Source organism: Artibeus jamaicensis, unplaced genomic scaffold (assembly GCF_021234435.1).
Source record: "Artibeus jamaicensis isolate MK-2021 breed Jamaican fruit bat unplaced genomic scaffold, CSHL_Jam_final contig_466, whole genome shotgun sequence".
NCBI classification, from domain to species: Eukaryota; Metazoa; Chordata; class Mammalia; order Chiroptera; family Phyllostomidae; genus Artibeus; species Artibeus jamaicensis.
The window spans coordinates 19,333,784-19,622,141 of record NW_026521844.1 but is presented as its reverse complement, the minus strand read 5'-3'; the positions used below and the strand labels follow the sequence as shown (position 1 = coordinate 19,622,141).

General features: G+C 48.0%; 1 protein-coding gene and 1 pseudogene across 2 annotated transcripts; one reads left to right on the top strand and one right to left on the bottom strand.

The window, feature by feature from the left end:
• The first annotated feature begins 93,787 nt into the window (after nucleotides 1–93,787).
• Nucleotides 93,788–94,054, top strand: LOC119055234 (28S ribosomal protein S21, mitochondrial-like; annotated as a pseudogene).
• A 22,038-nt stretch (nucleotides 94,055–116,092) lies between these two features.
• On the bottom strand, nucleotides 116,093–287,190 carry XXYLT1 (xyloside xylosyltransferase 1). 2 transcript variants are annotated; one of them, XM_037153413.2, is made up of 5 exons: nucleotides 286,642–287,190; nucleotides 254,547–254,694; nucleotides 186,958–187,090; nucleotides 117,957–118,353; nucleotides 116,093–117,237 (listed from the first exon to the last, which is right to left on the bottom strand). In XM_037153413.2, the coding sequence occupies exons 1-4, from the start codon at nucleotides 287,143–287,145 to the stop codon at nucleotides 117,957–117,959; spliced, it is 1,182 nt and encodes a 393-aa protein (XP_037009308.2). In that variant the 5' UTR covers nucleotides 287,146–287,190; the 3' UTR covers nucleotides 116,093–117,237. The 2 variants fall into 2 exon arrangements, with proteins under 2 accessions (XP_037009308.2, XP_037009309.2); XM_037153414.2 differs by lacking the exon at nucleotides 286,642–287,190 and adding an exon at nucleotides 265,430–265,527 and having other exon boundaries at nucleotides 116,096–118,353.
• Nucleotides 287,191–288,358: the final 1,168 nt, after the last annotated feature.

Here is a 288,358-nt window from a genome sequence, read left to right as displayed (position 1 = left end):
AAGCTTCTAACAGTTTACCTCTGGGGAGTGGGACCAGGGTAACGAGGGGGCCTTTCTTTTTCATTTTACACCATTTTGCATTATTTTGATCCCTTTTCTGAGCATATGTTACATTTATAAGAATTAATAACAAGACATGCTGCTCTTCATTGGTAGGACTGTGCTTCTCAACAAAAGTTTTAAAGTTTGATGGAAATAAAAGTTCCTCTGCCATTCATAGGTTTTGGAGCCTTATTTATTGAACACCCTGGCTGTTGGAGATCTTTCCAGTTTCATGCTGGACTTGAGCCTGGGTTTCCTGGTTTCCCCACCTCCAGCTCTTAGCCTCAGCGGCCAAAGCCAACCCAGCCCCTTCCTGTGGTTTCCAGCTCAGCCAACCTGGTGGAGGGAAGTGGGAGGGGGAGGGGGCGGGGGAGGAGGGAAAAGGAGGAGGAGGGGAGGAGGAAGGATGGGGAGAATGCCCAAACCTGGAGCAGCCAGGCCTGGAGCCTAGCAGCATGGTCCCCCATCCTTGGTGCAAACAAGGTCAAGTCACAGTCCAGAGCTCCAAAACCTAGTGATGGAGGCCTGGAAAAAGTAAAAACACAACCCACACACACACACACAAGGAGATCAGGATCTAGGGGGAGTCAGGCTTAGAAAAAGGGAAGGGAGATCTGGATGACCTGTCTGGGAGAACAGGGGGACACCATCTGGAGGGGCAGGGAAGGAGCCCTACATCTCTGGCCTCAGCACCTCCAACAGCATCTCCTCCTGTCTCCTTCTAGGCTCCAGAGGAGTCAGAGAGGAGTCCACCAAGTCAGTGAACCGAGGAGGGCCCAGGAGCCTGCCCCTGTCGGGTGTGAACCCAGGCACAGGCTGGCTCCATCTTGCACCCAGCTTTAGTTAAGTTTCTGGAGGAACCCACACATGCTCCCATGCATTATCCCCTCAGAGTGGGGACTGCCAGGAAGAAGGAGAAGAGAGGGACAGACTGGTTCCATCTTGTTATGGGTACCCACTCAGCAATGTCACTTTAATTTCTCAAAAACATTCCCAGACAGACCCACACTGAGCCCTGCTCAGGGAGCCCTGCCCAGCTAATAGACCAGATGGGGAGCAGCTACTAGAGTCTGTCTGCCCAGCTTGCTGGGGGAGAATTCATTAGCCAGACGGCAGCTCTTCTGTCTCTGCAGACCTCAGTGTTGGGAGGGTCTGGGTACAATCTGTCGAGTATGCAGAATAATCCCTGTGGTGTGATCACAGACCAAAGAATCCCTCCACACTAGAGCCCATGGGACATTGTCTTTGCTACTTCCTCTGCAAACAGGCCACAGGAACATTTGGCTCTCTTCTCTGGCCACCTCAGGGCATTATCAGGGCTGGGCTTGGCCACTGCCGCTGGAAATGTTTGCCTGCCTGGTGAAGGCTCACTCATATTAACCATGAAGCAATGAATGAGAAGCCTTTTTGCCCCTCATTAGATGCTGTACAAGCAGAAAGCAGGCTCTAAAATGCTATCTGTTCTAAAACCTCAGGTGTCTAAATATTTACCAAGAATATGATTGGCAGGCCCTTATTTGGTGCAGCCAGTGTCCACCAAGTGCTGGGAACAGGCATGGTGCCCGTGCAGGCCCTCGGGCATGGGCGCCCACCTCCAGGGATAGCGGGTGCCCAACCCCACACCCCAACAATGGAAGTGCCTGCTCCCTGTGATCTTAGAGCTCCCAGCACCCTGTCCTTGACGTGCCTTTGGGATGGCCCCTCCAGCTCCTAGACTCTGGCTCCATGAGACTTCTCAGAGTTCTCCAAACACAAAAAGACCCTTTCTCATGATTTGGGTCTATATTGATTACTGCTCCTGGCCTGTCCTTTCCAGAAGTCATACCTCTAAGTCAAGGATGCTGAAAAGATTTCATCTGGGATACCTACCATGGTTGATCTGTGGGCATGGCTGGGAGACTTTGAGGACCACATCCAAGCTGTGAAGTGAGTTTATGGATTCACCATTGGTCTAATCAATTGTAAATGTCACCTCCTCCATGATGCCCACAAAACCCCCACCCTCCAAAGTAAATGTGATCTTCTCCTCCCTGCATTCTTTTGGAGCTCAAGTCATTTTTTTTTTCATTTTTCCACCTTGTATTACAATTATTTGAATAGCTTAATCCACTCTCCCCACTGGTCTCTGGGTTCCTTAGGGTTTACTCATTTCCGTATTCTCCTTAGAACATATTGTTCCTTGCTTGGAGTCAGTGATGTCAAGGTGGCTGAACTGAAGTTCTTTCCTGGGGACAGCTGGCTGAGAGCAGATTCATCTTGACTAGTCCTGGTGATGAGTGTATTTTGAAGGGGGCTGGGTGATTCCGCATGCCTGCAGTGTGGGAGGCGCTGCTTCAGAGCAGGTGTCAGGGCTCCTGGAGGCACAGGGCCTCTTGCTGCAGTGGGAATGGGGGTGGCAGGCTCGCCAGATAAAACATAGGCACCCAATAAAGTTCAATATAATTTTGCATAGGACATATGCCATGGGACATGCTTATGCTAAGAATTTGTCTATTCTTTATGTAAAAATCAAATTTAACTGGGTGTGCTCTATTTTTATTTGCTAAATTTGGCAATCCTAGATGGGCGTGCCAGGGAGAAGGCACTGGAGATTGTCTCCACAGACTTTCTAGGACCAATCCTGCCCACCGACCTGTGTTTTCATGCAGGAACAGCCTGGGATGAGCCCACGCAACCTGACCCCCTTTCCTGGCTGTCCACTCTCCCAAGCCCCTAGTGTTTCCAGATGAGGCTTCCTGATGTCCCATCAGCAGTTCTCTCACGCAGTTGGCTTCCTGTGAAGGCCAGCTTCAGGGAGACCCAGGTGGGGGGAGCTATGTGTGAAAACTTTAGGAAGCCCTGAAAAGGCATTTTAATGTATTCAGCTGTCAGCTTCACTAGGGAAGGACCTTGTCTGTCTTGTTCATCACTGGATCCCCAGTGCTTTGCATAGTCCTCGGCATTAAGTAGGTGCTTAATAAATATTTACTAAATAAATAAAGACCTTGGTGATCTTGGGCCTTCCTTACCCATGATTGGACTTACCTCATCCATAGTGATAAAAAAAAAAGCAGGAGAAAACTCCTGCTTTTGCACATTTCTATTACCCAGCCAAATGCACAAGTTCATTAGGCTGATCTGTATTTAAAAATCAATTAATGCATCCTCAGGGAATTTGGCTACTATAAGGGCAAGATAAGACTGCATCTTCTTAAGTTAATTTATTTCTGTTTAAAGAGTAATTAATATTTTGTGTTGATGTGACTTCAGAAAACAAGGACATGTACCAAGAAGGGGAGAAGTTCATGCAGTTTTGGGACCTCAGACAGCCTCAGTCATTATAGTGACATTGAGTTGCACCTGTGTTTTGTGGTGTCTGCCTTCTCACTTCCCACTTTACTCAGAATGAACACCTTTCTTTTCTCCTTTCCCTCCTCTGTCAAAAACTCTGATCCTGGATTCTGAGATTTGATCAGAGGTAGATGTTTATGGTTAAGAAGAGCCCAGAGGCCAGAGGAGCCTTCCACCAGTGGACAGCAGGAATAAGAAATTATAATCATGGCTTGGAGGTGGCACTGGGGCCACAGAGGTGACACCACAGGGGTGGGATCTGTGGGCCTCAATGACCATGGATAGTCAGGAAGAATTTCCAGCTTCCAGTCCTGGTGACTAGGGGGATGGGGAGTGTACCAGGCAAGACTTTGTTGCAAACAACAGAAACTGGTTCTGGATCTCTAAGAAGAAATGGAATTATTGGATGTATATTTATGAGAGCTCCCTGAATCAACATGAAGCCTGAAGAACCAAACTCAGAAATAGGGAAGAAACCCAGAGAGGCTGGGACTTGGGTCACATCACAAGGGCAACGTGGTCGGGTCATGGCCAAGGCCTCCCTACCGTTGGACAGTTGCTGCCCCTGCTCTCCTCCACTGTTGCTACAAATAATGACTAACCTTGTATCACTCTCAAGAACCAAAATTCCTTTTGCAGCATCAAAATGGCCATGCTTAAGTCAAGTGCACATGCCCCAGTCTCTGGGGGGCAAGTGTGGGAATGTCTGGTCTCCTTCAGACTCACACTGATTGGATTTTCTCCAAATAAAATAAGCAATCAAGGTGATTGGGGAAGTGGGTTGAGAGAGGAGCGGGGGGAAATAATCCTTCTGGTGGCATTAGAGTGAGGTGTGCAGGAGGAAGTCCAGGTTTGTACAGAGTAGGATAGCGAGCTCAATTTTGAGCATCCTGAGAATGAGTTGCCCATAGGTATCAAGGTGAAGCTGTGGAGAGAGGCTGGCAGTGGAGATGCTGGTTTGGGCACTGTCTTCAAAGAGGTGGCAGGCCCCAGTGGTATATATAGCATCCTTTCCTGGGTCACCGTGGAATCTCCAGCAATTTTTACATTCTGTATCTCTAATAACTGTTGTCTTCTAAGAAGCCTAGGACTGAACCAAGGGCCCTGAAAGTGGTGAAGGTTAAGCTGGGGCATCTTTTCCCAGAAGTTCCAATTCTTGGCTTGATCATGAAAAATGACTAGCAAATTAGAGAAGTTACCCTGGCTGGGGCCAGGACATAAGGGCAGCTTTCACTACAGCTGATGGGAAATAAGCTAGAAGAATTATTTTTCCTTTTAGGGCTTTGTAGTCTTAATTTCCAGATTTAATTCATACTTCTGAGACAGAAACATGTCAAGGGCAGCACTGGAACTCTGAAATGTTTAAAGCACCAGAGCCGGTGAATTGCAAGAAGACTTAGACAACTTCTAGTCAAATCCCTAATTTTAAACTCAAGGGCCTGAGGCTCAGAGGATCCCACAAAATGCAGCGTACTCTCAAGTTCTCTGACCGTGAAAAAGAGACGCAACCTTTCACCCACACCTCTGCCCCACTGCGCCCCATCCCACCAATCTGCCACCCACCCGAGAGGAAGGGAGGCCTCGTGTAGGATGCATCTGGGTGGATCACCACCTCTTCCCCTGGAGGCAGTGACGTCTGTCACTCCTAAAAGCTGGTTTAAACGCTTCTATTGTTAAATTTTTGGCGAGTAGATTCTGGATTATCCTCCCATGGGGGCTGGTTGTGAGTCACCTCAGCACATCCTCAGGAAGAGGCTGGCTGGACTCCCAAAATGGCCAGATTCTGCAGTGATCTTGGGCTGTGACCTGGAGGCTCTTGTGCCTGCTCCTCTCACAAGCCAGGGGCTTAACATCCAAAAGAAACCAGAAATCTCCTTTCAATGTTGGTGTCACAGGGCGCTCAGTTAGTAGAATGTGACAGTCTGAGTGAAGTCCTCACTCCGGCACTGAAGGATCACAAAAGGGAGCATGGGGGAGGGGGGGAGACCCAGCAGGTGCCTGCACTGAGAAGCTGCTCAATAAAATCCTACTTCCTTGTTTTCTTCTTATAGGAGGACTTTGGAGATGACCAACTGACTCCCCGCCTCACTCTGAATAGGCAGTAAGAAGACAGGAAACGATCCTGAGGGTGGGGATGTTCACAGAATCTGGAATCTCAGTCAAATCTTTCATTTTGATGATTAACCTACAGACTATGGGTACAAGAAGCACATTTACCCAAAATGGAAGGAGAAGACATGAACTACAGCAACCCCTCATTAAATAAGGAAGGTAAATGGCTTTGTGCCATGGAAACCGAGTCTAGAAGCAAATAAATAAAGGAAGGAATAAAATGGCGCAGAGTTGCATTCCTTGGAATGAGCAGGGAGTGGTCTCAGATTGGAACAGGCCTGGGATGAGAGCTGTGTCCTCTGGCAGACGAAGGACAAAGCAGAGCCAAACCAAAGTGACTGAAAACCCCTCTCAGGGCCGGGGTGAAGCCAAAGGGCAGGAGGAGATGGCCATGGCCATGTGCCAGGGAGAAGGAGAACAGTGAGGTTGACGGGAGGGCGCAGTGGTCGGCGTAGGGCAGCTGTCTGTATCTCCCTCCTTGACCCAACCAGCTAGTTGCCCACGAATGACTTCAACAGCGAGGAGAGCGCTTCCAGATGACACTCACACAAATTTTGAATAGAATAATTATTAAGATAATGATGACAATAATAATAACAGCCATTTTTTCAGTACTTATTATGTATCAAGCACCGTTCAAGGTCTTGATTCATTTTACTTTCTTTTAAATTTTTTTGTCTTTATTTTTTATTGTATTATTTGAATTACCATTTATTCCCCCTATACCCTCTTCCACCTCACCCACTCTGTTCTAGGTCATATTTTAAATGTGTATTTCATTTAATCTCATTAACCCTGAGAGGTAGATATCGTTATCCTCACTTTACAGATGATGAATCGGAAGCACAGAGAGGTTAATGTAGCAGCTGCACGATGGTGAACAGTAAAGCTGAGATGTGCAGCCACTGTCTTGACCCTGCAGTCTCTGTCCTCAGCTGTTATTTGGTAGAGCATGAGATTAACGGTAAAACATTTGCTCACTGAGTCCTTTTCCCCAACCTACACCATCATTTCTCAAGGTATTTTATGCTAAACCTGCTTGATATAAGAAACGATAACATTTATCTTTTAAAGAACAATTCATAGTTCAAATAACAACTTTTGGAGTGATCCACGGAAAAAATCCTCTTCAAAGGAGAACTTCAAATGGACTGATAAAAGCAATTAAAAATAATAGAGTCATCTATTCACTCACTTCTGAAGGTTTATTTCACTGCAATTCATTTTCTACTTTATCTTATATTTATTAGAGCCTAGTAACTGGTAAAAGAAATCCAGATTTTTGTCTGATGGAAAGGGAGACTCAGAAAAATGAAATAAACTGTTCAAAAAAGTAAACTTAGGCATCTGAATGCTATGTGATATGATTATTTATATCTGTACAGATATTAAACTCATTCTTTCTGAATCTATTTTTATGATCTAAACAAAGATTATAAATCAACAATTCTACCCAATTCTTGAAAAATAAATGTTTTCCTGCCTGTGGCCTGTGTATTGGCAGCTTATAGAGTTAGGATGTTCTCAGTTGCAAATAATAGAAGATTCCCAACTCAAATTGGCTTAAGGAATGAGGACAAGTATTATTTCTGATAACCAGAAGTTCACACGCAGGCAGAGCCCAGGCTTGGGTCACTGGGCAGCTTAATAAAGTCATCAAGGCCTCCGTGGTTTTTGCTCTTCTCTCTGCTGTCCTTGGTTTTGGTTGGATCCAAGACTGACTGCTAGGTGGCTGGGCCAGATGCGACATCCAGAATGAGGACGTCCAGAGAAACAGCAGAAGCTGTCTCTTTTTTTAGAAGCAGGAAAACTTCTCCCCGAAAATCTCCCAGCACACCCGCATCGATCCCTGCTGGACTTGGGTCTGGTGCCTGAAGCAGTTGCTGCAGAGCCAGCCCCTGCGATTGTTGCAAGAAGACACCAGGCATTTTCCAAGCTGAATTTCTAAAAGCAATGCCATCTGTTCATCCAGATAGCAAACCTTTACTAACCCATGGAAATCCAAATCTTATAAGAAAGGATAAAAACCCAAAATTTTATACAAGTGGGCCTGCATTTTCTCATGACTGATGATAAATTATCTCTATCACCATTGAGGGCCACCTTGCTTTCTGTAAAAATAATGGTTTCTGAAGATTGTGAAACATGGATTTGCTAACCAAGTGTTTTGTTAAATGCAACAATGTGGCTTGCTATTTATAAGAACTGCTTGATTATTGTGGACCGCTCTGCCTGGTTCTAGGGATTGTACCTTGACCCCTTGTGGCTACGGGCAAGGGACGACCTTTGGAATGAGAGCTGCAGGAGACAAAGCTTGTCTCTGGTAGGAAAGGCTGCCTCAGTTTCCTCTCCCTGCCCCCAAAGCTTGGTCAGAAGTCAATGACGGGTAAGACCCCTCACAGTGGGGGGGGGGGCAACCTAAGCCAGACTCGATCACTTGGGAGGCCTTCATAGAAGGACTGGGGGGGGGGGGGGGGCTGCAACAAAGAGCAATGGACTCTCGCCCCCCTCCCCCCCAACCCCTGGCTTTGACAAAGCTTGAGTCCCCATGTCCTTTGAGAGAAATGCTTCCTGGCTCTAATCCCCTTAAGCCTGAATGCCTGGTGGGGAGAGGTGTAGCTCCTTGCCTTGCTAGAGCATGTCCTGAGGAAAAAAATCTGGCATCACAAAGACTTCCTGATAAACCTGTAAAATCTTCTCTGCTAAGAGTGCTTTCATTCATATGTTAAGGGTTCGAGCAGAAAACCCTAAAACTCTGTTCCTGACAGACTCTGACTCATAGTAAGCCCTCAGATTTCTTTGAAATGTTATCTACTGTTTGATCCTTGCTGCCCTGTATTCCTGTGCATTACAACCCAGTAAAAGGCCCTGGAGGAGGGAGCTCAATGCCCTTTTCCCCTGAGAAACTGGCCACTACTCATGGCCTTTTTCCTCTGGGAAAATGGCCACTTCTCCTCCCCAAGCAGATCACATCGTGTCTCAGTCATATTTACTTTCATCTGTGGTGGCTGGGGGGACTTTCGAGGAAAGTCGCCCCCACACTTGATATAAAAAAATATTAACAAAAATGACCAGAATTTCAGGTTGATGGGTTGAATGTACATATTAATTTCCTCTCCATTTCTACACATCACTTAGAATAATAACAAGTTAAGCAAAGGCATAATCTCACAAGGACAAACAGTGGGAATGGAGTCCTCAGCAGCAAAGTTTCAGAGGCTGGAAAGCAGATGAGTCAGTGGCACCCGAGTGAGCAGACGAGGGGAAGCTGCGTTCTAAGACAGCCATACGGAAAGCTAAGAGATACTGTGAGTTTACAGTGAAGAACTCTCACAAGGCACCAGATAGCTTTGAAAGTGGGGGTGAAAAACAGCGGAAGTGTTAGGACTGGTTAAAATCTGTATAAGGAATGATTGGACTTCTTTCTGGTTCCCCTGTTCCACATCAGAGGGGTTTTGCTCTGCAGAAAACTGGAGGCTTGTTCTCAATAAATGACAAAAGAGAGGGTCTGCACTGGAGGAACAGAGGTGGAGGGCAGGGGTATCGTACAGGAAACATGGCGACTGTAGTTGATAACACCATACTGCTCCTGGAAACTTGCTAAGAGAGTAACACTTAAATGTTCTCACCAAAATGAATGAATGAATGAATGAATGAATGAATGAATAACTAAAAGTGAGGTAATGAATGTGCTGTTAATTAACTAGATGGGAGGACCCATTTCACAATGTATACCTATATCAGATCACCACAACTGTACACTTTAAATAATTTTACAATTTTATTTGTCAACTACACTTTAACAAGACTGAAAAATGCTTATTCAATAATTACACTGTCTCCTTTCTCTTCAAAAAAAAGTTTGTTGCTGGGGGCAGGAAGTTTTGATGTTTCCGAGGAATGGCCTCTCTTCTCTGATGAAGTCAAGGCAGCCATTGTTTGTTGACAGGAGTGGCCAGCAGAGGGTTTTAAGAAACTTGAAAGGGTGTGAAATTGCCTTTGAAAGGGATGAAGGAGTGATCTTGAGAACACCTAGCAGGTTTGTGGATGCTTCGAGCTCTTAGCCAAAGTCTGAGCACTCAATAAAGTAAAGGAAGGAAGCACCTGACAGGCTTCCAGGGCACCACGACCATGGATTTTCCATGTGGACTCGATGGTGCCCAGGCCCACACTCCCTCCCCAAACACCCAGGACGATACAGGAACACACTACTGTGAAATGCGCCCACTGCCCGTGGTGGGAACTGTCGTGTAATGGGAGGTCTGTGTGACCCATGAACGCCAGGAAAGAAGTCACTGCAGACAGGTGAGTGAGGGTGGGGAGAGGAAGCACACTTCAGCAAATACGACATTTTGCAGCGACGGGATCCAGTACCAGAAATGACTGCTCTTGCTACTTCGCATTTCTATGTTGCTACAACTCACCCCACATTTCCCCACTTCCCCATAAAACCATACCTATAAGCTTTGGGAAGAACCAAACTGTGGCCCCTTCTTCTTAGCGAACTGAGTCGTGTGCCCTGGTGTCCAGTCTCAGCTGTGTCTCTAGTTGAGTGAGTGGCCCTGGGCTTCTCGGGGTCCAGTTTGCCATGTGCAGGACGGGCTGGGGAGTGGTGTTTCAGGGCAGAGGCATCACTCTAGTCACCTTCGGTGCCGCAGTGGCTTTCTGTTGCAAGGAGCAGAGACCCACCCAGGTCACCTCTAGTGACGAGGGTTGTAGTGGGAATGAGGGAGCAAAGAGGGAGGCAAGAACCCTGGGTGAACCAGGCATAGCCATGCAGCCGGACTCTGTGGAGCCTGGCACGGAGTTCTGCACAGTGAAGGGACATGCAGGATCTAAGAAGCCCTTGGGGGACTGCTTGAAGCATCTCTAGTGTCCCACCCTTCCCTTAGCTTCTCTCTCTCTCCTCCTTAGATGCCTCTTGCTTCTGCCCCTTATGGACTATTCAGAGAAATTTTGTTTGGCTCAGCTAATCACCCATTTATCTGATTTGGACTCACCGTTTGGGCTAAGCAACTTCATAGAACCGCTACTCAGCCTATAGATATGCTGTCCCTGGGTCAGGTGCCCACCTCAATCCTCTCAGCTGTGACAGAACGTGACCACTCTGTGCTAAGGCTGCTCCCTCACAGGGTCTTTGAGATGGCAGGCACCTGTTCCCCAGGGGGGTCCTCATCTGTCTCTGCCACTGGAGGAGATTACCCCTCCTCAACCCCACCCTCCTGGTACCATTCCATTGTTGCCTGCCGGTGCTGGGCTCAGAGAGGGTTGGCTCACACTACCCCATAGAATTCTCTCCACAGTTCTCCAAGTTAGATACCGCTTCTTTAAGTAAAGGTCACCTTGTAATGAGCAGCAGAACCGGGATGAAAAACATAGGTCTACATAACCCTCAGACCAATTTCCTTTCCATTCTGTTATCTTTATTTTCCTTTGTAATCTTTACAATCCATTTCTTCTTTAGACTCTGCATTGCAAAGAGTATAGTCATTTATCCAAGAGAAGGGCAACTGGGGCAGGATTCCGATAGTACCAAACCACGCCCACTCCCTTCCCCAGACGCACAGGTTCTCGGGCCAGCCCCTCCTCCCTGGAGAGCCTGGCCCAGCATCTATGGCTGCCTCCACAGTGACCGCATGGCACGTGCGATCAGCTCCTCCTCAGGCCCACTGAAGTGACAATAAATGAAAACAGAGCAATTATTCTCTGAGTGTAAATGGTACCAGAAAAACTGCCTGTAAATAAAATTGGATGGCAGCCCCAGCAAGCTAATGTAAGTGATTATATAAATTTTATGGCAGTAATTATTTTTCATATAACTTAGTTACTTCCCACCTCCAATGAATCTACCCCATGATAATTCTATGAGATGAATTCATCGTACATAAACCAGGAGTCATTAGGAAATGTGCTGTGAATATGCACTGAGTTACGTGCTTTCACCAAAGACCTTGAACAACCTGTGGTTTGTGCAGCCTACTGGCGAGCATCCAGGCCTCCCAGACACTGGGATGACTCTTTGGCTGAGGCCTGAGGGTGGTGGCATGCGAGAGTGTCAACCTTTCAACACTTCTGGGTTTTGCCAAGAAACCGATAGTGTCAGAGGAGGACACCCTATTTAGGTGGTGGCAGGGAGGGCAAAGACAGAGAGTTAGACAAATCAAGGACCCTCCTGTCGCTTCCCCTGGCCTTACACCAGGTTTCCCCATTCGGGGACTGAAGGAGACACACAGCAGTAGTTCTCTCTCCTGTGAGAGCCTGGACTGAGGGCAGGATACTGAGTCCTAGCTCCCACGTTGCCAGTCCACATGCTGGTAGCCTTGATCATCTCAGCTCTTTTGTGGGCATCAGGTTCCTGATCCATAAAGAGAAGAATTATACCATTTTACTTTTGTAAAAAGTTTATTCGGCTCAATAAACCATACTCAAGAGCCTCTTCTGTGGCAGGAACTGTGGTTAGTGAAAAGGACACAATAACGTTTGAGACACTCCTTGCCTTCTTGATGCTTACAGGGCATACATCGAACAGGTTGTAATAACAGGTATGCTAAGTATGAGGACGGAGACATTGAGGATGCAGCAAGAATATTTAATGGGGGGTCTGATCCAGCTTGTTGGAGAGGAGGTGGTGTTAGGGAAGGCTTCCTGGAGGTAGTGGCAGTTAAGCTAAAGGATGCACCTAAAGGAAAAGGTGGGGAGAGGAAAGGTACTGGTGGCTAAGAATGGGGAAGAGGCTTCACCCAGAGCCTGGCATTGTGTGAGGGCAGGGATCCTGTCCTGATCTTCACACGCCCTGGAACCTGGAGGACCTTAGGTAAATGTTTCCTGGCTGCACAGCCACCTATTCCACAACCCTTGTGAAGCAGCTCTTGTGACCCAGACTCTGCAGATAGGAACCCAGTCCAGGCCCCGCAGCCTGCTTCTGGCAGAGCAATATCTGCTGACCTCCAGACCAGGGCTCTGCCAGATGCAGAGGTTAAATGAGGTCCCAGAAGCAACAGGAGTTTAAGACCTAAGAGCTACTGACCACATAAAAAAGGGTAATTATTTCTGCAGTTTTCCTTGTCCCCCGCTCCCCTCCAAATGGCAATCACTGGGCCTTTCACTCCTAGGACAGCTGCCCAGCCACTTCATTTTCTGCTTGGATGTAATTTCAGAGCATGGACTTTACACTCTTGTGCTTCCCTTCTCCATCTGTGCCCGAATTGGCAATTCAAAGGAGCAGTCTTCCCTCCTGCCTGGAAGCCGGAAAGGGGTCTGGAGGGAGCCCAGCTGCTCCTCCAGAGTCAGATCAGGACTGGAGGGCTCTCTGTACCCCAAACTCAGACCCTCCCGGTGCTGCCAGGGGAACACACTGATGCACACCCAGGAGGGCGGGAGCACACATTTCCACATTAACTGGTTACTTAGCATCAGTTAAACAGGTTGACAAGTCCCCAACCCAGACACATTGTATTGACTCCCTAAATTAAAAGACTGCTCTTTCGGTTCACGTTTCAGTTAGTGCTGTCAGCTGTGCCAAGGGATCTTGAGGTCATTCCTGCTTGGACTCGAATGCTCATTACTCCAGAGGAAGTTCCCTGATCTTTTGGCCTCATTCTGCATCCATCCCTTATCCCTATGGACCCTCTACCATCCCCTCCATTTCCTGTCGGGGGAACAGAACATAGTTTGAGACAGGATCCAGGGAGAGTCTGTTTCTTACCCACATAACACAGAAGCGAGATAGACTATAGCTGTGGTTCCCCTCATGCCATCCCATTTCTCTATCTCTGCACTAGTTGGTGAGTTACAGCGACCCTGCAGACTTGAGAAAGAGATTCTCACAGCTATAACCCCAAATGGCTCTTCCCATTTCATTGTCCCAACTACAGGATCGTTACAGGGTCGGATATAATAATAAAAAAGTATATTGAAACAAGGGCAGAATAATGGAAGGGGGTGGAGGATTAGATAATTATGATTAAAACCGTAGGCTAGTAGAACTAAGCATGATTGTGTGAGAAGTGAGGTAATAATAGAGTTCAGCTTATTTAATAAAAGGCATGCAAGATGGTCAGGGGAGATAAACATCACTTGACAAGTATTTACCAGAAGTGTTCAGAGTTTGACTGGTTGACTTTCAATGTGTTCAGGAGTCTGAGCACACAGATTGTCAGGCTGTCCTGTCAAAACTATGGAAAATACTCTGCTCCTCCTTTTACCATGTGGCAGCAGCTTGAGGATGGAGCATGGCTCTTACCTGGACATTTCAAGCCAAGATAAGAATTAGAGATAGTTTGGAGGACTTCCGCCAAGATGGGGGCTTAGGTGGAAGCACTGAGCCTCCTCGCACAACCAAGTTTAAAAACAACAAAGTTTTAGCAACAAAAACACAGTCAAACCACAGAAAATTGAACTATACAGAAGTCTGACAACAACAAACCCTTCAGCCAAACCGGTAAGAGGGGCAGAGCCAGCCGCAGAGCGGGGTCGGGCAGGAAAGATCCACCAGACCGACTCAGGTGCATGACCCAGGTGTGCCAGCAGCCGTGGGCGGATCCCAGGTGTGGAGAAGCGGGCGGACCCACTGAGGGCTGACCACAGTCACACATTCACGCACAGATAAACCAGTGAAGGAGTGAGCGGTGAGACAGACTGTGCAGGCCCCAGTGGCAGGAAGTGGCAGAGGGGACCGCCATTGTCCCTCTCTGACCCTGCCCCCATATACAGTGTCACAAACCAGTGACCTGGGTGGCCCCGCCCTGGTGAACAACTAAGGCTCCACTCCTCATACCTAATAGGCATGAACAGATCAAAACATGGCTCAGGAACAACTCAGAGCCCCAGAGCCAATAAATCTAAGTGATGAAGAAATAGCCAAACTTTCAGATGCACAGTTCAAAACACTGGTGATCAGGAAGGATCCTCACAGAACTGGTTGATTTTAGTCACAAATTAGAGAAACATATGAAGGCTAAACTAATTGAAATGAATGGAAATGCACAGGAAACCAATAGTAATGGAAAGGAAACTGGAACTCAAATCAAAGGAGTGGACCAGAAAGAGAAAAAAAATGACCAAACAGAAAAGGATGAAGAAACAAGAATTCAAAAAAATTAGGAGAAGCTTAGGAACCTTCAGGACATCTTTAAACGTTCCAACATCCGAATTATAGGGGTACCAGAAGGGGAAGAGGAACAGCCACAAGTGGAAAACTTATTTGAACAAATAATAAAGGAGAACTTCCCCAGTCTGGCAAAGGCAATAGAATTCCAGGAAATCCAGGAAGCTCAGAGAGTCCCAAAGAAGTTGGACCCAAGAAGGAACACACCAAAACACATCATAATTACATTAGCCAAGATTAAAATGAAGGAGAGAATTCTAGAAGCAGCAAGAGATAAGGGGACAGTCACCTACAAAGGAGTTCCCATCAGACTGTCAGCGAATTTCTCAAAAGAGACTTACAGGCAAGAAGGGGCTGGAAAGAAGTATTCCAAGTCATGAAATCCAAAGACCTACATCCAAGATTGCTCTATCCAGCAAAGCTTTCATTTAGAATGGGAGGACAGATAAAGTACTTCTCAGATAAGATCAAATTCAAGGAGTTCATCATCACCAAGCCCTTATTATATGAAATGTTAAAGGGACTTACCTAAGAAAAAGAAGATAAAAAAGATGAACAGTGAAAGGACAGCAAACTCACAGTTATTAACAACCACACCTAAAACAAAAGCAAACTAAGAGGACAGCTAGATCAGGAGCGAACCATAGAAATGGTTCACATGGAGGGTTAGCAACAGGGGAGTGGGAGAAGGTGAAGGGGGGAGAAGGTACAGAAAATAAGTAGCATAGATGGTAGGTAGAAAATAGATAGGGGGAGGGCAAGATTAGTATGGGAAATATAGAATCTAAAGAACTTGAGACACGTGGTCATAAACTAAAGGGAGGGAGTGGTGGGGGAGGGGTGTGCAGGGGGAGGGGAATGAAGGGGGGGAAATAGAACAACTGTAATGGCGTAATCAATAAAATATATTAAAAAAAAAGAATTAGAGGTAGTTTGAAGTCTCAGCTTTAAGGAAGTGCTATCAAAGCTATTCACACAGGAAGGAATGAGGTCACACCCAGGTACCTTCTCTGAGAACTTGGGTCAGGACAGGGTCCCGTGCCCACCAACCGCATGTCACTGGCAAAGAGAACATGCTGCAGAGCTCATCACGTGGAAGAAAGATGGACACATAGCAAAACTCTCTAACTCCAACATTTTCCCCAAACAAAGCTCAGACCACTGGGAAGAAATGTGGAAAGGGCAGAAGCAGATGAATGGCGGAGAGGGAGCAGCATGGCTGCTCTGTCTTGAAAAGGTGAGGGGTGTGCTGCAATTCCCCTTACTGTGCCATAGACATAACCCCCCTTCTCGGCCTCTCCAAGTGCCACCTCTCAGAGCAACACACAACAAATGTCTTCCTCCCTGGGTAAAGTACAGTTCATTTTATTTGTCCTAAAGTATCTACTTTAACAGACATTGCTCACTTGGCTCCTCTAGGATTTGGTCAACGTACTTGCATCCATGCCCTTCTTACACTTTTTATCTCTACATAATCTAGAGGGGTCTTCTTGTCAACACATCCCTAGGTTTTTAGTCTACCCTGCCTTCTTAGATCTTCTCTAGGCCACCAGATCTTCTTTAGGATAAAGGGAGTGAACTTGTTCAAAGAAAGTTCTCTCAGTTCGTGGCTCGCCTCATTATTTTTCTTATGTGTCTTTCAAAGAGCAAAAGTTTGCAATTTTGAAGAAGTCCAATGCTTCAAATTTCTTTTTTTCTCTTGTGAAATTTGCTTTCTTGGTTCTAAGAATTTTTTACCTACTCCCAATGTTGCAAATAATTTCTCCTACAAATCTTACATTGTTAAGGTTTATATTTGGGTCTAGGAACCATGTCTTGTTAGTTATTCCATGTGGAGTGATATAAGAGCCAATGTCCACTTTTTCCCATAGAGATATCCATTTGATCAAACACTACTTGTAAAAAGATTTTTCTTTCTCCCATTGAACTACATTGGCTCCTTTGTAGAATTTCAAGGAACCATGTATGTGTGATTCTGTTTCTGAATTCTCTATTTTTTCCCATTGATTTCCATGTCTCCCTTTTCACTGATATGACACATTACTATAAATTTATAGTTAGTTTTAAAACTGGATAGGGTAAAAAGCCCTCCAGTCTTATTCTTTGGAAAAAATTGCTTTTATTTTTTGGGGTTCTTTGTATTTCCAAATAAATTCTAGAGTCAGTTTGACAATGTGCGCTTTGAAAAAGTCCACTTGAATTTTGGATGAGATTGTGAGAAACCTGTAGGTCAGTTGGGGGAGAATCACCATCTTAATCATGAGCCTTCCCATTCTCAAACAAGTATATCACTCCATCTATCTAGATCTTCAGTTTTTCTCAAGTTTAAATTTTCAGTGTATAGGTCTTGGACATATTTTATTAGATAAATATATAAGTGATTTAAGTTTGGGCTGACACTATCAAAATCTCCTACACCCAGTTTCCCCTATTACTAACATCTTTCATTAGAATTGTCTATTTCTCCCTTTGATTCTGCCAAGTTTTTGCTTCGTATATGTACAAGCTCTGTTAATAGATGAATGCACATTTATGATGGTTGTATCTTCCTATAACATAGCCCTTTTATCATTATGAAGTGTTTATTTATGGTAAGGCTCTATATCTTAAAATTGATCTGATATTAATGTAGGTACTCCAACTTTTCATGCTTTCTATGTGTTATTTTTTTAGCCTTTTAGATTCAATCTATCTGCATCATATTTCTATCACATCTCTCCTAGACATCATAAAATTGGGTCTTTAAAAAAATCTATTCTGATCATCTCTGACTTTTAACGGGAGTATTTTGGTTCATTTTTTTTCAATGTCATGATCCATGTGTTTGGATTTGCTCTTAGTTTCCTGTCCATGTCAGCTAGTCTCCATTCTCCTGTTCTTCCTTTTGTGACTTCTTTTGGGTCAACTGAATAATCTCTAGGATATCATTTTAATTTCTTATTGGTTTTTTAACTATACACACTTTGCATTGATTTTAGGTGATTGTTGTATATACTTCGGTATGCATTCTTAGCTCTTCACAGTCTATGTGGAAGTAGTATTATACCACTTCAACTCAAAATATAAGAACCTTCTAGCTCCATACTAATTTTAACCCCATCTTTTGTGCTACTGTCTGACAAGTATTACATTTACACATTCTAAAATCCTACCATACAATGCTGTAACTTTTGCTTTAAACTTTAAGATGTATTTTAAAGAAATCGAGAGATAAAACATAGTTTAAAAACTACATAGTTACCATTTCTGTGATCTTCATTCCTATGGTTTGCTCCTGATCTAGCTGTCCTTTTAGTTTGTTTTTGTTTTAGGTGTGGTTCTCAATAACTGTGAGTTTGCTGTCCTTTCACTGTTCATCTCTTTTATCTCCTTTTTCTTAGATAAGTCCCTTTAACATTTCATATGATAAGGGCTTGGTGATGATGAACTCCTTGAATTTGATCTTATCTGAGAAGCACTTTATCTGTCCTTCCATTCTAAATGAAAGCTTTGCTGGATAGAGCAATCTTGGATGTAGGTCTTTGGATTTCATGACTTGGAATACTTCTTTCCAGCCCCTTCTTGCCTGTAAGGTCTCTTTTGAGGACAGCTAGATCAGGAGCGAACCATAGAAATGAAGATCACATGGAGGGTTAGCAACAGGGGAGTGGGAAGAGGAGAAGGGGGGAGAAGGTACAGGAAATAAGTAACATAGACAGTAGGTAGAAAATAGACAGGGGGAGGGCAAGAATAGTAGGGGAAATGTAGAATCTAAAGAATTTGAGACACATGGTCATAAACTAAGGGGGGACGGTGGGGGAGGGGTGTGCAGGGTGGAGAGGAATGAAGGGGGAAAATAGAACTGTAATTCCATAATCAATAAAATATATATTTTTAAAAACCCTACATATTTACCACTTCTGGTATTCTCTTTGTCTTCCTGAAGGTTGGATCTTCTACCTGGTACTATTTTCCTTTAGTCCTGAGAACTTTTAGTCTTGCTTGAAGTGAAGTTCTGCTACTGCTGAGTCATCCTAGTTTTCTTCTACCTGAAAGTGACTTCAATTTTTCTTTATTCTTGAATAATTTTTTTACTGTATACAATATTCTGGGTTGACAGTTTTTCCATTTAGCATTTGAGTTTTTATTTTTATTTCAGAAGTTTTTTATTTTCAGAAAAATTTCAAAGATAGTGCAGAGTTCCCACGTACCCTACCCTGGTTTCTTCTATCACTAACATCTTCCATTAATATTGTATAGTTGTTACAAATAGTGACTAAGTATTTTCTGGAGAAGATGGTGGATAATTGATATAATATCTTCCTTAAATGTTTGGTAGAATTCACCAGTAAAATCATACGGCCCTAGTGCTTCATTTTTAGGAAGGTTGTTAGATTTTGATTCAATATTCTTAATAGATCCAGGCCCATTCAGATTACCTACTTCTCCATGTTGAATTCCTCCATGGTATTACCTATTTCTCCATTGTATTTTGTGTCTTTCAAGGAATCAGTCTATTTCCTCTAAGTTATTAAATCTGTGGGCACAGAGCTGTTCATAGTATCCCTTTATTATCCTCTAACGTCCATGGGGTCAGTAGATGAGCATCATTTTATTCTGATATTGGTAATTTGTGACTTTTTTTTTCCTGGTTAGTCAGCCTAGGGATTTATCAAATGTTACTGACCTTTTTATTGGTTTTTGGGAGAGAGAGGGAGAGAGAAAGAGAGAGAAAAACATGGACATGAGAGAGAAAGATCGGCTGGTTGCCTCCCACAGGTGCCCTGACCAAGAGTCAAACCCACAGCCTCTGGGTGTACGAGATGACCCTCCAACCAACTGAGCCACACCCAGCCAGGACTTCATTTGACTTTTTTAAAAAATAGCTTTTGATTTCACTGACTTTCTATATTAATTTTGTTTTTAATTTCATTGATTTCTGCTCTAATTTTTATTATTTCCTTTTTTATGCTTGCTTGAGGCTTAAATTTCTCTTTTTGTTTCTAGCTTCCTAAAGTAGAAACTTAGATTATTGATTTAAACATTTGCTTCCTTTCTAATATATACATTGAATGCTGTAAACTTTTCTGTAAGGACTGCTTTCACAGCATCCTACAAATCTTGATAGATTGTATCATAATTTTCTTTCAGTTCAAAATTTCTCTGCAGACTTCTTTGACCTGTGTGCTCTTCAGAAGTATATGGTTTAGTCTCCAAATACTTAGATGTTTTTCATCTATCTTTGATATTGATTTATTCCACTGTGGTCTGAGAATGCACTGTGCATGGTTTCCATGCCCTTAAACTTGTTAAGGTGTGGTTTCTGGCTCAGGGGGTGGTCTCTCTTCATGAATGTCCCATGTGAACATGAAAAATATATATTCTGCTGTTTTTGAGTGGAGTATTTTAGAAATGCCAATAAGATCAAATTGATTGATATGCCATTCAGGTCAACTATATCCTTACTGATTTTCTGTCAGCTTGATTTATCAATTCTTGAGAGAGTTGTGTTAAAGCCTCCAACTATTTTAGTGAATTTTGTCCACTTCTCCTTGAATATCAGTTTTCCACTCACATACTTTGATGTTCAGTTTTCCACTCACATATTTTGATGTTCAGTTTTTCACTTATATTTTGATGTTCTGTTATTAGATGTATACAAATTTAGGATTGGTATGTGTTCTCAGAGAACTGATCCCTTATGTAATGCTCCTCTTTACCCCTGGAAATTTTCTATATCCTGAAGTATGCTTTGTCCAAAACTTTTAATTAGTGTTTACATGGTATATCTTTCTCCATCTTGTGGCTTTTAATTTGCATATTTAGACCACTCACATTTAAAATAATTATTGATATAGTTGGATTAATATCTACCATATTTATAACTCTTCTGTTCATTACATTTGTTCTTTGTTTCATTTTTTACTTCCTGTTTTCTTCCTTTCTTTGTTGTAAATAAACATTTTATGTCCTTTCAATGTATCTCCTTTCTTGGCATATCAAATATATTCCTTTATTAAAATTCTAGTGATTGCTCTTGAATTTGCAACACATATCTTTAACCTAATCTATATGTATCTTTAAATAATACCATAGCACCCCACATGGAATGTAGGTCCTTTATAACAGAGTATTCTCTTCTCTCCCATCTCATAGGACATTGCTGTCATTCATGCCACTGATCCATAAGCTATGTTCACCCAATAAATTGTCACTATTACCAATTCAACAAATAGTTATCTCTTATATCAGTTAAGAATAAGAAAAATTAAAGATTTTATTTTACCTTCATTTACTTCTTCAGTACTCTTTTTAAAAAAGATTTTATTTATTTATTTTTAGAGAGAGGGGAAGGGAGAGAGAAAGAGAAGGAGAGAAACATCCATGTGTGATTACCTCTTGTGCATACCTCCCACTGGGGACCTGGTCCACATCCCAGGCATGTGCCCTGACTGGGAATAGAACTGCCAACCCTTCAGTTCACAGGCAGGCACTCAATCCACTGAGCTACACTAGCCAGCGCTCTCTTCCTTTTTTAATGTAGTAAAAAATCATTTAAAAAAGCAGGTCCACCCTATGCTATCCCTTTCTTGTAAATGTCAATTCCCTTCCAGTTTCTGGCTGCTCTGAAGTGCCTTCAGCTAGGTTTGTTTGTTTGTTTGTTTGTTTGTTTGTTTTTAATGTTTTCTTCAGAGTTTATAATTATTACCTTTAGAAGGATTGGTCCAAAACAAGCTACTCCATTACTGTAAGAGAAACTCCTTATGTAGCGCTATTACATTCATTTTCATAAAAGTTATTCGTTCATAATTTCTTGATCATTTTTGTCAATCAAGATATGTAGACATCATAAGAAGAGTTTCACCATCATTTTCAAATGTAGATTTGAATTTTCTGTTCTTTTCCTGATTAAATTTTTTTGTATGTGTCCTCATTCAATTATTCATTCCCCAGTCTTGGTTCAGATCCTACTATATGCTAACCATGGGCTAAGCACTGGAAATTCGAAGGTGAATAAACTCTAGTCCCTGCTCCTAAGGAGCTCTAAGTCTAGTGGCAGCGACACAATCATGTCTCACATTTGTATCAGTGTACATCATTTAGGTAATGCAAAGTTTGTCACACATGGCATCACACTTGACCCCACAAAGAGCTTGTGAAATCCATACACCACGTAGTACACTCCCCGAGTAACAGACTTGCTGGCTTCCCCAGTGTGTGGAGAACATTTAATCACCATTAAATCACTGTTTCGCTGCTGCTACTGACCTGGAGCACACTGCACGGATTTGGCTCTGTGACAGCAGCTGAACCGCAGATTCACAGCTGGAGGTCATGTTTGACTGAATAATCTGTTTATGATGACCTAAGATGTTGAAAAAATATTTTCATATAGATGATCTTAGAGGTCTATCACTGCACTTTGCTTGCGGCTGCTTTCAAAGATGGGTTGTACAATAGATATCATTGCTGGTGGCCAAACGTTTCATTGTCACCACCCTGTACTGCTCCTCCCTGCAGGAAGATTATACTACCCCCCCACCCCCACCTACCAATGACAGGTATGATCGCATGATTTACAATGGCCAATAAAAAGCTCCAATGCCAGGAGGTGATTTGTCTTGTCTCTTTTCCTTCGTCCACAAGATCAGCAATGTCCCAGACAAAGACTTTATCATCAGCCTGGGTCATGGAATGAAGATAAGGTGAACCAGGGTCACACTAAGCCTTTTATGGATGTCCAATGTAAGAAATAAATTCTGTTTGTGTTAAGCCTCTGATATTTAGCAACTATTTGTTACCATAGCATAACCTAGACTGTCCTGACTGATATAATTAATTACTTCTTTCATGTGTTCCACAGGGCCACCCAAAGCAAATGGCATCATTTACCTTAAAAAATATAATTTCCATGAAAATTGATCTGGCTTCCTTAATTTGATGCATTAATGGACAAATATAAATATGATTTTATATCTGGACATAATAATCATGAAATTTAGGGAAGTGAAGTGAGTTGGCTAAAATCACACAATTTATAAATTAAAGAGTTGGGACTTGAACCTAAGTCTCCTAACTCCCAGTCCAGCCTTTTTTCTACGTCCTAATTTCCCTCGCTTTAAAATTCCTGTGTTGTATTTTAGATCCAATCGCCTCTATTTTCTAAGAGGGAGAGAACAAATACATGTCTGCCTGGTCAGTTTTTGCCCAGACAAAGAGACAGAAAAAGTCCACAGAGGCTCCCTCGAAGCTGGCAGATGAGGCAAGTTTAATCAGAGAATATCTTTAAACCAATGAAAGCAGTGAGGACCTTTCAATGCATTTGAGAGTCGGTGTAGACACACAGCTAGGGGGTATCAACAGCGAGCAGCTGTATAAACGTCCTGGTGCCTTTCCGCCAGAGCAGTGCTTTGGATGAGCCTGAAACCCCATAAGGAAACTAATGGGAATAGAAGAGGTAGAATGGACTGTTTCATCAGCCAGTAGCTAAAAGTGGGATTCTTTTAGTTATTATTTAAAATGTTCTCTCAGTATACTCTTTTTAATTGACACGTATAATAGTCACAGAGGAAAAATCTGCCTGACATCATCTTAGCTGAATGTTCCAACTTGAACATTGTTTTGAGACAAACAGACATCATGTGCCACTGCCTAATGAAATGAGACAGAAGTAAACTAAATCATCTGCACACTCTTCATGTCACAAATGTTTAACACAAAACAACCCATGTGGAAATAATCAGAAACATTCAAATTCTAGAAAATAACTTGCCTAGACTCTTCAGAAATGAAAGTATCAGGAAAGATTTTTTTTTTTAAGTCAAAGAGATGCCCTGCATAGGTGGCACAGTTGGTTGGAGCACCATCATGTACACCAAAATGTTACGAGTTCAGTCCCCGGTCAGGGCACATACTTAGGGTGTAGGTTGGATCCCTGGTTGGGGCTGGTATGGGAGCTAATTGATCAATGTTTCTCTTTCACATCAATGTTCTTCTCTCTCTCTCCATCTCTATCTCCCTCCCCTTCCCCACTTTCCTCTGTCTCTAAAATCAATAAACACATCCTTGGGTGAGGATTAAAGAAATCAAAGGGACTATTCTAAACTAAAAGATGAAAGGGGCAACAAAAGTCCTGTATAATCCCTGATTGCACGCTAGATATTTTTTGAATCCAGCTGTAATGGACACTGGGATCTATATGGACCATACCTGATTATTTGTATCAATGTTAAGTTTCCTCAAAGTGTTTTGGTTTTGCAGGAGAATGTTCTATTTGTAGGCATGTAGTATACATGATGAAGAATCTTGATGCCTACAACACACTCATATGGTTAAACAAAATTAAATATATATATATGCACATATATACAGATTTTAATGTATAAATGGATGTATGTGTACTAGGCTGAATTTTCTTAATTAAAGTACATATATAAAAAAAGTATATAGATCATAAGTACATGGCGTTGTACTGTTTTTCAAACTTTCCATATAATTGAAAATTTCAAAAGAAAATTTTGGGGGAAGTAAAGCCGTGGTCAGAGACTGAGTTACGCACAGTCTGAGTTAGTGGCACATGCCTGAGAGGGCAGACCCTGAAACCCGTATCATTGCTACCAAGTGTCTCCTCTATTTGGGGGGAGGTACATTTCTTAGCCATCAACTTTGAGCCTTACTGGGACTTCCTGCAAGCCTCCAACTCTCTAGTAAGTGATGCAGTGAAATATCACAGCTCTCCCTGTGTCTTGTGAGTCCTTTCTACCAAAGACACAGAATTCTACTTGGGAGTGGGGATGGTTTAAACCTAGACTTATTCACAAGCTTGAAGATTTTCCAAACTATGGGCGAGCAGGTCCCTCTTCCATCCTACTGCCCCACCTTGAAAAAGGCTGGTAAACTTGCAGAGGATAAGCAGTGTCCTAAGAGGAAGAGCAAAAGTAACCCTCGACTCCTTCCTGTTGAAGATCTACATTATTAGAAGCTCTCTGAAGGCTTGAGGCAACTTGGTCTGGCGCCAGCCATCAGAAATAAACCCCAACTCCACCCCCCTCCTCCCAAGCTCCCCAAAAGTCAGGTTCAATGTTGGGTTGGGGTCAGAAATACAAAAGAACCTTAGCCCTCCTCCAAGTGTGGAGCCCCCTTCCTGTCCCTCACTCCTGTGTTTGGTGTGTAAGATGGAGGGGGAGCTACAGGGTTTCCTCATGTTTGTTCTTCCCGCCCCTTGTCACCCCATCCCAGTGGGATGACAAGCCCTTCAAGTTGAGAGCACTTAGGAATTCCTAGACCACACAAGGTGGGAAGTCCTGAGAGGAAAGGGACTTCTTGTGAATTTGGCTGTGGGGTACCTAATGTGATAAGTTTGAACATTGCAAACAGATGTAATCATATTTGTCTTCCAGGCTGACAGCAAGTTTGTTCAGCAGGAGTCAAGGGCGCTTTCAAAGTCAAAGAAATGTTATCAACATATTCCTCATCTGCAAAACATACACCCAATCACACTGACTGAGGACAGATGTGCACATTCTCACTTCCCCTCTCCCTGCCTACCCTGCCCCCCACACACCCCTCCCGCAGGTGGAGAGGCAGCCGAAAGTGCTTATGGTGAGTTAGTGCAAGAGACAGGAAGGTGCCTTGGACTTTGGCCCAGTCACTTGGCCTCTTCCTGACCCTGCTCCCTACACCTGCCTTTACTTCCCCTCAGTGAAGTAATACCAGGGCACAATACTACACAAGTTTTTTTTTGTGTTCAAACAACCATTTTTTCCTGGCTTCAAATAATGCAGCACTCTCTTTTACAAAATGATCCAAGAGTGAGGATTATTCATTTTCCTGAATTGACTGGGTTTCACACTAAGTCTTTGAGCCAGGACACATGTTTTAAGTGGAATCACATGTCCTCAGAGTATGTTTGTGTAGCCTAGTTTCTTCTGGAAAAGCCAATGGATGCTACATAGGACCTACATGGGACTTTTAAAAAAAATTCCAAAGTAGTGAAGTATTGAGCTGGCCAAAAAAAAAATTTTTTTTTCTGTAAAATAGCACTCGTAGCACTTAGTTGTCTTTCACTTTATCCAAAACAATTTTATTCGATTGCATTGAGACAGTTGTCATATCAGCATGCATTTTTTAAAAGCTTATAAAAATTGGTGAATTTTTGTGTAGCCATTTTAATATGAAAGATGAAAGGAAATAAGCAACATTTGTGGCATATGGTGCTTTATTATTCCAAGAAGGTAAAAACGTAACTGAAATGCAAAAAAGATTTCTGCAGTGTATGGAGAAGGTGCTGTGACTGTGCAAATGTGTCAAAAGTGGTTTGCAAAATTTCATGGTGGAGATTTCTCACTGGACAATGCTCCACGTTTGGATAGACCAGTTGAACTTGATAGCAATCCAATTAAGACATTAATTGAGAATAATCAATGTTATACCATGTGGGAGATTGCTGACATACTCAAAATACCCAAATCAAGAAAGTTACTGGTGAAAATGAAAAATGTGTCCTTTATTTTACAGAAAAAACTAAACAGACTTTTTGTCTAACTAAATGTTTGGAGCTTGGTAGCCCAGGGATGTGACTTATACGCTCACTTTGTCATTTAATTGTTTATTTTACTCATCTTCATTGTGACATAGATACAAACACATTTCAACAAAGAAGAGGACCCAACAATATATCCTAGACAAGAAAAATGAGGAAATCTGACTCTTGGCAACAGTTTTCGTTGCCATGAACTCCCTGTGGCTACTGACCGGAAAGGGTTAGGTGTTTATCGTGGGGGAGTGTCAACCAAAAGTAGAATGTTATCGAACTCTTCATCCACTTGCGTTGGAGCCAAATGGCACCAGAGGCCCTAGTTTCTCCTGCCCTGCTGCTAACCTCATGGTTTCACTTTAAAACCAGGCACAATATCTAGAAATAAATTTTAACACCCTGCTTGACGTTTTGCTGGGACTTGGCTTGGCACCGTGATTGCAGGATTAACTCCAAAGGAAGGCCCCTTTCCTAACAGTACTGCCTGCATTTCACCAGCCTGTTTCACTGGACCGCACCTGTGGGGATGAGCACTGCAGCCAAAAGCTCTTTATGGCCACGAACAGTACCAAGAGTTTGCTGTGTCAAAATCAGGAGGGTGCCCTAATATGAACAAGATTCATTTGCAGATAGGCCATCAACAAATTCTACATTCTTTTGCTAGAGGGATGTGAAAAGTGGCTCTATTAAAATACTGTATTTCACATTCTCTAAATAATTGAGCTTCCTGACAGGCATTCTTCTCAGAGCCGGAGAGGAAGCTTGACTCAGCTCAGCCCTGTGGACACATGAGGTCTCCAAGCCTGTGCCAAAGGCAGGATGGACTTGCACAGGAGAGCAGGGGTGGTCCCCAGCCCTCCACAGCATGAGGCACGATACAGGGGGAGGGGGACGGCAGAAAGGAAAAGAGTGGGAAAAGTTGGATGAGAACTCATTGAAAGCCAAGGTCATTGCTCTGACTCAGTTATTCCTTCCTGGAAAGAGAGTGTTTTCGTGCTTAACCTTGTGGCCTCAGATTTCCAGGATGTTGCTGGCTCTCTGGATCATTCTGGGGCTTGCTTATTTACCAGGCTTCTAGACCCAGGGACAGAGGGATGTGAGAGGAAATTACTCAAGTGGGACACAAGAGAAGCCAAAGGCAAAGCAAAAGGCCTTTAAAATTCTGCTCACGTGTCCAGTGGAATTTATAATCAGTTAAACAGATGCCATATTTTTATTGCCCACTAAAATTTAAAAGTGTATTTCATGAAGTTTCAGTCTTTTTCCTAAAAAATAATATTATTCATAGAACGCTCAAAATGATTTAAAAAAGGGAGAAGATCACATTTAAAACTTCTAAGAAACTTAATTTAACTTTTTGCAAGCCCGTCTCTGAATGTGCCCAAATGTATGCAGGATCCTTCTAAAAACTATCAAGAGGGAGAGGACGAAGTCTCACAAGGACTCTCAGATCAGATCAGGCTGTGCTTTAACACACTGCTTTGTTATCCCTTGGCACATGGTCAGGGGTCTGTGCACAGACCATGAGGATTACAGTGGGCAAGTGACTTGGGGGCAGGGGGCTGGAGGACCTCCATGGTGTATTTGGTAAGACTGCAGATGCCCGGGGTGTCAGAACAACAGGAGCTGTCTGGTGTATGGCCTTTCTGAAGAGAAGACCCAATTAATCTCTGAAGACTTTTCCCTGAGAACAAAGGGGCAGATATGTACTGTGTGGCCCCAGAAGACCAAGGACTAAAAGGGAAACAGAGGTTAGTTCTTTCTACCAGGTGCCTCTGGAGGTGGTAAGACCCCTGACTGTGGCATATCTCTAGCATAAGCTCGATGGCTATTACTGGAAATCTCTGGAAGGGCCTCTTGTGTTGCATAGATGCCAGAATCAGATCAAAGAGTCTACAGTAAGTATTGACTCAGAGAAAGGTAGGGCAATAAAAGGATATTTCCCCAAGGAAGAAAGTTTTCTCTTATCAGCATTTCACGTTCCCAACACAGACTCATTCTAAAAAGGACAGAGCACATAAGCTCTGTAACTTCCTGAGGGTGTGCACTTAACTTACTCCTTCTTGTGCCCCTTCTTAGGGAGTGACACAGTGCCGAATGAATGAATGAACGAGTGAGTGAATATTTATCCGTTCTGTAAGGAAGGCGGTGGGGCACTGTATAAGGCAAGCATATGGGACAAGCAGAGAAGCAATGAGAGGAGGCTAGGTAAATATGTGGTGCAAGAATATGAAGGATTTTAAGTGCCAGAAAGAATTTGCACTCAGTGCGGCAAACCCGCACATGACCTAGCTTAAGCATAGAAAATAGTCAGTTTATACTCCCAATTCCCCCCAGCTTACACCTCAAATACCTTCCTGCTCACACCCTAAGTTTCCCCGACCTCACACTCCATATCCTATAGCTCAGAGTGGTTATGAAGTATTTCTGTGGAGTCTTTTCAAGACTAAACCCTTGCTGGAACCAACTGATCAACACCTTGTGCATTCAATTTCTTCACAGTTGTGGCAGAGACAACTAGCGTCACTGAAGATTGACTTTCTCCTTCTAGAGTGCAGAGTTGTTGCTACAAAGGAGTTTTTTCATATAGGGGCTGTGTTTCCCAGCCTCTCTTGCATCTAAGACAGGACTATATGACTAATTTTCACCAATAAGGTAACAGTAGAACCAATATATTTCACTTGTGTTGCTTTGGTTAAGAAGTAGGCATGTATTCTCCATGGTCTCTTTAATCATCTACCAGCTGAAAGAAGATATGCTGGCAGAGGGAAGAGTTCAAGATAGAAATAGCCTGAATTATGGAAGACTGTCCGTGAATGAAATGCCTGCACTGGACCGTGCCATTAATGGGCCATGTCTACTGTGTGAAGCCACTGAAATTTTGAGGCTGTTAATCACAGGAGCTAGATTACCCCAGCTCATATAGCGACCCAGAGGGGTCACTTGGAGCTGCAAGAACAAACACAAGATCAAGGAGCATCTGCAAATGCCCTGGCACAAAGGAGCTCAATAAATAAATCAAACCAAATAAATAAATCATAATTATCTGGGTCCTCAACCTTTTGGAAGAGCCTCTGATCAAGAGTCATCCATTCCCTTCTGAGGGACAAGGCCTCAAATTGGACCCTAACTTCAGGGAAGGCCAGATAAGGGAGAGTAAGGATATGGGCCCCTCAGAGAGGGGAAAGGGCACAGATGCAAGAAGAATTCGAGGTACAAAAGTCCCCCAATACAATTTTGCAAGGATCTTTGGTCCTTCCCTTTGTCACCAAGTCTAGCTGCCTCACTGACCACTTGGCTGCCAGCGGCAGAGCCCATTTCATCCCACAGACATTTAGTGGTACCCACTCCACACCAAGCCCAGAGAGGAATTAATTTGGGGCCAGGATGCATCAAGTATGTCATGGAGGGAGGAATGAGAAGGAGGGCATTAATACCAACACATCAAACACATGGTCAGTGACTCTTACAATCCAATAAAAACAGACCAAAAAATGGCAATGAACATGAAGTCCACAGAAGAATAAAAACAAGTTATAAATACATGAAAAGATGTTCAATCTCATCCTAAATAAAGGGATACAAGTTTAAACCACCCAACACCACTTTTCATTTTTATGATAGGCAAAGATGAAAAAGTCTGGTATTACCTAAGTGTTGACGAAGGTAGGGGAAGAAATAGACCCTAGGGTTATAGGCTCTTAGTGGGAGTTTGACTGATGCAGTCTATTCAGACAGCAATTTGAGGTATGTCACAATTATTAAAACAAATTGCCATTTGGCTCATCAATTTCACTCTGACATAGTTATCCAAAAATATACATTTAGAGAGTCCAAACGTTCATGGAAATAAGTATAAATATCCATGAATTTATAAACTGTGGGCATTGATTGCACACACCAATCAATCTGTTGAATCGCTGTTTCCAAATTGCCAAAATGGCATGAAAAGAAGACCCAGGCTTGTCCTAAGCCCCTGATCAGAGCCACTCTGCCCCTGGCCCAGCTGCACCAGCCCAGTGCGAAGTGACACAGAGCTTTGATGAAAGGCTCCCTCTGTGATGGCTGGAGAAGGCCAAAGGGAGATCCTGCTTCTCTCATTCTGGAGCTTCTTCCTTCCACAAGGGAGCCCCAGCAGAGGGCAAGAGGAAAGTCGACAGCAATGGGCAATCTGACTCAGGACAAGAAGGACAGCTTAGCCAAATGGCTCCCAGGCTAATAAGACGTCCTACTTCCAATCTGGAAAATTTTGAGAAACCAAATGGAAATGCAGAAGCTCCAGCCAGCTTCCCCCGCTGCCTTTTCTGGGAGGGAACAAGAGAGGACATGAGAGCTTTGAAGGGTGCCTTGGGATGCTCCAAAACTCATTAGTACTGAAACACTCCAGTGCCCAAGGCTGTCTCTCTGTAACAGAGCAATTCTCACAGCTAAATCTCAAGTTGCAACTGTAATTTAACAGAAATTTTAACCTTGGGGAAAATTAATTTTTACTAAATAATTACTAAAAAGTTCTTTCAGTTGTTTTAAATAAGATCATATTAATGTCTTTTCCAGCTTAACAGTAATTTCTCACTCCAATTAAACAAACAAACAAAAAAACTTTCTGCTAGTTCTGTAAACTAAAGATTAAGGCATCTCCAACGTCTCATGATCTCTCCTAGAAACCATGAGCCAGGAAATGAAACAGATTATTCTCTTGATGAGAATACCAGGCACCCTTTCGACCTTCAGACTGTAACTACACATACAGACAAATGAGGGAGGAACTGGCTAGATGTGTAGATAAGCAGCAAGTTACCTATCAAACCAGATTTCCATCACTTGGTGACATAGTTTCCCTTAATTTTCTTATTTGCATAGACCCAACCTCAGCAGTTTAGATAGACTCAGAGCCTACCACAAATCTTTAACTCTAGTAATAAGTTCCAATCGATTTCTTCCACTGAAGTTTCAATGCTTTTAACTTCCATGGAGCTGGGTATAGTACTTCAATGTGAGCAGAGTAGCTGAAAATATGGGCTTTGAATTCAGATTAGGCCTGGGTTCAAGTCAAGCCATTAATTAGCTGCTGTGACCTTGAACAAATTATGTTACCTCTCTGAATCTTGGTCACTTCATCTGTTAGATGAATAATACCCATCTTACAAGTGTCTAATAACAGCCTGAATTAAATGAGATCATGCAACTTGAAGCATTCACAAAGTTCCTAGAACATAATAGGGACTCAACCAACACTGTAATTACAAGAAGACCCTGCCACTGATGACTCACCCATAGAGGCATTGTTTTCCTCTCTATAAAATGAAGAAATATTTTAAAAACTCAAACAAAAGCGAGGCTGTCAGACCAGACCATCTCCAATTGTCCTGCATCACTGAAACCCGAGGGGTTAGCTAAGCAGTCTTCCTGGTTCTCCAGCCCTGATTTCCATGGGGAGAAGTTTCTGCTGGAACAATTAGGGCCTTGCTTGAAAACACTGAAGAGCTGCCCTCTGCACATGAGCAGGCCTGGAGATGTAGTGAGCTCCCCATTCATGGAGGCATCCAAGGAGAAGCTTGATGGCCACTTGCTGGCAATGGGACAGAAAAGATTCAAACATCAACAGGCATCAAACTACATGAAGCAGGGTGTCACTTCCATCCCATAGATCCCATAGTTCCAAAAAGAATCGTCACATACTCTAAACTCCCCAGAGATCAGTCTTCATTGTTACAAACAAGTGCTCATCTAGAAAAGCTGTGAGTGAGTCAGCCTGTGTCTTGTTTGTCTGTCCAGACTAAGGAAACATTCCTACCAACCAAAACCAAATCTGAGTCTTATGCACAGGAGGATGGTGACCAGGTCAGATGCTTTTCCAAACGACCCACTGCCTGTCACTGGTGCACCCAGCTGCTTCACCCAGGAATTCAAAATGGAATTCCAGGACTACTTCAGCCCCTGTCACTTCCCTGCAGGTGACTCCACCCATCCTGGGCCCCCCAGCACTTTGCAAAATGGCCTTCACGAATTCTTACTGCAGTTGCTTACTGACATAACTTTCTTTCTACTGGTGAGGAGGCAGACCAGCAGAGAGAGGTGGCTCGTTCAGCACTGCACATAGGTGTTGCTCAGCTGACATCAGTGGAGTTTTGAATACTGGGCAAAAACAGCAGAATAAATACTATCCTTGGAACTGACCATCCTGGGTTCAAATCCTACTCACCTGTGTCATGTTAGATGAATTTCTGAACTTCTCTCTGCTTCAGATTCCCTAATTATTAAATGAGATGAAAATAGAAAGCAACTCAGAATTTTGTTGTAAGGTTTAAAGTGAGTTAATGATGGGCAGAACTTAAAATAGTGTCTGGGTGTGGTAGGTGTTACCGTCATGGGCGCCCACATTACTCAGAGGCCCCGGGTATAAGCAGGAAAAGGGTAGCTTTATAAGTAGAATGGATGAAGAACCCTGCTCCGCAAAGAGAAGTGGCTCAAAGACCAGCTTCCTGCCTCACCCTCCCGTGAGCTACCCATCATCCTGACTGGCTGCTCCCTGACCCTCAGTGCTGCTCCTTGCTCCCCCATAGACTTCAATAGCATCATTCAATAGCATTGTTCAAGGTCTAGCATCTGCCCAGAATGGAGATATTTCAAGATAAATGAGAAAGCGAGAAGAGCTAAAGGTGGGAGCTTACAGTTGTTTGTCCCCTGGGGGAAGCAGCAGTAAAAAGGCTTCTTAAGCTGCCTCCCACTCCTGACAAATGCCCTTGGCTTCTGGCTGCTGCTTCTGCCAAGAGCTGGCCTTGCTATGGGTTACAATTTTCCCCTGAAAAACGACCTAAGCACAGCCCATTCAGAGGTTAATAATGACCTCTGGGGAGGGTGGACAGTCCAGAAAACATTGCGCATCATCCCAGACTCTGCTTGCCTACAGGCGATTTGGTCTCTGCCCACATTGGGAATGAGCGGGACTTCTAAACTGCAGGGGCCGCACCTCCGTAAGTGTCCCATGCAGACTGCCTGAATGCTGGTGAGCTCGCTAGACCAGCTGGGTCCCCAGGGCTCACCCCAACATTGACTGCTGGTCAGCATGGCCCAGACACTGTGCTGCCCAGGTGCAGGGGAGAGGTGAGAGGCAAGACAGGAAGGGCTTCCTTTTCTCAGTGGTCAACCCAGAGGGCCTGATTAGACAAGTGCATAAGTAGCCATGAAGCAGGCTAGGGAGTAACATGTGCCAGTTAGGAGCTGAGAAGGGGGACACATCACTCCTAACTACAGAGATCCCAGAAGGCCTTTCAGAGAAAGTGCACTTTGGGCTGGGAAGAACTGGAATGTGCCAGGATGTAGCAGAAAGGCTCTCTCCACTTTGCATAAACAAAGAGGGCAAGAATGTGCTAGAAAGAAAGGCATGGTCCAGCTTAGCTGGGGTGTAGCACCTCTTGGGAGTGTGTTCAATCAAGGGCAGAGCCCAAATGCTAGGCTACACCATAGGCTTCTTCACCAAGTAATAAGAAGAAGCTGGAAGGTCGGGGCTACCCTACATCGAAGGAATGCAGGCCATCTGCTGGATCCTGGCCTCACATTCTGCTCCTCAGCAGCACTTGTCACTAGGGGAATTTTATTTATCTGTGTGATTATTTTATTAACTCATGTCTTCCAGCTGGGCCAACAGTCAGATCCATGAAGTCAGGGATAAGGCCTGTTCCCTTCACCACCATAAGTTAAGTGCCTAGCAAAGTGCCTTGCAAAGTGAGAACCCACACAGATAATCTGCTGGGTAAACAAGCAGATAAATAATGGACTGAAAGGGGAGGTCTTGGGCAGAGTATTGCAGATGGAAAGCTGAGAGCATTTAAATGGCTGGGACCTCAGCTGGAATTGAGGGATAGGGAGGGTGTCCTGCAGGAGCTGGCAGGTAAGGAGAAGCTGTGACTCAGTGTGCCTTTGATGGATGGAGATGGGGATGAGGCATTCCCAGGGAGAGGATGACAGGAGCGAAGCCACAGCAGTAAGGAAGCACAGGCTGGTTTGGTGACCAGCAGGAGCTGGGTTTGTCGGGAGTGTGAGGAGGAAAAACATAGTAAGAAAGAAGGTGGGATGAATGACCTTGGGTGCCAGACCGAGAGCTTGGATTGTTAGGGTGGCTGTGGGATGTCACTGCTGGAAGCAGAGGCTGGCCCCAGGAGGACCAGCTAGGAGGTTATGGCAGCAGCCCAAGCAGGAACTCATGAGATGTGTGTGACCTGCATGGCTGGTGGTGAGAACCAGGAGAGGAAGGTCATGGGTGTTCCACTAAGGACACAGCTCTGGTTATCCATGTGATTATTGTATTAACATGTCTTTCTCAGCCACATGAGACAGGGAGCAGGGCCCAGTGGGCAAACCCAAGAGCCTGCTGCCAGCCGGCAATGTGGGCCCAGTAGAGCTTAGGCTAGACTAGATGGCACTGCTGAGTTCTGGGGCCAGTAAATCTGGGCCAGCTGGGCTGCGGTGAACTTCCTCCTTCCTTTTCTGGCCTGTGGGAGGAAAGATGAGGGTGACACATACAGGTGACCCGGAAGAGCAGGTGCGTCTAATGGGGGAGTGGGCTAGGTGCCCTTCATTTGCTGCCGCAGACAGCTCTCCACCCTTCTCCACCCTGCTCTGGCCTTGGGAGGTGAATCCTCCCATCATGTCAACCTGGCTAACTTGCTTTCTGGTTGCAGTTGGGTTCAGCTATGTGGTGTAATAAAAAACATACTTGGTCTTTGTCCCCAGTTTCTGGCACAGAGCATCTAATTTCCTGAGTGACAGGAATGTCTTTTGTTATTGATGATGAGTTTCTTTTTTTTTAAATTTATTTATTCATCTTTAGAGGGGAAGGGAAGGAGAGAGGGAGAGAAACATCAATGTATGGTTGCCCTTTGCGCATCCCCTGCTGGGAACTGGCCTGCAGGGAATCGGCCTGCAACCCAGGCATGTGCCCTGACTGGGAATCGAACTGTGATTGTCTGGTTCGCAGGCCCAAGCTCAATCCACTGAGCTACACCAGCCAGGGCCGATAATGAGTTTCTTTTGAACATATCTGAGTTCATGCTAATGAGTTGACTCAAGACGTGGCCCCTAAATATAGCTTTAGGATAAGGCTGTTGTCTGAAAACCGAATCAGGAGATCAGATGGTGGGAACTTTCAGTCTTAACCCTTGACCTCCAAAGAAGAAAGTGGAGCTAGAGATTGGGCTATAAAATTCCTGACCGAGGCAATTCAGGGAGCTTCCAGGTTGATGAACACCCCGGTGTGCGGGAGCAGGGTGCACCAGAGAGGGCCTGGAGACTCGGTGTCCCATCCTGCCCCTCCGCCTTTGCTTTGCCCTGCACGTCTCTTCCCTGAGCCTGTTCCTGCGCTTCCACTCTTAACCTGAAAGAAATATGCTCCAACACCCCCAGGGCATGCCTGAGACCACAGCGGTATCAAACCCTACGTAGGCCGTGGTTTTTTCCTATACATGCAGAGTACCTACGACAAAGTTTAACAGGTAAATTAGGCACAATAAGAGATGAACAATAATTGATAATAAACTAGAAAAATATAATATGCTACAATAGAAGTTATGTGACTATGGTCTCAGAGTATCTTATTGCGCTGTACTCACCCTCCCTCTTCGTGTGGCGGTGTGAGAGGGCACATGTCCACACGGTGAGATGCAGGGGGGGGGCGACTGTCGGTGCAGGGACCTAGCCTGTCCCCCCGCTTACTTAGCGGAGGGCCGGCTGAAGTCTCTTACTCCGTCCTCTTCAGTCCCTCTCTCCCCCCCTCACTCTCTACAGTCTCGTTCATCTATTTTCTCACATGTCTTTTGGGTTGATAGGCTTTCTCTCATCAGTCACCTATTATATTTATTTCAACTACATCTAAAACCTGTACTTTCCCCTTTTTTCTGTCTGGACATCCATCTCCATTCGTGGGTCTGTGGTGCTGAAAACCGAACAAATAACCAATCGCCTCATCTGAGAGCAGCAAACTTCTGCCGAGTCTCTTCTTGGCCTCTGAGATGACGCAACAGGGCCTGTATCCCATCCATTTGCACTGGCTTGTTTCAACGTTCCAGAGGTGTTTAATTTTTCATTATGAATTTGTCTCGACTACTCGGTTTTCATGTCAGTGCCCCGAGGAGGGGCCCACAGCCTCCGGAGCCCTTTCTTCTGCCAGACCCTGGCTGCGAGGCCCAGTAAGTGGGGGCAGAGAGATGGCTGTGTCCTCCCACCCTCCATGAGCTCCCAGCCTTCATCATCCTGGGGAATTTCATCAGCCTGGGTAACAGTACAGCCAGAGGTGGCTCAAGGGGCCTCACCCCTAAAACTGTCTATTGTCCACCCCAAATAAAAATATGCTAAGGAAACAGAACCCCCATTTAGCAAATATCAGCTTCAAACAAGTCACTAGACATTCACACCCCTCACCATCAATTTTCCATGCAAGTTTTTTGGACTTAGAAATTCTGCACTGGCCCCTGGTCTAGGAAGATCTTTCCTTCCATTCTCCATTTATAATGTTTACATATTCACCAAAAACAATGGTTAAGTGTCAGGCAGTTTGCCAGGAGCTAGTCGCACAGAGAAGATCACTTAGGCACTGTCCTTGAGGAAGTGATGGCCTAACAAGAGAATGACACGTATACAAATACATTTAAATAGACACTCACTTAAAAACATGTTTTAGTGAGCACATACTATGTGCCAGGGACTGTTACTGGTGCTGGGGCCATGGCAAAAACAACAAAATAGAATTATAATAGAAAAACCACAAATGGAAGTACTTATAGTAGAAACCCACTTGCAGTTTCGGTTCCCCAGGGACGCCGACTCAGAGATGGAGTTTAGCATGCGGAATGTGTATCCAGGAGTGCTCTGGGATTAGCACCTGTGGAGAGGAGAGACCAGATGGACAGAGAAAGGAGCCCAGCTGCAAAGCAGAGCCACCAATAGCATCAGCCGCACCCCACCCCCCCCCCAGGAATCTGGAGCAAAAGGACCCCATGTCAGAGCTATCCTGTTTGGGGACAAAATGACTGGGCCATTAGGCTCCCACCTTCATCCATCACTGGATGTGGGCCACCTCAGGAGGGATGTGACCTTGGGCAAGGCGGCTTTTTGCAGCTAAAGTGATTCCTGAAGGGGATGCCAGTAGAAGGCTGTGGTCAGTAGGAGCCCTCCAGCTGCAGGGGCAACTGGTGCTTCATTAAAGGAAGAACTGGGTCCTTGACAAGAGGCTCCGAATTCTGGTGAGCGTCTCCAGGTACAGGTTGCCCGCTACCTCTCAGAGAAGCATATGACATCCTTGGTGACTCTGGGAACAATATTTAATAATGAATTATATTCTACTTCCTTTTAACTCCCATCCTAGCTTGTTTCTACAGTTTCAGCATGTTACAGCTGCTTCTTCCCCAGGACACCCTTCCGGTCCCAGAGGACAGCTCTTATGTCTTTTCTCACCCACTTACAACCCTTCCCCCTCCCCTCTCCCCCCAACTAGGGACCTTTAACCTTCCTCTGATGCCTGGGTTTCTGCCCTTCACCACCCAGAAGCAACCCAGCATTTCGCTGTCCCTCCTACTAGGTGATGCTTAGAGCCTCACCTGCCTCCAGTGAGGCAGGCTGTGCTCGCCCCGCCCCTGGGCCACCTGGGCACTTGGCAGCTCCTCTCACAGCTGGCTTAGCCTGCATCTGGTCTCCGGGACCACAGGCCTTCCTTGGATGTGCTGATTCCCCCTCCTGGCCCTCTGAAGGGCCTTTGCAGGTCTTGAAGGGTGTCATCCTCCAGAAAGAGAGTGGAGGGAAGGGGGCCATCACAGCTTGCTATGCCCAAGGCAAGATTCAGTGTTGAACAGGGAACCAGAGGCAGTGGAGGGCCACCAGCCCCGAGATAGGGAGCCGGAGAGAGGAAGAGCTCTGGGGTGGTGAGCGGCGCGTCAAATGGGCGTTGGTACTGCTGGGGGCCTTACCTTGGCGAGCTTCCATAGCCTCCTCCAAGAGGCCCTCACTGCTCACTCCTGCCCAGGTAGGAGTTCGTCCCTGCCTCCAGAGGCTCCTATGTATGGCAAACTGCCACCACCAAGGCTCGCCCACCAGAACTGGGTTTCAGACCAGATCCATAGCTGTTTGCTGAGAGTTGTGGGGCCCAGGCCTAGCCACTGGGCCTGTCACTGAACCTGGGCCACAGCCGGGCTCAGATCTATCATTTTGTGAAAGAGCGGGTAAGGGAAGGTGGCAATGCCCACAGCCAGCGGAGAGCAGAGCAGTCTCCCTCCTCACACATCAGCTCAACTCAGATGGGTCCATAGTGGGATGGCCGGGCCATCCCTGTGCCTAGACCTGGCCTACACAGACAGAGAGCCAGCTCCATGCATTTGCCCTTCACCTCTGTTCGCTGTCAACCCAAATGTGTCCTTTTAGCTCTTGTGTAGGCAGATACATTGTGTGTGAGGAGAACAGCGTGGGGCAAGTGAGCAAGAGGATCCAGCAGTTAATTCAAGCTTTTAGCACTTGAAACCCACAGCCGCTGCTGCTCACCCCTGCACCTCACGGCTACTTTCGAGGCACTGGTTGTCTGAATGACACTAAAAGTGTCAATTAGCTAAGTGCATCCTTCAGTAATAATTTTTCCTAACTTCTTTACTGAAGCGTTTTGAAAACCGTGTGTGTGTGTGTGTGTGTGTGTGTGTGTGTGTGTGTGTCCCCAGTTCACACCCAGCCCAGGGGTGCTGGTTAATGGTGCTGGGGCTGCATGCTCGGGGTTTCACCGGCACTTCCTGCTTCACCTCTCAGGTGTTACAGATCCACCTTGCAGGTGAGAATACCGAGGCTCAGGGCTGCTCAGGATCAAAGCGAAGGTCACACGGTCACTGAGTGCAGAGTCAGGAGTTAAACCTGGGCTTGCCTGACTCTAGAGCCCCTGCCGTTCTCCACTGCTCTGCACTTGGACTCAGAGGGCTGAAAGTTTGCAACAAGCCTGCAGTAGTGGGAAGCTATAAACTTCCCACTGCTTCCTTTTCTGAAAATGTTATAAAAACTAATTTTATTTTTAATCTCTAGAAGTATCATAAATGTGTTCCAGAAACACTTTTCTTAAAGAAACAAAAAATTCTAACTTATGATCCTGTGCTTTAGTCTACTCATAAACTCTTTTAATATTTTAGCTGAAAGAGAGAACTAATACAGGGGAATCTGTAATGAAAATCCTAGAAAATAGCAGATGCAATAACTCAACAGACTAGCTGGGAATAGTGGCCCCAGGAGTTTCTGCCAAACCCAGGCCAGTGGCCCCACGGCAGTTTCGTAGCTCTCACGTGAGCCCCTCTATTTCCCAGGCCTTGTACTGGGTGCTTGACATGCCAATTCATTGAACCCTCACAGGAACCACTTCTGACGTGAAACTGAGGTTAGTTGAACTGCCTGAGTTAAAACATGGCAGAACTGGATTTGGGCCCAGGCCTGTCTGATTCCAGGGCCTAGGCAAGCGCTTCCTTCTAGACACAATTCACTCCCAGGGTTCACAGTCCCTCCGTAACTCCACTGAGGTCATGATGCCCCCTCGGAGAGGATGAGACAAGAGATGAAGCATTAGGAGATGACCGTACTACCCGTGGGAGAGAAATAATCATGAGTGACACAGGACCAGCCTCCAGCTCAATGCTGAGCTCTGTTCAAAGGCATGAGCAAAACCAAGTGGGTACCAGGGACGAGGGAATCACCAGGAAAAAAGGGCAGGAAAGAAGGGGTAGCTGTTAGGTCAGGGGTTTGAGAAGGTTTGAGTCCCAGTGCCTCCATTGGTACCTGAAACACCTCAGTCAAATTATTTGACACTCAGCCTCAGTTCCTCTATTTGTAAAATGGGACAATAATTCAAAGCTCCCCATAGTGTTGTGAGAGAGTTAAATGAGATGAAAAAAGTGAAGCCCTTAGCAATGTAGTTTCTATACATTATGTCAGTTGTTACGAATTTTTAGGGAGACAAAAAGAGGAAAGAAAAGGGAGAGAACACAGTAGTGTTAAGATAGGGAGGAAAAGAAACGACCCCTCTATGCTTGTCTCTTAGTAGCCTCTGGGATTCCCTTGCCCTGTGTTCTGCAAGGCCGTGTGCTCTGCAAGAAAAGGGCACATTCAGGCATCTGCTCATTCTTAGTCTTTATTGCATGAACTGTGTGGCAAACTCTTGGTGGGGTTGGGGGGGCACCCAGTGATAAACTCTGTGTCCTCAAGAAACAGCCCCCCATCTGGTAGGGTCAGGAGACGCGCACATATAACACGACCACCTACGGAAGGCCGTGGGGTGTGACCTGGGGGTGTAGGGGAGAGGCAAGCCTCAGATTCAGGAAGCCAGCTCCCTGTCCACACTGCCCTTGATGAGAAAGAACCACGGGGTGGTGGTCTCGAGCATACACACCCAAAGTGTCCTTAACTCAATCATGCGCGGTGGATATCTGTTTAACCTGCAGCAAATTTATAGCATTTCAAGAAAAATCATAAAGAAGGACGACCATAAAGCCTCCTAGCTTCCTTCAGTCTTGGCATCTACCCTCTCCCTCAAGACAGTCAGGGTCACCCGAAGCCTGCAGAAACACCTCTGGCTCCCAAGGAGTGACAACAAGTAAGGGTCACTTTCTACTACCGGTTAACTGGGTAAGAGAAAGACACCCATGCTCCCTGGGTCCCCTGAAACCTCTTGTGGTGATGTGCCCGGGGCTTGCTTTTGCCGGGCATGACCGAACCCAAGGTTCCTGAGAAGGGCTGGGCCATGGTCCCTCAGAGCCTGACTCCAGAGGCCTTGCCTTTAAGAGGACGCCAGTGCTTTCCCGCAGGACATGAAGGGCTCTGTTGGAACATAACGACTCACAGTTCAAGGTTTCAGAAGGAAAACTAAACACCACATCAACTCCTTGTGGTGTGATGTTTGTCATGGGGCCTGGGATGAGGGGCATGGGGCCTTGGCTCTGTGGAAGGTCGTGTCCTTGCAGGGACGGTAGTATGATTGTGTGGAAGTGTCTTTATAAATGTCTCATGGTCATGGCCTGGGAGAGCACAGCGCCTGCCTGACTGTCTGGTCTGGAGAATTCATCAGGGCTGTGCTGTGACGCCTGTGGCTGAGAATGTGCTTTCCCAGCCCACGTGCCCTCCACAGTGTCTGCTGGGCGGGAGGCAGGAACCAAGGTGGAGATCTGCCTATTGCAGGGCTCCGGGAAGGTTGCTCCAGGCTGGTCTGTGGGGCCCCCGTTGCCCACGAGTGTCAAAGGTGTCACATCACAGTGATTTCCCAAGCTTCCCAACACTCCTTTAATGGGCTGCTCTAACTTCCAGCCAAAATGGAAATGTAGATAGACACACTGTGCCTCCTCACACAACCAAAATAAGGACAACAAAAATTTAGAAACAAAGTAACAACCAGAACTGACAGAAAATTGAACTATATGGAAGTTGGACAACCAAGAAGCAAAAATAGACACATTCATCCAGACAGGTGGGGTCGGACTGCTGGGCAGAGAGGGGTTGCAGTACAAAAAGTGGTGGCACCAGGCGTGCAAGGTACCCCGGGTGCCCAAGATGGCAGCTGGCATACCCCGGGCATGGGATGGCAAAGGGCATACCCAGCGAGGCAGTGATTGTGCAACGTTCAAGGTGGCTGACCAGGCAGTTCCACATTTGTGCACAGATAAACCAGGTGAAATTGGAGAGCAAGACAGACTGCACAACCCAGGGTCCCAGCGCTGGGAAATAAAGCCTCAAAACACCGATTGAAAACACCTGTGGAGGTTGAGGTGCCAGGAGAGGCTTCCAGCCTCACAGGAGAGTCGCTGGAGAGACCCACAGGGTCCTAAGATGTACACAAGCCCACCCACACGAGAATCAGCACCAGAGGGGACCAGTTTGCTTGGGGGAAGCAGCAAAGGGGATCCGAGAGAGAGGGAAGCAAGCACCATTGTTCCCTCTCAGACCCTGCTGCCACATAAAGCATCACAACCCTGCAGACTGGGTTGCCCCACCCTCATGAACACCTAAGGCTCCACCCCTCATAAGTAACAGGCTCGACCAGGCCCCCCCAAAAAAACATAGCTCAAACAGAAGAATAGATCGAAGCTCCACAGCAAATACAACTAAGCGACGAAGAGATAGCCAACTTATCAAATGCACAGTTCAAAGCACTGATGATCAGGATGCTCACAGAATTGGTTGACTTTAGTCACAAATTAGATGAAAAAATGAAGGCTACACTAAGTGAAATGAAGCAAAATGCACAGGGAACCAATAGGGATGGAAAGAAAACTGGGACTCAAAGCCATGGAGTGGACCAGAAGGAAGAAACAAACGACCAAACAGAAAAGAATGAAGAAACAAAGAATTCAAATAAATCAGGAAAGGCTTAGGAACCTCCAGGACATCTTTAAACATTCTAACATCCAAATTATAGGAATACCAGAAGGGGAAGAGAAAGAGCAACAAGTAGAAAATTTATATGAACAAATGATAAAGGAAAACTTCCCCAATCTGGCTAAGTCCGGGAAGCTCAGAGAGTCTCAAAGAAGTTGGACCCAAGGAAGAACACACCAAGGCACATCATCATTACATTACCCAAGATTAAAATGAAGGAGAGAATCCTAGAAGCAGCAAGAGATAAGGGGACAGTAACCTATACAAAGGAGTCCCCATCAGACTGTCAGTTGATTTCTCAAAAGACACTTTGCAGGCAAGAAGGGGCTGGAAAGAAGTATTCCAAGTCATGAAATCCAAAGACCTACATCCAAGATTGCTCTATCCAGCAAAGCTTTCATTTAGAATGGAAGGGCAGATTAAGTGCTTCTCAGATAAGGTCAAATTAAAGGAGTTCATCATCACCAAGCCCTTATTATATGAAATGTTAAAGGGACTTATCTAAGGAAAAGAAGATAAAAAACATGTATAGTAAAATGACAGCAAAGTCACAATTATTAACAACCACACCTAAAACAAAAACAAAACCAAACTAAGCAAACAACTAGAACAGGAACAGAACCACAGAAATGGAGATCACATGGAGGGTTAGCAACAGGGGAGTGGGAGGAGGAGAGCAGGGAAAAGGTACAGAGAATAAGTAGCATAGATGGTAGGTAGAAAATAGATGGGGGGAGGGCAAGAATAGTGTGGGAAATGTAGAAGCTAAAGAACTTATGACACATGGACATTAACTAAAGGGGGGAATGTAGGTAGGAGAGGGTGTGCAGGGTGGAGGGGAATGAAGGGGGGAAATGGGACAACTGTAATGGCATAATCAATAAAATATATATTTTTTAAAATGGGCTGCTCCAGATCATTTCGTCACCCTTTGCAGATGGACCCCTGACCCCTGACTCACAGTGTGATCCAGAACTTCCTCAGGCCCCAGTTGGCAAAATAGGAAAAAGCCCACTCCAGACCTGGTCCTGTGGACCCCATGGTAGAAATGGAAGAAAAGGCTCTGGACTCAGGCTCCCACTTTCAGTCCAGGCCTCTGAAGTTGGTGCCCAGGCACAGTCTCTGCTTCCAGAGGCTCGGGAATCTCAGGATGGAGGGACCTCATAGGTGATATGATATATTCCGTCTCGTACCTCATCTAATGCCCTTCATAATGACATCTATCATTTATTCAATATTTACTAAATGCCAGACACTGTGTTGGCTGATTTTTCCAAGGGGTATTTCACATAAGCCTTTGTAACCACATGATTAACTAGCAGTTAACCATCCTGCTTTCATATGAGAGACATAGACACTCAAATAGTTTGAAGTATTTGCCTTGCTCAGTATCACACTGACAGTAAAAAAGCATAAGGAGGGTTAATCTCCAGCAGAGGTGTCCAACCTGAGGCCCGTAGGCCACATGCAGGATGGCTGTGAATGAAGCCCAACAAAAATTATAAATTTACTTAAAACATTATGACATTTTTTGTGTGTGTGATTACATGTTGCAGTGTATTTGATGTGTGGCCCAAGACAACTCTTCTTCTTCCAGTGTGGCCCAGAGACACCAAAAGGTTGGGCAGCCCTGCCCTATAGCCATAGCATCCCAAATTTCATGTTCTTTCTGTCTGTTGCACTGCCTCCCTCTGCATGCCCCTAAATACTGGTCTGGAACACCTCCAGTGATGGGGAACTCGCTGCATCCTGAGGACGCCCATCCTGTCTCTGTGCTCCCTGCAGTGAGCTGAAGTCTTTCTAGAGGTCCCACTACTTGGTCCTAATTCAAAGCGTTGGTGCCTCAAAACACAAATCTGTGCTCTCTAGCCTCATGACAGCCTCCCAATGTTTGTGAAGGCTCCCAGTCCCCACAGGCTCCTCTTCTCCAGGCTGCCTGCCTCCAGGACTCCTCGAATTACCCAGAGGACACAACTCCATCCTCCTCCCCATTACTCTCATCTTCTGCCTCTGGCCATCACTGTCTTGTGCCTTCCAGAAAGGTCCAGGAACTGGTCACAAGGCAGGAGACCCAGGGATCCCCCAGGCAACTTGTTTCATATTTCAGAGTGCTATTTTTATTGGTATCATTAAACTTGGGGTTTTTAACTATAAATACAATCTATGAATATGGTTTAAAATATTCAAAGAGTAAAAGTCTTGCCCATCTTCTTTCAAACCTAGTGCATTCCCCAGAGGAAGCCTCTGTTAAAGTTTCTGTTTTTGCTTCTGATGGTAAGTTCTATCATAATTTTTTAAAACACACTATACTTTGATTCTTTGGCTTATCTTTAGACCACATGTTGGCTGCCCTTTATGGAGGACTAGGAATTCAGCACACACACCACCCCTCACCTCTTCACACCGTTTTTACCTCCCAATTGGTTTAGTTTTATGAGTCTTTTTAGCTTTTATACTGGCTACCCATTACTATCAGTGATCTACCTAAAAATAAGTCTTAGTTTATGTACTTTATACAGCATTCAGGAACTCCTCACTATGAAAGCTGAGGAAATCAGTGAACTTTTCCTTTTGCTCTCTCTCTCTCTCTCTCAGTTTTATTACAATTATTATTTGTGTTTTTACAATTTCAAGGTTTGTAATGGCTGCTCTCTCTTCTGTAGCGGTAAGCAAATGTTCCACATTTTTTCCCCATAATGTCTTACAACTGAAAACTAATAAACAGCACTGTACCCATGTGAACATTATTCGTAGAGATCCAGATAATATGATTGGATCTGCAAGAAGAAAATGTACTTCGCTGTCATGATACTTTTGACATTCTAAGGAGGCTTTGCTGTGAAGCAAAGAGTGGAGTCGAATCTCGTGATTTCCTTTCAGCTTTCTCACTTCTTCAGAGGCAATTTCAGCTGTTCTTCACTTGTCTCACATCATCCTCTTTTTAAACTCCCTTTTAGCTTGCTAGACTACATCCTCAAAATCTGTTTTCATTTAAGGTATATGACTGGTAACTGGTGGTAGGCTGAAAAATGGCCTCCCAAAAGATATCCCTGACTTAGTCCCAGGGACCTGTGAATATTACTGTATGTCGATAAATTGGGGTCTTTGCAGATGCAATTAAGGTAAGGATTTTGAGATGAGGAGATCATCCTGGATTATCCAACTGTGTCCTAAATGCAATCACAGGTGTCCTTATAAGAGAGAGGCAGGTAGAGAGATCTCATACAGACATAGAGCAGAAAGAGATATAAAGACAGAACAAAGAACTTTGAAGATATTATGTCATGGGCTTCTACTATTCAATATAGCTAATGAGAAGAAATCTCAGACCTGTTGAATCTTGTCACTTTTCAAGGTACCTATTTTTCCTTGTTCTGTAAGCTTTAGATTTTTGCCTTTATTCTTGGAGTTCTGTCATTCCATCAGAATATGTCTGGATATTGGTTTGTAATTCATAAATTCTCTTGACACTGAGGACTGCTTCAACCTGAAGGCTTCAGCTTTCTTCAGGAAATGCCTCTTCTATTTTTTTATATCCATTTTCTGTTAAAACTATTGGAAAAAATTTGGACCTTCTGATTTATTTTCCATGTCTCTTGACTTTTCTCTGATATTTTATGTTTTTTGTTCTATGTTCTGGGGACTTCCTCTCCCAATTACCAGTTTGAATCTCAGTCTTGTCCATTGCATTACTCAGCTTAGCCCAGTGAATTCTGAATTTTATCAAGGATGCTTTGAAAATCTAGATCTTTGTTCTTGTTCTCAGATGACTTTTCATATTTGAGAAACAGGTCTGCTCCTGTTTTGTGGATGCACCAGCATCTAGATCTCTCTGAGAACACTTACATATCAAAGCATTTTGACATTTTGCATATATCAAAATTGTAATTTTTAAAAATATTTTTACTGGTTTCTTGAATCATGCCTGATTCTTCCAGGGCTACTTTGCCCTTAGTATCCCTCAAATGTCATAGGGAATTAGGCAGAAGGATGTGAGTTCAGGAAAAGCTGATGTGCATGCAAAGTTATAAATCACTGAAATAGACCGTCTCCAAGTTTTTGCTTTTGTAATTGTGGTCCATGAACCAGCCGTACCAGCATCACCTGGAAACTTGTTAGGAACACAGAATCTCAGGGCCCACCCCAGATGTTCTGAATAGGAATCTGCATTTAAACAAGATTTCAGTGATTAATAAGCACTTTAGAGTTTGAGGAGCACTGCTTGAGATCATGAAGCTCCATGGTATATTCATAAAAATTTGTAACCTCCAGAGTCTAACAGATCTGAATTTGAAGCTCAACTCTGTCATTTAACTAACTCATGAGCACACTATAATTGTAGAAACATGGGTATAGAGCATTTAGCACAGGGCCTCGCCAGTGACGGAGGCTCAATAAATGTTATTCCCTTCCTGATCTACTTCTTTTCAAAAATTATTTCCCAGGTCTGAGATTCTTCAGCAGGAATGTTTCTCCTCTTTCTCTGCTTCTCTCCTCTCTGTAAAGCAGCTGATTAATCACACTCTTTGATCTTTCCCCACCCTGGTACTATCAGAGCTGTACCATTAAGTCACTCTCTCTAGCACTGTCTTAAATGATAGCTTCTGGTCTCACTTGTACAATTTAATAGCAAAATGCTTTTGATATGCAAGCCACTTTGAAGTTAACCTAATCTATATTCCAGAGTTAAAAGATGTTCTGCATCATGGCTCTTTCTCACATGAGCCCAAAATGTCTTTGAAAAGCCAGCTGTGCTCTGTGGTCTGCTGGTTCCATTTTCCCTAGTTTCATTTGATGTTTACTGGAGAAGCATGGGAAATCGATTCTGTCTCGAAAGATGATGACACCATTCTGAGGCTGTGATTCAGGTTGAGGACACCTTGGATTCACCACTAACTCGCTCTCATGGAGCTCACAGTGAACTTCCTCCAGAACTTTCTAATTTTTCCTTACTACCTCCTCATTACCCTCCTGCCCCCTGCAAAAAAAAAAAAACCACCCCAAGTGGTAGGAATGTCTGTATCTGTTTTACAAATGAGGAAACAAATGCAGAGAAACTGGAGCACTTTAAAAAACACACACACAGGATCTTGACGCCAAAGTCTTCTTACCAGATTCTGTGTCCCAAAAAAACTAGAAAAAAATCCAGCCTCCAGAAGCTACCCACCAAGTCTGGAGATAATTAAGCAGCCATTCACCGCTTCTTCACTGATTCAGGCACTTTGAATCATCTGCAGTTGGTTAAAACAAACCACCAAGTGGTCCCTCCTAGGAAAAGCTATTTCTCCCTCTCCCCTCCCCTCCCTCCCCTCCCTCCCCTCCCCTCCCCTCCCTCCCCTCCCCTCCCCTCCCCTCCCCCCTCCCCTCCCCTCCTCACCTGTACTCTTCATTCCTGTCCTCTCCTCCCCATAGTAATTTGGGGCATTCCCTTTCCCAGTCCATGGACACTGAGAGCTTGGCCCACACACAGGGGCCAGATCACTTGTAGTAATTGCCCAGGGATACTGAAAAGATGCATGCACATGTGTGCTCATTCCAGATCTTCTCTTTGTCTCTGTCATTCTCTACCTCGGTCTGTTGTTTGTCTACCCATCTGTCACACACACTCAGATAAATACCCTAGAACTTATCTCAACAGTTCTTGGGTGGGACCAGAGAGCTTCCCTGCCAGCAGAAGAGAAACTCAGAAAAGCCATTGCACAGCTGTGTTGGAGCCATATCTGTAAGACCTTTTATGATCACATGAATCTCCCGGGCTGTTTCAGCAAATATCACATTCTGATTCAGTAAGTCTAGTGTGGGGTCTGAGATTCTGCATTTTGAATAAGCTCTCTAGTGATTCTGAAGTTGCTGGTCAACAGAATGCACTTTGAATGAGAAGAGATTAGAATCCTATGGGGGTCTTTGGGACATCTGGAGGAGCCAGCATTCACCATAGAGGGATGGCCTGCAGGGGTGCCGCCTGCTGAGATAGACACCTTGAAAGCCCATGTTCTCTCATGATTCTGCCACCATATCTAACTGATTCCTTCAGAAGACGGTTATTGAAGAAATTCTACTCATTTAATTTTTTTAGCATATCAGTAAACCAAAGGAAAATCTACAGGCACATCTCAGTAAGTATTGTTAAGACATTTGATAAAATTCTTATCAATTCTTGAAAAAAAAGAATATTCCCTTTATATAAATAAGGAATATCTTTCTTAACCCAACTTCAAGCATGATACATAATGGGAAGACAGAAGCAATTTTATTAAATTCAAGGACAGGCAAGAATGTCTACTATCACTCAATGGCAAGAATGTTAGTATTAACTAACACTCTTTTAAAATTGGGAGCAAATAAATGAAGTAAAAAGAGAAATCCCCAGAAAAAGAAATAAATTAAATGAAAGCAGCCAATATTCCAGATATAGAGTTGAAAACAATGGTTATAAAGATGCTCAAGGACCTTATGGAAAGAATGATCTCAGTGAGAATTTAAAGAGATAGTAAGCATTATACTCTGGTTTCTCTTCAGATCACATAAGTCTTTTGCCTTTTACCAAAAAGGACATAGAAACCATAAAAAAGAATCTTTCAGAAATGAATAATACAATATCTGAAGTGAAGAATAAAATTGAAGGAATCAACAGCAGGTTAGATGAAACAAAGGATAGAATCAATAATTTAGAGGACAAGATAACAGAAAAAAACCAAGCAGAGCAACAAAATAAAACAGAATTTTAAAAAATTAGTATGGTAAATTGGTAAGGGACCTCTGAGACAATACCAAGCATAACAACATCTGCATGATAGAGTTACCAGGAGAAGAGAGAGAGCAAGGTATTGAAAACCAGTTTGGAGAAATAATTGCTAAAAATTTTTCTGACCTGGTGAAGGAAAATGACACAGAAATCCAGGCAGTCCAGAGAATTCCAATCAAGATCAATTTGCAGAGGTCCACACCAAGGCATATCATAATTAGAATGGCAAATGTTAAAGATCAAGAGAGAATCTTAAAAGCAACAAGAGAAAGACAGTTATCTACAAGAGAGCTCCCAGGAGACTGTCATCTGATTTCTCAAAAGAAACACTTCAGGCCAGAAGTGAAATATTCAAAGTGATGGAAAGTAAGGACCTACAACCAAGATTACCCTACTCATCAAGGTGAATTTAAAATTGAAGACGAAAATAAAGATCTTCCCAGACAAATAAAAGCTAAAGGAGTATATTACCACCAAATCAGTATTACAAGAAATACAAAAGGGCCTTCTTTAATAAAAAGAAAGAAAATAAGACAGAGGAGCATAAGTATAAAGAATAAAGTTCAATAAATAAATACCTATCAATAATTACTTAAAATTTAAATGAATTAAGTGCTCTAATAAGAAGACATAGAGTAGCTGAATATATAAGAAAATAAGACCCAAATATGGGCTGTCTACAAGAGACCCATCTCAGAACAAAAGATACATACAGACTGAAAGTAAAGGAATGGAAAAAGATATTACATGCAAATGAAAATGGAAGAAAAAAAGCTGGGGTAGCAATACTTATATCAGGCAAAATACACTTTAAAACAAAGGCCATGACAAGAGACAATAAGGGACATTACATGATGCTAAAGGAATCAATCCAACAAGAGGGTACGACCCTTGTAAACATACATGTACCCAACATAGAAGCACCTAAATGTATAAAACAAATCTTAATGTACATAAAAGGAGAGATCATCAGTACAACAGTTATAGTAGGGGATTTCAGCACTCCATTGACATCAAAGGATAGATATTCAAGAGAAAAACCAACAAGGAGAACAGTGGCCTTAAACAACTCACAAGTTCTGATGGATTTAATTAATATTTTCAGAGCATTTCATTCCAAAGCAGCAGAATATACATCCTTTTCAAGTGTCTATGAGATATTTTCTAGGATAAACCACATATTAAAACACAAAACAAGTCTTAATCAATTGAAGAAAATTGAAATTATATCAAACACCCTCCCCAACCACAATGGTATAAACCTAGAAATCAATTACAAGAAAAAAAAAACTGAAAAACACACAAACATATAAAGGCTAAATAGCATTTTATTAAGCATGAATGGCTCAACAAAAAGATTAAAAAAAATAAAAAATTACACCGAGATAAATAAAAATAAACACACAACAACCTCAAATCTGTGGGATGCAGCAAAAGCAGTCCTGACAGGGAAATTCATAGCATTACAGGAGCACCTCAAGAAGAAAAATATCAAATGAACAAAATAATCTTACACATAAAGGAACTAGAAGAAGAACAATAAAGCCAAAAGTGAGTAGAAGGAAAGAAATAATAAAGTTTATAGTAAAAATAAATGACATAGAGACTAAGAAAACAATACCAAAGAAAATAAAACCAGGAACTGGTTTCTTTGGAAAGATAAACAAGATTGACAAATCTTTAACCAGACTCATCAAGAAAAACAAAAGAGAGGATCCAAATAAATAAAATCAAAAATTAAAGAGAAGTAAGAAGTGATACCACAGAAATACAAAGGATTATAAGAAAATATTACAAAAAACAATATGCCAACAAATTGGACAATCTGGAAGAAATGGGTAAATAACTAAAAAAAAATGCAATCTTCCAAAACTGAATTAAAAAGAATCAGAAGATTTTAAAAGACCAATTGCAACTAAAGAAATTAAAGCAATAATAATAAAAAAACCTCCTAAGAAACAAAAGTCCTGAACCAGATGGCTTCACAGATGAATTTCACCAAACATTCAAAGAACTGACACCTATCCTTCTCAAACTATTTCAAATAATTCAAGAGGAGGAAAGGCTCCCAAGGTCATTTTACAAGGTCAGCATTATTCTAATTTTCAAAATGAGATAAAAACACTACAAAGAAAGAAAAATTATAGACCAATGTCTGATGAACATAGATGTTAAAAATCCTCAACAAAGTATTAGCAAATGGGATCTAGCAATACATTAAAAAGATCATGCACCAGGATCAAGTAGGATTTATTCTTGGGATGCAAGGTTGGTATGATATCTGCAAATCAATTAATGTCACACACCACATAAACAATATGAATGATAAAAATCACATGATCATATCGATAGAAGCAGAAAAAGCATTTCATAAAATCCAGCACCATTTATGAGAAAAACTCTCAGCAAACTGGGAATAGAGCTAACATACCTCAACATAATAAAGATCATATATGAAAAACCCACAGCCAAAATTATATGCAACAGGCAAAAACTCAAGGCATTTCCCTTAATATCAAGAGCAAGACAAGGTTGTCCACTTTCACCACTCTTATTTAACATAGCACTGAAAGTCCTAGCCACAACAATCAGACAAGAAGAAGAAATAAAAGGCATCCAAATTGAAAAGTAAGAAGTAAGATTGTCATTATTTGCCTATGATACTTTACATAGAAAACTCTAAGGAGTCCACCAAACAACTACCAGAACTGATAAAATAATTCAATAAAGTAGCAGGATACAAAATCAATATTCAGAAATTGGGGCATTTTTATATACCATTGAGCTCTCAGCAAGAGAAACAAAAAACAATCTCATTTACAATTGCAACAACAACAAAAAATAAGGTGCCTAGGAATAAATTTAACCAATGATGTAAAAGCCCTGTACTCAGAAAATTATGAGATACAGAAGAAAGAAATTGAAGAAGATATAAATAAGTAGAAGCATGTACCATGTTCATGGATAGGAAGAGTTACCATCATTAAAATGTCCACACTACCTAAAGCAAGCTATAGATTCAACACAATTGCTATTAAAATACCAATGGTGTATTTCATAGAACTAGAACAAATAATCCAAGCACTTATATGAAACCACAAAAGACTTCAAATAAACTCAGCAGTCTAGAAAAGAAAAAGAACAAAGTTGGAAGTATCATGTTACCTAATATCAAACTATATTACAAGGTCATAATAAAATAGCATGGTACTGGCATAAAAACAGACATAGATCAATGGAACAGAACAGAAAGCTGAGAAATAAACCCATGCCCATATAGTCGACTAATATTTGACAAAGGAGGCAAGAACATACAGAGGGGTAAAAACAGTCTATTCAGTTAGTTTTTTTTTTCTCATCTAGGTGTTCTTTATCTGTCCTTTGATTCTAAATGATAGCTTTGCTGGATAGAGCAATCCTGGCTATGGGTCCCTGCTTTTCATGACTTTGAATATTTCTTGCCAATCCCTTCTGGGGGAAACTTCTGCAAAGTTTCTTTTGAGAAATCAGTCTTATGGGAACTCCCCTGTAGGTAACTGACTTCTTTTCTACTGCTGCTTTTTAAGGAGTTCATCAACACAAACCATTATTACATGAAATGTTAAAGGGACTTATTTAAGAAAAAGAAGAGGGTCAAAACTATGAATGATTAAATGGTAAAAAATACGTATCTATCAGCAACTAAATCTAAAAAACAAACTAAGCAAACAAGAAGAACAGAGACAGAATCATGGATACGGAGAGCATTTTGATGGTTGCCAGATGGGAGGGGGGGTGCAAAATGAGGGGATTAAGAAGTAGAAATAGGTAGTTACAGAATAGCCTTGGGGATATAAAGTACAGTATAGGAAATTCAGTAGCCAAAGAACTTATACGTATGACCTATAGACATAGACAATGGTGGGAAGATTGCCTGAGGGATGGGGATTTCTGGGTGGAGGGGGGCAAAAGGGAAAAATCAGGACAACTGTAATAGCATAGTCAATAAAACATAATAAAAAATTAATTTTTCAGCCACACTTTACATTCAATATCATTTTATATTAGTTTCAAGTGTACAGTATAATGGTTAGACAACCACGTACTTTACAGTGTTCCCTCTGATATTTCAGTACCCACCTGGCACCATATGTAGTAATTACAGCACTATTGATTTTATCCCCTATGCTGCACTTTACATCTCTGTGACTGTTTTGTTAACTACAAATCTGTACTTCTTAATTGCTTCAAAAGAAAAAAGAAACAGTCTATTCAGTAAATGGTGTTGGGAGAATTGAACAGATACATGCAAAAAAAAAAGATGAAACTAGATAACTTTCTTACACCATACACAAGAATAAACTCAAAATGGAGTAAAGACTTAAATGTAAGACTCAAGCCATAAAAATCCTAGAACAAAACATGGGCAATAAAATCTCAGACATTTCTCACTTTTTGAAAAATATGCATCTCCTTGAGCAAGGGAAACAGCAAAACGAAGGGGACTACATAAAACTAAAAAAGTTTTGCCCAGCAAAGAAAACCACCAATGAAATGAAAAGCATGTTTACCAATGATAAATCTGATAAAGAATTAATATCAAAATTTTATAAAGAACTCAGACAACGTAACACCAGAAAAACAACCCAATCAAAACGTGGGCAGAAAACCCGAATAGACACTTTTCTAAGCAAGACATACAGATGGCCAATGGACACATGAAAAGTTGTTCAATGTCACTAATCATCATAGAAATGCAAATCAAAGCCAAAATGAGACATCACCTCAAGGTGCCAGAATGGCCATCATCAATAAGTCAACAAACAACAAGTGCTGGAGAGGATGTGGAGAAAAGGGAACCCTAGTGCACCGTTGGTGGGAATGCAGACTGGTACAGCCACTGTGGAAAACAGTGTGTAGCTTTTTCAAAAAATTAAAAATAGAATTGCCTTATGACCCAAATTCTTCTTCTGGAAATATATCAGAAGAAACCCGAAACACTAATTTGAAATAGTACGTACACCTCTATGTCCAAAGCAGTGTTATTTAAAATAGCCAAGATTTAGAAGCAGGCCAAGTGCCCCTTAATAGATGAGTGCCCCTTAAAAAAGCTGCAGTACATTTACATGATAGAATACTACTCAGCCATATAAAAGAAGGAAATCTTACCTTTTGTGACAGCATGCATGAACATGGAAGTATTAAGCTAAGTAAAATAGGCCAGTCAGAGAAAGACAAATATATGATTTCACTTATACGTGGGATCTAATGAAGAAAGTAAACAAACAAAATAGAAACAGACTTATAGATATGGAGAACAGACTGACAGCACTCAGAGAGAAGGGAGTTGGGGACTTGGTGGAAAGGTGAAGGATTAAGCAGTACAAATTGGTAGCTGCAGAACAGCCGCAGAGGCAAGGTTTGCAGCATGGGGAATGTAGTCGGTGATGTTAGATAACTGGATATGGGGCCCAGTGGGTGCTTGGGGAAGTTGGGGAACCATTTGGTAAAGTGCGTGGTTCTCCAGCCACTTTGCTGCACATCTGAAACTGGTATGAAATGGTATTGAATGTAAACTGTGGTTGAAGAAATAAAATAAAATAAGATAAGATAAAATAAAATGGGGGGGCCAAGGCCTATGAAGTTCGCTAGAAGTAATAAATTTCTATAACTATAGAATAGGAAGAGGAATCACAGTTAACATAATTTGTAGATGGTGTAGTTGCCGATCCACAAAATCCAAAATTCATTTCAAAATTTTTAGCATCAATAAGAAAGCTCAACAAAGTAGTAAAATATTTTAAAAAAACATAAAAGGCAATATTTATACATACCTGTATGGTGTAAAGCTTTCTTTCCCAGATGACAACAAAAATAGGGCAAAATTATAGAAATTAACCTAATAATGTGCTAGACATTAACAAAATAGAAAACTTTACAAAGAGCCCTGTGACTTGAATATATACCATGAGTCATACCACGCTTCTTAATGAAAGATTAACTAGTCCTTGCCTGTCAATCATATTTAAGGGTGAAGTAGGTTGCCCACTGAAAGTGCCTCTGGCGTGTGGCTTGTTGGTGAGGGCTTCACTGTGATCTGGCTGGGCCTCTTGTGGCAAATTCCTAATGTCATTATGTTAGGGGATTTTCTCTTGGCCAGGCTCTGGAGAAGCTCCATCAGCATCTGCCTGGAGTGTATACACCTGGCTGACGGCATTCTGGGAGCTAAGTGGGGAAAAAGCCTGGGGTGCCTCAACTTCCACGTACTCCTGCTGTTTTTAACACAGCTCCCCTGCCATCAGCTGGGCCTGGGCTTCCAGGCCCTGGGTGTTACTTTTCCTGGAGATGGGGCAGCCATTTTCAGCAGGGGTGTAGAATGGACGGTGTCTGGCTGCAAGTGGCAGGGAGGTAGTCCTGGGATATACCAGCTTTTAAAATTGACTTACAACCAGTTCTCTTTCTTGTATGCCACCTTGCTCGGACTTTCAGAAAAACTAGGTGCCCCTGTCCCTGAGTGCCATGCAGAACACTCACACTGGGTTGTTTCTCAACTTCCCCACTACGGACTTAGTATTACCCTTTAATGTATCTGCCAGGTTAGATTCCAGACGCTGCTGTTGCCTCCTCTCCTGTGCTATTCATACATTTACGCCTTTACAAAATCCACTATGTTATCTTGAATGCTACCAGATAGAACTCATGTTGGGGAAAAAATGCTAATATTGACTGTACGCACAAGTATTGCAGCACAGATTTATTTCTAAGGGAAAAAATGGAATCAGGAAAAGAGAACTTAGTTTAGGGCATAGGCCAGTGGGGCATAGGATTTTTTTCTCTTAAAACATCTTTTGAGAGGCAAATTGGTATATCTTTTGCAAGTTGGCAGTAAGTCTCAGTAGTCTTACAGAGAAGCTCACATGGTGAGGAAGTGAGGCCCCTGCCAACAGCCAGCATCCCTGGCCAACCATGGGAGGGAGCCTTCTTGGAAATACATCCTCCAGAGTCAGACAAGCCTCTGACTGCCGCCTCAGGAGACCCTGAACCAGAACCGTCCATCCACACTGCTCCTGCCTTCCTGACCCAGAGAAACCGCGAGGTTATTCAATGACGCTTGCTGTTGTAAGCGCCTCAGGTTTGGATGATTTGTTATGCAGCAACAGATAAATAGCACACCCACTCATGGCCCACACACTTCCCCTCTATTTTGAGAACCCAATAAATTCCACTGTGTGGGCAATGGGGACACTCCAGTAAACACTCTTTGAGCAATTTGTGTATTTAAGAGCTGTGTTTTTCCAACGTGGTATATTTCTCTGCAGAACTGGCATTTTCCTGCCCAATGTAAAAATTTTCATATCTGACCTATTTCCCATGTGTATCTTTCTGGAGATGTTCTGGGGGCTTTTCTCTCTTTTTGGAGGGACTGGAGTATGCAGGGGTTTCCTGGCTAGTGCTGGAGCTGGAGATTCTATGAAAAGAGATGGCTACAGGGAGCTAGGAGAAATGCCAAGTGTGAGAGACATGGCTTAATGAGCCAGGATCTCAGGCCTGGCCGGGACTCAAGTGGCCCCAGACATGCAGACAGCACCACAAATCTCTCTCAAGGGCCCTGAATCTGCTCCAATGACTAAGACACAGCCATTGAATACAATCTCCTTCAGCCCATGACAGCATGCCTTATGCCCATGCTGTCTCCAGTTCTAGATGCTTTACCTGGTAAATCTCTTCCTATCCCCCACCGAGGAAGCATCTTTACCCAGATGAAAATATTTATGTGACTTCTAAACTCTGCCAACACTACAATTAGAAAAATGTCAACAGTGATTAAGCATGTCTTACACTGTACTCAAGTGGTTATGCAGCCTGGCAGGCAGAACTGTGATTAACAGCCAAGTCGATCAACAAATTCTTTTTTTCCAGAAAATGAATCAGGTTAGCAATTCTCCAAATCTCACAAAGCACCCTCTTTCACTTCAGCTGCCCCACTCCCATGCATACACCTAACACTTTGTGACTGTTTGCAAAATAAACATGTCGCTGTTTTTGCATTCAGAACTGGGATTCAAACAAGGGCCAGGTGTGACCCTGTTCTTTGGATGTGCTTCGTAAAGTCAGATTTTGCCTGCTCCAGCACACCCTCTCCTCCCACCCCACCCACAGGTGCTCCAGGGTCCCCCTTAGCAGCTGGTGGCACAGCTTCATACTTTCCCCACGAGCCCGGCCACAGCAAGTAGGTGTGGCTGCCTCCTCCCCTCCTTCTCCCTCTTACTTTTGCTGGCATCCAGTTGTCTTGCTCAGACTCAGGTCCTCAACCCCATTATAAATAGTCTTCTCTGGGGTTCTTAAGCACCGATCCTTTTCTTCCTGAGAAAGAAAAGGCCCTCAGACTTCTGAACCTTCCAAAGCTGCTGGTACTTCAAGAACAAACAGCACCCATGTGTCTCCTGTAGTGAATTTCTCCAATGAGATCCTTTGGAAATTAAACTGCAAGTTCACTTCAGCCGAGCCATCTCTGCACACACCTACCCGGGCAGCTGTAACAGCATCGGGACTGAACAGGGGGCCTCGGTCACTTCACTCTCTAGACACAGCGCCCACACTCACCCCGAAGGAGGCTGACTCAGTAACTCCAGCCCTCACGTCTCCATCCAGGTGAGTCTAGGTCACTCCAGCTGCTTTCAGTTTACAGAAAGCTAAGACCAATTCACCCAGAGCCAATTCGTTGAAGTCAACTTTCCAAACAAACCTTTCCTCTCATTTACTTATCGGAATGTTCAATGGGAATATTTAGCATCACCGATGGGGATGTTAGGTTTTTGGTATCTGATGGTGAGATGCATAGGAAAGTACATCTCAACAGCAGCAACCAAATATCAGCTTTTCTACTGGAATTCGTTTTGTTGCTACTGATATTTTGCATGAGATTGATTCGGTCAATGTTGACCTCTTTTAAACACTTTTGCATTTAAATTGGGATTACCATCCACTGGATGGATCTGTCCTCAAAGCCATTCAGAGACTCCAATTAAAACCCACCCAGAACACGGACCCTCGTGTCTCATCTCAGTCCACCGAGCCTTCCTCTTTGGCACCAGTACCCCTTGGCTCTGTCAAGGGGTCTTGGCAACAGCTGTCAATACAGCTGGTTCTGGTAGGGCCCCCTAGTTTCCACAGATTGTGAGAAAACCCCATGATTGTAGGCCACAGCCAGGCCCTGCCTGCCAGCCGCCAGGGCTAATGCCTACGCCTGGGGAGACAGGGGTTGGAGGACATGCCAACCTACCATCTCCTCCCTCGCCACTTTCCATGGAAGAGGCTGGGAACGGTAAATACTTGCTTTCCCAGCTGCCCTTTCATCCAGGGCGGCCATGGGAGCCTGTCCTGCAGTTCACAGATCACCACACAGAGACCTGTTAAGGGGCCTCTGTATGCAGGGGACAGTGACGGTGAGAGCAGCCCTCCGTAGATATGGGAGGAAGGGGCTGCGCTGTCTTCAGAGAATTTAAAACAGAGGATAGAACTGACTAAAAGTCTGTCTGCTTTTCCTCTTACCAATGCACTGGCCATTCTGAAGGGTGTAAGTGATCCCCTGCTCTCCTGGCTGGGATGGATCACTCCCCTTGCTATACCCACACCCCCTCCAATTTGAAAAAGTCCCTGAACAAGTGGAGGAGATGAATCCACATATGTATTAGAGGCCAGAGCCTGTTCTACATGCTAAGGTGGAAGTACATGTCAGTCTGCACAAGTCACTAAGGGCCACTTCGGGGGAGAGTGATGATGTCCCTTTCAGTCAGCACCGCATTCTTTAGGAAGCAGCCTCATTAGTGAGTGCAGTGACCTGGGTCTCCCAGTCATTTCCTGTCGGCAGACATGCAGGGCCTGGGGAATTCCTGCCCCTTCTCCTGGCTATGCTGAAGGGGCAGCTGAGAGAAGGGGCCTGTGCTTCTGCCAGCCAGATGCTCGCTGGTGCCCGCTGTGCCTCCAACCATCCTCACATCCTAGCCAGTCGTGCCTCCTTCCTTCAGGCACAGGCCCAGGACACCTCGCAGAGCTACCTACTGTCCCCTGGGCTCCATCAGCAAGCAGTCCCCATCTGCACAGCTGATCTCACATCTTGAAGCAGGAGGCCCAGTGGGACAAGCCCCTAACTAGGACTCAGGAGAACTGGTCTCTCCTGACCTACCATCCTGGCCTGCTGCCGGCTGTGTGACCTTGGGTAAGTCACTCTCCCTTTATGAGCCTCAGTTCTCCATACTGGATAATCTCCAGGGACTTCTTCCCCCTCTGGTAGCCTTCTCTCTTCCCTTCTCTCCCTCCCTTTTTCTCTCTCCCATCACATCACATTGTATTCCCCTAAATTTTTGTCTTTGCATGTGGCTTGGAAGTCCCATCTTCAATGGAATAGAGAAGGCCTTGTAACTCCTTAACTACTTTACTCTTAATTTAATCCATTTTGGATTTTAGCAGCTTTAGTTCACCTCACAAGTTGATGTGAATAATTAACGCAGAAGCAGTGCTACCTCCTGGAGCTGGGTTATTTGTAGTAACATAGCCTCTCATTTTGCCAAATACAATGCCACACTTGCCCAAATTATTGGGCAACCAGCATTGAAGCAGATGCCAGTGCTGATGCCTTCGTGGATGCTGAGTCAAACCCTGGGTTCACTGAGGCGCTGAGCACAGATGGACACAGCACAGACTACAGCAACGAGATGCTCCACGGTGAGTCGATCCTCACCAGCTGCAAAAAGAAGCCCCTGGGACAGAGTGCACTTCAAGGACATCAGAAGCATAACCCTGGGGAGATAAGGGAAAGACAAAGGCCCAGCATCTAGATTGGGAGAGGAAGGCAATCTGGGCCACCCAGAATGGAACAAGCTGCTTGCCTGGAAAATGCATGATCACTTCCAGGAACTGAGGCCCTTCAGTGCAATGGCCTCCAGCCATGGTGGGGCACTTGACTTCTAGTCACCATGGTGATCTGAGTTGATGTGGCAAGTCCCCTTCCTGCTCTAAACACATGGGAATGGTAGGCAAAATACAGAAAAGTAAGTTTACAATCCTACAGCCAAGATCAGAACCTGAAGAAATCTGTGGATGTGCTAACAAAGAGGAGACTCAGCAGCGTTCAGGGTTGAACTGCACCCTGCATACACCTTAGAGGCTCAGTTGTTTTGTGGGGGGGTTTATTGGCTTATCAAAATTATATTGAAAAGAATATATATTAATACCTTGTATTTTTTTACAATTAAATGAAGATATAATTTGCGTGCAGTAAAATTTATCGTGTTTAATGTTGAACGCTGATTTTGACACATGCATGCAGTCATGCAAGCACACCCCCAGTGAAGGCACGGAATAGTGCTACCACCCTCCAGACCTCCCTCTGCTCTTCACAGTCAACCCTGTCTCCCACCTCCTGGCTCTGGCAACCATTGATCTATTTCTGTCCCAAAGCTTTGTCTTTTCGAAAATGCCACATAAATGGAATCATGCAGTGTATAGATCGGCTGGAGTTTTAATTTTCACTTACAGAGATAGCAAAGCTGGAGTCTTCAAATAGCAAAGATACTGGATCTGAGATCCTTGAATAAAGCCAGGGGTCAAGAAATACCTTTCTTATTTGGAAACTGAAATGAAAAGAACTCTGTTTGTGGACCCAAATGTCAGGCACAAAAGTGGGTTGCTTCACCAGGCCTATGATGGAAATAGTCACTCATGAGATATCTAAAGACATGGATGGGTATTCTCACAGTACCAGCAAGGTGTAGATGTCCTGAACCTAGAAACTCACATAAAAACCAGTTTAGAACTGTCCTTTAGAGACATCAGAAGTAATGGCAGTATCACACCATAGGGACAACTTCGTAATCGAAGCATGTGTAGGACCCCCACAGAAGACAACTCCTCACCCACAGAATTACCAAGCATGCAAGGAGGTCCAAAGCTGCTAGCAGCAATCAACAGGTATGAGAAAAAAATAGAAGATAGAAACTAAAAAGTACATAGAAATCTAAAAGGATTCCAAAAATACCTATGCTTATAGTATTCAAAGAAATGGAAGAAAAAAGATTTTTAAAGCAAAAGAGATTATTATAAGCAGTTAATGAAAGGGTTGAAAAAGACACCAAATAAAAAGTTACATAATAAACAATATATTTTTAAAAATCAGTGATCATGTTAAACAATCAATAAATCAAACTGAAGAAGCAATTACTGCATAGGATGACAGAGCTAAGGAAATCACAGACATATAAAATATGAGGAACTAAGTATAAGATATGGAGAAGAGATTGAGAAGCCACAATGCATGTCTGAAAGGAGTTCCAGTCATAAAGAAGTCACAGACTGGAAAGAGGTGATATTTCAAGAAATAACAGATGAGATTCCTCCAGAGTTTGAGAGAGGCATGTGGTCATACATTGGATAGGCACACTAAGCCCCAAGAAGAATAAAGAAATACACATTTACTGCAGTAGGATGGAAAATAATCATAAATGCTAGTTTAGCAAAAATATTGATGCCTACCAAAGAATAGCTATCAGATAAACAACAGAGTTTTTATCATCAACATAGACACCAAAGAACAATGGAATTAGGCCTTCAAAGTGCTAAAGGAAAATTATCTTCTGAGGAGATTCCAATGTGAAACATTTCTTTCCCCTCTCTCAATACATTTAGGCTTAAGGGGACCAATGCATTGTAAACAAGCTCTTATGGATTTCACCATGTCTCTTTAAAGAAATGACCAAGAGAAATGTTCCTGTGAGGGATGGAATTTGGTGGGCTTAGTATATCCTGATGACCTTGGGACTATGAATCACTCCTAGAATTCTATACCCATATAAACTATCACTTAAGAATGAGGGAAATAAATACTTAAAAAAATACACTGAGACTATTTGATTCCAGAGACTTTTCCCTGGAAAGAACTAGAACTGGTAAACTATTTCCTTCATAAAAAAAAAAGCAAGAAAATAAGCCCTGAAGAAGAGTGACTAAAAAATTTTATTTTATTTTATTTAAAAGGTAAAGATAAACAAAGAAATCCATAAAATCTAAATAAGTATTAAATCATCATCATCATCATTAGTTTGGAGTAGTTTAAAAACACGAGAAAATTAAAATCCTAGGAAGAGCACACCCCTAGGTGGAGGTAGCTCAGCGGGACAGTTATTGAGCAGGGAAAGAAAGGCAGGTATGCCACCTCTCGCTGCATGTCTGGGCCCCAGGAAAAAGAGCTAGAGGCCTGGATGCAGACACCTCTCCCCTCTCCAGCCCTGCCCCCAACCAGCTCCTGGGAGTGGCAGCCCAGGGATGAGCTGGTAGGCAAACCTCTCTACGAGCACTGAGCAGGGTGGATGGACAGGCAGCTGAAGAAATGCAAGGAGACGGAAGCTGACTGTGCTAGGGGCCTGCTCAGGAAAACGTCACTTTCCATCCCAGCCCAGTGTCTAAAAGTCTCCAGGGACTGGAGTCTTCCCACCAGAGTGGCTCACTTTAAAAAGGCAAAAGCTGGGATGCTCAGTTGGTTAGAGTATCATCCCAATATGCCAAGGTTGCAGGTTTGATCCCTGGTCAGGGTACATATAAGAAGTAACCAATGAATGCATAAATAAATGGAACATCGAATCAATGTTTCTTTCTCTCGCTTAAAAAAATAACAGAAAGGAAAAGGAAAATGAGACAGCTCAAACTATTTCTCTTCAGAGGACTGCATTCAACAGAAGAAAATTAAATTACTGAGGAAGCAGGTGCTCCCTGCCTGGGAGGATGCCAAGCGGGTTAGGAACCTGTCAGTCCTCAGGACCCAGTTCGCCTTCCTTTGGGCACTGGGCTCATCAGTGACTGCTTCTCTGGCTGCAAAGAGGGCCCTGAACTTTGATCCCTCCACCTACCTGCCAGGGCCCCTCACTGGGAATGTCGCCTTTAGCACTTAGCTAACACTCACTTAGCCTTGACTGTATTCTCCAGACATACCCCACATATTCTTTGGGCACGGAACCGCCAGAGGAAAAATCAGACGCAGTCCCTACCTTGAAAGAACTCAAGATGAGGGAGGGAGACAAACTTGTACACAATTTTTAATACATGCCAGAATGTGATGAGGGCCAGAACGGAGTAAAAAGCTACCATTTCTTTTCTTTCTTTGTTTCTTAAAGATTTTATTCATTTATTTTTAGAGAGAAGGGAATGGGGGGAGAAAGGGAGAGAAACATCAATGTGTGGTTGCCTCTCAGGCGTCAGGGGACCTGGCCCACAACCCAGACATGTGCCCTGACTGTGAAACAAACCAGGACCGTTTTGGTTCGCAGGCCAGCACTCAATCCACTGAGCCACACCAGCCGTAGCAAAAAGCTACCATTCCTTGTTGGAGCATTTTGTCTCTATTGAGCATTTGTCTAATCTCATTTCCACAAGGCCACATTAGATCTTTGTATGTTCATGTTCTTTACCTCCACACGGCCTGTCCCCCTGTTCTACTGATAGCCCTGAAGCACCTGAAGACTGGTGGTCAAATGCTCAGCTGATCGGGAATTCACTGGGTGCCAGAGGATGGTGCTCACCTGTTTTCCTGCTTCCTCCAGGTTGATGCAGAGCCCCTTCTCCCTCCTGGGGCTCCACCCCTTTGATGCCCCACTCCACATCCCAGGCCCTGCCTCACTTTGCAGCTGTCGCAGAGCTCTGCCCAGCAAGTTCAAGTTGCCCTGTATCTTTACTATTTCCCCTGAGCAAAACAGATCTTGTCTTGCTAAATACTGTCTTGCAAAGCATGATCATGATGTGTTATTATACTAAGTTATCAGCCGGAGACAGGGGTAGAGAACCAGAAGTCTGTCTTTCTTTCCTGGTGCAGAGATTAATGGACTGAAGGGGCATTGTCAGGAAGCTGAGGCTCAAAATGGTCCAATAACGTGCCCAAATCCACACAGCACATAAGTGATGAAGCTGGGACCCTACTGTCGACTTTATTAGAAGGTAGGTATAGATGAGAAGTGGGCTGTGGGCACGTCAGCCAGGTCTGGGCAGGCCCTACCCCCAGCTTGTTCACAGTCCAGTGCTCAGCACCCACTCCCCGGCCCCACACCACACTCCAGAGAGAGCCTAGAGTCCCATCCCCAGGAAAGACAGACAGCTGAAAGCTGGTCAGGGAGGCTGCAGAGTTGCCCCAGGACTCGCTTGCTTTATGCTCCTGCCATATACCTCCTTGCAGCATGACACATACTTACTATAGGGCCTGCTTGGTCCAGGAAGGGCATCGAGCCCTTTGAAGGACACGCAGATGAGGCAGGTCCCTGAGGGAGGAGGACTGCTGCTCTGGAGGTGACCCCGACCAGGACACCTGGAGTAAGACATTGGTCAGTTACTAAGTCACTGCTGGAGCTGGGATTCTGGGCTCCACTGTCCCTGTTGCCAGTGGGCTCCCCCCATGGGGCACGAGCGGGAGACTCCAGGGCTGCAGGAGGGAAACTGGGCTTGCTCTTTCCTGTTTGTTCCCGTCTGCTTCCTGTGGGCTTCCTGTTTCTGCCAGTTCCATCCCAGCAACTATTCTTCACTGCTGCAGACAATGCCAAACCGCAGCCGCCCGCTGTACCCAGCTGGCAGAGTTTCCAGCTCTCACAGAAGCAGCTTCACACCAGCACCACCACCCCCCAAGAGACACTGTCAGCAGCTGTCTGGCACCCCTGCTCGAGGTCTGGTCCCAGGCGCAGGGCCCTCCCCGCTCGGAGGTCTGAGTTTCAGCACTGCAGGGGTCCTCCTCTGTTTCCAAATGTTCCCTTTGCTCCTCAGGCTGAAGAATGAATGGTGGCTGCTTCCTGCAGTGGCTGCTTCTGTTCCACCTTTTACCCTAGGGATACGGAGTTAGCAATGTCATACCTAGCTGTTACTCCTGTTACATTTTCCCTGTCCTTGTCACTGGTCATGGAGGGATGTGACATCCCTGATGCTTTGATCTCTCACGTAGCCCTTGGGACTCCCTCTCATAACACCGTTCCCCTGGTTTACAAAAGGTAGCAAGAGCAGACACTGCTTCCTGAGGCCTAGATCATTTGCCACCCATGGCTGGAGGTGGAGAGAGAGCACACTCGGAGAAAGAGAGGGTGTGCTGTGGGGGACCAGCAAAGCAAGAGGTGTCTCTTCGGCAGCATTCGAGGTGGACTGCGGCTGCGTGGTACACAGGTCACCTACAGAATCCACAAATCCACAGGAGAGGGGACAGCCAGAGAGAGATTATTTAAATAGTGCCATTGATTCCAGAACACATGCCTTAAACTGAACATGAGACCCAAAATCAGAAATCACTTGACGTATCAAAGAATTTTTACTCTGTCTTTTGCTTTGCTGTTTTCTTTAGGACAGTACACCAAAAAGAGTCTTCCCAGGAAGACTTACGAAATGATGGTTAGTCAGGCCTGTTTCTCTTCCCCTTGGAGAAAGGTTTAACCTATTGTTTTCAGAGGGTTAGAAAGTCTAAATGTACCCAATTTAATTAAACCTTTCCCAATAAATATTTATATAAAATGCCTTCACTTGCTTTAAATATGTTTTCGTAATACCTAGAAACCACAAATTTAGTTCAGTTTATGACAAACGTGTCTCACACAATAAAATTGTCACATCAGTCCTTCCTGTCAAATCTGCCAGCCAAGTCAGGCTTACTGTCTACCATACAAGTAATGGACATTTTAAAAATATTCTAAAATCTACTGGAAAATGAATTTTGGAATAAATCTCATCCAAGATAATACCATAAAAAGAGGCACCCCCTGGCTGGTGTGCCTCAGTGGATTGAGCACCGACCTGTGAACAAAAAGGTTGCTGGTTCGATTCCTGGTCAGGGCACATGCCTGGGTTGCGGGCCAGGTGCCTGGTAGGGGGCGTGGGAGAGGCCACCACACATTGATGATTCCCTCTCTTTCTCCTTTTCTTCCCCTCTCTCTGAAAATAAATAAATAAAATTTTTTAAAAAAGAGGCAGGTCAAGATTTACATGATTTTGATCCAGTATAATTATTCAATTTATTTCATAAGTTATAAAAACAAAATAACAGCTCAATATATGTTTATTGATTATTTAATTTGTAAAGTTTATAAATAATGCAATATGAAGCCAAACTTGTAAGTTTTTTAGGAAGTGAGAAGTATGATAGAAAGCATACTTTTTAAAACACTAGTGTTGATCTTGGAAATTAAATAAATATTTCCGTTAATTTAATTGGACATTCTGATCAAATTTTTCTATGTATTTAATGAAAGAGAAAAATGAAATTTTGCTTAAAAAATTCCCGACAACTGACCCACACTCAGTGTTATTATAAATGAAAGGTAGGAAAGATGAAACATTTTATAAGATAAAATAAGATGAAGATTGTCAATACCTCAAATAATTTTATTTGATTTGATAAAAATAACTTTCAACTGCTTTGTTGAATAATGCACACAAATAAAGAGTGGGGCAAAGTAGATTTCCAGTTGTTCATATGAAAAATGATACAATAATTAATAAATAATAATACAAGAATAAATGCTGTTTTGTGTACTCACAACTGTAAACCTACTTTCACCCTACCTTGTATGAAAGATGTTATGAAAGTTTTACCTTTATTTTTTTTATCGTATCTTGAAAAATGTGATAGTTCCCAGAAACAATAGTTATATTTCCGGGTGAGAAGAATTAAAGTTGTTAAAAATTGTTATTACTGCCAGCACCGCACACTTCTATCCATCTGGATTCAGAATATTTCGGTCTGAGCCCAGATTCCCCATTTCCAATGCCAGGCTTCACCCCTCAACAGAAACTTGGATAGGACCTGGAAAGGCCTTGTGTCCTGAGGGTTTGGGGTGGTTTGGTTAATCCTTAAAAGAGGCCTCCCTTTTGTTTAGAGCCTGGAAGGTTTCACATCCCTGAAAGGAAGAGGGCCTTGCTTTGTTACTGTGGGGGAAGGGTTAGAGCGAATACAGGTGCATCTGGAGAGATCAGCTTCAGGGAAGCTAAGCATCTGGATACCGAGTTCTTTCAAACTTTCAGTGCTTGAGCCTGTGGCTGCATCTGCTACCTGCAGGCATTTGCATCCTTCACTTTGAATGCCATTGCCCTAGGATGCTGCCATCCAAGATACCATCCAACTCTTCAATCCTGTCCCCATGGAGCAGGCCCACCTATGTGCCCAGGTCCAGCTGCCCTGCTGTCTCACACTTACTCACACCCTTGGCTTTCGCCTCATGCCTCCATCCTTTGCTCCAGGCTGAAGCCCAGCAGGTGTCCAAGATCACACAGGCTGAACTAACCTGCCTGGAAACCCGAGTGTTTTGATGGGAAGTGTTGCTGGACAACCGGAATCTGTTCCCATCTTTAGAATCTGCTCTCTGGAAGAACATTGAGCAAGAATTCTCCTGTCCTAGCTTCACTAGATTCTCTGGGAATTCTTTAATGATCATGTCTACTCCCTGAAGAAGAAAACAGGAGGGCTTTATACCCGTAGCAGTGGAAAACCCACATTGTTTGGCTTTTTCTACTTTGGCGGCAGAATCCTGGAGTGTGCCAGGCTGCGCTGCCCAGTTACCAGTTACCGGCAGTGGGGAGTAGAGGAAATGCCAGGACAATGAGGTCAGAGCAGCCGGGCTGCCACCTCGCCTCTGCTGCTCACCAGCAGCGTGACTTGGAGCAAGTCGTATGGCCTGTCAGAGCCCTGATGTCCTTACGTCCAAAATGCAGATGACATATAATTCACAGTGCTTGGTTGGGAACACTGAAATGGGAGTGTATGCCTTCAGTATCTAACACTGCCCCTGGAGATGGGAGACTTCATCCGGCTGCCCCTGCTCTTCAGCTTAGGGTCAGCATCCCTCCATCCTCCCTCCTTCCCTACCTGGGAAAGTCCGGGGAGCTGCTACTCTGTTTTCCTACCTCTAACCCTGAAATCCCAGCAGGTAGGCTACGCTCTCTGGGCTCCCCGCTCCTCGGGCAGTTCCTGCCCTAGCTCCCCAATGGCAGCCCTGAAGGCTTCCTCAAATTTCACAACCAGTACCCTTCTCTCTGAGCCTGGACCACTGGGTGCACTCTCTCTCTCTCTCTCTCTCTCACACACACACACACACACACACACACACACACACACACACACGTGCAGGCACACACATACCACAGGGGCTGCTGCCCTTTTGGGCTGAAGCTAAACCCAGAGAGAAATTATGCAAAATACAAAGAAAAAGAATGGAGTCCATTCTTTACATTCTTCCAGGATCTGTGAGCTTCAGGGTACTTAGATGTGAGATGAATATGGAGCTCTCTTTTTAACCCTAGGTCTTCTTAATTGCCTTGGTTGAGAGAGTCATTAATGGTTAATGGAAATAGCTTCTGTAAAGACTGAGTTATCTTAGATGTGTTGCAGTCTGCTGCCCAGACACTCTTTAGAGAGTTCAGAGCTGCTAACAACCTCAGGTTGGCGCTCTTCCTTTACACAGCAGGTCGTGCTCCAGGCACAAGGATGCTCTCCCCAGGGCTGAACATCTGGCTCGTTGTCAGAGGAAAACACCAAGATTAAGGTTCAATAAGTGGTTCAAAGTGCCAGAAGTGGCCAGTTTCCAAGCCAGAGTTGGACCCCAGGGCCAGGACAGGGACATCCTGACCTGTAAGGGCCTGGTTGCTGCCCTGTCATCTAAACCATCTCCCCGACCCTGTGGGGTTTGATGGGAGCCAACAAAATGCCAGACAAGGGAATGGGGCAAAGAAGACAGAAAGTGCACCCCTCCGAGTGCCGCAGGGGTTACCTTCCAGTGAGATCATAGTTTGCATTACTTTTAAAATACGGCGGTGGCGGGTTGTGGGGGGTGTTACTTTAAAGAACTTTACACAGAGCATCTCAAATCATGCCTGACTATAAAAAGGCAGACAGACTGAACAGATGATCTGCTTGCAAAGTGTTTGGGTCTAAGGTGGGCAGAGATCATGAGCCACCCCCTTCATGGCAGGACCATGGCAAGAGAGTGGAAACACTTGCCTCACTCTGCCACGTCGTCCGGAGCTCCTGGCGGCCTCCAGGGCCTTCCCGGCCTGCTAGTCGCTGACCACCAGGCCAGAGAATCCACAGCCAATATGTTTTCAAAGCCAAGGGCAGCACTGCATCCACCCGAGTGAGCTCGGGGACTGTGGCAAGAACAGGAAGCCAGCCATCCAAAAGGGACAAGGCAAAACGGGCTTTACCTGCCCAGCGTTATACTTCTGGGTGTGCAGGGCTCTCAAATGTCTGGAGTGTCCCAGTTCAGAAGGAACCACCCGTGTCCTCGGGGCCTGCACTTTCCCTGTGATTACCTTAATTTAAGGTACACTGCCCAGACTTCAAAGTATAATCCTGCAAATCTGGAGTCAAACAGTAGGTCAGTGGCTGCTTCGGGATGGGGGCAGTGGGGATTAACTGTGAATGGTATGTGAGTGATTTGGGGAGGATGAAAATGTCCTAACACTGATTTATGATGATGTGTGTGCCACTAGATAAAGTTACTAAAGCCACTGAATTATGTACTCGTAATGGCTGAATTTTATGATATGTAAAATAAGCCTCAATAAATCTGGTGAAAAGATAAAGAAAAATTTTTTTTAAAAACCACCTACTATTGATGTAACTTCCTTCCTGAGAACTCCCCAGCTGCGTCACTGCGCCAGCCTGCGAGGCCGCCCTCAGAGCTCCCGCAGTCTTTCTCTGGGCTGGCTCCCGCTTCACACCTTACATGGTAACATCTGTGGAAGCTCCTGCCTCTCCCATCGAGACCAGGCCCCAGCACCTCTGACTGCCTCACATCCCTGCCCAGGGCCACACAGGTCCTGAGCATCTAAGGGACATGGTAAACCTGTCTGCAGTCGGTGCCTAGAGGGAGGGATGGCCTGCAGGATCCTCTCCGAGCTTTGGACTTCACCCAGGACTTCGGAGCTCTAGGAACTTGCTGGTCCACAGCGTGTCCCCACTCACACCCCAGGCCACCCTGTCCCAGGCCCAGTGGACAGATGGGTCAACGGCTTGTGGCCCAAAACTCAGGAACGTTGGTGCCCTCCAGCAAATAAAGAAGTAACCTGGTCAAAGCTGCGTATATTAAGATATTCATGACCTTGTCACTTAAGAGTGAAAACCTAGAAACCTGAAACACTAATAGAGGGTTGTTTGAGTAACATACCGCTAGCTAGAGAGTGGATTATTATATAACTAATTAAAAAGATGTTACTCAAAACAGTTTAATGGATAGGAAATTACTGACAATATGCTATTAAGCCACAAAAGCAGGATGCCAATGTCAATGGTCCTTGTTTTCTTTCATATAAATAAATCAAACCAGAAAGACTATCAAAGTGTTTACAGTAGATTTGTGAATGCTTTTAATTTCTGTGTTTATACTTTTCTGCATTTACTCATTTTCTAGAATCACCTATCTGGTCTCCCCTAAGGGATTCTCTCGGCTTCACCAGCCTGGCTGACATGCCCCAAACACCCTGTCTCTGAGCCAGGGAAAGGCAGACTCTTCTGCGTCGCAGGGGGCAAGATGTGACCTGTGAGAAAGAACTCGTTTTAAATAAGATCGTTCTGATGTGCGCTCCAGACCCTGAAATGAGCTGGCTGTCTGTGCGGGTTAGGAATCAAAGCAGCAAACCCTCCCTTTCGCAGGGGAAGGGGGAGGGAAGGGTGTTTCATAAGGATTCTAGAGAGACTGAGGGAGAGATGGAATGACAGCCTCTCTCTGTTGACCCCCAGGCAGCAGTAAATCAGTTTCTTCGCCTCATTTGTAAATTTTAAACAGCTGCACAATCATAAATTCACAGGGAAGCGATCTCTAGCATGAGAGATAATGGGAGGGCCAGTGTAGTGGAAAGAAATGATTTCTTCTTTTCTACCCCCAGCACTTTGATAACGAATCAGACTCTCCCTGCCTACAAAGCGAGCTAACAGCCCGTCTTCCTTTGGGGGTTTCTGGCGCTCGCTTCCTCTGAGGTCTTCAGTCCCTGAGTGGCAGAATTTTTCTGGGCTTGACTGAGTTCAGTGGTGGCTGGCGAAAGGCAGTGTTTGAAATGAAGCCGACACAAGGCCCCATGGGTATCTCAGGCCAGGAGGCCAGAGGTGGGTGGGTGTTCAGCCAAAAGACGTGAGTGGGCCTGGGCCCGTGTCTGGGGTCCCAGTTCTAGGCAGTCTTACTTTCTCAGCTCTCACTGTGTCCTCGGAGCTGTGCGTGAGGATCGGGGTGCACTTTGAGGATTTGGGGACCTGGGTGGTCCTGGAAAACACTTTTGCTGCTTCCGCCTCTCAGCTGAGTCATCATATCCAGAGGATGCCTACAGGCCTCCAACCAGGTCTCGTCATACCATCACCCGCTTCTTCTCGGCACCTGTGAAAGTTGCAGTTTCCCAGGACTTGTGTGACTGATTGTTCATGTAACATCTTCCTTCCAAAGAACCATGTGCCCCTTGAGGGCAGGGAAAGCAAAGGTCCCTACCATTGTGCTGAGCCTGGAGCCTGGCCTGTGGTGGATGTCGTGTTTTTCAGTTAAATGAATACATGATTGAATGAGTGAATCCCTGGACTTGTTAAGCACCTATTGTCCTGGATCTCTTGATTTGGGCCTGGTGCCTCATGGTGCAGGGCTCTGCTGGGAGAGATGTTTTTCCTGTTCCTGACATTGGGCAGGGATGGCTCCCAGGCAGATGGGCTCAGGCTGTGATGGCTGCGGTCATGGGCGGAGATTGTGAGCCTCAGCCCAGAGGGTGTCCTGGGACAACCAGGGAGGCGTCTGGGCTGCTGGACCACTAGAGCTCTGACCTGGGTTTCTGCTTCACGAACATGATGACGAGGGTACAGCTTGAGGTCTATCCGTGTGTTTTCATATTGTAAAATTAATGAAAGAAGAAGAAAACAACGTGACCAGTAAGTATCTATATACGAACTTCTTTAATAATCATGGCAGTGCAAATTTAAACAAAAATGAGATGCCAGTTCCATCCATCAGTTTTGCAAAAAGGAAATGTCCTGACAGGGCCAGTGCGGCCAGGAGGTGGGGAGACCCTCACGGGCTGCTGCGGGGAGGTGAGTCGGTGAACCGTTTGCAGGCTCTTTGTGGGTTTACAGCTAACCCTGAAATGTGCACCAAGGACCCGCTGACCCATTTCTAGATTTGTGTTGTAGTCTAGGGTGGTGGTTCAAACTGCAGTTTGCGTCGGGACTGGTGGGAGGGTTTGCTACAGCAGGTCACCTGCACTCAGCACCAAGGCTTCTGATCATTCGGGGTGGGGCCCGAGAATGTGCATTTCTGCCCAGTTCTCAGGCCGTGCAGATGCTGCTGGTGCTGAGGCCCCACTTCAAGAACCCCTGATCTGGTTCAAACCTTGCTTATGCACACAGGAAAACATGTATCACTTCTTCTAAAAAAAATTAGATACAAACCCAAAGTCCATCAGTGGAGGAGTGTCCAAAGGTATTGTGGCATATGACACAAAGGGTAATTATATCGCAGTTAGTGAATGAAACATTTCAACACAGATGGCTCTGCCTGGAAGGACATACGTTGCAGGGTGTTTTATATAATATGTAGGGGCTTCTATCCAGTCTATTGCTTTATTCTTTAATAAAATAAGATCTAAATAAACTATGACCTTTCTTCATTTTATGGGGGCAGGTACATGGTCTTTATTGTATTATTCTCTGTGCTTTTCTATGTTCTTTAAAATGACTTTTGAAAACAGTGATACAAGATGGGTAATACAGCCAGATGAGTAATGATTCCACTGATGGTTTCGTGAGGCTGCATGGAAAGGGTGGGAAAAGTCCTTGTCTGGGTTTGGGTGGCTCGGTGACACATCAGAAAGGGGAGTGGTTGGGACAGGTCCAGCCCCCTACCCCCTCCGCCCCCTGCCAGTGTACTGAGGCTCCCCAACACGTCACTTTTCTCAAAGTCTTAGTTGCATTCTCTGTAATTTAAGGGCAGGTCCGGATTTTCCCTAATTTTTTTTCCAGTTTGACATTCATGGTTATTAATCAATTTTCACATTTTATCCCCTTATTATATTTATTTGGTTAGTGATGGCTTACAAAAGAGATTGTGGTACAAATTTTTAAAACATCAGGGAGGAATTTGGGAGGGAAAGAAGAGTAAAGCTGAGCCTTATATGCTTTGTTAGAGATAAACCAAAATTTGCCTCTGAGCTTCCTAGCAGCCAATGCAAGGAGGGAAATACAATCAATTCCAAGACTAAGCATAAATTTAGTGAGGATAAACCAGTTGTTTAGGAAAAGGTCAACTTTTCCTGTTTCTAGGAGCTGAGAGAAATTTCTCACTTGGGTCTTCAAAAAAAGGGAACTTTCATAAGTGAATTCTCAACAATGTCTTTTCAGGAAACACATTAATCTTCCATAGGCCCCCCAGGGTCAGCCCATGACCTCTACGTGCTCCGGGGTCAGGACCATAATACAATACGGCCTGAGTCAAACCCTGCACTCCACACCTAAAATTCTCTGGTGGCCTTTTCAGCCACAAGGACAAGGGCAGAGTAGCTAGAACAGGATTTTTCAACAGAGGATCAGTGGCTCAGATAAGCTTCTGAGTTTGACAAACAATGCTGATGTGAGGAAGTGCTTCTCAATCATTTCCTGTAAATTCCTATGGAGGCAGAGGAACAGCCGGCACTTACGCCGCAGGGGCCCCTGGGCCAAGGGCCGTGTGTTTGCTGTGTCAATCTAGCATTAACATAATGAGACAGTGTCCCCTGGGCATTCCACTGCTCCACCTGTCCCTTCTTCCCTCTGCACCTCCATGCTGGCCCTGTCCCAGCCCCTCGGGGACAATGGCAGGCCCAAGCTGAGCCAGCACTGACGGGTCTGGATGAAACCGCCCTTCTTGGCTCCCATATGCCCCACAGGGAAAGGCTCAGAATTGTTCACGCGCCGTGCAAGACTGTGTGATCTGCCAGCCTTTCCTCGGGCCTCCACAGGGAAACCTCTTCCCATCCCCACCCCATCAGTCTCCCCAACGTTCCTCTCAGCCCGTTGGTTCACCTTTATGTGGGCATTTCCAACTTGTGTGTGTGTGTTCCCTTTGCCTCTTTTCTCTCTCAAGTGAGGTTTTTTTTTTTTTTTTTTTATTGCTCCCATCCTCCAAGACTTGGCTCAAAGGCCACCGAAGCCAACTTCTCTCGTTTCCCGGGGTACACAAAACCTTGCTCTCTGGCATAGCCCTCAGTCAATGTCACATTCATTCACACAGCTCTCATTGCTGAGCCCTGCCTGCACCAGGCACTGGCTGAGACTCTGGGATAAAGCGTGGAGCAGCCCTCAGCTTAAAGGAAGAACCTGAGTTTCTGCAGTTCAGGTCTGTCTCCTCAGCTAGACCGGGGGCTTCTTGAGGGCAAAAAACTCAGCTCACAAGTCTCAGCCCTCCCCCCAGGTCCTCAGCAGAAGTTCAGCAAGTGTCTGCAGAATTACCTGCAGGAGAGAGGAGCACAGCAGGGCTGCACCAGAGGAGGGGGTGCCTCAAGGGGCACCGTGCTCTGATTGGTGGGGGAGGAGCCACAGGCAGCAGGCCTACCAGCAGGAGGAGCTGTGGAGGGGCACGGGGTTCTAACCCCTGTGTCACAGTGGGGCTGCCCTGGCCAGGACCCACTGACGCCACAGGGAAGGTGATAAGTGCCTGACATGCTTTGTGCTTATTGGCATTTCTGGCTGCATCTATTTATTGAACCAAAGTGTTCTGATCACAATGGCTGCCAAAGCTTGTTGACGTGCTTGAAATTTTGCATTCATGCAACTCAAGCTTCTGCCTTCCGTCCACCAGCTGCGCCATGTATTAATTAAAACAGTGGCCGAGGTGAGTCCAGTTAATCCTCTGGGGGTGAGGTGGGGCTTATTTTTCAAAGGGATACGGTTTCAGCTCCCAGGGTGCACTGGTTTGCTTTCCAGAGTTTGTGAGGGGCACTTGTGCACCCACTGTGCCCAGCGCCTTCTGCTGGGTTCCTGAGCATTCCCGAGTACTGGGGTATTTGTGCAGGTGTGTGTGATTGTGTACATGTGACATATATGTGTGAGTGCTTATATGAGCCCTTGGGCTTGTTCTGTGGGTGCACCTGCACACCTGTGTCTGTGCAACCGCCAGGCCCCAGCACCCAATGGCACACATTCAGCCAGTGCACTTGGCAGGCGAACAGGTCTCATTTGCTGTTTGTGGTACCAAAAGCACCAGGGACGCTGTACTGATCATGTGGATCACATGAGATAAAAAGAGAAAGAGACTCTGTGTTTACGCCGAAGTCCTTGCGATGGTCATCACTAGGACCCTGTAATACTCCTTGCAAGAACCCGACCCGAAGGCGGGGAATGTGCCACTTTGACTGTTGACAGCATCTCATGCAAGGGCTCAGCTAACTTTTCCCAGACAAGTATTTAGTTATTGCCTCATTCTAAATGGCAGCTCCTGCCGTGGAAAGCAGGACGCCCAAGGCAGGGGGCTCCAACCTGCCTCTGTGGAGGAGTTAACATGGAATCTGATGACGTGGAATCCCCTGTAACTGAGAGGATGCAGGGGTCCCCAGGGAAGGGGCCCAGGACTGGTGGTTGTGAGCTCTGGGGTCTGTACCCTGACCTCGTATGTGATTTTGGAAAATTAACTCCTGTCTTGGGATCTGTTTTCTCATTTGCAAAATGAAGGGTTGAGTGTGTCATTACATCTAGCAAGCTCTAGGACTCTTCTGCTGTCTCTGGTGGGAATCAGAGACTCCTAAAATTGTCAGAATAGGAAGGGACCTTAGCCTGACTCCCCACTTCCCAGAAGCCAGCAACCTGTGCAGACAAGTCAAGGCAGAATAAGCAGAAAATGTTTTCTGGGAAGATATGAACCATCCTGGCCACTTGATGCTATATTGAATGCATTTCCTTTCTGACAGGTGACAAAACTCACATCCCCTCATCTTTGGTTAGGACTTTGCTTATGCCTCAGCTCCTTCACAGATGCCAGTCCCCCACCCTACCTCTGGCAGCAGGCATACATTCCTATGAGAGGATCTGAAGTCCTTAGGGGTCTTTCTACACAAAGGGTGGTCTTGGCTGCATGGGCACTGCCTGAGAACTTGTTGGAAAGGCAGAATGACAGGGGCCCACCCAGACCTTTTACCCTAATCCCCAGGTGATTCGTGGGCACATTATGCTTGACAGCTGCTGTTCCAGGGACAGGTGATCTCTTCTATGTCTCTGCTAGTCACCTGTCCGCCTTCCCAACTAGACAGTGTGCTCTTAGTGGCAGGGCCCAAGGTTCATCTGCTATTTTATCTCAGGGCTTGGAATGGCCCTTGGTGCAGAATTGGTGCTCACTGGCTATTGAATAAATAAATCATTAAAGTGAGCCTGCACAGGTTTCTTGAAGGCCTGAAATCTGAAACAGAAGACCTGGCATTGATGGACAAAAAAAGTGGGGATCTGGAAAATAGCTCCACTCTCCACCCACAGGCAAGGGGTTAAGGACTAGGCTGGCTAGAAGGAAGGGGCGCGGCATGAAAAAACTTGAAGAGGAGGTAGAGGCAGGAAGGAAGGGAGGGAAGGACGTTGAGGAGTTGAAAGACAGCTAGGTCGGGGCGTTTTGGTACATCCACCTCCTCTAATCTCATTTCCTTAGTTCAGTTAACCTTGAACACAGGTGAGTATAATGGTTGGAAGTAAGGCTTTGGGGCCAGAGAGACTGGGTTTAAATCCCGGTTCCACACATGCTGAGTGATCTTGGGCAAGTCACTGAACTCCTTGCATCACTTTCCTTATGTCCCAAATGGGATCGTAGTAGTACCTTCCTCCAAGAATCCCTATGAGGGTTGAAGTAGATAATACAACACACTGGCCCAGCGCCTGGCACGAGGAAAGGTTCAATGGGTGTGGCATGATTGTAAGTGAAAGAGTAAACTCATCACCAGCTTGCTAGAGTGTCCAACCTGAGACCGTGGCGCCAAGCTCAGTTTGCAGGCTCTAACCCTGGACTTTCCCATCAAAGTCTACAGTTTTCCCTCCCATTGGCCCTCCAGGCCCATTCCAAAACTCTCCCTGACACCCTCAGGTTTGTATTTTCCAGGACGGTTTTCCCACTAGTCTCCAGGAGCCCTCACTTCCCAGAGGAGAAGACTACGCCATTTGCTCACCTCTTTTGATTGCAGGGCAGCTTATCAGAGGAGTGGTGCACAGCATGGCTTTACCCAGGCCACAGAGTCCAGTCAATGGCTTCTAGGTCCTGCCACCCAAATGCCACCGCCTTTATGTTAACAACTGACAAGAAGTATGAGCATGTTTGTGTAACTAGATCAGAGAGAGCCTGTCAACACCAGCCAGAGCTTTCCTAGCTATCTCCTTGTATCCTTAGCCGTGTCCAGGAGTCTGCTGAAGTGCCACCCCCCTACAGTCATGCAGGCGGCACACACCATGTTCTGTGTGAGTGACAACACCCCGGCCCCCAGATTGGGCAGCGCACAACCTGAGCCCATGTACACAGTGTTCCTCTCCCCCCAGCAATTCTTGCAGCGTTCCTTGTGAATAATGGAAGAGCTTAGGAACAGCTGTGCAGGCATTGGGTACAGGCAGTTCAAAGTGGTCATAGATCTGCTCTTTTGAAACAGTCCTTGCCCTTTTAAATGATATTCTGGGAAAAAGAACATCGATCTCCATCCCAGCTGTTCAGGAGAGGAAAGAGCTGAGGGAAAGGACATGAAAGGAGGAGTCCTGCAATATGCACTCACTCAGCTTGCTCCTTCCTGGTGGCAGGGTCCTCAGAGGACAGGCAGACCTGCCATCAGCCGGGCACAGGGGCTGCATTCTCTGAGACGCTTCGTGTCCAGGGTGTGAGCGTGGGTGCCGAGAAGGCAGCTGCGACGTGTTCTGTGGGCACCGGCCAGCGGTTTGGGAACCAGATGTTCCAGATGACCTGGCAAATGTGCTCTGAGCACCGCCAGAGTGTGCTCCGGGAAAACGGCTCCTTTCCTCCCACTCCCCCATCGAATGCGGCACTCCTCACACTGGAATTTATATGGCAATTGGGACACGGTGGCCCATTTAGTCTTAATGATGTTACTAAAAAATACTAGTAATTGCAGAAGACTACAGAAAAAGCACATTTAAGTAAATGAAGAGAGGAATGATTTTTATTCTATTCGCCCAGTGAAAACGTGATTATTGTCTATAAAAGCACCTTCCTGATTCACAAAATGACCATGTTTTGTCCTTGTGAGAAGGGATGAGATCCGTACTCATTTGTGCGGGTCAGACAGCCTGGGATGGGTGGGGTAGGCTCCCCTCCTCATCCTCCCAAGTAACAGCGCTCCACCCTGAGTGCTCATGTGCCCTGGGAGGCAGGGACGTGAAGCAGCCCTGTGTATGGAGCCCCTCCGCGCCTCTGCACACGGCGCCCACCCCATCTCCGGGAGAAGCCAACCATCTTTCCAGGCCCACAGCCAGTGCTGCCTCCTCCATGGAGCCTTCCTGACGGCCCAAAGACCCATTTTTAAAAGAAAAGAGCACCCGGGCCGGTGTGTCTCAGTTGGCTGGAGCATTGTCTCATGAACTGAAAAGCTGCAGGTTCGATTCCCAGTCAGGGCACATGCCTAGGTTGCAGGTTTGACCTCTGGTCAGGGCATGTACAGGAAGCAACCGACTGATGTTTGTTTCTCTCTCACACCACGTTCTTTTTCTCTTTTCCTCTCCCCCTCCCTTTCTCTCTAAAAGCAATGACAAAATGCCCTCGGGTAAGGATTGAAACAACAAGGGGAAGGAGAGGGATCCAAATGTGGCAGGAAGCGCTGTGTCCCCTTCTTCTCAGGCACAGCCTGGAGTACCTCTCCTGGCCTCCGCGGGTAACCAGGTGCAGCCTCGTGGCTGAATTCTGGCCACTGGAATGTGGGTGGAAGTGGTGGGCACAACTTCCAAGCTGGCACACCAATGCCCCACCCACTGGCTGATGGAGGGGTCCCCAAGCAGTGAGCACAGTAGTGACGTGGAGGAAGACATGAGGACCCTGAGTGGTTCTGCAGAGCCTACGGCCCCACCCTGTATTAGACTGAGCCTTATATAAGAAATAAAACTCTGTATTATTTCTATAGTATTGTGTACTATGTAATAAATGTACTGTATTAAAGCCACTGTAATTTTGGTGTCTCTCGTTACAGCAGCGGGGCTCTCCTGATGGCTAGATCCAGAGATCTGAGGCCTGGTAAGCCCAGGTCTTCCCGGAGGCTGCCTCTCTGAGGTTCAGCTGTAAGTGAAACCAGCAAGTCGCCAAAATCCCCTCTTTCTCATTTCCCTCTTGCAACATCTCCGACTTCATCTTCTCCCTACTTGGCAAACTGTCAGACTTCATAGGAAGGCCTTGTGTCTGTGGTCCGGTCTGCAGCCACAGCCACCCGAACAGCCTCTCTCTCCCCCGCTTTTTCTGCCATTCTGTTTCAGAGGACAGTGTCATGTCTCCAGCTTCCCTGACACCTCTGTTATTAAGGATGAATAAAAGAGGCCAAAGCACAGAAAGGATGGTCCAGGCAGCTCTAAATAGGTCCGACCATCATTCAACCATCAGCCACCTCAAGCCATTTGTGAAAGGACCATCGCATCTTAGAGTCCCCTGTAGGAAACCTGTAAGGAAAACAGGAAGCTGACCTATGGCCTAACAGTTGGGTTGGGTCGCTAAGACTTCATTTGAAAAACCTTCAGCTCCATGGACTTTTTCTTCATAATGCTTGCCATATAAGGTTAATTAATTCTAAAAAGCTGATTCTAAAATTTAGGTGGAAAACTAGGGAACCAAAGAGGCTAAAGCCATTGGACCGGGAAGGCGAAGTTGGAGGACACGCACCCCTGCCTGCCAGACCTTCTGTGGCAGGTGGGCCGTGTGAACGGTGAAAGGAGAGACTAGATCAAGGGGGCAGAACAGAGAACCCAGAAACAGACCCCCAGGTACACGGTCCATGAGCTTTGACAAGGGGGCCACGGCAATTCCTAACGCTCACTGCTCTCGTCACTTGAGATGATGTGTCTGTGTTTTGTTAAACACCCATCTCCCCGCCCAGGCTGCAAGCCCAGGGAGGAGAAAGACTGTCTTCCTTGTTCACAGCTATTTCCCCAACACTTCACACAATGCCTGGCACAAACTTGAAGCTTAACAACTATGTTTTGAAGGAAGGAAGGCTGGTGGGTGGGCAGGCTTTCTGGGTCCTTAGGCATGAATGGGATCGTTCTCCAAACTCCGGCTTCTGTCAACACCCGTGCAGCTATTCTTTTTCTGCACGAATACAAGATGTTTCATAATGTTTCATTCATTTCACACCTCTCACTACTTCCAAAATGTTGTTTTTTCATTTACAAAGGCCTGAATATTGAAGCAAGCAGGCCTTTTGTGCCATCTGCTCTGGCGGGAAGGGTTGCATTGTTGAGATCTCTGTCTTCACTTCGGGGAAATCAACCCAAAAAACCTTCACTTCTGTGTAATCTTCTGTCCCCTGTGGTGGTCTGGGTGGGGACCTCTTTTGTCTCTTGTCAGGACACTTATTTTTGATTTACAGGCCACCCAGATAATTCAGGATAATCTCATGCCAAGATGCTTACTTTAATCATATCCACCTTTTATCCAAATAAAGTCATATTCAGAGGTTCTAGGGATTAGGATATGGCCATATTTTTAGGGGTCATCATTGAATTCACCACACATACACACACACACACACACACTACCAAACTCACACCCAAAACCAACTGCTCATGAGCTGGGCAGCTACACAGGTGTCATTTAACACATGGTTATCTTACATAGAGCACATTTCACAAACATCATATCATTTAATTCTCAAAGAGAGCTGGAAGGTAAGTACTATTATCTTATATTAAACATGAGGAGACTGAGACCCAGAAAATTGGAGTGATGTCTCAAGATCACGTGGCCTGTAGGACTCACAGCCAGGACTGAAACCCAGGCCCATGTGGCAGGAAAGCACAGGTGTTTTCCTCGCTTTAGAGAAAGGAGGGTGTTTTATGTCCAAAGGGGGGTTGGGGTACTCAGCCCGCTGCTGCAGAAAGCTTGATGGAAGCTTTTCTCTTCCTCTCACTACCTTCTGCCCCCCCAAACGTGGGCTCACTTCTGCCAAGCCACCCCTGCCAAGAGAAAAGGCCCTGCGCTGGGTCTCCGTCAGTCACCCATCTGCTCCTCCTCGCCCAGCCTGGAGCGAGTTCTTACCCAGGCCTCTAACGGGAGGCCCTAGGCCCCAGGGAACATTCCTTCAAAGGAAGAAGTGAATGGTCTCTGTCAGTCACACCGCTAGAGGAGGGAGTCAGGCTTATTTTGGGCTGACCAACATAAGGAAGAATTTTCCAGCCATTTGCATTGCCCTCCAAAGGAATCACAAGGGAGGTAGGGATCTGTCCCTGGAGATGTCCATGCCCAGATGACCACCTGTCAGGAATGCTGTCAGGCGCTCTGCCCACAGTGAGATGGGGCCCTGGAGGACACCTGGAGGGCCTGGCAGCTGTAGGTCTCTCACCACGTGGGCCAGGACACCAGCTGCATCCGAAGCAGTCAGGGCCTTCCTGCTCCATCACATGGTGGCTCTCACTGACAGGTGATGCAGAAAGGAGCTAGATGCAGAGGAACATACACCATACGTGTGATGGCTCAGGTCCTCTAAGAAGCAGACACTGACACGAGTGTAGATGTATTGCATGAGAGATTTACTGAAAATGGCTGTGAAGGATAAAGGGGAGAGAGCCAGGGAAGGGGCAGACACTTCAGACCATGGTGCAGGCCTGACCTGGGAAGGAGAGGGCCCCAGCTCTCAGGAGACATGCAGCAAGGGATGCCTCGCTTCTCGCAGGGCTGCCCACTGCCAGTGACTAAGCTCAGAGCACAGTGCTACTAATGCAGGCCTACTCCTGCATAAGGGATCCCCACAACCAGTGACTTTGGCTCCAGTATCCCCTTTGGGATGCCTCCTCCCCAGTCTGCCCTCCTTCCCCCTTTCCCAGGTCGGGTCTGGGCTGCCTATAGCTGTCTTCGCCAACCCCCCAGTTCCCAGGGCCAGGCCCTCTGGGTGGGCACCTCCCACTCCACCCTAGGTCATAGCTGGGCGGCTCCTTGGCCCAGGCTCTCTGGAACTCGCTCCTGACAGTGCTGCTCCAGCCCCCCCTCCCTCTGACATCAACTGGCTACTCTGATGCTCCATTTCTGTGGAGAGGGAGGGAATGTGGAAGGGCTGAGGTCCAGCCACCTGGGCCCTGGGCCACGAGCCACCCCTCTGTCAACCCAGGAGAAAAGCAGGAGCACTGGCACAGGGCATAACGTGAGAGTCCTCCAGGCCGCTGCAGAATCAAACTCCTGCAGCACAGAGATTGGTTTTAAGAAGGGGACTTGCCCACTTCACAGACTGAATGAGACTGTCTACTCTCTACATGCAAAGAAACCTAGTGGCAATCTCGAACAGCCATTCCAGAAGGGTCTCAAAGCCTGTGCGCCCACTCAGAAATGTGGGCCTATGTGAAATCAAGGTATCAAAGAGCCACACGAAGCACCTACTATGGCTTCAGCCCTGCAATGGCCTGAGAAGTGGAGAAAATGAGGTGGGTCTGCCCTCTGGAACCTTAGGCCTCTATGTAGCAAATGTTTACGGAGCCCCTGCCATGGGCCAGGGATGGAGGCAGCATAGTCTCTGCTCTGGAGCTCAGGCCTCAGGCCTCACCCTCCGGCCCTCTGTCAACCACAGGGACCAGCAGGACACTCCGGCTCTGCGCCTAGGCAGCACGCAGCCTGGCACAGCCAGGCATTTGCCTTTAATACAAGGCAGAGCACGGAAGAGGACAGATAAGGGCAGATGAAGTCTGTGGGGGTTTCCGAGGAGGGAGAGGGGAGCAAAGGAAGACTCGGTCTGAAGGAGAGCAGAGCTGAACTGGGCAGCTGGAGGAGGAAAGCTGACTTCACTTCTCTTGAAGAGGCTGCTTGGGAGAATTTATGGGAAGGCTGCTGTCTTCCCATAAATTGTGTTGTAATTTCAGAGATGTTATTTTCTCTCTGTGCCCAGCCATTTCAACACCCAGCACCCCAAGCAGTCCCGGGGGCCTGGCTCTGTCTTCTAGGCCCCTCCCCCACTGCACAGCATCAGAGAAGCAGTATCTGTCCCCCCCGCTGAGGCTCAGGCCAGTCTGAGGCCAGTAACCACAAGGTCGTGCCAGCAAACCACCTACCTCACCAAGCCTCAGGGGCTGTGCAAAACAATGGATGGATGCCCCTACTTCTAGGCCTTGGTTCTCTTCTCAGAACACTCAGCATTTCAGCCAGACTCACGCAGTAAAGCGTTTCCACATGTCCAGGCCAGGGACAATGCAGATGACCCTGGTACATTGACTGGATTTTATTGACCTTCCTATCTTTATAGGACACAGAGTTAAAAGCAGTGCTAAATGCCACTAAGCATTTCTGGTGGCTGATGGACACAGGTGGTTACCTGCAAGGCTGTCTTACAGAAGCCAAGACAGTACTTGTGACCCTGTCTCTGCCCTCCCTGGACACGGTCAGTCTCCCTCCACTCGAACGCCAAGCCTTAGCAGGCTAAATCATCTCAGACAGCTTTCCCTCCACAATATCAGAATCCAGCTGCTTCCTACTACTTATGGTGTAAAACTATGGGGACTGAGGTCACTTCCACAGCTCTAAGTGTACGCTCTCAGATCAATCAGAATGTGTGCTAGAAAATGATGCAGGGTTAAATTGGTCCAACACCTTATACTAGATGTTTTAGTAGCAAAGAAGTATCCTTCAGAAAATATATGGAGGACAGAGTTTGCTTTGCCACAAGGAAATTTTTCATCAGCATCTATCTTTAGGGGGAAGAGAATCTTCAAGAGAAACAGTTCATTTTCCAGGAGGCTAGAACCTTGGATTCAGATAGGATCTCTGACAGGAAATGAATGGGGCATTTCATAAATCTGCTTAGAAGGTACAGAGCCAGGCTCACCAGGCCTGTGCGGTGGCTCCAGTTATTGGTTACATGAGGCCTCGGTGCCCAGCCTCACCCCCTGATCGTATCTCACACTGAGTCACTGCGGCCACAGTGTGATTTTATATGGTGTCATTTCTTCACCCCACTGCCCAGTGCTCCAGCGGAGGCTGCTCAGGGCAGAGCTGCCGTACTTGGCATTTTCAGGGTTGACTGTGAGGGTCCAAGGAAGCCACCTCTGATCAGCCCAGGCAGTGCTGGCTTCTTTCTGAACCTTTACAGCCCTTGAATCCATACCTAAAAATGTGCTGTAGCTCCTAAGCAGAAGCTTGAAGGGCTAGAGGGAGCCATGGGGATAATACTGCCCCCCCTGCCCACCCCACCCCCTGTCATTCATTGTCTCCTCCATATTCCCAAGAAGAACTGTCCAGACTCTGAGCACCTGCAGAGGCAGGAACCCCCTCTTTTATTTCCACTTGCGGCTCCAGGGGCCACACAGCAATTCTCAGCATTCCTCCATCTGACTTCTCTCCCAGGGCCCTGGCCAAACAGCTCCTTTTCTTTCTGTAAGTCTCATTACAAAATGCCACCAAGTCTTCTGACTTCTCTACAGTGTCATCAGTGTTGCTATTATCTGCCTTTCTAACTGCAGTCATCCTAGTAGGTGGGAAGTGCTATCTCACTGTGATTTTGATGCGTATTTCTTCGATGGCCAGTGATGTTGAGCCAGCGCCGTGCACCACTTCCTGCGCTTGGAGGTCATTTGTATGTCTTTGGAGAAATATCTATTCATGTTCTTTGCCCATTTTTAAAATTGGGTCATTTGTTTCTTTATAATCGAGTGGTAAGTGTTCTTTATATATCCCTTATCAGATATGTGGTTTGCAAAAATGTTCTCCCCTTCTGTGGGTCATGTCTTCACTTTCTTAATGGTATCCTTTGAAGCCCAGTGTAATTTTGTTGATGTTCAATATTTTTCTTTTGCTGCTTGCGCTTTTGCTGTTATACCTAAGAAACCATTGCTTAATTCAAAAGCATGAATAATTGTTCCTGTGTTTTCTCCTAAGAGACTCATAGTTTGAGTTCTCATGTCTTTGATCCATTTTGAGTTTATTTGTGTGTGTACATGAGGTAGACACACGACTTTGTTCTTTTGCATTTGGCTTATTCAGTTGTTCCAGCACCATTCATTAAAGACTAGTTTTTCTCCATTGGCACCTTTGGTGAAAATTGATTAACAGTAAATGTCGCATCTATTTCTGGACTCTCAGTTCTATTCAATTGATCTACACAACCCATTCTCTCTCTATATATATATATGTAAGGTCATCCATTTTCTTCTAAGAGTCATTTTAGGTGTGTCCTATATATACAATATGTAAAGTATTAATTATTATTTAATTTTAAATATTTTTATAGTGTTAATGTCATTCTTCCTTGAATCATGGATTATTTATAATAACCACATAAAATTTGTGTATTGATTATATATTAATTTTTAGTTTTTATTATATTGTAGTCAGAGAATGAAGACTATAGATATTAAATCTTAGAGTATCTCTTGGAGACTTTATGATTTACAGGCAGTTCAATTTGGCCAATGTTTTGCATATATTTTAAGAGAATATAGTTTAAATATAGCCTCTAAATGTTGGGTGCATGGTTCACATATATCCCATTTAATCAAGCTTATTAATTATATATATTATCCAAATCCATATTTCTAGTAATTTTAATAAGTGGTACATTTATATTGTTTAAAAATTAAAATAATGTAAGCATATGTTTCACTTCCACTCATTTCCCTCTGCACACCATACTGTACTCCAATCCCTATGGTCAATAATAGCATTAATTTTTCTTTCCATGTCAATGCCAATGTTCACAGATAAGGAAAAAAATCTTAGTATCTCTCTCTTTCCTAGATAAAAGGTAGCTAATTATATTGATTTTTTTCTGGCTTTATTCAATTAACAATATATCCTGGATATCTTTTCACACCGGTACAGAGAAGACCTCATTTTTTTTTAATTGCTTTTGGGTAGATGCACCACAGTTTATTTAACAAACCTCTAAAGAATGGCATGGGTTATTTCCAGTTTGGGGTATTACGAATAATGCTTCCACAAATGCCCTTGTCCACATGTCATTTTGTACATGTGCAAGGTTTTTAAAATGAATTTTAGATACATTTGCAGTCTTTATCTGTCTTTCAATTACCATCACATAAAGACAGTTGTAGAAAGACGGTCAGCTAATAGTTGTTATGTTCAGACCTGTGTGTGTGGCGGGCCTTTCCCTCATCTCCAAGGTGGCTTGTATGTGCCATGAAACACCTTTCATCCTACATTACAGAACGGTCCCTCCAGACTGTTGCTGTATTTACTTCTCCAGGAAAATCAAAAGTATCATCAATCTGGGATCCATTTTTTATTGAGACTTTGGCCTGGGGAGTTTTCCAGGCTTCTGCGTAGTATAAATTCAAACCGAAACCTATATGAGATATACGCCCTGAGTTTTGATTTCTCAGGGGATACGATAAGTCTTAAATCTGAGTCCAAGCAGAGACAGACACGCTTTCTTGTTCCCTTGCTGAGACAGTGGACAGTTTTTACATAATCTGTACTTTCCCTGAGGCAGTGGCTGTCCCAGAGTGCCAGCCTTAAGCAGGGTCCTCAATTCTAACTCCCTGCCTTATGCTACACAAGGTCTCCTTTCCCACCCCCATGTGGGCATGAAAAGCCCAAGCCCCTTGGTTACTGAAACCGCCAACATCGTGCCCACCAGACCTGCCTGGTACAGTGGCCACTCCCGGAACTACCCCACTCCCTCCAGGAGTCAGCCGTTTATCCATCATCCACTTTCCACTACGGCCTTGAGTCCCCTCCTCATCTCCGTGCCTGGTGATTTCCCTTTCTTGCTTGCACACTTGGCTAGTCATTTACAAGGATTTTTGTTATATTTTATTTAGGTGCTTGTGGCAGAATTTATGTTTATCTAACATTTCCCCATGGTTCATTCTCTCCCTCAGTTTGTGATTCACAACACTGTTTACCATCCCTGTACCGAGGTACCTGCTGGGTAAAGGCAAGTAACTCTTCCTTGTAAGAATCGGGTGTTTTAGGCTGGGGGAGATTTTACAGATAGTCTAAGACTTCAAGGGCTAAATCCTGATGGCTGCTGCAGTACCTCTACTCAGGCCAGGATTCTGGTACAACCCTTTTCCCTCTGCGTTTTGTTACACGGTTCTCCTATTCTGCCTGAAAATCATATAGGTTTTGGATTTTTAAAAAAATCAAACCTATTTAATATTCATTTCAGAAACAGCCAAGATGGTGTCAATAGATTCTCATTTTTATATCAATATTTTTTAGGTGAAATATGAGGTCAAGAGCATTTAGCCAACATGTTGTACATTACGCTGCCCTGGTGGGGTGAGGGTAACCAGGCATGAATAGCTCATTGTGAATAAGCAGTGGAGACTAGAGTTCTGGTTAGTACTTCTGCCCTTTGTTCTTATAGTTCGGCATGATGAAGCTATTTATCAACATCAGTTAATGCAGGGGGATAATCTGCATTCCCTTTGATGTTACAACATTTTCCCTCTACTTCTTCCCTGACATGTAGGACATATGTAATATAGATATTACCCTGATCTGCTGGTCCTGGACTTGGAAGAATCAAGTAATCTTTCTTATGCAAAAGAGTGGCATCAAGTCCCATTCCATATGGAAATATTTTGGTGCTTTGGGCAGATGATTTATGTCACACAATGCTATAAGCCAACTAGAAGATGGAAGGAAACTTCCTGGGACAAGTGTCTATAATGAGGCTGGGGGTTCGTGGTGACAAGCCAATGTCCCCAATTTATCCTGAAAATACATCTGGTGGTCATGGAATGGCTTGTTCTGGTGATGGAAGTGGTTGGGGAGGGCCAATAAAACTAGAATGGAATTACACAATGTTTAATGGTTTTGTGACCTACATAATGAGCCTTGTTCAAAGGTTATCCTTTGATTTAGTCTGGGAATACAGAGCTCCACCCTCAAATGAAGCAAGCATCATTTTGAAGAAAACAACAGTCTTCGTTTTCTCTATATTATTCAAGGACACATGAGGTACTCAGAACTCAAATAGGGGTTCTGTCATCAATCCGAGGCTTGTGATACCTTTGGAGCTAGAACTAGACAGGATACCTCCTCTTACTTGCTGCCTCCTTTGCAAAACTGCTTCTGAGCTATAAGAACTAAATAAAATTCTCTGAAGAGAACAGAACTTTCATAACCAGGAGTCAGCAGGGGAAATGCTGAGTTTAGGAACAGAAATTTCCTAAGCCACCAGCACACAAAAATGAATACGTGTCAAAAGGATACTTCATTCCAGCAGGCCTGCTCAGGACAAATGAATGCTGCGCTACCTATCAGTCAGCGCGATGCTACATCTGCTGCATCATAATTATCTGATACTTAGGAGAACTGACCTGGAATGAGAGTGTAAGAATTGCATAATCTATTCTGGGTGTGCAGCACTTTTAATTCCATGCCCTTGAAGAACTAAAAAGCAGGTCACTCTTATTTGCATAAGCTAGAAATAATTTGATTTTGTTAAGTTTCTTATAATATATAGAATTATAGCGTCATAAAGTCTCAAGGTTGGAAGAGATCTTAAAGGTCATTTAGTCCATTTATTCAGGGATCTCCTCCACAATATCCCTGCCAACTAGTTACATAAGCTCTGCTTCGATAGCTTCAGTAATGGGGCGCTTGCTTTTCCTAAAGGAAGACTAATGAGGACTATCCCCACTTTGAGGAGGCAGAGATTTCCCAGGGAAGGTCATAACTTTTCAAAAACTAGTTTTTCTACAAATTCATGATGAGCTGTTGTAGCAGGCTCCTCCATGCCCTAATCTCTCCATGATGCACCTCTTGGGAGTTCCCCAAATTTTGTTTAAGGTTCTGCCCCACCCCTCCTTTCCACCTCTGGCCAGACATCCTTATTTCTACATTCCCTCCTCCCTCCAGCTCTCTCATTGTTCGTCCTTTCCTTCCCCTTGTGCTCAGGGAAGAAGTGCCTCTATTCTTGCCCCAAGAGGGACCTTTTTCTGACTTTGCCAGAGGTGGAGTTTATGGCTGTATCTCAACCTTTCCTGCCCATTTCAATGTGGGTATTTTCTCACTCACTTGATGTATAGGACTTTTTCAGATAGTTTCTGGATTTCTTTCAGAAGGAATTGTTCCATGTGTAGCTGTAGATTTGTTATAGTCATGGGAGGAGGTGAGTTTGGGAACCTCCTTTGTTGTCTTCTTTGATAGGGACCCATGAATCTTCCTCTCTTGCTGGAAATCACGTAGTATAAGAAGCAGCCAGAATTGACTTTCTGCATTTACTGTTTAATTTTTATTGAAGAATTAGTCTATTATATGTCCTTGTTTTCAGGCTGGAGATCAGGGTGCCTGCATGCTCAAATTCTGGCAAGAGCCCTCTTCCTGGCTTGTAGACAGCCACCTTCTGGCTGAATTCTCATGTGGTATGGTGCAGGGGAGCTGGGGGACCCATTCTCTTCTTCTAAGAGCACTAAATCCCATCATGAGGACCCCCCCATAATGACCCCATCTAAAACATATTACCTTCCAAAGGCCCCATCTCTAAATATCATCACATTGGAGATAGGGACTTCACCACATGGATTTTGAGGGGACACAAACATTCAGTCCTTACCAGTAGATATATGTCTTTAACTTACTCGGGTAAATACAAGGAGTGTGGTAGTTCTGCAAAAAAAATGGTGAACTGACTTCCAAAGTGGCTGTATCATTTTGCATTCCCACCAGCAATGAACGAGAGCTCCTGTTGCTCCATGTCCTGCCAGCATTTGGTGCTGTCAGTGCTCTGGGGCTGGCCTTTCTCATAGGTGTGTAGTGGCACCTCATTGTGTTTTAATTTGCATCTCCCTAACAACATATGATGTGGAGCATCTTTTATGTGCTTATTTACCATCTGTGTATCTTCTTTAGTGAGATGTCTGTTCAGGTCTATTGCTCATTTTTTAATCAGGTGGTTTGTTTCCTTATCATTGAGTTTAAGAATTCTTTTTGTATATTTTCAATAGCAGGTTTTTTAAATCAGATATCATTTTTGCAAATATTTTCCCCAGTTTATGGCTTGTCTTTGTATTCTCTTAACAGTGCCTTTCACAGAATGGAAGTTTCTAACTCATAGACTTGTCTACACTGAGCCTCCAGCAATTCATTGACTTGCTGAAATCGACTTTTCTACCCCGATTCTGGTTCTCATGGAGGGTGTTGCTGGTGGATTTCTGCTCTAAGGAGTTGTGATTCTTTGTGTCTGCCTGTGTGTCTCTCCAACTTTGGGGGCAGCAGTGTGCCTGTGACCTCACATCTCTGACAGATCTAAAATTTGTTCACTGCTCAGTTTGCTCAGCTTTTCCCTTTCTGTTAAGATGAAGTGGCAGCATCCAAGCCCCTCTATGCAGGGCCATGAACCAGAAGAGCAAAGATTTGGTTTTCTTTGTTTTGAAATTTTAAATAATAGGGAATTTTGCTTTCTAGTTTTACTAATCTTTATTTTTATTGCATTGAGATCAAAGAAAGCAGATAGCAGTTCTACTTCTGGCATCCACGGAGCTTGCCTTTGAAGACTGCAGTCATGATTTAGGCTGATTCCCGCTACAGTGCGGGCAGGAGGAGGGCCTGAATCAAGGTGGTAGGAAAAGGTAAAGAATGGCCTGGACACAGTAATAATTCTGTTCCATTTCACTCTGGAGCAGATTGTGCTGCTACAAGCTTTGTTTGCCCCAAGTTTCTTGTCCCTCTTTTCTTCTGCTAATGGAACTTTCCTGGGAAGTCGGAGCCCATTCCATGTGGATAACTCCTTCCCTCCCAACTGTTGTACTAATGTGTGCACACAACCCAGGCCTGGCCAATCCAAAAACCCTCTTTATGGGAAAAAGGGATTAGTTTACCAATGAGCACATGACTTAAGAAGAGCCAATCAGAGTCTTGGCCAAATCTTAACAGGACTCATTCAGATACAAGTCTGAGCTGCTGGTAACCACTTTGCCATTATATAGGGAAAGTCTTTCTGAAAATGAAGTAAACAAAGAGGATGGGAGGGAGAGAAGCTAAAAAGCCATATGACTGATATTATCACTTGAACCCTTGAATCCAGCCAAGCCTATGCCACTTGCACCCTTTAGAACATTCTATCGTATAAGTATCAACCCATTCGTTTATATTAGTTTGAATTGGTTTTCTGTCACCTGACTAACACAGGTACACAAGGTGCACTGGTTGGGATGTCACAAAGAAAAAGGACTAAAAATGGAGGTTGGGTCAGCTCTCTTGGTGAGCGCATGGCCAGCGTGTGCCCAACATGTGGGTGAGCATGCCGCAGGCTCTCAGTTAAACCAACTTGAACCCACACCTGTCAGTAATGCAGAGTTCAGACACTGGACTAACCCTTTCTGTACTCATGTGCAGAAAGCGGGCCCTGCCTGGCAACCTGGCTGAGTCCCCTCTCCGCCCACTCTTGGCTGTAAAATATATTTTTGCTTAAGTTGGGGACCCAGCTCAGCAGGGCATCATGAAGCAATAGGTGATTTAATTTAATCACCTATTTAAAGGTCATATCTCAAAATATAGTCACATTCTCAGGTTCTGGGGGTTGGGGCTTCAACATTTAAATTTGGGGGACATGGTTGAGCCCACAGCAGGAAAGTGAGCATCTCATCTCCCTGTCTCCTCTTCATAGTTCTACTCTTCCTCCCATCCTGCTGACTGAGCTGTTTGAGCTCCCCAGGGTGTGCACTCTGGGAGAGAGAAGGCAGGAGAGTAGAAGTTCTCACTCACTTGCTTCTGTGGTCATTTTCTTTGCTGCTTTTCAGAGGCCACCCCTACCTACAGATGGCGGCAGATTGCTCGGTGCACGTCCATGCACCGGGTGAACACATCACTACCCCAGCTCATTAATGCCCTTCTCTTTGCAGGCACGAGGAATCTGTACAGCTTCAATTACTTCCTGGTAATAAAGTCAGTTCACTCCAAACATACTTGCCTTTGATTAAGAAGAACATGCTTCTAGAACACTAACTTAAGAAGGTGGTGACAGGCAAGTTTATGGACACAGCAGGAACAGGGCTCAGTGAGGAAGCAGGCACAGATGGACTCTAGGGCTTGGTGAGAGCTAAGGTGGCAGTGAGTGCAGATTGTGGATGGAGCTAGGCCCAGGTGCATCTGAGAGCAGCCAGGAGGGGTTCCAGGAGACAGAATCTAAAGGTGGTGGGTGTGCCACCCTGCTGAAGCTGCCCTTCCCTTCATCCCTGGAGGGATGAGTATTGAGCCTGCAAGCTTAATAACCTTTAATGAGTGCATATCAGGGGTCAGGCACTGTATTAGTGCTTTATATGCTGCACTAATGAGTCAGGCACTAACTCATTTAACCCTCCTAGTTCTGTGGAGTATATTCTCTTATTATCCCCATTTTACAGATGAGGAAACTGAAGCACAGAGAGGTTATATAAAGTGTCCTGGGTCGCACAGCTAGGGAGCACTGGACCTGGAATTAAACCTGGGCCATTTGCCTCCAGAGCCCATGCGATCTACTACAGTACCATCCTGCTTCTCAAGAGAGGCTGTTAAGGGGAGACAGTCACTCAACACTTCAGCTTTTCAGCCACATGTAGGAGGACTGGTGACCAGGGTCGGGTGGGGAGACCATGGCGAGAGCTGAGCACCGCCTGCACCAACTTCTCTCACAGGAACCACGGGTTGGGACTTGGGCTTCCTCTCCTCTGCTCCCTGTGATGACTGGGTGAGTGGCTGGGAGAGTTGACCCCTAACATCCTGGTTTCCTTCCACAGCCAGCACAGAGTAGGTGGCCCACAGAGCTTTGCTCAGCTGAAACTTGAATTTAAGTTACCAACAATATGCAACACCGTGGGCAAGTCACTCTCTTCTCTAGAACATTGCTTGGCTTAGCAGACATAACGAACCCCACCCACTGACCTCAATTTTCTCTCTACCTTCCCCTCTGGTCCAGAGTTCTCCATCCCAACTGTTCATTAAAGTCATATGAGGCACTTAAAAAAATGCCGATGGGGGCTTTGTGTCCTGAGGGCATGGGGTCATACAGAGTGAAGACTTAATTTCAAGGTATAGGGTAAACGGAGGCAGTCTGGCTTCCTCACTCAGAGGTTTGGGTAACTAAGGGGAGCAGTTTCCCATAACCTTCAGAATGGGCCTGATAAGCAGCGTTCTCATGGCCTTGAGACTGGGTCCAATAAACTGTTCCCATAGCCTTGAGTGGGCTTGCATGGGTAGTATGAAGCTCTGTTGCATACGATTTGTTGCCATCCTACCAACTTTGTTTGTATTTAGTACTTAAAGGGGTAGGGACTCCCCTCTGGGTGCCACACTGGGGTGCCACGCAGAGAGGACAGGTGACATGCAGAAACATGCAGAGGGACATGCAGTTTGCAGTGTGCATGAATCACCCACCCTTGAATAAAGGCAAGTCAGACATCCCAACAACTCCATGAATATTCTTCCATCTGCCTGAATCTCATGACCCTGTCAGGCCTTGAATGGTTGCAATACACATGGTCATAGCAATGCACCTGAAGTTCATCGTCAGGACTGTAATGGTGCAGGAAGGGAACAAGGAAGGTGTGCACAGGACCTGAAACAGAATCCTCATCATGAATGGGCTCATTGAGGACATCAAGTGATGCCAGTACTATAAGCCTCGCTGCCGATGACAGAGGGAAAGCTGTGAAACCTGCCGAAGGATCTACAACATGGAAGTGACTCTCAAGATCAACTTTTTGATGAGACAGAATCAGGCAGATCCATGGCCGGGCTGCTGAGGCCTGCGGATAGAAGGCACAGCAGGAAAACCCCTATCCGGTTGTGTCTCCACCTCTTTTTCTCTCTGCAGCCCCATTTGCCTTACTATTTCTTGCCATAAACTCAATCAAAAAGGGAAAAAAGAAAAAAACATGCCCATACCTGGGCCCTCAAGTTAATTCAATGAGGATAGGGTGGGGGCATCAGGTGATTTTAATGCAGAGCCAGGTGAGAACTGCTGCTCCACCCTCCCCACTGCATTCCCACTGAAAGCCATACACCAGGTTCCTTTATTTCTGTCCCTAAGCAAGACAAATCAGAGGCACTCCATTGCAAATGATTCTGGAAGCAAATCATTTTTTCCCAAGGCCATTTGTATGCAGACCAACCCTAGAAAAGATGTTCAGGGTTGGGCAGGCTGGTGCTCAGGCCTCTGAGTGGTCTGGCAGGCTGGGGGGAGGTGTGGCACAAACTCTGGGGAAATTTCATAGTAATACGGCCCATTCATCACAGCTGAGCACCACGTAGGCTGAGAGAGGCCTGGCCCTCCAGAGGAACACGAGCAAAACCCTCATTAGTCAAGGCTGCCAGGTGGGGATGGAGCCCAGCACTCAGCTTGAAGTAGTTCCAGAATTTATAAATTCCACAGGATGATGTTGTTCTGTGAAGTGTTGGCAGCTGGCAGACTAAAAAAGCTCAGAGAGCCCATTTCTTTTAAGTAATGGGAAAATGAGAAATTTTGCTCAGCAGAAATAGAAGGAGTTACAATGAGCCACGACTTGAGTTCTGGGCTCTCTCCAGCCCAGAGACAAGTTTCCCTGACGCAGACAGACACCTGCTTGTCAAGTACAGGGACAAAGGTGAAGTAATAGGAAGAACCCTGGAGTTGCAGATTGAGAGAACTGGATTGGAAGGCCAGAGCTTCCCTGCCCTCACTCCCCACAGGGCTGCCCGGGCCTTGATGTCCAGATCTCTGCAGTGAGCACATCAGACCCATGAATGCTGTGATTCCCCAGCTCAAAGCTCTGGGATTTCTCCCTTCCCCCAGGAAGGGTGTCTTCCCTCCTACCCACTTATTCTGGAACAACTGGCGAGCTCCATGGACAGTTTGACTCTTGAGAAACATCCTATGAATCTTAATTGAAAGGCTGTCTACAGAATCTGAGCTTTGTTTACCATCTTTTTATTACTGGAAGGAAAGGCTATGGCCTCAGCATGATGAGTTCTGGGCCCCAGCTGGAGGGGAAGATGCTGAGGGTCTAGCTAGGTCTCTGTTCTTACCCAGAGAACTAAAATGTAAGCATAATTATTTTCCAAGATATGTAGTACGTTTTTATTCTGCAGTACTTTCGGCTGCACAAAAGAGTTGTAGAGACAGTACGGACAGTTCCCCAATACCCGGCACCAGCTTCCCTTGGGCCACATCTTACATAACCAGGGACATTTATCAGAGCTAAGAGGTTAATGTCGGACACACTGTTAACTAAATTATGAACTATATTTGGATTTCGCTAATGTACTTTTCTTTTATCCCAGCATCCACTCCAGAAGACGATGTCATTACGTCACTTCAATGTGCTATGCCTGTGACAGTTTTTCGGTTCCTGCTACTCTACATCAGGGCTCCTCGGCCTGGACTGTCCACTAGAATCACCCAGGGAGCCTTTGAAAGGCACCAAGGCCAGGGCTACACACCAGTTATACCAGAGGAGCTGGGTGTGGACAGGACTCGCATCCCGTTTTCCCAAAGGTGCAGGCGATTCTGATGTGCAGCCAGCCAGAGCTGAGATATATTGCGCATAATATATCAGAAATCTACTCATCCGGCCAAAGATCTTGGTGAAGGCAAATGACTTCCCCTAAATTAATTTTTAATGACACATGAATATTTAAATACATTTCTTACATAGTGCTTGCTAGTGCTTTATAACTATTTAATCAAACCAGAACATTACAGATAAAGGTTAAATCCCTTTTAATTATCCCGTAATTATATTCCTTTCTTTTTCTCCAGAGACACCAACGTGCACTCTTATGACTCTAGCTTGTACAATCAGACTTTTTTCTCTGATTTTTAAAAATCAAAACATTATGAAATAAGATGGTATTGTGGTTTTATGTTTCTAAATGGAATAATATCATTATAGGTAACATTCTGCAATGTGTAATTTCACTTGATGTGTCTTAAAGATTTATCCACATTGTGACATATAAATCTAGCTCATTCACTTTAATAGCTTCATAGTAGTTTATGGTATAAACATACACAAACTCATTTATGGACATTTGGGTTACGTTACTTTCTGCTCCAGCAAGACCTGCCGCCACGTGCCCCCTTCAGCATGCCAAATGTTCCTCCCGGCCCAGCATTTACGTGAACAGACACGGCCCACCTGTGGCCGGCGCGTTTCCCTGTGAAGGAGCAAAGGCGAAGTGAGGGGCTCGGCGTCAAACGCTGTGGCGACTGCATGCTTTGTTTCAGTTGACAGCATCTTCCTCTCACCCTGACCCACCTTCCCAAGTGATTCTCAACGTATCCTCCCAGAAACGGTGTATGAAGAGTACCAGTTTTCCTGATGTCTTCGTCAACATTTATCAAAATTTTTAACGTGTGCCAGCACAGAGGTGATAAATGGTATTTCGTTCTTTTAATCAACATTCAGTGACTATTTTAATAGAACTACAAAACAACCTAGTTGAAAGAGACCTCAGGGATTATATAGTCCAATCCCTCTGTTTAAAGAAGAATTTTTAATTCTATCAAAGTCATACACGGATACATTATCATGGTAAAAATCTAAAACAAATTGCAATATATTGAGTAAAAAATGGAAGTCCTCCTTTGCATGGATCTTTGATCCCCATGCTGAGAGGTGACCCTAATGGTGAAGGTTGGTATGTACTATGGCTCCTTTATTGCTGGTATACCTACACCTGGAAATGCATATAAAATAGAGTGGCAATTATGTTTTACATAAAAGAGATATAGCTCTGGGAGTTTTTCTATAGTTATTATTTTCTCAGAACAACATATCTTAGAAATCATTCCATATTAGACAGAGAGATCTACTCCATTTAAGCAGCGGTTGCTTTAACTGCTACCTAAAATTCTACAGTATAGGTGTATTAGTTATTTACTGCTGTGTAACAAGTTATCCCCCAATTTAGCTGCTTAAAACAACAAACTTTTATCACCACACAGTTTCTGAGAGCAGGGATCTTGGAACGCTAACCGTGGTGGCTCTGGATTAGGGTCTCTCCTGAGGTTTCAGTCAGGCCATGGACCAGGGCTGCCACCCAGGCTGGGGTTGAAAGATCAGCGTATGAGGTGGCTCACTTACATGGTTGTCGGCAAGAGGACTCAGCTCTTCTCCACATGGCACTTTCTATAAGGCTGTTCACAACAAGGCAGCTTCCCCAGTTTCGACAAAGAGAGGAAACCTAAGATGGGAGCAGCTGTCTTTTTATAAACTGAGCTCAAGAGTGGCGTGTCATTATTCTGCCATGTGCTATTGGCTATCGATCATACAGACCAATGCTTGTTCAGTGTGGGAGAGGACCACAGCCAGGGCCATTCCAGAAGGCAGGGATCACTGAGGACCAACCTGGGAGCTGACTACCACATGGCATTGCCATGGGCCATCACAGGTGGTCTTCAGGTTTTCACACTCACAGGCAATACAGCCATGAACAGCCTTGAACATGCTTCCCGGTGCACATGTACTTCTCCCCTGGTCCTAGCAATAGAGTTGCTGCAATTCCTTCATTTTCGAATGGGGAAACTGAAACCAGAGAAGAGTGACATTGCCCAAGGTCACGCTGTTAATCACCTGCATGGTTACAACTTCAATCACCTGACTTCCAGAGCATTTCATTTCCAGAACCATTCTGTGGGCAAGGCAAGTATGGGCTGAGATTTCAACAAATACCTTGAGATAAAGCCAGGCTGCTAATTGCCAACAATCAGTTCCCAGAATATCAACACATGTATCGGTTAATCTTGCTTTGCAGGCGCTAAATATACATCGCGGCACTCAAACACTAGATTGGCCAAGGCTGAGCACCTAATCTGCCTTGATTAAAAAGAAGTTGGTGGAAATGGAAATCATTTCCATGCCATAATTAGCAGAAGCACTGAAGTCAGGTGGCCTGGGTTGGAATCTGACTCTAGCTCTGTGACTGCGGGCGAGCCACATAATTGCTGGTCTTGTTTCTTCATCTGTAAAATGGGAACGAGCAGAGCGTCTGGTCGCAGGGGTGTTCTGAGGATTACATGTGAAGCTGTATGTGATGCGCCAGCACAGACTCGGGCTGACTCCCCAAATGGGGCCGTGATTCTCTGCATGCTTCCTGGCTGACCCACTTTGCTTACCCATCAAGCTTCCCAAATGAATGAGCTCCAGTTTCTAAAAATATGTGGTGACTGTGGAGCCCATTTTATTTCATTTTCCCACTTCCTAATTCTCTGCTCTTTACACTGACCATTATTTTGTGGCCTGTGTTTTCTGATGCAGACTGTCCAGCTTTGGGGCGGACGGGGCAAGGCGTGGGTATCAAAGAAGCATGGGGCCCACTGAGGGCTGCTCCCCCAGCTCAGAGCACAGTGCTCTTCCTGACCTCTGTGTGGTGCTCACCGCCTATGGCACTGTCCCTGCGGGCACAGCCTGAATCCCCCTTACCTCTGTGACTCTAGCTCCGTCATGGTGCCCAGCACTGTAGAAGTGTCAGAAAGAAAGAAGGAAAGGAGAGGGGAGGGAGGAGGGAGGGGATCAATGTAACTAAATCAAGTGAAATTGGGTTCATTACAAAGGACATCTTTGGGACTTTGTCCCAGATTATTGTCTGGATTCTGACTTACCGTGTTAGAAAGATTGGGGTACGGCATGACTGTGAGCTCTCAGACACCCAGCAGAGGGTGAGGGAAGGGTGTGAGTGTGGAGTTAGTTTTCCATGTAATGAGCTTAAAGAGCCCTTGGGACCTCTACAGTAATCACTGGGTAGGGCATGAAAGAGACCCATAGCTTTTTACCAGCTGATTAGTAAATGGGCTTTGACCACAGTCCTCTGGATTTTTTTGAGCTTCAGGGAAGGATTTCTGGGACCCCTACAGTTCTTCAGAATCTAAAGTTCGTGTGAGGGTTCTGACCCGAACCAGATGATAGAGGTGTGAGGAGGAAGTGACAGGTGCCCTGGGCAAGTGACCCCTAGGGCCAGAACCAGAAGGGCCAAGCAGGGTCCTGAAAGGCCAAAGGACACCCTCAGGGAGCCCTGAGTTTGGTTTCCCCACTCTGCTCCCTGGCCCTAGCACCGCCTCCAGGGCCTGAGGAAGCCTGGACTCCTGGAGGGAGGCTAGCCGGCTGACTTCAATGGTAAAGACCCATTTCCTCCTCCACTTGGAAAGCCAATGGGAGGTCAGCCAGGCCTGTCAGCTGCCTGATGGTCCAGAGAGAGGTGCAGCCCTGCAGGGGCCCAAGAGGGAAGGGCCGCCCTCCGGGGCACCCATACAGGGCTGGAGACCAGCGTGGCCACAATGCCATCCCAGTGAGGACTGGTTGGGCACAGGGGGCACGACTGATGACTGGCAAAGGCACGGACAGGCTGGCACTTACAACACTCTCATTCCAAACTGCTTTGCTGTTCTTCCTCAGGAAGCAGCCTGTTGAAAGATAAATGTTCTGCCTGTGATCAAACGGATTTTTATTTATTTACTTTCCTTTCCCCTCAGGCCCAAGCCAGCCGGGACAGGTCAAAGAGCAGGATTCCAAGCAACTGAGATGGTCTCTGGAGAAGCCTGGAATTTCCCTGTGGACACAAATGTGGCAGAAAAAGGCAGAGTCTCCTGGTAGCCATGGAAGGGGGTCACCGGCACCCTAGGCCCTGTGGCAGGTGGGGAACCTCTCAGGGTGGGAGGGGCCTCCAGCTGTTTGGGGGAAACTGGCCATCGGTTCTCTGCTTTCAAGGAGCTGGCAGGTCTTACGTCCCAGACACATGGAACAATCACAGAGACACTTACATCCAAACTCCATTTTCTTCTAAACGGTGCCCAGGTTGCAGTAAGGAGAGGCAACGCCATGCTTTGGTAAATCAGCGATTCTTCTACACTGTAACTGGCCTTCAGAAGTGACAATGAGGTTTTGTATGTAACTTCTCCCAGAGAGCTCTACAGAGAAAAATCTCTTATCAGACATTGCCAGGGAAGAGGGGCTTCCATGGAAGTGAATGGAGTAGGCAACTAAAGACCATTCATAAAGTCAAACTTGACAAAAATGTTTTTGCTAATTTCTATGTAAAACTTCCTAAAAACACAGCACTCGGTGTTGTGTTCTTAAGCACATAAATCAAACATAATTGGATACCACACGGACCACCTCAGACCCACTGGGGAGGCTGGGGCCAGTGCCCCTAGGCCGATGGCCCTGAGGGTCAGCGTTTGAGTTTTTGCAGCCCTGCGGATTTTATAGTTTTGTGACCGGCCCCTTTATTAAGTGTCAACATGTCGACCCCTGGCAGTTTCTCCACCCCTGATAGGAGCAGGAATGGGGTACATGAGATAGAGCCCAAGGGGGTGGGAGGTCTGGCCCTGCCCCCCCATCCTCCACCCTGGAGTGTGTACTGTACTTTGCCATGTATAATGAGCACCCATATTTTTGTGCATATTATACCCAGGATTATGATACCTATGGTATATAATCATTATATCCATGTTTGATGCACGTCCTTATTTTTCCCTCAAAAATTTGGGCAAAAAATGTGCATTATATATACATTGCAAAATGGTGACTTCTTTTCCATGGACCTGGGCTCCTCATCTGAAATACAGGGAACTAGAACAGGTGATTCTGTGAGGCTCTGTGGAGCCACCCACGTGCTCTGAAGTGATCTCAAACTTAGCATCTCACCCCAAACACGAGATTGACCTGGAGCTTATCCGTTTAGCAGCCTCACTCTTCCTGCAAACCGCGCACTCCAAAGAGCAGGGGTTTTTTTTCTATTCCTTCTCCAGGGCCTGGAAGGCAGCAGGACTACAGCAGACCCACAGACTGACTAGCCAGTCGAGATCAAACTATTGATTCCCTCTGGTTGTGAACCTGTCCCCTGTCTCTCTGGCTGGGTTGAAAGCTCCCTGGGAGTGAGGACTGGATTCTTTCTTCATGGGATCGCTGCAATCTTGTGGCCCGTCAGGATGCACGGGTGTGCCTAGGCCAGTTGTTAAAGTATAAAAATAACTTCTGCACAGTTGCCGCCTGAGCCCCGGAGAGCCCACTCCCCCAGATGGCCAGCATCTCCTCCAAGGCTCCCTCCCCATCATCTGGCTCTGAAGGGTGGTGCCTGGCCTGATGGAGCCTCCAGAACTCTGCTCCAGCTCCACCGCACCCTTCTGAGTGGTCAGTATATTGCCACGCTGTTAAACGTCCGAGTGCTAGCCTAGCCCGATGTAGACAATGGGGATGGAGCAGATGTAGGGTAAGTGCTACCTGTTACCTGAGAATTTGTAAACATGGGCTCTGGCCTCTGAGTGGATTGAAGGAGTTCTCAGCAAGGGAGTGGCCAGGGTCTGCTGCCCGACAGTGAGAAGACATGTGTTGGGTCCCCAGCTGGACAGTCTAATGCCCTCCAAAGGCAGCAGCAGGTAAAAAAAAAAAAGTACAGACTTGCTGTGCTTGCTGCCCTGTCCCTCCATCCATCTGTCCATCTGTCTGCTATTCGAGTACCACACTTTGGGCACATCAGCTCCAGGAGGGCAAGGAACAGGTTGTGTCAGGGGACAGGTGGCAGGGAAGCAGGAAGAGGGCAGGGTTGGTGCCAGGGCCTGGTCTGAGCCCCAGCCTTCTGGCTGACCGGCCAGGCGGCCGCACCCCTCAGAACCTGCATTTCCTCTTCCGAACAAGGGAAAGAATCAGACTTACCTTCCCGCTGTTGTGAGGACTGGCGAGTCTGACAAAGGGCCGGATCCAGCACCCACAGTCGGGGCTTCCCCTCACGATGGAAGGTTAATCTGAAAAATCAGGACTTTACAAATGACAGTGATGACACAGGTAAGTCCGGTAGGCAAAGATGTATGCAGCAGTACACTTAAGTGCGCTACTCCTTGTGCAAAGCCTACGTAAACAGCTAAAGTACCAACTACGTTCTCAGGCATCAAAAATATTACCAACCAAAAAGTTGATGGCTGAGCCAAATCTAGGACGTTAGTCCTGAAGAAAGTTTTTCAGATAGGTCACGTTCAAGCCTTAATTTCTTCTTTAAGAAGAGAGGCGGGAGGTACAAAAACAATCCTTGGTACACTTTTCTCCCTGAAGCTAAGTGTTTCACTGGTGCATTTCAGCTGTGGCAGAGCTGGAAGAATGATTGTGTGTGAGCATCAGCAGAAAGACAATCAGGGAGCCGGAAGGTTGTTCATGGGCCTCGGGCAGGCACACCCGGCTGATTAAATGCTGGGTCAGGGGGGTTAATTACCTAGAGTTTGATTCACGCTGGACAGGAAGGCAGAGTGATGGGGTCCTCACCGCATCCTCAGAGGTGGGACTTGGCTAATTGGATCTAACGATTGATCATTTAATTACTGATCCAGAAAGTGCTGCGATATTGACCTTCAAGGTTCAGAGGAGTTTACAACACAGAGAAGTAGATATTGGCAATTGCGGCCGCAGCAGAATTTCCAGCGTTTCGCTGCTGCAGCAGTGGCAAGGTGGTTTTCAGACCTCTGTGGTTTCAAAGGATAAGGGCAAGACTGGAGAATTCCCATTTCATATACGCTTCTTCCCACTTGGGAAGAGTTTTTGTTCTTGCCGTCTCGGCCAGTCTTTAGACAAGGCTTCCAGGCCTAGCATGGAGAAAGGCAGCTTGTTCCCCTGGGCTTATTTGAAACCAGCCTGTCTGGAACTCAGAGCGCGTGTCCTGTGCACACCAGGCGTGCACTGAATAGCCCCGGGAGCGCCCACCAAGTACTGAGTCTAACCACACACCTTTGGAATCCTAAGAGCTCTAGGGACCTACCACCACACTGCTGTGAGCCAACACTTTGGGTTCTTCTCACTCACTTTGGGCAGCGGGGAGGTGGGCTAACCTCCATCCCCCAGTGCTCCTTCAGCCCCTGTACCTCGAGGGTCCCAGTTTAGGGCAGAACTCAAAGCAAGTGCCAAATACCTACACCCAAGACCAAACATGGTCTCATTAGGAGAGGGGTGTGTTGGGTGTGAAGGGGGTTTCAAGGTAGGGGAGGGGTCACAACCAAGAGAGGCAGAAGCAGGGAAATGAAACATGGGGGCATGGGGGACTTGGCGCATGGGCTGGACTCTGAAAGGCAGGGGCGAGAGGGTATTCCAGGCAGGGGTTGGTGTGTGCAAAGGCGTGATGGGCTTTATCGCAGGCTATGGGAGGATGGGCAGGCATCGGGCCAGGGCGGAGCCCTGAGCTGGGTGAGGAGACCTTTGTAAGGAGCCCGGTAGTGCTAGATATGGGAGATAAAGGCCAAGAGGCTCACAGGACACCCCATGTTCCTGAAGCCCAGCTGCTTGGGGAAGGCAGCAAATGAAACCCCTCAGGACATGCTTCCCTTCGAAGCTCTGCCAGTGCCTCCCCAGGCTCCCATCTGTCCGGGTGGAGAGGTCCCAGGCCCAGGAAGGCCACACCTGTCCATGTGAGAAAAGTGGAGGTGGGCCCACGAGACAGAGTCTCCACCTCCATGACTGAAAAGAGGAAAGGAGAGTCTCCATCAGCTTCTTAGACAGTGCTCCTGCTTGGAGCCTCAGAGAAGCCTCAGAGAGAGGGGGCCCCTCCCGTCCTGGGGAAAATCTTCCATTCAGTGAATCCATGCCGCCCAGGTAGTGCAGGCAGGCACCAGAACACAGCCCACACTACAACCCTCTGTTCCTGGCAGGGCTTTCTCTAGAAGAGCCGAGATGGTCTACCTGCTGTGCTTTCCCAGGACAGTCAGAATTCAGAGGCTACTGGCCAATCCCCTGCAGGTTCATTCTTCTGGGTAGCAGATGAGAGGGGCCGAAGGAGGTCTCCTTAAAGCAGAAAAGGAATGAATGCCAGAGGTCTGCCCAGCTGTGGCAGCTGTGGCTTACTGGTCCTAATATCTGTTCCTCCCTGTTCCATGGGCTATCTAACTGAGAACAATATGGCTACTCAAAATAAAGACTACATTTCCCACCATTTCTTGGAGAAGATATGGCCGTGTAACTAAGATTTAGTCAACAAGTAAGTGCCAATTCAGAAGTCTTTCTCCTTCCCTTTTTCTCCTTCCTGGTCACTGGAGTATAGACGTAATGACTGGAACTGGAGCAGCCATTTGGGACCGTGAAGTAGTCTTGACTCTGAAGCTATATATAGAAAAACAATAAGAGAGAAGAACACACTGGGCCCTTAACCCCATGGAGCTGGTACACTGGTCTTAGGCTACCTACTTCTGGATACTTCCATGTAAAGAAATAGCCTTATATTTTGTGTAAGCTTTTGGATTTCTCTGGCACTAGCAGTCAAATTTACTACTAAATATTGCACTATTTTTCAAGCTGTAGATCCAACATCCTCCATTAAACATACCCAGAGCCCCCCAGTCCGAAACTACCTCTCTTTCTCCTGCACCAGCTTCACACTGGTCATATGTACAGGAAAGCACAGATGATGCGCTGCTGTTGGCAAAGCCCTTCACAGGCATTGTTTTACTCATTTCATGTTCCCTGTATGAAAACCCTAGGTAGGCATTATTGCCAGCACACCACAGGTGAGGACGTGGTGGCTCAGGGGGCTAAATGGTTTTCTGGCTTGGCAACACTCTTGGCTTTAATATTAATGCCTACCTCCACCTCCTGCCCTGCCCGGGAGTGTCTCTGTCCCCAGCAGGGCTGATTCAATGCTGATTCAACGCTGACTCCTCCCACGGCTCAGGGAGCCCCTCACAGCAGGTGCTGAATAAATTTGTGCCAAATTGATTTGCTGTAAATGCAGCAAGTTCTTCTCCACCTAAGAGTATTGATTTCTTCTAAACTGCATTTCTCTGTTTGACATTCTCCGAGAAGGGAGAAAAACTAGAGGGGAAGAAAAGAAGTTGGTCCTTTCCGGTGATCGCTTGGCCTGAGGGCTGGTGGCCAGGCCCAGGCAGCGTGTGGAGGGGCCTGCTCTGGAGGCCTCAGGGACTGCAGCGAAGTGCGGGGATCCTGAGCACACCTTCGAAAGAAGAGTAAGAGCGTGGGAGGGACCCAGCAGAGGGGGCGCCTCTGATGCTGGGAACTTAGCGAAGATTCCCACCCAGCTTCCCCTTTGGAGTGCAGACATAAGGAGCCCCAGGAAGGCAAAAAAAAAAAAAAAGGAGCTGGTTTCATTACCAGCCTGTTTTTACAAATATTACTTCATTAAAGCTCACAGCATTTCCCCAAGGCTGAGCAGCAGGCAATGCCTTCTGATGAGGGCGGAGAGCTGAGGGAGAAATGAAATGAAACCTTGCCACCTGCCTGTGAAGAGAAACTGCTGCCCCAGACTGGCAATGCTCCTGTGGGGAGGGGCGGGCCTCTTGATGCAAGTAACTTGGGTATGAGAGAAAGAAGTCAAAGCGACTTCCTGATGGAATGAGGTTAGCTATGGACGTGGGACACGGGGCAGGAGGACACTGCTGGGTGCCTGTGGTCACGTGCTCTGGGCCTTGGGTGGCATCCCTGAGAGGGCGGATGGTGGGCAGGTGGAAGAGTGAGCAGAGCCCAGCATATCTCAGCTGTGCTCTAGGCCTGGCCTTGCTCTGAGGGACTGGCTGAGCCCAGGGGAAGCGTCCCTGAGACAACCTCAGGATCAGCGTTCCAATGGCTGTAGCTGCAGCCCTTTAAGAAACCTCCCAGTGGGAAATTCCTCAGATGCCCCTGCCTTTCAGTCCCATTCTCTAAAAGAGAAGTGCCGAGCCAGACCCTGTCACCCTAGATGGGCCTTCTTGAGCTGCCCTTGAGTCAGTTTGGGGGTGACTGGCTTAGCCCCAGCAGCCACCACCCTGTCTGGCCACACTCTGCTATGGCAGTGAGTGGGGTAACATTCTCCCCAAACCCACGGTCCCTCTGGGCTCCTACCTGCCCACCATCCTTGAAAGATACATGTGCATGATTTGAATAAAAAGCAGGATAATGCCAACCACAGTGAGTCATCTCAAAACTAATGAGCATCATAAGTCAAAAGGCATATTTTCCTCCCTTGTGTCTTAACCAAGTCACTTTCCAGATGGGGGCTGCTCAGCAATCAGAGAACTGGCGCACAAATGTGGTCAGGGGTCTTGCCTAACCCTCCCTGCCCCCAGTGCTTCTATGCCCTCCCGACTGTTTATAATTGTGGGTTTTGAGGAGTGTAATAAAGCTTGAAACACGGGCCATGCCACATATATGAAAGAGATTGTTTATTCGTGTTTTATTAACTTCAGCCCACAACTTCTGCAAAGATAGCTCCCGGGACTACGGCATCAAATAAATGCCTTTGAACATGAACTTTATTCTTTAGCTTTCTCCTTCATGGTGGATCAACAGGATTATTGCAACATTTTCACTCCACTGAGCTGCCTGCCTCCAGCCCTGCCCTCCTGGAAATGCCATTTCCTCTGCAGCCTGAGGGACCTTTCACAAACTCTGGGGAAGTCCTCAGTCCTCTGCACCCAACCCCTGGCCCTACCCCACCCACCCCCCCCGCCACCCCATGGCTCCCCAGTACTCAGAGCAGGTTCTCAGCCCTGACTACACAACAACCTGGGAGCCTAAGAAATTATACTGATGCTGAAACTCCATGCAGATCAAATAGATCAGAATTTGGGGTGGAGGTGGGGGCAGGTACTGATCATTTTTGAAGCTCCTATGTAATTCAAATATGCAGCCTGGGTTTAGAGCCACTGGCCTAAAGGACAGAGTAAAGACAGGGAAGCTTTCTCCTTACAGTATGATGCCAGCTGATGAGTCCAGGAGGAATTAGAGAATTAGCAAATCACCACTTGGCAACTACTGATACAATTGATGCTGGCAAGTCGTTGGGTGCTTTTGGGCATGATGTTGTTGGTGACAGGATATTCACACAGTCCCCAGGTATCACCCCTCAGATTATTCTTTACAAAGGGGAAAGAACACCTTTCTGTTGGAGTGATTTGGGTGATCCATCTTAACCAAGTTATTAACACCAGCACCACCAACCGTGGGACCAGCTCCCATCACCTGCCCCCTGAGGTGACACCAGGGTGAGAATAGATTACCACGTATGTAGGATTCGTTCCCCAAATCTCAACACAAATCTAAGTGAAGAATCTGTACTGTGGGCCTTTTACAAAACAGCTGGCCCAGGAGGTGGCACCCAAAGATGGTGGCGAGGACAAGGGGGCCTCACGCTGGCACCCATGACATTGTGAGTCCTGGGAGCTTGCAGATACTGGACGTCACAAGGTGAGGGTCAGGGACTCAGGCCAGCATTATTTTTTATATTTTTACTGAACTTATTGGGGTGACATTCGTTAATACAATTATATTGGTTTCGGGTGTACAATTCTGTGAATCATCTGTGTATTGTATTATGCTCACCGCTCCAAGTCAGGTCTCCTTCCATCACCATTTATCCCTCCCTTACCCTCCTGTACCTCCCTCACCCTGTTTCCCTCTAGCAATCACCATGTCTGTGTCTCTGAGTTTTGGGGGTTTTGTTTAATTCTTCACCTTTTTCACCCACTCCCCAAGTCCCCTCCCCTCTGACAGCTGTCAATCTGTTCTCTGTATCTCTGAGTCTGTTTCTATTTTGTTTGTTAGTTTATTTTGTTCTTAGCACCCACATATAAGTGAAATTACATGGTATTTGTCTATCTCCAACTGGCTTATTTCACTTAGCATAGTGTTCTCCAGTTCCATCCATGCTGTTGCAAAAGGCAAGATTTCCTTCTTTTTAATGTCCAAGTAGTATTCCATTGAGCAAATGTACTATAGCTGTTGTATCCACTCGTCTACTGATGGGCACTTGGGCTGCTTCCAAATCTTGGCTACTGTAAATAACACTGTGATGAACATAGGGGTGATGATATTCTTTCAAATTAGTGTTTCGGGGTTCTTCACATGTATTCCCAGAAGTGGGATTGCTGGGTCATCAAGCAGTTCCACTTTTAATTTTTTGAAGTAGCTCTGTACTGCCTTCCATATGGCTGCACCAACCTGCTTTCCCAGCAACAGCGCATGAGGGTGCCCTTTTCTCCACGTCCTCGCCAACACTCATTGTTTGTAGATTTACTGATGACAGTCATTCCGACAAGTGTGAAATGATATATATTTCATTAATTTGCATTTCTCTGATGATTAATAACGTTGAGCATCTTTTCATATGTCTATGGGCCATGTGTATGGCCTCTTTGGAGAAGTGTTTATTCAGGTCCTTAGCCCATTTTTTACTTGGATTGTTTGGTTTTTGGTGTTGAGTTGTCTAAGTTCTTTATAAATTTTGCATATGAACCCCTTGTCAGATGTATCATTGGTGAATATGTTCTCCCATTCATTGGGTTATCTTTTCATTTTGTTGATGGTCTTCTTTGCTGTGCAAAAGCTTTTTAGTTTGATGTAGTCCCATTTGTTTATTTTTTCTTTTGTTTCCCTTGCTAAAAGAGATATATCAGAAAAAATATTTCTATGAGAAATGTCAGAGAGTTTTCTATGTTCTTCTAGGATTTTTATGGTTTGAGTCTTACATTTAAGTCTTTACTTCATTTGGAGTTTATTCTTGTGTATTGTGTAAGTAGGTGGTCTAGTTTCATTTTTTTGCATGTATCTGTCCAATTTTCCCAGCACCATTTATGGAATAGACTATCTTTACCCCACTGTACATTCTTGCCTCCTTTATCAAATATTTAATTGACTATAAAAGTGTGGGTTAATTTCTGGATTCTGCTCCATTTATACTTATGTCCATTTTCAGTAGTATCATATTGATATGATTATAATAATATTATTCACTGATGGGCCAAGTGAATGTGTTTTCTTTCTTTAATGAAATGAAAATGATTGCAGGAAAAATGTTACACTTTTCTTCTACTGCGTGGCTAGATTCTCCTACACCCCCTAAGGCCTGGCACCATAACTTTTCGGTCAGAGGTATACTAGCTCCGTGTACTGCGTGGCTAGATTCTCCTACACCCCCTAAGGCCTGGCAACATAACTTTTCGGTCAGAGGTGTCACTAGCTCCGTGTGCTCCGTGTTCCCTCAGGCTCCTCTGACCCGCTGCTGCCTGCTGCGCAGCTGTTGTCCAGGCACGCCTTGCAGCCGGCACCCCTTCCCTCCCGGTTTGATCGGATGCGCCCGTCTCCCATCCTCTGTCTGGATCCTGGGCCTCATCCTGTCTCATTTCACTCCTTCCCTGTGGTGATTTTCCTTCAAAAGCTTCCTGAGAAGAGATGCATGGGAGGCACATTTCTGAGATTTGGTGTTTAAAAATGTCTTTATTTTATCCTCACACTGGACTGCGAGTTGTTAGGATTTCCTCTTTTTCTCTATTGTTCTTAAACTTCCTGTGGATCGCACTGATATAGGCATTCTTGCATTCGTCAGACTGGGCACTATGTCCTTCAGTCCTGAGGACTACATATTTCTTATGTTTTCCTTAGGTTTTTTATTGTATTTCTTTGGTAATAGCCTCCCTAGTACTTCGTCTGGTTTCTTTTTTCTAGAACTATTGAAACTTTTCAAATGACCTAATTTAAAAAAATGTTCTTTCTTGTTTCCACCTTTGACTTTCCCCCCTACTTTCTGAAGGTTTCCCCAAATTTATTATCCAACCCTGTTATTAACTTTTTAATTTCAGCTATTATTTCTAATTTCCAAGAATATTTTATACTCTTGGAATGTTCCTTTTTTGTGGCTTTAATTCATGTTTCATGGATGCAATGCTGTTCCATCTTTTGGAAGATGTAGTTTATTTAGACATTTTCTTTATTTCTGGGTATTTTATCTGCTCCTTCTAGATGCCCCCTTTTTCTGATTATTTGTTTTGATCTCTGTCTTTTGCGTGGGAGGCTCGCAAGTGCTTGAGGAAACATGCCTCTGACTTTGTGTCCAAATGCTACAGAAAACTCTGAGCTTCCTTGCAGGGTGATCAGGTTGCCTGACCTGTGTTCATTCAGGACCCTCCAGCGTCGGGAGCTACGGGTATTTCACAGCAGTTCAGTTTCCCTAGGACTAGACGGTTCCTTCTCCAGGTGCCGCCAGAGGAAGGGAGCCTGGCTGCAGGGGCTGGCTGGCTGGGGCGGAGTCTGGGGTAGGCCCGCCGCACAGGGAGGGCGCACATTCACACTGAGTCTGTTCCTTCTGGTCAGGGTTTCATCACTGCCCTCCTGCCTCTCGGGCCTTCCTGCTTCATTTTATCCAGAGAATGAAGTTCCAGGCCCCTGCAGTGCTCAGTGCTGTGATGGTTGGGGGCCGCTACTCCCTACACCGACTTTAAAAGTCCCCTCCCTGTTTCCAGGCCCCATTTCCGTGGCCTTGCTCCCACCTCTCTATTTAGTGTCACCACTGCTGTCCCTCACAGGCGTCCTGCAGGGCAGACCAGCCCCCTCCCCGCCTGTACCCTCTGCCTTCAGGCCCTTAGACTGGGGCTTTCTCCGCTCTGTGAAATCATTTGTCATTCCTGCGTCTACCTTCCATCTCCATATGTGAGGTTGTAGACATCTCGCTTCATCAGACTTCGAGTTTAATTTTTGGTTTTTGTTTTCATTTGTTTTCTGGGTGATTTTCAAGAGAAGAAGGAGAGGCAACGTGTTCTCGCTTAGTCATCTCGAAACCACAAATCTGACTCACAGACTGATAGCCCATAACCCACCTCTTCCCTGAACTCCAACAGCATGTTTGAGATCTAGACTTAGTTGTTTAATAGACATCTCTCATTTGTTATCGACGGGACAAGATTTCCTCTGCTCCTCTAAAAATAGAAAGTCTTCTTGATCTTAATTAAGGCACCCACCGGCTTACTCGAGCCAAACCTGCAGGGAAGAGCCGCGGCCCGCCCCTCTCACGCACCCCAGCCTGCCTGCAGCCCTGTCCCACTGCGAGGCCGGAGGCTTTCCTTCAGGACAGACCCTGCTTTGGCTCTTCTTGTTGCCCCTTCATCCTCCACCTTTCTGCCTAAATCATTTTATCACCTCCTACTGGCCTTCCTCCTGAGATTCTCACCGCCCTACAATCTACTCTCTACCCAATGACCAGATCACGTCACTTCCCTGCTTCAAATTCTCCGTCACACTTAGAATGAAACCTCAACTCCTTCCCGTGGCTGATGGAACCCAGCACTATGTGGTCCCTGTCTCTGCCCCCCCCCTCCCCCTCCCTTCTGTCCTCAGCCACATTGGCCTTCTGATAGTCCTAACAAGTCTAGCTTTTTCCTTTCTTGGCACCTTTGCCCTTGCTGCTCCCTCTCTCTGAAATCCTCCAGCTGTCACATGGCTGCCTCCTGCTCATTGTTGAGTTCCTGGTTCATCTGCCACCTACTTAGAGAGGCCTTCCGGGCCATTCCTTCCAGTAACTATTTATCAAATGGCTCTTTCTACCCCTCACCACTGTAAGAGGATATCGTTTATTTATTTGTCTGCTGCTAGATTCCAAGTACCTAGAACAGTGTCGGTGGAAACCCAGTTAAGACTTGCTGAGTGATGGAATAGCTGGGAGCCAGAAGTCCTTTGCTGTCATGCTAGTTCTACCATTTGCGAGTTAAGCAAGCGTCAGGATGGGGCTTCATTCCCCAAGGAGTGCTGGCCGCTGATGGCTCAGAGCCAAGGCCATCCCCGAGGGGCCCCTCCCCTCACCAACAGCTCATGAAGACAAGGCCCTGCTCCCATGCTCCAAACAGGGTTTCTCTGCATGGTAGCCCAGCTCTAGAGCTCTCTGTGGGACTGGTTGAGGCCTCTGTCATGACCACCGCCCTGCTCAGCTTCTCCCTGCCCTGTCCTGCTCCCTCCTTTCCCACTGAACATTTCCTGGGAAGCCTCCTCACATCAGTCTCCATCTCAGAGCCTGTTTTCCAGGCTCAGCAGGAGTCCAGTGGGCAGAGGCAGAGAGTGGTATGGGACCACACACACAGTGGTTTCAGCCCAAGGTGAGGTGGCGGGAGCCCCAGCTGGGAAGCTTCAAATTGTGGGGAGTGGCAGGAGGATCCTGGGGATGCCTGGGGGAGGAGGTTGGGCCAGGGAAGGCGGGCAGGAGAGGAGAGACCGTAAAGGCACCCACGAGGTGCCTGGAGGGAGGGCTGTCATGGCTACCTGAACTAGAGAGAGGGTTGGTTTCTCTGAGAGGTGGGACAGGATGAGATGGACCCAAGTTTACCATGAGGCTGCCTGCCCATAACTGTGAACAAAAACTTAAAATTTTCAAAGCATGTGTTCACTTAGCCTTGGAAGATTATTGACATTTCTGTCACTTTCTGGCTCAGACTGCTATTCCAACAGAAGATTACGACGTCGCTGACGGCAGGCTCTACACGCATGGAAATTCCACACACAGCCAGCGGAGGCTCTCGGCCCGGCTCTGTGCCTGGTGTGAAGGCATTCCCTGCTTTGGGAAGTGCCCGGCTCAGGCCGCGTGAGAGTGAGAGGGGTGGCTGCCTGGTGTGTGGGCAAGGACGCCTTCCTGGAAAAGGGCAGGATGCCCTAATGGGGAAACACTGGGTACTGCTCTTGGGGCGGCTTGGTTGTGGGGCCAGAGAGCTAGGACACGCTGCTGGGCAGGACTTGGGCTGGCCACGGAGCTTCCATGGATGGAAGTATCCACTCTGACAGCGCCCATGGCACTGGGGGCGGGCTGCAGTGCAAGGGAGCAAGGCTACCTCTAGGGCCTTGTAAGTACTTTGTATGAGTTATTTTACCTACTGTCACTGTTGTTCTGGGAGGGCAGCAGGGCCAGGGCCAGCCGAACGCTCCCATTCTCACAGAGCAGTGCCTCCTGGCCAAGGCCAGACGGTGAGGTCAGGACCAGAACCCAGGGCTGCTGTCTTCCCATCCAGCCTTTTCCCAAGACGCCGTGGCACCACTCGCACAGAGCAGCTCTAACTGGGCCACCCGTTTTGGAGAACTCCACCATGATCACAGGACCACGTGTGTGTCACTACAGGACCGTGTGCACCCGAGTGCACTCGTGCAGAGAAAGTGAGGGCTTGTGCTGGTGAAGTGGGGAGAGAGTGACTGCCCTGGGCAGCAGCCAGCACCACCTAGGCAGGACTGAAAGTGCCTGCAAATCTCACGATCCAGCGGTTTAATAACTGGACATGCAACAAAAATTCTGAGCAGGTCCATAAGGACCAAGGACAAGGACATTCATAGCCGGGTCTCTTGTGTGTGTGCGTGGGGGGGGGTGAGTAGGTGGGTGGCAGGGTATGTGGGCGAGGCCCGGGAGACTGTGGCAGAGCACACCGCAGAGTGAGGGTGGCAGTTCCATCTGTGTGTACCAGTGGGGATGGACCTTAAACACACAGTGCTGAATGAAAGCACACAAGAATATTCTAAGTGTTACTCAAATCAAAATGCCAATGTCATTCTGAAAGAACACAAAGTTGTGCAGAAAGCAGACTGTAATGACTGTGTACTGGGGGATGGGAGTGAAAAATGGTGATAAATGGGAAAGAATAAAATGACGAGAGGGGGGCCTGCCTGGGAGCAATGGTGGGTGGGTCAGGGATTGAGGAGAGTTGCGTCCTTAACCTGCTATGTCTGAGGTTACATGTGATGGTGAGAATGAAGCGGAGGGACAAGGTGGGGGGGAAGCGCTGGGACCTTCTGGCTTCACCCACATCCCATACCAAACAGCAGACCAGCCCAGGCACCCAGGGGACACCACTCCCCTCGCTCTGTGGCCCCTGCACTGGGCCCAGCCTGAGCGGGTCCTGGAGGACATGCAGAGGGGACACCGGCAAGGTCTCTGCCCTTAAGGAGCTTACAAACCATGAAGACGGTGAGGTCAATGTACAAATAACCACATAGCAGGACAGCCTACAAGCAAGCATCTGGGCTTAGGGAGATGCTACCAACAATTTAACGTGCCCCACATGGCTGTCATTTTAAAAGAATGTTGTAGACACAGACAACAGCATGGTGATCACCAGAAGGAAAGGGAGTGGGTGAGGTGGGGGAGGGTAAAGAGGGAATAAATGGGGTGGAAGGAGACTTGACTTGGGGGTGGTGAGTACACAGTATAATATGCATGCAGATGATATAGCATTGTACACCTGAGTCTTATATAATTTTATTAACCAATTCAATTATAAAAGGATTCTTTAAACAAACTCACAGACACAGACAGCGGTATGGTGGTTACCACAGAGGAAGGGGGCTGGGGAGGGTGGAGAGAGTAAAGGGGTCAAGTACATGGTGACGGAAGGAGGCCAGACTATGGGTGGTGAGCCCACAGTGGAGTACACAGATGATGTATTACGGAGTGAAGCTTACATGTTATTAACCAATGTTACCTCAATAAGTTTAATTTTTAAAAAAGAATGTTTTAGGTAGTAATTTTAAGAATTCCCTTGTATCTGTGTAACTGTTTCTCAGCTTCCCAAGCCATTATGCTCTCTTCTCTGGGAAGTTTCCCACACTCCTTTTGAGGGAACCCTTGTTACCTGTCCACAGATGGGGAACAGGTGACCTTGCTTGTCTAAGGCTGCCCAAGTAGGGAGGGCACAATGTGGATTCAACGCCAGGCCTCTGTCTTAGAGGTGTGTGGTTCTCTCTACCACACACCCGGCTTTCTCAGAATCTCTGCTGGCCCTGCCAAACTCACATTCAGCCCAATCTCTGGGACTCCCATACTGAGCCAGGAGGCCAGGAGGTCTTAGAATGAACAGAAGCTTGGCCTTTAATAAAAGTGGGTTCCAGGTCATCGCTGCACTTGCTCCCTTAACCCACAAACTCCTGGCCTGCTCTAGGTTGCGGGTCCCCTGAGCCAGCAAGCCACTCTTTGGCTTGGCAAGATGCTCTGAAGGAGATGCAATAGTTTGGTTTTGAAACGTATACAAGAACAAATCTCGTCTACAAGCCTGTGAGCTTTCCAAAAGCCATTATTATTTGTGTACACACAAAAGATGATGGTATCAGAAATGAAAGCAGAGTCTGGAGATGCTATTATTAGGTCTCTTTTATTTAGAGAACTAGGGCATCCGTAGTGCAAGTTGAAAACCCAGAGCCTACTTAGCTGGGATTGTTTTCTTATGGGGGATGGTAACTAAGGTCAACCGTGAGCTATAAAGTGGCTGGGGTGATACTGACCTGCAATAGGGGGAAGGTGGGTGGCTAAAATTTTACAGCATTTATTATTATAAAAGTAATTAATATTTACTATGGAAAATATAGAAGTAAATACGGGTGAAGATAAAAAGAACCTTAATGCTACTACCCAGAAATGTTCTCTTTTCACAATTCTGCTCTATTCTCTCCTACAGGCTTGTACTCTACAGTGGAAGTTTCTGTCAGGCAAATTAAACACAGCACAATTAATTGTTTGCACAGCACTCATTCTAACAAGATCCCCGTCAGGAACTGGCCTTGCAGGAGCTGTCAGAAAGCTGCTCGTGGTAAAGCACAGGAATACACGGTGGCTTTGTTGGTCTGATGGAATTTCCTGTTGAGTTATTTTGTTGTTTACCGTGGAGCTGTGAGGCCAAGGCCGCTGGTGACAGAGGAGGGGGAAAGCTCCTGCGTCGGGGATCTCAAAAGGAAATAAACAGGTTTTGTTTGGCTTTTGTCCAGTTTGATCAGCCAGTTTATTTTTTTCCCCTTGTAATAAAAGACACTCATAGCTATAGAAACACTTTAATTACTGAAATTACTGCAGAAAAAAGTGCCTTTGTTATTGTGAGTCTAAAATGCTCCTGTATTTTATCCACTTTTTTCCCATTGAAATAACTGGGTTTTGTAAAACATGGTATTTAAAACACATTTTTTAGAGATTAATAAAATATAGCAGAGCAGGCTCTCTCTGTTTATATGTACACACACATATGTATATATACATAATATATACATGTATATACACACACATACACAAATGAATGTGACTTTAAAAATAAAATTAGGAACATGTTGCACATATAATCGATATTTTCCATTCTTTACTTAATAGCATATTATAAGCATTTCCCAGTAATTGAATATTCTCCAGAAATATGATTTTTTCCATGATATGGATACAACATTCATTATTTATGCTCTCCCCCTTTCAACATCTTAGGTTGGTCCAGTTTTATTTTTATTATAAAAAATGCTGTGACAAACAATGACTCTCTGTCCATATTTCTCATTATTTTCTTACAATAAATTAAGATTGTAACACCCTTCATGAGGTATTCATTAGTATTATGGATAGTATGCATAAATCTCTCAATGCAGTGCTTGGCACACGGCAGAAATCTGATGACTGGCGGTTATAAATAGGAAATCAAGCGCCTAAAAAAACAGGTCAATTCCATCAGAGCAGAGAGCTGGGGGAGGAAAGCAAGCGGACAGTCTGGGGAGAGGGGAGGGGAAAGGGCGGGGTGTCTTTGCTCCTAGGAGCAGCGGGGCCTGCCGATACCTAGCGTAAAGTGATTCTCAATGTGAACCCCACGGAATACTGCCACTCTCCCGTGCCTCCCAGACATGCCCTCCCCTGGTCCTCAGAGACCTGCTCACTCAGCGGCGTCGCGTGGGCAGGGAGGCTGAGTGACACTGAGCACACATGGAATACAGAGCCATCGTGTAACGGAAAACTGGGGTCACAGCACAAATGACAGATATCACTGAGTTCTCCACAATTCTTTATTAGCTATTCTCACTCATGATGAAAAGAAAGAAAAAAGTAAATGAAACTGAGAGAAAGTAAGATGGGAAATCCAACATTTCTTCCCCAAGGACTTCAGCTGGACTCTGCAAAATGGACCCCTAAGGGCTTCCTGTTTGCAGCTCACTCACAGAAAAACTCATTAAAAGAAGAACTTTAAAAAAATGTCCTCGTTTCTTCCAAGGTGTAGGTCTGATGTGGTGCAATGAGAAAGTCGGGAGCATGATTTTTTAAGACAAAGACTGGAATGCTTACAAGACTAAGAGCGAGGGCCCGTCAGAGCCACGCAGTCACACTCGCGCACAGCTGGGCTCCTCTTCAGAAGGAGTCTTCCCGGTCAGGACAATTCCACTGTCTGTCCTTGGGGGTGGCCAACCTCTGTGCTTTGATGGCGGATTTGATTTCCGAGCACAGTCTGGAGCTGCTTGGATGAATAAGGGATAGTGAGGGTGTGTGCTGCAGCTGGGAGGTAAGACCTGTGAAGGCGACAGTAATGAGGCCAGTTTTGTGATGAGGGCCCCCGCTGGCACTGAAGGTCCTTCCCAAATAGGCGGCGAGCTTTCCACCTGCAGCAGGAAACCTGAGCATCCTGGGAGTAAGCACAGCTTCCTGGGTGCACAGGCCGAAGGGCGGCCTTTGCTATGTTTAACATCAGGGCTGGCTGTTAAAACCTTGGCTCACGGGTTCAGAGCTCACTGGGAGCTGTAGAAGTTCTGTTTGTTCTTTCTCTCTAAATGGAAGCCTATCAATTTAAAATAAATTTATATTTGGTCCAAGAAAGGCCGGCTGTTAAAAGGATTTCCATTCTTTGGGGGCTAAGGTCAAAGGGCATAGTTTTCTTTCTTTTCTTCTCTCTGAACGCCTACTTCCTAACCCACCAGGAGATATCTCCATGCTCGCCTTTTATGATGCTCGTCCCCTTGGAGGGAAAAGTCCCCAAGCACCATCAGTGTGCAGGCCAGTCATCACTGGGTGCCCTCAGGGCAGTGACCCACAGGGCGGGAGAGCTGCAGCGCCTGATCACAAAGCATTCCTGCAGTGTCTCTCAAGGGTTCAGGTACCACCTGGGGGCCTCAGAGGCACCCGTTCCTTGCCTTCCCCCAGATCCAGAGGCCCAAGGGCCCGCAGGCAAGACTGTACCTAGTCCTCTGGGATAGGGGTGTTGCAGTTCCCGTGGTAGATCCTGATGTGGCCCTCGCACCGGAAGTAGGCCTCAAAGACATCACTGTAGCCGTGGTCCCTCCACCAGGTGCAAAGTTGCCGGTTCCAGGTACAGTCCAGCACGTGGAAAAGCTCAGGGTGCTCCATGCCAATCATGGTGAAGAAGTCCTGGTCCCCGAGGTGGCCTCGGAAGTGGTACTTGTCGGCCAGCTGCTGCACCTGTGCTGGTTCCAGCAAGTGGCTGTACAGGGGGGACTGTCGCATGGCCTCCAAGTTCAGCAGCATCACCCCACTGTTGAAGCCAGGTAGCCCCTCGGGAGGTGGGTCCCCGACCCGGGTCTTGGGGTTCTCATGGCGGAACTGCCAGAATGTGTGCCTGGGAAGGGGAAAGAGAGCAGACTTAGCCCGGTTTGTTGGGTGAAAGAGTTTGCCAGCCCTATTCCCCTGGGTCTCACAAGCGCCCTGGAGGAAGATACGATTTTACACCAGTTTTACAGCTATGAAAACGGAGACATGCTGAGGTTCAGAATCTGGTACCGTTATCACAGGTAAGTGGCAGAAATGGGATCTGGACCTAGGTCTCCAAGCCTCGTGTTCTTCCCATGATCCTCTGCTACCTACCGCAGGATGACCTCATCCTCATCACTAACATGTGCACTGACTCAGGATGCACCAGCCCTGTACTAGGTCACTACACCCCTATGAGATGGGTACTCTGTGAGATGACAGTCACGTCACAGCTGAGGAAACTGACGCACAAGGAAGCTTGGTAACTTGCCCAAAGACATATGACCAGTAGGCAGCAAAAGCAGGAACTAAACCCAGGCTGGCTCCAGAGCCCAGTGTAACAATCCAGGGGAACTTTCTACCCTCGTCTTTGTCTGTGATCTTGAAAAGGAGAGAGAGAGAGGAGGGGAAAAATTCTGAATGGTGATCTGGTAAAGGCATAGGAAGCTACACACAGCCTGAAACAAAAATGTCTGCCTTAGAACAAGCCTCATTTTTTAAGAACCCAAGCCTAGCCTTGGCTGGTGTAGCTCAGTGGATTGATTGAGTGCTGGCCTGTGAACCAAAGTGTTGCTGGTTTGATTCCCAGTCAGGGCACATGTCTGGGTTGTGGGCCAGGTCCCTGGTGGGGCATGTACAAGAGGCAACCACACATGGATGTTTCTCTCCCTCTCTTTCTCCTTCCCTTCTCCTCTCTCTAAAAATAAATAAATAAAATATTAAAACACAAAAAGACCCAAGCCTAGCATTTCTATCACGGGCAGTGGTTGGAGGCTTGAAACAGCTCAGGACTCACACTCATGGGTCAGGTGAAAATCAGCAGCCACTCTACAGGGACTGTCACTTCAATTTCAATTTCTCTCTAGGTGGATTAGAAGTCGTTTAGACCTCCAGTTCCTGGAACGTTAGCCCCAGGAGGAGCCTTCTAGGTCCTCTACCCAAACACTTCCTCCCAGAGAAGCGAGGGCAGAGTCGGAACCTCCCTAGGGTGACACATTAGAGCACTGGCTCCTCTGTTCTCCAGCCTCTGCAATGTCAGGTCCCTGTGTGCTGCAAAGGGGGAGCAGCGGAGGGGCAGAGGCCCAGGCCCACGTCCTCCTCGGAGACGCAGTCTCTGCAGAGGGATCAGAGACTTGGAGCAAGGACAGAGGACCCTTTGTCATGGGCAAGGTCAGGAGTGGGGCAGGCCAGTGTTCTGCGTCAGACTGTATCTCACCTATTTTCACCTGCTTCGCCCTCCCCTGGAGAATCTTAGGGTGAGGAATGCGTCCTGGCAAAAGCAGCTCTGCTGCCAGCCTGGAAGTGCCAGCCTCTGGCCTCCCCCAGCCATGGTTTCCCTGACCAGTCACAGGACAGGATGTGTGCGGTGAAGTGTATGGACCTGTCAAAGGAGAACCAGAGACCTGGCCCAGGTGGGCTACCAGAGACCCTTCTCCTGCTCTACCACGTTTGCAAGTTTGGGGATGGAGAGACCTTCCTTGAGGTGTCGCCTATCACAAAGGGTGCCGGCAGGGTGATCCTGGCGCGGGGAAGCATTCCCTTTGGACATTCCCACACGTGGGACACACAGGCTCGTTGTTTGGGCTTGGCCATGACCGGACTATGAGTGCAGCAGCGCTCTGGCGCCTGCTTAGTGATAAAAACCTTGGCAAAAATAAGCTTCCCAAGCCAGCTGAGATGCTGGAGTGTTTCTGGCAGCAAAGGCCTGCACTGATGGGATCGCGGAAGGGTCGCAATGTGCTTTGGCAGCTCTTTGCTCACCTTACCCTGTTTCTTCCACATGGTTAATATCAGGTCCCAGTTGCAAACCGGCTAAAGTTCTGCCAAACAGACCTGGGCCACCACAACACAGGTGCATTGTTTGAGCTGGAACCCTGCAGCTGGGGGAGGGGTGCACCACTGCCAAGGCGCCACAGTCACCAGGAGGCGAGGACAGGGCTGCGAAGACAGCAGTGGAGAGGCAGAGCGGCGCCTGGGGAGCCCTGGACAACTCACAAGCCACTGAGCCCACCATGCTTCTGTACCTTCCCCAGGTTTCTCCTTCCTTCCCAGAGGACCAGGTGGTAGGAGGTGTGGGGTCAAGTCAGCCCCTCTGGGGTCTGTGTGGTCTCCCAGGACCACCAGTGCCTGCCTCTGCTTTGTCCGCAACCTCACGCAGTGCCTGAATGCTAGGACCCCAGGGACAAAAAAGTGACTTGACAAGGAATGACAAAAGGTCAGAGCTGCTCAGGCTACATAACCTTCTATGCTGGCTGGAACCAGGGGCAGGAAAACAGCAGGATGCACAGTTTCAGCAGCAGAGAGAAGACCTGTAATCCCCCACTGCTAGAGAGGCGGCTGCGGCCTCAGGCACTCTTACCAACCTCGGCAGCGCGGCTCCCCAGATCCGCTCTGCCTATGCAAGTGTGACCTGACACTGAACTCAACAGGCCCAGGAGAGGGGCGCCAGACTGAGCGAGGACAGAACATCCCTCCAGGTAGAAACCATAACCCAGGTGCCTCTTTGGGAACATGACGCCCGGCCCCACCACTCAGTCAGGACCGAGAGGCATTCTGTACCACACAGCCAGAAAAAGCCAGGTCCAGGACAGCAGCGCACTATGATTTGTCAGGCAGAGCAGAGGAAGGACAGGGAATGCTGACGCAGAGACACAGCCTGAAAAATAAACTGATGGTTCTCCAAGTACAAGATTATTTCCAGGGTGCCCTTGTTCAAAGCACACCGACACCCCCAAATGACCCCAGACAGACAGAGCACATTCTCAGAGGCACGGTGGGGTTCTCTGTCCTCCCTGCCAGTGGGTTCCTGTGGAGGAAATTCGACAGCCTTGAGGCAGAGAGAATGACACAGGGAGGCGGAGGGCTTAGCGCTCCCTTCAGGGGCTCTGGTCCCCTGAGAAACTGCCTCACAAGGGGGTCCATTCATTTCTCACCTGCCCAGAAGGGAGAGAGTGGCAGAGCCCTCCTATCTTCCCTCGGCTCTTGCTCCCACGATGCATTTGAACGGGGAGGGGACCGAGGTCCTCAATGTGCCAGGGGCAAGGCCCCAACTCGAATCCAGGCCTTCTGATCATGAGGTCTCTTTCATCCTTGTCTCACATTCCACGGGCTAATGTTCCAAGGAGCAGTATTTAGATTTCGATCTTTTTTTCTGAATTTTGCTGGCACATCCCAAGGCCAGGGGCACTGGGGACAGGGCCATCAGATCATGCCACTGCCGCTGGCACTTCAACTCAGGGGTCAGACTCCAGAGCCACCTAAGCAGGTCGGAGAGTGCCCGGCCTACGCCCTCCTCAGAGGGCCTGGAGCTGCCATGCACAGGGTCCGGCAGAAGCAACGCCTGCCTGAGTGTTGTAATACAGGTGGTAGGGTAGTAATATGGGTGTAGTAATCTGTGGTTTTAATTTGAACATTTCACCTAACATGTCCTATGGTGCACTTGAGTGTGATATTGTTATGTTACAGAATTACGTGCTTACGATTTTCTAATAAAATCCTTTGTAATAAAAAGGGGGGTTGTTTGAGTCAGACCCTGTATATTCACAGGGCCCTGGCCTGGCACATGCGCAGGCTGCAGGAGGCCTGTGTGAATGCCACATCTGGTTCTGAGTCCTGGAGCTTCCAGAAGCGTCTCTGATTAACTGCCCACACTCACACCCCAGTGGCGTCACTCTGCCTGACTGTCCAGATTTGGTCCTGTGCAGGGATTTGTCCCATCCTCCATGGCCCCCTGAGACCAACACTGGAGGGGACACAGTTTTTTCCCCTTTAGAAGTATCTTCAACTGCGAAACAAGCCCCATGCAGGCAATGGTCCCTTGGAAACACCACATCTACCCAGAAGTCAAGGGGGCTTACTGGGAAAACACGAGTGAAAAACCCCCAAGCCCATTCTTCCAGTTAGGAGTGGTGGGTTTTCTAAATGTTTCACATCAAGTATGTCCTAATTAATAATCATAAAACAGACTAATTAGTTTTCAGAAGTAAACCAGCAAACTAGTTTTCATGAAGAAAACCCACCGAAGGGGTATTTGAAATAATTTTCAAAAGCAAAGTCATTTCCTCAGGTCTTCCCCTGAGGTCGCTGCCAAGGTCACTCGAACAAGTCTTCCAACCAGAGACCCTGGCCAGAGAATCTAAAGCTCACTTTCTCTGCAAAAGAACATTCATTGCCGTGAATAGCCCCTTTCTCCCCCTGCCACCCCAGACCAGAGACCCTCTGCCCTCCCTGCCTCTTCGTGATTCTTCTCTCCCGAGCCGGCTTTCCTCAGCTCCCAAGGCTCAGAGTTTTCCGCTCCACTTCTAAGAGGGAAGACGTGAGGATGGGGATACACACCGAGGCTGGGCAGCTGCACGAGTGTCCCCAACAAAATTCTAGAAGCCTGTGCTGAATCAGGCTGAGTTCAAGCTGTAGGCTCTCCGGCAAAGAAGGCTGTTTTAGGCCAGAGTTAGGAAGACAACCTTACACACAGCACGTCCCCTCACCGTGGGCTCGGCTCTGGAGCGTCCACCCGAGTTCAGTGCGAAGTCACTGATGAGCAAGCAAGGCTGGGCCTCCTCCAGAGGAAGCACAGCACCTGCACGCCCTCTAATCAGCGAAGGCGGAGTCAGGGGACGCGCTTCCCTTCTGCCCGTGTTTGCGTACCAGCCCCAGGCAGCTCTTGTTTGACTTGGAAGGGACCCCGTTTTCCAGTCCTTCAAAAGGAAAGGCTAGAAGTGAAGAGCAATGATCGGCGGCAGGCCAGCGTCCCATCCACCCCAGGGCCCGTGAGGTGACCTGGGGACAGTTCTGGGTGATGTGGGGCTGGTTTCAGAGCAATGACTGAGTCATGGTCCCAATGGGGGTTGAGGCTGAAGTTCTGCTGACTCTTTGGTTCTTTGGGGAACCTGTGGTGTCAAAGTGGGGAGGGCGTGGGCTGCCTGGAGTTGCGGGGCTGCCGCAAGGGTCAAAACTGACCCTTATTGCCCTGGCTGGTGTGGCTCCGTCGGTTGGAGCGTCATCCTGTAACTGAAAGGATGTAGGTTTTATTCCCGTCAGGGCACATATCTAGGATGCAGGTTCGATCCCCAGTCCAGACATGTATGGAAGGCAACTGACCAATGCTTCTCTCTCACACTGCTGTTCTTCTCTCTCTAGAAGCAATAAAAAAAATGTCCTTGGGTGAGGATAAAAAACAAAAACCAAAAAACTAACCCTATAAGGATCTCTTGCTTGCAACGCCTGAAGCAGACTTAGGTCTCTAGCTCTGCTGGACAGAGAGGGTAGGAAATATTCCCAAAGTCACACAGGGTATTAGAGGCAGGACCACAAGGAGCCCCTCATAGAACCACAGCCTGCCAGCCTAGAGACACTTACAGAGTCATAGTCCATGTTCCCATCTTACAAAAGGGGAAGCTGGGGCTCAGAAACGGCCCTGCCCGGAGCCCCACCGTGGAGTGGGCAACCCCGTGATCACAGGTCTGTGATGTGTGCTTTCCCACAAATGCCTCTGCTCAGACAAGGTAACTGCTCCCTCCCGCCCCAAAGCAGGCCCCGTGGCAGGTCCCGGCGCCACGCCGACAGTGACAGCCTCTCAGGAGGCACTGAGTTAGTGCTTTCTGATCTGGCAGGGATTGTCTCCTCCAAGCTTAGCACACCTGCCGCTGGAAGGGGAGCTGGGCACTCAGATGACCAGCAGGGGACTTGCTGTGGGTAACAGGAGAGAAATACAGCAGGTGGCAGGTGTGCACGCTCCTCGTCTGCAGAACCGCATGAGAAATCTGTGCTAGGCTTTCAAACACCAGCCCTGTTTCCAGGTCAGCAACTGAGTGTCCAAACCGTGACGGGCCCAGAACAGGGAGGGGAGGTCAGTGCACTGGGGTGGCCTCCACATGAGCCAAGCTTTCTAGAGAGCCGACTCTGTTATGGCCCATACAGTGGACTATTCATTTCTGCCTTTGAGACTGAGCCTTCCACATTAGTTTTCTAGAGCTTCATGACAAGGTACCACAAATCAAGTACCTTAAACAGCATCAATTTATTCTTTCACAGTTCTGGGGGCTGAAAGTCTGAGGTCACGGTGCCATCAGGGCTGGCCGCTTTGATGGGCTGTGAGGGACAACCACTGCACACCTCTCCCAAGCTCCTGGTGCTGTCTTGGTGACCCATGGCGTTCCCTGCGGAAGCAAAACCCCAGTCTCTGCCTTCATCTTCACAGGGCGTTCTCCCTGTTTGGGCATCAGTGTCCCAATTGCCCCCTTTTATAGACGCCAGTGATTAGGGGCCCAGCCCACTCCAGCGTAGTCTCGTCTTAACTAGTGACAGCTGCTACAACCCTACTCCCCAATAAGGTCACATGCTGAGGCAATAGGCGTTAGGACTTCCACATACGGTTGGTGAGGGCGGGGCACCATCCATCCCGGGAGCTCTCCAACAATGGAGATGAGGGAAATGTTACAGCTCATCTTCACCTGTTTTTCCGCTGTTGGAACTCAGAGGGCACTTGGGATGTTCAGGACTGCTCTGGGCAAACTCCCTGGCCCCTGCTGCCCACAGTGGGCTGAGGCAGGCAGCCGTGATGGGCTGGGCCGCCTCTGTCCAGGAGGGTGGCAGAAGGAAGCGGGTGTCAGTGGCTGGACACACAGGCTGAAGGGAAGAGCAGAGGGATTCGGAAATGTGGGAATGGCGAGTGTAACACGCCCTCGGGGAACAGGTGGGCTAGCGAGGCGAGGAGACCTGCTACACCAACAGTGGGCACGAGGAGATGGAGAGGGGCTGCGTCTGGAACCCAGAGGCCTGGGCTGAGGACCAGCTCTGCGAGCCACTGGGCCTCTCCGGGCCTTGGAGTGCCCAGTAATGACACGGGGATGGAAATGAGACACCCCCTGTCAGAGGGGGCACGGTGGGCCTGCAGGTGCAGCTGGAGGTCCATGTGGCCCCTACAGGTCCCCACAGCAGCGGTAACAAACTCCAGGAGCAAAAGCACGCACAGGCCCTGCCCAGCACCGTGCTGTGAGGAGTGGCCCTGACTGTCACTGTGGATGCCCAGCCACAGAAGGTCAAAAGCCCCTCCCCACCCAGGATCCTCTCAGGGTGTGGCGGTTCCTCCCAGACCAACTCTCTGCCAGCCGGCTTACGGAGGTTTCTGTTTTGACAGGGCTTCTTGCTTCAGGGAGTCTAGAAGAGTAAAGGTGACCACATAGCTTGTCTGGTTCCCAAAGCTACACCGGCTACAACCAATCCATCTCTGTGGGACTGTAAACCCTGGGACAGCACTGGAATCACAGAGGGTGGACCACCCCTGTGGCCAAGGCCTCTGACCTGCCACAGGGTGGCCCTGCCAACCTGCTGGCCCGTCAGATGCCCCCAGTCTCTCCTTTCTCCACTGCCCTCTGGAAGGGCTGGCAGTCAGCCCTTCCCACGGCCTGGCACAGCCAGAACGCAGAGGCTGCATCCTGTGCCCTCGGGACGGGTGTGGCGCCCTTCTCTAAGGTGTCGGTCCCCTTCTCACACGCAGGGAGCAGGTGTGTCACCCAGCCTGCTGTTCCTCCAGCCCAGCCTGCCAGGGCCACATGGGCTTCCTCCCACACCTGCTACCCCAGACGTGTGGACACTGTGGGGTGGGGCTGCGGAGCCCCCCTTAACTCAACACCACAGCCAGCTCCGGAGAACTATGTGCCTGAACTGGTGTGAGCCCTGAAGGGCCTCGTGGGGAGAAACTGGGAAAGAACGAAGGACAGAGGTGATGGAGGAAGATACACTTGAGGGTTCGACCAGATGGACGGAACTCAGAGGGGCTTGCTACAGGGATGGGGGCCACTGTTGGCCACGGCAAGGCTGGGTAGAAGGAAGAGATGACCCGGTCAGTCTTGAACAGGTGCCAGTGAAGAGAACAGCAGCAACTGGAAAAGCCCAGCAGGTGGCTGGATATGGGTCGGAGCGGGTACAATGGGATTCTGGAGAGCTCCGACATTGAGGGGGTGTTAGAGGAGGAGCCAGGAAAGATGGAGGCCCCTGGAGCAGCCCAGCCACCTGTCCCCACACTGACAACCTGAGTGGCCAGTACAGATTCAAGCTGTGGGCCTTGTGCCTGCTGTGGGAGCCCCGAGGAGCCACATGCACCTCCGGCTGCACCTGCAGGCCCCTGTGTCCCCCTCCAGAACTGTGTCCTACAGTTCTGGGACCCAGGTGCCCAAAGTCCCCCCAGTGGTTTCCCCACCCCCTTCTCCCCATCCAGTCCAGTGGGTCTCCAGGCCTTCTTTTCCCATCTGTTGCCCTCCAAACCCTTTTATTGCCATTGACCACCCATCCTCTGCCTCCCAGCTGAACACTTATCTGGAATGAATGACAACCCGGACAATACTGAGTAGTACCTCCGCCCCTCCTTTCGCCAAGGGGAGACCACCCTGTCACCTCTCCCCCAGCCCCCAGGGTGTATGCTGCCTCTCCCACACACACTTCCAGACCGTCCCCGAGAGCCTCATCATCAGTCTGGCTGGCCCTTGGAATGCTTGTTCATCACCTCTACCCACCACCCACCCCCTCTTCCTCTCAGCTGCAACCATAGGGGATCCTCTATAATTCCAGTGCCCATAATAAGGGCCTCACCTTGGCCTCAGGGTCCTCCAAATCCCACTTGAGCCAGCCACTCAGTTCCCCGCTATGAAACCTTGCTATCAGAAGGCACTCTGTTCCAGGGACAGGGAACTGAGATGAAGCCACTCTGCCCACAATGCCCTGCCCTTCGGCCCACTCTCAGCCCCTTGGGGATCTCTGGGGCCACCTCTTGCTAGTCTTGATCATCCCCTGGCTCCTGCCCCGCCACTTGCCCCGGCACCAGACCACACAGGAGAGTGGGACAGTGCTGAAAGCTGCAGAGGGTGAGAACTTGGAGATGCTGCAGGAGGTGACCGGCACCTCTGAGAAAGTGAGCGATGGACCACAAGGCTGGGCCCTCAGTCCAAGAGACCACATGCATAGGAGGAAACAGAGACAAGGAAGGCAGGTGGTGCCTTGCAGCCGAGAGTGGGCAGAGGGACTGCTACGCACGTCTGTGTGCCAAGGGAGAGGGCTGTGTGTGCCAGAGGAGGGCAGGGTAAAGAGAGAAGAAAGGTAGGGTGCACAGCAGGGTGGGAACTTAGAGGAATCAGAATCATGATAACGCTAATATGTAGTGAGTACTTACTTAGTACGCACCAGGCCCTCACTGTGTTAACTCGTTAGAGGTTTGTTGCAAACAAATGAAGTACTACCATATTTTGCCATGTATAATGTGTACTTTTTGCCTACATTTTTTAGGGAAAAACAAGGGTGCGCATTATATATAGAGAGTGCTAGTTCTATATCTACATAAATGTTTTAAAATCTTTTTATTTATGCTTCTGGGCTAAAAGTGTAACTCTAGAAAGCAGTAACAATATCTGTACCCAAAATAATACCCCAGAAAACAATGTTTTGTTTCTAAATAAAAATTAAAAAATAGCTGAATTTAAAAATAAAAAAAACAAGAGATTTTTTCCCCCTGAAAGTTTGTGCCAAAAACATGGGTGCGCATTATACACGGCAGAATGTGGTGTCATCTCCATGTCAAAGGTGAGGGAAGTATGGCCCTGAGACATAAAACAAGGGCCCGGGAGCCAAGCAGGAGAGTGTGCCACCAAGAGGGAAGTCCCAGGACTCATATGAGACAAGAGGACGGACAGAAGGTTCTAGGTGGAAGTCAGAAATATTAAAAAAGCTTGGTTTTGGTGGACCCTGAACCTAGGGAAGGCAGAGGTAAAGCTGTCTATGGAAAGAGAGGGAATGGGTGGGGTACAAATAAGGTTGAGAAAGAAAAACAGTAGAGAAGGGCCCCTGGGAAATGTAATAAGGAATCAATAAAAGAGGAGTAAAAGGATTTGCCTCAGTCTGGAGGACGTGAGTGGAGTCACAAAACCCTGGGACTGATAACTAGAATGTGTCTTATTCATCTCCGTGTCTTTGGGGCCCAGCGTGGACATTTGATTCACAGTGGGCCCTTGAGAACTGCTAAGTTTCATATGAAGGAAGGAAGGAAGGAAGGAAGGAAGGAAGGAAGGAAGGAAGGAAGGAAGGAAGGAAGGAAGGAAGGAAGGAAGGAAGGAAGGAAGGAAGGAAGGAAGGAAGGAAGGAAGGAAGGAAGGAAGGAAGGAAGGAAGGAAGGAAGGAAGGAAGGAAGGAAGGAAGGAAGGAAGGAAGGAAGGAAGGAAGGAAGGAAGGAAGAAGGAAGGAAGGAAGGAAGGAAGGAAGGAAGGAAGGAAGGAAGGAAGGAAGGAAGGAAGGAAGGAAGGAAGGAAGGAAGGAAGGAAGGAAGGAAGGAAGGAAGGAAGGAAGGAAGGAAGGAAGGAAGGAAGGAAGGAAGGAAGGAAGGAAGGAAGGAAGGAAGGAAGGAAGGAAGGAAGGAAGGAAGGAAGGAAGGAAGGAAGGAAGGAAGGAAGGACTAAGAGACTGTCAATCAGACAGCAGAAATTTAGAAGAGGGGAATACGGAACAAAGGTGCAGGGGCAACAGTTCAGGAAGGCAGTCAGGGAAGAATGTGTCCCAGGCCCTGTGAGGTGGAACCACCGGGTCTTCGTTGGAAGGGACCCGGTCTCACTCGAGGTGAGGACAGAGAAGGCACAGCAGCAAAGTGCATCCCAGCCCAGAACTGCACATCTGTGGTGAGAAGCCAGTGTGACAGAGGTTGGCGATGAAGAGGCCTGGATGGTGACCTGATCCAGCGGTGACCGAAGCCCTCTGGACCATGTACTTCCTAGTGCCAGCCCAGAAGACCCCCTGCCTTCCAAGTACAGGGGCGTGTACAGCACTGCTAGGGAGCAGCTCAAATGTGGGGGCTTCCCTGGGGCCCAACCAAGAGACCACAGGGCCTTGAGGCAGCAGGCTGGGCCAGTAAGAACCCACATGCCGCTGGCCCGGCCTGGCCTAGGTGGTCAGGCCTCAGCTGCGCTCCACAGTCCTGCCCTTCCCCTGAAATGAGGCTGAGAGAGGGACCTCCATCAGACTGAAGACAAAGCCAGAGGGAGTCACCTTCAGAACTGGCTCACTGCCCCCAACGGCCCCTGGGTACTGACTGGGACACACTAGAGGGAAGTGCCCAGGACACACGCTGGGTGCTTTCCGGGACAGTGAGCAGAACACAGGGGTGTGCGGTAAGGGTACCGGGGAGGGGAATGTGTGGAATTTAACCTGTGTCAGGAATAAAGCTCAACCCATCCAGCCCTGTGCCCTTCACCCTCACAGGAGGGGGTGTTCCAACCCAGAGGCACTTTGGGGAGCTTATCTGGGCGCGGCTGACCGGGCACAAAGGCATCCGAGCTGCAGCAGTGTCACTTCACAAGCCCAGAAAAAGCATTGTGAGCCCTCACGCTCCACCTGAGCTGCCCTTATATTGTCTGCCCTGCTCACTACCCTGCATGTTTGTGGCATGGGTCTCAGTCAAAGGTAAGACAGTGCAACTGCCACACTGACACAAACACTGAGGATCTTCCACGTGTCAGGCACTGACAGCAATGGGTCAGACACAAGCCCTGCCTCTCAGGCACCTGTCGTGGGCGGCTGCGCCTCTCAGACCCAAGTGCAAGGTGCTCACCTGGAATCTTGTTAAAATGCAGATTCTCATTCAGGCGCTGCATTTCTGACAAGCTCTCAGGTAATGCTGTTGCTGCTTGCCCAAAGAATGTAATCCAAAGAAAAAGAGTATTTCTATTATTTTTGTAAGGAGATGTAAAACCATAGGAGTTGCAATGGTATAATTTTATCCTGAAAATGGCCATGAAATAGGTAGCATCTCCACTTGCAAATTTGCTTCCTGCACTTTCCCACTTTGTCACAGTCCTTCTGTGTGGGGTGGAGGGGCCTGGGGCCTGGGAAACGCTTCTGTGAAGCAGCGTGTTTAACACGCCAGGGAGGAGGCTCTGCCGCCTTCCACCCCCAGGGATCAGCGATCAGTCCGAGGTGCAGGGAACGGCTGGGTTGGGAGGCGGGGTAGACTATCGGTTTCCCACTGATACCGCTGTGTGATGAGGTTAAGGATGCAGATTCTGGGGGCAGACAGGGAGGGTTCAGATCCTGGTCCTCCGCTTACTGCCCCAGAAAAGGCATAACGCTGTCTGCGCTTCCGGCTCCCTGTGTGTGGACTCAGGGTTGTTGGGAGGGTGTTCTGAGATGACGCAGAGGTAAAACGCCCGGCACAGTCAGAGGCGGTGACGGAAGCTGTGGACACACGTCGCATTCAGTGAGAAGCAGCATGGATTCTCGTCGGCGAACACACACGCTCCCCACTTTGTCCACAGCGGGCAGGGGCCCTGAACCCAGGTCACCTGGCTCTGCACACACCAGCAGGGCAATCTGGGACAAGTCACTTCCCTTCCCAGGGCCTGTTTCTCCACCCGTTAAATGGATTAATTGGCCCTAGAATTCTTGCTCATTCTGAAAGCCGACTGTTCTATGCCTGGGGTGATCACCAAACTCCAATAATTAATGTCTCTTTAAATTAGTACCAGTGTGAGTACAATGTGGATTTTTTTCCCCAGTTACTTGCTTTTATTTCAAGAACCCATTTCCACGTATCCACAAAGCCCCACCATTTGTAATGAGCATTTTCGTGAGCCACAGTCCATGTGTGGACTGGCAAAGCCCAGGGTGGATGCAGCGAGACCGCTGTGACCCTCAGGCTCACGGTGACTGTCCTCGCAGGGGCTGGTTCGTGCTCCCAGGCCTGGAAAGGCGCCCCTGGTCAGCCGTGTCTGTAGCCTCCCCCACTGCAGGCCAGCCCCAAGGCAGCGGCCTCCCTCACCTGCGTTTCCTGGGCTGCAAGCAGGCCTCCTGCAACTCCACGCTGCCCCAAGAGGCAAAGAAACCCTTCTTGACTTCTTAAGCCTCTCCTTACTCCAGGGCTGCCTGGGGCCAATGCACAGGGGCAGCTGCACTAGAGGACATGTATATACATGGAACACACCCAAGCAAGATATGCCTGGCCTCCAGCCCGCCCGAATGTCCAGCTTGCCCTGGCTGCCTGGCTTCCCCAACAGCTGGCTGCACTGCACGCCCTGAAGCCTCACAGCTAGCCAAACCATTGTGCTGTCTCGGCTTCTTCCTCTTTTGTTAAGAAGGGGGAAAAATCCACAAGCAAACTGTCCTCCTGACAGGCTAGCTCGGACCACAGTTGTGCTAGGCTGGACCAAGGGACGATGTTACCAGGGCTTTTGCAGAGTCTGGTGCAGAGAATAAGCAATCCTGGGACTGAGGCTCCTCCTTGGACTTCAGGCACACAGGGGATCTTGGCAGAGAGTACAGACCTGCAAGGGACAGTCTGTGCAATTCCAACAGACAAGCACAGCGGGTAAGAGAGGGGCTGGGCTCCCTCCGGGTTGCCGCTTCTAGAGGTGGGGACTACAGCTAGTGACTTAACTCTGAGCTGTGTTCATCTGTAAAACCGAAAGAATGAGGTGTTTTATTACGGCTCTTACAAAGCTTACATAAGACATTCTATGCCGAGTGCCAGGGGAGAGCCTGGCACAATTACTAAGTCAAGAAATACTTAGTAAAAACCTACCATGCTAGATACCATTCTATCTAGGCCCTGGGAGACAACACTGAACAAGAGAGACAACTGCGATTCCTGCCCTGGTGGAGCTCAGTGTCAGGAAGCAGGTGGAGCGCCTGTGGACCACACGACGAGCAATCAGGATTCCAGGTGAGACGGGATGGGATGGCACAACAACAGCAGGGGGCTTTGAGACCCCAAAAGAGGCTCCTCACCCAGTCTTGGGGGCTTCCGGAAAGGCTTCCTGGACAAAGTGGTACTAAGTCCAGACATGAAGAGTTAGGCAGGTGAAGAGTGAAGCGAGAGAGCCCAGCACTGCTGAAGACAAGATGGGCAGTGGGCAGGGGGCAGACCAGGAAGGGTCCTGTGAAGAAGGGCAGGGAGGCTGGTCTTGAGGCTGAGAGTGACCAAGGGGTCACAGCAAGGCAGCTCCTGTGTGAGGAAGGTCACTGGCTAGAGTAGCACGGCTTGGAGGAAGCGGGGCTGGGAGTGTAAGACAGGCGGGAGGTTGCTGCAGAGACCAGGGGAACAGCATGGTGCTGAGGCTGGGTGGGAGACACTCGGCCAGCTGGGGACTGGGCCTGAGGACTGACACATACGGGGGATGAAGGAGGGTAAGGAGCTCCAAGCTGGGGTTTCTATCTTGAGCGCTTTAAAAATGGCCTACAGGGCAACAGCTATGTTAATCGTTATCCCTGACTTACACAGGGACGCTGGCCAGGCCACTCGCCCATCAGGGCCTCATTCTCCAACCTGTGCAACAAGGAGGCCTTCCCAGCTCAGGTATGCTGCGGCTCAGTGGTCCTTTCTCCAAACACAGGACCTGGCTGGGAAGATGGGAAAGGGGTCAGCGGTGAGATGCTGGCCTGTGTGGCCCATTCGGATGCCACCTTCTTTCCAGATAACTTGGAGCAAACCTGTCTCTCTCCCCTGCTCCTTCCAGATGGCGGCCACCCTCCCCTCACTTCTGGTGAGGTGCCCCAGAGCTCTGCCTCTGCCTCCCTGCCATGTCATGCCAGTATCAGGAAATGCACCCCCTGGTCCCTTCTTGGGGATGCATTTCTCCATGCCTTCCAGATAGTTCAGAATTCCTGCTGTGCCTCAGCAGCTCTGCTGTATAAAGGCAGAAAAGAATCAGAACCCCTCTTGCCCCTCTCCTCACCGAGCACTCTATTCAAGTGTCCACACCAGCAAGCCTGCGGCTGCCTGGGGCTGGCAGAGCATCGTAGGAGAGAAAACCCTGCCCACTGCACACAGGGCCTGTGACTTCTCGCTCTCTGTGAGGCCCGGGCTCACCCAGAGTGACCAATTGGGATTTGAGCGAATGTGAATAATGGAATTAAAAAAAAAAATAGGTCAAAACTGGCATTAAAATTAGACGCTAGTCCAAGGCACTACCTGAGGAAAAGAATTAGAACCCTCTGAAACAACAGCACTTGTCCTGGCACCACCCTCCTCGAACTGCTGGCTGTTCGGGGGCAGCCTCTCCTCCTCGGGGGCCCCTGGCTGCCCCCTCTCAGCCTTCTTCCTGTGGCAGTTCAGCTGCTGGACTGCTGCCCAAGAAGAAAGGCTGTGACCGGGACAACACCCAAAGTAACGAGGCCCTATCTTACCCACCCATGCCCACGGAGGCCCTCGTCCCACAAATCCTGGGGCCTCCACGGGCCTGGGGTTCCGAGCTGCTATGCTCTCAGCCCCGTGTGCATGCAGCCCAAGGGTTATCTTGCTGGGGAAGCCACAGGTTTCCAACTGAGTCTCGGCCTGAAGAAAAGGAAGAAAAAACCTCGGCTGTGGACACACCTTGGAAAGGAGGCAAAGGAGAGAAGAAACAAATCTGCCCAGCAGAGCCGGGAAACCAGCCAGCACTGTGCTTAAACCGCATCCATGCCGCTGGCCGACCAGCGTCCTCTACACTCCCCACCCCTGTCGGGGCCTCCAACTCCTCGGAATCACCTGGATGCGTGGCCAGGAGCTACAGACCCCTGCCCACACACACACAGACCAAGACTGGCCCCACCAGGCCTTGTGGCTCGTTCTGTCCAGACACAAATGTGCAGGGTTGCTGCCACAGAATGTGACTGGCTGACTCATCCCCCACACATTGTTCAGAGCCAGACTCCCCACGGGACCTTGGGAAACTTTTACCAAGCTAAGCCCTCTATGCTTCATACCTGTCCTCTTCCTCAGAAGGGCATCCCAGTTATTGAACGAACGTCTCCCTGAGCGAGCTCCGAGCTGACCACCTGTCCAGGCAGCTGCGTCTCTGGATGAATGGGGACCGTGCAAGTAATCATGCCATCGCCATGTCGTCTGCTCTTCCTCACGGGCAGAAACCACGAGGCTGCACCGTCAGGGGCCCTCTCTGCACAGACTCGATGCTCAGTGTGGCTCTGCTCAAGTCCGCCTCTAGGAAGTTTTCCGCAGCTGCTCTTCCTCCACTTCCCCCCTCAGCCTCGATTACCTAACAGCTGTGTGGTGAATGGCAGTGCTTCTCCAACTCCACTGTGCTCCCAACAGTTGCGAGGGGCAGCATTCCACATTTCTGACAAGCCCTCGGGTTGTGCGATGCCGTGGTCCAAGGTCACACTTAGGTACCAGGGAGGGCAGAGGAAGAGGGAGGACTCTGAGTCAGTCCAACTGCATCCTGGTGCCAGCTTCTCCAGAACCAACCATCACACCTCAGAGACGGCCGTGAGGATGACCTGAAGAGAGGTGGCGCTGGATGGTCCCTGAAGTAGCGATTTCTCTTCCTTTTGCTTTGATTTTCTCCCTGGAATAGCAGGGAACGTGATACCTCTCAGAAGAGAGGTACTACCAGTGAATTAAACGAGATAACCCAGATCCCCAGTGGTGCATAGCTGCTGCTGATGAGATTTCCTTCCTTCTTTCTGCTGTGTGGTCCTGGGTCCAGCATATAACCTGTGTACCATATGGTCGATCAGGGGTAGGGAGGGGCACCTGGAGGCTTGCCTTTTAGACCAAGGGTCTCCATCTAGTTCTGAGTGCTTGTGCACGTGTTGCTGGGGGAAGGGGTCGTTCAGGTCATGCCGGCGGGCATTCCTCAAGTCACTTTGTTACTTGGGTACTTGTACATGAGCAAGGACACCTGCCAACACATGGAAGGAGGTACAACAGAGCAAGGGCCTGCGGGTGGCAGCAGGGCCACCCTGGAGAGCCCTGGCTGAGGCCCCAAGCTCTGCTGCCCCTGATCGCTGGTTGAGGCATCCTTCGCTGAAGGGAACTGGATGTTCCCACTTGGTGAGTCCAATTCTCACTGAAGGTCAGCAGCTCAACAGAGGAAAGTGAGGTGCTTTCAGAAGATGCATTAACTAGTCTGGAAAAGACCACTTATCAAAACCTTCCCTCATCTGCCCCTGTCCTTATTAGCCTGTAGGTACTCAAGCAGCTACAGAGAGGGTCTTGCTCATTCGAGAGAGAGGCTAGGGGCTCAGGAGACCTAGCTCAATATTTGATGCATAGCAATGTTGCTTCTAGAATCTAAAGCAAAGGCCAAAGGAGAATTAGACTGATGGCCAATCCATCTTCAGCGGGCATTTATTGACGGCCAGTCTGCATGCTCGTCTTCCCTGCCCCGCACACACATAATAAAGTGACCTTTTCCCTTTTCTCACCCCCTTTTCCCTTAATCAGAAAGTCATGCTCTTTCACTGTACTTGCAGAGGGTACCTGCTGAGACTGGGACCACCCGGGGGAGACTGGGGGGTCCCTCTGGCATGGCCGCAGTCCACATCCAGCGTGGAGGGACACACGGAGCCAGAGAAGGAGCACTGTGACGGTGACGCAGACGCGGAGCTCAGGGGCTCCGAGTGGACAAACACTGTGATCCCCAGGAACCACCTCTGTTCCCACAGTGCATCCCCCCCAACATACGCACAGGCATGCACTCGTATGCACACGTGCATTTCCTCTGCCTTCAGAAACAAGCCCAACTTCCCAGCCAGTTCTGCACCCTCCTTTCTTCAGAAAGAGGTACAAATTTGCAAGGAAGCCATTGCTTCTCCAGTCCCGGCCCTTCTCCTCACCCTGGTAACATTCCAAACTCTATTTAACAAGTAAGGTTGAGGTTTCTTTCTTTCTTTCTTGTTTTTAGTCCTCACCCAGAGTCATGCTTATTGGTTTTTAGAGAGGGGGCAGAGAAAGAGAGAGAAGATGAGGGAGGGAGGGAGGGAGAGAGAGAGATTGGTTGGTTGCCTCCCATACACGCCCCAAAGGGGGATGGAACCCGTACCCTAGGTGTATGCTGTGACAGGGAATTGAACCCATGACCTTTCAGTTTACGGGACGATGCTCCAACCAACTAAGCCATGCTGGCCAGGGCGAGGTTTATTTTAACTGGCAATTAAAACCAGGGCACAGAGGCGAGTTTTGTAAAGCTTGGTTTTCATAGAGGGTGACTTTTCTTCTGTGGGTTTACAAAAATGAGGATCTTGAGTGAAACTGTAGGCATCCACATAAACAGTGAAGCCCCCTCAGTCTCCCGAACTGAAACGGAATGTGAAGATCTGTTTTGCCTGAGGTTAGAAAGAATTCAAAATCACATGGTTTGTTTCCATATTTAAAAAGAAAATAATGTGAAAACGCTAAGACTGTGCCGTGAACTCAGACGACACCTCGGAGCGCAGGCTGCACCCACTTTTACCTCAACTGGACCCCTAAGAAGACCTTCCCCGGGCACCCACCTCATGGGGTTCCCTACTTCTCTGTCCTCGTCTTCAAAAGCACAGGAAATGCAGGCAGGTTAGTTTGTCTCCGCCCCTGGGGTGGTCCAGTCCCCTATCTTAGAGCAGCGTGGCTTCAAGCTGGACACAGCCTGTGGAACTGTTCTCAGTGCTGAGCTGCTTTCTATGTAAAAATACTACACATACACACACACACATATGTGTATTTCTATGTAAAAATACACACACATTTATTAAGTGCTTTTTCCATGCCAGCCAGTTTTGAAACAATTTATATGAGCGACCCCATTTCATCCTCCCTGCTCTGTGAGGCAGGTTACAATGACAGTGATGACGTCAGCCACTTAGAAAGCAGCAGGCGCCAGCACATGTACGCACTGCTGTGAGTGCTTTACACGCATGAACTCAATTACTCTTCACACCCTTGTGAGGCAGGCCTGACAATTATCTCCATTTTATAGACGAGGAACCCGAGGCTTACAGAGGTTAAGAAATTTAGCCAAAGCCACTTCGGCTGGTAGGTGGTGAAGCCTGGGTTTGAACACAGGCAGCCTGGGCGCAGAGCCCCTGTTACAATACGGTCCCCGCCGCCCCTCGCTGCACAGTGAGCACCCTGTAACACCCCACTAAGACGAGCGCCCCTGAGCATCTGCTCTGCCACACTGCCCTGCCGCTCCCTCCAGCCTGTCCCGGCCCAGCAGGGGGGCGTGGGTGGAGGGAAAACCCTCACATAGATTCCCTCGCACAGAGCAGTCAGGCAGACAGAGCTCTTCAAACCAACCAGTCCAGCCAGAGAAAGATCAGGCTAATTGAAGGAAATCAAAAAAGGCCCCTGGAGAGGACAACTTCAGTGATGAGCGAGGAGGAAGAACTAAGAGTCCCAGTGGGGGGTGGGGTGGGGAGGGCTTAGGGAGGAATGGTGTGCTCCAGGGTCGAGCTGCAGCAAAGACTGGCAGAGGAGACAAACACTGCATGTGTCCACTGAAACGAACTATCTAGAATGAGCACATACAGAGAGAGAAAGTAGACAAGAGAGGGCCAGGCACTGAGGAAGGGCGGGGGCGAGCTACTGCTTAACCGGTATGGAGTTTCTGTTTGGGTGATGCAATGTTTTGGAAATAGTGGTGACGGCTGCACGACATGGTGAATGGAATTCGTGCCAGTGACTGTACGCTTAAAAACAGCCAAATTGACACATTTTAGGTTATATATATTCCGCCACCATAGAAAATGAAGGAGGAGAAACGGCCGCTGGGTGCAGGCACTGGCCAGGCCTCTGGGGACCCTGTGCACCGCCCTGCCACTGAGCTCAGGGGCCCAGGTGAGCCACTTCTTCCTGTTGGGACCCGAGAACTGGATCCCTTGTGTGTGCAGATAGAATCAACGGGCTGAAAGCCTGGCTCACCGCCTGCATTCCCAGGTACCTGCTCAGGGGACCCCTCCCTGGGCCTCTCTGCCCTCAGACTGGTGGTCCCCAAGCCACCTTGAGGCCTCCAGTCCCCACAGGGCTGCGGCCCTTCCTTTTTGCTCACTGCTTCAAGTACAGGTTGCTCTGCAATCACAATTTATCTGTTTTCCAAGGCTGGGGATGCCAGAGGAATTTATCTGTTTTCCAAAGCAGTGGACGGCAGCAGCATACTGTATAATTAACATGGAATGTTCCATGGAAGCGGGAGCCCAGGACTTGTGGGACAGAGGTCGGCTTCTCAAACAGCAATCACTTTCTGTGGAAGGACTGTTTTCTCCTCTCCATCTCCCTTCCCAAGAGATTAACATAATAAAACTCCGAGAGAGAAGGAAATAAACCTGTCTGGCTCCACACGTACAAAGCAGACCTCAGCGAAGGTGCACGGCCTCACATATGGGGTAACTAACAGCTGGACGGCTGCCTCCATCGCCAGCCGGGGCCCACGACCACAGACAGACACATTTAGCACACACCACTGAAGCACTCACTGACCCGGCACAGCCACCGGGGGCCTGCACGGTCAGACTGCATGCGGTCAAGTCAGTTGCTGAAAGAGAAATCTGTTATGTACAATCGGCTGGTTCACAAGCCCCATTCTTGTACAAGGTAGCAAAAGCATAACCATCTGATGAAGAATTAAAATGCAACAACTGTATCTAAAATCTTGTTCCGTGTAGAAAAATTTCTGTTGTCTAAGTGTAGATTTGGTAATATTTGGGATCTGTTTCTTGCTGCGCATAAGTGGAAGTGGGAAGAGAAAAGTCTGCTAGTCTATAGTTAAAAACAAAAACAAAAACAAAAATAAAAGGAAGGCATGCACCGTGAAGAGCAGGAAGAAGGGGAGGAAAGAATGGAGAGAAGAGCCGTTCACAAACAGAGCAAACTTAAAAAGAAAAGAGAAAAGAAAACAAAAAAGAAAAAAGAAGAAACATTAAAAAGAAAAGGAGGGAGCACTTGTTTTACCAAAAAAAAAAAAAAAAAAAGATGGGGAGGGGAGACTAAATGAGGTATCAAATGAAAAGTCTGGAAGAATATAGAAATTGCAACTCGTACATAAAGCCTTCCAAGATCTTGCATTGGAAATTAATCTCCCCCTGCCCTTGTTCTCAGACTATCACTCCTGGCAAGCAGTGGTCCAGCCATGCCTGTCCCTCCCCCCGCCCATCAGCCTATGGACCAATGGTGGACAGACGAACAGGGCTGGTTCCCTATTCATCTCTGAATCTCCTGCTTGCAACTAGCATGGGGTCTTGTCTCAGAAAGCATGGCCTGTAGGAGACAGAAGTGGATGACAGGGGAGCATTTTGATGGCCAAGATAACCAGACAGTGATTTAGCTAGGACAGGGTCAAGGTACAAAACCTGTCCCGAAGGCAAACATCCAGAGTCTGCTGCCCTGACATTAGGGTGACGCCATGCTCCTCACTGCCTATACGGTTAACTCCGACTCCTCAGTGCAGCACGTGAGACCACCCCCCACCATGATCTGGCCCTGCCCCTGCCCCCAGCACCTCCCCCTGTGCTCCATCCAGATCAAAGCAGCTAAGTCCCTGCACGTGCCGCCTGCATGTGCTGCTGCTCCTCTTGGCTGGCTGCAGTGTCCTCTCCCTTCTTGTCCACCAGAGACTTCTCTTTATTAAAACTCGGTTCAGAGGCCACAGCCTCGGTGACGCTCCTTCCCCCTTCCTCCAATCCTTGGACACTTTTGATCATGATGTTTATGATCACCCCGTGCGCCCCTCTGTCCTAGTAAGCTGTGAGTCCCTGGAGACCAAGGACCGAGTCTTTTTATATCTGAATGTACCTGGCAGAAGGAGGAACTCGGCCCCCTCCCAGCCTCGGTGAGGCAGCCATGGAGCCCCTCACAGCACATGACAATGAAGTTGCAACCAATAGCTACCATGCTATTGGCCACTTGCCAGGGCAGTGCTGCCCTTTTGGAACCTAGACATGAACCATCAGACTGAACATAAGCTACTTAATTCAATAACAGCAGAGAAAACGCCCTGTACCCTCACTGTCACCTTCACCGAAGCCACTCAAGTCACACTGGGGAAACAGAGTGCCCTGGCAGGTTGGCACTTAAACTCCCAGGCGTCGCCATGGTGAGACTGGTAAAAACACTGGCTTTTGCAAAACCACTGCCTTCCCTCTTATTAATTGTTTAAAAATGCATACAACTTGTATCTACTTTAAGTTAGCATTTTCAAGCATTAATTAGCCCCTGGGACACTCCTTTTGTACTCTACACATTTCATTGAATTTAGGTTTGATTTGGTAGTTAAATATATATTCCTGAGTAACATGTTTTCTGAATGAAAATGAGAAGACCTGGTCCTTCATTGAGATGATATATATAAAACTGGGAGTGTCAGCAAGCCTGATCATATCACTCTTTCTAAGAGTGAGGTGGGAGTGAATGTTTTCTGATCTTGCCTGTTTTTTATATCTCTAAGGAATGAAAAGCCGGACCTGACAGGAAGAGTGGGGCTCAGGCTAGTGGCCAGCAGTGCTGTGGGCAGTAGGCGGAAGGGGTGGTTGGGGTTCTATGCAGAGATTACAGTCTGCTCAGGATGGAGCCTGGGGTTCAGGGTCCACGGCTGGGCTTCAGTGGCAGCCATCTGGAGGGTTAGTCAAGAGACAAAGAGGACAGCAGACGCGCAGCCCACCTCAGCAGCCTGCATTCGTGTGTATTCACCATTTCTGGGGTTGCTGGCAGGAGTGGGCCTACGTCAGGCATTTTCAACTGGTGTGCCACAAAAGGTTTTAAAACATGCTACACCTCACTATTTAGTCAGGGGCACTGACCTCTTTTCTCTTCCATTATCAAATAAAAAAGTGACAACAGCCAACCAACGATGGCCATCCAGGGTGCATGAATCAAAATTATACCTACTTCTTCTGTCAAATCAGCAAAAAATATATTTTGGGGGGTGCCGTGGAGTTCTAGTAATTACTTTCTGTGTGCTGTAACATGAAAGGTTGAAAATTGCTGGCCTAAGTCACACATGCTCAGTCCAGAAAGCATCAGTATGGGGAGGGCAAGAGAGGAAATGTCCTCTGCCTTTTTTACAGGCTTTTGAAACCGACATTCACATCTGTGTGCCTTTCCTGGACTCAGATAAATGAGAGAAGCAGCATATTCTTTGAGACCTCTAGAGTCCTTGGAGGGCGAGAATGCAGGCACAAGAACTATAACTCCGGCCTTGGGCCACTAAAAAAACAGTAGAGAAACACTGGGATCTTGTCAAGTGACCCGTCCACGTGGCGTCCTGTCCTGCGACCTGCCGGCACAGAAGAGCGCCCCCGCACTGTCGCGCAGGGAGGGGGGCAGGGCAGCCGAGGGAGCCTGGCCTCCCGCCAACCCGCGTGCTCTCGAGCGCCACCCCCCCCCCACCAAAGGCACCGAGAGATGAGGCTCCACAGGCCGCTGCCTCCAGTCTAGTTTGGGATTCTGAGCTCATTTCCCTAGAAGAATTATCTCCTTCGTGTGACAAGGAGAAATGTTATTGTTTTCTCTTTTTTTGTATCTGCGTGAGATGATGGATGTTAACTAAACCTATTGTGGTAATCAGTTCACAATACATGTCAATCAAACCTTTATGCTGCACACCTTAAACTTTCACAGTGATATATGCCAGCTATTTCACAATAAAAGAAAAAAAAACCCTTAAAAACTATCTCCTCAAGGTGCCCGGGCTCCTTTTCATATATTAAACCCAGAGGGACCTAGAGTTTATAGTGGGCCAATGGTGAAAAGAGAGGGGAGGAGTACATGCCCTGGACACGGACTGGTCAGCAGGGACGCTCTGGGCCGCCCTCCACATTAGGTGGCTGTGAAGAATCTGTGCATGCATGCGTGTTTTGTGGGAGGGCGGGTTCAGGAGAGAAAAATGAGGCCCTAAAAACATCAGCACAGGGAAGCGAATGAAAGACAAGGAGAAGTACTAAGCAGGGAAGATGGTTCTGAGTCCCCCAAACTCCTCAGTTGAAGTCCTTCTCTCTAAAGGGACACCCATCCCAGGTGGGGGCCGAGGCCAGCGGTCCCCTTGAGAGCAGGAGAGGGGGAGCAGGGGCAGCAGTCAACTCCCGCTACTGTTCAGTGGAAAAGGACACTGGGACTCCGCTGTCCAAGTCATGACTGAGGAACAGTAGGCATGACCACGTGTTCGCTGAGCAGGGACCACAACCTCCAGTGCCCTGGAGGGCCCAAGAGAGAGCCGGGCAGCCATGTGAATGGGAGACGCTGAGGCTATACAGGGCCGCCCGGGTCAAGGAGCCCCAGAGAGTAGGGGCTTCCGAAACGGGCTGCCACTGCATGGTGGGCTGTGGACAGAGGGCCCTCCGTATGATCCAGACCTCTGAGTTTTAAAGGAAAGCTATGAAACACCCTGATTTTAAATGTTGGCAACTAATAAACATTAACAAAAAATGCTACAAACCCCGCCCCCCACTCTTCCGCCTGGTCTGAGGAATACCAGTTTGCAGACTTGTGAGAACAAATGTATTCTTCAGTCCCCAAACCTAGCAACGGGCCATACATAATCACCATGAGTGCATGTCTAAAATGCAGATCTGGAGCCCCCAGCCCATCAACCACATCAGAATCCCCCAGGGAAAAGGCCTGGGAGCCTGTATTTTGAGAGGTTCCCTCCGTGCTTGTGATGCTACTGCAATGACATTTGGGAACCACGAGCTACTTTGTATTATTTACTTGTATTCATAGGTATAACCATTCACTTTGGTCTCATACCTCTGCTTCACAGTAACATAATACTATAAGAATGATAAAGTAGTAACATCACAAAATACAGACCAGGACTTCTAAAACGACCAGAGAAAAGACAGAGGTCAGCATGGCAGGGACCTGGGACACAGCCGGTGCCCCACATGTAAGACTGTGTCTCATCTAAAAGATTTATGAAACTTTAATATTCTACTCTATAGTATACCCGTGTGTTAACATATCAATTTCCCCCATACTAAATCTTTGAGTCCAGCCAACTCTTCAGGAAGATGCAGTACCTGTGACTTGGAGAACCTCAAGGCCTCCCCGAGCTCAAGGGTCCCCAGGATATTTCCCCAACTGTGAGAAGCACAGACATATCTAGATAACAACTCACTGCATTTGATTTGAGCCAAAGGGCAAAATGCCACATGAAGTCCACAGTTGGGAGGCTCACGCACAAAATTATCTAACAGGCTTCCATTTAAATTTCTGCTCTGAAAAACAGACATGTGTGTTTGAGAAATCTGTTACACAGGGCAGAAAATTACGACACAGTAACAAGAAATTACCCTTCAACAACATAGGCTTAAAAGGTTAATGGCTCAAGAGTGGTTTACTTACAGTTTTTACAAAAAGAAGCAGTCAAAGGAAATTAGGCAATGTAATTGCTGTGACGGCCCTGCTCATCTTGGCGGCGAGGCCACTCGGGGCCCCCTGTGCTGCTTTGTGGTGTGAGCAGCTAAGACTCCTCCGGAAACTGCAGGCCCTCCGGGACGCTCCAGCCAAGTGCCTGCCCCCATGGCCACCGACAGGCCACAGAGCAATGATGTGGAGATCTGTTTCAACCACCCCCCAGGCACAGGTGAGGCTGAGAGAGCTCTGGGCGCTGTAACAGGACCCTGCAGGCGTTCTACCGTTGTTGGTAAGGCATGAGGCGACCGCGTGTATTCTCAGCAGCACTCGGCTTACTTTTGCCTTTGTTGGCGACACTGCCATCTGTCACCAGCATTTAAAGTTATACCTCCTGTTGTCCCACCTTCTCTTCCCAACTACCATTACTTCTTAGCGGAAAGCCTTACTTTTTCCCAAAGTATTTACATTTTAACAAGTGTGAGAATTTCTGATTAATTTCAGGCAGCATTTCACTAATGGTTAGTATTTAACTATTGATTTTGAACTTCTTAAATGTTGATTCCTATGGAAAAGTAACTCTTTAAATTAGTTGTGGGCTCTTTAAGTCAAAATGCCCATTTGTTATCATTAATGAAGTGATAATCAAACAATCAATGAAGTGCCATTATCCCTCTGAGAAAAATGATAAAATCTCTTTGTGGAAGCCATCATTCATTGATGGTCATGATGGAGAGGCGCTCTTCCTTTCTTCTGCTCTCCCATCCCACACCCAAGAGGCTTCTGGCCACAGCTTGGCTCCAAACACACCCTCTCTCTCAAGGGATTAAATACTTCTTCTCTCGAAGCCTCAAAATGGGTCTAAATCTCATTGGGCTGGAACGTTCCAGAGTTCAGTGATTCTAAACTGTGGCAAGGAGGAGCCCACAGGAGGTTCTGCCACCTGCCTGCAGCCCTGAATGCAACACAGGTGAGACCCCTGCTGGTGAGGTGTGAAACTGCATGCACACAGGAGGAGAGGAGGGGAAGCTTTCAGAAGAAAAGCTCTGAGGGTGGCCACCCAATAGAGTCAACAAGTGCCAAGTCCTCTTTCTACCGTTTTTTTTCACCACTGTCTTCCCATTGCCACCTCTGCCTCAGTAACAGATGGGCTGGGCAACCCATATTCCATTAAAGAGACAGAACCATCGGTACCTACCCCCTCGTAGGCCTCTGTTGAATTCTCCAAGCCATCCTAGAGGGGGAGGGGGATAAGACCCTGGGAGCCCTGGACTTCTGGCCAGAGGTCCCACAGACAACAGATAAACTGCCCCTGGAAGGTAATTAAATCAGAGGCTCCACAGAGTCTTTTCTGTTGCTAACAAGATTAGAAAATAAAAATAAACCCCTGACACAGGAGGCACCTGTCCCCTTTGCCTTGCGCAGAGTGTATTTGTTTTGTTTTGCCTAGCACAACCTTCTACTTACAGCTTCACTTCAACAAGACTAAAAGCTTGTCTCCAAACTCCTTTAAAAAAAGGGGGGGGCACCAAGTACAAGGGGGCAAAATTAACACCAGCGATCTGTCTCCTCCCCACCATTAACCCCTCCCCAGCGTCTCCCACCTCAAGGGCATGAGTGAGCCCCGCCCCTCACGGCAGGCCCGGTGGAGACGGCCACCTCCCCACCTCGTGAAGAAAGTGGACACTGAACATGGAGCAATCACCCGCCGGCCGTGGCTTCCTGCACAGCGGGCCCCTTCTTCCCCGAGTGGCTGCCTGCCAGTGCTGGGGGGCGGTCCCTGCACACAACCAACAGAACAATCCTGCCGGGGTGACACAACTCTGACGCTCTCCCCTCTCCCTCGGCGGGACCAGCTCACGTCCGAGGTGAGGTGCACACATCCCTACCCAGCTGGTGTGGTTTTGCAGCCCTGCTCACACCACTTCCTGTGAGGGATTCCGGGCCTGTACAGGGCAACCTGCCGGGCTGCCCTACGTGGCCAGGCCAGCAAGTCCCGGTTCTGGGCCGGGCCAACCACATTATATTGCTCTTCCGTCCATTCTTGTTTTTCTTTATTAAAAATGACTGCATGTGAAAACCAACCAGGCATAAACATTAATTAGAAATGCAAACCGCCACATTTACAAAAACATGCAATTTGAGCCCTGACCAGTGTGTATGGTTCAGTTGGTTGGGCTGTCCTCCAAACAAAAGGTCACCAGTTCAATTCCTTGTCAGGGCACACGCCTGGGTTGCAGGTTCGGTCCCTGGTCAGGGCACTTAGGAGAGGCAACAGATCAATGTTTCTCTCTCACATTGATGTTTCTCTCCCTCTTTTTCTCCCTCCCTTCACCCCTGTCTAAAAATAAATAAATACGATCTTTAAAAAAACATGGAATGTGAGCAAGATATAAAAAACTCTACAACTACATTTAATTGGAAGCTTTCTCAAGAACTTTCAGCTGTTATTCAACTGCTAAATCTAACTCCTGTTTTCACTCATTTGAGACGTGGTAAAATATTTTTTCTTTTAAAATAATAAATTTCTTGTTTGTAAAATATATTTTAGGTTAAAAAGCTGCAAAATCCTACAAACCACAATGAAAGAACACTTACATATAACTTGATCTCAGTTTCTCTCTCTCTCTCTTGCACACACAGACACGCACACAGCTAGAACTCAAGAGTATTTCAGCCTCAGAGAGCAAATCCAAACACTGTCCTCTACAACATACTATCGTTACAGCCATTCCCCACCAGGTGTATATTAGTAATAATAATTAAAGTAGCTATCACCTTGTGAGTCAAAACACCCTGCATTCTCTTTAGTTCTCACAACAACCTCAAAGGTGCTATTATTATTATTTCCAACATGTCAATAAGGCAGCAATGTCTCAGGGGAGTGAAGTAACTAGAGAATGGCACAGTCAGAATTTTAAATCTTGCCAGTCCCTCCGCCCCCCAAATCGCACTCCCTGTTCACACCAGAGCCTTCCCCTTTGCTTTCACGGCTCGCCACCCCGGAGCAGGAGCACAGTGTCAAACAGGAAGGCCTGTGCTTTGTGCTTCCATGTGAGTGGCTAACACCCCGACATCCACCTGCATTACCACTAAGAAATTCCTGTTCACCTGACCGCCTCAGGGAGCAGCTGCAGAAGGTGCTAATCACTGGGCATGGTTCTCCCAGGGCAGAGGGAGGTGGGTGTGGAGGGGGTGGTGTGTGTGTGTACACGCGTGTGCATGTGTTGGCGATCTTTGAGATTCCTTCGTTTGTAGAAGCAGAGCTGGATTTCTGCCTTCATCTCGCGTGATGGTCTTCGTGTGTGAGTGCGTCTATGTCCAAACTTCCCCTTTGCATAAGGACATCAGCCATACTGGAGGAGTAACTCCTTGTATTTGCAATGACCGTGTTCCGAAATAAGGTCACATTCTGAGGTGCCGGTAGTTAGGACTTCAACATATGAAATTTTGGAGGAAGGGACAGGATTCAACTTGTAACAGTGGATGGGGGTGTGGAGGGGAGTGGGCAGGAAAGAGGGATGGGGAGAGGGCAAGAGGGAGGGAGGAGAGGGGCTTGGCTGGACTGCCTTTCGGGGGGCTGTGCGCTCCCTCGGGCTAGGACGCTTCTCCAGGGGCAGGTGCAGGACGGCGCCCAGTGTTTCTTATGAAGAAGGTGCACCCATCATTGTGAACATCTAAAGCAGTAGGTAAGGGACATGCTAATAGTGAACAAGCTTGAACACCATTGAGCCATTACCGATGCACCCACACTCCCCCACTGGTGGTGACTCGTGAGTCACATGTTGTCCCACAGAATTCTGCTGCCTTCAAGCTGGCCTGGCTGACAGATGGGCTTCCAATATACGCTGCCCTCTGAGGGTCTTGGGGCTCCATAACCTGTTACAACAATAGAATTCTCAAAAATCTAAACTCAACACACAGATTTAAAGTAGAGGTGAGGTGTCCTCATTCCACGTTTCTGGGGTGGGGCGGTATGTAAGAGGTCGTCTGGTCGCCCCAAAGGTGGAAGCTTGCTTTAACGAGTGCGTGCGCGCCACATGGGAGACAAGCACACAGAGATGGGCCATAAACACCTCGGGAACCCATTTCCTCTACAGTTTGCTTGGCATTACTGTCACTGCACAAATATTGTGCACATGACGTGGGTGCTAATATCAATCAATAAGCTGATGTATACCACATTGGCCGAAGTGAGAAAAAGGTGGTTATAATTGTTCTTAAAACCAACGATACCATTTCTAACTGGGAAGAGAATCCACAGATAGAAAACGGAAAAAAGCCTTGCCGACATCTCAGTGGGCTCTTGGTGAGAGGCTACGGGAATTCAGGTCGGGTTCTGCGAACTATCACTGCTGAACGCTGAGCAACGATAAACACTGGTTTGCTGGCTGCTTGTGGGTTTTCCAGGCCCAGAAGATCTGCCCACATGATTCACTCTTCGCTCTCCTGACACCTGTACCGCTCACCTATGAGGCAACACGGGCCAAGGCCGACACACACACTCATCCCTCAGCCCCAGGTGCTGGAGGAGCCACACGAAGTGGCCAAGAGAACACGTGTTTCTGAGTCAGATCCGTGTTTCAGCCGCAGCCACGCCGCTGACTAGCTGTGCCGCCCTGGCCACATGCTGTTGCTTCCTGAGAGGTAGTGATTTTAACACACATCTAGAGGCTTTGGGAAGATCAAACAGCATCTTGTACGCGGAGTCCTTGCACAGAGCTTGGCCAGAGCTGGTCCTCGGCCCGTAAAACTTCCCGCTCTCCCTCCCTCCCTCCCGTAGGCAGGATGGAGCCCTCTTAGGAAAAAAATCCCCATCTGATTTGGCCGCAACTGTGGGGTTTTAAAAAAAAGTGGTGATCCAGTGGGAGCTCAAAACCCCCTACTCCCAGAACCGTCTTGTGACAAGCAAAGTTCTAAGTTTATTTGGGGAAGGAGAATGTATTAGTATAGATTAATAGTTATTATGTGCCAGGTGCTGTTCTAAGAACTCTAGATGCCTTAAAATAGTTGAATTCTCCCAAGAGCCCTGTGAGGTAGGTATTATCCTCATTCTCACTTAACAGAGAGGAAGCTGAGGCACGGAGATGTTAAGTGGCTTGCCTAAGGTCACAGAGCCGGGACCAAGCCAAGCGGTGTGAACCTAGCACCTACGGGCTTAACCACAGTGCCATGCAGCCCTTTCTCAGAAGTGGGTCTCTCTTTAACAGGTTTGGGTTTCCCTGAACTCCCTTTTGTGGGTGCTTCCCTTTTTAATCATGCAATCCAAAGCACGTGTTGACACCTACTCTGGGAATACAGGGCCGCCTGGGAGGGAGACCTGCAGTGTCCATGGGACCAACTAACGGGAAGGGAGAGGTGACGGCCAGGAGAAAAGGAGGGAAGGGTGCTCTGAGTATTGAGATGGGGGAAGAGGGAGCTACAGTGGCTGCTGGTCAAGAAATGCTATGAGGGAGGCCTGACTGCGTTGGCCATGAAAGACAGCGTATTTCTCAAGGTGGAGATGTGTGAAGAGAAGCTCCCCACCCGCACAATGTGGCAAGGGGAAGCACGAGCAAAGGCAAGACAGTGAACGGTTAGCACAGCATCAGGGGACCGTGACCGTCCAATCCGGCTGGAGTGCACTGAGCCAGTCACGACGGCCTTGGACGCCAGGCCCCGAGGATTAGAATTCAGAACGCAGGCTAAGGCTCAATTAGGAAGCAGGATGAAGATGTGCTGCAGAACCACTTCCGGATTTTGCTCCACACTGGTGTTGCAGACGGTGTGTCACCCCGAGAAAACGATGCCCCATTCCGAATGCTCTCCAGGAAAGCTCCAGGGAGCGGCCACCTCCTCTCTCTCCATGCAGAGTGGGCCCCGAATGCAGCTTCCTGATGGGCTTTCCCCACATCTGAGGGGCCTGAGGGCCCAGGGAGCGACTGCTGCCTGGGGAGCTGGGAGACACGGAGAATCACGAGTCTCCTGATTCCTGCCCACGTTTAATCTCTTCTCATTTGATTCCATGTAATAAACAAACCATTTTGAGTGCCTCCTGTGCATCAAACACCGTGCCAGGATCTGAGCAGGAGGCTGAGAGCACTCTGGCCAGGGCACCCAGAGGACATGCCCTGCCCAGGGCACAGAGAGCTTCTGAATCTCATTTCTCCCGATTACAAATCAGCCCTCGCCTCCCAGGCATTAAACATCCAGCCGGCTCCGCAGCCACAAGCCAAGTCACAGCAGCCTCCCGAACAGCCTTGCACACCCCCAAACTGACAGCCCTCCCACAGGCCCCTTGAGATCCAAATTACAACCATTTCCTAAACACATTCTCCCCCAAAGCCCACAGGCATTCATGTTATACAACCACGTCATGAAAAACCTCTTGCTAATCATAGTGCGGGAGGACCTCCTTTCACATGTTTAATAATGAACACCAGCATTGGACACGCAATCCTCATGACCCAAAACAAACACCACACCTAACACTGAAGCTAGCACGACCATACTTTCTGCCTCTCTGCCAGCTTGTCACTCTGGAATCAGGTAAAACTGAGTGAAAATAAAAATACAGGGCAGGGCAAAGGCAGGCTTACAGTTGTGAGTACCAGAAACAGTTTGTTCTTGCATTACGGTTTCTTAATTGCATTATTATTCCCATACAAACGACTGTACACCTGCTTTCCCCCACCCTGCAGACAGCTTTTGGAGCACTCTGGAGAGCGGCAGCATCTTTTCTGCTTAGAAGAGTAGAGATGAGCAGAAGCACTGTGGTCTCCTTGCTGGAGCCGTGGGACCCGATCTGTTGGGGAGGAAGGACTTACAGACGAGGCCGCCACCTATACAAGGTGCTGAAGCCCCTCTGGGAAGACTCCAGGGCCTGGCCTCTGGGCAGGCTTTCCCATGGGCTGAGCAGGCTGAATTTCAGAGTGTGAGTGCAGAATGCCCCTTCCAATTTCCGCCTGTCAACACCCTACCTAACTGGGGTAGATGCGTGGTTGGTTCCCCACAAACCTTCCCATCCTCCTCCTATTGAGATTGGAACGGGGGCACTATGTTTCCCAGGCTCCAACCTGGAGCTTGGCTTGTGAGTCAGGTGCTGTCAATCGAATGTGCATGAGAAATGAAGGGAGGAGATACAGCTTCTGGCTGCCAGTGCTAGTTAAGAAGTCATGGTCAGCCTGAAGCCAGATGTCATACCTGGGTCAAAAAACCAGGGCAGTGGTAGCAGCTCCTTGTCCGAACTCTGTAGTCCTTGGACCTCAACTTCGGTGTCCACACCTCAGTTTCCTGAGAGCCCACAGATGTCCGTGGGACTGGTGCCACCGCTTCTGCACAATCCAGGAGTCATCTGGTGGGCCCTGTCTAGCTGCCCTCAGCCACCCCAACAGTGTTGTGAGCCCCCCATTCCCAATATTAAACCTCTTCTGCTTAAAAGACCTGGAGTGGTTTCTGTTTTCTGCACTGACCCCTGGTTGATAAATGACCTGGGCAAACCACGCAAGCTCAAAGGCCACGGGAGCCACAGCAGAAACGCCCGAGACCACTACTGCGATTGAAAGCAGCGCCACACCGCTCACGCTGTGGGCTAGGGAGCCCCTTGCGCAGTTTGAAGGAAGGCCCAGTGTGTTCTCACCTTAGAGCTGAGTCAGAGGGGAGAAGACGGGGGGCTGCCTGAGCAGAGGCTGAGATGGGATGGCAGAAGGTGCAGGGCAGGCGGGTCAACATCGGGGCCTGGCTCAGTTACCTAGAAGGTGACCAGCAGTGTTTACTCAGACAGTGAGGGGTCTGATGGGAGAAGATCAGTGTGAGAACTGGAGAAGTGGAGGCGGTAGCCAGGCTCAACAGACATAGGCTGAAACTAGGTGATGGAGCTATCGATGAGGAGTGGGGAGCACAGGACACAGCAGGGAGCTGAGAGTCAGGCAGCTGAAGCATCTCGTGTCTGCCACGAATGGAGGGGGATGGCTGCAGCGAGTTGTTCATTAGTGGGGGCCTGGTGGGGCTGTGAGGTCAGGAATAGCCCCAACCGAATTTGGGTACACGGAGTTTTCTTCAACCGAGGTAACCCTGTCACAAGGCAGATGGCTGCTGCATTCCTGGTACACCTAGCATGTGCTAGGAGACCCCAAGACTAAGAGACAAGAACTTGTGCTAACACGAGCTGTTCTGGCCACACTATACTGGATCTACTGGTGCATCTAAATACTCACCATTGTAGCAAGACTTCTGAGCAAGTTCTGCTAGATTTTTTCCCTCGCCATTCTAATCAGTGTGTTTTAAGCCAGTGCCTCTCAAACTTGAACGTGCACAAGAATCACCCGGGGGAAGGAGGGCTCATTAAATGCGGAGTCTGATTCAGTAGGCCTGGGGTGGGGTCTAGCCACACTAGGAGTAGCCAGACTTAAAGCTTCATAAACTTCAGTCAAGATATGATCTACTTACAGATGACCTAGTGCCACTCTGCCAGTATCTGGTCCCTACTTCTCAGATGCAGATTTCACATCAGCAAGAAGTTAAGGAACTTGCCCAGTGTCACAAAAGGGAGAAGTAACAATGAACCAACATAACAGCTTGTCAGCTCTCACCTGCATATAGCTTCACCCCTGCCCTGGGACCCTTGGGAGACAATGACTTAATTTCTCATTGCTACGAACTCGGAGCCAAGAGGAGGGAGAGAGCAGGAGATGGTGGTGGGGGGAGAGAAGGGGAGGTTGGGAGTGTCCACTGTCACCAGGACCAGGTAAAGGCTGTTATAGAAACACACCCGTGGCTTGCCAGCTGCCCCAGAGTTTTGTGGGTCCCTTCCCCCAGAGATCTTAGGCAAATGACATGAACAGGCACTTCATAGAGGAGCAATGCAAATGGCTGATAATCATATAGAGCCAGAAAAATGAAAATCAAAGTAGCAGTGAGATATTATGGTCTACCCATCAGACTGGCTAGCTCTAACATGGAAATAACAATTAATGCTGTGGAGGAGTGGGGAACAGACATTCTCACCAACTGCTAATGATAACGGTAATAGTAATGTTTTTGGAAAACTGTCTTGAAACATCTATCAAAAACAAAAACACTATACCCTTTATTCAACTCAGTACTCTTCTTCATGGGAATCTATTCCTTGGGAATTAAAGCCATAGTTCCTAAGGACACACACATATGGAAGTAGTTTATGGACGTTTATAGAGGCAGTTATCTATAAAGAAAAAACTAGAGACAAAGTGAATGCCAATCGATATAAGAATGGTTGAATACAATATATACCCTTCTTTCTATGGAATAAAATGAATGAAATAAGAGGTATACCAGTTGACTTGGGAGGATTTTTCCGTGACTTATTTCTACGAATAAGAGAAGCAGAATGCAGTAAATGTGATTAATATGACCCCATTTTTGCAAAACAATTACTTTTTTAAAAGCTCATACAGATATGTATGTGTTTATGAGTGTGTGTATAACCATATAATTTTTATAAGCATAGAAAAAAGTACGGAAAAACTCCAAGTTATTAAGATGAGTTATTTAGTGTGGAGCTCAGACCAGGAAACAGGAAACTAAACCCATGCATCTCCCTCTCTCTCTCCCTCCCCCTCTCCCATGTTTTTGCCTGATAAATAATGAATAATGAAAAGGTCACCAGCTGGGGAGTCCAGCTCTTCTCCAGTCCACGCTTCCAACTCACGGGGCTGCCAGAAGGGAAGACCTGCCCCTCGGCCACCCTCCGCTTCCCAGCACGGGGCTCCCACTGCCTGCGGGGGTGCGAGCCTGTCAGTGAGAGTTCTACAGTCTCCCCTCTCTCACAAGCCATCAGAGTATCCTCCAGTCACGACAGCCAGGCCGCACTCAGTCAGCTCTTCCTCAAATCCCAGTTAGGCCCCCGCTGCTGCCATTGTTATCGTCATCGCCTCACCCATCGCCTCACCCAGCGAGGTTAAGGCTGGGCCTCATGTCGGGGGTGGGGTCAGGGGCCTCCTCTTCCCCCTCAAACCTCTTCATCCTTTGGGATGCCCCTGCTGAGCCCCATTCTGGACTGGCTAGCTGTCTCCGCAGGACACTGTGCAGGGCACAATCACAGGTCAACAGGTGTGCAGGGAAACGGTCACCTTATTCCCCACTCAGGGCTGGGCGGCCGTTCCCTGGACCCCACCTCACCGTGTCCTCACCAGAGAAATGCAACTTTCCAGGGAGAGAAAATTCACTCTGCTCAGGACAACAATCTATTTTCTAAAAACTATACTTTTTAGTGAGTTCTTCTCTACCTTGTGCTGAATTTCACCCCATTAATGTTTCTAACTCTCTGGTCTATGTCCTCCTGCCCCCTGGAGCCACAAGGAACAAGCGTATTTCCTCTCTCGCATGAAGGTAGTGATAATGCCCCCATGGGTTTCCTCTTATCTTGACCAAACATCCCCAGTTCCTGCATCTGGTGCTGAGCACACATCTCAGGAATTTCCTGATGCCAGGTCGAATCGTTAGTCCCCCAGCGAAACACGGGCAGGACACAGGCGAGGGCCTCACATGTAAGCTCCCCAAGGGAACGAATGTGAAGGGCAGATGGGGCCAAATGGGGAGACAGGCATTTCCAAAGGCCCTTCCAATTTCTCCAAGAGCCCTCCTCTCAAAAGGGTGAAGGAAGCCCAGCCCTGGTGCCCAGCACAGATGACTACGACCCAGCTTCCACACGCAGCTCCAGATGCATTCCCCTGCGCTTGCCTGGCCATGACTTAACACTGGAGGACCGCACAGATCACACCAGACGTGAACATGGCAGAGGTAACGTGAAGACGCAGTTCCGGCGTGTGGCCTGGATGAGGCAAATGAGCATCACGGCTTCCTCACGACCGCAATTGTTTTCCGGGGCTGCAGGCAGTGGGGTGGGCCCTGGGCAGGCCACGCATCTCCAGCTTGCTGTGGGCCCCTGAGCCTGGGCCCCCGGGGCCACTCTGGAGGTATTGAAGGGAGAAATGAACTAATTTAGAATTAGAGAGACCTCAGCCTGGAGTTTTGAAGCCACGGTACCAGAAATAGCTTAAAAGATAAAGACGATGGTGGGTCCAAAGTGTTTTTAAATGTCAAAAATAAGCTGAATCAGTAAGCTTTCAAAACTTAGTTCCTTGAAGGAGGAATCTGAGTAGAGTCCTAAGAGCGCTGTGTTCATCAAAGCTCTGTCATCAGCTGAGCAACCCCAGACAGATCACTCCCCTGCTTCAACCCTCCTTTTGCCTTTGATGAAATGGAGATAGCATGTATATAATGAAAGAGAAATAAAGATCTGTTATGGGAACTATGTCTACTATGGATTGCTACACAAATATGACTTTATTATTGCTGCTGAGGAGAGGTAATTGAAGGTATCCAGTATAAGACTGGGTAGCTATTAACTAGAATGAAACTATTGTGACCAGGTGGTAACGTTGAGCCAGTTTTCCTAACAAGATGAAAAGAACAGAAACTGAGTGTAAAATGAGGGCAATCACAAGTGTGAATACATCAGGGCCCTGGTGAGCCCTGGCCGAGGGAGGAGGAGCCTGACGCCCAGGAGAGGGCTCTGAGGACATTCCACAGCAACCAGCGGGATGCTCCCCCAGAGGAGAGAGGCTGGACGGGGCCTTTTCATCACCGCTGCCCCAGAACAATGCTGAGTCTCCTGAATGCCTCTTTTGTTCCACACAACACAAAAAAATCACAAACATTTTAAAACTACCCAGTGTTTTTCTAGCTGTTTGTTCTTTTCTCAAAGGTCCTAAGATCACAGAAAGGCTTCCAAGAACAATAGCTGGTAAACCTGCTCTGAGCAGTTGCAACAACAAGGCTGAGGGTTTCTGGCTGAAAGAGGGAAGGCAGGCAGAGGGGTCGGGGCCTGGGCCGTGGGGTGCAGGTTTGGCCCGTGCCCACCCGCCCTCCCCGGGGCAGGAAGTCCCCACTGGGTCTGCACGTTTCCTGCAGGGTGACTGGGGCACTTGCATTTCTCCGGGATCAGATTCCAGTCAGAACTGACGTTCCCTCCCTCCCTCCCTCCCTCCCTCCCTCCCTCCCTCCCTCGCTCCCTCCCTCTCCCTCACTCTCCACCCGCCTCCTCTGAAAATGAGAAGCTTAGATTTCCATCCTGTCTTCTAAGGCCCACATCAGGCCTCAGGGAGGGGAGGATCTGCACAAGGAAGAGCAGCCCTGGGCATCCCATCCTCCAGTGGTGTCCTTCCTCTGAACGCCACTGCTGCTCAACGGGCCCCCCACCCCCACCCCTCCATGGACACAGAGAGAGCAAGCTGGGAAAAGAGCCTCAGACTGTCCGTGGAACCCTGGCTCCACCACTTCCTGGCACCGAGGCTGGCCTTGAGCGAGCACGTACACAATCTGTGCCTCACTTTTCTCATCTGGAAAAACGGGGATCATATTAATAATGACTTCATAAAATTGCCATGAGGATTAACTAACGTTCCATATAAAGTGCTTAGCACAGTGCCAGGTACAGGGTGCACCCCAATAAATGGGGTCTCAGCAATCTCCCCTATTCTGTGGCTCACAGGCAGGGTTCAATGTGTTGTGGGTTGACAGGTGGCCAAGGTTGAGGCCAGGTGGCCCATAACCTATGTCTGGCTTGCTGCGGCCTCCTCCTTGACCCCCTTCTGCTGTGGTCCAAACACCTGGCAACCATGGCTTCCTCAGCTCAGCTGACACCCTACTCTTAGAGGCAATGCACTTACTGAAAGTCCTGCTGAGCTCTGTGGGGGCCCTGGAGTCAAGGGGGGACTGCCAAGCCAGCCTAGACATCTATCTTTCCACCTAAAGATGTGGTCAACCCTCCACCCAGCTCAGCCTGAGCCTTGTCTAGCTGCATCTCCCTGGGCCTTCTGGGTAGAAATTTGGCCAAGTACTGCCTCAGCTTAAAATTCAAAGGAAAGGAAAAGTTAGGAGAGAAGGGGCTCCTCTAGTGCAGAGAGGAAGCGAAGAAAATCTGAGTCTCTGAGTCCAGAATGGATGGAGAGTGGCATCCAACAGCCCTGACTCCCCCACATCTCTGCTCGGGCCCCTCCTAGCAGCCCTCACACCCTCCAGAGACCTCTGTAGAGCACAGGTCCTCTGCAGAGGAGCCCCCAGAGGCTCTTGGCTGCCTGGCCCTGCCCAACTTTTCTACCTTATCTGTCCCCACAGCTCACTGTAAAACCCACACTGACCACACCAGAGTGTTCTCTGCTCCCTAAACCTACTCTGTACTTTCTAAACATTGGTTTTGGGGCTGAGACACACTGGTCCTACAATGGAGAAGGACACCCCAAAATAGAAAGGCTGAAGGCCCATAGCTGAGACTTCAGAAAGAACATGGAAGGGGTGTTGGGCAGCCTGTGATTCATCCCAGCTCTGCCATCAGCTGCCCTCGTGACCTTGAGCAAAGGCTACCGACTCTTCTGGCCTACATGTTCTCACCTATGAATAGTGGGTGCCGGACCCATCATCTTCCAAGGCACTGCTAACACTGAGGTATCACAAAAAACTCCTGCCTCCAGGGGAAAGTGGAAAAACCAGCTCAGTGTCTGGCCGGAAAGTACCTACGCCCGAACACCCCACAGCAAGGCCCAGCAGAGCCTATCAGAGGGCGGAGGACTCGGAGGTCTGATTCCCAAGGACTCCACAGCAAGGGGGAGGCGCCCTAAAGGTGACAGCCAGCACTAATCATCAAGAATTAGCAGGGCAGCTGAGAGGAGGGAGGAGTCCCCTGCTCATTATTGATGGCACATGAAAAACCTGCCTTTCACCAGCGTGACAGCCAGGACAGATACTCTGCCCTTGGCACTACAGCGCCCGCGGAGGAAGTGCATCTGCTGCCCAGCCTCACTGTGCCTGGGACTGTCTGCAGTGCCCCAAAAAGGACGCCGTGCTCACTGTGCTCGGAACGGGTGCGACAGGCTGGCAACGATGCAGGGCCGTGAGCCAGGCGGCCTGGGTACCCACCCAGCTCTGCAGCGAACCAGCTGGGTAACCTTGAGAGCATCACTTTCTCCTGTCTCATTTTCCTGCACTGGAAAATGAAAGAGCTGGATGGGATGACTTCCATGTTCCCATTTAGCTGTGACATTCTATAATTCCACTAAATGGGAATGAGAATCAGATTGGTTCAGCTAGAACCAATTCAACCAAGAATTTTAGATGCCTCTAATTTTAAAAAAAAGATCCTATATAACTTTTTTTCTGACTGGCTGGAGGCGGTATAAGCAGAGGAAGGAATGGAGGAAGCCCATCCACCCAGCACAAAGGGCTTGCTGGGAGCCTGCCATTGGCATCCACTCCCCGGAGGCTCGCTGTTGGCTAGCCCACTTCCTCTGAGCTGGCTGATATAATTAGAGCGGGATGAACCTGTGTCAGTCTTCCCTCCTCCGACTGCTGAGGCTTTGGGGATTCGAGGAAAGCACGGGGGCACTGCTGTCTGAGTCATTAACATCTGTAACGTGACGGAGAACTCTCCCTGGAACATCTGTGGAGGCAGAAGATGAGTGAGTCCTGAGGGCTGGAAGGCCTGGGTCTGAAGAAGCTGGTCAGCTGAATTATTAATGGGACTCTGAATACTGCTCAAGTTTCCCATGACAGATGGTTTTGTGAACTGATGGTTCCAAGATCAATTAAGAATGACTGTGGATTCCGAGGCAGTGCCACCACCCATGAGTGTCGTAAAATGTCTCCAGGACACACTGCAGGAAAGACGCAAGCATGACAGTGGCAAAGGAGGAGGGAGTGCCTGATGCTGCAGGGCCGCGGCCACGGCCCCCACACCAACCTCTGCCCCTCAGAGCAGAGCATCACCAGATCCCCTTTACAAAGTGCAAGGGCAGAAGGGCCTTCAAGGGTCTCTGGCCCAGCAGCCTCCGTGGAGTCTCGGAGTCTCGGGAACATTTCCCAGACACGTGAAAAAAGGGATCTGAGTCCAAAAGTCTGAAAAGGTCACATTCGACAAAGCTAGATCAGGGTGTGTGCTTCGGGACTTCTCGGAGCTTTAGTGTGTTCCATAGCTTTCAAAGAGGGAAATAAAAAATAAATAGTTACTTAAAATATTAATTTTTCCTGTTTCTACCTGGCAGCAGCGCCAAGCTCTTGCTTAACCGTTAAGGAGTAGTTACATTTGTTTACAGTCCTAAAGTTACATTCGGCCCTTTGAAGGCCACCACGAGGCAGATGTGGCCCCCGGTGAAAATGGGTTTGACACCCCTGCCCTAAGGCTTTCTCCAGGAACTGACAAGGCAGCCAGAAACTGGAATGCTTCTGGGAAAGCGAGGAGATGAATTCAAGCCCAGGAGCCCACCTAGATAGAAATGGTTTGCAGTAACAGCCTGATAAATCTTTGAGGCCTCCTGGTGTGGCACAGAATAACACCTTTTTTTCCCCTGATAATAATTCGTTTAACGTTTCTGTGTCTCCCTTGCTACAACTCCATGGGGCAGGGACCACAGCCGTTTCGTTCGTGAATACGTCCCCAGCCCCTGGAACCGGGCCTGGCGAGCAGACAGCACGCAGCAAATATTTGCTGACTGATAGACTGATGAGCATGCGCCTCAGTATCTACTTCCAAGAACCCAAGGCACCTTGAAAATGAGCCCTCTTGTTTCCAGATGCAAGAGCCCCGTGGAGAAATAGACACAAACCTCAGCACCGTAAGGCTGCCCTGGCTGCTTGGGAATGTGGGCTGCCAGGCTCCAGGGACCATGGCTCCCACTCGAGCTGGCCAGAACACGGCGGGGCGCTGGCTCCGGAAAGGCTGAGTCTGAGCCAGCACTGGGACCATTTTTCATGGGTGCAGACACGTCTGTATTTTCTATTAACACTGCAGAGTGAGCAGGCAGCCATGGGTTATGAAGTAAGGAGGGGAAAACAGACACAGTGGAAATAAATGACATTCCAACTTCTGTTAAGGCAACACGGGATCCATTCATTACATTTTTACTCACACACACAAAAAGGGGGGGATGATCCCCACCCTAAAAAAGCTGAGAGCCTAGAACGAGAGAAAAGATGGGTGTAGAAGTAACCTCATGACAAAGAAGACAGTATGTCAGAGATACACAGAGACCCCCCAAGAACAGGACAAGGAGCCGACTTTGACAGAAAGCTGCACCAACATTAAATTGGGGGCCTGAAAATGACGCTTCTCACTCCCACTCCTCCCAAACCCTTGACCAGAACAGTCCCTAAAAGGTAAGGGGAGAGGTGGAGGTAGGGAAAGCCAGGAGCCCAGGTTATTTTCATCCCCATCTCCTTCCTTTTGAGGCTTAGAAGTCGGGAAGCAGCCCTGGACAGGCGCTCCTCAGGAAGTGCCATGAAATGGGAGGGCCTAACTGGGTCTGCCTGCGGGAGCGGTATGGGAAGGAGCACCGCAGTGGCGGGCAGTGCCGTCAAGGGCATGGGCAAGAGCCAGGGTGAGCAGCAGAGGGCTCAGCCAGCCCTCCTCTGGACACCTCGTCCAAACCTCCGCAGGTGGGGAGAATCCCCGATCGGATTCCGAGCTCAGTCAGTCCCTTGGTAGTACTTGAAGGTCCTCAACCAAACACAAGGTAAGCCAACGAAGTGAAGAAACCACCTGATGTTCAACTGAAATTTTGCTGGAAACAAGCTGCAATGTCTACAGTCAGAACCTGTGACCGGGAGTGGGCAAAACTGACAGGCCCTGTTGGTGCTGATGCCAGAGCAGGGCTTGAGCCCATGTGTCGGCACAACCCTGGAAGTCACAGCAGCTTCGGTCCTTCCACAGGAGCTGGGAGCCAGTCCCACAACAGCATCTGCCAACAGGGAAAGTGAGGGCGTAGGGGAGCAGCTCTGGGCAGCATAGGAAACCACAGCACCCAACCCACGAGCGGTTCCCATCATCCTCCTCAAACACTGTCTCTTCTGAAAAGTGACGGTGAAAACAGGACAGCTGCGTTCTCCTGCTCGGAAGGATGTCTGGAGGTGCAAATGGAAACACAGGGGCTGCTGTTTCTTGAGGGTTTAATACAATCATTGGGGCCCCTGGCTAAACTAAGGGGTGGCCTTGAATGTGCACATGTCCCCTGAGCACCCTGAAGGAGGGGACCTTCAGGAAAACAGGGTCTGCCCAGGAACCAGTGGAACAGGACCTGAGAAGGGCAAATGGGCACGGGGTACTGTGAGACTAATTTTCAAGAACGAAGTACAGTTTCTTGGCCAAGGCAGACACACTGGGCTGGAACAGAGAAGGGCCCTTTCTACAGCGTCCTCCCAAGGAGTGGGGCTTCCAAAGTCCCATCCAGCTTTGAGATCCTGGCAGGGGCACGTTCACTATTTTCTGTTGTTGGGTTTCTGACTGTTTGCTGACCAAAGGACTATGACAGGGTGTGGGGTGGGGGGATGGTTTGGAGGAGCAGAATTTGAGAAAAGAGCTTGGGTGCAGGTGGTTTGTGAAGTGAGCCTAAAAAGCAGGGGAAGAGAGAAAGATACAGAAAAGGAGGAAAGCCAGCATAGAGGTGGGTGCCTTATCAAGACTGCTGCTGTAGGCAAGAGCGCTCGGCCTAGCCAGGAACCCAGGGAAGAGCACAGACACCCCCAGGAACTGCCCTCGGAACGGGCTCCAGGTCGGAGCACCCGCCCCCAGCTCCCACGCCCCAGGGCTGAAGGCTGCCCTGTGGATGCACACATACTCCCATTCTAGGCCTGCACTGTGGATACCCCAGGTGGGGAGAGGACCCTCGGCTGCGTCTGAGCTCTCACGGGGCTGTTCCCGTAGCTGCAGCTGAAATCAAAGCCTCCAAGAAGCTTCCAAGAAGGCAAGGGCTGAACTAAATCCTCCTTCGAAGCAATTAAAGTAGAAGCAATCTTTCTACATGTTGTTTTGCCCTTTTATTTTTTCAGTTTAGTATTACTTATATCTCCTTTATTAGATGCCACTTTAAAATCTTTGCAAGTAGATGGGGCCTAAGGTATAAATAAATAAAAATATGTGAATTAGAAATTTTATTAAAGTAACCTTTTGGCAAGTCCATGGCACCCACTGAGATCACTGAGAAAGATACCAGGGACCACCACAAAACCCCATCTGGGAATTACTGCATTAAAGGCAGGTCAGAAGTCACCTCCTTATTGTAAATGAGATCACTCATTCAAAGGGAAAACGTCAACAGTGACAAATGGCACATCTCACATACACACACATGCATATGCACACCATAAGTTTATTTTTAAATTTCACAGACCTTCCTTGAGTAAGCTAATGCAATTTTCATTTTTCTTTTTAAAAATGAGTTGAGCTCCGCCCCTATTTCTCAGAGGTGAGGCAGAGAAACCCACTCACCTGCATGCAGTCTGAGAGGGGGTGAGGAACCGAATGGAAGGCTGTCAGGTGTGCATATGAAGAAGCCACATCAGCAACTTAGCAAAGGGGTTGGGTATTTGTTCATTCACCCACCACCCCCCTAGCACTGGGCTGGCCCGGGGATACAGACACAGCCAGGACACACTGCCTGTGCCGGGGAAAATACATGGTCAATGGGCATAAGCAGAATCAAGTCCTCCCTGATAAGGCAGGTCAGAAGTCACCTCCTTATTATAAATGAGATCAGTCACTCTCAAGTCATTCATTCACTTGGCAAGCATTGATGAGGCTAAATGCCGAGTGTCGTGTCAATCACCACAGACATAAAGGTGACAAAGACACAATTCTTCCTCACTAGGAAGGAGCTCATAGATGGGACTGGACCTTCCAATGCTGACATTCTCCAGTTCTGGGACAATCTTGGCAAAGACCTGCCAGCGCAAAGTGACTTCCAGGGAAGGAAGCCTGCAGGAACAGAGTGTCCATTCTGGAAAAAGAGGTGGTACAGAAAAACAGGCAGCCCTGAAGTGTTCCTCCTTCCCTCACTCTAATCCCAATCCTGCCGTCCCTGGAGAGAACGGATAGTCATCAACGACGCCACGCTGTCCATCAGGGTGGGGGCCGGCTCAGCCCCTCAGAGGCCCTCGTTCTGCCCAGGTCCCAAGTGGAAAAACACTGTGACTCTGGTGGGAGGTGATTTGATGTTCTTGCCTGGTTGTGATGCAATTATGATGCTATGAAGCCGGAGGGGCCAGAAGAAAACCTCTCAGAGGGAAGCAGAAAGAAAAGTCCTTTTATCTCCGTATTTACCACTCTGCCACCGACACCTGGGTCCATTCTGCAGAACGTTCTCCTGGTGCACTTTCAAGACTAGGCTAAGAAATTTAAAGGAAAGGACCTGAGAGGTAAAGGTGGGAGGAACCTGCAGTAGCTGGGATGAGCATCATGTTCTGGAAGACTTTTGGGGGGTGGGAAACCTTCCCCATCGCAGCTTCCCAGTACAGCTCAATGTTCAGGGGTCAAGGCTTTAAAGAGAGGTCTTGTAAAGGCAGGGGCAGCCAGACTGAAATCCACGCTTCCAGAATTCTCTCACCATGGTCTGTTGATCAGGAATGAATTCTGAAGTGTTGCTGAAATGATCATATAAATTGTTGCAAGAGGCAATTACTCAAATGTGTAGCCTCCCATCACACAGAATGATAGACTAACAGAGCTAAAGGGCGCTTAAAGGTCCTGTTTGTTTTACAGATAGCTGCTGACCCCAGAGTCCAGTCAAGTGAAAGGAACTGGCAGGCCAGAAGCCCGGGCCCATAAGGAACTGCAACCTGTGGCTGGTGCAGGCAGACTGTACATGGCCACACCACTGGCGGCCAATTCTGAAATGCTTCTCACTTTCTAGAATGTGGTCCTGCTCCGCTAATGTAAGCATCCATGGCTCAGACTCAGCACAGCGCTCCAGGAGGCCAACAGTGAACAAAGGCCTGCATATCCTCCAGTACTTCCTAGCTCATGCACTGGCACCATCGCCCACCGAGATGTCCAAGCCAGAACCCTGGGTGGCATCCATAACCCCATGGCATCCTTACCCTCCTACCTAATTCCCCCCTCCTTAAATCTCAGCTCCACTCAAATCATTCATGTTTTCATTCCTCTCCAATCTACTCTCCATCATGCAGCCAACTGAACCTTCCTTAAATGAAAATGAAACCAGACCTCCCACCCCAAATGCATGGTTTGGTTTAGGAGGTGCTCCATGTCTGACTCTTACCCTCTCCACCTTGGTGTTCTGCGCTCAACTCACAGCTCCCCAAAGCATCTCAGCCACTGCCCACACCACAACCTTCACTGAAAATGTCCTTGCTTCCTCGCCAACTCCTACTTGTCCTGCAGTAAGTCACGTCTTCCTGATGCCTTCTCTGATTACCCCTAGTTGAGGGGCATTTCCTCAGCCCCCCATCACAATAGTGGTCCATTACTTGCTTACACTGCATTACAACCTCCTTGACAGTGGGGACTTTTATTTCTGTTGCTCCAGATTTAAGAACACTGGTATGCAATCAATGTTTGCTGTGAAAGAACGACCAACTGTCTGAATAAATGAATGAAGAATGAAAGCAAACACCAACCAATCTACTAAAAGATCAGTAGAGCTGTCTTGTCCCAGAGGTCAACAACGAAATCTAAATGCAAGCTGAGTCATTTTAATTCTGCTGGAAAGTAAAAGGGCAGCTAAATCATAAAAGTGAAATAAAATTTTCATCTTAAAAAATGACTTTATAGAGATCTGTCAGTACTTATGCTCTCTACATTCTGGAAAAAATATTGTGTCAGGGAAGGGTGGATGGCTACAGGCAGACAGGGAGGGCATCCAAAAATGTCTCCATCTGTGAAAAACAGGGCTTTGGACACGCTTCTATCACAGCAATATGCCTTCTCCTGCCCTTACTTTTTCATAACAGCTTTACTGACATATCAATCACGTACTAGACAATTCACCCATTTAAAAGGTTTTTGGTGTGTTCCCAAAGTTGTTCAACTCTCACCACAATCAATTTAAGAAAGTTTTCATCATCTCAGAAAGAAACTCCACACCCTTTAGCTATCGCTCCCACAAACCCCACAAACCCCGCTGCCAAACCTCTAAGGGACCATTCTGGCCTCTCCTGGGCATTTCATACAAATGGAAGCATGTAATAAGTATGTGGGTTTTTTGTGGCTTGCTTCTTTCATTCAGCATGATGTTTTCAGGTAGTAACATGTCAACAGTCCGTTCCTTTTTCATGGACAAATAATGATCTATTACATGGACATAACACATTCTGTTCACCATTCATCAGTTGATAGACATCTGAGTTGTTTGTACAATACCTTTTGGGCGCTACTGTGAGTGATGCTGCTATGAACATTCATGTGCAAGTTTTTGGGTGGGCAGATATTACAATTCTCTTTGGTATGTACCTAGGAGTGGAATGGCTGGGTTACATGGTAGCTCGATGTTTAGCCTTTTGAGGAACAGCCACTGTTTTCCATCCTGAGGATGTGAGGGTTTCAACTTCTCCATATCCTCACTAACTAGTCACTGCCTATCTTTTGGATTATGGCCATCTCCAAAGGTATGAGGTGGTCTCTCACTGGGGTTTTGACTTGCGTTTCCCTGATAACTAAATGATGTTCAACATCTCTTCTTGTGTTTTTGGGCCATTTGTATATCTCTCCTGTCTTTCCCCCAACATCGGCAATTTGCAGGTGTCCTGGTAGATCTTTGCGTCCTACTCTGAGGGCTTCTGGATACAGGGCCAGTATCCCCACCGACCGGTTGGACTCATGCACAAGCACCTTTACACATGGCTCTGAAGGTGACCTGAAGTGGCAATGACACAACTCCAAAGGCAGAAACTGTGCAGCCTTCTGTCTTCCAGAAGCTGCCAGGTAGGGCTTGGACTGGGAGTGAAAGGTATGGAAATGAGTGAGCACAGACCTTGCCTGTCTTCAAGGACTTTGCAGTCAAGCTGTGCTGACACTAGAGTAAAGTAAGTAAACACTTTAATAGAGCCATAAGCCAAGAGCTTCATGAACAAAGGGAAAGGGAGATGTGGTTCCAACTGAGGGATGGAGTAGAGATCAAGGAAGAGTTCATGAAGTGGCTACGCGTGAGCTCAGCTTATAAAATAAGTGAGGTTTCAACAGCAGGAGTTGGGGAAGGAATGACATGTGCAAAGCCTTGAAGGCAACAGGCAGTCTGGAGAGGCTAGACTATCCAGGCTTGTACCTTTGAGAGTCTGAACAAATGCACCCATGCCCACAGACAGTTCACAGTGCACAGAGTTTTAGGGTGTGGGAAGAGTGGGGAGAGAGGGAGTGGTGGAAAATGAATCTGAAAGATCAAGTTGAAGCCAGACCAAAGGGGCCTTCACACCATACTAAGAGTGGTTTTGTCTTGCAAGCTACAGAGAAGGAAGGAGGGCAGGGCCCAATGGTAGCAAGATCCCCAAGGGTCCGTGAAGCTCAGTACTTGCAAGACTGAGCATATACCACAGCCAAGACTTGTGCGTCCTGCAAGCAGCAACGTTCAGGTGCCTCCCTCTAGCCATCTGCCCCTCCCCTGCAGCTGGTCCTAAAAACCGGCCATAGCAGGCGTCCTGCCTTATGCTGATCTGTTCTGTCGGCCCGTTCCTTCTCCACTGCTGGGGGAGCAGCCTCTTTGCTACAGGCTTCCTAATTACCAAAGATCTAATCCCCACATTGCTCAGTCAGCATAGATCAGAACCCCAACCAGCTGCAGAAGGTCTCTCTCACCCTTCTTCCTCATCTTCTCTCATTTCCAAACACGTGTTCTTCACCCATGAAAGGGACATGCAGGTCCCTGCCAATGGGACATGTGCTCTGACTCAGTTGTTTGTGATACAGGTGGAATTTTCAGTCCTAGCTCTGCATTCTCATCAGTCTGGTACAAACAAGGGCAGGCCTCAGCTTTGCAGCTAGCTGTCCCAGAGCAAACTAGACACAGCCCTTGGCTAGCCAGAGCACGGCTATTTCTGCAACTGCAGCAACACAGGCAAATCAGCAGTCACAGAGAACAGCCCAGAATTTTCTGCAGCAGGAAAATGCACCTTCAGAATGCTTCACTCCACTCAAAAGATACTTTCCCCACTTCCTTCTCTTCCTTCTCTCTGCTGTGTTCACAAGTCGATGTTGCAAGCAGCAATTCAGAGTGACAACCTCCTCCTGTGAAGACTGTCCACTGAGCATGAGCTGGGCAGAGCTGGGGTGGCAGAGCAGGCAGCAGGTGACAAAACTCCATGGTGTTTCTGGGGACCCCAGCCCACCCAGGCTCTTTTCACCACAAATGCTACAACACTGCAATAAAATAAAGAGTATTAGCCTATGCTTGAGCTCTGGTTCCTCCGTTTTCTAGTTTCATGATATTGGACAAAGTCTGTAAAACAGAGTCACTATCTCTTCTGGCTGTCCCCTAAGGGGCTCAGTGAGTCACTGTGGCAATAAAAATGAAGCCCAGGCACGCGGTCAGCATCTGGGAGGGCCAACAGGACAATGCTGGAAGCCGGCCAGTGAGACTGGAGGGAGCCAGGCAGGGCCTCACTCCTGAGGGACTAAGGAACCCAGTGGGGCTGAGGCATCAGGAAATTGGACATAGGGATGGGGACCAGGCTGGAGCCTGCCTGTCGGGCCCGGAGGCTGCAGGCTATGGGCCTGGCTGATGCTGTTGTGAGGGCCATGGTTGCACCCTTAGCCTGTAGGGCCCAGGAGTGAGTGGGGTCACAGATGGAACAGAAAAGGCCAAATACACATATCATGTGGCCCCTGGGTCAGCTCACAGAGAGGAGATGAGCACAGATGTAGGCCTCTGAGTTTTTAAAAACCAGCTGGATTCCACTTCCCTCTCCAGACTTATGTCCTACCACCCTGCTTTTAGGCAGCTCATGTGCTCCAGCACTGCAGCCAGACCTCCCTCTGCTTTGGTCCTGAACCCAGCCTGACCTTTGTAGCCTCTGCCCTCACTCCAGCTGTTCCTTCTGCCCGGAAAGGCCTCTGCACAAGCTCAGCCTCACGACATTCCAGTTCTCCCCCACCCCAGCCCCTCCAGAGTCCTCAGCCTCGGTCCTCCTGAGAGCAGCAGGCCTGCTCCTGACCCCTTTCTGCATCCTCAGTGCCCAGCAGGGCCTCGACAGAGCAGACTCCAAACGGCAGCTACGAGCTTCACTTTTATTTCAACTTTAAGAAAAAGGTATTAAATGAACCACACAGGTCCCGGCACCTACCATAACAGTACACCCTGCTGTGTCAGTCAGCCCCGAGCCCAGGGCTCAGCACGGGGGCCCCAGGACTGGGGTGGTGGGGGTGGTGGCTATGAACCTGAAATGCCAACCAGCTGACTCTCAGGGGGATGCTGCCAGCATCAATCCCAGGTTTAAACAGACTCAGTGTCACCAGACACAACCCATCCTCTTCATCCTCTCAGAAATGCACACCTATTAGAAGAGAGACTCAAATGCTGGCAGGCAGCTAGGTCCACCGAGTCACTCCCTGGAGGGAGGTCCTTCAGGGACTGGGCACCACAAAGACAGGTACCCCTGGAGCTCGTCAGTGCCCAAGTGACACCCGGGGGACAAGGGCAGCACAGTGATCAGGAGTCGTGCCAAGGTTTGAACCCAGCCTCCACACATAACAGGCTATGACAACTTGCGCATGAGTTTTGTTCTGTGTCCCCCCCCCCCCCGTCTGTAAAATGGGGATGGAAACAGACTGACCTCACGGAGCTGGAATAGACATCTAAGCAGCACACGCTACACCTTCATTACACATGAGCTGTTGCTGTTGCTATTACAAATTGTGTCCCTGTTCACCATCAAGTTAAACTGCAACAGGGAAAACGGGTTTTGAAGGCACTAACGACAGCAGCCTTTGTCAGGGAGGTGATCTATGAGCCTTCTTACAGAGGCGAGGAGTGGTGCCATGTGTTCGTCCTTGGTTTACCTGGACATTTGCAGCTCATGGCCACCATCCAGGAGGTGCTGGCGAAGCAGAACGCTTAAAAACTAATCATAATCTTCCAGAGACATATGCAGCACTTGAAGGTTTATGCAGATCTTTTAAAAACTCTGTGAGGCACACAATGTGATTCTCATTTCACCACTAAAGGAAACAAGGCAAGATTTCAACTTAGTGTGCTTAATTCTACCTATAATTCCCTTTCTATTAAAACCATGTATTCTGATAAACTGGATTTTCCAGTTAACAAGGACAGAAGTAGCTACTTTGTAAAGTGAAATCTTCCAGTTAATTCCAGTTAAGCGATACAGAATCTTAAGACATCTTATCCAGAAAGACCTGCCTGGGGTGGAGACGGCAGGCAGGTACTCCACCAGCATGGTGTCAGGACTGATGGAATAAGGAGGGTGCAGATAGTAATAAGGAGGAGCAAGGGGCACAGAATGGGAAGAAAGAGGCAGCAGAAGCTCCTGCTGGGCAGGCAGGTGGCTGCCAGGCTGTGAAACTCTGATGAGGGGAGGCACTAATGCTTCCTGAGTGACACCGAAGTCACAGCAGCTACATCTGCAGGTGGACGGCTTTGCCAGCTCTGCAGAGGGAAAAGAAGGGTGGGGCCCTCCTCCTAGAGCAGAAAGGAGAAAAAATCGGGGGCATCCAACAAGTGTCTGAGAGTTCTGGAAGGACTGCAGGCAAACACGTGACCAAAACCCTTGGGAGAAATGGTCCATAAGCAACAGCATCTACTGGACTCTGAAACAATGTGCCTGCACCAAGAAAATCATATTTTCAGCCTCTAGCATGATAGCATTCCATGTTTTAATCCCCTCTGTGAGGAGTAACAGCCCCAGGCAGATGAGGTGCTGCTGGAAAGCCTCGGAGATGCACGTTACTGCTGAGCAGTCACCACGCACAGTGTGTGCTTTGGCACGACCCCTTTACTTACTTTATAGACACTCACGTAGCACTTGTGCTACGTTGTTCTGAGCACTGGACAAATATTAACTTACGCAGTCCTCACAGCCCCACCCCCCTGAGGAAGGTCCTGTTTTACAGAATGCCCCAGGCGCAGTGAGGTCGAGAGATCAGCTCGGGGTCAGGGAGGCAGTGAGTGGCAGAGCTGGAATGCAAACCCTGGCAGCCTGCCCTCACCTCTCCACTGTGCTGCCTCTTAGCGTCACCCTCAGTGCAGTTCTGAGAGAAAGGAAGGAAGTGACCCAGCTTTCCTGACCCAAAAGGCTGGGCCCTTCCTCCTGGCTGGTGCTGGCATACCCGCTCCCCAGAACCCCGTGGCAAGCCAGACTCTGTGGGCCCTGAAAACCAGCGCTCAACTGCAGTTCTGCGTGGAACTCCATACAGGGAAGCTTGCATTGCTCTAAACTGCTGGAGGTTAACCCAGATGTATACAAAACATGCAAACATTTTTACTTCAATACAGTGTTTAAGCTAATTTTTAGGTGACAAGAGAAGTAATAAGGTCTCAAAGCAGGTATACAGAAATCCCACCCCCAAATGTGACAAATGCCCCATGACCATGAATCCCAGCTCTCAGGAAGCTCCAGGGAACAGAGAGAGGCACTTGGAGCTAATAGCTGTAAAAATGTACTGGCCACACCTGGCAAGAGATCCAGGAGGTCCGGGCCCCTCCGAGAAAACAGGAAGAGGACACTATGGCTTGCAGAAAACCCACAGTGCTCGCTGCATGCCCATGTGAAGCTGCTGACACCCATGTTGCATGGTTCTGTGGTTTTGTTACAGAACAGAGGTCCACGGGGGGCAATATTTGGCCCACCCAGGGATGCCACAAACTGTTACAGAACAGATACATCAGGGCCCGACTCCAGAGGATGGTATACTAATACCGTCCGGACCCCCTACTGGGCCCGATTGTCTGTTGCCCATTAAAAGACATCTCTCAATGCCAGAGATTTGTGAAAAGGAAAGGAATTGTTTATATTTATTTAATGCTATACACACCTAAAAGCTTCATTGAAATATCAAAGTCCTTTAGGATATCCACCTAGGCACACAGTGCTCTCTTCTCCCCCCATCCTAACTCCAGGTACCGTGACTCAGGAAAAGAGCACAAGTCTGTTTTTCCAGGCCGCTGGTACCATCAGCTGTCCAGGCGGGATCTCCAATTAATCCAAAGTCATGCGGCACCTTCTCATGGTCCACTGGCAAGAGTTCTTTGTGCCCATTTTTCCAGGCAAAGTCTCTCCTGCTTCCCAGGCCACGCAGCCAAATGGAGCACCCCAAAGCCATGTGGGCCTTTTCTACCAAAGCTGCAGGGGTCCGCACTCCACCAAAAGTGCGTGGCTTTCTTCTTCACCTGGATGCAGGGGTCCCAATTCTGGCAAAGCCGTGTGGCTCTCTCCTCCACCTGGGCAAGAGGGGGGTCCTCACTCTGCTAAAACCATGTGGCTCCTTTTTTCCAATGGCTGCCGTGTCTGGGTTTAAATCCCTGCATCAATCCTCCTCTGTACCCCTATTTCCCACTCCTCCCACGATCAGTTACACCTGCCAGTATTTCTACATTATTACAAGTTTACTGGGCTGCCATCATTAGTCTGGGCAGTTATGGCCCCATGTCCTGGAGCCAATCTTCTCCAATCTCCCACGCAGCCGCTGTAACTCGGGGGACCTGCCCCCCAGTTACATCTTGGGAGGAAGTGACTTCATCCCCCTGGCCACAGCCATGTAACATATCTGAGTGACCCACCAAAGGCTATAGATATGTTAAATGGCCATGCCATGGATTAGCTCCAAAGCTGTGTCTGTACAAACAGCCCTGCATGTTCCTGCTCCAAGTGTCCCTTCCCCCAACTCACACCTGCGGGGGAAGGGGTGAGGACATCTTATATGTCTCTCCGATAATTCCTATACACCTTGAGTTCTGGACACCATTCTAAATCCCTTTTGGGGGCCCCCCTCTTGGCTGCACCCTGTATCATTTTGAAGTGGCCAAAGCCTGTCCACCCGAGAGGAGACAGGACACAACCACAGAGCATCTTCTATTTTTCCCTTACAATGGAGATGGAAGGACACTAGTGAGGTGGGGAAAGCAAGGGAACGTGGTCTGTGCAGCCACATCTTGGGGAGTCACTGCAGTCCCTGCTTCCAGGGATCCTCTGGGCAGCTCCCGACACACGCAGACATTTCACGCTCATACTGACTGTCCCAAAGTTTTCTTTTTCCGTCCCTCTCTTCTTCTAATGCCCCGGACATCCTGAAAACCTTGCTGGTCCCTGCACCCAGAACAGGAGCATGAGCATTGCTGGTCATTATACTGATGTTGCGACATGACCCTGTGTTAATAAGCTGCTGAGCTGTGTGCACAGGCAAGGGCTGTGCGAGGCCCAGGGAACCACCTGTACGGCCTGTGTCTGGGAGTCTGCACAGTCCTGTCCCTGTGGTGGGACTGGACGGGACTCCTACAAACTGGGCTCTGGCTTCGCAGGTAAGAATGTGTGTCTGCAAAGCTTTGCTCTAGAGAGGTGTCCTTCCTGCCTCCTGGCACCTACATCAATAGGGAACGCTTTTCTGCCCATATTCCAACATGCTGGCCCTCAAAGTGGAATGCCCTCCCTTCCCGGTGGAGGGCAAAGGGGTGCGTGTGTGAGGGAAGGGCTGTTGGCCCAGATAGAAGACGACTCGGAGGAAATGAAAGCCTCCCTACGAACCTGAATATCTGAAGGACGTGCGTGGGGCAGAGGACACACACGTGTTCCACGTGGCCCCGGAGTACAGAAGGGGGACAATGAGTAGAAACCACAGGGAAGCCTTTTTTTTTTTTTACTTAATATGCAGAAAAACATTCCAATGATCTTGTCCAACAATAAAACAATGGGCTGCTTTAGAAGTAAACAAGCTGAGACCTGGTAAGTCAGAGATGCTGTAGGGGGAATTCGAACACGAGAAAAGAAGCTGTCAGGTGACCCCTGTACCCGAGTCTCTGTCATTATGGTAAATCTATGATTTACTGTCTCTGTGAATTAGGAGAGACATTTCAATTCATCTTTCTGGTTTTATAACGGAGAAAACCAGGGCCGATAAAGAGGACGTGACTTGACTCCAGCCATTCCAGTCTGTCTCTCCACCCCCTCATCAGCACTCAGTTGGCGGAATGAGGAGTGCTTGTTAACCATTTCAGTGTGAGGAAAGAGGAGGAGGTGAGACAGCAGGGGGAGGGAGGCACAATTGCCAAGAGCCGAGGACACACTGAGCACCTCCCTGGCTCCCTGGAGGCTCAGGCTGGTTCTGAACACGGCCTCCGGGCCTCACACCAGGAGGCTGAGAAACGTGGGCACAATGGGACTCTGTGAGCTAAGGGGTAGACATGGAAACTCATCAGAGTCAATGACACCCAGGGTAAATCTTTCCTATTATCTCACATGGATGATGAAGGGTGGGTGTGGAGAAGAAGAAAGATGTGAGGGATGGAGAAGAGGAGGAAGGGAAGGAAGGGAGGGAGGGAGAGAGGAAGGAATTACACTAATGCTTCCGCATGGTAAGAGAAGTTTGAGTCCAAGTCAAGCGGCAGACATATCAAAAAACATGAAGCCCACACCCTCTAGCAACTATAAAAACATGCCCTCCCTGGTGTAAGAGCTGTGAGTGGACTGCCTGGGCACAGTTCACACTAAAACCAGTACCACTCCGACTCCCCAGTGACCCAAAACCCCAAGCAGCAGCCCGAGAGCAGCCGTCTGCAGCTCTAATGGCACACTCCTCAGCATCACCAGGGATGTCACTGTGCTGCGGCGAGGAAAACTGATAAAAACCACTTTGCTGGAGGGGCTCCCAGAGGTTGGAGCAGAAAGCCAGCCTTTGCCAAATGTGGATGTGGATGGAGGTGGCGGGGCAGTGTGCATGGGGTTCAAATGCCAAGGTAAGAATGTAAGTGCCCTTGAATGCTTTACGAGACTGTGAAAGACTGTGACTGTCTTTAGCTTTCAGTTACGTGCATGCTGTAAAATTCCCCGTACCCCTACTCAATAAAGGCGGCTCGGTGACCCAAGCTGGGTATGAGGCTTAAAGACCTCTCCAGATGTGCCGTTTTATTATTATCAGGACACAGAGGGCAGGGTCTAGGAATCGTCCTCCTACGACCTCAAGTGCATAGAGGGCAAGCAGGGCACTGAGGCCAGGGACCCGAGTTCTAGTCCTGACCAAATGACCAAGTGACCCAGGGAAAATCTCACCTATCAAAACCCAGTCTCTTCTGCAAAACGAGGATAAAACCACCTGCTTCCTGCTCTGCTGAATTAGTATGAGGAGCAAATGTAAAACCAACCTGAGAACAGGTGAGCACTGCTCAAGCCTAAGGGGCACTTATAACCATGGGCAGGAGTTGCTGGTAAAGCAGTGGCTTCTAAGGGGCACGAAATAGTGTGAAGTGATGCAGAGGGGACCAGGGGTCCAAGCATCAGAGTGAGCAGCGGGAAGGAAGCAAGGTCTGAAGATATCACTAGTTATGGAAGGGGGGCCACAGACCCTTTTCTAGGGTGCTCAGAACCCCAGCTGCAGGGGCTACTGGCCCTGCAGACTGTTATGCTCTTGAGGGCTTGGTCTGTGGCCTGTTCAATGAGAGTAGTTGCCCAACAAACACCCAAGGCATTCTTAACAGCTAAGGTGTTAAAGTCACAAAAACAGCTTGGATAATCTCAGATGTGCTAAGTGGACAACGGACAGCTCCTAAGAAATGCAGGACTCCAGGACTGAGGCCCAGATCCTGTTGATTTCCTGAGGTTACCTTTCTCTACAGAAATTCCAGGACCAGGCCACAGGGGTGGGGGTGAGGGTGGTGTTTGGATTTCCAGTCCATGCCCTTCCCTCAAGCCAGGAGTGCTGCACTACACTGCCTTCACCTCCAGCCCCTGCCGGTTTCTCCCAGACAAGGACCCCTCCCAGCTACTGGAAATTCTGCTCACTCCAGACATAGGAAAAGCCCATCCAGGAGGCACAGGGCAACATTTTCCACTGTGTCCGGGGAGGAAAGCCTGCCCTGCAGGCCCTCTGGGGTGCACAGAAACACACCAGTCAGCCTTTCCCGGTCACAGCTGAAAGGGTGCAGTCCTGGTGAAATTCTAAAGTGTGGCTAAGGTGCACCCGAAGCAGCTCTTGAGAATTTTTGAGACCAGCCACACATCAATGGTAAAAACGAAGCATTTACATTTTGAAAGACAACCACCCCACCTCCACTCCTTTTCCTTGGTTCTTTCTACGTGGAATTACGGCCAAATCCCAGTGGTGAGTTCTCAAAATTAGTAAATTACAGTCTCTATGTAGTGTTAGCACGCCCATCAGAGAGAGCCTCATCCTATTCAATTACATACAGCTCCTGAGCGGACGGGACTACCACCAGGAGACACGCCAGCAGACTTGGTTCGATGCGTTTATAGCAACAGGACACCTGCACTCTTCACCTTGAAACTCCACACAAAAACTAAAAAGGACCCAACCCTCCCCTCCTGGTTCTAGCAAATAACAGATCCAAACACACCGCCAACCTGGGCAGTGTCCCACGTTGAATGCGACAGCCTCTCACAGCCGCCTTCCCCTGCACCATCCCCTTCCTGTGCCCTTTCCCATCCACCCCTCTCTGCTCCGCCCCTGCAGCTGAGGGTGCCTGCACGTCCTCCGGTGGCCCAGGACAGTCCTGGTTCACACCTGTTGTCCTGGTGTGATTAATAGCATCCCCCCTTCACTCTCAAACATGTTCTAACTTAAAAAATAAGTTAATACTCAAATTAAATGGTCACCCCACCCATACCGTACATAACTTCCAGGACTATTTCTCATGATGTTTATCTTTAACTACTCCAGGTGGGCAGACCTAAAACATGAGAGTTTTAAGTGGTAGGGCCTAATTCCAACTGCATACATCTTCTCCTCCTGTTCTTTCCTTTAATTTTTATCCCCCATTTTGTTCCAGAGGGGATTCGCCTTAGCTAACAAAGAAGCCGAAGTGTGTCCAATAGTCATAAGCTTGCCACAGGTATACCACAGGTTTAGCCCCATGTTTTCTATTAGTCAACTGAACAAAAAAAGGACATCTAGTTAGTTGTACAGAAGGAGAAACTAACTAATCATCCAGGACAAATACAAGTATTTGTGACTCTAAGACCAGGGAGACAGGGGCCATCAATGAGGCCACTGTGTTTCATTAGCGATGTCCTTGGACTGGGCCTGAGCAGACAGTGAGGCTCGGGGCTGGGGTCTCAGTGGGTCCCGTGCTGTGCTGGCTTGTGTTTGAGGTAGCACTGTGCAGACAGGACAGTGAAATGAGAAGCGGTTAACACACAACCGCTGCTTCTCTCCTGGACCCCTTCTCTTCTCTTCTCTTTGGCGTCTCTCCCTCCTTCCCTCCCTGTCTAGACCTTCCAGCTCCCCAAAGCATCTTCAGACACTGCGAGTAGTTAAGAAGTTCTCATACCCATTAAAGTTAAGGTATTGTGGCTGCCAGCTCTGATAAACGGTAAGTCTGGGGATCTTTTTATTTTCTTCAAAAATTACGTTTCTGGCAAGGATTATATTTGGCCTTAACATTTTGTTCTTAGGTAAGTCTGAGGTTAATTAGAAAAACATTTGATGGAATTTTAAGTTACCAGTAAAAATCAACTATTCCAATTAATGAAGGAAAACACTGAAGAAAAACCAAGTTGCAGCATCCAAAACTGTCACCCTCGGCACCCAGGGACCAGTCAAGCAAAGTCTTCAAAAGGTCCAGGCCAACGGGCTGAAGCATTGGGGTTGTTTTTTGCCTCAATAAACTTTTAAACCCCAAATCTCAACCTGGCAGTTCTCGAGCTGAAACTGGTGCACCATTGTATTTTGTTTGGCCAGCAGATTGTTGGCTTTAATTGTCAATATTTAAAAATCAGGAGCTTTTACATTAACAGCACAGGTTTCTGGCTTCTCTTGAGGGGAAAAATGAGAAAAATCTGGCAACGTGGCTCATGTTCTTGCAAAATAAAAACAATCAAGAACCACGGCATAGATGGGTTTTCAATCAATTACCTTCCTTTCTTCTCTTTCACAATCCATTTTTAAATTCTCAAAAATCTTGTATTATTTCCCGGAGGTATTTACTTGAAATTAAACTGCTACGGGCTGTATCCTGAGGTGCTGAATCACAGGTGACCCCTGCTTGTGCCTGTAACAATAATGTTACATTCACTGGGTCATCCCTTCTCCTTTTGAAAGCCTAACTGGATGTTCTTTCATTTAACAGTTTTTTATAGAACAACCACCCACATCCGTCTGATCTTGAATGAGGTAGGGCGTGTGCGGATTGGGGTTTGGGGCTCCTCTGGACTGGTCTGTGCAGGTGGCTGTAGCTAATCACATGCAATCCAGATATTTTATTTCATCCACAAATCTCTCCCAGGCTCTGGCAGGCCACTTCAAGTCCTCTCTGCACCAATAAGGCCTCAGAGTCTCTCCGTACTCCTTTTATACAAAAGGGTATTGGGGGGTCAGCTGTATGATGCCTTGAACCTTTGAGAGCAGCTGAAACGATGTGCGGTGTGAGCAGCCAGGTGGCCTGGAAGGCCAAGATCACATCGTGCTCTTCCCAAACACTGTTGATAACTGGGTAGGAAGGAACAGGCAGGGGAAACGGGGGTGCCTTTCCTCTGTTTTAGTTATTGCATCTAAACAATATGATTCACTGTTATGTCTTTACCTTGCCTAGACACTATCTTCCAGACTCCTGAAAAGCTAAATGTTTATCACAGAGCCAAGCAGACAGAATTATAGCACCTTCTTTACAGTCCCAAGTTCATGGTTCTTGCGTCCATCGAGATTAAGATAGTCCTATGCAGTTAGAGAAGGGGTTTCCCTTGCTCATACTCAAGGCAGACGCTGGCTTGATTTTATTAAGAGACAAGGTTTCCTCACAGGGCCAGGTGGATGATGTGGAACCAGTGAAGTAGCCAAATGCATTGGCACCTCAATCCACAATGAGTGACAGTAATGAGGCCCCACGAGCATCTCTATGACTTCACATTTCTGGAAGTCCATCAGCACCAGCCAGCCTCATAATGAGTGCTGTCTACAGAGGCAGGAACATAGCGAATGTCCAGTTGCATTATCTCATACTAGGCAATTCTGGATCCTAAACAGAAAGCTCAGAAAGTCAAGTCTGCCACTCCTAAACAGGACTACAAGGGTTCTCTATGATCAACCATCAATGGTTCATTTAAAGAAGTCACCCAGTGCAGGAGTAAGAGGTAACGTGTTTATTTCCAAGTCAAATCCAGTTTAAAAGCTTGATCTTTCTGCTGCTAACCTAGAAGTGGAGGGCCTGGGGCCTGCATATCCATTTTGCTTTGTAACCTGCAGAAAAACAGTCACGTGGCTGAAATGTGTACTCGAGGTGGCTCATGGAGCTATGTTTAAATTCCCCTCACATGGCACTGGTCATGCTTAACTCAGTCCTTTCCACGCACTGTCACGGAAAATCCCTCTTGGACATATGCCCCTATGATTCAACTATGCTATCTTGGTTTTTTCCCCAGGTAGATGCTTATAGATAAGTCTTTTTTGCTGCCCAGATTGTAAATGAGGCTCTGCCAATATGATGTTTATTTAGGAAAAGAAACAAGGTACAGTAATGCAAACAGTCCATCCTCCCAGGCACATCATCCATGGTTGTGTCTCAGCTGGAGCACCCGCCCAGACCTGCCGCTCAGTGGAGCCACCTGGGGAGGTGGTCCCACCAGCAAGGCTGCAGGCTTCCAGAGACAGGGGTCAGTTTTTGTCCACCGCTCAGCCAGGCCATGGCAAAGGCCCATGGACTGAGTTTTCTACACGGGCACAGAGCCAGGTCCTCCTAAGTACACTTCCTGGTGGCTATGCCCACACAGCGAATCCCATCACCCTTCCGAAAAACCTGTCAGAGGAAAAACAGAAGCATGGCTCACACGCTTCTTAGAGTTCTGAAGGCAGGATATGAAACTGAGGATGACGTGGGCCACACAGTGAGGCTGACAGTTCCTACAGCGGAGCACCCCTGTGGCTCCACTGAATTTTACCTGCCCTGTCTCCCTCATTCTTCCTTGTACTAGAAATTACGTTGTAATTTCTCAAAGCACCCAATCCTGTAGTTCACACACGATGAGCACAGTGAAAATTGAGAATAACAATGTTTCCTGTAGTTTGTTTTAACAATATATGAAAGCCACTTCTGTAAGAATGCCAGTGGTGAGACATTCGACCAACACGCTCTTGAGGAAGTAAGTACCCTCTGCTTCACATTTGTTCCTTCGTGTATTCAACAAACATCTACTACGTTCCTGGCACACCTGGCCCACTCATCCACCTCCTCACCCACTCCTTCAACAGACATCTGCGCCAGGGACCACGTGATGGGTCTTTTGTTACGGATTCAGTAGAGCCAACGCTCTCATACTGCTCAGGAAGACAAAAGAACTGGAATGAGTAGTGTTTTCAGAGGCTGGAAGCTCCCGATGTATTCACCTGACCCTCCCTGGCTCCCTGGCCTTCTGCTGGCATCAGGGTGTTCACAATCATCAGATGGAGAACAATTACATTACCACACACACACAGTTCCACTCGGATCCTTCTGTACACAGCTTTTTCCTCTGAAACACATTTTCCCAATGGTGTCATTAAAAAATAACAACCTCATAGAAGATATTTTTATCTCTACCTCGGGGCAGGTATTTCTCTCCTCCTTTATTAGTAATTCCTGTAAGGGCTCTCTCTCTGCCTCCAGGTCACACGGGCTGAACAAACACAGCCCGGGCTTCCGACTCCCAGGGAGGGAAGGAATACCGGGCTTCGTTATCAGTCACTGTTTTACCAGGTGACAGGCTTGTCTCTCTTTTACTCAGATTTAACTCTAACGGAGACTGACAGGTTCAGTCTTGGTTAATTAAAAAACAAAAACAAAAAGAAGTAACAAGTGCCAAGAAATTCACCCTCAGGTGTCAGAGGGAAGAGGAGAATCTGCTCTTTTCATCTTCGAGTCCTGCCTTTACTCATCCTGACCTGATTGATGGTGGTGGTTGGGTTTTCTTACAAAGCAGAGCTTCATGCCCAGTGAGCAACAGATCTGAATTTATACTGTGACTGTCAAACCTTCCAGACGTGACTGTTAGAGCAACATCCTGACAGGAGCCAGTCTGGGAAGAGACGGAAAGTGCTGGCTGGTTTGATGGCAGTGCCTCGTCCGTCTGTCTGTTTTCAGCCCTCAGGCAAACTGGCAGCAGCAGCCTGAGGAACCGGAAGGCAAAATGACACTGTGAGTTCATACCACACTCCTCAGCTCCAAACCTAGCCATGGTAGACAGGGTTTGAAAAACACAGATTAAAAATGACAATAACAGATGGAATGATATGCTGTCTGGAACTTGCTTAAAAATAATGGAGGGGGAAATGGGTGGAGCAGAGATGAAACAAGATTGGCCAAGGGCTGTTGAAGCTCCGGGAACATTATAATATTGAAGCACCCATACACCTTACTCTGTTAGAAATTTTCCATGGTAAAAAGTAAGAAAAAGAGTTACATTGGAGACTAGCAATGTTTAATTAAAGAATATAGTGAGTACTGAGTTGACTGTAAGGACAGGTAAGATATACTGTTAAGTGAACAAAGGGACATGTATGAGATTATATAACATGAGTTCATTTTTTTTTTTTTAATTTTATTTAGTTATTTTTTAAGTACAGTTTTTTGTCTATTTTTCCCATCCCAGCCTCCCCTGCCCCTTGCTCCCCACCTCCCTCCTATTTCCTCCCCCCCCCCCTTAGTTCTCGTCTCTGTGTCCTTCCTATTTGTTCCTCCAAATCCCTCCCCCTTTTTCCCCTTAACTTCCCTTCCTTCTCCCCTCTGGTCACTATCCCCTTGTTCTCTATTTCAGTGTCTTTGTTTTTTGGGGTTTTTTTTTTCTGCTTACTTGTTTGTTTTGTTGTTTAGCTTCCTGTTAAAGGTGAGATCATATGGTATTTGTCTTTCAGCACCTGGCCTATTTCACTCAGCATAATGCTTTCCAGTTCCATCCATGTTGTTGCAAAGGGTAGTAGCTCCTTCTTTCTCTCTGCTGCATAAAATTCCATTGTGTATATGTACCACAATTTTTGGATCCATTCATTTACTGATGGGCACCTAGGTTGCTTCCAACTCTTGGCTATTGTAAATTGTGCTGCTATGAACATTGTGGTGCATAGGTTCTTTGATATTGATGTTTTAGGATTCTTAGGATATAATCCTAGCAGTGGAATTGCTGGGTCAAAAGGCAGGTCAATTTTTATTTTTCTGAGAAAAATCCATACTGTTTTCCATAATGGTTGTACCAGTCTGCACTCCCACCAACAGTGAACTAAGGAGTTCATTTACACACACACACAAAACATACACTGATAATTCCGCAGAAAGTTTCTGGAAAAGTAAAAATCCTCACAAACTTTGGAAATTTTTAATGAAAATGTGTTACTTTTTTATAAACACTTTTGTATAATAATTTTTTTAGTTCAAGGGGTGCGGCAGGGGGAAAGGACATAGTAGGGTTCAAACTGAGATAAACATCTCCATGGACCAGATGGAACACCAGCCGCACGTGACCGGGGCTACAGCCATGGCCAGAAGCAGGCAGAGCGGCCAGAAGCAGGCAGAGCGGCCAGAAGCTTGCCCTCTATAGGGTTCTGGAGACAGCAATACCCCATTCCCCAGGGAAAGGAGAAGCCAGGCTCTGGTGTGAAATCAGGGAATAGGATGCCTGCCTCAGACAGGCATGCCCTTCTGGGCCTCTCGCTGTCCTTCCTCTCTCCTTCCTCCTCAGCTGTGACTATACTGCAATCTTCTCTTTGCTTGTCTTCCCCTCTCTGAGCGCTGGGTTTCTAATAAAGGATGTTAAAACTCCTGGCCAGAATCGTGGACCACTTGTTTTCTCGCTGTAACACTGGAAGTGTCTGTTTTGCAGATACCTTACATTGCTTAGGATATGTAGTAAAGATATAAAAACCAGCCTGCATAGATACTAAATTCATGATGATGGTTTCCTCGGGGGAGCGAGTGGAGGAGGGGGACACAGCACCGACACCCTGGCTGCAACGAGTCCAGGAAATAAAGTGTCCAGCCTTGTTGCCCTCCAGAAAGGGAGGAGGAAGGCTCCCACGTCCGGGAATTCCTGAAGGGAGTTCAGCTGCTGAGAAGCCAAAATATTAGCACTGATTATCCAAAGTTATCAGTAGCTCCAATTTTACATACATGGAAACTGAAGTTCAAAGATTAAGCCCTATAGTCCCAGAACTAATAAGTCGCTGAGCTGGGACTGGGTAAAATTGCCACCAACACTAGAGAGCCCTGAGCTGCGCCAGGCACTGTAAATGCACTGCCTAAATGAGACCTCCGATCACCCGTGACACACATAGTTACATAGCGCTATAACCTCTACTCCTCGGGTAAAGAAACTGAAGTTCAGAGAGATCAGGAGACTTGCCCAAGGTCATGCAGCTATGAGTGGCAGAGGCGGCATCCATCTACCCTCCTCCAACCTCTGTGGTAGACAGACCTCACTTCCTCCCCAGTTCCCCTGGCAGCTCCCAGAATGGACAGGGCACCCTGCAGATAAGCCAGACATTTTCCTTCCAAGGATCTGGAAGGAGGCTAGGCTGGCAAAAAACGCTGCCAATAAAAACCATGTGACCTAAAAGGTGAAAGAGTAGACACTATTAAAATACCTCACACAAAAGCAAATTCCTGCCTAGTGGTATGTTATCAGCAGCTGACAGGATTAGCCTGCTGCTTCCCCCTCAGGATGGGTTTGAGCGCAGACCAGCACACAGCTGGCCTGCGGAGCCGACACAGAATGAACCGGAAGCCCACGGCCCCCACCCACAACGCTCCCATTCTGCAGCTCCTCAGGTGGCCAGCTCTGAGAGAGTGACCAAAACCAAGGGCTGTGACCCCAGCTCCTCAACACGCACACACTCTCACACACATTCTCTTGTGATCACACACACACAGAGGTCAGGCACAAATAATGGCTCTTTTTTATTATAAAACCTTCTATTAAAAAATCATAAACATGTAATTCTGTAACATAACAACATCACACTCAAGCACACCATATGACATTTTAGGTGAATTGTTCAAATTAAAACTATAAATTATTATGCCCATATCATTACCTTGCCAACCACACTCAAGCAGGCGTTAGTTACTTCTGCCAAACTCTATACATTTTCTCTCTCTGCCCCCCACTGCCCTCTGTGCCCCCCACTCCCTCCCTCCCACACCTTGGCTCAGCAGGAGCCCTGTGGCCTGAATCTAAGCCAATGACAGGCTTCCTAGCCCCAGTGGCCACCCCCAAAACCACAGGCTGGCCTCTCGCTCCTGCAAGGTGGTGAACCTCAGGCCCGTTATCTCTCAGAGACTTTGAGGGCTGCCTCCCACTCCTCGCTCTCTCCCCCTCACGAGCTCCACTTCCTCGCCCTCTGTTCCTGCTTCCTCGAGGGTCTTGTGAGAAAGCCACATCACTGGCTTCGCTGAGAAGAGAAGACTTCTAACTCTTGGATAAGGGCTGGGCTGTCAGATTTAGCAAAATCAGAAACAGACCACCCAGTTAAATTTAAATTTCATTTAAACGACAAATAATTGTTTCGTATAAGTATGTTCCCGTGCACTATTTGGGACCTACTTATACAAAACAACTGTTATTGTTTTTCTGAAATTCAAATGAACTGGGCGTCCTGTATTGTAACTGGTAACCCTGTATGGTTGGGAATGGGGTAGAATAGGAGGTTTCCAGAAGAACAAACCATGGTGGGTGTTGGGGGGAGACACAAAAAGGAACTGTGAGGATTAGGGGAGGGACTGAGGAAAGACTCCTCACTAAAGGGTCTCTTTTACACCAGAAACTTTCATGTGTGTGATCACATTTGAGTTTTCTAGTGATTCTGGGCATTGCATATATTTATCCCGACTTACAGATTAAAAAACAGAGGGTCAGAGAATCAAGTGACTTGCAAAGCATCACGTGGGTAACTCATGAAAGGCAGGACTATAGACCATGGTTTCTGCATACAACCTGAGTGCTATTTATTCTACATAGAGCCGCTTTATTCTTTGTAATTTTTATAGGCCATAAAGAGGTGAGGTTTTTCTTCTGTCTTCTAATACATTCATAAGGAAGCAGATTCAAAATGGCTCCCTGGACTAACACACATCTACAAAATATAGTTGTCTGTTTACAGAGACCATGCCAGTCATTAGGCCCTTCTCTCCTTTTGGCCGCTTATCCCACCAAACGTATCACCAGTGAGGACCTGTTTGTGCCCTACTTCCCTGACACAAGGAAGAGAAAAAGTCGAGAAAGGAAGGGCAATGTTTCACCCAAAATGACCAATTTTCAGATGAGAAAGGTCACAGGATATTTGACTCAACAGAATCTTAACCGGGACCCAAGAAAAGGTTCCTCTATCACTACTCCAGCATCCCATGAGCCTTCCTTTTCCAGAAAGCACAGTCAATTTGGAGCACATTTGGCCAAATAAAAAAAAAAGGTAAAGAAAGCTACTTGTCAAACAGACAGGGGGAAATACTTTCTCCCTCCAGCCCCTCCAAGCTTGTAACGTTAATGGCACACAATAGAGGGGAAACAGCCATAAAAATGACTTAATATGTGCCCTTTAGAAGTGAAGTAACTGTCAGACAAGTGACTATAAAAATAACACAACTGAGGAGATCCAAATTTATTTCTGCTTGGTGAATTTCCAGCTCAAAATGAACTTAGTTATTTAATCTGTCGAAGTTTTGCTTTCGTGCTGTTTTGTTTTGTTTCTAAACTTTCCTTTCTTAGATGCTAGCAAATTCCCCTTAGGATAGAAAAAAAAAATTACTTGCCCACCTTGCACGCCATCAGTTAGGGAGAGCGCACAGTTGTCAGGCAGCTGCGGGTCCCTAAAGGAGAGCCCAGGGGGCGGCCAGCGCCTGCGGAGGTGGGCAGACAGCCTCGCACGCAGCAGGTTCCCCGCAGGTCCAAAGAGACAGGCTGCGGCTCATGAGAAGGGCCCGGTGCTGTCTGTCCTTGCTTGGCTATTGTTCACTCACTCCTTTCCATCTCCCCCTTTCTTCTCCCACCCCCTCCCCACAAATACACATACCCTGGCACAGGCCTCAGAGTGGCAGACAACTTAACGTGTGGTCTTTCAGGTCATAGAGGAGTCTCCAGTTTTCCTGTGGAAGATGGCAAAAAGCCACACTCCATTCCCCGTCTGCCCCGGTCTGCACCAAACCCCTCCCAGGCCCAGAATATTCCGTGCAATTACCCAGAAGCAATATGGTACAGAGCAGTTTGGGGCCATCACTTAGAGACTTACTAAGGGCCTTTAGAAACATTTCAGCTCAGGGAGAGGGAGACACAGAGAGAGGGAAGAACATAAAGGGAGTTTTCATGTCTGTTGGTTTTGGGCATGCAGGCCTGGCAAACGGCATTTTTGGAACGCCATGACGGTCCTGCAGCAGAGGGCTCATCTTTCTCACTGTTCATCATCATAATTACAGACTCGGAAGGTGAGAAAACCTCAATTTCATTTTGGATCTAAAATGTTTCAGAGACTGCTTTTGAAAAGGCCAGATAATTGAATCAATTTAATTTTCACGGTTTATAAGACCCTAGATCTACAGAAAACATAAATTCTGGCCAATTTAAATTGCGTGTGATCAGGTTTCCATTTATATTACATAAGAAGATTTCAAACTAGGGCTTGAAGGCATCACTGCTCTAACTGCAACTGAATAATTTGCTTGGTTTAAATATTCTCAAGACACTGGACCCTACAGAGCAGTGAGAAGCTCATCAGCAGACAAGCAACTCCAGGACAGAGGAAAGACAATGAGAAAGTGGTGAGCACCAGGAGCGCTGGGACCCCCATTGCCAGAGCTGGGAGAGGGAGCGTGGAGCACACCTGCTCCCACTCTCAGGGAGGGGAGCCAGGGCCCCAGGCCTGGTGGCAGAGCTGGGACCAGCACAGAGGACTTTGGACTCCTGGTTCAGTGTTTCTTCCATCACCTCCTGCCATGAAATCAAGAATCCCAGACATAAGATCCACCTTGTTGTACGAGGTGAGGGAATGAGACAGGGAGACTGCTGGGAGGTCAACGGCCAGTGTTTGCCAAAACCCTCTTCTGTCCACTCCCTAATGCAGAGTAAGAGGCTCTACTTTGTGACCTTGGAGCAACTTATGAGAGGATTTTGTCCAGGAGATCAGCCCACAAGGCCCAGGAGTTATCGACTCATTCAGAGGCTTTGCAGGAATTTCCTGTTATGTGATCTGGGTCTTGCAAATAGCCACAGCCAAGTTGAGATTGTTGCACCCCTCCCCCGGCCCCTCAGGAGAAACGCTTGCTGCTCTTGAGTCACTAGTTGCTGGTGCCCTGGCAGTGCTTCGAAGACTAGGCCTAGCTCCAAGAATGTCTGAAGGGAGCCAGCATGAGGGTCTGCACTGAGAACAAAGAGTAGGCCAGCCCAGTGGACGGTGAAATCCCAGCTCTGGGCAGCTCAGCTCTGGGTCAGCGATGGCTCTGCCCAGAGGAAGAACAGTCAGCAACAGAGAACTCTCTGGACCCAGGGCCACAGGCCTGCGTGTAAACAAAAACCTGTAGGTCCTTCTTACTTTCCTTCTTTTTTTCCACTGTAAGACACACTAACACAAAAGCACGCATGCAGACACACGCACGGCTACCCAGGTAGGGAACTGAAGCACTGCTGTGCTCCAGGGGCAAGCCCCACCCCCATCCTATCCAGAGGTAACCATCATTGGCTGTTGGGAAAAACCATCCAGCTTTGGGGAATTGTCATTTCCTGGTTGCCCTTAGAACTTTCAGTACTTGTGTACGCACACCTCAAGACTGCAGTGTAGTTTTGTCTCTCAGTGTACTATTAACTGTGTTTGCTCACTTTTGCTTTTATATATTTAGTATTCAATTGCATAGATATACTTTATTTATCCATTCTGCTGTCTACGAACATTTCAGTTGTTTTCAGTTGTTGGCCATGACCGACAATGCTGCAGTGAATGTCCCTGAACACGTCCCCTGGTTCTCGGGTGCTGGAGTTTCTCTCAGGACGCACAGTTGGCAGTGAAACACTGCATTGCCCAGAACACACTCTCCTTCACCTCGACTAGGTTATGCCATCATGTGTTCCAAAGTTGTGCTGCCTCTCCTCCTACAAAACACTGGTAAACCCACCCCGCTATACAGAGGAGTGGTCACCGGTGACTCAGAGGCCAAGAAAGCCTAGTTCATCACCAGACTGGCAAGTTAAAGCTAGATCCTCATGCCTCCCCTGTAAGACAAAGCCCAAAATTTTAAAATTCTGAGCTTAACCAGAACCAACAACCAATACAGCTGAGCTTTCCACAAGAAAAACATCACAAACTCCCTCAGAAGCACGAGATGTCATCTCCAGCTTTGGCGCAAACCCACCTGTCCATACTATTAGCTGTAAGTAGAAGACACTAAGTGCAGAAGGATTTCATGCTGATGAATCCCAGTGGGCCATGAGCGGCAGGAGAGAGGGGAGCAGCAGGTGGGGAGGGGTCCTGGAAGGCCCCCGACAGCTGCCACCTACCTGTACACCGGCTGCATCTCTCTTGCGATGCCAATGATGGCGCCGGGCAGGAAATTGTCAAACTCCTCAAACAATTCCCGGATGTTGGTCTTGTACTTTAGGTCTAGGTCCAGCTGAATTATCCGCAGGATCTCTGGAGGAAAGAATAATAAGACACAATAATAAGACACAGACACACATCCTGGGAGGCTCAGCTATTTATAGAAAATGAAGTGGAAGGTGCAGAAAAGGGCACTGGGTTATTCCTGCTGCCACCAAAGATGCAAAGTCGCTGCTGGCAACAAAGGCCCTTGCTCTCCCAGCCACCCCTCCACAAGACTAGATGTCTCCACAAACAAATGTCCTGTATCTTTCCTTCCAACTGCAGACGCACATTTTATCTAAATCCAGGCAACCATAGGCCCCAGTTTAGGCCTACTGTCCTGGTGTAATAGTCAACAGGGCACGGTTTCACTCTCAAAAGTATCTGACACATTCTATGAACACCCTACTTAAAACTGAAAGCCTACAGGTGTTGTTCTTTGCGGCACAGGTGGTATATGACCCACAGGAGAGGGGTAAAAGCCATTATTTTCTTAAGCTCTATTAGTACCTTCTGGAAACCTAAACACATGTCAAGCTAGACAAACTGAGTCTCTCAATTACCTAGCATGTAAGAGCTGACTGCTTCTGTTGCCTGCAGATGACTCAGAAGAAGGGAGGAGGAAGGTGCTGGCCAAGTTCATTCTCTCATCTGTCACCTGACCGGGCCTGACTGAGCTCCTATGCTGTTGGTGCCAGGAGGGGACAAGACATCAGGCTGATGGGGACCCTGCCCTCAAACAAAGACATGCAGGTGACTGAACCCAGAGAGGGGGCAACTAGTGCTGACATGAAATGGAAGAGGGACTGTTTGAGCTCGACAGAGGGGTTGCTTGGAGGTAAATGATGAAGAGAGATCATAAGTACTTGGTGTAAGGAGAAGGCCTGGAGGGAAATCAGACCACATGAGTGCAAGTTCCAGTTCAGCTGCTGATGAATTCTGCAGCCCAGGGAAAATTCTTTGACTTCTCCAAATCTTAGTTGTTTCGTGTCATCTATACAAGGCAGTGGAGCCTACAGGGACCTAGGGCTTGGAGTGTAGGAGACTTGCTGAGGCCTGAGGCAGCCTAGGAAGACTTAACGGAAGAGGGTGGCACGGGCTGGACCTTGATGTGTGGGTAGGCAGGAGAGGTGGTGCAACACCAACACCAGTAGAAGCGTCGGGGCTCTGGGCTTGGCTCCTCGCCAGCCTTTCTGTGTCTGTCCTGCCCATGGGACAGAGCCCAGCTGCTGCCTGAGGACAGGCTACCCCTGGAAGCCCTCTGCAGACAGGGGCCTCTGCAGACAGGGGCCCTCTCAGTGGCATCTCAGCCTCTATCCATCCATCATGCAGGGCGTGGCACCCAAACACTGAGGAATGTTTATAGAATTTAATTGCCATTCTCTGAATTAGTTTATGAAGAAATCAGTTTACGATTTAAGAAAAACTGATTCATTTGTTCCTTGTTCTATCTTCCTTTGTGACACAGAAACAAAACATTAGCCGACATCCTACTCGAGTTTCCTGAAGGGAAAAAAACAAGTTACAGCAGGTAAGAACCCAGCTGTCCAGCCAGAGGAGAGGAAGAGGGCACCAGAGACGGCTTTTCTGGCCCTTGGGGGGAGGGCAGCAGGAAAGCAGCCCCCCAGGCCGCTGTGGGCCCTGCCGCCTGCCTGGCTTCGTGCTGCCCACCCCCCTGCAGAACAGTGAGTGGGAATGCTGCTTCCCCTCCTGCTCCCAGACACCAGGAAAGGTGCCGGTCCTGGGGCCCCTTGTGGCGACTCTGCTGTCACCTGGAAAGCTGCCCTAAACCCGGGGTGGAGACTAGAAAGAGGCCACAGGGCGGGGCCTCCAGGATGCTGCTTTCAGACGTGGCTCTAGGAATACAGGAAAGGAATTCGAGGGTGACCTTAGGGAAGAACACTGTGTGCCGAGAGGGAATGACTGACCAGGAATCAGAGTCACAGCCATCAAGAAGTCTTTTTTTTCTTTTAAGATTTTATTTATTTATCTTTAGAGGGGAAGGGAAGGAGAGAGGGAGAGAAATATCAATGTATGGTTGCCTCTTGTGTGTCCCCTGCTGGGAACTGGCCTGCAACCCAGGCATGTGCCCTGACTGGGAATCGAACCATGGTTGCTTGGTTCCCAGGCCCATGCTCAATCCACTGAGCTACACCAGCCAGGGCCATCAAGAAGTCTTAATGGGGAGGCCCCACAGCACCCACCCCTTCCAGCCATTTCTCTTCCTTCTTTTGGTCCATCTCCCGCGCCCCCATCTCCCACACACAACCCTCACACAAGGTAGAGCAGGGACTTTCCAGGACAGGGACAGAATGGCACCACTGCCCCAAGCAGAGAAACCACATCATCACAGGTTCTGTTGATGAAGCCGGTGGGTGTCGGGGGTGGCTGGACACAGGGCATTTGGCCTAGACATGGGAAGGCCTCAAGAATGTTTGGTGGTAACTTTGTGGCACTTTCAGGAGTACGAGAGAAGGGTGAACCTTACTCTCAGGGCCCCAGGGAGTACTTCAATAACATCAATCACAGCCACATAGAGGCGCCCTTCCTTCGAGTGGTTTTTAAGTGTTCACTGTTGCACAAGCAATAGTTTATTTCTCATAACCACCCAACATGTTCAGATGAAGAAAGAGAGGCTTAGAAAAGTAAAAAAAAAAAAACAACAGCCCAAGGACCACGAGGAATACGTGCTGGAGCTGGCATCTGAGCCCAAGTCTGCTTGACGTGAACGCCCAGCACTCTTTCCACAGACCCTGAGAGCAGCTCCAAGGCGGCAGATTCTGCCTCCAGTGCTATGCACACAGGGACCCCAGGAACAAGCAGAAGTGCCAAGCCCTTGATAGACAAAAAGCAGAGCAACCAGCTGGCCAAATGTGGAGTTTAAGGGAAGCACTCTACATGAAATGCTAATATCGCTGGAATTAAACTGCTAACAGTAGAGAGGCCATTCATTCACTCAATCAGTCATTCTTCCTTGAAAGCCTACGTGCGCTATGTGTTGCCTTGATGTCTCCGAGTCATCCAAATCCTACCTATTCTGCAAGGAGCAGCCCACAGGCTCTGCTGCCTGAGGACCTGTCTCATGGCCCTTGCCAGAGAGAATGCTCCTTGAGAAAGCAAATGTGCTAGGAAGGCAGAGCTCAGGGACATCACAAGTCTCCTGAAGAGACACGGCTCCTTCATTTGGGTAGAGCCCTGGGCTTGCCTCAAAAGGCCCCTTGATAAACCTGAGCACTTTCCCTGTTCTCTGGGGATTGGCAGGGCGTGACCCAGGAAAGGTCATGAGCAGCCCCAAGGTGCACTAATTTGAGATGCTTTACTAATTTTTATAACTCCTCATTTGTAAAGCACCTTTCAGGAAGGGTTTGCTAAAAGTGCTAACACCTTTTTTGAGAGGGACTTCACCCAATGGGGTTAACTGATCAGGAAGGAAAGAAGCAGCAGCTCCGGCACAAAGTGACCCCTTCGTGCCAAAGTGAAAAGACTGACCCAGCTGTCACCTTTCAGGCTAAGGCAGGAGGACCCGCCTTTCTATTCAGGGAGGCTGACAGTGTCCAGCACCACCTGTACTGTCAGGCGGGCATCTGTCCAGACCGTTACCCTTTTATGTAATAATGAAATAAGACGCCAAGTTGTAAATGCCCCTGCTGAAAAGGGGAAGATGCTTACTAGGAATGTTGCAATTCATTAGGATAAGACTTTTTTAAAGGGCCATGTTCCTCTGGCCTCTGGTCCTTCGTGCAGTCGTGCCTCTACAGGAACTATGTCTGAGGGGTTTATCCCTGATGCTGAAGGCTGCGGTGAGGATGAAACAGGACTGGTCTGTGGAAACAGCAGCACTGATGGCCCGGGGAGGATGCTGGTCGGAAGACAGCTGTGATGACAGCAGTAGAACAACTGAAATTTAAGGAATAAATAAATGAGAGGATTGTCCCCAAAGCACAGAGGAGATGAAATCTACAAAGAACCTTTGAGAAAAAGAAGGACTAGACATCTCCTCAGGACTAGACCTCAAAGGAATGGTCAGCATCTAAGGCTGGTTGAATGTTCACCAAGTCAGAATCCTGTGAGAAGATGACAAAAGGAGAGAGGACAGAAGAATCTGGGATAACAGATCTGAAAGATGGTCTGATAATAATCGAGGCCAATATACCCATTGTACAGATGAGGCAACTGAGGACCAAAGAAGAAGAGGAGCTTGTCAAGTGTAGCATAGTCAAGCAAAGTGGCAAAGTTGATCCCAGAACTCAGGTCTTCTGACTCCCTAGCTAATGCCCTTACGTTAATTAGCTCTCCCTCCCACCACGCCCTCCCAATATGGGCCAGAAACTCCTAGAGAGTGAAAAACACTTGTAATAGCTCAAAGGGTCCTGCAAAGACTTGCTAGTCCCCAACACAAGTAGCTCATGGAGGATCTGCCACCATCCCACAGAAATGTAAAGCTGAAGATTAGTAAGTAGTAGCCAAAGAAAAGAAATGATAGACTTCCATTATCCACATATTTTATAGCCAGCTTTGGGAAATGAGAAAATTGTTCTCCATCTTCTCATATTAACATTAGGATGGGATGTTACAAACCGCACCAAACAAATGTTTACATTCCTCCAAGAACACACCTTGAGCTGCACTAAATTTAAATGGAGGCAGGTACCTGACTTAACATCCAGGAGCCACCCTGGAGACAACAAAAGCTCAGTGTCTGGCGTGAGAGGCACAGCAAGCCGCAGTACAATGCTGCCCCGCCAACCTCTGCTCTAGTTAGACCTGTTCATTGCTGAGAATGTATCTGCTGCTACATCCAATTAGTTGGATGAGCGTCTTTCCAACTAGCCCCTCACAAATCTTCTCATGTATGCGTTTAAATCACAAAAACAAGAACTGAAGTATCAGTGTGCACCTGTGGCACTTTCTCAGGGAGAAGGACACCTGCCATATGAGTTAGAAAAAGTCCAGTGTAGGCACCTGGCGTTTGAGGAAAACCCTTATGCTGGGCATCCTACTTGGATGAGCTCAACTGCTTGATGTGGGCCTCTTGGTAGATGATAGAAGCTATGAGAGCTTTCATCATCCCCACCTGGTGGGTAAGAAGCTGGTGCTTTAAACACTGGTTTCCACAGAGGATGAGTGTTTGCAAAAGATCAGGCAGGCTGGGCTGAACTATTGCAGGAAATGAATGAATTGCTGCCTCCAGGTGCAGACAGTGGTTCAGGGGTCCTGGCTGAAACTCCCAAACACAGAACTGATGCACGTTTGATCACAAGACAGGAGCCACTGAAGCATGTCCACTCAAGTGGGAAAAGATGCGAAGGATCTAGGTGAGCTAGTTTGGGTAGGAGACCTAGTTCCACTTAAACTTAGACTCCAGGGGTAAAGTCAAGAGTGTGGTGCCATCTTCACAAGGGACCATACCATGTCTGCTCCCCTCATACTCTCATGCTTCAGTTTCAGGCTAACAAAACAGTGCCACTTGGTTCTAACAAGCTAGAAGAGGAAAGATTACATTGAAAGTGTAGGCTAGAGATACACCACCCTCCCTGGACAGGAGGAGGCGCCTGAGTGCCTAGGTGACTATACCCAGGGTTCAGGCAGCCCATACCCGCTGCCAGTGTCTGAGGCCCTGAGAAGGGCCATAGGCTTGAAACCTCTGCACACGCGTACCACACGAGGCAACATTCCTGCCCTTAGAACCAGCTGGGAGGTTCCCAAGTTTGCATTCCCCTGTGGAAAGAGGCTTGGGACAGCTCATCATCGGCCTCCAATTAAACCAGCCACAAGGCATGTCATCTGACCAGGGATGAAATTACAACCGGGAGTGAGTAATTAATGATATCTGAAAACAAACAAAAGGGGGGGAAAGCCTCCTTTCCTCTCCCCTCCCTTCGCCTGTCCCCTGAAACAATTCCTGGTAGACAACTGTTAACAAACACAAACCAACATGCAACAAAATAGATCAGGAAATTAAGACGTGCTTCAGTACGTGCTGGGCCCACCATCCTGGGCAACACACAGACAGCCCTTCTCGGAAGGGCAGATTTACCAGGCAGGCGCCTTCTCTCCCTTTCTGATCTGAGAGATTCAGAGCTTCCTGGAGATAAATATTGGTAACACATCAGAGGGTTTTCACCTCAGAACATTAGCATAAGCTCTCCACTAAGCAGGAGAGGGTTCAGGGAGAAGGGGAAATTATGACAACCCCGAACTATGCAGAGCGTCACAGGGCTGAGGACCGGAAGCAGCTGTGTGGGCAGGGAGCTCCATTTCTCATTGTCCACTTGGAAATATTGCAGCAATTTTGCCACCTGCTTTATCACCTTTTGGAGCTTTTTAATTACAGGTCAGCAACACCTCTGACCTGTGGGGACCAAAAAGGGCACATAAAAAGGGGTGGAGACTTCCTTTAGCTGTAAGAGGCTCATGACCCAAGGGGAGCTTTTGGGGAACAGGCACAGTGCTGATGGGCCACGGCAGCCGTGCCAGCCTGGCTTCTCCCACTGGAGGGTCTCAGGTCATGATGCAGAGCCTGCAAGGCACAGAGCCAAGCTGTGTCCCTGAGGGGTCCACAGGTGGAGTTCGCTGTGATGGTTCTACACTGACGAGGAACTGAGGTCACTTCCCAGCTGGGCTTTTCCCGTCGCTCAAAGCCCCTCTCCGTTTGCTTTTGCTGCGTCAGGCCCACCTGCAGAACAGCTGGCAAACCATGTAAATAACTGCTATGAAGGCACAGAGTGGAACATGCCAAGCATCCGAGGCTCTGCGGACAGATTCCTGGGGCTCTTCCAACCCGGTCAGCCAAATGCTCGCTCCATAAACGTTAATAAATGCAGGGAGAAGGTGCCTGTGGACCAGGCCCCTGCCGGGGGCAGGGCGTGTGCTGGCTCAGCTCAGGGACCTCCACGACACTCCTGCCGGATGGGCTTTAGTACCTCCCATTCTCAAATGAGGAACCTGAAGCTCAGGGTTTGGGCAACTTCTCTATGACAACCCGGCATGGACGCGTCAGAGTTCACAGCAAGGACAGATTTGCCTCACTTGATGGTCCCATCCAATTTTTTCGAGTTCCCTTTTAAAATCCCACTATCTTTAAATACAAGAAATGCTTTCCACCTCAAGGGTGAAAATATCAGACAGCTCCAGATCACCTGGTGCAGTGATGGGGCTTCCCCACCGCCCCCAACCACCTCCCTCAGGACTTTCCCCCCAAAGAGCGGGAAGACCATTAGGGTTCGCTTTCACTGAGCAGAGACCACTGGAGAAATTTCAGGGTAAAAGCGTTTAACGCCACAAAGGAAGTTGAAAGGAAGTTTTTAATAACAATGGCTAACATGTATAAAGATACTCATCCAATCATCCAAATGCTCTGAGATTGGTCAAATGAGGAAGTGAAGAAGTGAAGTGTAATCACTTAATCAAGACCTTGGTAATCAAGACCACGTGGCTGGAAAGGGGCAGAGCTGGAGCGCACACTCAAATTTGCTGGACTCTGAAGCATGTGCGTGCCCTTCCTCCCCACGCCGCCTGTCGTCCGGACCCCTGGAGAGCCAGGATGTGAGCTGCACCCGTTGCTGCAGGCTGGGAAGTCCCCTACTCTCCCCTGTGCTGATCTGCGTTTCCCACAGCAGAGAGGAGGCGAAGGGAGGAAACGGAGTTCAGAAGATTTATACAACCTGTTAGCAGCTCTGGTGAAAGGTCTGGGGGCCAAGAGGTTGAAATGAATGACTACAGTCAGTTTATGGACTCGCTATACAACAAATTCTTTGTTCTAGGCGTTCTCGCCCCCCTCTCAAAATTAAGCCCGGAAAACAAGGTTAGCTATGGCTCAGGCACAATATTTTCTTATAACTATCAGCTCCTGTTTTGTGGACAAAACAAAGCAAATTATTAGAAAAGATGCAGTTTTGCTTCAGCAACAGTATAACGAGTCTCCTCCTTCACCCTTAGCACCTTCGGTGACTAGGTGTTCAGCACATCTTTTAGGACAGGGCAGAATTTATCTCCAACTGGGCTGAAAAACTTCAGGGACATATATAATAAGATGACAGATACAACACCTGGCCTCAATCTTCCTCTTGCTTCTACTGCCAACGTGAAATTATAGTTCACAGATTTCTTTATGAAGTTCAACATGCTGGGGAAACTGAATTTAGATTTGGAAAGTAGAATCCCCCCCCTTCTCTCATTTCTGGTGTCTGCCGGCCTGTCCACAGCCTACAGCTCTCTGGTGTCTGCTACAGACTTTACTATTTTGTCCCCGAAAGTGTAAGGTCTCCTTCCTGTGTCAGGCAGGACCACATTTGGACTGTGTGCGAACAGAGACTGCCGCCTGGTCTGAGTTCTTTACCGGCAGGCCTTTTTCGGAGACCCCTGGCGATGGCAGCCGTAGAGAGCAGTCCTCTCCGGGCAGAGCTGACAGGTGTTTTTTGGAAACAGTGATGTGCCTACCACTGGTCTGCCCGAATGGTCACAGCTCCATTTTGGAAACCCCTCATTCTGAGGGTCTGTAGTGTAACTACGGGGCTCCTGTTTCTCATCCCCTCTGCCCTCTCTCCACACACGGCACTGGAGGGCTCCTTCAGCTCCAGTCTGGCTGAGTAGAGGGAAGGCCCTGCACCAACAGATGCGTGGGCCCTGCAACCAACAGATGCATACACAAAAAGGCTAAGCGGGATCAGGCAGAGAAGAGCCAATCTCTCCCAAGGGGAGGAAGCCCGCTTCCAGGCACATCTCTGACTTCCTCCTGGACCACAAAGGTGTTGAGGAAGAGCAGCCTCACATCGTTCCTGGGGCCCAGAAATCCCCATCATGGCAAAATTCAAGGAGAAAAACCAGTTGCTCCACTTTGGGGATCCAGAAACACCTTTCTCAGATTTACATATAAAGAATAACCCATTCTCTCTCCTTTTGTAGCAGGAGGAAAAAATATATGGTTTTAATCTCTTCAGGAGCAACATCTGCTCCCGGGGACAGTCTGCAAACCAACCTACTGATGGTCAGATGGCCCCGCAGGTTTTCTGCCTCCTGAGCCAGGCCTCTTGCCAAAATGTCATGTAATTTGACTGATTTTTATGCTACGTTTTTCTGTTAAATATATACTACCTATCATCATCTACAAAATGATGAGGTTCCTATACGTCAGGCACTGGGCTCGGTATTTCTATGTATTTTATCTCAGTGAAACCTTATAGGCAGGGTTTATTGTTCCCATTTTACAGTTTTCTCCCACCAAAGATAGAGTCTATGCTTCGTTGTTCTCATCCCTGTTTACCAAGGTCAAGAGGACCCCTCCTAACAGGGACCCTCACTAGAGTCCTACTCACTATGACTCTACTACGAATTACCGAAGAGCACAGAGAAGCAAAAAGACTGGCCCATGAGCTGGAACTCAATCACTTTCAAATATTCCTTACTTTGTAAAAGATTACACAGTGCAATTTAATTAGGTTTCAAAGTCTCCAGAGAAGTTAGAAGATTATTTATTTGAAATTCAACACCTAGAAAAAAATGGCAACTTCACTTAACCCATAATAGTACCAAAATACATTTCAAAATAAAGCAAGTATGCTAAAACTTAGAACAGCAATGTGATTTCCATGTGAAGTTGTCATGCAATAATATATTCTGCTACGGAGTATTACAATCTGTGCAACTCGCCTTACACTAATCTACCTTCATAATTCTAGTCTTAAATATAAATGAACTATTTCATAAATTGTATTTGAATCTCTTATAGCATGCAGTATGTAAACTATTTCCAAACAATGTTGACCCACTATATCTCATAAATCTACCTATTTGGGTCAGAGGATTTTTGAAAGGGTGTTAAGGTTAGAGCTCTCCTGACAATGCATTCCTCCTTCTTTCATTAACAATAATAAAAACTAAAAACAAACAAAAAAAAGAAGGCAAGGACAGACTAGCCTTTCTTCCCCCTACTTTTTCAAACAAGCGTGCAGTGGGCTCCTTATTTACTGAAATGTGAGCTCAGAACTTAAGGCAAGGGGCAGTGGCCAGGGCACTGGGTCAGAGCGCTAGCTCTGCCACTGTGTCCATCCTTGGGCAAGCTGCTCCCCCACCCCCGCATGAGTTTTCCCGTACAGCAAAGACAAGAGGGTTAGAAGGATGCTCCCAGAGACCCCGCCCAGCACCGCCACCTTTTGATTCTGAACAGAAGCGGCCTTTTCCCCTTATTCATAATGACCCTGCCACTCGTCCACAGACCGGCACGAGTACATGTCAGGAACGGAAGGGATGCCTCACTGTGCCAGCCTCATCCGTGCCAAGCCAAGTGAGCCGTAAAGTCCCTACTGTTTGCCAAACGCTGCCCAAGTGTGGAGGAGGCTCAGAAATGAAGAACATGAAAACAGAGTGGGAACTTCATTACACATTCTCCACTGCTGTCACTGCCACCGCTGTTTCCAATTTCTCTTCGTCACCATTCCTCATCACTACTCAATATTACCATACAGAAACTAACATTTCCTTAGCATCCACTATGTGCCAGACACTGCACTATTTTTAAATTTCCCAATTTCTATTTAACAAATGTAGAACACTGACCATGAGCCAAATAATTTGCATGAGGGCCCAGAGTTAGCAAGTGACCAAGAAGAAATGTATGTCAAGTGCTAGAGTTAAGCTTGCTCAATATGCTCCCTTTGAATGAATTTACTTTGAAATGAGTTCCTTTCTTGCCAGTTATCTGTTGCTACTGAGAACCACCCCCAAAGCTTAGTAGCTTAAAATGGTTTATGAGTATCCCTCATGGTTCTGTGGGTCAACTGGGCTTAGCTGGGTGGTCCTCACACTGGGTCTCTCATGTGGAACATGGTGGCTGAGGGCGCAGTCACCGAAAGGCTCAGCCAGGCTGCACACCTGCATCACAGACATTGCTAGCGGTGGACACCGGCTGTCGGCAAAGCGCTCAGCGGGGACTGTCGACCAGGGCCCTTTCATGTGGGCTCTCCCTGGGGTTTTGGCTTCGCCTGGCATGGCAGCTGGATTCCACAAGGGCGCATGCCAAGAACAAGTGTTCCAAGAGACTGGGGCTGAAACCTCAAGGCTCCTGGTGAATGAGACTCGGAAGTCACGCTGCATCACTTCCCCATCTACTGGTCAAACACAAGTCTCAGAGCCAGCCCAAGTTCAAGGACAGGGGACTACATACAGGAGTGAATACTGAGAGGCATGGCTCATTCGGTGGTCATCCTTGAAGACCAGCTCCACATACCCTCACCCCATAGTGAATTACAGATTATTTTAAATTTCTTCCTTGTACTATTCTAAATTTTCTGTAATGGGTATGTATTGTTCTGTAATCACAGAAATATTTTAAAACATAGTATGATTATCAGCATGTATAATATATGTTAAAGTATTATGTATTTATATGTGTGTATACATACACATACATATAAGACTAGAAGAAAATGTGCATTTTTAAAATATTTTCATCTTTCAAAATGGATATGTATTCCTTTTAAATTAGAAATATTTTTGAAAGGACTAATAACCACCTCATAGAAAATACTCATTTTCTGGCCATGTATATTAGATTTAAGGCATTTTACTGTGACCTCAAGTTTCTCTAGATTTCCTTCTCAAGGGGACCAGACTTAACCATTTTTACAATTTTTTTCCTAAGGCAAGTCCATCCAAAACCTGCCTTCCGGCCTACTTCACCACAAAGTGGTTTTCAGATGCATTTTTTTTTAAAGAAAAAGCAAACGATAAGCTGAGAGTTAGTCTCATCTGGTTTTGCTTTCCTGTCATTTATCTAATTGTATTTGTGCTTCATTTTCCCCATCTCCTCTTGCCAAGTGCATCATGGAAATCCAAGGCAAATGACAGCCTTTGGGTCCTGAGGCAGCTCAGAAAAACCCTCCGGTCTACTGGGAGGAGTCTTTCTCTCAGAGGCCAATCTGCATTCTCAGAGCTCCAGGCCTCAGAGGGATTCAAAACCAGAAAGAGCAGCCTAACAGACACTGAGGATACAGGATCACAAACCTGTAAGTTCAATCAACACTCTGGCAAGGGAGGCAGCCGGAGGCAGAGGAGGCCGCCTCCTTCCGGCAGGGGACTGAGTAACCGCCTATGGACTTGGACAGCTGAAGGTAATAAAGCTGCCATGGCCCAAAACACAGAGACCTAAGCCCAACAGAAGCAGCAGCGGGAGGCCTCGCTGAGTCACACCCACTAAAGGACAACTGGTGAGCTTGGATGGAAACTCCTGGAATTGAGTGCAAAGAGAATGGGGACACGGGCAGGAGACGACAAGAGTGGGACTGAGTTTTCCTGGCAGTCCCGCCTTCCCAGAGGAGGGCGACCTCTGACCAGCCAAGCACGGGGTCTGTTGCCACACTGCGCACACATCAGTGGCTCCGGGAGCTTGAGGAGGCTGATTTGTTGAGTCATTCACTGCTATTTTTATCCACTTTCCAAACCATAAACCCACACTTTGCATTTCATTGTTTAGGGCGGATTAAGATTTTTGACTTGGCCTTTCTTGTGGTTTAATTTCCTGCATGCCTGTATGAAGGGAAAACTTCAGCATTCCTATGGAAATATATGACACTTTAACCTTTTCTTGGCAGGAGGGTGTCCAGATTATCTGTGTCTTGACTGCTCCCTAAACCAATGCTGTTCTGATTAGGCATGGAGGTCATGACCTGCCCCTCTCTCCTCTACCCATAGGTCAGTGTTTCCAGTCTGGCTCCGGGAACACTAGGTCAGGGTAAATTGACTTTATGAATATTTCAGTCCAATATTAGGAGAAGAAGTTGCCTTGTGCAATTCATACAACAGTTAAGTATGACATTATTAGACTCATTAGTGATAAACATCCAGGTACAGAAGCAGTGGTGGGCGAGTTGAACATTCTTCAAACTATTCCCAAGTGATTTCAATGATAAAACCAGGCTTGAGTATGTGGTCACAGAAATAGCAAACACATACCAGAGGAAAGAAGGGCGCTCCTTTTCTGTGGAAGCAAGGACAAGGTTTGTTTTCTTTTGAAAACCCTCTCACCTCCACTCCTGCCTGAAGTAGAGCCATAGTACTTGGTAACTTTAATATAAACAACAACTCTAAGCTTCGGGCCTCCCTGACTGTCAAAAACCCTTCTAGCTCATGCAGAGCTCTGATTTTCTGTTCAGAGATAGAGCCCTTTTTCTTTTTCAAAGGAGAATCTGAAACAGCATCACATTTTCCTTCTACATCTAATGAGAGGCTTGAGATGCTGTACCTGTAACAAACACGGGAACTCAATGCTGCTTGACCAAGTGAACTGCTCAGAAGGAAAGACCCTCCCCAGGAAGCTGACGGTGGGGCACCACCCCGTGTGAGCCCCCCTCCCAGGCCAGTGGCAGACCGCCTGAGCGCTCGTCCCATTGAAGCACATGTGCAGCCACACGCTGCACAGCTCGGAGACACTAGAACCTTTCCTGTTCATGACGAACAACCTTGCATTCTGTCAATCATTCTGTCAATGTATTCAGCATCCCCCCACTATGTGCCAGGTGCTGTTCTCACCACTACAGATACAGCAGGGGAGGAGACGGGCAGGGGCCCTCCTTTCCTGTCACTCACACTCTGGACAAGATGACTTCAGACAGCAGTAAGTGTGCTGTGGAGAAAGGAAAACGGAGTGATGGGGGGCAACGTCACACTGTGAGGGGCTACTGAAGTCTGGGAAGACCGGGAAGGCCTTTGGAGCAAAAAGCATTTGAACGGAGACCTGAAAGATGGGGAACAGAAATACAAGGATCTGGGAGCAGAGAGGGCGAAGGGAGCCACCAGTGAGAAATCAGGGAATGGCTTTAACATATCAGAGTAAAAAGGGAGCAAGAGTGACAGCTGGAGAGCTGGGTGGGCACCAGACCCACCGAGGGGCTTTAGCCGGTAGAGTAGTGGCCTGGTCGGGCACCTTCCCTGCTCTGTAGACCTGGCACCTCCCGTGCCTCTGTGCCCAGCAAGGGGTCCTGGTACCTAATTCGATGCGCCTCTTGGGCACTCTGGTTCTCTGGGCTGTGCTCCCTGTGGTTCAACTTGAGAGAAATCATCGAGACCCCCATTTAGGGAGCCACTCCTCTCCATCGCCTAACTTACAAGGCCGAGGTCCAAAGACAGGGGATGCGGCTGCTACTCCTCATGGAGACAAGGCTGGGGAGGCTCGGGGACACAGGCGCTCTCTCCCTGCTCACATCTGCACTCACACCGCGGTCTGGCTCTGGTCCTGGCCTCGGCTCTCCTCGGTGCTGTCACCAGACATTCCTTTCCTCTCACCAACTGAGCTGGAAAAGGCTTACACTCAGGCAAACCGGGGCATAACGAGGGTGGAACAATCACACAGTGGGTCTCCTACCCACCCACATGTTCGTGTACTGAAGAAAGCAGGTGAAATGAGCTTCGAGAGCAGGGCTAACAGAAAAGCGGCCAGAAAAGGACTCCACAGAGAAAAACCACCAACTGTAAGGGAGTCAGGTGTGTGCCTGTGTTTAATTCATTCAATTATTCATTAAAAAATACATATAATATTTGGCACTCTGAATAGAATAAGCCAATGAAGATCCCTGCCTTCAAACTGCTTATATGTTACTGACAGAGGTTCAATAATGACAAAAGCCATGACCCAAAAAAGCCCGTGACCGGTGCGCAGCAAGGGAGAGAGGCAATGCTGTGGGCGCAGGGAGGGCAGCCTTGGAGACGCGATGGCACTCAGTTGGGCCCTGTCTTCCTCGGCTCAGGCTGCCCTACTGAAATACCACGGTGGGTGGCCTGAGGAACAGACATCAACATTCTCACGGTTCAGAGAGTCCATGATCGAGGTGCTCGGAATTCAGTTTCTGTTAAGAACTCTCTTCCTGGCTTACAGATAGCCACCTTCTCACTTTGTCCTCATTGGCCCCTTTGTCTCACCCAGAGAGACAGTGGTCTGCTGAGGCTTGCTCTTTGATACGGAAATCAATCCCATCGAACCAGGGTCCCACCTTGATGGCCTCATCTAACCCTAATTTCCTCCCAAAGGCCCGTGTCTAGATACCATCACCCTGGGAGTCGGGGGTCAACATAAGACTTTGCTTGGGGGCAGAAGGGGGCCACAATTCAGTCCATCGCAGGCTTTGAAAGGGAAACAAGCCAGAGGTTTTCTATGTCGGAAATGGCATTACAGAAGGAGAGACCAGTGAAAACTGGGAGCCTGGATGATCTGTCGGGAGAGCAGAAAGCAAGCCAGTTTGGCTGAGGGCAAGGACATGGGAGAAGGAGATGATGGGGCTGGAAAGGCCGTCTGGGACAAGTTCTGGAGGGTTCCAGTGCCATGCAGACAGAAAGCCAAGGACATTACTCATCAGAAGATGACAGAATCTGGCCTGCACAGGTCAAAGGTCTCCCAGACTGCAGGGTGGACGCCATGCTGAAGAGGGGGCCAGGTAAGGGGCTGCTGCAATCGTTGGGACAAGAGAGGACGAGGTCCTAAATTAAAGCCGTGGTTCAGAGCAGCGTGGGGCTACAGATGAGCTCAAGCTTTTCTGGGGCAGGCTGACTGCAGCCCACCCTGGCTGGTGCAGAACAAAGCTGAGGTCCCCATCCCTGCGCTGCCTCACCCAGACTCCCCTCTAAACACCAAGAATCCACTTGAGTCCCCTGGACGAAAAGTTCCCTGCTCCACACTGCCCAGTGGGGAGGCCCTGGCACGGCACGGCACTACCAGCTGGGAGGTGGGCCACACAGAGTCACTTGTGCCCACAAAGGGAGTATGCACAGGTGAAAAGTGGGGCCTCTCTCCAGCTAGGCCAAGGCTAACTGCTTCTCATCTGACCAACCTCCCTCTGTCTGACCTTGCTCCTACTGACTGATGGGCTGAAGCAAAGCAGAAAGAACAGAACCAACGCTTACCAAGCTACCACCGGCCCCGCCCACCACGGCCCTGAGGAAAGGCAGCTCCCTTGCCCACCCTTGAATGGGAAGGCAAGGGCATCCAGAGATTCCAGGGAGCTGGAGACATCCCCAGGACTCATCGGCCGGCGCTCCTGATGGCAGAGGCCAAGAAGCTGCCATGGTTTTCTCATGAGGCCAGGAAGCCAGTGCCGCTCACAGGGGCTAATCGCATGTGCTTGGCCTCGCAGTCCACTTCCCCCTCTGCAGAGCAAGGGGTAGGCCTAGGTGGCATCCTCAGACCCCTCTGGTTCTAACCCTACAACCAACTAATAGAGCAGGCAGCCAAGACATCAACAGAACAGGATCACAGGCCAGGTACAGAAGGTCACCCGGGTGCCTAGCAATGGACAATTATAAGGTGGGACCTGGCCCCCGGCGTAACCCTCTCTCCCCTAGCATACTGCTGGCCATGTGGTTTAGACCCCCTGACATTTCATGTCACCGGTCAGTGGTTTGGACCCTCCCCTGACCCGTCCTCCCCGGTGGGCATGTTGCTGGCATGCGGTAGACCCCCTAGAGCAGGAACAAGGGGGCCGGAGAATAGCCTCATGTGACTCCCATACAAGCCCTCACACCACCACTCCGTTAAGCATTCAGCCCCAGAAATAACATCTAGGCCCAGAAAAGCAGGAAGGCCAGGCAGGGGGTGCCGTGGCTGACATCAGGACCAGGTGCAATGAGTAACGACCCCTGGTGCTGGCCAATCAGCAGAGACCGCGACCCTGGAAGGTCACACCTGCAGAGCTGACGAATATTCTGTTGAGACCCTCCCCTGAGAACTCCAGATAAAACCCTCAAGACAAAGAACTCTCTCCCCCTCTCTGTGACTCTCTTCCTCTGTCTCCTAGGGTGTCACTCCTGGGATGTCTTCCACAGGTGACGAGTGGATCACAAAGCCTCTGTGAGCAGTGACACTGCCAAGTGGCCTTTTGCTCCCTCAATTTTAATGGAACACAGTCACTCAAATGACTGCTAGACAGGAAGCCCACGGCACGAGGAAGACACCGGTCCTCGTGGACAGTGCTCTGGTGATTATCTTTTTAAACGAGATCGGGCGCGTTCAGGGCAGAATGGCCATAGACTGATTATCTTTCTAAATGAAGACTGCAAATCATCCCATTTGCCAGCTGCATATAAACTAAGTCTCACAGAAGCCAAAACACTCCAACTGGCCACTGGCAGTCAGGAAACCCTTGTCCCCAGACCTTCGAAAGGGGAGGAGCCTTTCACTTCCCTCTGCGAGGGGCTGAGGAAAAGGGTCCCGGGATGAAGACCCCCCTCCACCATGGGCCACGTCCAAGGACTTGGACAATTTTTCTTCATGGGATTTCCCACAATTTGCAATTACACATTTATTTGTTTATGTATTTATGGTCAACCCCTCCCATGGCTCCGTAGGCTCCATGAGGGTTTATACTATTATCTAACCTAGCACATCACTAGTTACTGAAGTGCCTGGCATCTTCATGAAGATGATGCCAACTGTGAGACTCTCCTAGAACTGCTTGTGAGGGAGCTACCCACTTAAAGAGATTCGTGTCTCTTGGGGGCCACACAGCAATCAGGACTTCGCCCTCAGAACCCCAGAGGTGGACAGCACTCTGCTAGGAGGTGGGGGTAGGGAAGAACACCGGGAGGCAATGTTCGACCCAAGTCCTTAGGAGACAAGTGGCAAGATCTCACAATTAACAAGGGTGCCCATGAATCGACAGAGCACATGGCAAAGCCTACCCATGAGAAAGCAAGCCTCCTGGAACCCTGGAGCCGGACCCTGGAGGCCAGGCCAGTGTCACTGGGTAGTAGGGGGTACGTCAACTTACCACCCAGAATGAGAAGATTTCAAAATTTTTACTGGAGTGGCCATTCAGTACGCACTGACTGAGCACCAGCCCTGTGGATAGGAGCAGAGAGCAGACGCTAAAGAGATGTGTGAGGGAGAACTGGTGGGACTTGGTGAGGATCTAAGGGAGAATGGGGAAGGGGGGAATCTAAAATGAGTCCTTTGTTTCTGGCTCAGGCAACCCAGCACTCGCTGAGACAAGGCAGGGCCAACGTGGGGAGAAAAAGACAACTAGTTTGGGGCTGCAATGTTGACTTTGCTGTCCCTATGGGATCTTCGGATGGAGATTTCCAGGCCGGAACTGAGACTTTTATAAAACAGGTTCAGGCAGCAGGAACATCACGAGTGCTCACCACACTGTGCTCCTCGGCCCTGGCAGTGAGGTGGCCACACACGCCTAGTTCCTGGCTAATGGGCTGCGAGCAGACGTGATGGGTGGGCAGTGAAAGCCACTCACTGCACAGCCTTGTCCCCTCTTCCCCTGCAAGCCGAGTTTTCAGGAGGCACGGCTGCAAGCCGGAGGTGGCCTGGATCCCTGCGTTGTGGTTTGAAAGGAAGCTGCCCTAGGGATGGCCATTGTACCCACAATGAAAGTCACCTAGAAACAAAAAAAAACCCTGTGCATTCGGGCGCTGAGACTCGTGGCACGTTTGGGACTGCAACCCAGTCTCTCCTGGCCTTCCTACTGCAGAAGTCGTCAGGGTACAGGAAGTAGCTGAAGTCAGGCTGGATAAGGTGAGTGTGCACAGTCTTTTATCTGCCCACACACCTGAAAGATATGACATAACTTTAGCAACAGGATCACACTCCAGCAATGACCGCTGAGAAGAGCCTCCCCGCCACTCCTCTCTGAGATGTGTATCATAATCTTGGGAGAAGAAGGTTATGTAGAACATTTAAACCCCCTCCGGGGACTTCTGACACCTCTGTGTTCATCCTCCACCCCCTCAATCTGAGAAGACCTGGGAAGAAATGAGGAGAGCAGCAGACCTTGAATCTGAACCCCAGTTCTGTTTGTTACTCAGTGTCAGACGCAATAAGCCGCGCGTGTGAACCGTCAGCGGACACCACCTCCCTGGTGCTCCTGCCTCACCTGATTAATTGATCTCATCTGTTAAGCTCCCTCGGCGTCTCCAGTTCCTCACATTAACTCCCTTATGCTTACCTAGGGACTCTGAACTCGCACAAGGCAGACGTTTGAGGCTGGGCTTAACTGTGTGAATACCTCAGTAAGAAGATACAAAACTCACTGTTCCCATAGCAACACTCCATCCGTCACGGAGCATATGCCTACAGGGTCTGCAGAAAAGGTGATCTGAGATGCAGGACATGCCAACCGCTCAGAGCCAGTGGGAAGGAACTCTCGAACCCTTGCCTAGGAACCCACTCCCTGGGCCTGCTGACACCGCTGACGCCCCTCTGCAGCACGGCAAGGGACCACCACACCTCTCTCTGGGCCTTCACATTGGCATGACTGGTCAGGAGGTCTTCCTCTGGGAGAGGGTAGGGCCCTGCTCATGAGAGCGCTGTCCCTTCCTGAGGCCTCAGCAAGGGTCCTGCCAGTCTCATCCACCTGCAGACTTCCCTGGATATTCATGCCCGATTACTTGCTCCCTTACAGCACTTTTTATGTACTTCCATTGTCAACACACGGCATTATGCTACTTGTTTCCACATCTGTGATGCTTGCCAGGCAGCAGCCCTGCAAAGGTACGCACTGTGTCTCATCCTCCTTTTACCTCCAGCCCGGGGAACAAGTCTCAAGAAGGGCCTCGACAACAAGATGACCTCAAGTGAATGCATGCAGGACGGTCTGCAAGTTTATTCTGTTAAATATTTCCACCAAGGACTTGTTAGAAGACAGAGAAACAATGGCCAGGCTTGCCAAGGTCATGGGGCAGAGGCACGGAATGGTGGTATGGCTCCGTTTTCTGGGATTTCACTGCAGAAAGCTTTTGAGCCCCAGGCCTCCCTCATGCCCTCTGTCCACACCTGGGCAAGCTGATAAGCCTAGGTGCTCCTTTGGTGCCAGCACGCAGTTCAAGCCACGTAAGCCCTGGCCTGCATGGAACCCCTAACCACCTTCATAAAACCCACACCATTCTCCTTTACCTACTCTCACAAGCCATTTTCAGACCAGTTAGGAAAGCATGCCCTGTTCTCCCCAAGAAGTCTCATTATGTGGTCTCAGCATCCACCAAATTCTGGGTGGGGTCTATCCTGGTACATTGAGGTGGCCACAGCAAAGGGACACCAGAGATGGCCCGTAAGTGTGAGCGCAGCCTCTCCAGCAGGACACAGCCATCAATTAAGAACTTACACTTGGCCATATCGGCAGTGGTATAGTGTTTCACATGTGGAGGTGAGGATACCATCTCACTCTGTACTCCAGTGCGCATCTGTCCCCCTCACAGCGCCAACCTCTGAAGCACTGTGTTCAAATCCAGACCCCATATTGTACAGGGAGCACAGACCAACTGTATCGTGCCCAGAGCTGGATTGTGAGCAGCTTGGGAATACTTCCTGTGGGGAACACACAAGGAAACTGGGGCTGTTCCCTTGGACTCAAGATTGTCTTTGAATTTCTGAAAGAAAGGAACTAGGCTTCTTTATTGTGGTCAACAGAGAAAAGCAGGTTTTCAGCAACGTCAGAAAGATCTTCCTAAAATCGAAACACGTCCAAGATGAAAGAGGCAGCTTCTGGAGGCAGCAGGTCCCAGTCATTACAAGTCCGAGCAGGTGGCACAGGACAGTCTCACTCTCCAGGGATGCCATGGAAGAGACTCAAGAACTGACAAAGGGATCCTACCTTCACTTTTGTTCCAACCCTGAAATTCTCTGACCCAATTCAACAACTCCCTTATCTCTAATAAAAACTGCAGTGTTCAACAGTCTGACCAGGAAAGGATCTGGGAGTTCAAGGGCTGGTTTGCAGTCACGTCCTACTTAAACTGAACCTGAATCCTGGCCAGAGAACCAGTAAGCTTAACAAATGTACGTGTGAGCATGTGTGTGCGCACATGCGAGTGCACATGTGAGTAGCTGGGGGTGGAGGAATACAGATCACGGAATAGAAATTGTTAGGTTACGAACTCATAACCAATCCCCCCAAACAGAAACAAACTAGTCTGAGAAACCCACAGAAAAGCAGTTGACATTGGGGATTCAATCCCATCCTTTCTGTGAGGGAAACACTAAAAGGTGGTTTTCCAAATTTCACTTAGAGCCGTAAAGATGTGGCACAAAGTTAAAAGCAAGCCACGCTTCCATTCCAGGAAGCTCTGTGTCTGCACCCACGTGCTGTGCGGCTCGTGTGCACTCCCAGACGCCTCCTCTGCACCCTCCATGCTGCACCTCGCTGCCCGCTCTCCCTCCTGCTTTGTCTCCCCCGCACTGGCACTCCAGGCCAGGACTCCACGGTACAAACAGAGCAGGAATAAGGTAAAGTGGGGTGACAGAAATCTCTGAGCAATCGATCAAGGAAATGATCGACCCAGGGCTCCAGGGGCACTGGGAGAGTACTCCTGACCTCACAGTGGAAGGAAGGAGGGGAGCGAAACCACAGGTGCAGGGAGGGGAGGGGGCTGTGCCTGCCGCACACCGGGGCGAGTTGGCCCTGACAGGCACAGAGTCACTTCCAGAGCCCAGCATCTGCACTGAAGCCAACAGGAACCAGTGGCACAGACAGTCCCTCATTAACCGAAGAGGTCTTTTTCCATGTTGCCAGCCTGGATGGTCAAGGCCGAGAAAGGAGTCCCAGAGGTTTGGGATGACTTATCTCTCAGGCCTGCCTGGTTCTCCAGACATTTCCTTTGGCGCAGTCTCCCCCGATTCCCAAGCTGTTTCCTGCTGCTTTTCTCATTTCACCGTCCCCTTTTGAACTATTTCCTGTTCCATTTTCTTTCTATGGGGGCTGTACTCCTCTTCCTGGCTCTGTAGCCCTTGGAAATAAATAAACAGAGAAGGATAAGCCCCTGGGGCAGCACAGTGTTCAGGCCCTATCGCCCCTCCCAGCCCCAGAACACCTAGGTGGCGGTGGTGCCACTGCAGATGTGACCGGGTCCACGGCCGATGGCTCCAAACACCCCAAGGGCAGATTGCAAAGTCACCCCTGGCCCCCCACCCTGCGACTGCACATCGGCTCTCCGGCGCTGCTACAGGCACTCCTTAGGAGAAGTCACAGGGCCCTGTTGCTATTGCAGGATTTTGTCCAGAAGAGGTTTTTAAAGACATAGGCGTGTAAAACCTTCAGCTACAAAAACCTGACATGGTTCGTCCCTGCTTAGTTAACGAGGGCTGACCACAAACCAAACACGGTTCAGCAACGATAGACCCTCCCCAGCACGAGATGGGCCAGGTGTCTAGGACTCAGAGCCCCCTTCCTCCGTTTATAGAAGAGAAATGAAGGCATTAACTTACTTTGTGTCGATGCTTATGAAAGCTTCACTTCCTTCTCTTTCTCTCTGACGATGAGAGCCACGTACCTGGTGACCAGCGCCCTTTTCTGCACTTGCTGCCTGGCTGAAAAGCTTGTTTAGCAACTGTGCGTGTCTTTCCACCTTTTTTCTTTATGAGACCTACACTTTCATTTTCTATATGTTTATCCCCTGGCTCCGAGTCTCTATCTATTTTAACTTTGTGTTACTTTAGTGAACACCAAAAATTCTCTGAGGAGTAAGGGAAGGGCTTAATTAAGATGATAATAAATATCAGTAATAATAACATATTAATACCATTTGCTTAGCATGTGCCAGGTACTATTGTAAGCTCCTCCCATACATAAACTCATCTGGTTGTCACAACCCTGGAGATAGGGTATCGGGCAGGGCCAGGGTTTGAACCCATGCAGTTTTCCGCCACAGGCCACACCCCCTAACTCCTTCCACTACACATGGAAACATGAAGACCAGTGAATTACCTAATCAACTCACATACAATGGTGAAGCTCTCAGGCTAATACTGGCAATGAGAACTACTATATAACGCAACCTTTTTATCTATTGAAGGAATAACGGTAGCTTTTACTATACAAGAGACTGTAATATAGTATCTCCAATCTAAAGGGTCTAGGTCTCAAATCACTCTTTTAATAAATGAATCAGTCCCTGTATTCAAGTGGTCAAGTCAGGGCCACAGAGCCAGACTTACTAGGTGAGCAGGGTGTGTTACACCCACTGCCGAAAACTTGTAAACAGCTGTGCAGAGGAGAAAACACCTGCTTGTTTTCCATTCTCTTCCCCCCACCCCCTGAAGCCTAGCAATACGCCAAGGTCTGCTTTCACCATCAAGAAGTGGAGACTTTAATACAAAAAGGCACTGGTGGAAGGAAGGAAATTAAAAAAAAAAAAAAAAAAGAGCTTACATTTTTTCACCCCTTTATGTGAAATCTATTTTTTCCCCAACAATAACAACAACAACTACCTCCCTACAAAAGGTCACAATCTAAACCATTAGGGCGGGGCTGCCAAAACAAGTCCAGAAACCCAAGAAGGTTTACCCCGAACCCTTTAATGTGCCTGGTGCTAAAGAATGGACGAGGACAAAAGAATTTCAAAATTGAAAGAGAGATTAGAAAAAAATTACCTGTTACTAAAGCTTATATATTTTCTTATACTTCATCTCTTTTATATTCTACAAAACCCTGTGAGGCTCATGTTATCCTCGTTTCACAAATCAAGAAACTGAGGTTCAGGAGTTACGAATAAATGATGAAGTTCATACAACCAGTTAGAGGCCGAGCTAGGATGAGGTTCGTGTTTGGAAACTCTAAGCTCTTCAACGTTCCATCCACCTCTGCTCCCATCGAACTCTCGGAATTCAGGCTGGGGTTGGACTACCCTGGGGCTCTCTGGGAAACCAGCTTCCTCTGCTATGGCCGCTGAAAGAAGGTCATATCATTTCCAGGAATCCAGGGATTCCAGACAGGGGTCAAGGCTCTGTGAGAACTGTGAACAAAAAGGCAGTGAAACTGCTAAGGGGCCCAGAACACAACTGTTACTCATCCCAGTCCCCAGAGAAGGGGTAATATGGAATCAACTCGGATCCAGCTCTCAACACCCCGAGATTCAAAGGGAGCTAATGTGAGGTTTGAATGGACAGAAAAAGACTAAAGACTTGAGACTTCTCCAGGTTAAAGAGCTTCATGATCCACTAGTTGGCCCTAGGCCATCTGTGAGGCATCTCATTTTGGGAAGGGGGCACCAACCTAAATTCTGGAATGAAAATCTTCTGTTAGAAGACAAGCTGAGTTTATCATCTAGTGAGGGGGAAAAAGAAGAAAAACGAAGATAAGAACATATGACTTAGTTTGTGCAACACTTCCTGGCGTATATAAATTCATTTCCTTTCTATAATTGTCCTATGAGGTCCACCAGGAACAAACAGAGCAAGATACACAGATCAACCCTGTATCAAGGCCACCTGTGTAGAGCCTTGACTGGGTTCTTTGATGAACAGTGAGTTAACTCAGTACAAAAAAAAACAACAAGCCTGGTAATTGCTTCATTTTTATAATGACAGATTACAGCTTCCAAAAACGCTAAGTGTAGAGTAAAAAAGGTTTTTTAGGACAGTGTGTGGAGCCCTCCACACCTCAGTAGATTTCGTTTTGAAGTTCATGTTGTCAAATACCATGGGGTCACAACAATGGGCTAACAGAATGGCATCCATATGGCATCCATCTTCCCTGTCTTTGCCTTGAAACTGCAAACATGATTAAAATCCCGTCTGTCTGCTCACTGGCTACTGCCATAGCCTCAGAACACCTTAAGAAATGGCCTCATGCCCTGACTGGTGTACCTGTAGCCCAGTGGGTTTGGCATCATCCTGCGAACTGAAAGGCCACAGGTTTGACTTCCAGTCAGGGCACAGTCCTGGGTTGCAGGCCAGGTCCCCAGTCAGGGGCATGCAAACAGCAACTGATTGATGTTTTTCTCATACATCAATGTTTCTCTCCCTGTCTTTCTCCCTCCCTTCCTTCCCTTCTTTCTAAAAATAAATAACCTTCTAATTCTGGAAGTTTAGGAAAATCCTCCAAATGGTTCAGAGCACTCCCCGCCCCAAGAAACCTGGTCAATCCATGTGATCCAGGTCTACTTACCCAGCAACAAGATCACTTCCCTCCTCGGGTCTCGCTGGACAATCACAACCCCCTCCCCACTCCCACAGTTTCTAAAGCTTCTGACGCTGAAATTAGCATAGACACTACGGGCTGAGAAAATATCCTGGGGAAATTACTAATCTGGAAGGAAGTACTTACATTTCAGTTCAGAAAAAAATCTGAAGTTCCCCATTCCTGTCAAATCATTCTTATCTTTACCAATAAAATGGACTATATTAAAAAGAAGAGTGCTAGTCACACGGCCAGGTGGCTCAGTTGATTGGAGCGTCATCCCATACACCGAAAGGCTGTGAGTTCATTCCCTGGTCAGGCAGGGCACACACCTAGGCTGCAGGTTCAATCCCTGGTTGGGGCGCACATAGGAGGCAATCAACCCGTATGTCTCTCTCACATCAGCATTTCTCCTTCTCTCTCTTCCTCTCTAAAATCAATAAACAAATCCTTGGACGAGGATTAAAAAAAAGTTTTAAGAGTTTTATAGTTTATCCCTGTATCTTAAATGGCTGCTTCAGTTCCATTTTCCCAAATGCTGGGTATTTTATGGCCCGCTGTACAGGCTGTACAAATCAGAAGCTGGGGCGAGGGGGACTAGGTGTCCCCATGTCTCCTCTTCTGCAGAGCAGTGGGACAGCTCAAAGACAGGATGGGGTGCAATGGAGTACTGGAAAGAAAGATGTGTTCTGCAAGACAAAGAGTAATGAGGATTTCGGAATGTGCGGTGTCTTTGAACTCAGAATAAAGAATGGAAAAAGCAGCTTGGATGGAGAATGTTCCATCATGATAATCTGATTAGTGGAACATGAAACTCTGAGCACATCTGCAGTAACACTGGGGAGGATTAACAATACTGCGGGGACGTTCCCCAGAACCGCACCATGGAGACAGAAGGGTCTGAGCTGCAAACAAGCTTCTGGTATCTCTGTGTTTGGTTTCAGGAGCAAAGCTGTGGTCCGGAGGGGTTTTCAGTCCATTTTTGTTTTTTCCCTTTGATCTCGGAAGTCGCTGACTGACCATGAGTAATTTGTGCTGATTTTAAAAACCAGCTTCCTAACTTCACAGCTGTGTCACAAATTACGTTAGCACTCTGCTTTGAGGACATGTAGTTATCATGAAAGTGAACTTCCACTCTAATTTCTCTAAAAGGGGCTTCACATACCCATCTCTACACCTGAACAGCCCCCTCTCCATTCACAAGTGCCCCTTCCTGCCTCTCCTCAATGGCTTTCATTCAGATTTGTAGCCTCTGTTTTCCTGTGAAGGCCTCGCTTCCCTGAGCACTCTGGCTCCGAAGGCATCACACGAGAGCTCTCCCACACCACCACCCTTCTGACGGCTGCCACAGTGCTAAACCTTAGCTAAACCTTCCCTTTCACGTAAGAATGCCAAGCTACTTCTCTCCTGAATGCCTGGACTGCCTTCCTCAGTGGCTGCTGGGACATACTAAGGCTCCCCAGAACTTAAAAGCCACCGCTGCCCAAATTGTCACTCTCTTCTTCAAACCCTCCCCATGCAGGTTTCATGACCACACTCCCACAAACAGTGAATTCAAACTCTTCCCTGGGCTTTGATGTGCTCCACGGGGATCCTCAAGTTCAGGTCACAGGGGAATGCATGAAAAAACATTTAAGCCACTAGATGAAAATGCAAACCATGTCCTGCTTACCTGAAACTCCATCAGTGGTTGCACATTCCACTATCTCCAGGATAAAGACCCCAATCCTTAGCACAGCTCTCAATCCTGCACAGACTGACCCTGCCCACCCGTCCCCCAACCCTGGTCAGCAGCTTGCTGGGCTCTAGCAACACTGGTTAGGTCTCAGAATTTAGGGCCCACAAAACTCCTTCAACCCCCAAACCTTTATGCCCACTAGGCTCTTAGCCTAAGTCCCATCCACCCACCAATCTTCATCTTAAATGTCACTCTCTCAAGGAAGCCTTTCTAACGCCGTCACATAAACACAAAATGCCTAGTAACACAGTACTTTAGTTTCCCTGTACGGCCCTTATTACACCTGTAATTAATTAGCCATCTGTTCAATGATCTGATTAATGTCTCTCTTCACTGACATTCCATGAGGATAGACACCACAGCTGTTTTTCTAACCCCTATATCCCCAGCACTTAGGGCAAAGATGGCTCACAGTTGGAATTCAATTAATCTCTGCTGATTGAATGGGTGAATGAAGTCCTGGTAACAACTTCATCTGCCAGTCCTCTTACTGGCAGTATCAGTTGAAGCTTTGCTTCTGATTCCCCCAATTTTCCCTGTCTCATTCCTTCTTTAGATATCTACCTCCACAACTGTTGCCCCCATGCAATTTTTAAAGAAAAATTCAAATTATCCATGTAACACTATGAAAAACCATAAGAATATAGTCAGTCATTCAGCAAGGCACTCTCCCCCTATTATCTTGTCCTAATGCTTATTGAAGTGACTGAACTGGAGAGCTGCAAAAGATAGAAGGAGAAAGAAATGGGATTCTGCCTCTGGAAACTATTCCTCTAAGCTTCTCTGATTTTACTTGCTTTCCATGCAGATGGAGGTGGAGTCCCAGTTGAGTGAAACTTTATTGGCAGCCAGGAGTGAATGATGCAGGCCGCACTGCAGTGAGCGTGCTCTCAGTACTATGGGAAGACCCAGGGCGAAGGACACGTCTGGGCAGGATGGACAACGCAGTGCACTTGTAAATTAGATGAATGCCAGGAAATAGTTAGAGCTTCCCCTTCTTACTAAACACTTCAAAGATGCATGCTTGTTTATTATCAACCTTTTACCCTGCCCCCTGCCTTAAAAAATCATATAAACAAATCTTTTCTAACAAAGGCCCTAATAAAGGAATCACTGTGATATGAAATGTATTCCAAGGACATGAGCTCAACTAATGTCTCAGCAAGTTTCCTGGACTCTAAATTTACATGAGGAGTAAACACCTGACTCTAGGAAAGGCTTAATCCCAGAGATACCACTTCTGGACAGGAAAAGAGTCTAAGTGACAGAATTAAATTAGTTTCCCTCCCAGAGGCATAATTAATAGAAATTGTCTCTAGCTGGCTAACCACAAATATAAGACTTGCCCTTTACAGCTAACGGCTAGGGGAAGAAAGTCCAGGAAGTGAGGCCGAAACAATCCTCTGTGCTGGCTGGCGAAGACTGTGGCGTGGCGGGAACCACAGGGGCGGTGCGTTCCAGCAACAGCTCTATCTGATCTGCAAACTTTCTTCTGCAGTTTCCTCTCGTTTCCTGCGTGGGGCAGACAATGACGTAAGGGATGCTGGCCCCAGGGAGCTTTCCAGAAATCCAGACTCCTGGAAAGGCCCTGCTGAGGTAAGCTGTGCCAGGCACATTCCAGACTATGAGCCAGAGATGCCACCTGGGTGCACGTGGTCTCCCCCACTTTAGACCCTCAGGAATCTGAGGCCCTGATCACCAGCAGCGGATGATCACAGGGCCGGTCCAGCACAAGGCTCAATAGCTAAAACTGCTTGCTCCCATTTCTGTCCATTGCGTACTATCTCAGAATCATAGAATCCTGGGGTGGGGGACAAAATTTCTTTCAGTCCTTGCTCCAATGCTTGATTTTCCTCCACAACCAAACTTGTGTATAAACGTCAAGCACTTAAGCATACTGTGATTAACCTGCCAGAAATGCCTCCAAACCAGGAGGGGCAGCCTGACAGAATACCATCAGACTGGCCTGACTTCAGGATCTTGAGTCTCTTCATCTCTCTGAGCCTGACTTTCCTTATACAATAATAGTGAATAATATTAGCAAATAATATTAGTAAATAATAAATAAACATCTGCTGAGCATTTACTATGCACCAGTCACTGTGCTGAGTACTTTACACTAATTACATAATTTGAACCTCCCAAGAACCTAATCACTTGGGTACTGTATTATTCCCATTTTACAAACAACAACAACAACAAGTTCTAGAGCATGTGACTTGCCCACTAAGCTACACAGAGGAAACTTCTAAAAATCCAGGCTTAAAAATTAAAAAAATTAAACTAAAAACAAATTTACAGAGCAAAAATATTGGTAGCCATACACTCAGCCCGAGTCAGAGTTCACAGATTTATTCTAGGCAACTTATTAAACAAAGAAACAAATAAAGCAGAAACAACAGCCACCAGGAGGGAAATATCAGAAACTAGAGTTACTGCAATATGTTATCAAGATATTAAGTTTACAACAAAATATTGAGACATGCAAAGAAACAGGAAAATATGACCCGTACTCAGGAATTAAAGCAGTAAATTAAAACTATTGTTGAATGTACCCAGATGTTGAATTTAGCAGACACAAACTTCAAAGCAGAAATTAAACTATGTCCAAAGAGCCAAAATAAAACATGTTAAAAGAGTTATAAGAAAATATGATAACAATGATTTGACAAAGCCTTTCAAATGGGGTATATAAAAATTTTTAAAAGGATCAAATGAAAATTCCTGAGTTAAAGAGTTTGATAACTGAAATAAAAAGCTCACTATAGGGGTTCAACAGAAGCTTCAAGAGGGCAAAAGAAATAATCAAGTGAACGTGTAATATAGAGAAATAAAAATTATTCAATCTGAACAAAGAACAGAAAAAATGCAGAAAAATTAACAGAGTCCCAGAGACATGTGGGACAATATCAAGCAGACCACATACATAAAGTGAGAGTCCCAGGAGGAGAGGACAAGGGGCGATAAAAAAAAAACAAAAAACAGTATTTACAGAAACGATGACTGAAAATTTCCTAAACTTGATGAAAAACATTGACCTACTCACGCAAGAAGCTCAAAAAATCCTAAGCACAAAAATACAAAGAGAGTTACACCTAGATAAAGCATAATCAAATTCTTGAAGGCCACAGAGAATGAGAACATCTTAAAGGCAACAAGAGAAAAACAACTCATCATATGCTAGGGATCATCGATATGATTAATGGCTGACTCCTCATCAAAGAACAATGTAGGCCAGAAGGCAATGGGATGACATGTTTGAAGCACTGAAAGAAAACTATCAACCAAGAATTCTATAGCTAACAACACAATTCTTCCATGAAAACAAAATAAAGACATTTCTAGATAAACAGAGACACAGAGAATTCATCATTTGCAGACTTGTCATATAGGAAATTCTAAAAGGAGTCCTTCAGGCTGGAGAGAAATAATGCCAGATGGTAATCTGAATCTATAGGAAGAAATGTAGAGTATCATAAATGTCAAATACATGTGTTAACATAAAAGACTAAATATACTTTTTCTAGTTTCTTAATTTTTTAAAAAGACAAAATTGCATAACTATTATTGTGATTAGTGTATACGTGCAGTAAATATGAATATATTATTAGCACAAAGAAGAGAGAATGAAGCTTAATAGAGCAAAGTTTCTATTTTACAGGAATTAACTTCCTATTAATCTGAAGTAGATGGTGATAAGATAAGCAGCACATTATAAACTCTAGAGCAACCACTAAGAAAATAAATAAAAATATACAGCAAAAAAAATCAACAGAAGAATTAAAATGACACACTAAACTATATTTCTTTAACACTAAGAAGGCAATCAAGGAAGAACAGAGGTATAAAAAAAGATAGAAGACATATAGAAAACAAACAGGAAAATGACAAATGTAAATCCATTCATATATTAAATATGAATGATATAAACATCCAAACAAAGGCAAGGATTTTCAGATTGCTGGCAGAGAACCAAACCATATAGAGTCCAAAAATGACAAACTTTAGATTCAAAGACATAAGTATGTTAAAAGTAAAAGAATGGAAAAAGCTATTCCATGCAAACAATAATCATAAAAAACCTGGAGTGCCTATATTAATAAGAGACTTTAACATAAGAATTATTGTTAGAGAGAAAGAGGGACCTTCCAAAATAATAAAAAGGCAATACATCAGGAAGAATAACAATTATACATGCACATGCACCTAAAAACAGCTCCTGAGTATACATGAAGCAACGACTAAAAGAATTAAAAGAAGAAATAGAGAATTCAAATAATATTGTTGAAGATTTAAATATTCCATTCTCAATAACTGACAGAATAACTACACAGAATTATTAGCAAGAATACAGAAGACTTCAACAATCCAATGAATCAACTTGACCTAAATGATATACATAGAACACTCCATCCAAGGACTGCAGAATATACTACAAGGTACAGATTCAGCACACTGATGTACATATAAAAGATTCCTGGGGATAGATTAAGTGCTAGTCCACAAAACACATCTCAATTAATTTAAAGGGTCTGAAATCATATGAAGGAGGTTCTCTTTTTAAAACTAAAAATTAACAACAGAAATAAACCTGGGAAACCTCCAAAAATTTATAAATTAAACTACATGTTTCTAAATAACCCAATGGCCAAGAAAGAAATGATGGGGAAATTAGAAAATATTTTAAACTTAATGAAAACAAAAAGATAGTGTATCAAAATATGTAGGACAAACTTAACACAGAGCTTGGAGGGAAATTTAGAGCCCCAAACGCCCACATCAGGAAAGAAGGCCTCCGAGAAATAGCCTAGCCTTCACTTTCAAAAAACTAGAAAGAGAAAAGCAAACTAAAACCAAAACGATCAGAAAAAAAGAAAATAAAGAAAGGTTAGAGCAGAAGTCAATGAGAGAGCAATCAGAAGAACACTGGAGAAAGCAAGAAACCAAAAGTTGGTTCTTTGAAAGGATCTACAATATTGACAAATCATTACCTGCACTGATGAGAGAGAGACAAATTACAAAATAATTCATGAAGGAAGGGACACCACTACCAACCCTATAGAACAGCTTTATGCCAACAAATTAGCCAACTTAGATAAAATAGAAATGTCTAGAAAGGCATAAATTACCAAAATTGACCCAAGAAGAAAAATATATGATCTCAATAGATCTATAACATGAAACTGAATTAATAATTTAAAATCTTCCTACAAAGTGAAGCACAAGCCCAGAGGATATTGGCTGGTGAATTTTATCAAATTATTTAAAGGAGTAATACCAATCCTTCACAAAATCTATCAGAAAACAGAAGGAATATTTCCCGACTCATTCTATGAAACCAAAGACATTACTAAAAAAAAACTTTTAATTAACAAAATGTTACTAAACCCTATCTACCAACATATGAAAAGAATTACACAGGATAACCAAATGGGAATTTATTATCCCTGAAATGCAAGGTTGGTATAATCCAAAATGAATTAATGGAATATATCTATTTATAGACTAAGAGACAAAAACCGCAGATCATCTCAAAAGACCAAATAAAAGCTCTCAGTAAACTAGGAAAATTAAGAAACTTCTTTTACCTGATAAAATGTATTTATCAGATTTTTTAAAACCTACAGCCAAACATCATATGAAAATGGCGACAAACTGAATGCTGTCTTCCTAAGACTGCAAACAGGGCAAAGATACACTTCTGCCACTTACATTCAACAATGCACTCTAGGTTCTAGGCAGTGCAACAAGGCAAATCATCATCAACATTATCAGCAGCAGCAGCAACATCTAATTAATGAAAGGCATCCAGATTGGAAGGCAAGAGGTGTAACTGTCTTTATCCACAGACAACATGATCTTGTATGTGAATAATCCCAAGGAATTCACACAGAAAACTGATATAACTAATCCCCTCCCAGAGGTCCCACCTCTAAGTACTACCACACTGGGTTGGGGTTTGAGCATATGAATATGGAGGAAGAAGGACACAAACATTTAGTCCATTGCACCTAAAGATCTACCCAAGAAAAATGGAAACATGGGTTCACAAAAAAACATACACCTGAATGTCCATAGCACCACTGTTCAGGATAATTCCAAACTGCAACCATCTAAATGCCCATCAACTCATGAATACACGAACACAATGCGGTTACCCACACAGTGGACTGTTACTCAGCAATGAAAAGGAATTAACTATGTTGACACAGGCTACAATGTGAATGAACCTCAAAAATGTTATTCTAAGTAAAGAACTCAGATGCTAAAGATTACATATCGTATGGTTCTATTCTTATAAAACTTTCAGAAAAGACAAATCTATAGAGAAAAAAAGCAGATCAGTGACTGCCTATGACCGAGGGTAGGAGCAGGAATTAAGCGCAAACAAGCACAAGGGAACTTTTTGGAGTGACAGAAAAGTTCTAGAACTGGATTGTGATGATAGTTTCATAACTCTACAAATTTACGAAAATCACAAAGTCGTGCATTTACAGTGGTGAATTTTTACGGCTGTAAACTCTATCTCATCAAAGCTGTCTGGAGGTGGGGGGAAGACAATTCACATTAAAGTTATTTTTAAACCATATGATGTAGTAGCTGCTATTATATTGGTTGCTGATGCTGTTAAACACTATGGTGTCAGGCCATTCCCAATGAGAACCCATTAGTAATGAACTTCGTTACTGTTCTCATAAATGCTCTATTAAATGACTTTATATAAATCACTTAGAACAGTGTGTGGCTCTTGGTAAGCATTACATAAATATCAACAATTATCGTTACCAATATTATTACTATCATCCTGAATGTCACTATTATTATTAATGCGACAGGCATGCCTTGAAGTGCTCTGGGACCTCCAGGGGCAGCCATTATGAACTCCTTCCCCGGAGGCTTGCAGCAGCCAGAACTGTTCCAATAAGGAGTCCCACTGAGAAGTGGCCCCATTTCTTCCATTGGATAGAGCAGCTTTCAGCTTTTAAAAAAGCCATCTTTTTCTTATTTGTACCTTTGTTCTTAGAACCATCCAGATGCCTGGGGAAAAGGCCAGTCCTAGTGGGCTGTAGGTAAATAAAAGAGATTCATGAATGACAAGCCTTTTCATTCATAGAGCATTTATGAGAACAGTAGCAATGTTTATCCTGGTCGCTACACTCCTGAGGTGTGCCCCTTCTGCCCGCCCTACCAATTCTGCTCACACAGCTCTCTGGAACAGCTCTGAGGGGCAGGGCGTAGTACTGGGGACCCTGCTTCCCTGTACCCAGATGCAGCCTCACCTGGCGAGCTCAGCCACTGGGGCGCACAGGGTTCAGGAACACTAGCCATAGTTTCAGGGGTCTACACTCAGTCTGGTGCCACCGTTAGAGTATCCAGGATGCTTCAGTGGGCCTGGGCCTCATCTTGGCCTCCAAGTGAAAGTCCCCTTCCTCCTCACTTGGCTGACCCAGTGTGTATTTGGGATTCTGCCTCAGTTTCCTCGCCCAGCACTGCTGTTGCTCACAGCCCAAGGCCACCCGAAGCTTCCCTACTTCCTGTAGCTGAAACCCACTCCCTGCACAGAGGCTGAGTAGGAACTGCCATGAACAAGTACTGGAAAGTGCTGGCCTCTCAAAGCACCAAGAGGCTGCCAAGCCCTCTTAAGCAGCACTCTCCCACAGCACTCTCTGCAGTGGTGGAAATGCTCCGTACCTGTGCTGTTCAACGCGATAGTTACTAATCACATTTGGTTACTGATCACTTGAAATATGGCTAGTGTGATCAAGGAATTGAATTTTCAACTTTACTTACTTTTAATTAATGTGAATTTAAATGGCCACATGTGGCCAGTGGCTACTGTAGCTAACAGCACAGCTCTAAATACGAACATTAACTAGCCGAGCAACCCTCAGGGGCTGCTGGCAGCAGGGTGAGCTGCTCGCTTACCTCATGCCGCTCACTCTGCCCTGTTCCCCCACAGCGCACAAGGGCGCTGGCGTCCTCTCCGCCCTGCCAGGCCCGCACTGGACTAGCAACCGGACACATGTGAACTCCCCTGGGGCAGGAGGTGTGCTCACAGAGGCGTGAAGACCTCCATTCTTTCGGGAACACATTCTAGGGGAGAAAACCCAGAGTGAGAGGCCGCAGAGATGGCCAGGCCTGGGATGCAAACCTGAGGGATGGATGAGGCCTCTGCTTTCTCTTTTTAAATCTGAAAAAACAAGTTGCTAAGAATTTTGTTATCATTCCACCACTATCTTAAAAGTTGGGGCCCAAACCAAAATACAAGAGCCACATCAGATAGTAAAAAAGGTATTATAAAATGGCTCGCAAGAACTAAAATACCAAAATAATGAGGAATATTGGACGAGATGAGAGTAAGCCAACTATAATTTTAGGTCATTAATTGTCCCTTCATGAAAATTTTAAGAAAAGTAGAATGTCTGGAGACGGGCGGAGGAGCTAGCAGAGGACAATCCGTTGCTTTGGGACTAGCATGTCCTTTTAAAAGCCAGCAGCGGCCAATTGCTCACAGCACAACCACCTTGGACTGAAAAATATCAATATGCGTGGAAGCAATTATTTTCTGTACCTCCTGCTTCTGAATCGGCAACAAGTCTTCACAGCTCAATTAGCTTTAATTTAAAAAAAAAGAGCAGTCAGTCTATATTTTTATCTGGGATATTTATTTACAACAAAAATGCAATATTCTTTCAAATGGTTTTAGAGAATCTGCGAAGGACAGTCTGGGAGTCCAATGTTAGTGGCATACTATTAAAATGTTTCAGTCCTTTGGTCCAGTAATCTTACTGTGGTAATTATCCTTGGTAGATAATATAGAGAAAGAAAAATTATGTGCCTGAAGATGGTCTCAAGCGTCATAATCTAAAATGGCAAAAACTGAAACAATCTAAAAATGTCCTATAAAAAAAGGAAATGATTATATATCCACTCCACTCGGGTGCACACTTGTCACTGCTCCAGTGAAGCTGCTCGTCAAGTTCATGGACGACTTCCACGTGGCTAAATCCAGCCCTCGTCTCACTGACCCATCATCAGCATTGGACACAGGTGATCCCTCTCCCTCCCGAGAAATAAATGCTCTGCTTATCCAGCCTCACACCCTTCCCTAAGCCCCACCAGGAGCTCACAGAGAAGCAAACCCAGAGGCTTCCCCGCCAGGCCCTGCAGGCACAAGATGAAGGGGAGCTCACGCGAGCCCCACACACCCATTACCTTCCTTGCAAGTAGAAGAAAGGAGCCAACCTGTTCTTGTGCTAACCTCAGGCTTCATCCTCAGCTACCCCTGATCCATAAATCAGACTAGCTGACAATCCAGTAACTGCCAGACAATCCAATGGAGCTTGGAGATATACATTTTATATCAAGTTCATCCAATTCTGTCTGCCTTGGATTTTTAACAGCTTAGCTGCATTCCCTGCCTGTAGAGCAATCATTGAGGAAAGATCCCAGAGGATACTTGGGAAGGGAGGGGTACAAACTAAAACAGGAATAACTGGCACAGGTGATTCATAAAAAGGATGAGTAACTCTGAGTAGAAAGTAGCCTTCAAGAGAGGAGTCATGCAATGTAAAATCCTCTTCCTACTCCCCCGGAATTTTAGAAAAGAGACAATTAGGAGCAACCTACCCAAGCATTTAATCCTGGGAAGGCCAAGTGCCTGAAGAAGTAGTTTTAGGCCACGCTGACTCCACACTAAGAAAAGGTTACCAAGTACAGAGTCAATCGACGCAGCGGGTGTCAGAGGAGCTGGGCTGTAGGGACATCCCAGCCGAAGCCACACTAACACCAGCAGTGACAGCTGCTTACACAACTCTTATGTGCCAGGTATCAGCTGAGCACGTCACATACATGAACTCAGGCTTCACAAGCATGTATTATTATTCTCAGTTACTCAGTGGCAGAGCTGCGTTCAAGCCTGGCAGTGTTTTTCCAGTGCTCTAAACCATTACACAATACGTAATAAAAATCTTTAAACACGAACACCCAGTCATCTGAGAGAAGCTCCGTGGCATTTGCAAGGTCACAGCATCCACAAGCCTTGACAGCCGATTCACGCAGTGTCTCTTCCATCACAGGGACCAAAACACCCCTCCCCTCCTCACAGAGAACATTGATCACTACAGAAAATGCAGAAAAAGCTGCCGAGTCCTCAGATGGGAGGGCAAAGACCAGTTCTCAAGTTAATGAGTAAATATTGGTAGACATTTTGCCAAGTACACTGGAAAAAACACATCTCTATAAAAAATCAACTGATACTGGCTTGCGGCTTGAATATAAATTTTGATCAATGACATTACCAGGGACTGAAATTAATCTGCAAAATAAACGAAGAGCTGCGATATGTGGGTGCTACTACTGGGCTCAGGAATCAGTGTGGGACAGGGACAAGCGGCCCATAGAAGATATCCCACAGCAGGACCAGAAACAAATTCACAGTAAAAACAAATGCAGGCCGTTCCCTGAGCCACTGGCTCAGGGTTCCCATCACCGCCTTGGGAAAGAGAAACTGGGATTCTTTCCAAAACCCTCAAAGCAACCTTTGTGACTCTGTATACCTGCAGGCAGAACTAATCATTTCCAAACGATCTCTTTAGCCTCCTTCATAAAGGCCAAGCTAAAGGGCCTCTCCAGGGTGACCATGTACCTATCTCCCCTCAGGACCCTAGGTGCCCCCTTGAAGATGGCCAACCAGACACAATGCAGCTGCAGGGCTTCCCAGCTCTATGATAAACCCATGCTGGACCTCAGATAAGTCTCTGCCCTTCCCTGGGTCACATGTGTCCCTTGCAAATAAGAGGACTAGACTTAGAAGTCATGATGGCATTTCCCAAACTGTTTGAACGCTGGGCTGTAAGGTACTTAGGATAATGTGGAAAGAAGTGTTCCACGGGGGAGTAAATAAATATGAGAACTGCTGGATAATCAAGCCTCCAGTACAATGGAGCACACTGTGAATCTCCCCAAAGGGGATCTAACGCTGTTTCCACGTTTTCCCATCGCTGCATTCTACATTTCCTCTGAGGGTCATGCAGCTTAGGGAATGCTGCTCTAAAAGATTTCTTTCAGGTTCAATGCTCTGGAAGGCTGTGTATCAGCTTGGGTAGGAGCCCAGAGATGGAGTCATTCTGCCTGAGTTTGAGCTCCAGCCCCAACCCAGGAAACTGGGGAACCTTGGCTGGTTACTTAACCTGCTTCCTTAGCTGTAAAATGGGATTAATGACCTTGCCCACTCCCCAGCCTGGATCACAGGAGATAATTCATTGAAGTGCACAGCATGGTTCACCGGGAGCAGCAGTGAACACAATGGAATTCCATAATTCCTCTGGAATCAAGCCTGGAAAATGCTTTTCCTAACACTTACCAAGAGACCTGCACAGGATGTAGACCTTGACTTTTATCCTTACAACTTGGCTCCCCCCGGGCAAAGGCTTTGGTGACCAGTGCTCACCACCCTACCATCAGCTGACTCATGTGAACCCCCTCTCGGAGTCTGCACAGCAGGGGCCTGGGGCTACACTGTGATGTGCAGTAAGCCTGGAAACACGTGTCCAGACTGGGCTGAGAAGGGGTCAAACAGCCTTGCCCAATTCTGACTTAATCAGTCACTCATTTAAGGGTAACACTCACTTGGTGGATAGAGCCCTGGACCACAGGCAGGACACCTGGGCTCTGGTCCGTGACCTCACGAGCCTTGGGATCCAACGTGCTCTTGTACCCCACCCCTAGTCACCACTTTGGGCCTCAATTTCTGTACCAGTAAAAGTAGGAGTAAAGAAAACAAAGGTTTTGTTGATTGCAGATGTACATGTGGAGTTACCCAGGGCACTTTTTTGAAATAATCCTGTTTAGATCCAACCCGGACCTACTGAGTCAAAAATCTCTATTTTCACTGTATGTGAAATTCACTTTAAAAAAAAACAAAAAAACAAAAAAACAAATCTCTCTGAGTGCTGACACCCAGGCAAAGTATTTTGGGTTTTTTTTTTGTTTGTTTTACATTTTATTTATTTATTTAGAGAGAGGGGAAGGAAGGAGGACAGAGAGGGAGAGAAACATCAATGTGTGATTGCCTCTCACATGCCCCAACTGGGGACTCAGCCTACAGTCCAGGCATGAGCCCTGACTGGGAATCAAATTGACAACCTTTTGGTTCACAGGCTGGAACTCAATCCTCTAAACCATACCAGCCAGGCGGGTAGGCAACGTATTTTGAAACAAAAATCTCCCTAGGTAATTCTCATGTACCCTAACTGCCACTGACCTGGATGATCACAAGCACCCCTTCAGCATCTTACAAAATGTCACAGGAATTCCTGGTTCCTCTATGAAATGGGTATTGAACTTACTGTCTTTTGAATCACTGGCTGGGTAAGGTCGGGATTTGGGGAAAGGGCCCTCAGTCCCGAAAGAGGAAGGTACTCTGGATATGCTTGCAACTACAGCACATATTTTATAAATGTTTCTGCCTCGGGACATCCTTAAAGCTACCTATATCTCTGTAAGTCCTTCTCAACCTTGTGTGTCTAACCCATCCTAACACAGTCTAAAATCCTGTGCCAACAACCCAGCTGAGAGCTAACTAAGGGCCAACAGTACAAAAGATTGGTCAAGGCCAGCTTCAGGCTTAGAATGAGTCTCTGGAATGCTGAATCCCATTTTGTTCCAGCTGTCGGCACAAAAGGATACAGAAAGATACCAGTAACATGAAAACAAAAGAAATAAGCATAAGTGTTTGGAACTAATCCTAATATCACAGGCAAATGGAATAGGGCAAAAATTGCAGTGTCACCTTCAAGAGACTAACTAGGTCCCTAGCCAGAAAAAAGGGCAGTAACCTGATAGACTATATTAATGTCTTAAATAAGGTGCCGATCAAAATACAAAGATGATCTCAGAAGCAAATGTTAGCAGTGCCCATTCAAGCTCTGTTCAGGGGAGAGAAAGCCTTAATGGGCTTTAGAGCATTCTGGCTTCACTGCCCACCATTCTGTCCATCTTTCTCCAAACTTCTGTAGCTTTCACTCTCATATGTAGAGACTACTATGTCTACCAACAACCCCAAAAGATGAAAAACCAGAGGTCCTACGGACACTGTCAATTTGGGATCCACAGGCCCAAGCTAAAAGGATATCCAGAGGTTATCCGATCCCTAGCTTCCAACCACCTTCTGTACCAGAGTTTCCCACTTGAGGCACCTCAAAACAAAAGTTACTTTAAATGAATTCAGAGAGGAACATAGGCCAGGACTAATCTTAAGAATGATAATAATTTATTTCTCTATAAAGACACTACAATTTACAAAATCAGAAATCATGGGATAAGGTTTATTTTAATCTTGAAGACTTTTCTAGGTGTGAATAAAATTTAAAAATTACACAAGAGGGACTTCCTCCAAGACAGAGGCATAGGTGGAAACACTTTGCTTCCTCGCACAACCAAATCTAGAAACAGCAAAGTTTTAACAACAATAAATGCAACCAAACCACAGAAAATCGACAATACGGAGTCCGAAAACAATGAACTGCTCAGCTAAACCGTCGAAGCCAGCAGCGGAACAGGTCGAGCAAAAAAGATCCCCCGACCCGGGCTGCGCACAGGCAGCGAGGGCGCAGATCCCAGGTACGGGGTAGCTACGGGCAGACCCAGGGAAGGCGCAGTGCAGCTCGCTGTCTGCAGTCCCGCATTTGCGCACAGATAAACCGGTGAAGAGACGAGCATTGAGACAGACCGAGCAGGCCCCAGTGCAGGGCAGCGGGCTCGCACACTTGCGCTCAGATAAACAGGTGGTGGGGGGGAATGAGGCAGACTGGGTGAGCGGTGAGGACCACCATTGCTCCCTCTCTGACCCTGCCCCCACATACAGCATCACAAACCAGTGACCTGGGTGGCCCTGCCCTGGTGAACACCTAAGGCGCCTCTCCTCATATGTAACAGGCACAAACAGATCAAAACAGGGCTCAAGAACAACTCAGAGCCACAGAGCCAATAAATCTAAGCAATGAAGAAATAGCCAAACTTTCAGATGCACAGTTCAAAACACTGGTGATCAGGATGCTCACAGAACTGGTTGATTTTAGTCACAAATTAGAGGAACATATGAAGGCTAAATTAATTGAAATGAAGGGAAATGCATAGGAAACCAACAGTGATGGAAAGGAAACTAGGACTCAAATCAAGGGAGCAGACCAGAAGGAAGGAAAAAATGACCAAACAGAAAAATATGAAGAAACAAGAATTCAAAAAAATGAGGAGAGGCTTAGGAACCTCCAGGACATCTTTAAACCTTCCAACATCCGAATTATAGGAGTACCAGAAGGGGAAGAAGAACAGTCACGAGTGGAAACCTTATTTGAACAAATAATAAGAGATAACTTCCCCATTCTGGCAAAGGAAATAGACTTCCAGGAAATCCAGGAAGCTCAGAGAGTCCCAAAGAAGTTGGACCCAAGAAGGAACACACCAAGGCACATCATCATTATATTAGCCAAGATTAAAATGAAGGAGAGAATCCTAGAAGCAGCAAGAGATAAGGGGACAGTCACCTACAAAGGAGTTCCCATCAGACTGTCAGCTGATTTCTCAAAAGAGACCTTACAGGCAAGAAGGGGCTGGAAAGAAGTATTCCAAGTCATGAAAACCAAAGACCTACAACCAAGATTGCTCTATCCAGCAAAGCTTTCATTTAGAATGGAAGGACAGATAAAGTGCTTCTCAGATAAGGTCAACTTAAAGGAGTTCATCATCACCAAGCCCTTATTATATGAAATGTTAAAGGGACTTACCTAAGAAAAAGAAGATAAAAAAGATGAACAGTGAAAGGACAGCAAACTCACAGTTATTAAGAACCACACCTAAAACAAAAGCAAACTAAGAGGACAGCTAGATCAGGAGTGAACCATAGAAATGAAGATCACGTGGAGGGTTAGCAATAGGGGAGTGGGAGGAGGAGAAGAGGGGAGAAGGTACAGAGAATAAGTAGCATAGACAGTAGATAGAAAATAGATAGGGAGGAGGGTAAGAATAGTATGGGAAATATAGAATCTAAAGAACTTGAGACACGTGTTCATGAACTAAAGGGGAAGAATGGTGGGGGAGGAGTGTGCAGGGTGGAGGGAAATGAAGGGGGGAATACAACAAATGTAATGGCATAATCGATAAAATAAAAAATATATTAAAAATAAGTAAATAAAAATTACACAAGAAAAGAAACACACACCTGACAACACAATTTTTAAAATCCTCAGACTTCCAGTCAAGATGGAGGTGTAGGTAAACATGGCTTGCTTCCTTGCACAACCACAGCAAAAATTAAAACTAACTACAAAACAACTATCACCCACAGTCATCAGAAAATCAAGCTGTACGGAAGTCCGACAACCAAGGAATTAAGGAAGTCACATTTATCCAAACAAGTAGGAAGGGTGGAGATGCAGAGACATGGGGAGACATGTGGTGATGCACAGACAAGGAACAGCAGTCCCTCACTTACGTGTGGTGCATAAAAATCAGGAGGGTTACCTCGGGGAGTGAGGGATTCCAGCCCCACACCAGACCACCCAACCCAGGATTCTAGTACAAAAGAAGGTAAGTCCCCATAACTTCTCACTGTAAAACCAGTTGGGGTTGGGGTGGCAGAAGAAACTGTGAGATTCTCAGGCATCTCCTCTTAAAGGGGCCACAGTAGATTTAGGACTTATGCAGAGTCACTCCCCCTAGGCTCTAGAACCAGGGCAGCTAGAAGGGCAGCAGTGGCATACAGGGAGAAATGAAAATGTGTGGCAACAGGGTGAGTGCCAAGGGGCAGCTTCCTCCCAGACAAAACTCCAGAAGCCAGACAGCAGCCACTGCCCACTTTCTGAGCCCTCCCTAACACAAAGACACAGAAAGGCAACACCATATCACATACTCCATCAACCTGGTTCACAGGTTGCCCCGCGCTGGTGATTACCTAAGGCTCCATTCCATCCAACTTACTGGTGTGCTTTTCAACAATAGGCCATGCTACTAAGACAGGGAGTCAAAGGAGTTCTACATAATACATAGAAACAAACACAGGGAGGCCACTAAAATGAGGAGACAAAGAAATATATCCCAAATAAAAGAACAGAACAAAACTCCAGAAAAAGAACTAAACAAAATAGAGATAAGCAATCTACCAGATGCAGAGTTCAAAATACTGGTTATTAGGATGCTCAAGGAACTCATTAGGTACTTCAAAAGCATAAAAAAGGCCCAGGCAGAAATGAAGCTATACTAAGCAAAATAAAGAAAAATTTACAGGGAAGCAACAGTGGAGTGGATGAAGCTGAGAATCAGATCGATGATTTGGAACATATGGAAGAAAAAAAACATTCAATCAGAATAGCAAGAAGAAAAAGGAATCCAAAAAAACAAGGTTAAGCTAAGGAGCCTCTGGTACAATTTCAAGCTTTCCAACATTCAAATCATAGGGGTGCCAGAAGGAGAAGAGAAAGAACAAGAAATTGAAAACTTAATTGAAAAAATAATGCAAGAAAACTCTTCTAATTTGATGAAGAAAATAGACATACAAGTCCAAGAAGCACAGAGAGTCCCAAACAAGCTGGACCCAAAGAGGACCACGCCAAGACAAACCCTAATTAAAATGCCAAAGATTAAAGATAGAGAATCTTAAAAGCAACAAGAGGAAAGCAAAGAGTTACCTGCAAAGGAGTTCCATAAGACTGTCAGCTGATCTCCCAAAGGAAACTGCAGGCTAGAAGGGACTGGTAAGAAGTATTCAAAATGATGAAAAACAAGAACCTACAACCTGGACTACTCCATCCAGCAAAGCTATTATTTAGAATCCAAGGGCAGATAAAGTGCTTCCTAATATATAAGGTAAAGCTAAAGGAATTCATCACCACCAAACCATTATCATATGAATGTTAAAGGGGCTTATTTAAGAAAAAGATGAAGATCAAAATGATGAACACTAAAATGGCAATAAATTCACAACTATCAACAACTGAATCTAAAAGACAAACTGAGCAAACAAGCAGAACAGAAACAGAATCATAGATGTGGAGATCATTTGGAGAGTTATCATTTGGGAGGGGGAGGGGGAGGATGGGGGAAAAATAGAGGGATTAAGAAGTACAAATTGGCAGGTACACAATAGACAGGGAGATGTTAAGCACAGTATAGGAAATGGACAAGCCAAAGAATTTATATGCATGGCCCATGGACATAAACTAAAGTGGGGGGACTGTCAGAGGGAATGGAGGGTACCAGGTAAAGGGGAACAAAGGGGGGAAAATTGGGACAATCGTAATAGCATAATCAATAAAATATATTAAAAATAAAAATAAATAAACTCTTCATAGAAAAAGTCAAAACAAGAGGCAAAGAAATATTTTCTATGTATTTCAGGGACAAAAATGCCAATTTCCCTTATAAAGAATTCCATAAAGTAAGAAAAAGTCAACAACCTAATAGAAAAAGAGCTAAAAATATAAATAGGTCACAGAAAAGGAAATTCGGTGGTTCTTAACACATGAAAGGAAATCCAATTTCACTCAAAATAAGAGATAGAAATATTAATATTCCACGAGATATCAATTTTCTTCTATCAAACTGACAAAGATCAAACAGTTTGCTTATATTCTGATCTGGGTGTGGGGAAACATTTAGAAACTGATATAAACACAATGGAGGACAATTTGGCAACATTAATCAAAATTTTAAATGCATATACCTCTGACTTAGCAGTTGAACTTTTAGGAATCGGTCCAATGAAATCCTACATGTGCAAAAACCATTTAGGAAGAAGTCAGTAACTGCAGCATTGTTTTTAATTACAAAACTAGAAAATAATCTAAATGTACATCAACAAGGGGCTAGTTAAATTCCACACAGTGAAATACTCTATAGCTATAAAAAGAATGAGGCACCTTTAATTTGAAACTATCAGCAAGACATATTGTGAAGTGAAAAAAAATAATAAGGTGCAGAAATTTCTCAGTGGCAGGTGAGGAGGATAAGAAGACTTATTTTCTCTGCATATATCCTTTTGTATTTTCTGGTTTTTATATCATGAGGTGGTAGAAAATAAAACAATAAAAAACAAAAAAAGCAAATTTAAATAAATGTCCTTAATGTGGTAAGTCTATATGCATTGACACCTAAATGTCTATGTTATTGAGTGGAGAGGGAGCAAGTTGCAAGTCAAAACGTAGAGCTTAATCCCATGTATATTAAAAAAACCTTCTGCTGTGTGTTGGCATATGTGTGTCCATAAACGCATAGGAAAAGGCCTAAAATGGATCTATTTACAGAGCTCACCCTTGAAGAGTGAATGAGAGTGGCAAAAAAGGAACGAAGGAAGTTGTACACTGATCACCTTTAAAAATCAGCATTTGTAAAATTTTTCTAACTGACCGTCCCTAACTTTTTGTTTTTATTACTGTATGATTTCCAAAAGCTCCACTTTGTTACTTTTCAAATATGCTAGGTCACTTTTTAGTTTCCTGCAGGCCTACCTTTTGTTTCTTTAAACATGGTCAGCATACGTTTTTCATAATCGGTGTCTGATAATGCCAACATCTGAAGTGTTTGAGGGTCTCCTGCTGTCCATTACTCTGCACCTAGTCCTTTGTGCTTGTGCACTATTCACTGTCCTTGGAAGTTATTCATGAACATGAAGGTGGCCAGGATCTCCTCACCTGGAAAACAGGATTATTCCTCCCTGTAGGTTTACAGGGGACACCGTAATCTGCATCTGTAGATACTGTAAGGAACATCTGTACAGATACTCCTTCACTTACAATTCAGTTACATCCCAATAAACCCATCATGAGTTGAAAATATCATAAGTCAAAAAGAGTCAAAAATACATTCAATACGCCTAACCTACTGAACATCATGGCTTAGCCTAGACTACCTTAAATGTGCTCAGAACACTTACATTAGACTACATTTGGGCAATTATCTTGAGTTTCGTCTCATGAGTAATTGACTTCTTCTCACCAAAAGCAGGAGACACAGATGGCATTTGTAGACATGATGGGATGCAAAACCACAGAACACAATATCCAAAAATGCTGGCAACACAGTACACCGTGGAACATCGGTTGTTCACCCTCCTGACCATGGGGCTGACTGGGAACTGTGGCTCACGGCCGTTTCCCAGCAGCATGAGAGTGTGGTACTGCATCTCACCAGCTTGGGAAAAGATCAAGATTCAAAATTTGAAGCACATTTTCTATTGAATGTGTTATCACTTTCACACCATAACAAAGTCATAAATGATATGTCGGACCATCCTAAGTTGGGGCCATTGGCAGGCAGTAAGGCACTCGGCACATGCCTGACACAGGTGAGCCTTCTCTAAATGGTGGTTTACTACTATATCATTTACAACCAGGATCTGACCCACAAACCTGGCAGCAAGAATATGGAGAGTGGGAAAGAATGACTGGGAATGGGGTTTCTCCCTGGTAAGTGCTGGTGCGCCCTGGAGCCATGGAGGGTGCATCTCAGCAATCCCTCCATGGCTATGTCAATAAAAGTGTTTTCGAAAGTGAGACCTGAGAGAAGGGACTGTGTGGTACAGAATGTGCTCCTGGCCCTCGGCCTCCACACTCACTCCCCTGAGAGTGGCGGCCCACAGAAAGGCTACTGGGAGGTCACCACAGCCTAAAGGAGCACTTTGTCACCAGAGAAAAAGCCTGGCTCCTTGGAATTCCCTATTGCCCTACCCCAAAGAAGAGGCATGTCAGGAACAATGAGACAGGCACACTAGCAGGTTCCACGCAGACTGGCCCCAAAGACACCTCCAACAGCCCTGTGGCAATTCTTGCTCAGACCTCTGTCCTGCATTAATATGAACACTTATGCCAGGGTTCCACAGTCCCAGACCCCCACTGACCCATTATTTGTTAACTGAGTGGCTTGTGCCCACCCCTGCACCTCACTGCAAACTCTTCTGGGATCCACATAACCATTCTGGGGTCCACATATCCATCAAGAGAACGGCAAACACAGTCCCAAGCCCAGGCCTGGGACTGACAGTGATACAAAATGGGAGCACGGTGATGCCAGAGAAAACCCACAAAAGAAGTGCCTCTAACAAAATAAAAATCTCATTTACTAAAGCACAAAAAACAAAGATCTAGCAATCACTCAGCGTTTAAAGTAAGGTGCAAACAGCCTAACAGATCCATTTTCTTGGCCGAGCCAGTCTCTCTGATGAGATTCCTCTGTACACTGTTTTTCTGTTACTTGTTGTCACAGCCCCTCTCTGTGGTACACTGGGACTGTCACTCTTTACACTGATGGGGCTGGCAGTCCAAGTAACTGCTGTGCTGATCATTTGAGGTCACCAAGGAACCTGGGGACATTTAGTCAGGTCAGCTCCTGAACTGCCACTAACACCAAGGGCATCAGTCTGCAGCTCATCAAAGGAGAGAAAAGGATGACGCTGACTAAGGAAATGAAAGTCCTATTAGATACGGCACAAGAGAGGAGACAAGGAAAGTGCCTTTAACAAGTCTCCCATTGTTATTTCTGATAGAACCTGGAATTTGCTGCACATGGTGTTCTATGAAACTGCCATCACCTTAAGCAAAACTAGTATGGACCTGGAGCTAGCAGGCCAGTGCGCACGCACGTGTATACACACTCACAGGCACTCACACTACATGCCCTGGCATCTCGGGGCCCCGGTCAGCAGAACTGCCAGCCGGCCAGGAGAAGGAAGAGTCACAGGGTGAGTGCAGGACCAGTCCTAGCAGCCAGCATGCTTGTGCCAGCGCCCACCTGAGTATGTCATTCCTGCCCCAACGTCCTTTAAAAGCCATCTGATTCCCAGCCAGGGCACATGCTTGGGTTGGAGGCCAGTTCCCAGCGAGGGATGCATGAGAGGCAACCATACATTGATATTTCTCTCCCTCTCTCCTTCCCTTCCCCTCTAAAGATAAATAAAATCTTTAGAAATATATAAAAAATAATAAAAGCCAGCTGAGTCCTGGCAGGTGTAGCTCAGCTGGTTGGAGCATAGACCTCAAAAGGTCACAGGTTCAATTTCTGGGCAGGGCACACACACAGATTGCAGGTTTGATCCCTGGTCAGGAGACAACTGATGGATGTTTCTCTCTTGCATCGACGTTTCTCTGTCTCTCACTTTCTCTTTCTCTCTCTCTCCCTCCTTCCCTTTGTCTTTCTCTAAAATCAATGAAAGAATGTCCTCAAATAAGGACTTAAAAAAAAACTCCAGCTGAACTAAACATGCCTGGCCTCCAGCTACCCTGGTGACCCAGCTGCCCTGCAGAATCCAGCTAGGGAAGTGCAGGGGCTGGGGACAACAGTCATCTGAGATCTACAGTCCTTCTCTAAGGCACTGTGATGCCATCTCCAGATAGCTCACAAAAGAGAAGACCTGGCAGTCCCAGTAAGGGACAGCTTCACATGTACAGCTTCACATGTATCAACTCGATCATGCAAGATAACCAACCACAGCATAAGTTTTTATCCCCAGTTGGGAGGTCCGAAAATAGAGGCAGATGGAAGAGAGGACTAAAAGACTAAAAGAGGCTCAAGAACCACATCACTGGCAGGCACGTAAAATGGCACAGCCAACTCTGGAAAACTTTCGCAGTTTCTTATACAACTTGGCATGGAACTGTAAGACCGAGCTCCTACACTTTCAGGTATTTATTCCAGAGAAATAAAAATTTACGTTCACACAAATACTTGTACACAAATGCAGAGCAGCTTTATTTGTAATAACCAAGACAACCCAGATGTCCTTAAATGGGCAACTAGTTAAACTGGGCACAGCCGAACCATAAAACAGTACTCAGCAAAATAAAGGCGTGGATTATTGATACCTGAAATGACATGAATGAATTTCCAGAGGATTATGTTGAGGGGGGAAAAAGCCAATCCCAAAAGGTCACATACTTTATGATTCCATTTATATAGCATTCTTGAAATGACCAAAGTATAGAAATGGAAAACAGATTAGTGGGTGCCGAGGGTTGGGGGGAGTGGGCGTGGCTATACAAGGATGACATAAAGGACCCTTGTGGCAGTGGGGTTGTTCTGTATTTGTGTCAGTGTCAACAGTATCCTGTCTGTCACACTGTATCGCAATCGTGCAGGATGGCTCCACAGGGAGAAAGTGGGAAGGGGTCTGTGCGTTATTTCTTATAACTACGTGTTAACCTACAATGGTCTCAAAATTGAGTTTAAAAAAAGAAAGAAAGACCTAGAGACATGTAGCCCAAAATAATACTATCTGGCATTTGCTTTGAAATAACCCAGGGTCGAAGGAGAAGGTGGTGGGCAGGGGTAGAGATAAAACAAGAGAGGCCACGAGCAGGTAACTACTGGAGTTGGGTGCTGGGGATGCAGAGTTCACTGTGCTATTATATCTACTTCCGCTATATCTAAAATTTTCATAACAAAAGGTAGAGGAATCAAAGTCTCAGAGAGGATACTCAGTGTCTTATTTATGGCCACACCACCCGTAAGAAAGAGGACGAGACTACCCCATGTCATTGGACTCCCTGAGCTGAGACAAAGCCAGGCTCTTTTGGATGTGAGGCAGTGAAGGCAGGGCCCACTGCTGAGCTGTGCAGAGCCAGCCCAGTAGACTTCTGGACAGCACCGGTCTCCAAAGCACCTGGATGGCCAGGCCCGTGAAGCCCAAGGTGCCGCTCTCCAATCAGCGTATGGGGCACTACGCAGCCTGCCATACAGTCAGCAATGCTGTGGTGGAGGCCATCAGTGTCCAGGAGATCCAGTCTTCACCAGAGATAACACACACCAGGCTGAGCAGGAGGCCTGAGAAAAGAGTGACTCCTGCCTTTCCCCAACAGAAAATTCAGAGGTTCTCAGAGGCCATATAACAGAAAAACAGGGTGTTCACCAGATCCACCTTGGAAAACAGAACTGCCAGATGAACCTCCTTGTCCTGTTACGCAGAGATGACCAACCTCATACAAAAGACCCCTCTATGGACGAAAGGTAGGCCTCACCCCAATGCCGCATCCTCCTCAAAGCCCTCCCCAAACTCCTTAGCCAAAGGTGCACCCTCCTTTGCCTTCCCACAGCTCTGCTGCATAACAAAGTAACCCAAAACTCAGCAGCTGAAAACAACAAACATTCATTATCTCAGTTTCTGAGACAAGTCCAGCACAGCTTAGCTGGATGCTGCTGGCTCAGACACTACAGTCACATCACAGGTCACTCATGTGGCTGGCTGTGGGCCTCAGATCCCCGTGGCTATTTGGCCAGAGACGTCAATTCCTTTCCATGCAGCCTCTGTACAGGGCAGCTCATAACATGGCAGCTGGCTTTCCCCAGAGCAAGGTCTCAGAGAAAGAGAGAGAGAGAGAGGGAAGAAATAGCCAAGATGGAAGCCATGCTCTTTTGTAACAAATTCCAGGAGTGTTATGTCATAACATTGACTATATTCTATTTACCAGAGGCAAGTCAGTAGATCCAGCCTACACCCAAGTGAAGAGCATGAACATCAGGAGGTGGGGTCCTTGGGAGCCCCCTCAAGGCTGCCTACCATGTATCCCAAGGCAGATGGTACTTGTGTGGCAGGGATTTCTAATCCCCCCACTAGAAAATGAAGTCATGAGGGCAAAACCCCCATCTGACCCGTGTCTTTTCTCCTGTCCTCACATGCTCATGGCTGTTCCCTGTCTGAGAGTGGCAGTCACATGCCTGCCACCTCCCACACTCTTGCTGAGAGGCAGACCCAGGTGGGCAGGTTTGGTACCACGTAGCCCCACCTGCTCTGGTCCCAGCTGACTGGATCAACAACAGCGAAAATAATGCACAGTTTATGGCCTATGGGATGGCCAGAAGATTCTCTTTCAGGGTCTGAAATGGGGAAATACCAAGCGATGATGCCTGTTTTGGGGAAGTAATAACAAACCAAAGCCCCATGCAAGCTTCAGTTCCTTGAGAACAGAAAAAAACACATTTTCAAAAATGCGGTTGTGGAGAGAATAAAAGGGAGAAGCGTAGACAGAAACAGAGACACCTTCAGAGCGAGGGAAAGAGGAAGAGTCACTGACACAGACAGGTGCCTGGCGATGCCCCAAGCTCCGAGCTTTCTCATTCCAGCCCCTCCCTTAACGATCCCTCTTCCTTGCACTGAATTGCCTTTGGCTCACTCACAAAAGAGGAAGAAAGAAAGAGGAAGAGGCAGAGGAGGAAGAACTTGGAAGGAGAGCATCTAGAGTCCCGGGAGGTCATCAGGTGAAGGTCAGGGTGCCAGGTCAGAACACTTGCAGGAGGGAGTTTACTTGAGGTCAGTCACCAAAGCACTCACGATCAGAAGTCCACTCCTGTCCCAGGCACTGTGACTTCCCCAAATTTCACAGCTCTGCCACTAATCACTCTAATGGGAAGAGCTTATCCTGTGACAGCTGGTTTTTTAACAAATATACAAATCCAATATTGCACTTGACTCCCCCAACGCAATGTGGAAGGGAAACCATCACCCACTGCACCACATTTGCTCATCCACCTCTTAGGGAGAAGTTACATCCCAGAGCTTAAGGTGTAAGTGACACTAGGACAGGAACCAGCTAAATCTGGTCAAGAAGTCCGTCCTAACTCAGAGCAAGAAGTTAAGACTCATGTCGTATCACATCACACCTGACTTAGTACTCTCAAGGGTTTTCGTGCCCCCAAAGGTCCGGCACACACAGCCCTGCGGACTCTGTTCTTGGAGAGCCTCTGGGGGCCCTTTTGATAGGCAGAGCAAGTGATCAGGGACTTGGGGGAGACCTTCCAGGCCAAAGGAAGAGCTGAGCAAACCCAGGAAGCAGGAAAGCAGAGTATGCGTGTGACCAGAACAAGTTAAAGCAGCCATTGTGGCTGAAGAGCAGGATGGTGTGCGGGAGCAATAAGAAACTACGCTGAAGGGGGAAGCGGGTCCCACAGGAGGAGTCGAAGCATTGATCCTTGCAGCTCCGCTTGGAGGACCAGGCACAGCCAGGCACATTCCAAAGAATGTCCAGAAGCCAGAGTGGGTGGGGAAAAGAACAGAAGAGCAAGCCCAAGGTTAAATCCAAGATGTTTAACCAAGAGGATCCAATCATCAGCAATTATACACTCAGCCTCAGTAGAGAAATTAAGTGTCCTACCAGTTGGATGAGGCACAAAGGTAGAGACAAAAAGAAGATGCTTGTTACTGTCCACCCCAGAGGTGCTTCCTGAACTGGTGGGTTTGGGCTAGGACACCATCTGCAGAGGCGGCGCCCCTGTGGCATGCTGTCCTCTGCCCAGCCTGAGACCTAGGTCTCCCAACACGCCTCAGGCAGAACACCTCCCTTCTCCCCCATCCCACCCTTAACTCCTCACCCTTCAAGGCCTGGCACAGACCTGCCTCTGAACTTCTCCTCTGAACTCTACCAGAACTGACAGTACCTGGTCCACTCCTCATACAAATAATCCCACCGATCTTCCTTAAGTCCAGGCCCAGTGCTGCTGCTACTGCTCCCCTGACCTCTGACCCCTGGCTGGGTGAGCACCCACTTGCTTGGCTCTGTCCCCAACCAGAAGGTGAGTTCCCCAAGGGCAGGGCAGCAATACCCACTCCAGTGCCCAGCATATGGCAGAATAGCAGACCCTGCACAGGTGACAAAGTGCCTAGAATAAATGCTGCTTGAGCTCTTGATGACAGTAATAAAGGCTGGCTGATGCCTTTACTGGGAGCCAAGAATTTAAATGGGGATCTTGGGAAGTTAAAAGAGAGAGTCTAATAGAGGGAAACAAAGTGAGAGATGTTACTATGCAATCAATTTTATAAAAAGTTAAGTTTCTCCCAAATTGCTTTCACTAGCTTACAAAGACCTTCTAGCATTAAGTTAGTAGAAAGTAGTGAGCTATTTTTAGCACTTTTTGACAGCTGTTCCTCTTCCAAATAAGAAGACTCAAATGCCTCAAATATGCTCCATAGGAGCTGCCAGAAAATAGTTTTCACTGAAATCACAGGACAAGTGTTTATAACTTTTGTTCGGTATTTACTCAGATGTTTTCACTCAGGCAAGTTCCTGAATATCTGCTTTGCCTTTTGCTTTTTTCCACATGCGAATCCCTGGCCCTCACGCCACGCCAAGCACTAGCTGTCCGGGCACCATCTGCTACACCAGGAATCAGAATCCGTTGCTTCCTCAAGGCATGAGGACCCGACCCATCAAGAAACAGTCGTCCAGAAAATTCTACCCGTGTTTGTGATGAACCCACAGGGAACATCCAGGTTCTATGTAATTTATCAGACGCTCTTGGAGTTTATCTACAGCCAGTTCTAAATGGGTTTTTTTAAAAAGTGCTGCAGTGACCCCCCAAAATAAAGTAGTTCAAGATACATACCTAACAAATATGTATTCAGGTCACTTGAGAAACATTTATCAATTGCCTACGTGCCTGGTTGTGTTCTGGGCACCAAGAACACGGCAGTGAATAAATGCATAGCACTTCCTGCCCCTGTGGAGCCTACATTTGCACAGGGAGACAGATAATGAAAAAAAGTCAAATGCATTATCTATTAGATGGTGATGAGAACTAGGAAGAAAAATAAAGCACGGCAGGCAGGGGTCCTGGCACTTCAGAGGAGATGGTACGATTTTACATGGGAGGGTCAGCGATGTCCCCTGAACAGGTGACATCTGGACAAAGGTCTAAAGGAAGCGAGGGAATAGGGCACAGAGATGTTTGTGGGGAGAGTGGTCCAGGAGGAAGGAGCAGGGAAGCTGAGACCACTCAGCAGAGTGAGCGAGGGAGAGCTCGGCAACTGTCACAGCTTTGGGCCCAGGGTTGGGGGGGGCACTGCAAGGTCATAAAGCCATGGAACCAAAGCTGTGGGGCTGGAACAGGAGGTACCCAAGCATCTGCCACTTAAAGCCCCTGTAAGGATGATAAAATGGCCAAATAGAATGTGGTCAATTGCCGTAGGTGGCCAGTCTACATCCTGGATTTTATCCAACCCCTCAGTCTGTAGGTGAGGACTGGCCACCTGAGCAGGGAAGGGCTTGCCGGTGTGCTCACAGAAAGGTGGTAACTGAGTTAGAAATTGCAGTCAGCTGCACCTAGTGTGGCCGTTCAGGGTCATCCAGAAAAAGCCTGCTATCTCTTTCCCAGAAGAGCCCACCAGAACAGCCAGGGGTCTCTGGCGTGCGGGCCAGTTCCTTCAAGGGTTGATTTCAGGACCCCTCAGCTGCAAAGTTTCTTGTACTATTGACATTTTAGCCAAATAGTTCTTTGCTGTGGGTCTGTCTTATGCATTGGAAGATGTTTAGTGGCACCCCCAGCCTCCACCCACTAAAAGCCAATAGTCAACGGGAGGCAGCCGACATACTCAAAATATCCCAATCAATAGTCATTGATGAAAATGAAAAATGTGTCTTTTATTTTATATAAAAAGGTAACAGACTTTTTGGCCAACCCAATACATCTCCCTCTTTTAAAACAACTCTGTACCCGGAGTCCCACCACAATTCAGGATCCAGGTACAGTCTTCCCAACGCTTCTGGGTCTGAGGCAACTTCAGGCATAACCAAAGCTACTTCAGATCTGCTCAGAGAGCAGTCACGGTATAAGCGATACAGTGAGTGAATAACTACAATGCCACACCTGATGACGGGCTCCGTTCCCACGCAGTGGGGAGAAACAGTAGCTGAGAAAGGGCCTTCGGAGGCTGAGGCTGCCTGCCCCCACCCCCACTCCCAGAGAGCGCTACACAAGTGTGGTTTATTACTCTTATTTTAGGGCAGCATTTCTTAAACTGAGTCCTGTGAAACAACCATACCTTAGAAAGTGAACAGATGGTCCTCAAAAACACATTGTTCTGTAACAAGTTATATTTGAGAAATGCCGGATTAAACAAAGTTAAAGATAATTTTTCCTTCAGAACTTGCCAGAGCTTTTGATTTGCTGATAAGTACTTGACCCTCGGAGAGGAAAACCACTAGAAACATCTCACACCGAGCCCCCTCCACGCCAGGCCCTGTGATTCTGCACACACAATCTCCACGGTCCTCACGCAATCCTATGAAGTCCATACACTCACTACTCCCACTTTTTAAACAAAGCATCCGCAGCTCAGAGAAGGCAGGTTGTTCTTCCATGGCCTCTGCGAGGAGTTAGGATGGGGTAGGCAGGCCTGGGTGTTATTAGAGCCAGAGAACTCAGAGAGAGCCCAGTGACCCCGACTCCTGAGGAGGTTTCTGAGACATTCATACATTCCAGGTGGGAAAGCCAAGGAGTGCTTCAGTGTTAGCTGGGGGACGGCCCAGAACGTGAGCAAACCAGGTTGGGGAATGCGGTTTTGGCCCAGTCTCCACAGGGCCTCTCCTCCCAGTAAACATCAGGGATAAAGGGGAGAGAAGACAAGGGCGCCTCTCTCCCAGGACCCTGACCCCTTCTCCACCGCACCCCGGGGCCCAGAAGGCATATGCACCCGCCTGCAGGCACCCCCATGTTCGATGCGAGTCTGCCTCACTGGTGGAAAACTAAACTTTGATTACAGACCAGTTTCCCGATTTGGTTTCAAACTGAACAAAGTTATTAAATTCCAAACACCAGCCTTAAAAGCCTTCTGCGTTTTATAAAACTGCTATAAAAGAACAGTAGAGAACATTAAAGATCTTTCATGGGGGTGAGCAAAAATACAAAAAGCACAGAACAAAGAAGTCCAAACTGAATATAGCTTTTACTACATTTATTACATTTCACTTAAGAGAAAAATTTTTAAAAGATGGAATTCTAAAGGGTTTCTGTAAAAGGCTGCACACTGACCTTAGAGTTTCAAAGCATGAATGAACGGATGCATAAATGAAGGCTGCCTGTCGGGATCTCTCCACTTAGTCTTGTCCCCAGACCGCAGGCTTTCTGGCCCGGCCTCCGGTCTCTCGCCTGTGGGCCTGTGAACTTCGGCTGAGATGCACCTGCACATTAATTAACCAGAAATTCACACCAGCCTTTCCCAGCCAGCGCCACAGACCCAAAGCAGACCCAAGGCTGTCCTCTCACCTCTCGAGAGTCCAGCCACCTGCCTCCCGCCTAGGACAGAAAGGCCACAGGGGCAGGTGTTCAGGGTTGATGGCACCCATGACGCCAGGAGAAGGGCAAGGCTACCCCACCTCCATTCATGGAGGGCTTTGTCATTCTTTTCCACAACAGCAAGCATCACACTAGCCCTCAAGAAGGCAGCCCCAGCCTTGGCTGGTGTGGCTCAGTGGATTGAGTGCTGGCCTGAGAACCTAAGGGTCACCAGTTTGATTCCCAGTCAGGGCACATTCCTGGGTTGCTCCCAGTAGGGAGTGCATGAGTGGCAACCACACACTGATGTTCCTCTCCCTCTCTTTCTCCCTCCCTTCCCCTCTTTCTGGAAATAAATAAATAAAATGTTTTAAAAAATAAAAGATGGTGATCCCAGAGCAGAAAAGGCTCAGGCCCCAATTCCTACATTTCAGGGATTTTACAACATTTTGCATTTGCCTGGTCTGTTTGTACACATAGATCTCCTCAAAACAACACAAGTAAGATGAAGCTGATGGTGGTATGCCTGCAGATCTCAGGAACCCAAAATCTGGGAGCTGATAGAAAAGGTCTTTGGGGGAGTTGGGGAGGTGAAGCATTTTTAGCTATATAACTCCATTTCTAGCTCACAGTAACCCTGAGAAGAAGGCAGGCCAGAGAGGGCAATCGGGGATAAGAGGTGGCATGACTTGCTCAGGATCATCCAGAACGTTTCCTTGTCCCATAGCAGAAGCTCTTTCCAAAGGCAAAGTGGGTGGTCTAAGGGTCTGAAAGAACTCCATCCCCACACCCTCTGGTGCTGGGTTTGGAGACATGGCTCATCGTCGCCACCCAAACAGCCGACGATTACTGGCCCTCCTCCGTGTGCCTCACACAGTGCTAAGGGCCACTATACATATCATCTGGTCAGTGCTCTGAAGTAAGTACTGTGTCATCCCCATTTTACAGATAAGGAAACAGAGATCCAGAGAGGAGACACGCTAATGTTCAACCAGCGTCCAGGAACCATTCTAAGCCTGTTATGCATACTAACTTTTTAATGCTCGTTATAACCAATGAGATGTGACCTGCTGTCTCTCCATTCTACAGATGAAAACACCGAATACAGACGGTTTGGTAACTTGGCCAGAGGCACCCAGCAGTCCAATAAAGGGACTGCCATGAACCCAGGCACTTGGCCTCCAGGCCTGTGTTCTTTTTTTTTAAATATATTTTATTAATTATGCCACTACAGTTGTTCTATTCCCCCCTTCATTCACCTCCACCCTGCACACCCCTCCCCCACCATTCCCCCCCTTTAGTTCATGAACACGTGTCTCAAGTTCTTTAGATTCTGTATTTCCCCTACTATTCTTGCCCTCCCCCCTTTCTATTTTCTACCTACCATCTATGCTACTTATTTTCTGTACCTTCCCCCCCTACTCCTCCTCCCACTCCCCTGTTGCTAACCCTTCATGTGATCTCCATTTCTCTGGCTCTGCTCCTGATCTAGCTGTCCTCTTAGTTTGCTTTTGTTTTAGGTGTGGTTCTTAATAACTGTGAGTTTGCTGTCCTTTCACTGTTCATCTCTTTTATCTTCTTCTTTTTCTTAGATAAGTCCCTTTAACATTTCATATAATAAGGGCTTGGTGATGATGAACTCCTTTAAGTTGACCTTATCTGAGAAGCACTTTATCTGTCCTCCCATTCTAAATGAAAGCTTTGCTGGATAGAGCAATCTTGGATGTAGGTCTTTGGATTTCATGACTTGGAATACTTCTTTCCAGCCCCCTCTTGCCTGTAAGGTCTTTTTTGAGAAATCAGCTGACAGTCTGATGGGAACTCCTTTGTAGGTGACTGTCCCCTTATCTCTTGCAGCTTCTAGGATTCTCTCCTTCATTTTAATCTTGGCTAATATAATGATGATGTGCCTTGGTGTGTTCCTTCTTGGGTCCAACTTCTTTGGGACTCTCTGAGCTTCCTGGATTTCCTGGAAGTCTATTTCCTTTGCCAGAATGGGGAAGTTCTCTTTTATTATTTGTTCAAGTAAGTTCTCCACTTGCAAGTAAGTTCTCCACTTGCTCTTTCTCTTCCCCTTCTGGTACCCCTATAATTCGGATGTTGGAGCGTTTAAAGATGTCCTGGAGGTTCTTTAGCCTCTCCTCATGTTTTTGAATTCTTGTTTCTTCACATTTTTCTGTTTGGTCATTTTTTTCTTCCTTCTGGCCCACTCCCTTGATTTCAGTCCCAGTTTCCTTTCCATTACTTTTGGTTTCCTGTGCACTTCCCTTCATTTCAATTAGTTTAGCCTTCATATGTTCCTCTAATCTGTGGCTAAAATCAACCAGTTCTGTGAGCATCCTGATCACCAGTGTTTTGAACTGTGACTCTGATAGGCTGGCAATTTCCTATTCACTTAGATTTATCGGCTCTGGGGCTCTGAGTTCTTCTTGAGCCATGTTTTGGTCTGTTTGCACCTGTTACATATGAGGAGCGGAGCCTTAGTTGTTCACCAGGGCAGGGCCACCCAGGTCGCTGGTTTGTGACGCTGTATGTGGGGGCAGGGTCAGAGAGGGAGCAATAGCGGTCCCCTCTGCCCCTTCCCGCCGCTGGGGCCTGCCTAGTCTGTCTCACTGCTTGCTCCTTCGCTGGTTTATCTGCATGCGAATGTGTGACCATGGTCAGCCTGCTGCCTTGAGCCTTCACTGGTCCGCCCATCACTACCCCCACATCTGGGATCTGCCCTTGGCTGCCTGCATGCCTGGGTTGGGGGATTTTTTTGCCTGACCTGCTCCGCTGCTGGCTCCGCCCCTCATACTGGTCTGGCTGAGTGGTTCATTGTCGGACTCCCGTATTGTTCAATTTTCTGTGGTTTGGCTGCGTTTTTTGTTGTTGAAACTTTGTTGTTTTTAGACTTGGTTGTGTGAGAAGGCACAATGTTTCCACCTATGCCTCCATCATGGCGGAAGTCTAATCCAGGCCTGTGTTCTTAACCACTACACCATCTAGCCACTTTTAAGTAACTTCCCACAGTCGCAAATTAGAGGGTCACAGAGATGAAACCCAGCTCTGTCTGACCAGAGAACCCCTATTCTCTGTTATCTACCTACCAACTCCCCTTTCGACCTGTGTCAGACCTACCTGGCTCTGGGCTCCTTCAGACACTGGGGCTGGAAGTTGAAAGAAGCTCAGTCATGGTCATGCATTGACCCACAGAGTAGAACAAGGCCAACCTTCTGGAATGGTGAAGCAGCGCTTCAAAAATCTCTAGGCCCCACAGACCTTGGCTGGTGGCACAGCAAGGGGGCAGATATCACCAGCAGGGTGTTTGAGATGAGGCCCAAGCAGTGGCCCTTTGAGAAGTGATCACCCACATTCTTTCAGCATGGGAGGGGGAAATAAGGGCTCCTTTACAGTGGAGAAATCTGACAAATACTACCTCGGCCAGCTGATCCAGGTCAACATCAATGGTGACAAATCATGCACCCTTGGTATGATGTGACAGATCACTGATGTGATGTGATGAAAATGGCAACATGACAAGGCCAGCCTCTAGCCCAGGTCAGGAAAAGTGTAGGGTCGTCCACAGTGTGCCCTGGCTGGGAGTCAGGGAGCCTTGGTCCCGTCCTTGCTCAGCCAGGCTCTGTGACCCTTGGAAAGTCTTTCCTCTGCTCTGTGCCTTGATTACCTTGTCTTAAAAATGAGATCATACAATGGTGAACTCCTAAGGCTCTGCACCTCATACATAACAGGCGCAAACAGACAAAAAGATTATGGCTCAAGAAGAAGAACAGCTCAAAGCCCCAGAGCCAATTCTTCTAAGTGACCAAGAGATAGCCAACCTATCAGATGCATAGTTCAAAACACTGGTGATCAGGATGCTCACAGAATTGGTTGACTTTAGCCACAAATTAGATTAAAAAATGAAGGCTACACTAAGTGAAATGAAGCAAAATGCACAGGGAACCAATAGTGATCAAAAGGAAACTGGGACTCGATCAATGGAGTGGACCAGAAGAAAGAAAAAAATGACTGAACAGAAAAGAATAAAGAAATAAGAATCCAAAAAAATGAGGAGAGGCTTAGGAACCTCCAGGACATCTTTAAACGTTCCAACATCCGGATTATAGGGGTACCAGAAGGAGAAGAGGAAGAGCAACAAGTGGAAAAGTTATTATTTTTTTCAATTTATTTATCTTTAGAAGGGAAGGAGAGAAGGAGAAAAATATCAATGTATGGTTGCTTCTGGTGCATCCCCTGCTGGGAACTGGCCCCTGCTGGGAAATGGCCTGCAACCCAGGCATGTGCCCTGACAGGGAATCGAACCACGATCTTTTAGTTCATAAGCCCGTGCTCAATCCACTGAGCTATACCAGCCAGGGTTGGAAAAGTTATTTGAACAAATAATAAAAGAGAACTTCCCCATTCTGGCAAAGGTAATAGACTTCCAGGAAGTCCAGGAAGCTCAGAGAGTACCAAAGAAGTTGGACCCAAGGAGGAACACACCAAGGCACATCATCATTACATTAGCCAAGATTAAAATGAAGGAGAGAATCCTAGAAGCAGCAAGAGATAAGGGGACAGTCACCTACAAAGGAGTTCCCATCAGACTGTCAGCTGATTTCTCAAAAAAGACCTTACAGGCAAGAAGGGGCTGGAAAGAAGTATTCCAAGTCATGAAATCCAAAGACCTACATCCAAGATTGCTCTATCCAGCAAAGCTTTCATTTAGAATGGAAGGACAGATAAAGTGCTTCTCAGATAAGGTCAACTTAAAGGAGTTCATCATCACCAAGCCCTTATTATATGAAATGTTAAAGGGACTTATCTAAGAAAAAGAAGAAGATAAAAGAGATGAACAGTGAAAGGACAGCAAACTCACAGTTATTAAGAACCACACCTAAAACAAAAGCAAACTAAGAGGACAGCTAGATCAGGAGCAGAGCCAGAGAAATGGAGATCACATGAAGGGTTAGCAACAGGGGAGTGGGAGGAGGAGAAGGTACAGAAAATAAGTAGCATAGATGGTAGGTAGAAAATAGATAGGGGGGAGGGCAAGAATAATATGGGAAATGTAGAAGCTAAAGAACTTATGACACATGGACATGAACTAAAGGGGGAATGTGGGTTGGAGGCGGTGTGCAGGGTAGAGGGGAATGAAGGGGGGAATGGGACAAGTGTAATGGCATAATCAAAAAGATATTAAAAAATAAATAAAAATAAAAGCAAAAAAAATGAGATCATAGTGTTTGCTGTGCCTCACTCTATGAACATGAACATGAACTCCTCTATCAAGATGAGGATTTATAATTGATGGACATTCTGTCCCAGACAGGCAAAGAACACGCTCTTCCTCATCTCAATGCCCCCTTCCTCAAAGGGGCCCAAAGGGAACCAGTCAGAGTGCTGGGCCCCACGTCCCACGGATGACCTCCCCAAGCCCTCCCAGGCACACAGAAGTGTCTAGACACCAGTGCTGCCAGCACAGCTCACAGCCATGGCCACAGGAACCCTGAGTCTGGAGGAGCTGTTCCCCCACCACAGGCTGAGTCAGGAGAGTCTGCCACAACCCACACTCACCCCTCCTCAGTATAGGATGTGTGCAGGGTATGTGCTGAACTTCACTCCTCAACTGCGGGGAGGAAAGCAACTGAAACACAGGGACCTGGAAACACGACTCCATCACGAGCACAGACCAGAGCGCGTGGCTGCCCCAGACCCAACTGAGACCCAAGGGATATAAACTGCCTATCTCATATGTAGCTGGTTTGTCCAAAACTCAACAGGAAGTCACCCAAATGGAATTTCTATAGCCCCCCAAACCAACAGAAACCAGGGTAAAGGGAGCAGGTACCCAGGCTAGCCTACAGAAGCCAAGTGGATATAAACTGTAGCTAAAGCCTAGCTCTATTGCCCAGGCCTTGGTTTCAGGGCCCAGGGGCAAAGCTCAGGGGGAGTAGGAAGGAAAGTACTAAGAAGGAAGACAAAGCTTCCTCAGCCTTTCTGGGTTCAGACCTCATCAGGTCTGAATGAGGTTGTCGGTCCCTCTCCTCCCGACTCCCATCTGCCTGGACTCGGGGGTTTGTCAAGGTAAGCCGGAGCCTATCTCCAAAGGCCCAGGAGTACACTGGACTCCAAAATATTCTCTTCTCTTTCCTTCAACCTTTCCCTCAACCTCATTTATTTATCCAACAAACATGTTTTCATCTCATTCCCTCTGGGCATGTATCTCAATTCAGTATTCAGAGGACAGCAATCAGGTGGGGCTACTTCGCACTAAAGTGCAAAGGACTGACAGGCAAGTAATTCCATGGCAGGAGTATTTGCATTGGTTTTAGAGGAGTTTATGATCCTGCAATGGTAGCTCTGAGTGGAAGGCTGTCTGCTCTGCCTATTCTCAAAACTTCAGTTCTTCTTTTTCTGAACCCACAGAGTTGCTAAAAGCTGCAAGCTAGTCCCTGGTTGCTAAAAGCTGCAACTGCTCCTACAGTAGCCCGTGCAATGACCTCTGTAGCCCCTGGGCTCTCATGGAAAGAGGAAGGCTTTGCAAAAGCTGGGGATGTCTGTCAGGTCTCAGCAGATGCTATAGCTCACCTCCTATATGTGTTCATGCTTAGTACACATAGACATGTGTGTATACACATACATACACGCACACTCTAGACGAGCTGCTGCTTGAGGCCAGAGAGTCCACCCGCATGTCTCTCACAGCCTGTCCATAATGTCTGGCTCAGAAGACACTCAAAAGAGATGTGCAGCTGGACCCCGGCATCTCCCGAGTTCTGCTCCCCATCTCAGACACATCAGCTTTCCCAAAGCATGGATCTGGTCAGCTCCTCCCTGTCAAAAATGCCCACAAAGACCTTGTCTTCTGTGTCTGGGGCTAACCTCCGGCTGGTATCCAAGCTTGCACAGCATATGCCGACCTCCCCTGACCACCTCCTCTCCCACTACTTCCCAACATGTGCACCTGCTGGGACCATCAGAAGAAGAGGTGTGCTTCTCCCAAACACACACCACAGCTCTTCCGAACTGCCAAACTGCACCCTACCTGCTTCTACACAATGAAACTTCACCCATCTTTGAAAGTTCTAGTACCACCTCCTCCACGAAGCCCTCCTTCTTGTCAAATGCCTGGCTGAGCATCTTCTGAAACCCTCAGCACTATGTGGGTCTCCTTTGTGGCCTTCATGACATCCTACCTAACTGCCACCCCCACCACCATAAGCCCATGAAGCAGCAACCCGGCAAACATCTCTGAGACACTCAAAGAGTGGCCAGCACCATGTGATGCAAACACTAGACCCCTGGCAGAGGATGTCTATTGGCAGAAGGTTGACCCCAAGACAGAAGCCTTCTAGGGAAGTTTTCCAGGGCCTCTGGCAAGCTTGACACACTTGCCAACTGCCCTGGTCCTTGCCCTCCCTGCCCAGGGAACACCATATCACAATCACATACCAGTCATGGTGGCTCAGCCTTGGTAAGGGCTGTTTTCACGGCTCATGTCATTAACCCAGAGCCCCTAGGACCTGTGTATGCAGGAGAGGGAAGCTGCAGTCCCCAAGGAGCTGCTATCCACTCCCCGAAACTCCAGTTGGACAAAAGTGCTTTCTTTTCCATTATGTAAGATGCTTCCAGAGGCAACAAACCTACCACCAATGGGAGGAGATAAAGGCCCTGTGGGTACAAGTGAGGAGCGGAGAGTGGCTGCGCATCTATGAAGGACACATGGACAGGCAAGTGTGAGCCACAGGACCTGTCAGCCAAACATGGCCCTTCCAACACGAAGCAGAAAGAAAAACAAGCTCTGACCAAGAGCAGAACCAGTGTGTTTTATCTCCAGGGCCCCTTCATTTCTCCCTCTGCAGTTGGGCAAAACACACAGGTGTAACCACTCCCACCCAGCCTGGCCAGCCCCGCTCCGCAGGACTGCAGGGAGGGGCTGAGGAAGAAGGAGACAGGAGGCCGGGTTTCCTCGGCTTCCAGGTACTGTGTGGGTGCGAGAGGCTGGACATTCAGGTCTGGCCAGCAGAATAATCCTGGGTCACGGCATCGGAAACCTGGATGGGAGGCCAAGTGCACCCTGAAACTCAGAGAAGTGGCCTGACCTCAGCTCCTCCCTTCCTCTCCTGTCAAGTGGGGACAGCAACTGTCCTGATATTCACATGTGGCTGCCCAACGTCCCTTCAGGAGGTCAAACATCAACGGACTCAGAAAAGTCCAGAACCTCATTCACGCAGGCTGACAACAGCGAGGGAGGGGCTGTCAACACAGGCTGGCTTTGTAAGTGTTGCCTCTGGCCCAGCCATCCCACCCATAGGGATTTATCACAAGGAAATAATCCTCATTAGAAAATGCAATCTTTACACACGTCTATAGTATAATTTAGGATCACAGAAAAAATAAAACATATCTAGGTAGCAGAGAGGAACTCAGTGAAACCATTCAAAAGAGGCTCAAAGACTATGAAGACCCAGAAAACAACAGTGAGTAACATGAACTGAAAATGTCATGAAATACAGCTTAATTGCACCCTCTCTTTCATTTTGGGGGGTTTAAATGAAGGTTAAAGACACTCAGAATGCTTTAAACATAGAGTAAACTCCTACTTTGCCTAAATCATTAAAAAGCTACATGTTGGGAAGGTATAAGGTAATCAAGAACAGTGACGATGTCTATGTAGTAATGAGAGGATAACTGTTTTTCTGTTTCAATGCAGTTTTCAGGTATTGTCTTATGAGTGGATGTTGCTTTTAAAACAGAAGTCCACATATTTTAGAGGCAGTTGGAGGACAGAAGGGTGATCTTTGTTATGGGGGAGGGTGAGAGGAGAGGCTCAGAGGCAGACAAATAACCCGGACTTCTGGGGCAAGCGCCAGATGGGGCCTCCCAAGGCATCTCTGGGGGAACGGAGCTTTTCTGACTCAGCCTTCCTGGGCGGGGACCCCAGGCTGGGGACCCGCCCCTGTTCCATTCTCACTTTCCGAGAGAAAAGGAACGCTGTGAAACAAAATAACCAAAATAGTGCCAATTACGCAAGAACAAATTCATCAACAAAGGCCAAAACAACAGCAATTTCTATGATTTAAATAATGAGTACAAAAAAAGGGCAGCAATATCAAGACAGCACTCACAGTGCCTGAAAACCAAGCATCCTTGGAACAGTGCGGGGATTCCAAAGGATCTGCCCGGAAGGAGGTAGCTGTGCATGGGGCCTGGGGCTGTGCAGCCGCCGGGCGGCTCAGCAGAAACATCCAGACCCTGCGGGAGCTCCAGGATGCTCATTTCGTTTTATGAATAGCAGCTTTTAGTAACTCCCCCAAACTCTCCTCTTAGGAACCAGACTCTGGGCAGATGTAGAAATGAATCTCTGGCAGCACATTATCATTCGTCTGAACAACCCCTGGAAAGACTGGCGTTGGGTCTGCCTGCTGCACATGTCACACAGCTCCTTGCAGGCCTGACACAGACCATCCGATCCACAGCCTGGGTAGCACAGCTCTGGCCAAAGCCTTGACTCTGCAGACATTGCCCACTGGGCATGGCCAGGACACCAGCAGAGTAGTCAAAAGGCAGAGGCACAGCAGCCCGCGACTCCCTAAGTCTCATCATCTGCACTTCACGATTCACCTGCTGGACCTCCCAACCACTGTGGGACAGAAATATCTTCCTGCCCTGACAACCCCAAGGAGGATGGTCTATTTCCCCTCCCTCTGGTGCCCCAAAACATAACCTGGTCTAGAGTCTAGCACATGGTGGGCAGAGACCTAACGGCCAGCAAGGGAGGGAGGGAAAGGAAGGCCAGGCGTGCCTCTTGCCGGGTTTCCGCTGACACTTGTCGGTTCTTCGGGCACAGCGTTTTGTTCAAAGCCAACCACACCTGCGGAACAACAGGGCTGGCCAGGCCCAAAAGGCCCATCTAGTCAACTCTTAAACTAGTTTAATCATGGAAATCGTCTTTTTATTAAAGATTTTTATTTATTTTTAGAGATAGGGGAAGTGAGGGAGTCAGAGAGGGAGAGAAACATCTGTATGAGAGAGAAAGGTCGATTGGTTGCTTCTCATACACACCCTGACCAGGGACCTGGCCTGCAACCCAGGCATGTGCCCTGACCGGGAATTGAACCGGAGACCTTTAACTTTGCAGGACCATACCCATCCAACTGAGCCATGCCGATCAGGGCCACTCGTGGAGCTCCTTGACCAAACGGAATCCTGGTCCAAAGCTTGGTCTACACAGTGGTCAGGACCAACTGCTAGGAGTGAAGGTGGCGGCAGGAGCAGACAAAGCAGAATCGCTCTTCCCTTGGCTCCCCGAACCACAGAATCCGGAAGGGGATTCCTGTGACCCTGGACTCTTCTAATCCAAACAGCTCGCTAGGTCGGCCTCGCCATTTACAGGTGGGAAACCGCGGCCCACAAGGACGAACGGGCTCCACAGGTGCTTAGTGACAGAACTAGAGCCAGCACCTGGCTTTCTCCCCAGAATCCTGGGGAGCAGGAACCACACCTTCCTCCACTCTGAGCACTGCACCAGGCCCGCCCAGAGAGAGAGCCCCACGTGGCCCAGCCGAGGGGGTGGAGAAACTGCTATGTGGAGAAGCAGGCCTCCCCGTGAGACAGCTCTGCCACCCACACAGCTGCATAACCCTGGGCGAGTCACGCAAGTCATTGGTCTCGCTCATCTGTAACCCTGAAGGGCCGGTGAGAGGACCCAGGAGATAACAGGGAAAGCCACACCTGGTCTCTGCAAAGAACCACAAGTGCTAGCTCTTCTGCCTGTGCCCTTTGGTGAGCTTGCCTCCTCTCTCCTCAGACCCCTGCTCAGTGAAGCCCCCTGAGCCCTGCCTTACAGTGAGGAGAACGTTCAGGGGTCTCCGTGGTGCCGGAGCTTGCCCTGTGGGGACAAAGTCTAGATTTTCCCATGGGCTGACAACCTGCCAATGAAACTGAACTTCGGCCTCCAACTCCCGGACTCCTGGCTTACCAGACCCCTTCAAACGTCGGTGCTCCGGACGCCCCTTTCACCTCCGGTCTGCTGGGCCAGAGCAGCAGGTTTCCACCAGAGGCCCGGCTGTCCCCTAGGCAACTGGGTTCTGTCTGCTCTGGGGATCACTGGAAACTCAACCAGTCACAGCTTGAGAGCTGCTACCTGAGACCCAAAACTCCCCTCCTAACCCCTAAAAGGCTCAGGTCATCATTCACCAGGGCCAGAAAGTGGGCAATATCCAGGGCTCCAGAATCAATCAGAGACCATCTAGAGGAGAATAATCCAGAGCCTAGGACACCCCTCCAGGGAGACCACCCCAAGGCTTCTAGTCCAAGGGTGACCAGGCTTGCAAGCACTCCCACACAGGGCCGACCCACCAGCCACCAGACGCCCACATCTCTTCAGCCCTGTGGGAACTGAAGTCCAGGTAACCCTCTAATTAGGCATCAGAGTTTCAAAAAAAAAGTCCTACTCAAACATAATCTGCACCTCTCACATCTAGATTTGATATTTTACAGTCAGAGAAGTACAGATTCAAACTAGAAAGAACAGGATCGCAGATCTGGATGGAGGGACACCTAGTGCTACTGCCATTTACCAGATGGACAAACTGAGCACCCAGAGGCTGGGTGCCTGCAAGGGGCAGAGTCAGGGCTGGAGCCCAGAGGCCCTGACCCAGGGCCACCACACTGCGCCACTCACACTGTGGGAGCCATGCATCCCAGGGCCCTGCCCTTGCTTCTCTGGGCAGGAAGCTGTCACATAGCGGGTGTTGCTGGCCCCCTCGCCCTCTCTTTGTGCATTAGTGGAGTTCTCCTGACACAGGGCACCGGTGCTACCAGAGCCAGGGGGACAGAGACAAACGCCAAACAGCAGGGGCTAGCAGGTTACCTTTGGGCATGATCTGATGCATGGCGACTGAGAGGAAGAAGATGGAGTCACTGTAGTAGGTCCCGGAGCCAGCACTGAAGTGCTTCTGCATGGCCTCCACCACTGGAAAGAGCTTGTCCGTCAGCACGGCAACATCGTGGAAGACGACCTGCAGCAGGGCACGAGGAAACCACAGGACACTCAGCACACGCATGGGCCCACAGAGGGGGACAGATGGTGCCCCTCCAAGGTCACCAGCAGGGCATCCCAAGTGAGAGTTAAGGAAATGGGAAAATGATGAGGCTGGCTACGGGGACAGGGACATCATGTGTGATGCGTGCGCAGGCACTGGCGTGGTGGGTGTAACGGAAGAGTGGGAGCGAGGACGGGGATGCGAGCAGCCCCCCAGTCTGCTTTCGGCTCCTGAACTCCAAGCTGGGCCATCGTGAAAGTAGTTCTCTGCCTCGTGACTGGAAACCACAGGAAACTGTCTGGTCCTGAAGTTAGGACCCTGAGCACGTCTGAGTGGCCGGCACCGGCCCCAGCATCACCACTGCTGGTGGCTGCTACACGTTCCTCAGTCCAGCCGGGTGCTCTGCCTCCCCTGCCCAACGCTGTGAACAGTGTGAGGGTCTCTGGGAAACAGAACCTGACGATGCCTGCTGCCACAGGGAACACACCCGGGACCCAAGCAGCATTCTGTGAGTGTCCAGACATCCGGGAGGTGCTGTGGGAAGTACAGGGTCTAGTCTCAGAACACTTGGAGTCTAGAGATGTCACAGCTGCTCAGCGGAGTTCTGCGGTTTATTCTCACACGCACACTTCGGTCTCCACGACAGCCTGGGATGTCAGTGTGGCAGATGTCACTGTCATAGCTCCAAATTACAAACAGAAAGCAGATGCTCACAAAGGCTACACCTGCCTATGGTCACCTAGCTAATAAATGGCGGAGCCAGAACATGAACCCTGGTCTCCAGATTCCAAGCCCCATGGCCCTCCCACTGTAAATATACCCTCCTTCCTTAACAACAACCAAGGCAGGAGGAAGACACCGCCAGGACCAGTGAGTGGAGCGGACAGTACTAACAGGACCCTAACAAGTTGCCTTCCTTGTTTGACATTCATCTCTATTCAAGTGCAACCCTTGTGGAGCCCCGGCCTCATTCAAGATGCCAAATTACCACGCACTCGGCTCACGTACGTCTTCTAAGTTTTCCCCGCTGCTCTGAGTGCCCTGCAACATCTAAAACATCCCACTGTACACTAGAAGCACTCAATAAGCCCAGGCCAGAAGCCCGAAGAGTCTTCTTCCCCCAGGCCCCCCCTCACAAGAGACCTGCTGATGATTCCTGTCACCTCCTACCCACAGTGAGCTGCCCCCACCCTGCCCCCGTGACCCTGTGACTCCCGACTACACAGGCACCAAAACCCCGACAAGGTGTCCCTGCATCGCGCCCCTCCAAGCCAGCCTCTGTCGAGCCTCTAAAGTGATCTTCTATACCTACAAATCCATTTCCATTTTTCCTTGGCTTCAAACCCTCCAGTGACTCCTCACTGCCCTCAGTTATAGTCCAGATTCCCCAGCCAGGCGTATGAGGCCCTGCACTGGTAGCTCTGAATACCTATCCCTCCCACCCTCCCTCCCCTGGGGATTGGGCAGAACTAAACCCAGGTCCTCACCCTGCCCACGACACCTCAGTGTCCTATGTCCTTGTATATTTGTACCTGCCCTTAGAACCGACTGGAACCCCCTTGCCCAGCCCTACACCTCCCTGCCAGCCCATCTGCCTGGTCACTCACTCCCACCCAGGCTTCCAGCTGTGCTCGGACACCCACTCCAGCCTGCGCACAGCCTCCCACGACCCGCCACGCCCTGCTGTGCACCCTGCATCACACAGGGGGGGCTCCGCCGCTGCTCTGTTTCTGCATCCGCTGTACGGCACACGCCTTGAGGCCAGAAGTTTGTGTCCTGTGCCCAGCTCTGGACCCTGTGGCAGGCCACCAATCAGCACAGGCTTGCGGAACTAAATGAACCACACTTTGGACAACTTAATAAACCTCTCTGAGCCTCAAATACAGAAATGATAACACCTACCTCCTATGGTGGCTGTTGGGACTGCCTGGGCCATGCAGGTAAAGTACCTAGCTCAGAGGCTGCTGCACAGCCCTTAGTCCTGCGTGTTAGTGTCCTGCCCTCACCTCCCTCTACCATCCCTGGATCCCTCTCCTCACAGATCAGCCTTCGCTCATGAGCCAGCTTCTCCCTGTGAGCCTCATTACACCTCCAAACCACTGCTGGAGCCTGGAATTGGACAAGAAACTGGAGCTGACGAGAGGGTTCTCAGAGAAACGGAAGCCTCTGCATTCATTAAGAAAGAAAGAGAATGGATATGTATAACCAATCTCTCCCCCTCACCCCCCAAGCAGGACCTGCCATAGCCAAGCTAAGGGAAATACAGAGATTACCGCAGCCAGACTCCTCCCCTGCTCAGGTCCCCACCTCACCCCAAAGCTTCACAGGAGACAATTACATCCCATCAGCATTAATAGATTTATGAGGACAAACTGTACTCAGTGCCCTGTTCCAAATGCTGTACAGTAAAGTGTGCTCTAATGAATATTTCACATAATAAAACTACTTTAAGATAAACTGATACGTTCTATGGAATAAACCTGATGCAGCAAGAATCAAACCACAGACACTGCAAGTGTGAATCAAAGCACCCAGGTCTGGCCCTGGCCGGGTAGCTCAGTTGGTTAGAGTATCACCCCAATATGCCAAGGTTGTAGGTTCAGCCCTGGTCAGGGCATATATAAGAATCAACCAATAAATACATAAATAATTGTAACAACAAGTTGGTGTTTCTTTCTTTCTTTCATCAAGTAAAAAAAGAAAAAAAGAAACACTCAGCCCCCCCATGTCTAAAACAGGTCTGCAAACCGTGATCTCCCAAGAGCAAGGTCGGAGTCGGGCCCCTTCGGAGGCCCCCAGCTCTACCCAGGGCCCAGTGTCAGGAAGGCGTAGAGAAGTGAGAGCGAGGGAAGGAGAGAAAAAGGGAGGGAGAGAGACAGAGAAAATGCCGCGCTCCTTCCGTTCCTCCGCCCTTTCAAATCTCCCACATCAGGGGCTGCGGGAGGAATTACCGTGGAACCTGGAAACCGGGAAATGTACAGAGTGACTCCCATACTGAAGGCACAGGCTTCAATGGTTTGACCAAGGTGACTATACAATTTGGGGGGAAATAGATTAAAAGTCAAGTCACTGTAACTTTTATATATTCATTTATATATAGAAATAAAATACCATATCAATTACAACATTAAAAATATTAATTATAAAGCATTATTTCTCCAACGGCCAGCTAAATGACTTCCTTTTGGACCCTTCACCATGTCCTCAGCCTTAAGGCCTTCACCAGCCCTGCAGCGAAGCCGAGCCACGCAAGCCGTCTGCCAGAACACATCGCCCTTGTCATCCATTTAAGGCGTTAGACACGGCTCACTGGGAAATCACGTAGGATGTCGTCACTGGAAATGGTGTCCCAACCCACACGTACCCATGCCCTTATCATTAAAGCGGTCGATTTTTCCATCAGCCTATAATCATGCATTTGTAGCCACTTAACTACCTTCCTTCTGTTAGTGATTTTTAAAGGCTCACTTATATCAATATTCTACACTTACGGGATCAAAACCCCAGAAATAATGACTAAACCTGTTACATGTCTTTGCCTTCTTTCATTCTTAATTAATGCTGTCATGTGACTCCTAGAAGCACCCAAGTCCTGTAATAACTGAGGTTGTTTCAGGCTGAGCTGTTCTCAAACTGAACTTGGCTGTTCAAAATAAAGCATGTAAGAGAGAGAACACTGTGTAATATGAGACTTTGAAAAGACTCAACTCTTTTAATAAAGCACCATTTAGGGATGGGGGGACGGAAGGCTTGCCTCACATCCACCATGCACAGCACATTCCCAGCGTTTCCGAGGTGAGGAGGCCAAAGCAACCAGAACAACCAGCCGGGTGCCAGGCAGGGGCAGATGTTACTGCCACCGTGGCCCTGGGCTTGCCGCCACAGACAGGCCTGAAGAACTAGGCCGCTGCTCCCCTGAACGTGCACTGGGGACATAAAGCCACACCAAGTCTTCGCTCAATTTGGTGGAGAAAACTCTCTGATCACTGGACACACCCCACTGGGAACCAGGCCACACAATGCTCCTGGAGCCAAGAAGGGAAGTGGCAGGAGCTGGCCCTGCTCACAGGGAGACGCCAGGTTTCCAGGAACACCAAGGCCCGCTTAAAGAACAACAGCTCCTCCAGCCACAGGCGGCAGTGCTCGGCCCCAGACTGTCCCCAGAGAAGCTGCTAGAGGGAAGAGGGACAGTGCGAAACTCCGGGAAACCCACCCAGATCTGACATTCCTGGTGCCTCCTACCACGTGCTGGAATCCACCTACTGCAGGAACAGCAAATAGGTGTCCACTTGCCTCTCAGGGCTGCCCAGAGCACCAGGTAGGAAGGATTCTGTGGCAACGTCTGGACTTGTCAAGAAAGTGCCATCATCAACAGCAACGGGTGTGCAACTCACCCCTGTGAAGCCATCGCCCCAGCTTGATGGGCACCCAGTTTTGGCTGGAATCATGACAGTGATGGGGAGTGGGTGCCTCCTGAGAGTCACAGGCATGGGCTTCACTGTTCTGGGCGCACGTGCTAACTCCACCACGTGACGGCCTGGCAACCCCAGTCAAATACTTAAACTCCACCTCCTCCATAACAGGGAACGAATCACGGCACCTATCTCGCAGGGCTTTTATGAGGAATATAGTAGGCGCTCGGTAAAGGACAGCTGGCTTTACTGCCCCATTCCAACGCAGTTAAAATGCCTTTCCCATATAAGAATACCTAGCTCTAAGAAAAGAATACGTTCTGTAATGAACAGACCAAGATACTACAGGGCAATGCTCAGAGCTACCTGGCTCTGATGGCATCTGACTCGGATAAAAGGTGGTCCTGCCTCCTGCTGTCCTCTGCTCACAACCTGGTCCCAACTCTGCTAGGGGCTGCTCGGTGCCCAACCTGAAGGCTCCTCCCATTTTTCATGCTTAGCGTGGAGCACCCACTTGAAAACCACGCTTGTAAAATTACTGTAACAACCCAAACCAGGAGGTAGATTAAATGCAATTCTGATTGAAGAGGTCCTAATACATCAGAAACATCACTAAGTACGGATATCTGCCTCACAATTAGAAATAACGTGTGCCCTCTGTGGGGTCACTGCTCACCAGGGACCTGTGCCAGCCTGGCAGGCCACCAAGGGAGACAGAAGGAGAAAGGTCCTCTTTGAGTGCAAGGAGCAGGGTGGGGTGTTTAGGGACCTGACGAGTATCTGGCACCTTCCCAAAGGGGGGCCGTCTGTGCCTTCTCGGAGCATGACGTGCCTCCCCTCACCCCCTGCCCCACAGCATCCTTGAACAAGTACCACCGAGTGAGTGACTTGCCCTGAGGTCAGTGGGCGAGGACAGGGTGGGCCCCACCACAGACTGGTCAGCTCCCGAAAATGCATTCCTAATCTTGGGATCTTAGTAATCGATTCCAACAAGAACTGGAGGAAAAATGCTTTTCTGGAAAAAAGATTATTTTCTCAAAGACTTGCACCATGAATGCAAAGGCGGGTATGTCTAAGAAGGGAAGGAAACTCTAACGGCCTGGCAGTTTCCAGTGCCCCAAACGTGCCACACGCTCGTAGACCTCAGGGCCTTTGTGCTGGCCATTCCCTCTTTCAGAAGGCTTCTCCCCCAGGATCTTCAGATGCCCAGATCCTTTAAGTGATTCAGGTGTCCATTCAAAAGTCAACTCCTGAGATCTTCCCTGACTAAAGAAAGGACCCTCCCAGCCCCACGCCCCACACAACCAGTCCTGGCTCTTCTATTCCCAGATTTATTTTCTCTATAGCACCTGTCACCACCTCTCACGAATTTTTAAGTGTCTAGTCTTTTACCAGCTGTCTCTTCCCAGGCCATCCAGCCTGTAAGGCACCACAAAAGAGGGGACCTGTCTGTCCTACTCTCTGCTGTGCATCCAGCTTTTAGGAAACTGCTTCGCACACAAGGAAGCTCAGCGAATGCTTGCTGCAAGAAGGAATGACCAAACACGGGAGCAGAGATAAAAGCGTCCAGAGAGGACAAGGTGACATGACTACCTGCTCCAGGACCCAGAGTGGTGACTCTGCAGGGCCCCTTCCTGGGAGCCCTGCAAACTCCGCAGCTCCTTCCAACCCCAGGACCACCCCCCGGTGTGCCATAGACTTCCCTGTCCCCACCCCAGCCTTTACCCCAAAGAGAGGACCTTCTTCTCCATAAGACTTACTCTAAACCTCCAGGAGTATGAGCATTCTCACCACCTCTAACCTGCTGGTTAGCACATCTGTAGGGCTGGGCTGCAGTATCTCACTTTGCCACCAGGAGGTGTTGCCTAATAAACTCTGTACCCAATCCGCAAGCTGCTTCAGAATAACTATGCCCTCGACTTTAATTTCATTTCTGAAATTATGTCTTCAAAGGTGTTTCCTTAAGTGAAGTTTTCCTGGAGTAGGGAGCGATAGGTAAGTGACTAAATGACAGGTGATAGATGGGTAGAGCCACAAAGAGATCTATTGGTCTTTTTTTTTTAATCACCATCCTAAAAACACTATCCATTATCAGTGGGTACTTCTTTACCATCTCCAATAACTTTGACTCTCCTGAAAACCAAAGATCCCCCAGGTAAATGAAAAATACTCTGAATTTGTTAGTTTTAAATGAAAAAGTTAAACATTATAATTGGTGTACAGCTTTTTATAAGAAAAATATAAATCCACAGGTTGGGCCCCTCTGTCATGTGACTTTTCTAACCTCTTTAAGATATCCTCAGTGCAATTCCACTTTGTCAGGAGGAACCACAAGCAGCTGAAGAGGAAGAAGGAAGCCTGCCCATCTGACTTCCACAGGAATTTCCAACACCCATCCTCATGACCCACTTTATTAACAGCTCAAAAACTACATCGCACCCCTCCCCCCACCTCCCCAGTCCGCACAGCCGGTGTCCAGTCGCAGCTACAAGACACCCCCGTCTGGTTCCCTGGTCACCCTCATCTCCACCTCACACCTGCCGCACCACCAGCAGTTTCGGACGGCTAGATCTGCAACTAATGTTCTAGGACCCCGACAAGATCCCCAACGTTTTGGCAAAGACAAGCCATACTCTGGTTCTCAGAAACCTTGATGTGACCTGGGTGGGGGAGGACAAGGAGCGTAGCACGAGACAGGTCCACACTTGCGAGAGGCCCCTGGCCGGGAGGCGATGGAGGGCCCAACAACATCAACAGAAGGTGTGGTCCAGCGAACGTGCAAGTGGCAGCCACACTGCTGGGAGGGCGGCAGCATCCGGATCCAGGTCCGGGGTTCTCCAGCTTTGGTGTGCACAGGCCCTCTCACTGCGGAGACTTGTAAAATGCAGACTCCTGGGTCCTGACCCCCCACCCCCCCACCTGGCATTCTGAGCCAGGGTCTGGGGTGAGGCTTAGGAATCATGAATTAAAAACTACACCAAGTGATTTTACTGCTGGTGATTTCACCGCAGACACTTTGAAAAGGGAGGCGCAGATGGCCCCCATTCGCTCACACTGCCTCAGGGTACAGGCTGGGTTCAGCTCCAGGAATCCCACTGCAGGAGGCTACAGGCAAACTTCTAGAATGTGTCCAAGGCAGCAAAAGGTCCAAACTCCTTTTATCTGAGGAGCAGCTGAAGGATCTGTGGGCATTTGCCCTGGTCGGAGGGGCCGGGGGCAGGTGAGAGAGGGAGAGGAGCATACAAATCCTACATGGGTGTCAGGTTCTCCCCAGCTCCTCCATCCATCCCCACTCATGCTGTCCCCATGGTTTGCTTTCTTTCCTGTAATGAAGAGGATAAATGGCAAGGATACACAGCCTTCCCTTTCAGACCTCAATTCTCTGTTGACTCCGGAGCCCCCAACAGTGGAACAAGCAGTCGGTCCCCAGGAAGAGCAGGCCACCAACAACTGGAGGACAGCAGAGCCCAGGCTAAGGAACTGGACACAGTGCCCTCTGTGTGCCCACTGTGGGTGCACCGACCCCCCCATCTGTCCTTGTCCTCCTTTCCTCCAGTGGTACAGGGCCTCTGGAGGCCTGGCAAGCAGATGAAGAGATGCATAGAGGTTGCATATATATGGGAATAAACAAGAAAAAAAGGCTGGTGCATCCCATAGGTGCTCCATTCCATACACCTGTAAACTCCTGGGTGTTCCGAGGGAACTTCCAAGATGACCGCCAGGCACTGTGGCAAACCACTGGGATGGAGCCCTGTCCTCGGAGCGCGAGGAAGAATCCAAGAAAAGACTAACACATTGAGAGCAGACCCCGGAGAGAGACCAAGGGAGTGGCCCAAATGCTCCTCCAAGGCAGATCATCAATGAAGGACAAAGGGACTCCAAAATTTTTTTAAAAAGTGGGAGCAATAAAAAAGAAAAGGTCTGTGATAATCTTGTGGACTGTAAGCACTCGTGGCCAGCTGACAGCGACATCAGACTGTGGCCCAGGCCTTCCAGGCGGCCTCGACACAGCCGAACGCTCCACACGCACGAAGCCGCCCTTCCCACAGCGCAGCTTCCCATCTGGCTCCCACGGCCCCGCGCCGGCCTCACCTGGCCACTCGGCCCGGGCTGCCCCGGCCTCCCAGTCTCAGTTCCACCTCTCGGCCCCGGGCAGTCATCCTCAAACACAAACGCACTCCCTCCTTCCCCGCCTTTCCCCAGCACTCACGACGGAATACTTAGTGACCACTTTTTAAAACAAACATTTCTTATATCATGAGTATAATCGTCATTCCTTAATTCACCTTTTACAAATCATGAGATTTTGTTTTTTTATATTTAATACTAAATTTTTCTAACCACAGAAAGGAAGTTTTCTACAAAGCAATGTTTTCCACCACAAAGCGTAAGAAATGACATGTGAGAGAAGGAAAGAGGGAGAGGAGGAGAGACAGGAGAGGGGAACCGCACTGTCCGGGTCGCACTGAGAGATCTTCGCATCCTCTGTCCGGGTCGGCCTCCTCCCCAAGAAGTCCTGTGGTTGTCTGTCAGGTCTTCTTCATTCCCTGATCTGTTCCTGTTTTGTGTAGTAAATTCCCATGACCTGTAACCTCCCAAAGAGCACTGCAGTTTTACAAGTGACCCTGAGAGGGATTCCCTTAGCCAGCTTCCTGCTTCGACCAGGCAGGAAGGTGGCCTGCCCCGCACTCCCACCCCCTTCCCCCAGAGACCCCTCTCAGCCCCAGTCCGCAGCGGCCCCCAGTCCGCTCCTGGCTCTCTGGGACAGGAGCCCACGCAGGCCCCCAGAGCACCCTGTGGAGTTCAGGCCAGTCAGACACCAGGACAGTCTGTCATTTTCTGAGACTGCCCACTGTCCTAGGTTTCACGCCACCCCCCACCCCACCCAGTGCTCCCCTAAATGGGGCAGATGCCTCTGGAATGGTACAAAAGGGACTTCTAGGAGGCACACAGGCCAATAATTTTAAGATTTATGATTTATTTTGATTTGTACAAAAGAATACTAGAATAATTACTAAAAACATTTTGGAACTATGATTTCACAGATGCTGCCTAAGGAGAGGCTAAAGAAAAGGTGGGAAAGAAAGGTGAGCCCGTTTAAACTATGTATGAAGCAGGCAATGCTACAGGTGGTTCTAGGACACTGGCAAAAACCGTGCCATGAAGGGCAAGTTCAGACAACCCGACTTTGGACAGAGACACTGCTGGTGCTCATCGCCTCCTCTCTCGGGTGAGATGGAGCGTTTAAAATGCCAAGCACAGAACCTGCTGCCAGGAGGTGTTCACACTGAGTGCCTGCCTTCCCAAGGTCACGCCCGGCTGACTGGCATCAGAGCCAGATCCTTGCCTAGCGCCTCTCCATAAATTCCCATCCGTAACCTCAAGCTGAGACAGTCTCCCCAGCCACATTTGAGACCCCAGTGCTCTCGAGCCACTGGCATGTACTCACCATGGGCCCACAAAGCAATAAACAAAATGTGTCTCAGGCAGCAGCACAGACAAGCATGAGCTCATCTGATCCTCACTGTGACTTGTGTGCTTTTAGTAAAGGTGGCAGTGTCCAGAGAGGTGAAGTCACCTGTCCAAGGTGACCTGGTAGATGGCTGAGGCCCAGATTTGAGCCCAGGCCTTTCTGATTCCAGAATGCAAACAATCTCTCAGCCACTAGAGATGGCCCCCATTCTGCCTTTCTCTTATTTTATTCCCTCCAGGAGGGGCAGAGCCCTGAAAGGGTCCCCTACCAACCCAGCTCTGTCCCCTGAGACCCCAAGTCCATGTCTAAATAAACTTGTGTAGAAAACTTCGTTCTTCCCCTTTTCCTGGATGGCTCCAGAAGCCCCCTATTTCTTCCATCTCCCAAAGCCACCATCCTCTACCCCTGGGCCAGGACAATGGCCTCCAACAAGTGTCCCTTTCATTCCGTCTTCAGCACAGCGGCCAGCAGCCCTCCTCTACTCAAAACCAAGAGGCCACTGCCCCCATCACCCCATCAGAGCCCGAGTCCTCCCTGGGACTGGCCGAGACCTGGCCTCCCCCTGCTGGGTCTGCAGCCCTGCCCCACCTCGTTCCCCCAGCCTCTTCCTCTGCTGCCCTGCCTGCTTGCTGCTCCTCAGACTCACTAAGCACTTCCCACTCCCACTTCCCTCTTGCTACTCCCACCACCCAGATACTCTCGGCAGCTGCTGCACCAGCTCTTTCAAACCTTAAGAACGGTGTGCCCGCCCATCCAACAAAAAATCCCAGCCGCCCCGGACTCCCTACGCCTCTTATTGTGTTAATATACTGTGTTAATGACTTACCTCCTCGGACACTGTACAATTTACTTGTCTGCTTGTCATGGAACAACACAAAGATGAAATGAAACCTGACCCTATCTGAGCCCCCGCTTCACTGAGTCTCAGGCAGCCAAGCAGACAAATGGTATCAGCTCATTTAAGCCTCTTCCTGCCAGAAAGGAAGCACCATAAGGGCAGAGATTTTTGAGCTGCTTTGTCTCTTGCATTCGGTGACACAGACAGTGTGTACGGATGCCCTGGGACCCTGCCGGCGCCTACTGAGCACACAGTGAACACTGGCTCAGCGAGGGTGTCACACAGCAGCAATACTGGGTGGGGTTACATGGGCCTTGAACTTGCTCCCTGCAAAGAAAGCAGAGCTCCTTCATGCTGGCTCTCCAGAGCGCCCCCCAGGGGCCAGCAGCAGCCCGTGGCTTCCCCTCTGCGAGCACTAAACTGCTTTGGTCTGAGGTCCCGGGACCTGAGGTCCTTCCCTCGAGCTTTAGAAAAGCACAGACCATTTCACTGAGGAGATGGTTTCACATCCCAGGGAGGCGACAGCTGGGCCCCAGGGGAGTGCCAGGCCATTGCTGCCCGACGCCCCACTCCAACCTGCTGGCTGCTCAAGGCTCAGCCTAGCAGCCATGGGTAGAAAAGTGAGACCACTTTGCTAATCGAAAAAAAGTAAAAACTGGGTGAGCTGTACATGTAGAGCCAGCCAACGGGCCATCAAGGTCACCAATTCAACCCTCATGCTTCAGACAGGAAAGCCGAGGCCCAGTAAGAGGGAACAGGGCTCTGCCCACGCCAACGGCACGTGCCTGGGAGAGCCAGCTCCAGAGCCAGGGCCAGGCCTTCTCAGACTGCCCCGCGGCAAGGCAAGACTTGGGTGAAGGCTTCCCCACCTTCAGCTGGACGCACCTCCTCTCTGCCCTCGGCGACAGATTCTGGAAGTGCCGGTTAGTCTTTGGCCTGCATTCTGCAGGATGGGGAAGAGTGCAGTGGGCCCAGGAATGCTCAAGCTTGCCCTCAGTTTCCCTTCTCTACTATTCTCAGGGCGCTGCCTCCTGACACGAGGGTGGCAGGACCCACAGCAAGAAAAGGGGGTCCATACCAGTGCTCGGGAGAAGGCAGGCTGGGAGAGAGACCAGCCTAGGCGAAAGCTCAGCAAGATCCTAGAAAGATACACACACCCCAGGCCAGAAATGCTCTTGCAGGTGTGCCACCTGGCGAGACCCAAGCACCTGTGTATACGCACAGGTGCACCTGCATGTTCAACGCAGCAGTGTTTGTGATGACAAAACACTGCCGCTGCTCAGAGAGAAAACCCACGAACTGGGGTCTACCCGTGACAGAATCCCACACAGCAGTTACAATGACCAAACGAGACCTACGTGCACCTGCCCGTAAAACCCTCACAACCATAATGTCCAGTGAAGAAACACCAAAAGGATATGGAACGACATTTATGTAAGTGTTTAAAGTGTGAAAAGCGCCCTGGCTCAGGTGGCTCGGTTGGTTGGAGCATCATCCTATACACCAAAAATGTCTCCAGTCAGGGCACATGCCTAGTTGCAGGTTCGATCCCTGCTTGGGGCACATACAGGAGGCAACCAATCATTTCTCCCTCATGTCTCTCTCTCTCCCTCCATCCCTCCCTCTCTGAAAAATAATAAATAAAACTAATAATAAAAAATAACACGTAAGAGTCAATGAAATATACGTATCTATATGTAATGTATATGTGTATATGTATATAGTCTGTATTTCTCATGGACACAAATATATGTGGTAAAAGCACAAAAACACAAATTCCATAATGCACACTACCCTCTCGTGTGACTGAGAACACCTCTGGAGAAGGGAGAACGCGGAAGAATCACGGGTGGGCTTCAGCTAATCTATAACATTTCATTTCTTTTTAAAAAGTAAGTAAATACGGTAAAATGTTAGCTCCTACTTAACCTATATAGTAGAAAAATAAGTGTCCATTACATTTTTTTCTGAATTTTCCTATATCTTGATGTTTCATAATTTAATGTATAAAAAATAAAATACTAGCCCTGGCTGGTGTGGCTTAGTGGATTGAGCACTGGCCTGCAAACCAAAGGGTCCACCAGTTCAATTCCCAGTCAGGGCACACGCCTGGGTTACGGGCCAGGTCCCCAACAGGGGGCACATGAGAGGCAACCACACACTGATGTTTCTCTCCCACTTTTTCTCCCTCCTTTCCCCTCTCTCTAAAAGTAAATAAAATCTTAAAAAAATAAAATACAAAAAACACTAGAATTTTAAAAATAAAATACTGTATAAGAGGAGAAAAGGCAGAGCTATACAGTGTGAATTAGCTGGCAAAACTCTTCACACAGTAACGGGAAGCAGAGAGTGAGCCCTGAGAAGTGCGGTCGCCGGGCCCCGGTTTCCACGTGTTAACTCGTGAGCGTGGGGCCGTTCGGGATTGCCGGGTGCACCTGGTGAAGAGTCGCGGAAGGGCTCCTGGGAACCACTCCAAAGAAGAAAACCACACACACGGAGGTGTTCTCAGTGGTCTTGTTGAAAGCGTGACACCTCAGAAACTCACAGGACGGTTTACAAAAGAAACACGATAGTAAGTTACACCACAGCCACACCATCAGTGAGCACAAGAGAAGACGAAGATGGGAGAATGTTCATGAGACGCGCCCACGAGCGGGCCCCAGGTCAGGGCTGCACGTGGACACGGCTCGCGGGGAACATGGGACAGCTACAGCATCTCCTTAGATTGGGAGTTTTATACTCTGCAGAAGCAGGTCACGATGGGCTCCCAGCGGGGCCCTGTCCTGGCTCCCGGCCGCCCACTTTCCTCTAATCACTCTCTCCTCCCGCGTCCTCACACCCACTTCAGACCCTGGGACTCAGACTCCTCAGAGCTGAGTGGTCTCATGGGGAATGAGAAGTCCCTCTCGCATTTCCAGGCCACAGCGAACGGTCCGCACGAGTCAATTCCAGATGCCGTGCACAGCACAGCAGAGGGCTCCAGGGCCACAACTCCAGAACCAGGCAGCTGAACAGCAAGGTCATGGTTCGTCTCCTGCAGCCAGCTGCCTGAGACAGACTTTTCACTTGAAGTAAAGAGAAATGTTTTCATTTCACATTTGCTCTCAGTCTTGCGATTCTCTGAGCAAGTCCTCTCAGTAAATAACTTCTGTTGCTCACGTTTCTGATCAAAGCAAAAGCTGCTCCAGGCGTCTGAGACCAGACAAGCGAACGGAACCAGCCTACACAGCGCCTTCTGTCCTCTGCAAACCCTGCCCTTGACCTCGATGAACTGCTGAGCTTTTCACTCTTCGCTGAGAAGGGAGTCACCAGGTGGACTGAGTTTCAACTGGAACCCATGAAAGAAACGACAGTCAGACAGGTCTCGGAGGCGCCCGCCATCAGCTGTCCGCAGGGAGCACCTTCTGTTGCAGAAGGCAGGCTGCCCTGAGCCATGCTCCCTGCGTGCACCTCGTATGCCCTACCCACTGGCCCCTCCCGGCTTGAGGAAGGCAAAGGCACAACCGGGCCCTGAGTGACTAATCAGGGTCCCGAGACTCTGGTTGTGACTCGGAGGTCACCAGTGACTGACCAAGCCTCACCAGTTGCCAGTGGCCCATCCCTGGAACCCAGGACCAAAGTCCTACCTACACCAACCACAGGTTAAACGGATCTTTTAAAATCAGTCGTCAGCTGCTGAAATGACAAGCACCTCGCCCTGCCGACCACAGAGCACAGGCCCACTTCCCTCTTTTCTGCAGGGAGCAGACTGGGGACACGGGGCATCACGCTGCCTAACCAACCCCTCTGGGCTCAGCCACCACCTCACTCCGACTTGGCACAGCCATGGAATACAATAAAGTCTGTGAACCAGGGGATCTCTGTGCCAAACTTGCTCTTTTATATGACAAACCTGAGCATCCATACAGCCAGCAACAAGGTTGTGAGGTGGGTGCTACTAGTCTGCCCCTTCTGCCGATGGGGAAGGAGTCCAGAGAAGACAGACACCAGCTCCTGGCCTCACGGAAGGATGAGGCAGACAGAGCTGGAATCCACAGCCAACGGCACCTCATTCAAGAAACCTGGGCCCACCCCTGGGCTAGGCTGTCCCGGGAGAGAGATGAGACCTGGGCCTCCCCTCAAGGCCTCGCCTCTGGCAGCTTCCCCACAACTGCAGGCAGAGTGGGGATAACAGAGGTATCAGAAACCCCACTGAAGGCCGCAGATCTTCAGAGACTGTGGACTCTCCAGGCGGGTGTGTGAGCTGCACTCAGAGGTGAGTTGGACAGTAAATCAGCAGAAGAGTCATCGGGGGCACCCACTGTGTGTGGTGTGGGTCAGCTCGTGCAGTGGGAGTCCACGCCCCGGCACCCAGAGATCCGTGTAACAGGCCCAGTGGAACAAGCGTTGATGGCATGCAGACCAAGGAACGGGACAGCAGCAGGACTCCCGCTGCAACCACCCCCGTCACATTCATGGGCTGGGCCTCCAGGGGGCCGAGCAGGGCTGGACAAAGGGGCAGCAGGTGCCTTACAGAAGGCCTGGGGGCCTGCACCTGAGGAGGCCCCCTCAGCTTTATTCTGGAGCAGCTGCTCAGTGGGGCGTGGAGCAACGCCATTCAATGCACACAAAACAGAGGCAAAGGCAGGGCAGTCCCAGGTGCGGGAGGAAAATGTGTCGGGCTAAGAACAAAACAGAAGGCAAACAGCACACAAAGACCAGCACAGCCCACAACTGGCTTCGGAAACGCAGGGAGGGGAGGCAGGCAGGGAGACCCCAGGGCAGGAGACCTGGTCCAGACCCCTCGTCCCCCGACCAGCTGTGTGGCCTGGAACCAGGTGTTTGGCCTTTCTGGGCCCCGGGGTCCTCCCAGGCTACATGAAGAGACAGGACTGCATGGCCGTTCCGACTCCCTCCAGCCCTGACCGCCTGTGACGTGCTGCCAAACGAGGGCAGCGGGGCTCCCAACAGCTCGGTCCTCTAAGCTCCCACAGGCTGAACGGAGGTGGCCGGCTGGTCCTAAGGGCAGAACCTGGAGGAGGAATGAGGGCTCTGCCCCATGTGTGCTCTGAGGTTCCCCCCACACACACCACTCAGCAGGCCCTGAGACTGCTCACAGGAGGAGGATGTGTGTGCGGCCCCAGTGAGCAGCAGGCCCAGGGGCACAGTGGGAGCCCTGCTGGGGGGGGGGGGACGCCGGCTCTCACAGAGCAGCCCGTGTGGGGGACTATAATGAACCACCAAAGTAAACAGACGTAACAGGCATCGTGGTGCAGTGCTTACACGTCAGAAAGACCAGGTTCTGATCGTGGCTCAGCTGGCAGTTGTATGGCTCTGAGGAAGCCACCAAACCCGCTGTGGGCTCAGGATCCTCACCTGCACAAACCTCCCTCCTCATCAGATGGCCTGCTCTGAGCATCACGGAGGGAATGAGGTAGAATCTAGACTCTTTCGTGGTGGCAGCTGTTATATTGCTGATGATGACGGCAGACATCTGAGAGAGAGCCTGGCTGGTGCTACGCTCCTTGCCCCCTCCTCCTCCTGAGACACAGCCTGGGTCCGGGCAGAGGATGAGAAATGCATCCACATCTCCCAGATGGGGAGGGGAGAGAAGTCAGCAGGGAGGACTTAGAGCCATTCCTGGGACTAATGGCTTCAAGATTGCTGCCCCCTCCGCCCCCTCCCCCCCCCCCAAACCTCCCAAGTTCCCATTCAGGAAAGGTCTGGAAAGGATATGTCCATTGCAACTTCCTGTGCTCAGTTTCCACAGGCCAGTAACTCAGTTTCCCAGGCCACAGACTATCGCTTGGGGCTGGAGTGTCCATACAAATCTTGAAGATAAGAAACCGAGGCTGAAAGACACAAAGGGCCTCACCAATGAAAGCCAGGGTCAGGGAGAGCCCCAGAACCCAGGAACACAACACCCAGGCAGAACCCTGTGCACTGTACCTCAGCTGAGTGAGTGCCTGTGGGCCAGGGGTGGGGGGGTGTGGTGGGAGGCTGCTCACTGGAGAGGCTGAGTATCAGCCCCAAGCACTGCTGACCAGCTGCGGGCTCTGGACAGGTCAAGTGAACAATGCAGCCATCTTCCCTATCTACCTAAGTTGGGAGAGAGATGATGAGTGAGCCCCTAAGACAGAAGCCAAGCCCCTCCTACTCCCCCAGAGCAGCAGCAGTATCTCTTCACAGCAACACCAAGGGACTTGCTCTGAAACCCAGAAAGAAGCATCCAAAATACACCTGGATCTTACCAGCTCATCTCAGATTAGACAACTTCCTGTCTGGAAAACCTGCATTAAAAGGTGCAAGGAAGCCTTCCTTAGATCAAGAGGCCTCTACAGAGGGCCAAGGACCCCAAGGGTTGGCCATCCACATCCTGCATGGGTGAGGGCATGCTCACCGGACGTCTGGGAGGCGCACAGGCCCAGGACACTCCCTCGGGCTTGCATGCATATTCACCGCCCACGTGCGCTGGCTAGCACCTCCCCCAGTTCCACAAGCCTGTGCTGAGTCTTACTCTGCCGCAGGCCCTGCACCACATTCTGTCCTGGAGACACAGCAGGAGACAGGCACCGCTCTGCCCTCCAGGAGCCAGCAAAAGGGCCAATTTCATTGTAACTCAGAGAAAGGCAAACCAGGGCGTGGTGGCAGGGATGGCTCCCCCATATAACTGGCATCCACCAGAGCTTAATCTTGAAGGGTGAAGAGTTAACCAGATAAAAAAAAAGAGGGCGGGGTGTTCCAGGAGCGGATGTGCCTGAGCAAAGTCCCAGAGGCACAAAGTGGCTCAGGGCGCACCACAGCACTAGACAGTTCGGTCAGGCAGAGCCACGGGAGAGCAGCCGCCCCGGGATGGATGGGCCGGCACAGGCCCTGTGGCCCCCTCTGCCTGTTCGGGAGTCCTGACTGCCCAGGCCATGTTGGACCGCTGCCCGCCAACCAGCCAGGGAGCTGTGCACTCACTCCGCCAGATGCCCCCCACCCCACATCTTCTGGTCAGAGCTGTCCTGCCAGGTACAGAAGACAAGGACAGTCAGTTGCCCCAGCTGCCTCAGTTGTCTCCTCAGCGAGCTTGGGAGGGTCCCGTCCTACAATGGAGACACATCCCCAAAGCTCCCTGACGCCCACAGCCGGCCCTGGGCACACCCGAATCCCTGCCATGCCTTCCTGCCCCCACCCCCGACACACTGCCCAGGACTCAGGGGCCTGACCATCTGGGTGAGTCTCACAGAGCCCGTGTTCTGGACCGCCGTGAAGATCGGGCAGGGGCAGGGCCCCTCACAGCACAAGGTGGGTGTGAGCCACGGAGAGCAGGCCCGAAACCCCACTCCACGGGAGGGGAGGGCACGAGGGCTGGGAGCGTGCTCTGCCGGCATGTGGGTCTCCCCAGGAGTCTGACTTGTTGGAACCATTTACAGTTTATACTCTGCTGAATTCCCAAAAAGATTATGAACAATTGCTGTATGCAGTCAGATCAAGAAAACAAACCAAACACCACTAAGAAGAGATAAATAAAACATGAAAAGTACTCACAGTCTACTATAAACCTTCTAGAATTGGTATTTTAAGAAAGAAACATTCACAAAGAAGAGTCCATCCCCCACAATACACAGCAGGACCATCCATGTTGCTTACATGTAACAGGACGCAGCCAAGAGGGGGGCCCCAAATAGGGACTTGTAATGGGGTCCAAAAGAGCTTGGAGATGACCAGCTCCACACCACAGGGCCACACCCACCCGGAGGGCCAGCAGCTGTGGCAAGTTGTGGGAGGAGTAGTCGGAAATGGGGCTGCAGGGGAAGACTGGCTTGGGGATTTAAGACCATGCAGGGGCAGGAACATGTGGCTTTGGAGGAGTTGGGAATCACCACGAGGCTTGAGCAAGAGTCAGGACCCTGTGGCTCTGGGGTGCTCCTTTTTGCCACATGGCTTAGGAAGCAGGAGAGACTTTGCAGGGAAGAAAAGGGGTGGAAGAACGCTTGCTGGTGTACCATGAAAAAATGCCACATGGCTTTGGATTAACTGGAGACCATGGCAGTGACACAGCTAATGGTGCCGGGAGCCTGAATCATGGACTTCTACTTCTTTTCCTGAGATACAGTATTCCAGACACAGGCAAAGGGGAGAAGGAAGGACCATGTGCATCTGTGGGCATTTAAAGGACTTTAGTATTTTAATGAAGACATTAAGTCATTACTCTTAGTCTGTATAACTTTTAAATAAATAACTCCTTTCCTTTTCACCAATCTCTGGCATTGAGAGACATCTTTCCTCTGGCAGCAGGCAAAGAAAACCTAGTACAGGGGTGAAAACCCCCGGAGAAAAATGGGGGGTCCTTTCGGTAATAGTATAGCATACAGTATACTCTCACCCGCCTCGCCCGATCTGTTTTGTATCATACACACAGACTACAGAGCAGACTCCAGCTTCACTATCCTGACAGAAACAGCAGCACCCGCTCAGAGCACAGCGGCTGGCCGGCCTTCGCTGAGCCTCCGCCCAGAGCCAGGCATGCACTAGGCCTGGCGGAAAAGGAAGAGATGAAGATCATGGCCTCTTCCCTCTGGCAGGAGAGAAAGCACCGACGCAGGTGAGCACAGAATGGGGCCACAGTGTCTGGAGCTTTCAGAAAGGGGCCAACAGTGCGTTACGGGAGAGGGGCAGCAGGATCGGGCCAGAGAAGGAGAGGACACTTAGTTGGGGGAACTGATGAAGGCTCAAAAAAACACAAGGACATTCTGTGCTATCATCTGAATGTTCGTGTTCCCTCTAAAAAAATTCCTGTTGAAGGTCTAATGCCCAATGTGAAGGTATTTGGAAGGGCTTAGGTCATGAGGACGAAGCCTACATGGGATCAGTGCTCTCACGACAGAGGCTCCAAATGCTCCCGGCCCCATCTGGCCCCATCTAGCTGACGAGGATACGACCAGAAGCTGGCAGCCTGAAACCCAGGAACCGGGCTTTGGAGAACCGATTGTTCCGGCATCCTGGTCTTGGACTTCCAACCTCCAGAACTGTGAGGAACAAATTTCTACTACCTGTAAGCCGCCCAATTGGTGGAATTTTGTTACAGCAGCCCAAACAGACTAAGACGTCCCAAAACAAAACCTGGACAGAACAGCGTTTTGTGAGCTTGCTCCACTGTCCTACGATTGAACCAAGGCACTGTGCCTTCTACAGTGGTGAGAAAAGGGCCCCTCCTCCCAACATACCGACTCAGGAGCATCAGTAGCAGCCACCACTCAGCCACCTGCCGCGTGCCAGGACCTGGTGCTGCCACACTTTTATCTCACAGACACCCTCTAAGGTCCTGTGTGAGGGGATGGAGGCTCAGACGGGTTACCACCAAGGCCACACTGTTCCCAAATGTCCCAGACTGCATTTGAGCCCGAGTCATGGGCTCCGAGCCATGCATTCCTGCCCTGGGGACTCTCCTTGGCAGGCATGGGGCCAACTCTGCTGGTGGCAGGAAGGGCGGTGAGCTGCCGAGAGAAGGCAATGAGCAAGTGCGCTCCCAGTCTGGACAGGGGCAGGGCAACGGACACCAGCCTCTGGAACAATCCGCAGACCTGAAGGATGATCACTTAATGGGGATGCCTCACTGTAATTACCCCAATACATAAAACAAATGGCTTTAATTTAAAAGACATTAAGTAACCAGCAGGCTTTGTGCCAGGTGGCAGGGCCTAGCTCACTACTCAGAACAGGCACCACCTCAGACAGGGTTGGGTGCACAGTTGCCTCTCAGAGCCAGGGCCCCTGGGTCAGGGCTCTGTGGCCTGGGGAAGAGGGCTGCAGAGTGATGTTGCCCATCATCCTGACCAGTCCTCAGCAACCCACAGGCCAGTGTGAGTGGCTGGGAGGCCGAAGGCAAGAACCCTGGGCAGGGAAAGGTGTGAGGAAGAGAAGTGGAGTCATTCCCTGGTACTTCCTGGCCTGCCGGGTATTCTGAGTGCCTGCGTGCCGCCCTAGGATCAGGGGCCTCATTCTCAGCCCCTCCGGCCTCAGTGCAGCTCCTCCCTTCAGTGAGCGGCCGAACGTGCTCGGCCACAGACAGCCTGGGGAAGCTCCCGTTCACTGTGGCACATGACCCTGAGTGGGAATCCAAGGGTACCTGACAGGTGAGGACGGAGACTCCACACAGTTAGGCAACTCAACCACACTCAGTCTGCCTGCCAAGACCAGCACACAGGTCGCTGCACCCCTCCCCATGCCTGCCTCTTGGGGATTCAGGCCACCCATGCAACTTCCCACCAAGTGCCAGGGCACCTGGACTGTAAACCCTGATTCCCCCGAGAGCTTGTGGTGGGTGAAGGGCTCCACCTGCACAGAGCTGAAAGAGACACGGTTCCCCTTCGTAAGAGGAAGCCGGCGTCCCTGCACGTGCTAGGTGTGACAAAGACCCCAGGTGGGGCAGAAAGGATACTCAGGTGGAAGCTGCGGAGCTAGTGGACCATGCTGGGCTGGGATCACAGGTTGGGAGGAGAGGTGAGGAGGCTCCTGTGAGCAGGCACACCCTGCACCCATCCACACCATTTCCTCAGCCAAACTGCAGGGCCTCTCCATCCATGATCCAACCATCCCAGCTTCTTTTTCATCCACCCGTTTTCAAAGGGCCTCATCAAACAGGTTTCCACCACGCAGGAAGAAAATGACCGCCCACAATCACCACGCAGAGTCCCTTTCCTTTCATTCTTCCTTTCTAGAACACTGGGGGAACTGTGGGGGACGCCAGTGGAGAAAGTACAAAAAGTTATGGGTGCACCTCTGGCCTGCATGGTGGCAGAATCAGCGCGGGCAGGCTCCAGGCACCAGGCTGAAGCTAAACATTCGCGGTGCGGCAGCGCCCTCCAGCGGCCGTGAGGAACACGGCACGCGGCTCTTAGGGCGTAGGTGACCTATCCCTAGAGCAGGGGAACACTACCATGATCCGGTTGGTTACCCGAAGGGAAAGCTGGCGGTCCAGGCACTGCTACAACTCCTCCTCCTCCTGGCTGGGAGTCCCGCACGCTGATCCAGCCCTGGAGCTCCCTCTAGCGCGCGCTCCCAAGCAGGGAGCCACCCAAACGTGGTTTCCTTCCAAGGAATACTGTTCCCCCAATGCTGACTCCCCAAACCATCTCAAGCATAGGGCAGCTAGAAAACCAACCCCGAGGGACTTGCAGAGGTTTGGCCTCCTGGAGATCAGTGTGACGCCTTCCTTCCCCAACCAGATATATCTGTGGGGACACAGGGAGGTGAGGTGAGGCCTGGCTGAGATGGGTGAAAAACAGGCCCATACCGCGCCTCTCTGCTGTGAGGGGGTTGGATGAGCTGGCTCTCACTCACCCTCCCAAAAGGGGCAGGAAGCTGCTGATAAAGCTGCCGACCCTCAAGTCACTGTCCCCTCCACCTGGGGTCTGTCAGCTCACTGGGAGGGCTGACTGCACACAGAAGCTCAGAGTTTTCTTTCTGCTCCAATGCTTGGTGGTTCTGCAAGGCTCTGTGAAGCAGACTGAAGCTGCCCTTGCAGCCAGCAGTCCTTGTTCAGGCTGAATGTACTTACTGGGGGCAGCTGAGCAGGGAGATGATACAGATCATGAGGTAGGCTACAGCCCACCCCTCACCACCTCCAAGTCATGCCGCACAGCCCGGCCTCACGGTTTAGTGTGGGAAATCAAGTAAGACACCAGATCGCTCAGCCTTGGGGGGTGAGGGGAAGATGGCTTCATGGGTCACAGTGACACTCAGATGAGACATCTGTGAAAGTACTTTCATAAGCTCTGAAGTGCTCAGAAATGTAACTATTATTCTCCTAGTCAGGTCTTCATAGTAGTAACACCCCCTTATTACTTTTAGGCAGCAAGTCACAGTACACATCCGAGATTTCCGAACCATGTTCTTCAGACTGCAACTTTTTCCAGTGATGTGACATCTTGCAGGGCGGGGAGGGGAGAGTCAAGGTACCTGGTTTTTCTTGTAAAATGCATCTTAGTAAATATGTAAGAAAAGTATCAGATACACTTATTTGCTTGTCCTTATCAAGAGTGTATAGTCATCTCATCACTCACCATTAAGAAATGCAAATCAAAAGCACAGTGAGATGCTACATCACACCCACTGGGACGGCTATAATCAAAACGACAGACAACTGCTGGCAAGAACGGAGGAAAACTGGAGCCCTCATACGCTGCTGGTGGGGGTGAAAATGCTACAACTACTTCTGGGAACAGGCTGGCAGTTCCTGAGAAAGCTAAACAGAGTTACCACATGACTTAGCCACCCCACTCCTAGCTATATACCCAAGCGACCAAAAACATACATGCACACAAAAACTTGTAAACGAATGTTCACAGCAAATTATCCACAATAGCTAAAAAGGGGAAACCTAAATGTCCGTCAACTAATAAATGAATAAAATGTGGTATGTCCATATAATGAAACATTCGACTATCAAAAGGGATGAAGTTCTGACACACACTATGACATGAACCTTAGTGAATGACTCCATGTACATGAAGTGTACAGAACAGGCAAATTTACACAGAGAGAAAGCAGATTAGTGGTTGCCAGGGCTAAGGGGGGAAGGAGAATGGGGAATGACTGCTGATGGGTATAAAGTTTGTTTGGGGGTTGATGAAATGTTCTGGAATTAGCGGTCATAGTTGAACAACACTGTGAATAAATTAAAAACTACTGAATTGAGCCCTGGCTGCTGTGGCTCAGGATTGAGCACCAGCCTGTGAACCAAAGGGTCACTGGTTCGATTCCCAGTCATGTCACATGCCTGGGTTATAGGCCAAGTTCCCCAGTGTGGGGCAGGCAAGAGGCAACCACACATTGATGTTTCTTTCCCTCTCTTTCTCCCTCCCTTTCCCTGTCTAAAAATAAATAAATAAAGTTTTAAAAAAAAAACTACTGAATTGGCTCTGACCAGTGTGGAAAATTTGGTTGTGCATCACCCCACAAAATGCAAAGTTGCTGGTTCAATCCTCCCTCCTTTCTCCTCTCTCTAAAAATACATATTTTTTAAAAACCAGTGCATTGTATATTTTAAAGGGGTGAATTTTACCGCGTGAGAATTATTTTTTTAATTGCAAAACAAACATAATTGTCTGTCTTTTTAAAAATGGCCTATGGGAACAGAAGGTGAGGAAGTCAAGAAGAACCACCGATGCCCGCGGCTGGAGCCCGCCGTCTGTGCAGCGAAGCCCCCACAGTGCTGACCGACCGCCCACATGTCCGTGTGTTGTGCTTCACCTGTAGGATGCTCCCTGGCCTACGTTTACGGGCTTCACCTTATCATTTCAACACACACCTGTGAAATTATCCAGAGTTTACCGCATAAAATACAGTAACACTATACAAAGTTATTCTCTACAGATCCTTGACTAAAGTCTCCCATGAAAGACACACTGGTACATAAATGACTACAGTTGTTTCACAAACATATAATTTAGAGTTAAGTGTGTGTGGCAAAATAACACTGTTCTCTAAATTCTATAGTATGAAAGGCAGCCTATCTTTCCAAAGAGCCTCTCATTTCAGGATGCATTTCTTGGATCACCTCTTTCCCAGACGGTCGTAACCTATTTAAAAGTTTCATTCTGTACCACACGGCTGTAAAGAAAGGAACTCTTACCCTCTGCAGCAGCATGGATGGACCTGGACATTACTGTGCTAGGTGAAATAAATCAGTCAGAGGAAGACGAATACCATGTGGTCTCACTTACACGTGGAATCTAACGAACAAAATAAACTGATGAAGAAAAGAGAACCAGAGGCGTGGACACATGGGACAGACTGGCAGCTGTCAGAGGGGACTGGATGAAAGAAGGTGAAGGGACAGCACAAAGAACAGATATGCACGGCCCGTGGACACAGACAGCAGTGTGGCGAGGGCCAGGGGAGTGGGGGTGGGTGGGGGTGGGCAACAGCAGGGAAATGGGGACATGCGTAATAGTGTCAACCACAACAAAAGAAAGTTTTGTTCTGGTGCAAGGCGCCTGCTGCTGTGACAAGCTGAAGCAGCTGCATGACAGTGCCACCCGTTTGCTGTTAGCCTCATCAGTGAGACAGCCAGCTTCAAGTCTTTATTTACACTCAGGCTTCTTTCAAGCCTGCCTCTGAGCTGAGGTTCTCACCTTGTCAAAGACGCTCAGTTTTGCCCTTGCAGTGACAGCACCTCCGGAAATTCCCAAGGTGCACAAAGAGCTCTGACCTCTGTCTTGTCTCTAGTCCTCAGCACACACTCCTCTGGGAATGTGTGGCTTTAAGCACAGAGTGCACAAGGCTTCCTCCTTACTCCTAACTTGTCGTCTGCAGATTGAGCCACCCAGCCTCTTGCTCTGAGGAGGCTGAAGTTCCATGCATGAGGGGCAGACCGCCGAGAACTCTTTGATGATTTTTTTGACTTGAAAGACATCAGTCAACTGTAAAATAGTTGAGAACCCAGGATGGGGCCGGAACTGTGCTATGCATACAACAGTGATGAGAGAAAGCAGGAACGCATCCGTGTCCAGTGTCTCACGCCTGCTGTGTGGAGGGTGCTCCACCAGACCGGCACTCCTGGCCCCGTGCTCCCTGCCCATCTCTCCTTCCCCACTGCGCACACGAACGCCTCCCCTAAGGCAGGAGGAGAAGCTGATCTGACGGTGAGTGTGGAGGTATGTTGGACCCGGCCTCTTCTCCTCCCCTCTGGAATCACCTGCAGAGAGCCTGCCCAGCCCTGCAGGGAGGCCAGGGGCTGTCCAGACCTGCCTGTCCCTCGAGAAGTCTGTCTGGTCTGTGTTCCAGGTTAGGTGGCTCCTGCTTCCTGTCACTTCCATGCAGGACAGAAACAGGGGTGGCAACTACGGGGTTCCTGTCTGTCTCAATAAATGAAGGAGGTGAGTTGTGGCCCGGCCCTCATGGAGATTACATTCTAGTAGGGAGAGGCAGCTGCAAAGAGGATAGTTATTTTCTCAAACTTGTGGACCACACGCCCCCTAAGGCCTTCTGTCTGGGGTGCTCGCTCCTAGATGTCTGAATAGCTCACACTCTTACTTCCTTCAGTCCCTGCTCAAATGTCACCTTCTCGGAGGGGCCGTCCCTGACCATCTCTCCCAAACAGCCAACTATCCCCACCCTGACATACATATGGGAAGGGGGGGCTCAAAAAACCCAGAACTTATTTATTAAAAATTGTGTGTTATTCTTACATGTTTAAACTTCAGTCACCTTCTAAGTCCTCTCCATGTGGTGCGACACCCTATCAAGACTTTTTCCCACTGCTCAAAGCAGTTTTTTTAACTCGATTTTGATGCCTTTTGGTGTTTCTAACATTTTTGTTTCACCTCTTCCACAAGAGGAAAATGTTTCCCTTTGGGGACTTTTTTTTATCCAAGAAAACAAAAAGAAGTTGCTTGGGGGTGAGATCAGGTAAATGGGGAGGGTGGGGCATGGGGGTCCTGCTGTTTTTGGTCAAAAACTGCTGAACACTCAGCACAGTGTGGGCAGGTGCACTTGTAAATCACCCATCGTGAAATGGGCAAACAAGATGAAAGAGTTGTCAAAAAAATTTCACTGAAGCCTAACGCAGCCTCTCACAACAACACCAGCTGGTACCCTGATACAGATGGGTTCCTGGAACATTCACTTTGTGGGGAAACCTGTACTATGAGACACCCACCCTTGAGAAGATAATTCCAGTTTTTGGGGGGTCCCCCTCATACTTTCCATGTGTCCTTATCCTGCTTGACTTTTCTCTATACAACTTGCCACAACCTGACTCACTCAACATGTACTTGTTATATATTTAAAGTCTGCCTCCCACACATGCCCCACGACCCCAGAATGTAGGCTGCATGAGGCAGGGATTTGGTTCTGTTCCCACTGTTCACAGGGTAAGATCAATAACATCGCTGAATGATTGAAAGAACAAAGGAATCTGCGCTACAAACAAGGTGATGAGAAAGATAATGAGGGCTGGGGTGGGGCTGCTTCAGGAAAGGGGTCCGGGGAAGCCTTTCTGAGTGGTTAACATCTGGGTGGTAACACAGTGATAGCCCAAGAGAAACACCACAATGCAGCAGCACTGCTGTACCCCATCCGAGGGTGTGCCTGTCGTGGCTGAGTGAGCCTTGCCAGGCCTCTGCAGGGGGCTGGCCACCCCAAAAAGGAGGGAGGAGACGGCTGTTGCGTCCTGTCAGTGCTGAGTCGTGCCAGGGCACTGGGGCCTGCTCGTGGTGTTGACATCCCCAGAGGTCAGCAAAGTAGAACCATGTTGTGGGACTGGACACATGACAACCAACACAGCAGCTAAAGGCATTGTAGCCTGGTGCTACCTAATCCTCTCTTCCCAGGGCAGGCGGGTGTTCCATCTTCATCTCCCAGACCAGGACTTGGAGGCCCAGACAGGAGAGGTGGATTACCTACCTAGTAACTGGCCGGCTGGGGCTGAAACTCAGTGCTATCCCCCTCCCTCCAGGCCGTCTCATGCCCAGCTCACTGAGTTCTGCAGCAGGAGAGGATATACTTGAGTGCGATGCTAAGCGACGTGGGTTCCTGGACGGCACGCGCTGTGCCTGACCCACGTCTATGTCCCCTGCAGCTGTGCACTCAGAGTCCCACAGGCAGCAGGTGCCTGGTCCTTCTGGGGCTTTGAAGTGCAGCGTGGGCTCCTGAAGGGTGGGGCCGAGATGAATGACTGGCCCCAAATGTGCTCTCCCCTCCTTCCTGATGAACTGAACCTCTCAAATATATATATGTATTTTAGAGAAAAGGGAATAGGGGTGGGGGGAGGGTGAGAAACATTGATTGCCTGCCTTCCGTACACACCCTAGGGCACCGAACTTGCAACCCAGGTACGTGCCCTGACTGCGAATCAAACTGGCAGCCTTTCAGTTCGTGGCACAATGCCCAACAAACTGAGCCACACTGGCCGGGGCAAACGTCTCCTTTTTCTAACTGGGGACTCTGGCTCTGGTTCTCCATCCTGCTGCTATATCACAGGTGTGATGGCTAAATCTCTAGCAGCCACCCTGGACCACGAAGACAAGGGCCACTCCCTAGGACCGTGCACCTTCATGAAGCACCCAGAAATGCCTGTCTCTGGACTTCATTTAGATGAGAAATAAAGCTCGACCTTGCTTAAACCACCACTATTTGGGGTTTCCGTGGCATATTCTATCAAACCTGATAAACAGCAAAGAATGGCCATGGAAGAGAAAAATCTTGCCCTAAATTTGGGGAGTGCAGGATTCTACTTAACAGACAGAATGGGACTACAGAGAGCTCAGAAGCTTTTCCTACAGCTCAGGAGAAAAGGCTGGATGAAGGGGCTGCCACCAGCTGCTGCGGCGGGTCTGGAATGTTGGAATAACCCGGATGACTGTTAGCCAGGAGCCAGGGGTTTTTGAGTGGAAGTGGTGTGATAATATCAGCATTTTAACAAGGTGAATGTAGCAGCGTCTCCCAGGCCAGCTGAGCCAGGAGAGCTTGGATGAAAGAGAGCCGTTCAGTCAAGTGTTCCCTGAATGCCTAGCAGGTGCCAGGCATTGTGCTTCCAGGAAAGAGCACACAGGAGAGAATCCCGGAGCTGAGTCTGAAAGGTGTCAAGTGAGCACCAGGCGCTCCTGCATTCCTTCGGCAGTGACTCCACAGCCGCATATAAACTCAGATTCCCAGGCCCACCCGGGACAGCCTAACCCACAGACAGGGGTGGGGCTCAGGATTCTCTTTTTTAAAGTAACTATCCCCAGGTGATTCCATGCAGTTAGTCCACAGACATAGTAACTAGGCTAGAAGCAGCTCCTTAATTGGTACCCAGAACATAACAGGTTTGGATGTTTATTAAATAGGTGAACAAATTCACTACCATACTGTTAGAAAACGATAAACCAGTAGACTTTAAAAGACTCAAAATAGTCTAAATATTTTCCCTGGTTAAGTGAACGTGGAATTTTTTTTAACTATTTAATGAACCGCAGTATAATCTAAGGTCACTGTGATGTTCTATGATCTATTTCTGCAACCATTTCAGCAAAAGGTGAGTCGGTACCAACTGAACATAGCTGAGAAGCGCCCTGAACATCTGAGCGTGAGTTCTGTGCCCACTCACTGCCGCCCTCTGCTGCTTCTTGCAGGCATGGTGGAGACCCAGAGCCCAGCCTCGGGGAGGACCTGGGAGCCCCAGGCTGTCTCTAGACAGCTGGGCGGGCAAGGAGCTGCCTCCCTCTTCCCAAGGTGTCCTCGACCACTTCGAGGCCACTCTCTCTGGGAGTGAACTGAGAAGAAAGAAGTGCTCCTTAAAGGGGTCCCACGGTACAAAGGGAGAAACAGTGGCTCAGGATGCAGGTCAGTGAACTCCCCACCCCACCCCCCAAGTTGCCTTGGGTAAGTTTCCTCGCTTGTGGTGCTATGTGCTCTTTTTCATTATTTTTATTTTTAAACCTCACCCAAGGATATGTTTTTATCGATGAGAGAGAGAGAGGGAGAAAGACAGAGAGACATCAATTGGAGAGTGAAACACTAATCAGCTGCCTCCCACACCTGCCCCAACCAGGGTCAAACCAGCAACCTAGGTATGTGACCTGACTGGGAATCGAACCTTCAACCTTTTGGTGTATGACACAAATGCTCCAAACAACTGAGCCACCCAGCCAGGGCTGTGCTATATGTTCTTGCAGATCTCTTCCAGCTGCGATGCAACCAGGGTGAGAATTTCCACAGTTTCCTTCTTCCTAATTAATACTGAAAAATGATTCTCAGTGTAAAAATGTACTCCCATATACAAGGCATGATGTTTACTGCTGGGGATACAATATTTATGATAATCCAGGGTTCATGCCCTTAAGGAGTCTGTAGTTTAGAAAGGCAGACAAATAAGTCCTTCAGTAATTATATCATTACGACTGCCATAAATGTTAACTAAGAAAAGCCCTTGGTGCTGTGAGAGTATGATGAGCGCTCAGGAAAGATGTTCCAAGCAAATATAACATTTATGCTGAGACCTGAAGCAGAGTACCACCAGTCAATAGGGGCGATTTTCTGCTGGAACTGATAAATCCTTACCTGATTACAGCCATCTGGCTAGAGGCCCCCAAACCCCCACCCCTCATGCCTCAGCAGGGTGGTGTTAATACCTCAGGTCATTTGCAGCTGCCTTCAGGCCTTGGATGACAGCTGTGGCTGTCGGAACTGGGCCCAGCAGAGGGACAGAAACATATAAAACACTGACTTCGGCCTGGGAACCTGGGCCTGAGGCTGGACCTGCCCCTGGACCAATATTTCTGGTGCTGACTATTGCCGGGCATTATGCATGGGGATAGGAGAGAAGAGGCAGTACTGTCACAGCACCAGGGAGGTGTGCAAAGGGAGAGGAAGACAGGCCTGTCAGATGGGGGTTCCTTACACAGCTCCAAGGATGTGATGGCGTCCGAAGACAGACAAGACTTGGAAATGGAGAGAGAAAGCACCTGCCAGTGGAATGACATAAACAAAGGCAGGGAGGCTAGCAAGCATGCACTGGGTGTGTGAGCAGATGCGGCTGGAGCTGGGATGTGGGATGGCAGAGATCTGGCAATGATGGAGAGTACGAATGCGTTGCTATAACTGACTCAGAAAGAGAACAGATGAAAATGCTGGTCTTCAGGGTGATGTCAAATCATAGCCCTATGACCAAGAGCCCTTGGTTTTCTCCATTGGACTTGCACAGAGTTTCTCAAACATTAGGGACCTGAGGATCACCTGAAACAGGCTGCCAGGCCCTACCCCCAGTGGGAGGACTCCAGTTAAATAAGTCAAGATAAGTTCCACACTGAAAAACCACAAGTCAGACAGTGGGTCCCAAGGGCCCCTCCAGCCACAAGCTCCAGGCCCTGGATTCTTGGCCTCCTATAGCATGAAGTCCAGGCCTGGCTGACCTTTCCTGATTATGGTGGGTGTCCCTGATAAGTAGGGTACAGACCTATGATGCTGTGTGGGGAAGCAGGAGTAGAGAGCTGTGGAGGGCTGGGCCCGGACTTTCTCCCAGCCTAGGGACACTCTCAGGAGAGGTGAGAGCTAAGAGTAGCCAAGGGACCAAAACGAAAAGGCCCTTCTGGGCAGACAGTACAGCTTATGTCAAGGCACGTTCAGTACAGTTAAGATGTCAGGTGCATACAGGCGAAGGATGAGAAGCAGAGCTGGAGCAGAGGGCCAGGCCCACAACACAAACAGCCTGACCAAGAACTCGGGACTTGATTCTGTAGGCAAGGAAAAGCCACGGCAGACCCCTAAACCCTGCACGATCCTGGAAACAGCTCCCCTGAGTCATTTACTGAGCACGAACACATAGAACATTACTCTTGCCTCATCACATGCCCCACCTTCAACATCAGTTTCCATTCTTTAAAATCACCTACTGCTCCTGTCCAGAAATCAGACCTTGGATCCCCTCTGTGCAACAACTCAGTCCAAAGGAGGCAAGCAATTTGACTGAGGCAATTAATGCTAAGCCAGGAACCCAACCTCTGAGATGATGAGAGGCTGGTCCAGCTTGGGACAAGGTAGCCAGTTCTGCTCTCCCCAGATAGTATCTGTACCTTACAGCTTTCCTTTTCGTCCTCCTTTGGAGACACCGGCAACTTCCCTAAATGAGTTCAGGATCTTTGAAGGTAGAAGGGGGCACAGTGAGGGGATGAGATGGTTCATACTGCTTGGGTTTGGGCTCGACCAGTTCCCACTGAAATATTAATACCTTAAAAACTACAAAAAATGTTGCAGCAAATTCAACAATTTAAGCAGCCTCGTTAAGACCCTGTCCAGAAGAATGCACAGGTTAACTATTGGTGCCTTCAGATAACCTGCTTCATCCTCAAAAGTCAAAGACTGAGGAAAATAAGACAGATGCAAGCTCTGAAGGTGCTGCTGAATCTTGCAATGCTAGCAAAGAGGGGGTGTGGTGATTCTCTCGAGAGGGGCGACAGTTAATGCGGTGGGCAGGCATCTGTCAAAGGTAACACCACAGCTCCAATCCTGCACCAACTGATTGCGTCTGGCTCCCCAGACACGCCCCCCAAAGATTCCTTCAGAGAGCAGTGAAAGCACCTTTCAGGAGGGAGATGTGGTTGACAGGTTAGGCTTTTACAGGCGTCTGCAGTGGGCAGAGCAGCTAAGACACTCCCCTAGCAATCCCTGGAACCTGGCTGGGCGCGAGAACTGGCCGCCCTGGGAACAGTGTGGGCCACCTGCCCAGGGCCCCCAGCTTCGACCCTGCTCACCTTGCACTTGAAACCGGCGGCGGGCGGCAGAAGCTCCCGCAGCAGGGCCTTGGCCACCTCGCGGCTGGCCTCCTCGCTCACGAAGTGCAGGTTAAGCACCTCATGAGCCTCGAACTTGGCGAGGCGCAGCAAGGAGCGGAGAGCAACGCGGGCCTTGGCCTGCAGCGCGGCATTGTGTTCCGCCTTGGTAAACATCATCAGCAGGTGGTAGTCCACCGGGCCCGCCCCGCCGCCCTCCAGGCTCTTAGCCTTGGCACCTAGGGCTGGAGCCACAGAGCCCCGCGCTAGTTCCGGCACCAGCGGCGAGGGCACGGCGGGGGCTCCGGCGCGGGCCTCCTTAAGCCTCTTGGTGGCGCTGGAGAAGGTCTCCCTGCCCGATCCTAGGTAGTAGAAGGCACAGACAGCAAGCGCCGCGGCCAGCAGCAGCGCGCAGTAATGGGAGCGCACAGCACCCAGGCGCGCCATGGCCCGAGTGCATGGGGGCCCGCCTCTGAGGATACTCATGCACCAAGCACTGTGGGACCTAGCAGCTGGAGAAGACCCGCGGACACCGGTACCCTAGCCACTTCGGGGCATCCGCGGCGGGAGGCAGCCATGGAGAGGGCGGAGCCATGCTTTCCAGAACCAATCGGTGAGCGCTGATGCGCGAAGAGGCGTGGCCACGGCTGCCCCGCCGCCGCCGGGTCCTAGGTTCAGAGGGATTAAAGCTGGAATGAACGAGTTCTCCGCAGTTTTCCTAAAGTGGTTTTGAGCAGCTAATGAGGACTCCGAGGTGGAGAGGGCCAGCTGGCTGTCCGAGCTGTGAAAACTATATCCGTTTTTAAGTGCCTAGCCACAGACGTCGAGCTGAGCCTTAGAAGGAATCGAGACGCCCAAAGCAGATGCGGTTAACAGAACGACTAAACAGGATGCACAAGGTGAACAAAAAATTTATTCTCTATATCCTTTCCCCCCCTAACTCTTTGGAGACCTTAAATTCTCTTGTTGATGCCCTTCACACTTTTGAGACCAGCTGGGGCTGGGAAATTTACACTAGGAAGTTCTACCCTGTTTGGAGAGCTCAGCTGGTTAGAGTGGTGGTGTCCCCACACCCAGGGCTGTGTGTTCCGTCTCTGGACAGGGCACAAATAAGAAACAATCAATGAATGCATATATAAGTGAAACAACTACTCGATCTCTATCTCAAATCAATAAATACAATTTTTGAAAAACAAAAAATAAAATCTCAAGCCCCTTCTCCATTCACTGTGTAGTAGGGTTGGTTGACTCTTGAGGTGTATACGCTTGCCCATCTCTGAGGCAGACCAGAGGCATCTAAAAGAGGTGGCTAAGGTGGCAAAAGACAAATAACATATGATCTCACCTATAAGAGGAACCTAATGAACAAAACAAACAAATGAGCATATAGAACCAGAGGCATAAAAATAAGGAACAGACTGACAGTGACTAGACAGGAGAGGGTAGGGAGATGGGGGAGGGGCGGGGGGAGGAAGAAGGTGAAGGGTCTAGTAAAAGAACAAGTATAAAGGACCAATGGACATGGACAACACGGTGGAGATTGACTGTGGGAGGGCAGGTGAGAGCAATTGGGGAAAATTTGGGTCAACCGTATTAAAACAACCATAAAATAAAATAAAAAAATAAAGGATGTGGCCAGCAGAGGGACCCTGCTGCCCAAAACTTCAAAATAGTTCAGAGCCTTGAAGGAATAATACCA

Bases quoted from the DNA above. Each gene is read 5' to 3' on its own strand.
- XXYLT1 (XM_037153413.2), bottom strand. From the start codon at position 287,145: ATGAGTATCCTCAGAGGCGGGCCCCCATGCACTCGGGCCATGGCGCGC. The intron at 254,695-286,641 runs GTGAGCAGGGTC...GCCCTGCTGCAG, and splicing joins CCGCCGGTTTCAAGTGCAAG to GTCGTCTTCCACGATGTTGC. The intron at 118,354-186,957 runs GTAGGTGGCAGC...TCCCCTTCCCAG, and splicing joins GAGATGCAGCCGGTGTACAG to GCACACATTCTGGCAGTTCC.